The 271,912-nt window shown below is 54.5% G+C and overlaps 17 protein-coding genes and 2 long non-coding RNA genes across 37 annotated transcripts; 11 read left to right on the top strand and 8 right to left on the bottom strand.

Moving 5' to 3' along the window:
* The first annotated feature begins 5,926 nt into the window (after positions 1-5,926).
* Positions 5,927-67,589, top strand: CHKA (choline kinase alpha). 4 transcript variants are annotated; one of them, XM_060019427.1, is made up of 12 exons: positions 5,927-6,743; positions 30,295-30,406; positions 41,356-41,409; positions 47,561-47,674; positions 52,038-52,171; positions 52,565-52,669; positions 53,741-53,799; positions 55,394-55,481; positions 55,877-55,985; positions 58,776-58,882; positions 60,243-60,324; positions 66,362-67,589. In XM_060019427.1, the coding sequence occupies exons 1-12, from the start codon at positions 6,037-6,039 to the stop codon at positions 66,419-66,421; spliced, it is 1,731 nt and encodes a 576-aa protein (XP_059875410.1). In that variant the 5' UTR covers positions 5,927-6,036; the 3' UTR covers positions 66,422-67,589. The 4 variants fall into 4 exon arrangements, with proteins under 4 accessions (XP_059875410.1, XP_059875411.1, XP_059875412.1 ...); XM_060019428.1 differs by lacking the exon at positions 41,356-41,409; XM_060019429.1 differs by lacking the exon at positions 58,776-58,882.
* Positions 67,590-69,965: 2,376 nt separating this feature from the next.
* TCIRG1 (T cell immune regulator 1, ATPase H+ transporting V0 subunit a3) lies at positions 69,966-81,884 on the bottom strand. Its single transcript, XM_060019426.1, has 21 exons — positions 81,805-81,884; positions 80,716-80,779; positions 79,371-79,491; positions 78,906-78,984; positions 77,836-78,056; positions 77,663-77,748; positions 77,290-77,416; positions 77,126-77,208; positions 76,860-76,953; positions 76,493-76,705; positions 75,683-75,827; positions 73,010-73,149; positions 72,750-72,907; positions 72,584-72,674; positions 71,928-72,046; positions 71,637-71,850; positions 71,166-71,288; positions 70,969-71,073; positions 70,778-70,895; positions 70,202-70,379; positions 69,966-70,104 (listed from the first exon to the last, which is right to left on the bottom strand). The coding sequence occupies exons 3-21, from the start codon at positions 79,485-79,487 to the stop codon at positions 70,026-70,028; spliced, it is 2,490 nt and encodes an 829-aa protein (XP_059875409.1). The 5' UTR covers positions 79,488-79,491; positions 80,716-80,779; positions 81,805-81,884; the 3' UTR covers positions 69,966-70,025.
* Positions 81,885-84,462: 2,578 nt separating this feature from the next.
* Positions 84,463-88,597, bottom strand: NDUFS8 (NADH:ubiquinone oxidoreductase core subunit S8). Of its 3 annotated transcripts, none has more exons than XM_060019423.1 (7): positions 88,517-88,597; positions 87,507-87,564; positions 87,367-87,417; positions 86,706-86,795; positions 86,439-86,611; positions 84,737-84,865; positions 84,463-84,651 (listed from the first exon to the last, which is right to left on the bottom strand). In XM_060019423.1, exons 2-7 carry the CDS (start codon positions 87,562-87,564, stop codon positions 84,520-84,522), a joined length of 633 nt encoding a protein of 210 aa, XP_059875406.1. In that variant the 5' UTR covers positions 88,517-88,597; the 3' UTR covers positions 84,463-84,519. The 3 variants fall into 3 exon arrangements, with proteins under 3 accessions (XP_059875406.1, XP_059875407.1, XP_059875408.1); XM_060019424.1 differs by lacking the exon at positions 88,517-88,597 and adding an exon at positions 87,815-87,833; XM_060019425.1 differs by lacking the exon at positions 88,517-88,597 and adding an exon at positions 86,934-87,119.
* Positions 88,598-89,997: 1,400 nt separating this feature from the next.
* ALDH3B1 (aldehyde dehydrogenase 3 family member B1) lies at positions 89,998-111,026 on the bottom strand. 4 transcript variants are annotated; one of them, XM_060019419.1, is made up of 12 exons: positions 110,993-111,026; positions 110,595-110,718; positions 104,865-104,951; positions 102,824-102,986; positions 99,042-99,152; positions 98,810-98,930; positions 98,429-98,514; positions 97,849-97,930; positions 95,264-95,650; positions 94,394-94,560; positions 92,736-92,835; positions 89,998-90,698 (listed from the first exon to the last, which is right to left on the bottom strand). In XM_060019419.1, the coding sequence occupies exons 4-12, from the start codon at positions 102,983-102,985 to the stop codon at positions 90,508-90,510; spliced, it is 1,407 nt and encodes a 468-aa protein (XP_059875402.1). In that variant the 5' UTR covers position 102,986; positions 104,865-104,951; positions 110,595-110,718; positions 110,993-111,026; the 3' UTR covers positions 89,998-90,507. The 4 variants fall into 4 exon arrangements, with proteins under 4 accessions (XP_059875402.1, XP_059875401.1, XP_059875403.1 ...); XM_060019418.1 differs by lacking the exons at positions 110,595-110,718; positions 110,993-111,026 and adding an exon at positions 106,840-106,877; XM_060019420.1 differs by lacking the exons at positions 104,865-104,951; positions 110,595-110,718; positions 110,993-111,026 and having other exon boundaries at positions 99,042-99,087; positions 102,824-102,927.
* Positions 105,101-110,252, top strand: LOC132430138 (uncharacterized). Of its 2 annotated transcripts, none has more exons than XR_009520439.1 (3): positions 105,101-105,167; positions 106,674-107,617; positions 110,022-110,252. It is a non-coding gene; the product is annotated as an uncharacterized lncRNA (long non-coding RNA). The 2 variants fall into 2 exon arrangements; XR_009520440.1 differs by lacking the exon at positions 110,022-110,252 and adding an exon at positions 108,528-108,627.
* A 410-nt stretch (positions 111,027-111,436) lies between the features above and the next one.
* Positions 111,437-115,821, bottom strand: LOC132429300 (uncharacterized). The gene is made up of 3 exons (XR_009520320.1): positions 115,706-115,821; positions 111,880-111,944; positions 111,437-111,738 (listed from the first exon to the last, which is right to left on the bottom strand). It is a non-coding gene; the product is annotated as an uncharacterized lncRNA (long non-coding RNA).
* Positions 115,822-115,891: 70 nt separating this feature from the next.
* On the top strand, positions 115,892-126,725 carry UNC93B1 (unc-93 homolog B1, TLR signaling regulator). 2 transcript variants are annotated; one of them, XM_060019416.1, is made up of 11 exons: positions 115,892-116,057; positions 116,228-116,369; positions 116,940-117,093; positions 119,381-119,542; positions 119,746-119,878; positions 120,226-120,319; positions 120,873-120,997; positions 121,513-121,695; positions 122,548-122,821; positions 124,644-124,762; positions 125,606-126,470. In XM_060019416.1, the coding sequence occupies exons 1-11, from the start codon at positions 115,962-115,964 to the stop codon at positions 125,927-125,929; spliced, it is 1,806 nt and encodes a 601-aa protein (XP_059875399.1). In that variant the 5' UTR covers positions 115,892-115,961; the 3' UTR covers positions 125,930-126,470. The 2 variants fall into 2 exon arrangements, with proteins under 2 accessions (XP_059875399.1, XP_059875400.1); XM_060019417.1 differs by having other exon boundaries at positions 115,896-116,057; positions 116,951-117,093; positions 125,606-126,725.
* A 15,691-nt stretch (positions 126,726-142,416) lies between these two features.
* LOC132429299 (aldehyde dehydrogenase family 3 member B1-like) lies at positions 142,417-149,229 on the top strand. Of its 4 annotated transcripts, none has more exons than XM_060017549.1 (7): positions 142,417-142,489; positions 143,138-143,336; positions 146,190-146,275; positions 146,377-146,583; positions 146,725-147,111; positions 147,815-148,230; positions 148,777-149,229. In XM_060017549.1, the coding sequence occupies exons 5-7, from the start codon at positions 146,751-146,753 to the stop codon at positions 149,170-149,172; spliced, it is 1,173 nt and encodes a 390-aa protein (XP_059873532.1). In that variant the 5' UTR covers positions 142,417-142,489; positions 143,138-143,336; positions 146,190-146,275; positions 146,377-146,583; positions 146,725-146,750; the 3' UTR covers positions 149,173-149,229. The 4 variants fall into 4 exon arrangements, with proteins under 4 accessions (XP_059873532.1, XP_059873533.1, XP_059873535.1 ...); XM_060017550.1 differs by having other exon boundaries at positions 146,377-147,111; positions 147,815-147,981; positions 148,134-148,230; XM_060017552.1 differs by having other exon boundaries at positions 146,377-147,111; positions 147,815-147,981.
* Positions 149,230-153,599: 4,370 nt separating this feature from the next.
* Positions 153,600-156,584, top strand: ACY3 (aminoacylase 3). The gene is given in 6 exon segments (XM_060019729.1): positions 153,600-153,698; positions 154,495-154,555; positions 154,558-154,705; positions 155,669-155,719; positions 155,721-155,748; positions 156,318-156,584. Coding segments are annotated over 6 exon segments (654 nt in total).
* Positions 156,585-160,412: 3,828 nt separating this feature from the next.
* TBX10 (T-box transcription factor 10) lies at positions 160,413-165,790 on the top strand. The gene is given in 8 exon segments (XM_060019727.1): positions 160,413-160,442; positions 162,310-162,605; positions 162,694-162,795; positions 163,150-163,321; positions 164,348-164,500; positions 164,816-164,883; positions 165,098-165,192; positions 165,600-165,790. Coding segments are annotated over 8 exon segments (1,107 nt in total).
* A 196-nt stretch (positions 165,791-165,986) lies between these two features.
* Positions 165,987-170,312, top strand: NUDT8 (nudix hydrolase 8). 2 transcript variants are annotated; one of them, XR_009520438.1, is made up of 6 exons: positions 165,987-166,283; positions 166,923-167,055; positions 167,668-167,745; positions 167,847-168,587; positions 169,992-170,080; positions 170,178-170,312. XR_009520438.1 is itself a non-coding variant. In XM_060019415.1 (4 exons), the coding sequence occupies exons 1-4, from the start codon at positions 166,090-166,092 to the stop codon at positions 168,072-168,074; spliced, it is 633 nt and encodes a 210-aa protein (XP_059875398.1). In that variant the 5' UTR covers positions 165,987-166,089; the 3' UTR covers positions 168,075-169,346. The 2 variants fall into 2 exon arrangements, 1 of the variants encoding a protein (XP_059875398.1); XM_060019415.1 differs by lacking the exons at positions 169,992-170,080; positions 170,178-170,312 and having other exon boundaries at positions 167,847-169,346.
* LOC132430341 (double C2-like domain-containing protein gamma) lies at positions 169,818-174,391 on the top strand. Its single transcript, XM_060019726.1, is given in 15 exon segments — positions 169,818-169,823; positions 170,027-170,080; positions 170,185-170,242; positions 170,298-170,555; positions 170,718-170,736; positions 170,953-171,013; positions 171,088-171,159; positions 171,377-171,434; positions 171,437-171,479; positions 171,567-171,702; positions 171,792-171,845; positions 173,211-173,362; positions 173,470-173,548; positions 173,715-173,811; positions 173,889-174,391. Coding segments are annotated over 15 exon segments (1,278 nt in total). The 3' UTR covers positions 174,020-174,391.
* A 346-nt stretch (positions 174,392-174,737) lies between these two features.
* Positions 174,738-180,187, bottom strand: NDUFV1 (NADH:ubiquinone oxidoreductase core subunit V1). Its single transcript, XM_060019414.1, has 10 exons — positions 180,038-180,187; positions 178,856-178,938; positions 178,612-178,782; positions 177,722-177,905; positions 176,695-176,884; positions 176,051-176,263; positions 175,741-175,907; positions 175,349-175,430; positions 174,995-175,140; positions 174,738-174,890 (listed from the first exon to the last, which is right to left on the bottom strand). The coding sequence occupies exons 1-10, from the start codon at positions 180,107-180,109 to the stop codon at positions 174,804-174,806; spliced, it is 1,395 nt and encodes a 464-aa protein (XP_059875397.1). The 5' UTR covers positions 180,110-180,187; the 3' UTR covers positions 174,738-174,803.
* Positions 180,188-193,200: 13,013 nt separating this feature from the next.
* LOC132429298 (glutathione S-transferase P) lies at positions 193,201-196,026 on the bottom strand. Its single transcript, XM_060017547.1, has 7 exons — positions 195,918-196,026; positions 195,688-195,723; positions 195,282-195,382; positions 195,086-195,173; positions 194,604-194,707; positions 193,651-193,758; positions 193,201-193,472 (listed from the first exon to the last, which is right to left on the bottom strand). Coding segments are annotated over exons 1-7 (627 nt in total). The 5' UTR covers positions 195,919-196,026; the 3' UTR covers positions 193,201-193,283.
* A 32,629-nt stretch (positions 196,027-228,655) lies between these two features.
* Positions 228,656-231,241, bottom strand: GSTP1 (glutathione S-transferase pi 1). Its single transcript, XM_060017546.1, has 6 exons — positions 231,231-231,241; positions 231,068-231,103; positions 230,531-230,637; positions 230,341-230,428; positions 229,036-229,325; positions 228,656-228,872 (listed from the first exon to the last, which is right to left on the bottom strand). Coding segments are annotated over exons 1-6 (711 nt in total). The 5' UTR covers positions 231,232-231,241; the 3' UTR covers positions 228,656-228,683.
* Positions 231,242-236,317: 5,076 nt separating this feature from the next.
* On the top strand, positions 236,318-240,479 carry CABP2 (calcium binding protein 2). Its single transcript, XM_060017545.1, has 7 exons — positions 236,318-236,374; positions 236,935-237,108; positions 237,685-237,715; positions 238,642-238,776; positions 239,481-239,590; positions 239,702-239,849; positions 240,454-240,479. Exons 1-7 carry the CDS (start codon positions 236,318-236,320, stop codon positions 240,477-240,479), a joined length of 681 nt encoding a protein of 226 aa, XP_059873528.1.
* Positions 240,480-245,640: 5,161 nt separating this feature from the next.
* Positions 245,641-247,997, top strand: CDK2AP2 (cyclin dependent kinase 2 associated protein 2). 3 transcript variants are annotated; one of them, XM_060019412.1, is made up of 4 exons: positions 245,641-246,312; positions 246,618-246,718; positions 246,806-246,938; positions 247,468-247,997. In XM_060019412.1, the coding sequence occupies exons 1-4, from the start codon at positions 246,231-246,233 to the stop codon at positions 247,533-247,535; spliced, it is 384 nt and encodes a 127-aa protein (XP_059875395.1). In that variant the 5' UTR covers positions 245,641-246,230; the 3' UTR covers positions 247,536-247,997. The 3 variants fall into 3 exon arrangements, with proteins under 3 accessions (XP_059875395.1, XP_059875396.1, XP_059875394.1); XM_060019413.1 differs by lacking the exon at positions 245,641-246,312 and adding an exon at positions 246,314-246,454; XM_060019411.1 differs by lacking the exon at positions 245,641-246,312 and having other exon boundaries at positions 246,475-246,718.
* Positions 247,998-249,207: 1,210 nt separating this feature from the next.
* Positions 249,208-262,476, top strand: PITPNM1 (phosphatidylinositol transfer protein membrane associated 1). Of its 2 annotated transcripts, XM_060019410.1 has the most exons (24): positions 249,208-249,349; positions 250,295-250,413; positions 251,909-252,123; positions 252,209-252,330; positions 252,534-252,758; positions 254,225-254,551; positions 254,629-254,724; positions 254,809-254,916; positions 255,636-255,697; positions 255,791-256,041; positions 256,359-256,548; positions 256,648-256,755; positions 256,992-257,149; positions 257,237-257,442; positions 257,896-258,066; positions 258,736-258,900; positions 259,129-259,277; positions 259,403-259,513; positions 259,950-260,066; positions 260,280-260,428; positions 260,515-260,664; positions 260,745-260,928; positions 261,222-261,350; positions 261,984-262,476. In XM_060019410.1, the coding sequence occupies exons 2-24, from the start codon at positions 250,336-250,338 to the stop codon at positions 262,245-262,247; spliced, it is 3,735 nt and encodes a 1,244-aa protein (XP_059875393.1). In that variant the 5' UTR covers positions 249,208-249,349; positions 250,295-250,335; the 3' UTR covers positions 262,248-262,476. The 2 variants fall into 2 exon arrangements, with proteins under 2 accessions (XP_059875393.1, XP_059875391.1); XM_060019408.2 differs by lacking the exon at positions 249,208-249,349 and having other exon boundaries at positions 249,821-250,413.
* Positions 262,477-263,052: 576 nt separating this feature from the next.
* Positions 263,053-269,484, bottom strand: AIP (aryl hydrocarbon receptor interacting protein). 2 transcript variants are annotated; one of them, XM_060019398.1, is made up of 6 exons: positions 269,170-269,484; positions 265,997-266,176; positions 264,509-264,697; positions 263,942-264,118; positions 263,699-263,840; positions 263,053-263,367 (listed from the first exon to the last, which is right to left on the bottom strand). In XM_060019398.1, the coding sequence occupies exons 1-6, from the start codon at positions 269,266-269,268 to the stop codon at positions 263,162-263,164; spliced, it is 993 nt and encodes a 330-aa protein (XP_059875381.1). In that variant the 5' UTR covers positions 269,269-269,484; the 3' UTR covers positions 263,053-263,161. The 2 variants fall into 2 exon arrangements, with proteins under 2 accessions (XP_059875381.1, XP_059875383.1); XM_060019400.1 differs by having other exon boundaries at positions 263,155-263,367; positions 263,707-263,840.
* Between the last annotated feature and the right edge of the window lie 2,428 nt (positions 269,485-271,912).

Here is a 271,912-nt window from a genome sequence, read left to right as displayed (position 1 = left end):
AAAGTTGAGAATTACGTTTTATTGGGAGGACATTCTGACAGCTTGGAGAAATCGCTCCAAAGAAGTAAGGGAGGAACCAGGATATATAGGGATTTTTGCAACAAAAACCAGGTAGTCAGAACATTAAAGGATTACTGTTAATTAAAGAAAATCAGACATCTCAAGTTAATGAATTTGGCGCTTTTCTGTGTATGGGAAGATGTAAGAGTCTGGGCTCACTGAAGTAATTTCTTTGATATGCACCTTACCTCTCTAGGGCCAGCATCCTATTCTCTCCCATCCTGAATCCCCTCAGAGTGCACCGTTGGGTGCAGCTGCAATGGCTGATGGTTTGACAGCCACAACATCCTTTGTTCACTAATATGGCAGGTGACATCCTTCATCCACATACTTTTAAAAATACTTTATTGCTAGAAAATGCTAACCATCATCTGAGCCTTCTCTGAGCGGTAAACTTTTTGCAGTATAAGTATAAGGTCAACTGAAAAAATGCACAACCTAAGAGCTGAGTTATGTTTCATTTGGGGACCTTCCTGAGGACTACAGTCTGGGAAACAGCCTCTCAGATAGCTCTGAAGAAACATTCCAAAGAGGTAAGGAAGGAGCCGGGATATATAGGATTTTTTTGTTGGGAAAAAAAAAAAACAAACTTATAGTCAAACATCAAAAGATTACTGCTAATCACAAAAACCAGACATCTCAAGTTAATGATTTTAGTGCTTTTCTCTGTGCGGGAAGATGCAAGAGACTGGCGTGTTGAAATCATTCCTTTGACAGGCATCTTAGCTATCTAAGGCCAGTATCCTGTTATTCTCCATCCTGAATTCCCCTCACAGTGTGATGCAAGGGGACGGCTGCAGTGGTTGATGGCTTGATGGCCACAGCATTTGTTTTTTTACTGAAATAGCGGGCAATATTTTTTGTCCACAAAAACATCAAAGATCACTGATCACAGATCACAGTGGCAAATATAATAATAATAATAAAAGTTTGAAATATTGCCAAGATTACCAAAACGTGACACAGACATGAAGTGAACAAATGCTGTTGGAAAAATGCTACCAATAGACTTGCTCCGTGCAGGGTTGCCACAAACCTTCCATTTGGGAAAAATGTATTTGTGAAGAGCAATAAAACAAGTTATGCCTGCATTTCTTCATTTTTGAAAGTGCTAGGAGCCTCAAAGAATGGAAAAGTCCCCAGGCCCTGGTAGACTTCTGGGAGGCCCTGCATCGCCAGAGTTCCTGCAGGCTTTGCTTCCCTCATGGTACTTGGGATGAGTTGCTGCAGGGCCACTCTTACTAACAACAGATGATGGCTGCTCTCTGCCAGTCTCTGGGAATCCAGAGAACAATCAGTAGAAGGGCACAGCTACCCTTTGTGTGTCCTTGACTTTGAGCCCAGCCCTTTCCCTGCTGGCTTCCGTGACTCCCCCCAACAAACTTGCAGGGTAGGAACAATTATCTCCATCTGGTATAGAGGGGTAGGTAACTTGTCCTAGGTCACACAGTTGGTGGAGGCAAAAGTTCCAAAGACAGGTTTTTACGTCTAATGCTATATACTCAGGATACCTGCATATGGGGTATGGGGCGAGGGCCTGTCCCATCCACCGGACGCATGGGCATACAAGTCACCTGCTTTCATTAAACTCTCTGGGCCCTAGGTCCTACCTGTGGCCTTGAAGCATTGAGGCTAGGTGTATGGTAGAAGGCTGCCTCTGAGAAAGGCTGAGACCTCTGGAAGCTGCTGGCCTGCCAAGTCTCTAGCTGACAGAGCAGCCTGGACTGGGGCCAAACCCAGGCACTGAGTGAAGGGGCCCAGTTCCATGTCACACTGCTGGCAGGGCTGTAACCCAATCTTTTTTTTCTTTTTTTTTTTATACAGCAGGTTCTTATTAGTTATCTATTTTATACATGTAAGTATATATATGTCAATCCCAATCTCCCAATTCACCTCCCCCACCCCCGCTTGGTGTCCATACGTTTGTTCTCTACATCTGTGTTTCTGCTTTGTAACCCAATCTTGAGCAGGTAGGATTTCAGTCCATTGATCTCTCTGAGCTCACATTAATATTTTAAGGCTCAGAGCTTAAGTTGGGGTGCCGGGTCTTGAGTGTAGCCTGGGAGGGGGTGGTGAGCACAGCTGTCCTTACTGAAATAGCGGGCAATATTTTTTGTCCACAAAAACATCAAAGATCACTGATCACAGATCACAGTGCAAATATAATAAAAGTTTGAAATACTGCCAACATTACCAAAACGTGACACAGACATGAAGTGAACAAATGCTGTTGGAAAAATGCTACCAATGGACTTGCTCTATGCAGGGTTGCCACAAACCTTCCATTTGGAAAATATGTATTAGTGAGGAGCAATAAAACAAGTTATGCCTGCATTTCTTCATTTTTGAAAGTGCTAGGAGCCTCAAAGAATGGAAAAGTCCCAGCTGTCCACAGACACAGGGCTGTCCTTCTCCAGCCCTCTAGGGAACTCCCACTGTGCCAAGTGCCTTGGACTTTCTGGGTCAAAGGTGTTTTTGGTGCAGAAGGATGGGGTTCTCCTACATTCAGAGAGCAGAGTCCTGGGTGGGTCCTGGGTCCTGTCCTTACTAGCTGCCTGCCTTGGACAAATGGTTTTACCTCCTGGTAAACCATCGCACCTGAGAGACGAAGTGCTAATTACACTCACCACACTGCTGGCAGTGAAAGTTCAAAGATGCTGGATACAAGTAAGGGGCTTGCACAGGTCCCGCTCGTACCAAGTGCCTGACAAGTGGCCCCTCTCTTTTGAGGGGAGGTAGACGCACAAAGCCTTTCCTAGGAACAGGCCTTGCTGCTGGAGCTGGTGGCAGGGCTGGGGCCCCTGAGTGGATCCCTTTGTTCCTTGGGGGAGGCCCCTGGTCTGCCCAGTGGCCCTGGTGACTCCTCTGCCAGGTTCCTCAGGCCAGACCAGAGGAACCAGTCTGCAGGAATGTCAGAGACTGGACAGGGACCCCCCAATCTCCCGCCTCTAAGCTGTCCAAGGCACATCACCCACACCGTGTGTCTGCTCTCAGAATTCAGCATCAAGGAGCTTTTGGACAATTTTTTCCGATGTCCTAGAAGAAAAGATTTTACACTTGGAACACACTCTCTCCAGCACCAGTGGCTGCCATAGCAAATTTCTCTCCAAGCTTCGTCCAGCTGTGCACACATGATCACATTTTGGTCATCAGAATGTACATTCCAGTTTGCATTCTTTTCTCATATGACATTGTCTTCCGAGGCTGAGTTGCTACAAGTGTGTGCATTATTCATCACCGAATGCCAGCTGCTGGCCGAGAAGCCACGCCATGCAGCACGTTGCACGTAACAATACGGGGCGGGGGGTCCTGCTCGCCGCACACTTCCTGTACGTCCTCTCGCTCTCCCTCACAACAACCCTGTGCCCTGCGGATTATAACCCCCATGTTACAGCTGAGGAAACTGAGGCTCAACCCAGAGTCATACAGTTAGGAAGTGCTGAGCCAGGACTTCATTTGTTCAGCAAATACTACCGAGGGCCTACAAACCTCAGGGCCTGCTGGGCACTGTGATGGAGAACTAGACACTTAGGTCCCTGCTTTCCTGGAGGTTGCAGTCCGGTGGGGACACAGACAATACACAATAGAGCAACTAACAAGGGTGAGGGGAGAGGGAGAGGGTGGCGTGGGGTGGGCAGTACTGCTAGTCCAGATTGGAGCAGGGGCCAGGCATAGCTGGTTTCCTCACTGCCCAGTACTGCCAAGTCCTCTGGCTGGCACACTGAAGGCACTTGAGAAATGTGTGGAAAATGAACCCTGCTTACCAACTTCACTGCTGTCTGATACACCAACATCCTTTCTAGCCCAGTCCAGGGCACTAGACAAACATTTAGGTTATTTCCAGCTTTCTTCAGTGAGAGAACACGGTGATGGCCAGTTTTATGCACAGGGCTTTTTGCTGTCAATGACTTCTTTTCTTGGGAGGAAGTCTTGAGAATGGGGTTGCTACCTCAAGGGTCATGGGCATATTTACCTTTCTGGATTTCTCCTTCGGGTGGTGATATGCCTGGCACTTTTCCTGAGCACCTACCGTGTGCTGTATACACCATCACAGATGACTCTGGAAAGTTGATATTATTATGCCCCTTGCAGAGGTAAGCAGCCTGAGGCTCCTGACTGCCTGGTAGAGATGCCTTCTCAACTAGCTCAAACACCCCTAATGTAAAACCTAATATTTTAGCATTACTATACGCCAAGCTCCTCAGTTTCTGCTTCGGAGGTGTTGCATGGAATTGATCACGCCGGTGCTAAGGGTGGGCCCTGACTGGCCAGGCCAAGGACGGGCCATTGAGAGCTCAGTCCAGGACTTTAGTTTGACTGTAGGGGAGGGAAGTTTTGTCCATATGGACATGGTGTTCTTCACACAAAGGAGCCAGGACACCTGCCTGGCTCCTCACCTTAGCCAAGGGGCCTCACCTGAGTTGTTCAGCCTCCGCAGGACTCAGTCTTCATATCCATTAAATGGAAGCAGTAACAGATATAACTTTCCAACACTTTTAATGAGGCAATTTTTTATTCCCACAGGGAACTGCGATCCCATAAAGGGGTCTGTGGGTTCTAGTAGCCTAAACCAGGCTTGAAACGACAGAGGCTCAACCCCTACTTCCTGTGCCCCTTCCTCCTGGCCAGGTTTCTGGCATTCCTCTGGGATTACCAGGCTGCTGTCACGGGACACTGCGATAAAGGCCTGTCACCTGGGCAGAACGTAGACACAGCCCCACCATCTGAGGGCTGGTATTTTTAGACAAAGTCCTTGGCTCCCTTATCTAAATGGCCTGACTGGAGACCTTGATTTCTCAGCTTTTCCAACATCCAATGGGACTCCTACTCTGCCCCCTCCTCCATGCTGGATGGCTCCCAGCTCCCTCCAGTTCAATGTCCAGGCCCACCTCCACAGCTGCCTTGACAAAAGTCCCCTTTCATCATAATCCTTTTGTTCAATGAGCGCATTTTTCTTGGAGCAAGTTCAGCCAAGTGCACACTGCTAAAGAGAGATGTTTTCTTCCCGAAGACTGTGAAATCCCCACGTAGAAGCCATTTCCTGCATGCCAGGCGCTGAATTTCCTAAGCAGCCAGGGAACCCTCTTGTCCCAGCTCATGCCCGGTAAAAACAGGATCTGTAATTTAAAAATTTATCCATACTCCAAATGCTTTCGGAAAGGATTGGGGCGGCGGGGTGAGAGGAGTGAGGGACATGGGGCAGTAAATGTGGTAGATGCGAGCAGGGGCCCTTGCCTCCCCTCCGCGGGCAAAGGTGCGTTACACACAGTCACGGGGCTGCCTCCAGCGTGGGGGGGGCGGGGCGGCACCCACAAAGCCAGCAGCCCCGTGGCACTCACCTTTGGCCAGTACTCAGGGCGGCTGCGGGGATGCCGCTCCGCCCGCCCCGAGCCTCTAGGCCCTGGCATCCTCAGCACCACGGACAGGGAAACTGAGGCTGCAGGAGGCTTCAGAGGGCTCCGCGGCCAGCTGTGCGGCCTTGAACCAGTCGCTTCTTCCCCCTTTCGGGCGTGACCCGGGGACAATAATTTCTCAGGCTCCAGCTTGGACGGGGCGTGGCCGCGCCTCGCAGGGAGCTAAGCCGACGCTGGGAAGTGTTATAAAAACACACGCACGGAGCTGCAGAAGGAGGTGCCTCGCCCAAGGTCATGCGGAAAGAGAAGCCAGCCTCCAGGGACCGGCTTCCTAACTGCCTGCTGCCAGGCCCCGGCCTCTGATGTCCTGCAGGATTCGAGGGGTCAAACAAAGTTTCGGCCACCAAAGCCAAGTTCTGGCTCCCCCGAGGTTCAAGGGCCGCGCAGCCCCCGCCCCCACTCGGGGAGCCCCCCCACCCCGGGGAGCCCCCCCCCCCGCCTCGCTAGCTTTCTCCATCCTCGCGACCCCAGCACCGGCTCGACGCTCCGCCCCCTCGAGGCCCCGCCTCCCCAGGCCGCAGGAAACGAGACAGCGGGGGGAGGCCGTGTGCTGCCGCAGCCAATGGGGAGGCGGCGTGGCGAAGGCGGAGGCGGTTGTGATGCGCCAGGCCGACGGACGGCGGCCAATCAGCGGCGAGCGCGAGGGCGGGCTGTGACGCGGCCGGCGCTCCTCGTGCGGCGGCAGTACAGGAGCGAGCGCCACGGCCAGCAGAATCAGCCGAGCGCCGCCGTCGCCCGCCGCTTGCCGCTTCCACGCCGCCGCCGCCGCCGCCCCGCGACCGCCCGCCGGCCCCCCAACCGCTGCCGCCCCCGGCCTGCCCGTCAGCGAGCGGGCGAGCGGCCTCCGCGCCCGGTCTCCGTGAGGGGGGCGTCCAGCCGGATCCTGAGCCTCGCGCTCTCGTGTTGCGGCCGACCGCGCCTCCTCGGCCGCCTGCCCGGCATGAAGACCAAGTTCTGCAACGGGAGCGAGGCGGAGCCCTCGCCGCTCGGGCTGCTGCTGAGCTGCGGCAGCGGCAGCGCGACCCCGGCGCCCGGCGTGGGGCAGCAGCGCGACGCCGCCAGTGACCTCGAGCCCAAGCAGCTGGGCGGGCGGCAGCCGCAGCTCGCGCTGCCCCCGCCGCCGCCGCCGCTGCCGCTGCCCCCGCCGCCGCCGGCCGACGATCAGCCCGAGCCCAGGACGCGGCGCAGGGCCTATCTGTGGTGCAAGGAGTTCCTGTCCGGCGCCTGGCGGGGCCTTCGCGAGGACCAGTTCCACATCAGTGTCATCAGGTCGGTGTCGGCGGCGCGCCGGGGCGGGCGTGAGGGAGGGAGGGCTTCGCGGACGCGGTCGGGTGACGAGGGCCGGGGGCGGAGTCTGAGGTCGGGGGCGGGGCCGGGGGCTCTGCGACCCGCGAAGCCACCTTTCAGGAGCCTTTGTGAAATCCAGGCCAAATCCCGTGAAACGGGCCCCCGAAGACCCTCCAGAAGGCAGGCTGTTGAAAACATGCCGCTTTCGTGGCAAAACAGGTCTCTTCTAAGGAGAACAGTACTGTTCAATCACAAAGTACATTTTGTCCAGAAGCTTAAACTGTGTCTAGCAAGTCCCTTTGGGTTTAGGGCCTTGAATGAAGGAGGGATGTTTTGGCTGGCTTAAAAAAATCACTTGGTGACTTACTTTTAGTTCTTCAAGTCCATGATTAGGTTTTTCCCACTGAAAGAGACATTTGTTAGGGGTGAAGGGGTGACGTTTGTTAGTTCCCCGCTAACCGCTCAGACATGTAGGTGTGTGACCAGCCAAAGTTAGGATGTGTGGCTCAAAAAATAACTAAGAGTGAGGTAGAAAGAATTTCCCCCCTCTTTTAAGCTTAAAAAAACTAATCATAAGTTTAAATTACAAAAAAAGTAAGCGTGTATGTATTCAGACTTAACAGCAAAAGATAAACTGGTTTTTGTCCATCCTGCTCCCATGAGATGATCACTTAACATTTAGTGGGCTTACTTCTACTGAGACCTTTAAAAATGTGTTTTCTTGGGCTTCCCTGGTGGCGCAGTGGTTGGGAGTCCGCCTGCCGATGCAGGGGACACGGGTTCGTGACCCGATCCGGGAAGATCCCACATGCTGCGGAGCAGCTGGGCCCGTGAGCCATGGCCGCTGAGCCTGCGCGTCCGGAGCCTGTGCTCCGCAACGGGAGAGGCCACAGCAGTGAGAGGCCCGCGTACTGCAAAAAAAAAAAAATGTTTTCTTTTTCTGCTAATTTTCTTGTAACTGGTTGACCAGGTTGAGTGCAGTATCTAGAAACTGGCTCGCTGGCTGGCTGCCACCGATAAGCCCCAAATCCAGTTTTAGTCATTTGATTCCTTTTCTCTGCCCAGTGCTTCGCCAGAGCCGCAAATGCAGCAAAATTAACTGAGCTTCACTTTCTTTTTGTGCCTGTGGCCTCTCTTACAGATATGCCTAGGAGCAGTGAGAATCATAAAGGTAGAAAGAGAAAAGAAAACCAAAGAATTGCTTAATGAAACCTTTGTTTTTTTCCTGAAATGAAACTGTCTCCCAAACTATCACATTTAGTTAGGCCTGAAAATTCTCAGTGAGAAGATCATCCGAGGCCATGTGATCGTCAGGTCGTCCAGCTGTAAAGTGGAAAACGTAGAGGGGCAGTGACTTGCCTGAGGTCAGTGGCTCTGTGCTGACATCACAGTGAGCTGCCAGGTCTCTTGAACCCACCTCCTACTCCAGTGCTCTTGCCTGTTGCCTATGAAAAAGTTTCGGCTACCCTGGATCCAGCTGTAAGATGTTTTTGAGGTGCTTTTCTGGGGAGTGTCACTCATTAGATAAACCTTTGTGTTTTTGCTCAAACCTGACATTCTAAAAGCTTTGAGGATGCCGATGAAAAAACTGATCGGTAGTCAATCTAAGAAGGAAATGGAAAATTTTATTCAAGTCAGACTGAGGATTATAACCCGGACACAGCCTCTCCGAGAGCTCTGAGAACTGTTCTGAAGAGGTAGAGGGGGAGGCCCAAATATATGTGATTGTTGCACAGGGGGTGCGTGCAGTCGAGCTCACATCTCAGCAGAAGGTGGCTGCTAGTCATGAGGAATGACTTCTTAATTAATGCTGTTAGTGCCTTTCTAAGTGTGGGAAGGTGCAAGGATAAAAGATTTATACAGAAAATATAATATCTCTCTGAGGGTCAGTTCTGTCATTTTTCTGAGGGCATGGAGTACTTCATCCTGATCTTTGCCCTGAATTCCTTTCAGGGTATATTGTAAGTCAGCAACTACAGTGGCTAATGATTTGATTCTTGTTGAACTGGATAGTGGGCAGGATTCTTTATTCTGCAGTCCCTTCCCTTTCGGTTGTAATTTCAGCCAAGGTTTGGGAGGCATTTCGTGACCAGTCTGTCCCACTGCGTTAAGAATGCTCATTCCCAGGCCAGGGGAAGATTTTGTTGATAGGCCACTCAGTGTGCTGTTAGTGGACTAGGCCCTGTTAACAGTAGCGAAAAGTCTCTGGACCACCTATCTTAGTAGTCTGTTATGCTCCAGGAAAAGTTTCCTTCTTTTTTTAAAAAAAATTTTTTTAATTATTTATTTTTGGCTGCGTTGGGTCTTTATTGCTGTGCACAGGCTTTCTCTAGTTGTGGCGAGCAGGGGCTACTCTTCGTTGCGGTTCGCGGGCTTCTCTTATTGAGGAGCACGGGCTCTAGGCACGCAGGCTTCAGTAGTTGTGGCACACAGACTCGGTAGTTGTGGCTCGCGGGCTCTAGAGCGCAGGCTCAGTAGTTGTGGCGCACGAGCTTACTTGCTCCGCGGCATGTGGGATCTTCCTAGACCAGGGCTCGAACCTGTGTCCCCTGCATTGGCGGGTGGCTTCTTAACCAGTGCGCCACCAGGGAAACCCCAAAGGTTGCTTCTTGTTGCTTCTTCCCATATCTAGAGCTATACGATCATAATCGTTGGTCTTATAGAACTGTAAGTTTGGTCAATCGTTTCACGTTGGCTAATCATCATTAATTTTATTGCAGGCTTAGTCACACACTTGGTAATGCAAGAAACAGTAATCTTGTAAAATAGGCAGAATACTGGTAATATAGCTAGTGACATTAATAAGATCATAAGTAAGTATTTAAGCTAAGAACTTCCATTAGGTTTGGCCCAGTATCACCCCAGGTCGTCTGACCAGTGTGTTCTGGGCCAGTTGCTGTCTTTAAGGGAAATAATATACTGGCATTATATGTGAAGTTCACCAAAGATGTCTTCAAGTGCAAGGTGAGTGAGTGGTGGGTCATTGTGACCCCTAACAGGATTGGGAAAGGAGTTACATGGTTGGCTCCAGAAGAAGAAAAATTGATCTTTATGGTTGAGCAGGTATTTCTGTCATTGGGGAGGTCTGGTTAACACATAACGTAGATGCGCGATGCATGCCGGAGGGGAGGGAGGAGGCCAAATGGGCAGAGAAAAATTTTATGTTTAAATTTTTCTTGTCTTGCCTTAAAATATGAATTTTTATTTCATCAAGGATGTTTTGTTTGTTTTCTCCAGGAATCAGTGGTCTTGGAAGACACAGCTTTCCTTTTGGTTTGGTGGACCTTTTAAAATAATGTTGTATGGTGTGATACACTGCCTCAGTCCTGTTTTCTGGAATAGAGTGTAGTTATGGAATGAGTTTAACAAGGAGAAAAGAGGTGATTTAGGATATGGGAAAGTGGGTGATGCCTAGCTTTAAAAAAAAGGCAAAAGAGGTAGTTCAAGTGGGGAAAGATATACAGTTGGTTGAAATTCAGTGGCCCCCCCATAGCCAGTCCATGTACAGGTTCTGGCTGTCACGTGTTCCTGATCCGTCTCTCCAGCCCCGGCTCTTTGCTGGGTGCCCGCCTCAGCGCAGCCCATCCAGTCCGTCCCACACTTGACCCTTCTGCCCCTCCCCACCCTGGAATATGTTTCTCCTGCTTCTTTTCTTTGAGTTATTATCAGCAGCTGGCTGGTGCCTCAGGATTATTTCTCACCCTTTGCATTGGCTCAGAAAGCCCTCCTCAGCACTCGGTGGCAGCTAAACCCTAGTGAACTGCTCTTGTGCCCACACCTCCGGTCTGCTCCAGGCCCGCTGTCCTTGCTTAGACCCTGTAACAGGAGGCACCTGTGGATATCCACCCATGCCACCCCCCCTCCATTCTGTATCCCATTGCCAGGGATTTCTCAAATATCCTGACTCCTTTGTTTAAAAGTTTACTGTGGCGTCCTGTAGCTGGAGAATAAAATCCAAACTTGTTTGCATGGTTTATACTTGGGCCCCAGCCTTAATTTTTCAGGGTGGTTCTTTTTTTGTTGCTGTTTTAAAATCATTCCTTTCCCCTAACCAGCAGCAACTAACAGTGAGCTAGTTACACTTGTCCTTGCACTTCTTGAATGAGCTTTGTGTTTTCAGTCTCCAGACCTTTCTTTGCTCCTACACTCTGCCTGGCAGCCTGATGTCTGCCTTTTTTTTTTAAAAATAAATTTATTTATTTATTTAATTTTTGGCTGCCTTGGGTCCTTGTTGCTGCACATGGGCTTTCTTTTAGTTGCAGTGACCGGGGGCTACTCTTTGTTGCGGTGTGTGGGCTTCTCATTGCGGTGGCTTCTCTTGCTGCGGAGCACCGGCTCTAGGCGCGCGGGCTTAGTTGCTCCGCGGCATGTGGGATCTTCCTGGACCAGGGCTCCAACCTCTGTCCCTTACACCAGCAGGCGGATTCTTAACCACTGCACCACTAGGGAAACCCCCTGGTGTCTGCTTTTAAAATACCTCCTTCAAGGCCTAACTTAGAGAGCCAGAGAGAATTAGTTTCTTCCTCATTTAGGTTTCTTCCATACCACTTCATGCATACACATCTTTATGTCACAGCACTTACCACATTATGTGTGTTCATTCGTTCAAGTCTGTTAGATTGAATTCCTAGAGGGCATGTCGTGTTCATCTTTGTATCTCCAGTAGTAGAAGAGTGCCTGACTTTAGCACCTGGATTTTCGCTTAAATTGGCTTCTTTGCTGTCCTCCTAATGTGATGATAGGGCTCTTTGTAATCAGACTACTGGTTGCCTGAGTTCCTCCAGCTATGAGTGGTATAGGGAAAGATAAAAATTACTGTAACATGAAAATTGTCATTAATGTACTGACCACTTGGAAATTTTGTCCATGCCCGGACATCACAGCTGAACACTAGCTTCTGTCTCTGCCCATCAAATCAATGTTTGTTATTATCACGCTCATTGCTGGTGGATAGAACAGTCACAGTGAGTTGTGAAATGAAATTGTAAATCTTGCAAAAGATGCAAGATATCATGAAGTTTGATGAAAGAAATGTTTGTGGACTATTAAAGTTTTACACACATCTCCCCACAGACCCACTACGAGTTGAGAAATGATAGGATAGATGGTACCATGGGCCCTTCAAAATCAGATCATTTAAATATCAAAAGACAGAGAGGGCCTTGAAAAGACTGGCAAAGTCCTCAGCTGTGTTTGCAAAAGTATACAGTAAAAGTCAAAGAAGGAGTGAATTGTGCTTTATGGTGCTATCTTAAAGGGTTTTGGAAAAATTATGCCAAAACTCCCTACTTGATTTCCTTTATATGTACATAGTTACTTCGATAATCTAAATTATGTTACATGTAAAGACATAAATAATTCTGTTTCATTTTTCAAGATAAAGTTTCATTTACACTTTGTTTTTACTACACACTGTGAAAATTTGGTCCCTTAAGGGGCCTTACTTCTTTTTTAAAAAAAATTAATAAACTTAACTTTTTTTAGAGCAGTTTTAGATTCACAACCAAATTGGGCAGAAAGTACAGAGAGTTCCCATTATAGCCCCCTCCCCCCACAGCCTCTCACTGTTGACATCATTCTTCTCCTGCAGTGGTACATTTGTCACAGTCCACGAACCTACACTGACACATCATTATCACCCAAAGTCCACAATTTACATTAGGGTTCACTCTTGGCGGTGTACCTTGTACAGGTTTGGACAAATGTATAATGATGGGTACTATATCCACCATTGTAGGATCCTACAGAATAGCCTCGTGGCCCAAAAAGTCCTCTGTCCTCTGCCGATTTATCCCTCCCTCCCCTCAAACCCTGATCTTTTTAGTGTCTCCATAGTTTTGCCTTTTCTAGAATGTCATATGGTTGGAATCATACAGTATAGCCTTTTCAGATTGTCTTCTTTCATTTAATAATATGCATTTAAGTTTGCTCCGTGTCTTTTCATGGCTTGATAGCATATTTTGTTTTAGTGCTGAATCATATTCCATTGTATGGGCGTACCACAGTTTATCCGTTTGCCTGCTGAAGGATATCTGATCTGTGTTTTGGTTTTTTGGCCCCAAGGCATGTGGGATCTTAGCTCCCCGACAAGGGATCAGACACGTACCCCCTGCATTGGAAGGTGAAATCTTAACCACTGGACCGCCAGAGAAGTCCCTGAAGGATGTCTTGATTGCTTCCAAGTTTTGACAGTTAGGAATACAGCTGTTATGAACATCTGTGTGCAGGCTTTTCTCTGGACATGTTTTCAGTTCATTTGGGTAAATACCAACAAGCCCAGGTGCTGGATTATATGGTAAGAGTATGTTTAGTTTGGTAAGAAGCTGCCAAACCATCTTCCAAAGGGGCTGCACCATTTTGCATCACCACCAGCAGTGAATGAGTTCCTGTTGTTCCACATCCTCCAGCATTTGGTGTTGTCAGTATTCTGGATTTTGGCCATTCTACTAGGTGTGTAGTAGTATCTTGTTTTAATTTGTGATTCTCTAATGGCAAATGATGTTGAGCATCTTTTCCTATGCTTACTTGCCATCTGTGTATCTTCCTTGCTCAGGTGTTGCTTGGATCTTCCGCCCTTTTTTTTTTTTGCGGTACGCGGGCCTCTCACTGTTGTGGCCTCTCCCGTTGCGGAGCACAGGCTCCGGACACGCAGGCTCAGTGGCCATGACTCACGGGGCCAGCCGCTCTGCGGCATGTGGGATCCTGCCGGACCGGGGCAGGAACCCGCGTCCCCTGCATCGGCAGGCGGACCTCAAACCCCTGCGCCACCAGGGAAGCCCCCACCCATTTTTAATCAGGTTGTTTTCTTATTGTTGAATTTCAAGAGTTCTTTGAATGTTTTGGATAATAGTCCTTTATCAGATGTCTGTTGCAAATATTTCCTTCCAATTAGTGGCTTGCTTTGCATTCTCGATAGTGTCTTTTGCAGAGGAGAATTTTTTAATGTTAATGAAGTCCAGCTTATCAGTTATTTCTTTCAGGGATCATGTCTCTGAAGTTGTATCTAAAACATCATCACCTAGATTTTCTTTAATGTTATGTTCTAGTTTTTTAGATTTTCTTTAATGTTATGAACTAGATTTTCTTTAATGTTATGTTCTAGTTTTATAGTTTTGCATCTTACATTTAGGTCAGTGATCCATTTTGAGTTAATTTTTGTGAAGGTATAAGGTCTGTGTCTAGATTTCATTTTTTTGGCTGGGGCTGTCCAGTCCTTCCAGCACCATTTGTTGAAAAGACTATCCTTTCTCCACAGTATTGTTTTTGCTCTTTGTCAAGATCAGTTAACTGTATTGATGTGGGTCTGTTTCTGGCCTCTGCATTCTGTTCCATTGATTTATTTGTCTGTTTTTTTTGTTTTGGCCAGCATCACGCTATCTTGATTCCTGTAGCTTTATAGTAAGTCTTGAAATCTGTACGATCAGTCCTCAGACTTTGTTCTTCTTCAGTATTGAGTTGGCTGTTCTAGGTCTTTTGCTTCTCCATGTAACTTTAGAATCAGTTTGTTGATATGCACCAAGTAACTTGCTGGGATTTTTATTGGGATTGCATTGAATCTATAAATCCAGTAGGGAAGAACTGACATCTTGACAATATTGAGTCTTCCTGTTCACAAACATGGAATATCTCTCCATTTATTTAGTTCTTTGATATCTTTCGTTAGAATTTTGTAGTTTTCCTCATATAGATCTTGTACATATTTTGTTAGATTTATACCTCAGTATTTAATTTGGGGGGGGGTGCTAATGTAAATGGTAACCCGTCTTTAATTTCATTGTCTACTTGTTCATTGCTGGTATACAGGAAAGCAACTGATTTTTGTATATTAACCTTGTATCGCATAACCATGCTATAATTGCTTATTAACTCCAGGAGTTCTTTTCTTCAGTCTAGTCTCTTGGCTTGCTCATCTCTGACCCTTATGCCCACCGTCTCCTTCCTTGGTTTCCTCTCTGGCGGAGCCTGGCAGTCAGCCTAGACTCCCTCCATGATCTCACCATCCTCTGTCCACTGGCAGGGAATCTTTTACCGCCCTAGGACAGCCCTCATCTTTAGCTTTGCATTAGCCCATCTTGCATCCACAACCAGGCTGCCATCTCCCTGTAAATCAACATTCAATCATCTCATTGTGCCTAGTACTTTTTTTGTTGAATATCACAGTAGTCTAGGGCCTGGTGATGAAACAATAAAAACATAAGGCCCAGGAGGTCCATGTGGGCTAGAAGGGCTGTGGGGCACTTTGTGGAGAAAGTGGGAGCATCCCTGAACTCTGAGAGGTAGAAGGACCTTTCAGGTGGGAAGAGGAGGCAGAGGTGTGCTGTGTCCCAAGGATGCTAAGGTTGGTGGCTTGAAATGGGTATTTTAGAAATACTTTCTGAGGGACATTTGGTAATGACCGGACACATTTTTTTTTTTTTTTTTTTTTTTTGCGGTATGTGGGCCTCTTACTGTTGTGTCCTCTCCCGTTGCGGAGCACAGGCTCCGGACGCGCAGGCTCAGCGGCCATGGCTCACAGGCCCAGCCGCTCCATGGCACATGGGATCTTCCCGGACCGGGGCACGAACCCGCGTCCCCTGCATCGGCAGGCGGACTCTCAACCACTGCGCCACCAGGGAAGCCCCCGGACACAGTTTTGATTGTCACGATTTCGTGGTGGTGGTGGTGGTGGTATTACTGGCATCTAGTGGGTAGAGGGCAGGGATACTGTTCAACATCCTACAGTGCTCAGGACAGCACTTCCTCTCCGTGCCCTGAATGTGGACAGTGCTTAGGTTGAGCAGCCTGGAGCAGAGGACTGAAGACCGAGCTTTTCTCTGTCCTGCACACTTTTTTTTTTTTAATAAATTTATTTATTTTATTTATTTATTTTTGTCTGTGTTGGGTCTTCGTTGCTGTGCGCAGGCTTTCTCTAGTTGCGGCGAGCGGGGGCTATTCTTCATTGTGGTTCGTGGGCTTCTCATTGCGGTGGCTTCTCGTTGCAGAGCACGGGCTCTAGGCGCATGGGCTTCAGCAATTGCAGCATGCGGGCTTCAGTAGTTGTGGCACACGGGCTCAGTAATTGCGGCTCACGGGCTCTAGAGCGCAGGCTCAGTAGTTGTGGCTCACGGGCTTAGTTGCTCTGTGGCATGTGGGATCTTCCGGGACCAGGGCTGGAACCCGTGCCCCCTGCATCGGCAGGCGGATTCTTAACCACTGCGCCACCAGGGAAGCTGTCCCACACACTCTTTTTTTTTTTTTTTTTTGCCGTACGTGGGCCTCTCACTGTTGTGGCCTCTCCTGTTGCGGAGCACAGGCTCCGGACGCGCAGGCTCAGCGGCCATGGCTCACGGGCCCAGCTGCTCCGCAGCATGTGGGATCTTCCTGGACCGGGGCACGAACCCGCGTCCCCTGCATCGGCAGGCGGACTCTCAACCACTGCGCCACCAGGGAAGCCCCCACACACTCTTAAAGATTGATAATAAACAACTGACATTATCTCCTGTAATCTTCACAGACCCCTACTAGATATTCTTACACCATCTTACAGAGTAATTTGCCCAAGACCATGCAGCTGTCTGCAGAGCCAGCAGCCCACCTGGGACAAAGCCTGTTCTCGTAACTGTGCCTGTAGACTTGGTGTTGAGAGAGCTGGGAGTTGACACCTGTTCCTGATTACTGTGTATTATGCTGTCATTTTACTGAAGTGCTTTTTTCCCCCTGAGCTGTGGTCGTTTCAAGTTGAATTTTAGATGGTTAGAAGAAATTTTGCAAAGGTCTCCTTTTTTCTTGTTTGTGCTCTAAATTCAGTAGCTCTTTTGATATTACGCTGTCTTCTATTTTCCTTGCAGGCCCTGAACCTTAGGGAGACTAAGTCCTGTGTGTGCTGGGCTTTGCGCCATGTTACTTGTGGACAGTTTGCAGAGATTTCAGTGGCTTTTTTGGTTTTCAGCAAAGTACAGTTGGTTACGTGCAGACGAGAAATTTCCCATCTCGGTTTAGCAGGTGAAAACGTTTGTGTTAAAGGCTTCTCTGGAGCAGGCAGTGTCTCAGGTTTCTCGTTGTCTGAGCTGACTCACCTAGATGGACTCCTTTTCCAAATGGTTAAAAATACATAGATGTTTTTGATGGATGAATGGACGAGCAGAGTGTGGCATATACCTGTAATCAGATATTATTCAGCTTTGATAAAAAGGAGATTCTGACACGTTAACAACATGGCTGAACCTGGAGGACGTTCTGCTAAGTGAAATAAGCCAGTCAAAAAAGACAAATATTGTATGATGTCACTGCTCTGAGGTCCCTAGAGAAGTCAGATTCATAGGGACACAGTATCCTGGTGGGTGCCCGGGGCTGGAGGATGGGGAATGGGGCGTTAGTGTTTAAAGGGCACGGAGTGTCAGCTTTATGGGATGAGCAGTCCTGGAGGCAGAAGATGGTGATGGTTGCACAAGAATGTGAATGTACTTAATGCCGCTGAACTGTACACTTGCCGGTGTTTAAGATGGCAGACTGTACGTTATGTGTGTTTCACCTCAGCTTAAGTATTGGGAAAAAAGTAATCTAGATGTTTGACGTGAGGAATGGCATATTTCAAGACCTTGGGCACTTCACCAACTTGTTGTATCACTACAGCATGCATTTTCCCCATGTAGAATGCTGCAGAATAAAACAGAAACAACCTCGTTAAGACCTGATAAGTCTACAAATAAAGGATACAAGCCATTTGTAAAGCTACTTGTATTAAATACATGTTGCTAAAATAAAAACTATGTTATACAGTAGACCACTATCTAGTGAAGTGATTTTACTCCAAAACTTAAAAAATTGTTTCTGTGGGGCAAAGAGAGTGCACACAATAGTGCAGAGGCTCTCTCCCCTGCATTCACTTTATCACTTGTAGTTAAAATTACCAACTACTTCCTGTCACACACTGAGTACTTGAAGCACAGGGTGTGACATTCCCAAGTGCCCAGGACCTGCCCCGTGTAGACCAGCTTCCTGCTGCCGTGTTAAAGTGTCACACAACACAGCACGAATGGACCACATCTACTGGACTGTTCGGCCTTATCTTTGACTTGGATTTGACCTCCTTTCTACACATGGAGTATATTTTCAATCTATGAGAACTTTTCAGAGCAAGCAAACTTGAATGATAGTTTTTATAGCCAACACCTGCCAGTAGCATTCGGTGTTTTTCACAAGGTGGATGAACAGTCTGGGAGGATTTGTGAAGCGGCCAGGAACCAAGATGCCATCTTGCCCTGCAGCTTCGTGGCTGGAGAGGGAGTGATGAGGGAAGGGCCGTACCGTGGTCCCACCCTGAGGACTGAGCCTTAGAAGGTGGGGAGCTGGAAGGATAGTTTTTACAGTTGCTGTGGCCCAGCCACCTTCCTTTGCTTCCCTGCGTTACGGTTGAGTCCTCTCTGTATTTGAGTGGGGAGCCCTCTTGCCACCTCTGACCTCCTGGGTAAAGTACAGCTGTGCCATAAGTGGTGAGCTGATAGACCTTTAAGTCAGGAGTGTTACCTCATTTGCCTCATGGCGGGGAAATGTTCATTTTCTTCTCCCTCCTTGAAAATCTCCACTGCCATTAAGTCTGGAAATTAACTGTACTTTATCCCAAATGTGAGAGTAACCTGTTTGAATTGTAGTGACCCGTTAGCAAGTTAAGAGGATCTTGATTGATTTTGTGCCTTACCAGGGTTTTGGGGTTTGTCCTGTGTTTAGGTAACATGTAAATTTCCCCAAGATGCTTCACTGTCTAACACAGTCGACTTCTGTTGGAAAGGATTACGCTTCAGGTTCTGGAACAGTGGGGCTAATGTAGAAAAAGATGAGTTGGGGGAGGTGAGAATCAACTTGCCTAAACCTAGAACTGCCTCTAAAGTTGAAGGTTGGAAAAGTCACCAAGAAACAAATTGATCATTACTATTATAGATTGATATCAGTGAAAAACATTTTGGCTTTTTAAAGGGCTCAGTCAGGCAGTTCAGGGCTGAAAATGAGGCCTGGGGCTAAAAATCCTGAAACGTACACAGGGTATTATCTGTTATGTGACTAGAGTAAAGAAATTAGCAGGAAAGTTTCAATTAACTGGAGCCCAAGTTACTAAACATTTTCCTTAATTTTTTTTAAGAGAAAGTGTGAAAATAAGAAAAAGCAGTATTACTTTAAGCATTAAGAACATTCCCTGGCCTGCCTTGGAAGCCGTTCACATCTGAGTTCCTCTGTGTGTGTCTTAACCTCCCTAGCATTCTGTAGTGATATTTCATGTTCAGAACAAGGGCCCCAGGCCAGTGAGGGGCTTGAAACATGAAGAGGTACATCACATTTGCCACCCTATATTTAAGGCAGGAACGGAGGGAGGTACGAAGAGTTTTTAGATTTTCCACAAGAGTGTTTTATTTGTTAGCCTCTAATTATCTTGTGGTTAGGATGGTACTTCATACCGACCTGGTGATTAACCAGGAGATCAGTTGAGTGGGATAGCTCCCTCCTTGAGCATTCATTGCTTTTATTTGTGAAGGGATTACAGAGGACAGTTGGAAAAAAACAAGGGTTATTTTTGCTCATTTTGTTAAAGAAAAAAAATCTTTGAGTAGATAATCAGTGTACTGGCTTTAAGATTCAAACATTACAAAAGGGTGTCTTTCTCCCACCTCTGACCCCAGCGCCTCTCCCTAGAAGCAAGCACTTCCAGAGAGATGTCATGCATACATTAGTATATGTGGGTGTATTCGTTTCTTCAGCGAACACTGAGAGCTGCAATGTGCTAGGCCCTGTGCGAGGGGCTGAGAATGTGTAGCTTCCCCTCCCTCTTTAATACTTAACAGTAGATCACTTTTTTTGCACTAAAAGCAGCACTGTGTCTTGGAGACTGTTTTATATTGGTATTTATTGAGCTACCTTATTCTTTTGAATAGCCATATAGTGTTATATTTTAATTGAAATAACATTTTGATCTTTTCAGGACAGTTTGAATGCTAGAACTTCTGCTTTGTTAAGTTAATCATGGTAATAAAAGATTCCATTCATTAAGTGCTCAGGTACTACGTTAATCTGGGCAGTGAGCCTCAGGGAGAGGAATTCTTTTTTTTTTTTTAAGATGAAAGTTACTTTAATTTATTTATTTTATTTATTTATTTATTTATTTTTGGCTGTGTTGGGTCTTCGTTTCTGTGCGAGGGTTTTCTCTAGTTGGCGGCGAGCCGGGGCCACTCTTCATCGCGGTGCGCGGGCCTTTCACTGTCACGGCCTCTCTTGTTGCACAGCACAGGCTCCAGATACGCAGGCTCAGTAGTTGTGGCTCACGGGCCTCGTTGCTCCGTGGCATGTGGGATCTTCCCAGACCAGGGCTTGAACCCATGTCCCCTGCATTGGCAGGCAGATTCTCAACCACTGTGCCACCAGGGAAGCCCCAAGGGAGAGGAATTCTTAACCCCAGGGGCTCAGAGAGGCTGAGTAGCTTGCCAGGAGTTAAAGTGTTAATAAGTGGTGACTCCTGTCTAGTTCTAACACAGTATGATGGTTATTTCAGCTGGTCACTCAGGTGTGCACTTCAGTTTAGGCAGAGATAACATACACCTGTCTCTATTTTTGCCCAGATTTTTTGTGATAAGCAGTTCTCTACAATAGTACCTATTGCTTGCAAGGTATGTGCAAAAGTATCCTGAGAGTATGATGTCTGGCAGGGACTTCAAATGACCTTGAGCGTGTTGACGAGTCCTGTATTTTAGGTAAGTAATAAAGTCAAGTGGCATATCTCCCCTGAGGTCCAGTTAGTGCTCCCATGGGTTAGAAACCTCAGCAGGCAGGCATCCTGTCACAGTCCAGGGCCAAGTGACATTCATATAGACGAGTCATGTGGAGAAGGTAGGGGTCCCCCCAGGTGTCTGACCTTTTCAGGGACCCTGTTTTACTGATGAGAACTGCGAACAGACCTGGTTTGTGAGTCACCCTTTGTCCATTTTGGACTGTGAATAAGGGTGAGTAGGATTCTGTAGGGCGTACGTACGATGGCAGGTAATTAATGCCTGAAGTTACAGTTGTGGCCTTTTACTGCTCTCCCCTGCACATAGGCTACTGGAAATTTCATCTTTTCCGAGTCTTCCTCTCTTAGTTTTCCTGCGTTGCGTTTGGCCTGCCAGCGCAGGGGTGGAATTCAGGATGCTGCATAAAGAGTACTGTGGAAGCCACCTGGTTCAGAGATGTTCACAACTACTGAAGCATAATTTTAAAACTTTGGAAAGTCCAGAGATTATGAACAGCACTGAAGTGAGCCAATCGGCAGGAGGAGGGCAAAGGGCACGGGAGGCCAGCGTTGGCAAACCTTCCCTCCCCAGGCTTTATTCTGGAATCTTTTCTCTTGATGGTTTTGACAATAACCTGGATGGTGGAAGGTGCCTGGGCTCTGGAAACCAGGTCATGGGAGAGTGGAGAAGGCGGTGGGCTGTGTGTGTGTGTGAGCCCTCCCTGACAGGCCTCAAACTGGGGGGCTGCAGGAGTAGGCCGCAGAAAGATACGTGGGGAGGAGAAAAAGAAGTGTATGGCCAGGACCAGAGGGAAGCACCTTTGGTCGTGCTGGTGGGGGACAGATGCCACCTCCAAATAGAGTTACAGGTAGGTGTGGGAAGCTGGAAACCCAGTGTAACCACAGAGGTTTCCTGAAACTCGGTAACTTCTCTCATTCCAAAGTCCTTAGTAATGCTGCTTCTTTTTCCAGATCCTAAAATCAGAGGCATGTTTTTTTTTTTTTTTTTTTCTATGTTTGTCCATATGTACAAACCAAGTATTGAATGCCAGAAGCCAACCTTTCAGTAAGGCACCCTTTCCTCCTCTGTGTCATATTTTTTTTTTTTTAAACATCTTGATTGGAGTATAATTGCTTTACAATGGTATGTTAGTTTCAGCTTCACAACAAAATGAATCAGTTATATATACACATATGTTCCCATATCTCTTCCTGCTTGCGTCTCCCTCCCTCCCACCCTCCCTATCCCACCCATGTTTTTGAGGGCTTGATTTCTCCTAGGGTCTAGAGTTTCATTGGAAGTGTTCACTACTTGGGAGCACATTTTAATCAAATGGTGATTGCCATGGATCATACACACGGAGCTTAATATTAAGAGGACGGTCATTCATAGGTTCAAATAAATCAATGAATGGTCGATTTAATAAACTAAGGCAAGTTATCACGGGTTTAGAAAGGAAAAAGACAGCATTATTGAGATGTAATTCACATAATATAAAATTCACCCTTTTAAATGGTACAGTTCAGTGTTTTTTAGTATTTTTACAGAGTTATACGGCGATCACTGCTGTTTTTTCAGAACACTTTCATCACCTCAGAATGAAGCCCTGTACCATTAGCGTTCTCTTCCTCTTCTCCCCTCTCCCTAGCTCCTGGCAACCACTGATCTACTTACTTTTTATGGATTTGTCTCTTCTGGACATTTCATATAGATGGACTCATACAACATGCATGGCCTTTTGTGACCAGTTTCTTTCACTTAGCATCATGTTTTCTAGGTTTATCTGTGTTGTAGCATGTATTGATACTTCATTCCCTTTTATGGCTGAATAATATTTCATTGCTTGATACACCGCAGTTTATTCATTCATTAATTGATGGACATTTGGATTCTTCCCCTTTTTTGGCTATTATAAACATTTGTGTTCAGTGTTTGTGAGGACATATGTTTTCATTTCTCTTGGGTATCTGTCTAGGAGTGAAATTGCTGGGTCATTTGGTAACTCAACATTTAACTTTTTGAAGATGTCACTGATCTTTTGAAGCCCTCTGTCAGAGGATCTCCACAGACCCCAACAAATATCCCTATTGGGTTTGAGAGGATATTGGACAAGATTATTGTTGCTTTGACCCATTGTGATCTTTTAACCAGCAACTTTTTTTTTTTTTTTTGGCGGTACGCGGGCCTCTCACTGTTGTGGCCTCTCCCGTTGCGGAGCGCAGGCTCAGCGGCCATGGCTTACGGGCCCAGCCGCTCCGCAGCACGTGGGATCTTCCCGGACCGGGGCACGAACCCGTGTCCACTGCATCGGCAGGCGGACTCTCAACCACTGCGCCACCAGGGAAGCCCTTACCAGCGCCTTTTTTCCCCTTGCTTCCAGTGATCTTGGTTTTATACATATACTAAATTACCAACTGATTTTTGAGAAGAGTTCATTATAGTATATGCTGGTGATTGTGTATTAGATGCCATAAAGTTTTATGTGAAACAACCTCTCTTTATTAAAAATTACATTTATAAAGTAGTAAAGAATAAAATTTTGAAAATAATAAAATAGCTTTATCAAATCTGAACATTTGGCTTCGGGTTCCCTTCTTTTGCCTAGAGGTAACCACCGTTTTGCATTGGTGTTAAAATTCTGTTTCATTCTGAAATAAGATTCTGATCTTTAGAACAGAATTTTGAAGTCTTTTATAACCTGTGTATTTGGTCTAAGTGCTGAAACATTAGAGCATTTTTTGTGACAGGTGTACTTGCAGTAGGGTGGTTCATGTATGGGGGGTTAATAATCCTGTGAGTCATGGAGCCTTTGGTTCATGTTTGACCGTAGGTAACCAGTTGTCATCTAGGCTTCTATTTTAAGAAGACCTTTCACACCAGGAAGGCGTGATGATATTTCCTGCTGCAAGGAACTTTGAGAGGAAGTAGCATCAAATGCCAGATCTTAGTTTCGTGGAGTGGTTTTTGTTTTGAAATGATTTTGTGGAATTTTTCAGGGTTCTTTTAAAATTAATTGCAGTCGGGCTTCCCTGGTGGCTCAGTGGTTGGGAATCCACCTGCCAATGCAGGGGACGCGGGTTCGAGCCCTGGTCCGGGAGGATCCCACATGCCGCGGAGCAACTAAGCCCGTGCACCACAACTACTGAGGCTGAGCTCTAGAACCTTCGAGCCACAGCTACTGAAGCCCGCGTGCCTAGAGCCCGTGCTCCGCAACAGGAGAGGCCGCTGCAGTGAGAAGCCCGCGCACAGCAACGAAGACCCAACGCAGCCATAAATTAATTAATTAATTAATTAATTAAAAAATAAAAAGGGAAATCTCTTTTAAAAAAAATTGAAATAAATAAATAAATAAATAAAATTACAATCAATACGATGCCAACTGTGATAGTTTCTTTGACCCGTTTCTGGATCAACTAAAATTTTAGATTATCTGCTGTTTTACATCTTCCAATTTTCTTTTCTCCTCTTAATGATTAGTGCAGTTAATTATCGCTTCATTTGAGGTGGGTAAAGAATTGACATTTATCAGTTTGGGGGGAAGTTATTTAGCATAGAATCACTAAGGCGTACATCAAGAAATCCATTTAAATAAAGTTGCTAACTTTCAGTAGGTTTCATAGTTTATTTTCATTAACTATTTTTCCCTTATTGATGTACTTACAAATATTCCCTTTGCAATAATTTTTTAACTTTAAAATATTTCATGCCATTTGTTAACTTTATGTATATCTTGAAGCATTAAAAAATTTCATTATCTTCACTAGCAGTTTAATGGTTTAAAAAATTATATTTTTGATAATATCAAGTTTTAATTGATTAAAAAACAGGTCAAACGAGATATGAGACAGGAGTTCTGACACCACTGCCAGGTGAAGAGTGAACCGGTGTGGCTCTGTTTTAGGACACTTCGGCAGTAGGCATCAAGAAATGTTAAAATGGTAGTGCCCTTTGGTCCAGAAAACCCAGCTTCAAAGGGTCTCCTCAAGATTTATGCAATCTTGTGCATAAAGATTGACATATAGGTATACATTTGTAGAGTTGTGTGTAGGAGTAAAAAATAATGGGAAAACTCTGTCTTTAGCATTAGGCAGTTGGTTAAACCATGCTGTATCTTTAAGGTGAAATTCCATGCACAATTAAAAATGATGTTTTTAATGCTGAATTGAGGGAAAATGCTCATAAGTGGAAAATGAACTTTGTAGAGCAGTATATTCACCATGATCCCTTTTTTTTTTTTTTTTTTTTTGCGGTACGCGGGCCTCTCACTGTTGTGGCCTCACCTGTTGCGGAGCACAGGCTCCAGACACGCAGGCTCAGCAGCCATGGCTTATGGGCCCAGCCGCTCTGCGGCATGTGGGATCTTCCCGGACCGGGGCACGAACCCGTGTCCCCTGCATCGGCAGGTGGACTCTCAACCATTGTGCTACCAGGGAAGCCCCATGATCCCAATTTTAATAAAAAGAAAGAAATTGGGAAAAGGAGCTTAGGAAAATGACAAGAAAAAATATATACTACAGTGTTCAAAGTGGTTATATTTGAATAATAGAATTTGGGAAAGTAGTTGTCTTTTTTATTTTGGGGGGGGTCTTTCAGATTCATGTACACACAACTTTTTGGAACCTGGCTTTTAAAATCTGAAAGTCAAACAATTTAATACACGTTAAGGCAGCCTACTTTAGTTGCTTCAACAACTGATAAACTTAATTGAGTTTGAAAAAATACACCAGGTCACCCAGGTCCTTCGTCACTTGTGGTGTGTAGGTGATCTTGAATGTGCCAAGAGCAGCACAGCACTACCAAGCAACTGCTTTGTGGCTCTGTTTTCACAAATCCATTTTCTTCAGCATATAAACCAGTTAGCCTTTTGGTTCTTCAGTTTGGAGTTGGTTCTTTGTTTTTGCATGGTTTCTTTTCAAATATCCTATATGTTCTATGTGTGTTGTCATTTGATGAGTCAAATTATTCTCAATTGTAAGTTAATTCTTGATAAGCTGTATATCAAGAGAAATTGAAATTATGATTTTCGCATCTCATCAGCAGTCTGTAAAAGCAGCTCTGTGTTCTGCTCGTTATTCCATTGGTACTGTTTGAGGGACCTGTGGGGTGAGGATTAGGGACGCACACTCAGCTGGATCCCTAGGGCACTGGTTAGAATTCCCGCCAGCAGTGACTTCTCTTTTCAGTGTCCTACCTGCCATGGCTTGCTTACATATGTTGAATATGAAATAAATACGTTATTCTCATCTTATTTGATATTTTGCTTATGTGAGTATCTCTGTGCCTCCTAAGTTTAATTATGACATGTATGTTTATTATAAAGATCTTCTGCCACATGGTAAAAAGGTTGAAGTTTCAGACTTCTTTGGAATCCTTGAGCGTTCCTGGGGTTTTACTTGGAAGGATATTCTTGACAAATCCCCTGGTAAATTGGCTGTTGTATTTCTGCTGTCATTCTGTGGCGTATCTTCCCATCGTATCTTCTTCCTAGTCGAAGTATTTAGCTCATTAGTGTCTGACATTTTTCTAGGTGTTTTCTGACAGTTTGGGTCATCTGTGACAATGACATTGTTTCATTTATTTTGATTGTCACTTAAAAATCATCCATGTTTTACTTCTTCCCACTGGGGCCTATTGGGTGAGCGGCTACAGATAATACAAGAAATGAAGGATTTCCAGGTTGTGGGCTTGTTTGTGGCCAAGCCGGCCTGCTTTCCTTCTTTGGGACTCTGGGGATAAACTGAATCAAGTTAACACAGCTTAGAACAGTAGTTCATCTGTTTGCTCTCGCCGTGGACTGAGCTTTCGAGAGTATGTGACAGGAAGGAAAACTAGGGCTTTTAACTGATGTCATGCCTGTCCTGTTGCTTGGTAGCCAGAAGCCCGTGCTGGCTGTGCCTGGCTGTGGCAGGCCCTTGTGACAAGCCATGCACTTGGGGCGCGGGCCTGAGTGGAGGGGAAAGGAGAAGGCTGCCCTTCTGTCTCTGCGCCTGCCTGCTTCCTGAGCTGGGGTCGACAGCTAGCTTGCCTCCTGGGAAAGTAGGTCCTTATTCCTGGCAGAGGTTCCCAGATGCCATGATTGCTTTTCTTTAAATAAGCTGTTGAAAAATACTCTTTAAAATGACTTTTATTTACATCTGTGAAACGTTGTTTCTGTAGAAGCACATACAAGTTTCACTGGTGAAGAAAAATGAGATTTTTTTTTTTTCCTTTCTAAACCATTGAGATATAGTTCACATATCACATAGTTCACCTGCTTAAATTGTAGGATTCAGTGGGTTTTGGTATATGGGTTTTTTTTTTTTTTTTGGCCGTGCAGCATGTGGGATCTTAGGTCCCCCACCAGGGATTGAACCCGCATTCCCTGCATTGGAAGCTCAGAGTCTTAACCAGTGGACTGCCAGGTAAGTTCCAGCATAGGGTTTTTAATATATCCACAGGTATGTGCAGCCATCACCACAGTCAATTTTAGAACAATTTCATACCTCGAGAGGAAACCCTGTCGCCTTTAGCCCCCTTCTGCCCCGGCCCTAGGCACCCACTCTGCAGATTGCCTCGTTCCGGACATTTCATATGAATGGAATCATTTAATATCTGGTCTTTTGTTCTGGCTTCTTTCACTGAGCATGTTTTTAAGGTTCATCCATGTTGTAGCTTGTGTCAGGACGTCATTCCTTTTTTAAAAATTGCAGTAAAATATGCATGGCATAAAATCTACCATTTTAACCATATTTAAGTGTATAGTTTAGTGGCATTAAGTCGGTCACGTAACCATCACCACTGTTGATCGCAAGAATGTTTTCATCTTGCTAAACTGAACCTCTGTGCCCATTAAACCGTAGTTCCTCATCACTGCCGGTAGCCCCTCTTTGAATTCATTAGCTCACTCCGAATCTGTTTTAGTTATTTTGTGTGTTTCCTGGAATGAGGTATGTCCTTTAGAAGTCTAGCCCTGCTGACAGCTTGAGTTTAGCCCTGTGAGACCTGTCTAGAGGCATCTGATCTCCAGAACTGTAAGATAATAAATGTGTGTGTGTTTTTTTTTTAATTAATTAATTTATTTATTTTTGGTTGTGTCGGGTCTTTGTTGCTGCGCGTGGGCTTTCTCTGGTTGCGACGAGCGGGGACTGCTCTTCGTTGCGGTGCATGGGCTTCTCATTGCGGAACATGGGCTCTAGGCGCACGGGCTTCAGCAGTTGTGGCGCGCGGGCTCAGTAGTTGTGGCGCACAGCCTTAGTTGCTCCGCGGCATGTGAGATCTTCCTGGACCAGGGCTCGAACCCGTGTCACCTGCATTGGCAGGCGGATTCTTAACCACTGTGCCACCAGAGAAGCCCAGTAGGTAGTTTTTAGATGGCAGAGAAGAGTGAGGAGTTTCCAGACTGGAAGAACAGGAGTAAGTGGATGTGGTGACACTGCATCAGTTACTACTAGGTTTAGCTGCTTATAACAGAGGACCCCAGAGTCACAGTGGTTAAACAACATAGAAATTGATTTCCGTTGTGCATTAAAGAGGTACAGGAGAAGCCAGGCTGAGCAGGTGTGGCGGCTTCACGGCTTGGTGGGGATGCAGACTCCTTTCAGCTAACCGCTCTGCTATTTCTAGGATGTGGCCGTTAATCTCGTGATCTAAGAAGCTGCTGAAGCTCTGGCCACTTGTGCTAGTTAGGATCCTAGCAAGAAAATGGAAACACCACTAGGTATTTCAGCAGCCATAGAGGATTTAATATAGAGAATTGGGTGAACAGGCGGTGGAGAACCAAAAAAGCAAAAAGGGAACAGAATTGATTAAAATAAGGAATACTAAGTGTGCAGGAAGCAGGCTCCTGGGGCTGGGGGACAAGGGAAGAGGTTGGGGTGATCACAACCTGGAAGCTGAGAGGAGGGGCCCACAGGGTTGGGATCCCGACCTCCAAGGAGAGGGCACTGCTTGGCTATTGCTGGGGACCCTGAGGCTGGTGCCGGGGTCGCCCAAAGAAGTGAGGATGGGAACGGGCGGGTTGCTGCCGCAGCACGCAGGCAGGAGCGGCCAGCAGACACGTCTGCCGCCAGAACCTGATGAATGGGAGCAGCTGATAAAGGAGGTTTGTCATCGGCAGAGTCCCAGCCCAGCATCACAGCAGAACTGGAGTGGGAATTTGGAGCCCAGAGGCAGTAGCTTAGCCCTGACCCACCACTGTCTCCTCGGTCCACACAGCAGGATGGGTGGGGAAGAGGGGGCAAGCGCATGAGCATGTCTGACGTTGATTCCCCAAAAGCTACATAGACACTTCCTTGACATTTTATTTGCCAGGACTTGGTCGCACAGGCCCGGCCAGCTGTAGAGGCAGCTGGTAAGTAGAGTCCTGACGCAAGACACGTTGCTGCCTGAGCCCAGCCCAGGTTCTCTAACCCAGGAGGGTGGGGAGTGTCTGCCACAGGGGTGGAACTTTGAGCATTTTTGTGGCACCGTTAATGCAGCAACGTTAACAACCTCCAGATAAAACGTTCTCCCTGTTATCTTTCTTCCTCACACAAAATGAACTCTGTCTCTTGGACCATTTTTTGACGGTGCTTGTCACTGTGTGCTCAGGATCCCTGTCTGACTGGGCGTGTGATGATGCAATTTAGGCCTCACTTTGGGGAACGTAGCCTCACTAAGACTGTCAGTGGATAGAACAGGGAAAGAGGCTGCTGGCTTCTGTGACTGGGGGATGTCGTTCTAGGAAGCTGTGGTCCACCTTGCTGATAACGTTTTCTCCACAAGTTGCGCCTGTACTGCTGTGTGATATTGATGCATCTGACAGGCAGGTGTAGACTCAGGGTTTGCTGAAGTATCTGGTTCAGACATTGTTCCATGATTTTGAATTCTGTCTTACAGTTTTATGTGTGCCTTCTTCATTGGAGCGGAAGTTGCTCAAGGGCAGGGACCAGAGCTTGTTTCAGTGTTGTGTTACCCGAGCTTCCAGAGTGGTGCTTTGCTCATGTAATAGTTCCCTGCAGTTTACTGACTGTTTATGAATAGGATTGGGGGACTCTGAAGTCTACTACAGATGAGGTGCCTCTGGTCTCGAATTCCTAATTGTACAGTATTTTGTGTTCATTTAACTCCAGTCCCTGCATTAACTAACCACCCTCTGCACCTAATCATTTCCAACCCAGGCAGGTGATTTGTCCCCGAGGCTATGCTTTCCTGTTTAAACGTCCCCTGTAACTTGTTGCTTGTCTTTGGCAGTCACAGTAGAAGGTTTAGGGTATTGAGAGCTCTGAGAGCTCCAGTAATTGTTAATTATTAGAGCTCTCAGAGCTCCAGTAATTGTTAATGTTGCAAATTTTTTGAAAAGGCTGTTAGGCAAACCTGGTTGAGAAGGGGTGGATCTTTCCACTTCAAGTGGAAAGTCCTGTAGGAGATGGTTTAAGTATTGCCCCAAGAGTTTAACCTGGCAGTGATGGGTATATGATGGGAATTTTGGATCATACGTGAATGTGGGCTGGAAGGGAGGCATCTGGGATTTCCCCCCATTCCCAGGGCTGAAGAGGGTCTCCTCGCTCCTTGTCACTCTCTGAGGCAGATGCCACATGCAATTATAAAAACTCCCCCCATTGCTGTCCTAGAAGAACAGATCCAGAATTTGCCTGTTTTTATTGTGACTCGTGGAATTGATCTGAGAACTGCGGAGTTAATCATTTATGTTGCTAGTATCCTGAGAGATTAAATGAAGACTTAGATGAGGACAGTTCTTGTGGGATGGATCCTGACTTCTCATCCACACGCGATTTAGCTTGCTTTCAAAATACAGATCCTTACGGTCCTCTTGTTTCTGACAGAGGTGGCCTCAGTAACATGCTGTTCCAGTGCTCCTTACCCGACACTCTGGCCACCGTTGGTGACGAGCCTCGGAAGGTGCTCCTGCGGCTGTACGGTGCAATTCTAAAGATGGTGAGTTCCTCGGCTGCTTGGGGATGGGAGGGGCCTGGTCACAGTTCTCATCCTCTTCCCAGATTACCGGGGAAGAGACTTAAAATATGTTAGTGGTGGTGTAAGAGCTATTTAAATATATTGCTTTTGCTTTAATTGGGCTGCACAACTTGGTTTTTTGTTTATATTCTAAGTAAATTCTGTCTTTACGTAACTATTTGTTAGTAAACTAGTACAAATACATCCAGCTTTATATCCAGAGGAAGTACAATGTTGGTTAAACCTTTAATAGTTTTGGATAATGCTTGGATTTTCCACACATTGAAATTTTCAGCTCAGACTTAGGTTGTAAAATTCGAGTGTGGGGAGAGCATCATCAAAAAGGGTTTACAGGATCGTCCCAGTGGAAAAGTGTGAGCTCAGTGAAGCCGGATTTATTAACTACCTCCCTTTGAGATTTCTTTAAAACTTTGAATTTGTTAGATTCCTAATCTTTCTAAATTTTTATATTACTTAAATAATTGAATCTTTCAGTTAAAGTACCTTATTTGTTGAATTGTCTTAACCAGTTATAGGATATCCCAAATGTCTGGATTAAAAAAAAAAAGCTATCAAAAAAAAAAAAAGCTATACCATGAATTTATCATTTTACTGACCACACATATAAATGTGTATGTTTCTGTGGTAGAATTTTGATACCCATTTAAATCTTCCTTGGAAGGGCCCATTTTGATCTTCATGAAACGGAGAATAGTTTTCTGACTCAGTTTTTTTTTTTAAAGACTAGTCTCTTTCAGCTCAGTCGAAAAAGCAGGTCATGTCCATATCCGTGATGATTTGATTATATGTTTAGAAATATTAAAGTTAAAATTGGCACTCTGGATATTAACTCATTTAAAAACATTGTCATGATGTGACTGAACCTTTTCATTGGGTAATTTTCCCTTAACCCTGTCCAGCTGTGAGAGTGGTCAGGGTCTGAGGTTAGGAACAAGCTAGCGTGTCTGAGGAAACCCGAGGCCACTTTGGCATTAGGTTCACGTGCTGACTGAAGGCCGACCCTGCCCCCTGACTGACGGTGTACAAGCAGAACAGGGTCTGTGCTTACCATGCAGTCCAGTTTTTTATTTAATCAAGTTGCAGTTTCAGAGCAGTTCTTGAACTATACCCAATTAATGTCCTTTTGGGACTTTTAATGAAATCAACCTTCAGCCATTTTTTTCTCTGAGGACTTTCTGTAACAATTAAGTCCCATTTCTGCCCATTCGTTTCGTGTGCTTTCATTTAAGCAACCCTTTAAAAATACTTTAATAACTAGCTGCTGGAATTGCATGCGATATGAGACTATTTAAATCTGATTTATGGAGGCTTTGTTTCTATTTCAACTTAAATAGGAGCGTTTTCAGTGTGCACGGTGCGCTCCTCCTAGGCCGGGGGCAGGCCCTGTGCCCTGAGAGCAGCAGAGACCTGTGGAGGTGAGGGGATGCTCTGATGCATGCTGTCCAGGACGCCGGTCACCAGCCACTTGCGGCCCTCATATGCCTGAAAAGTGGCAAGTGCAGCCAAGGAATGGAGTTTTAAATTTTAAGTAATTTTACTTAATTTAAATTGCAGTGGTTACATGGAGCTGGTGGCTGCTGTGTTGGCTGGCACGTGTGCCCTGTTAAGGACAGCTAACTTAGTAACAGCCGGCTGCAACGCAGGCCGTGACCTTGCAGTTTTCTTTTCCCCTAATAAAGATTCACCATCAGTAGTTAATATTTTGTCCTTTTTGAAATTTTAGCAGTCTAGAATTATTACCTGATAGTACTTAAGTGCAATAGAAATGTCTGGAAATAGAATTTGAACAGAATTCGATGTCCCTATTTATTTTTAAGGGGAAAAAGACTATTAGGTAACTCAGTAGAAAAATAGAGAAGAATTGAAGCCACTTAAAGTGGAATTAACTTTTACCAAACGAATGGATCAGAGTATGTTTTACATGCAGTTAATGGGGGAGGAGGGGTCAGCACTCTAGATTTAGCTTCTCAATTCTATTTTTACTAGGCTGTTAGTTTCCATTCCTGAAACTGCATCTGCTGATGAAGAGTAGAAGCTGTGCTTGAAAGCACATGGGTAGAAAGGGAAGCAAGTAGCTCACACGATGGATAATGAGCAAACGTCTGACAGTCTCACAACTGACTCTGGCGACAAACTCATTTTTGTTAGAAAAAAGCTGTTCCTTTGCTTTGTAGGTGGGACTCAATGTTTTCAATATAATTACTCAGTTGATTGAGTCCCTAGTTCAAGTACATTTTTTTTTTTTTTTTTTGCGGTACGCGGGCCTCTCACTGTTGTGGCCTCGCCCGTTGCGGAGCACAGGCTCCGGACGCGCAGGCTCAGCGGCCATGGCTCACGGGCCCAGCCGCTCCGCGGCATGTGGGATCTTCCCGGACCGGGGCACGAACCCGTGTCCCCTGCATCGGCAGGCGGACTCTCAACCACTGCGCCACCAGGGTAGCCCTCAAGTACACTTTCTTGTTGAAGTTTGAACTTAGTAAAACCATGAAACCTACAGCCTCAAGTATTTTTGGTTCCCAAGTTCTTTGGGGTTTGGCAGGGGCACTCGCTGCCAGTTAGAGTTTCGGACATTAATGGCCATTTGAATACTTTGGCAACATGAGGAGGGGAAGAAATTCAGGAACTCCGAACAGGAACTTCAGTTTAAGTGAGAAGGAAGGTAAGGGGCCGAGACTAAGCAGTCAGTAAGACTCGAGGCCGACGGCAGTGCCGTGCACTTTACAAGTTGAGCTCTCACGGCATGGTGCCAGGGATTTCACCAGAAATGGCCAAAACTGATAGTAACTTGCCAGGATTTGCATTAATTAAGAGATGTGGCTGAGCAACTGTGGAACCCAAATAATAAGTCACATTACTTTCATAAATGCATGGATTGAAGACAGAAATGTCATGCAAATCAAATGTTATGCTTTCCTTATTTTTGCCTCTACTTAGAGGAGAGCACACACACACATCCCTATACATGCATGTGCGTTTGTACAAATACAACTTGGTATTTCCTAAACTGGCCACATACATGCAGTTGTCACATCCTTCAAGGTGGATTAGAATGAGCTCCTTCCCTGAAACATGTTAATTGATGACTGCACATAATGATAGACTTACGTATTTTCTCAGAATGTTTAGCTGTTTTGCTTAATTACATGATAGACTGGTTTAGTTTAGTATGTCCCTTCTTTCCCTTTCTCCTCCTTGTTCCAACTTTGGAATTTTTTACCTCTGGAGAATCAAATATTATGTAGCAGTATTTTTTTGATTTACATTTACAAGTAACTTGGTTTAAAATAACGAGATGCTTCTCGACTTTCTTGTTTTTCTTCATCTTGGTGTTGCGAGATGTCTGACTTCCTTTATTTCCATAGCAGCCCTGAAATGACTGCTCTCTGGTGCAGTTCACTAAGGGTTAAGTAGCAGAAGGCCAAGGTAAAACCTCCTGGTTGGGTTTAAGGCCCACAGTTCTGTCCCACAAACAGCTATCTCTGCCACCCCCCTCCATTTCTGTATAAGATGAGACATAAGCAGACTTCCCAGCTGTACCCTGGATGTTTTGTTTAGGATTTGTGTTAATTTTAGGGCGTATGGAAAGTCCTGTGTTGGACAAGGGGGAAAATGGGTCCTTTTGAGAATAAAACAAGGTAAGACACACACAGCTTCAAAAAACTGCCACACCACACGATATTATTTGCAGGAGACTATTAAATATAAAAATATTGGTGTGATCTTAAAACAGTGAATGTCAGTAGAATTCAGTGTCTGTTTCACATAGGCCAGCCTTAACTTTAATGACAAGGAGGTTATTTTCATTAGCTGCATAGATGATGGAAACCGAATTCAACTATAAAATTACCCGTGACTAAGGCAGGTAGGATAGCTCGGTAGAAGTTTTGAGAAGTACTGGTTTATCCTTTGCCATTGTGGAAAGAGATGTAATTGCTAGAAGAGAGCTTGAAACAATAAAATTAGCTGTCAATGTAACTTGATTTTTTTCCTTTCTGGTACTGGGAAGGAACATGAGCTCTGCATCGTCCAGTAGCAGCCTTTTCCCAGAAGCAAGTTTGGCTGATTACAAATAACCAGTTTGCTTATTTATCATGAATTGTGGAAGACACAAATGTCAGTACGTATTGTTCTTTCAATGTAACCTGTGCCAGTTGGCGGAAGTCTCAGAGGGGGCTTTGTCCCTGCCTCTGTCAGAACAGTGACTGTGTCGAGCCAGTCCCTTCTCTGCATGAATGGAGAGATTTGGCCTCACCGTTTTGAACGGTCTCACAGGCATGAACGTTTATAATACACCAGCGATCTCTCGAGTGCTGTCTGGGAAAATTTTGTTTTTGTTCTTTGAGTAGTAGAAGGCTAATATTAGTGTTTGTTGAAGTACTAACCATAATTAAATGAAAGGCACCAAGGCACAACACAGATATGTATCAGTGACTCAAAAGAGTACTGTTTGGGACACGGTCTTTTCTGAATCCAGAAAACAAAATGTCTTCTTCCCTGTTTTCTCTTAACCCCAGTTTAATTAAAAATTCAGTCACGATAAATTACAGAGCAGCCTACAGATAGTTGGCAGTAAACTCCTGGCTACTGAGAAGCTGTCTGCTTGCGGCACTTCCCTCTGGAGCTGAGACGGCATGGCTGCCGCTCCCCATGCAGAGCCCTGCTCCGTCCCGAGAGGCTGAGCACATGTCCCTGCTAACTGAACACGGTGCATTCGATTTTTTTTCTCATTGTATTAGGTCATCATGACCTAATTTACTCTGGTTTTAAAAACTCCCCTTGTATGTGTTGAGCATGGTGTAATTATACCTATTTCTAAGGCAGTCAAAACCTCCCTCTCAGAAGTGAAACATGTTTCTAGCATTGCGTGTTCCCATTTGGTCTAACCTAGTATTTCTTCCATTAATACTCTCCAAAGATAGTTGCCAAATTACAACCTACAGTGTACCACCTTCCGTACCTGCTTTGGTGCCTTCTTTTGATAACTAAATAAACCACAAACTACTGTGTCTAATTTTGACATATGCAAAGTGTCTTTGTCTTGCTGGTCTTAAATGTTTGGGCTTTAGAGCATGAAGCCAATACAGATTTCTGGTCCCTGGAACGCTGGTGTGACCGCAGCCCGCCCTCCTGGGAAGGAATGTCTTTGTGTTGGGTGGCGTGAAGGGCGTGGGGGGTAATGTACCACTTTAGCTGTATGTGCATGTGTTCTCTGCTGCAGGCTTGTCCATGCGATCGTGCCTGGAGCACTCTGGTTTCCAGGTGACAGACACGATTCACGGTATAGTATGAGTCCTCTGAAGTTGGAGCATTCTCTACAGCTTTAATTTCTTTCTTTTAGTTCTTGGTTTCAAGAAATGTTTTTTAAAACAAAGTTGTAATGCTTATGTTAAGTAGCACCAGCTACAGTCTGTGCTTGCTTAAAGAGGTACAGTAGTTAAGATTTCAGAATGTTGAATATATCACTTTGGGATTTTTGTTTTTTGGTTTTTTTTTTTTTTTTTTGGTCCAAAGCAGATCAGACCCTTTCTTCTGTTTCCTCAGTAGAAAATGACAAACATTTCGTAATTTTAGAAATTTATGGGCCTCAACTTGAAAGTTCATTTGAAGTATTTAGCTGCTTCTTCCTTCATACCACTTTCAGCCTTAAGGAAATGCCATGTACATATTGATGTGTTGGTTAGAGTTAGAAACTTCCTTCTCTGTCCTAATCATTTAGTGTCCTTCTCCCCCACCCTGTGCCTTTATGAAGCTCAGCAGTGCTGATCTGATGTGGAAGGACACAGGCTGGAGAAGCGAAGGCCCTCTTCCTGGACACGTGTTGCTTACAAGTCAACCCTTGGGGTGCTCATGCCGAAGGAACTCAGAAGCCTTTGGAGTCTTGGGGCCTCAGGTTACCCTGGATCAGACCTCAATTTTGAGAAGGTCCTGAAAGCCGCCTTCTTTACCTGGACTTCCACTCACCTGTCTTTCTCCTAGTTCACGTCTGCCTAGAGCCTTTTAGACATTCTAGTCTCCTCTTGATGTTCATCAAGACATCCGATTTTGTGAAGTTCAGCAGGGTCACATTGTCTTAGATTTGGTCCTTGCGCAGATCGAACGTACTCTAGAAAAACGTTAGGAATCATTTGTCTCTTTAAATTCTCGTAATCCATGTATGTTCACTAGATAATCACATAAGCTATACTTTAAATCATTGCATTGTCATCTCACATTTTAATGTGTTCTATAAAATATTTTCAGAAAAGGCTGTAAGAAGCCATGAAAGCAGTAAATGCAGAATGTTTTCATGGAGATGAGGAAGCCAGAAGGTTAGGGTCTATGATATTGAGAAGAAAACTTGAGAAGAACCACATGACTGCTGTGCATTCTAGGGAGTCAGGATTCTCACCCTTTCCTGCCCCAGCTCACCTGAGAGGTGGCACACAGTCCAATCGATGGTTAACAGGGATGGTGACAGGTGTGGCCCCCTCGTTGAGAGCCTCTTCTCTCGTAGAGTGTCGACGTGGTCGGATAACCAGGGTGGATCTTAGAATCTTCAGAGCCACAGGCAGTATAGTCAGGAAGCCCGTGTCACTCCAGGGCCAGACGAGCATCACAGCTACTGAACATTCAGGCTAGTGCAGTCCATCCTGTTACTCTCAGGATAAACACCGATAGTCTGGAGTCCCTCGGGACTCAACTCAGGAGGTTAATCTCAGGTTAGTGGAGAGCTGGATGATTTTCCTAGACCAGATCTTAGATGCCCTAGAAGTTGAGTCTAGCTAACATTTGGATTATTCTTTCTTAATCACTCATTTCTAGATCCCAAAGCACTTTATCAAGGCTGCAACCAACTTACTCCTGTTTTAAAGGAGCCTTTATCTCCACACAGCTACACATACACAGACTAGGGAAAATGAAGATGCTGCTTTGTTTCATCTCACGAATGTGGTTTTATTAAAGTAGTTTAATCATAAAACTAGTTCCCTCAGCATTAGCAGAATCTTTTGTTAAGAACTGGCCAAGCGATGAGAGTTTATTTGGCTTAAACAAATTTAAAGAAATAAGCCTGTTATACTGTGGAATATCAGGTAACTTACTTTTTTCAGAGTCTTCTTTAAAGTACAAAAACCTCTAAAAGCCTCTAAATGCAATTTTGCCAGAAAAGTAACATTTGAAACCTTGTACCAAATATATTTATTGTAAAAGTAACATACACTTTTAAACACTTTTTGAAGTATAGGCATATGTAAAGTAAAAAGTCAGAATCCTCTATGCTCTCATCTTACTGTCTTAGCTCAGGGGTCCCCAACCCCCGGGCCGCAGACCAGTACTGTTAGGAACCGAACCAGGCCGCACAGCAGGAGGTGGGCCCTGCCACCCCGCCATCGCTCCCCGTCGCTCACATTACCCCTGAACCATCCCTCCCACCCCCGGTCTGTGGAAATATCGTCTTACACGAAACCGGTCCCTGGTACCAAAGAGGTTGGGGACCGCTGGCCCTAGCTAATAGAGTTCAGGCTTTTAGGAATTTAGGTTTTAAATTTACAAGTGCTTGGTCAATCACAGATCTGTTTCCTCTTTTGAACTCTTCTATAACTTTAAAACAAAATATCAGCCACACCCCCTTTATTATTGTTACCACTTTAGCCTATTTGCTGCAGCACAGCATAATGAATACATGGGTTATAGTGAATACTTGTAGATTCTCTTGAAAACCAAGCCCAGAATAGGAAGAAAAGAATGAGGAAGATGGGAGGAAGCCAGCGGCGGTATATTTTTATTACCGTTGGGTGTCTTCTTTTTTGTTTTTATGACATCTTCATAGCATACAATTCACTTATTGATTTAAGCGTACCATTCAGTGGTTTTTAGTATATTCACAGAGCTGGGCGTTGTCTTAAGCATGTGGGATACATTCTGACTTCTTAGGTCTTGAAGTTTCAGTGTTTATTTTTAAAAACATTTTATTATGGAGAATTTCAGATGCACACAAAAGTAGACCAGAAGAGCATAATGAACCCCAGGTACCCAGTATCCATCTTTCTCTCTGACCAGCTGTCTTTCCTCTTTACCTTCATTCATTCTCCAGGGTTATTCCAGACATTGTCCTATTTCTTCCATGACTGTTTCAGTCTGTACCTATATAAGCTGATTTTAAAAAAACATGACTACATTAGTGTTCACATTAAAATTTTTAATAATTATTTAATATTAAATAACCAGCTAGTGTCCAAATTTCTAATAAATGTTAAAATTTTTTACCTTTATTTTATAACTTATTGAAATCTAAGTTTTATTAATGTACAAATTAGTTGGTGAAGAATTTGGAGTCATGTTAAATACTTGTACAATGTGTTTTAATATCTGCTTCAAATAAATTTGTGCGTCTGAAATAAAATCCCACAGATTCCAAGGTACATTTTACCTTCTTTCTTCTGGACAGAACAGCCCTCGGACTGTCTTTTGGCCACTCTCTCTTGTTGGCTTACCTCTGCAGGAGGCTGCTTCTCTCACCTTTCCGTGAATATTCAGTCCGCTTGGTTGACGATTTCCTGGTCTTGCCCTTCTTACCTGTAGGACTGAGGGAACCTGAACATTCTGTACTGAGGAAACAGAACAGAGGGCTGGGTGTGGCAGAAGTCCATCTTGCCTTCCTGGTGGTGCTCTGATGGGATAAGTAATGCATTCCCTTGGGGGTGGAATGGGGTGGGCAGGGGTGGGGAAATGATTAATAGAATTTATTTCTACCTAACAGCGCTGATATGTTAAAAAGGAATGGCCTCGGAAGCAAGCCAACTTGTAACTTGGATGAGGTGACTTGCTGGCTTTGAGAGCACCATTAGACAAGGGAAAGGGAACTTCTGCTGGCTAAATAACCCCCTAGCTGTGTCTCCCTAAGAAGATACAGTTCAAGTAATAACAGCACAGGAATAACCATAGTCACCTAGAATTTTGTGCAGGTCAAATCCCGTTACAACAAATTTCAGTAGGATATCCAAATTCCTTGCTTGTCTTTTCCTACAAAGTATCAAAATAAAAAAAAATACATATATACACAGTATATCAGATTATAGAACTTTTTTTGTTCTTAACTGTCTTTGGGGAGAAAAAGCACAAGGATTTAATATTTGGGGGACATTTCAGCCCCATCGGACATTCTGACTGACACTGTTGCCAGTTCCCCCACGACTGGGATCACAGATGTAAGTCTGCCCATCGCCCTTGGTTGCTCCTTGAGCTTCCCAGCGCAGGAGTGTTTATTTAGTTGTGCAGGCCACAAAGTGTAGTGAGCACCAGGGTTTGCTGGGGAGACCAACAATAAAGAAAACATGGAGTCCCTATTCACTAGGAACTCGTAGGCCGCTGGGAGGGAGCAGCTAAGGGGTAGGTCTGCGGCCGCCCGTGGTGCGGTCAGGAGGGTATTTTGGAGGTAAGGAAGGAGTGGCGCTTTCATGGTACCTAGGTACTCCTCCCGAGGGTTTTTATCACACCCTACGTCAAGCCATCAGCAAGAGTCTAAAAGTATTTCTGTAGTATTTTCATTTTGTAGCTTTCATTGTAACGGGATTTAACCTGTAGCATCTTTTCATCAGAGAAATGCAGATTACACAAATGAAAATATCATATATCCCCCATTTGTACTTTCTGTACTTTGTACAAAGTGTACTTAACTGTGTGTCAAAGATATTATTGAGTATGTCTAAGGGCAGATCTTTTGCAGATAACTTCATATGAACGTGGATATTCATTTTGTTTACTTTTATATCGAGTAAACTAGAACATGTACTGTTTATACAAAACATTAAATGTCTGTGGGATGTCATTTCCTTGTATGATGGATGGGAGCTGTCGCTTTAAACCGCTTAGGTGTTTTGAATGATGCTAGAGTAGCTGGTGGTGCTTAACGTGGCATTTTTTTTCCTGTCCACACTTTCTACCCTTGGTACAGGTATTTTTGATAAAGCTGTGGAATGGAAAGGTATGTTTTTCCTGGGATGTTCAAGAATCTTTTACCTTAACATTTTTAAAGAGCTTCCTTTATGGGCTTCTGTGTCTGACGTAAGCAGACTTAGTTTAATTTTAACAAATAACATCTTTCTAGGGGCAATATTTGAGTATAAAATTTTGACAGGACACGTTTGAAGGTTTTTAAAGCACTTGGGGTGGGGGGTTGCTTTTAAAAGATAAGATCTGCCATGAAGAAAGGATGTGGCCAGAGAGTTGCTTATGGTAGTTCGTGGTTGAGGTGTGTTATTGACTCGATCCTGGTTACCAATAATTTGCAATTTCATTGAGGAGAGCGATGAAAGTATCTCTCAATACGTTAGCATACGAAATAAGTTTGGGCCTTTATTAAACTGGCACAGGCCTCTCTCGGGTGGAGGAAGACTCCACACTGAGCTAGTGGTGCCCTGATGATCAGGCTTGGCCGCGCAGACTGGGTGCCAGGCTTCCTGCCCACACAGGGCACCCTCGTCCACCCTGTGCTGACCTCGGCGGCCGCGAGCCCATGTGCGCCCCCTGCCCTTGCAGGACAGCACCCTCCTGGGGCTGGCGTTGCCTCAAAAGACCCACCTGGCTAAACAAGATAAGCCAGCCCAGTGTTTATCTTGAGGAGGCCTGATTGGGAGAGCAGCCTCCACTGACTTTCCTCCAGCAATGAAATTGTGAAAAGGTACTCGGGATGGTGGTGAGACTCACAGCTGTGTGGTCTCGACAGCACATCCCTTTTCTCGTAAAGAAATGAAGTGCTTCCTCAGGTGTTGGTCCTAGTGTGGGACACTGGTGGTGCATTTAGACTGCGCTGAGAAACACTCGCTAAAGATCTGTGATGTTTTGTAAACCGTGACTGTTCTGATGGTTGCAAAGTTAGTGTCTGCTCAGTGTTCCCCATCTCACTGGAAGTGTTTGCTTTTTCTCATTCGTAGCGGTCCTGTAATAAGGAGGGATCCGAACAAGCTCAGAAAGACAATGAATTTCAAGTAAGTAATTCAGTCCGTTCTGCATTTGTGTGAGGTGTGAGCTGGTGGTGGGCAGCCTTGCCCCCCTGCTCTGGCAGTGCCCCTTCCTGCCCTGGAGTCCTGCTGTGTGTCCCAGAGGAGGGGCTCTGGGGGTACTGGGAGCTGCCACAGTGAGACCCAGCGAACAGTCTGTGTTCCATTTCCTACTAAGGGTGTAGGGAGTGCACTTGGTGCCTTTAGGGTGATCTGAACAGCATTTGGGGTGCTAGGAGGTGGCGGCTTGGGGTGACCTGCGTGCGTGATACTCTGAAGTGGAGGCAGTCTGTCGCTGCCCAGGTGTCTCAGTGGCTGCCCTCCCCCGGGGCATCTGTCGCTGCCCAGGTGTCTCAGTGGCTGCCCTTCCCCGGGGCGGGCAGGAGTGTTTTTCCCTCTGCGTGGTGCCCGGCTCCCGAAGGCTTCTTCCTAAATACGAGATTTCGCTCAGAAATGCGTATATTCAGAAGAGCTCGAGGTCCAGAGCACCTGCCCCCTCTTTGAGGCTCAGAGGTGGGGTGTCTGGAGTCGTGATCTCCACACTCCAGGGAGTGAACAACTTCTGAGCACACTCCCCTGGTGTGTGGAGGTTTGTGTATAACGGGGGGAGTGTGTGGGTGTGCGCGTGTAGCATACACACCACGCACCCCGTAATATCGACACACGTAAATACACTGGTTTTACTAGTTGTATACGAATTATTAAAGTGATCGAGAAATAGAAATGTAGAAGAGGTGAGAGCATATAAAGGAATAAAAGCGCTGCTCTTCTCTCCTCGCGGTTCCGTGGATGTTTTGCATGGGCCCTGCTCCGGAGACCGTGGTCTAGAGGATCTGGAATGTGTGCTCTCTGGGGTGACGCTGACTGAGAAGCTGTCAGTGGGAGGTGACTGACGTTCTGTCTTCAGCCTCCTGGGCCCTTTGTGTGTAGACTTTCGTCCTTCCTGGGAGTTGAAACTGTCGGGTCACTAGGACCTCCACGACGCTAAATCTGAAGTGTGTTTCCAGCTCTCGTTTTATCTGGACTTCTTAGCAGCGAAGGCGGCCAGGACACAGGGACACGAAGTAAAGGCCCCTCGTTTCCTGCACCCCTCCTTGCCTCCTTTGTGGGCTCAGTCTGTGATTGTCTTAAGTACTCGGAGTCCCCAGGCCTGAGGCCCTATTTCCACCCCCCCGCCTTACCAGGCCACCTGATCCAAAGCGGGTCCTTGCGTTTCTCCTAGGGGCCAAGGGTCTGCAGCTCCTCCAGCCCACAGCCCTGCTTGGAACTAACACTAGCTGCTACCCGTCTCCTGGGGTGTCTCACCAGGTCCAAGACCGAACCCAGACTCTCCCCACCCCTCCAAACAGCAAAATCTAAATCTGGCCTTTCTGGGCCGGCCGGGAAGCAGGGAGTCACCTTCTGTACCCTTGTCCCCTCACCCCCATGTCCCATCCACAAGTCTGTTGGTGGTTTTCCTTTGAACCATATCTTGGATCTGTCTACTTTCTCTCTGTCTGGACTGTGCACCTGCCTAGTCCAAGCTGCCACCAGCTCCTCCCTGGGCTTCTGCTTCCACTCTTATTTCCTGCAGACCATCCCTTCGTCTTTGCCAGAGCCAGCTTTTGAACTGCTCATCCGATCGCATCAGCCTCTTGCTTACAATCCTTTGGTGGTGGCTCTCTGCCCTGGTCCCGGTTAGGTGGGCTTTATCCTGCCAGGTCCCGGCAGCCTGACCCCCACCGAGCTTCCTGGTCTCATCTCACAACGCCCTCCCGCTTCCCTGCTCTCCAGCCGTGTGACCCTAAGCTGTGTGGTTTCCTTCCTGCCACGGGGCCTTTGCAGATGCTGCTGCTTCTGGCTGGAATGCTCTGCTCTTCAATCCGCACCACTCCCCCCAACTGCTACTTACAATTGGGATCTCGGCTCCCAGGTTCCTTCCACAGGGAGCCCCTTCCTGCTCTCTCATCTAGGTTTGCTCCTCCATTCGTGCTCCTACAGCACCGAGTGCCTCACCTTTGCACTTTCCGTGACTGTAAGTTTCCATATTACGTGTTAACGTCTGCCTGTTCTTATGAGATTCTAAACTCAGGGCGGGATCCCGCTGCTTGTGCACACTCTTCTGTCCCTTCCTCTCATTAGTCCGACGTGCCCTCGCCGCCGGGGACCCGCGCGTCACTGCCACACCACCTCCTCCTCCTGCGCCGGCTGGATCTCTGCTCGGGGCCCAGCAGGCAACAGTAGTAGGTGCTGTGATTTTGTTTTTGATCCTCTGTGTCAGAAGGTGGGCAGTTGGCTGTCAGAATGGGGAAGGTGGTTTGTGTTCCTTGAGCCTCTTTGAATGGCCGGTCTCCTCCAGCGGGAGGCCTGGCTCCATTCCCGTTTGTGGTGCTAAGCCGCAGGAGGGGGCCAGCGAGTCTGGTGGGCTCGCCTCCCTGGCCTGCGCTGTGTGTGTCTCACCTTCTTTGCTCTTTGGCCTCCCCTCCCCACCAGAGAAATGCTGTTACGTCTTCTCAGGAGGGTCATAATCTCGATATTATTGCTGGACTTTTTAAAGGAGGAAAACCACACAGATGAATTGAGAAGTCAGTCTAACCCTCCCCCAGCCCCCCACCCCGGCCCCTCCCCCTCTTCTGCCCGCTCTGCCCGGGTCTCCGTCTGACCCTGTCCCCGTTGCTCCCAGAGCCACTCTTGGTTCTGTCACCGACAACTTCTGTGTTGCCAAATCCAGGGCCCACTTTCCTCTGCCCCCTGTTCGCTGTCTCCACAGCGTCTGACACAGGACATGCTGTCGCCCGTCCTGACAGCAGGCATCGTCGCCTCCCGCACTGCCGGCTGCCCCGGTTCCCCTCCTGCTGACCCGGCTACATCAGGGGGTGTTAGGTTGCCGTGTAAAGTGGGTTTCTTGCTGTAGGCACAGTCGGTTGGAAACATTGCTGTAGGTGCTGGGCGTCCTCGGGCTCTGTGCTGCGCCTCTTCGGCCAGTTCGTTAGCTTTAACGCTGGCCGTACGCCGAGGGCTTTGTATCTGGCCCAGACCCCGCGGCAGCCCCAGCAGCTTCTCCGGGCTGATTCGGTCCTCTTCTTCCTCGGTTCCTCTGCTCCGTGCATCGGCCCCTCCCAGGCCTTGCTTTGCCCCCGTCAGGGTCACCGTATCTGCTTGGGGGTGGCCACCCCGTCACGCTCCATCAGGATACCCTCTGCTCCTTCTCTGAGCTGCCCCGGTCTGCCGATGGCCCTGCTCGTTTCCGGCCGTTTCTGTCCCTGGAACGCAGGCTCTGTCCGGGCAGCAGCCACGTGTGTCTTGTTCTTATTGTTTCCCTGGGGCTTAGCACATGCCGGGTACAGAGTATATGTCCAAGTTATATTTGGGGGGGGTGAATTTATGAATGAGTATTTCTGAAGCCATCGTGATTCGTTTCAAGTTGAGGTATTGAGCTGCTCTCCTGAGAAAGCAGGACCAGCCGTGGGTGGATGGTGGGGGCCGAGCCCGGGTGCTGCAGGCAGTGGGACCGGGTCACGCCCTTGCGCCTGTCCTTCACTGAGCTCGCTTTCCTTGAGGGTTTTGAGACCTGAGGATACCTGCTGTCCTTCGTAACCTACCCATCCTTCTTGCTTGTGACTTGGCATTTTCTTTCATTTCCTTCCTCTCCAAATTCTTCCCTCCACACACCACCACCCCTTCTCCCTACTGTGAATAAATATTGAACTGCAGTATCACAGAAGAACAAAGGTGTTTCTTGTTCACAGTGTGCAGAGCAGTGCTGAAGAGAATGGGAAAGTTCTTTAAGTCTCTTTCCATCTTCTCTCCACCATCCTGGCACCGGGTGGACCCTGCTCTGGAGGATCCTGGACAGTGTGGCTTCGGCCCCGGTACCAGTGATGGTGCCACGTGTGAAGTCAGCTCCCAGCAGACTTTGCACTGCGTGGACACCACGCACACTTCCTGAAGTCATACTGTGGGTTAAATCTGTGTCTAGAACTAGACATTTCAGACGTAAAGGGCTGTTTCGGATTGGCTGCACATGTGTGTCTTACATATGCCAACCCCAGTGCCCTCCAGCTTAGTCACTCTACACAGAAAAAGGTTGAAAAACCAAATTTTTAATCCTGGCAAAATCCTGGCTCCATAGGACAGAGGAGATCCCGATCCTACTCTTTGGAAACAGTTGGGGAGTGGGTTGGAGTTTTGAGGTGGGAGACTGTACAGAGGGCAAGGGGCTGCCAAGAGCCACTGCCCGCAGGTGGCCTGGTCTGGGCCGAGCCCTGCACCTCCTCGTCCACGATGCCAGCCTCCGATCGCTCGGGCGGGCGGCAGCAGAGGGTTCGCTTCCCGTGGGGTGTCTCTGAGGCCGGAGTTGAGGTAAATGGGGCCAGCACTGACCGTACCTCCTGCCTAGGTTTGCTGTGAGGTCAGGTGAGTGAGAGAAAACATTTTGTCAGCTCAGTAGAGCTGTTAGGAATTCGTTCTCATTCTCTAAGCGTTTAAGAAATAAAACCCGTCTGGTCGAATCCTCCTAAAATCCATTAACTAGATAGATCAGTGCTGTGTCTGGATTGTCGTTGTCTTAGTCTGCTCGGGCTGCCAGAAAAAGCCACCTGGGTTTATTCTTCATAGTTCTGGAGGCTGGAGGTCCAAGGGCAGGGTGCCGACACAGCCAGGTTCTGGTGACGGCCCCTTCCTGGCTTATAGATGCCGCCTTCTGCCTGTGTCCTCACGTGGCGGAGAGGGAGGCAGAGACAGAGAGAGGGAGAGAGGGCAGGCTCTCTGGGGACTCCTCTTATAGGGATACTGACCCCGTCAGGGCTCCACCCTCGTGGCTTCACCTAAATCCATCACCTCCCAAAGGCCCCATCTCCAAATAGCATCGCACTGGCAGTGAGGGCTTCAACCTCTGAATTTTGGGAGGACACAGTCCAGTTCATAGCAGTCATATGTACAGAACTGCAAATTAGTGAATAGAGATTGGGCCTCACAAGGTGATGATGGTTAGATCATAATTGTGGAGATTATACAAGATGGTGGATGGATTACCAACAAACCCATTCTCCCCAAAATGTAAAAGTGACTGAATTACTTTTTACTTTAATGTGGCCCCATGTCCTTTGGAAGTAGCTTTTCTTTTTTCCTTTTTGTTTTCTTCTCGCCAACTTTAGAACCATGTCCCTGCCTGATGAGTTTGTCCTGCTAAGTCTCTCCATCCATTTTGGTAAAATGAGTGTATTGTAAAGAGCTCTGTTTTATTGAGCAGTGTTTCTCTGAGATCCTGTCCCCACGGCCCCTTTCTGAACAAGGGGTGACCTAGAATCACCTGAGAGTGTTTCCAGACCACACCTGGTGCCCCTCCCGACACATCGCCATAGAAGCTCCTCAAGACGCTTGGGCACAGGGCTCCTTCCCGCCCTTCGCCCCAACCGATGGAAACTCTTAAGCTGTAATTTCCTGCTTAAGGGAAGAGGACTAAGGAGTGGATTTGAACTGAGACCAAAAGGTGGATTTTGAAGGCAGAATGGCTCTAGATCCCACTTCGTTATTAGGAGTAACTAAAGGCGGAACGTAGGAGCGTCAAAGAGGTGTAGACAAGAAGACAAATGTTAAACGACAGAGGAGACTGGGGATAAGAGCAGAAAACCGAAACCTTGAGCGCCCTGTGCTAGGGTGCGCTTTGGCATGGGCCCCGCACCCCGTGGGGGACCCCGCAGGCCAGTTTCATGGGCAGAGGGCCCTTTGAACCATTTTCTTTCCCTGGGCACTCTCGACCGAAAAGCAGATCAACCGTCACCAGAATGGATGGATTTGTTGTGACCTTTGATAAGATGCCAAGGGTGAGACTCATATGAGTTTTAAAATAAATAGAAGCGATAAAATATTGATACTGTTCTATTTTTGGAACCAGTGACCTAAATTCAACTTGAATTTTAAATCTCATCAATATAGTGTGTTGTTTGCCAGCATGGATCCTGAGGTTTACAGATCTGTTTCTTCGTATTTAAAGTGGGGACAGTGGTAATAAAAACAACAGTTGGTAAAAATAATAATGATGATGATGCGCCCTCAGGGTTGCTGTGGGAGTGGGTGAAACGGCTCGTGTGAAAGGACTGCCGATGCCTGGCTCGTGGTCCACACTCACTAACCGGCTGTGTGTTGCCATCTGTTTCAGGGCGCCGAGGCCATGGTTCTGGAGAGCGTTATGTTTGCCATCCTTGCAGAGAGGTCGCTGGGGCCAAAGCTCTTTGGCATCTTCCCCCAAGGCCGCCTGGAGCAGTTTATCCCGGTAAGATGTGCGGAAGGCTGGTCAGGTGATGGGAGCCACAGCGAGAAGACAGAGTCTGTCTCGTCACCGTCAGTGCAGGAGCCCGAGGCGCTGTGGTCCGAAATAGTAAATGTGGCCTATGTTATCACAGAAGTAAAGAAAAACAAAATTTCTCTTGAATTTACATCAAAACCTCTGTCTTTCCTGCAAAGATACGTTCATCCATTCAGAACCATGCAGGCAGACCTTGTTTAACTGAGCTTCGCAGATGCTGGGTTTTTACAAATAGAAGGTCTGTGGTGGCCCTGCATTGTCAGACAATGGTTAGCATTTCTGAGCAATAAGATGTTTTGTAATTAAGGTATGTACATTGTTTTTTATTTTTATTTATTTTTATTTTTTTTTAATTTTTATTTATTTATTTATTTTTTTGCTGTATTTGGGCCTCTCACTGTTGTGGCCTCTCCCGTTGCGGAGCACAAGCTCCGGACGCGCAGGCTCAGTGGCCATGGCTCACGGGTCCCGCCGCTCCGCGGCATGTGGGATCCTCCCGGACCGGGGCACGAACCCGTGTCCCCTGCATCGGCAGGCGGACTCTCAACCACTGCACCACCAGGGAAGCCCCTGTACATTGTTTTTTGAGACATAATGTTATTGCCACTTAATAGACGGAAGTGTAGTGTAAACATTACTTTTGGACACGCTAGGAAACCAAAAAATTCACGTGACTCGCTTTGTTGCGGTCGCTTTACTGTGCTGGTCTGGGACCGGACCCCCAGAATCTCCGAGGAGGCCTGTTTGTGAAACCTAACAACTTCCGGGCCTTGGTTATAGAACCTGCTGCAGGACATGGCCCTGCCCGCACTGTGCCACGTGTCTGGTCTTTGCCCTGCGGGCGCCACCACTGCTCTTTCCCTTGTCTCCCACTGCCCCCCCCCCTCACTTTAGGGTCTCCCCTGCCCTCATGTGTCTGTCAAGTTCCTTCACATTTCAAGGCCTTGCTCACATCCTCTGTTTGCAGGACTGTTTGCCCTTCCCTGCTGTGCTGAGGCATTGTTAGTGTTGCCCTAGCATCCGCCAGTGTGCCTTGTTTAGAGTTCTATGTGCATAGCCCCCGCCCTGTGCCCCGTGCCCTGTGCCCTGAGCCCCGAACCCCGAAGAGGGCTTTAAGCCTCAAGAGTTCCCTATAAAGTTGAGTGTGGGGCAGGTCTGGGCCTCGTGACCGGCTCGTTTGGGTGGAGATGCCGAGCCTTGCTGGCCTGTGTTTTCGCTCGTGGAAGGGCACCCCTTCTTGAGCTCTGTGAACTCCCTAAGGGCTAGGGGCTGCTGCCTTCATGTCTTGCCTCATGTGATGTCTTGGCCATGAGAGGCCTCGGTGTGCAGGGCCGCCCGGTACAGTCGTGCAGGCGGTGCAGAGTACAAGGACACCTGGCCGACAGGGTGCTCTGCTCGCCAGGCCTGCGTCCAGCGGGGGCTGGAGGGGGCGTGGTGCCCACTTCTCGTTCACACGTGGTGCCGTGTGTGCCAGCTGCCAGCCTGGGGCGTGTTTGAAGGAATGGATGTACCTCCCTATATGGAAGAGTCCTTTCAGTCTTTTCCCTGGCGCCTGGCTGTAGGTTTTTTTGTTTTTAATATAAATTAATTTATTTATTTTTGGCTGCATTGTCTCTTTGTTGCTGTGCACGGGCTTTCTCTAGTCACAGTGAGCAGGGGCTACTCTTCGTAGCGGTGTGTGGGCTTCTCATTGCGGTGGCTTCTCGTTGAGGAGCATGGGCTCTAGGCTCATGGGCTTCAGTAGTTGTGGCACACGGGCTCAGCATTTGTGGCTCACGGGCTCGAGAGTGCAGGCTCTGTAGTTGTGGCGCACAGGCTTAGTTGCTCCGCGGCACGTGGGATCTTCCCGGACCAGGACTCCAACCCGTGTCTCCTGCATTGGCAGGCGGATTCTTAACCACTGCACCACCAGGGAAATCCCTGTAGTTTATAGTTTTATTTATAGTTTTCCCATTAAAGACAGTAACATCTGTCTAGCATGAGAATCAAATGAGATAGCAAAGTATTAGAATTTTGGAAATACAAAACACTTCGTATGGTTATAAGTGCCAACGTGGATCCATCTTAAAAAACATAATGTCGATAAAACCAAATTGCAGAAGGCTACAAACGGTATCATAGCATTCGTATAAAGCCCAGTAAAAAGCAAGATACAAATTGTTTAATAAATACACACGTGGGCCGCTCTCACCTTCTGCGATGGCCCACACTCTGTCTGTGGAGTGTGTTTCTCTCTAAATAAATCCACTACTTACCTAAAAAAAAAATTTTAAAAAGGGGCTTCCCTGGTGGCGCAGTGGTTGAGAGTCCATCTGCCGATGCAGGAGACACGGGTTCGTGCCCCAGTCCGGGAAGATCCCACATGCTGCGGAGCGGCTGGGCCCGTGAGCCATGGCCGCTGGGCCTGCGCATCCGGAGCCTGTGCTCTGCAATGGGAGAGGCCACCACAGTGAGAGGCCCATATACTACAAAAAAATAAATAAATAAATTTAAAAAATAAATAAATACACATGTGATGAAACTTCCCGTTTTAGAAAAGGTAGAGGACCAGTGAACACAACTTAGAATAATGGAAACGTCTCGAGGGGAAACACAGCTCCTTGAGATCAGGGCACATAGGTGGTTATGTCTATGGAATAGTTACTGTTCTCCTGTTCTTTTTGTTTTTTGTAATTTTTTTTTTAACTTTTTTCTTTAATCTTTATTAAATTTGTTACAATGTTGCTTCTGTTTTATGTTTTGGTTTTTTGGCTCCCTATCTCCCCACCAGGATCGAACCCACACCCCCTGCATTGGAAGGTGAAGTTTTAACCATTGGACCGCCAGGGAAGTCCCTGTTCTTCTTTTAAAGTTTTAAAGTTCTCTACTCGTGTACACGTTTACTACATAACATAGTAAAGATTTTTTAAAAATTATTTTAAAATGCTAGGTTGAACCATATGAAACTGCCAGGGTTCAACTGTTTCTGCCGCCAGAAACAGCGACTCCATTTGCCTCAGCCTGTCAGCGTGTGTTATTTCCAGGTTTACCCTTGACCGCTGAACGGGGTGAGATGAAGTTCATCTCACCTGTTCCCATGGCTGTCCTCCAGCAGACACATGAGAGCAGTGACCTCTGAGAATGGTAGTCAGTCTCATATCTCTTTGTGCTGGGAAAAGAGCTTGGATTCCAAGATTTGTTCACGTTAGAGCACGTTAGCTTTAAATTGTCCCCGTTGCCAAACCAGTTACGGGCCTTCTTTAACAGCCGAATGAAAGCTCCGCCAGCTGCCTCGAGGAGTGCTTGGCGTCCCGCCGCTAGACGCCGAGTTCCCTGTCCTTGTCGCGACTTGATAACTTGGGAGAGTCTGGGGTTGAGGGGAGGATTGAGCCTGATGCTTTCAGGGAGCTCTCAGCTCCGATCACAAGGCACCTGCCATCCTTTGAGACTTCCATGGCTGGGTGCTGGCCCGGGGCCTTGACCTGCAGCGTCTGCTTTAGTTCAGAGCTCCCTGTCGGGGACTTGATGTCCTGGTTCCCATTTTACAGAACCCAGAGAACGAGGCACAGAGGTATAAAAGTACACCCTTGGCCACATAGCGTTGAAATGAGTGTTAAACCCAGAATTTGAGCTGGGGTTTCTCTAACTTGGGGACACTCACTCTTAACTCCTGTGCTGTATGGCTTCGGATTCTCAGAAAAGTCTCTCTTTGGGTTTCGGTAGGGAAGTGGTTGGTTTGGAAAAGGTAAGAGGTGCTCCCGTGGGTAGCCGTGAAAGCGCAGGCAGGACGAGTGTGGCCGCAGGCTGCACTAGCAGAAGACGGAGGAAGCCCCCTGCCACACCTGTCCCTGGTCGGCTTTGCCCTGAGAGCCTGCTCTGGGCCAGGCTGGGTGCTGAGCTGCCCCGAGGGCAGGAGTGGGAAACCCTCGCCCCGAGCGCCTGGCGCCACTTCTGCTGGGAAGCTGTTCTGAGCACCACACCGCCTGCCCTGTGTCTGGGAGGAGGGCTGAGCCGATGGGGGAGCTGGACGCGGGCCACGGCATAAACTGCTGACGACCCGGCGCTTTGAGCCTAGGAAGGAGCCCCCCGCAGTGTGGGGTAGGCCGACGGGAGAGCAGGACCATAGGTGCGTGAGAAGGACTTTGTCACAGCGAAATGGCCCTTTGTGGCTGGCCTGCCCCTCCCTGAGTAGTGCTGTCTGCAGGGCACAGTGCCCGTTCTGAAGGAATTTTGCGCCCTGGATGAGACTTAGATGCCCTAGAAAGACGCTTCTAGCTCTAGGGCTGTGTGCTCTCACGCTTCAGGGTTACCTGGATGAACGCCATCTTCTAACTCCCCTTTTTAATTCCAGAGCCGGCGATTAGACACTGAAGAATTAAGTTTGCCAGATATTTCTGCAGAAATAGCTGAGAAAATGGCCAGATTTCATGGTATGAAAATGCCATTCAATAAGGAACCAAAATGGCTTTTTGGAACGATGGAAAAGTAAGTGATCAGCCGCTGGGCTCTCACCTAGCTTCCCGCCGGTGGCTCCCAGGGGTTCCAGAGCAGCTCTTGCTTGCCGTGCGGGTCAGAGGCCTTCCCCGGTCCACCAGCGCACAGGCTGTCCGCTGGTGATGATTGTCTCATGAATAAATTGTTCTTGAGTGTAAAAATCAATTCCTGAACCAGGAAAGCAGACTGTTTGCAGAAATGCTCCTGAACAGGCTAGATGGGCAGAAAATCCACATCCTAGAGTGTACTGAACCCCAGGCCCTTTTCCCTCCTCTCCGTCTGGGGTCAGGGGCCCTGCGGGTTTTGCATGGTTACATTGAACTAGAGCCCCAAAAGCAAGCTAGGTGAATTGAGCACTGATCCTTTGTTCCCTTCTTTTGCAAGATACCTGAATCAAGTGCTGAGAATTAAATTTACTGGGGAATCCAAAGTTAAGCAGCTCCACAAATTCCTCAGTTACAACCTGCCTTTGGAACTAGAAAACCTGAGGTGAGTGTTTGCTTCCATTTCCTAACTTAGTAAAAGTGCATCTGTCCAGAAATGTAAATGTTCTTAGTCACCACGCCTGCTTTCAGTGAACGTTAGGAAGCATCACCTGAGGCTTGGTGTTTCGTGGGATGAGTTTAGACAGATTAATTCTGTCATCTGGAATTACAGTTTTACATGAGTGGCATCACCTCTCCTCTTTTACATTGGTTTTGTGGGATAAGTTTAAACAGATTAATTCTGTCATCTGGAATTACAGTTTTATATGAGTGGCTTCACGGAGGAAGTAAAATTCCAGAATTCTAGTCCTGGTCAGTGACTAGGGCGGTAGGTTTTTTCTGAAACAAAAACGAAAAACAAGGGGCTTCCCTGGTAGTGCAGTGGTTGGGAGTCTGCCTACCGATGCAGGGGACGCAGGTTCGTGCCCCGGTCTGGGAGGATCCCACATGCCGCGGAGCGGCTGGGCCCGTGAGCCATGGCTGCTGAGCCTGCGCGTCCGGAGCCTGTGCTCCGCAACGGGAGAGGCCACAACAGTGAGAGGCCCGCGTACCGCCAAAAAAAAACAAAACAAGAACCGTGGGGGCGGGCCAGCGAGTGTCAGCCGATGAGGGGAACAGATCAGCCCAAGCTAGCGGGGGATGGAGTAAGAAGCTTGACACTGGTTTCTGAGTAGAGGCTACGCTGGTGTCTCCAGGGTGCGGGGGGCACGCAGGCTTCTAGCCTTCATCCATCGCCTGAGTGTCAGCACTTCCACCTTTAACTGCTCACATATTTGAGTGTCTGCTGAGCCAGCATCAGGATTGGTTCTGAGGAGATGTGACCAAGACAGTCTGCAAGGAGCTTCTCTTTTGTTAGGAGAGAGAGAAAATAAGTAAATAAAAAAATGTCAGGTTGTGATGAGAGCTGTGAAGGAAACCAGAGGTCAAAACAGACTGACACAGAGGGCTCTGCCTGGGGTCCGAGGTCAGAGGGCTCCGAGGAGGGCCCCCCGGAGTGGGGAGAGCGTGTGCAGAGGTCCTGCCACGGGAGGGAGCTGAAAGGGTGAGAAGTAACAGCAAAACCTTCCTTTTCCAGATCATTACTTGAATCCACTCCATCTCCAGTCGTGTTTTGTCACAATGACTGTCAGGAAGGTAAGAATTGCTGCCTGTTATGCTGAAGGTGGGGCTCGTGTGTCTACTGAGAAGATTCCCTCCAGTGTGTGTGATAAATGCCAGGTGCCCATGAAGAGAGGGTTAGGTGCACGGAATTATGGCACGGCCGTGCACGAAGTGTTGTGTGACTATTAAGAGTGAGGTCGAGTTTTATACAAACCAACAGAAAAATCTCCAGGCTACATCTAGAGGAGAAAAAGCGAGTTTTAGAAAAACGTGTAGGATATCATCCCATTTCTGTAAGAAAAAATATGAGAATATCCACTAAACCGAGAGCTGGGATACACGAAGTCACGTATTTGTTCAGTGTTTAACTCCTTTCCGTAAACATGTCAGTTGGCTTTGTCAGTCCGAAAGGCATCAAAGAGGAAGATGGCTCCTCGGCCAGTCTGGGGGCGCTTGCCTTCTGCCCCTGCAGCCCAGCACGCTGGCCAGGGCCCCCTTCTCTCTCAGGGTTGGCTCACATGCTTCTAATGACTTCGGGTTTCTCTGCTTTAAAAAATTGCACTCCCATGTACCCCTTACTGTAACCAGACTCTACCCGGTGTTATTTCAAACATAACAGTTTCGTCAGAGGCCCCATCCGGCCGGGCACCTCCCCCTGATACTGCCATGGCGCCTGGCTTTGCCTTGCTGTCCTCATCCTGCCCAGCGCAGCTGGCTGAGGTCCACCCTCGGGCCCTTTCCAGGCTCTACGGCTTGTTTTTAATTTGGAGAACAGTCCCTGGTGAAGACTTGTCATCAGTGAGACGTTAGTTTGAGCCAGAATACCTGTTACTAATTAGCTGATGATTGCTGGGCAAGTCGGGTCAAGCAGCCTCGTGTGTGTAACGGGTGATGGTGAACGGCCCAGAGGTCGCCGACGGGCTGAGGGAGGCCCCCGCCGGCCACGGCAACACGGGGAGAGCGTGGAGGGGGCGGGAGCTGGACACTGGGTCTGGCCCCGGTTCTCCTATCAATGGCTCCCGGAAACGGACGATGTGTGCCGAAAAGCCTTGAACCTGGCTCAGCAGAGCCCACCCGCCAGCGCCACCGTGAGAGATGCAGCACGTTGGGTAGAGCGTGGGCCTCTCCGAGCATGTGCCTGGGGGGCCAGTCTGGCAGCCAAGCCCCTTCTGCCCAGAATTCAGCCTTAAGGGAAAGAAATATGGTCGTGGGAGCACTGTCTGTGCTCTCCTCCTTGGGGGCAAAGCAGTGGGGCCTGTGTGGACACCAGGGCCCAGCTTCCCAGCTGGGGGCCACAGCCCCGCCCGCCTCGGGGCTGCTGGGGGTGCCAGAGCTCCGGGGTGCCGAGCAGACCTTTCCCTTCTTGCCCCCGTGTGGAAATGGGGGGGAGCCCAGGCCACGCTGCTCTTGGGGTGCTGGCAGCAGGGCTCTCGGGCCAGGCCTCCCAGGTCAGTGCTGCTCCTGGCACCCTGTCCCCCCGTCCCGTGACTCGGCCACGTCCGCTCGCCACGTGGTCAGGATGCCCTTACAGGATCAGAACCACCCTGGGCCCTGCGGTTGGAGAGCTGCGCCTTCGATGACAGAACGTGCCCAGAGCAAAGGTCGTGTCATCCAAACCTTTTTGCAGGTAATATCTTATTGCTGGAAGGCAGGGAGAATTCTGAAAACCAGAAACTGATGCTCATCGACTTTGAATACAGCAGTTACAACTACAGGTAAAGTCACATGTTTTTATTTCAGTATTCTGTATGTGTGCGGAACGAAGGAGAAGGTAGGTCACGATACCATCCTGAGTTGGAAGTTTCCTCCCTGGAGGCCAGCACTCTGTGTCCCAGCGGCCGCAATGGCCGCGTGGGGCAGCGCAGCCTGTTCTCAGCTGCGTCAGTGGGAGCAGGGGCCAGGTCCTCAGAATCCAGAACTTGGCCTTTCGTTGGCTTCACCAAAGCACTGACCGCAGGACGACACTCCTGAGCGGTTGCTCCAGACAGCGGGCCAGGGTGCTTTGGTCTGTCCCGTCACTGAAGCATTCATGCTTTCGGGACCCCGGGGTCCCGGGGGCGCTCGCAGCGGGGCTGCTGCCTCATTTTCTGTGCCTCTCGCTCTTTTTCAGGGGATTCGACATTGGGAATCATTTCTGTGAATGGATGTACGATTATAATTACGAAAAGTACCCTCTTTTCAGAGCAAACATCCTGAAGTATCCCACCAGGAAGCAACAGGTAGGAGACTCGTGTTTGTATTCAGTGCACTTACTGAGAAGTAAATCACATACCTCAGCTTTACCCAGTCAGAGATGAGTACAGCTTCACTTTTAAAGATGCCCTTTTAAAACCATGGAGTTGGCTAAGCAGGTCCTTTTGCTTTAAAATGTTATTTTGTGTCAAGATACAGACTCAGTATTTGAGTCCAGCCTTTTTAAATCCCTGTGCCAGAGGTAAACTGCGTCCAGTCAGAGAGGAGCACAGCCTCCTTTGTGATTCCTTCTAGTGTTTTCCCAAAGCCCAGCCTCCCTCCTGCTCTCTAGCCTTCTTTTGGGGATCACTGACTTTCCTCCGTTTGTTTCACTCTGTGCAGGCAGAAGTAGCCTTGTGGGCACCGTGGTTCAGTAGCTGTTGCAGTGTTCACAGACCCCTTTCCTGTCCTGGGTTATGCGACTCCAGTGACTGGAGAATCAGTCCTGTGGGAATCTCTCCCCAGGAAGCCCTCTATTCCATTCTTCAGCCTCTGCCGAAGCCTTGGGTTGAGGATGAGTACGTAGTGTTGCAGAAGCTAGCAGGCTGGGGAGAGGGGCACTGCGCCCACCTCTGCCAGCCTTGCAGGGCAACAGCTCCGCCCGCGCTGGGCGGCCCTGCCGCCCGACATCCCTTCTCCCGGGATCCCCGCCTGGTCAGAACGTTTCCCAGGGGCCGGGGGTGAGGACGGATGCAGTCAGTTGCTGCAGTAGCTCACTCAGGAGAGGTTTCTCGAGCACCTGCCTGAGTTGGGCATGGGGAGAGTCTCCAGCAGGTGGCCATGCTCGGGGGCAGCCGTTCAAATACAGCCTTGCCGTGTGGCCAGACCTGGGCTGCTCTCTTCTGGCCTTATTTTCAGGCAGACCTGATGACCTTGAGCGTGTCCAGAGCAGAGTGACCGGGACGGTTTTGGACCTCAAGTTCAAGCTATGTGGGTAGGAAGGGTGGGAGAACGTGGGGCTGTTGACCCCAGGGAGGAGAATACAGCAGGCTTCAGGTTCCTGCCATGCTGAAAAGAAATTAGACTTTTATAAACACTGGGCAGGCAGCTCCAGAGATGAGAACTCTCAAACCAGTGAGGGGAGATTTTCAGTAAGAAGACAGATTTCATTTTAGTGGAAGGCGGCAGAGCTGTGTAACCCCCGACACTGCACAGCAATGGAAATGTAAAGAAGCTCCACTCCTGTTTTCTGAGGTTTTAAAATCACGTGCAAGTGTTGGTCTCTGTCAGATACCCTGTCTGTAGCTACTGAGGTAATCTCACGCTTTTCTGTCTTTAATCCATTGAAGTGTTTTAAAATGTTAAGCAATACTGAAATTCCTGAAATAAACTATTTGAATGAGTTAACGTTGTTTTGTAATGCTCTGTTGGATCCAGTTAGGCAATTTCTTATTTTAGGAGATTTACATCTATGCATATATGTGAAACAGGACTTTAATGTTCATTTAAAAAAGTATTCATACCTGCTTTTGGAATAAAAATTATACTAGTCTTACAAAATGAGTTGAGTGTCCCTTTTTATTTTCTGGAACAAATTTATCTAAGATGGTGTTGTTTGAAAGTTTGGTAGATTTTGCCCATAAAACCATCTGGGCCTAGAACTTTTGGGGGAGGGAGGGTCATTAATTACCACTTTCTTAGGGTTTCAGTCTCTTCAGATTTTCCATCTTCATTTGCCACCTTCAGCGTTTAGGGTCTCCAAGAAATTAAACCATCTAGGGTGGTGGTTCAAGCATGGGTTCTAAAAACTAATGGGCCTGGATTTCAATCCCAGATCTGCCACTGCTGGTTGTAACGTACTATTTCTGTGCCTCAGTTTTCTCATCTGCAAAAATTATTTTGTTGTCGTGGGGAGTGTGCCTGTTACACAGAATTTAATAGGTATCAGCAGTCATCTTTTTTGTGCCAGGTTTACTTCAGAATCTACGGCCCCCTGCCTAGGACAGTGCTTGATCTTGAATGATGCCTTCTGGTGGAGGAGGGGGCGTAGTGTAAGAGAGCCGACTTCAGAGCAGGAAGATGGAAGAGGCGACCCAGGGAAAGGGTGGGGAGCGCCTTCCAGCCGGGTAACCAGGTAGCAAGGGTTCTAACAGGGAGAAAGACTGACGGCTGTTTTCTTCTTTACAAAAGCAAACAAGCCGAGGTTGGCTGTGTTCTGCTGCCTTTTGATATGGTATGAAATAGTGAAGAACAAGGGCTCTCATAAATCCTAATTCATGTGTAGACTCAACGTGAGCCTGGTAGAACCTTAGGGTAAACTGTCTTCTCCAAACCAGAATCAGACACTGCCAGTTTATGGACATAAGTGTGGACATCATCACAGCATCTTAGGGGTGGAAGGCCCCTTCACAGTGCCTGGTCCGGCGCCTGCCCTGAGGCAGCATCTGCCGACGAGCATCCGGGTGCCCTGGTGCCTCGTGCCAGCGCCGCGCGGAGCAGCAGCCAGGCTGGGGAGGTGTGGAGTAGGCTGACCCTGCTTTGCGGTCAGTGGAAGACAGGAGTGTGAGTTAGAAGGAACAACTCTACCTAAATTACTTTCTGCAGAAGCAGTAGTGGTCTTGCCGACAGTATGGCATCGAGTCCATTAGTTCTCTGACTGTAACCCGGTGAACCCAGCCGGGTGGGTGAGCTCCCTGGACCACGCCCCTGGGCAGAGCAGGGTGGCGGGCTTTGCTGACGTCCGGAAGAGTCACGCTTGACGTGTGCACTTCGTGACAGCATTGACATCACCTGTTTTTAACCATCATTGATCCTAATGTCATTGCTTTTTTTTTAAGCTCCATTTCATTTCCAATTACTTGGCTGCATTCCAAAATGAATTTGAAAACCTCAGTAATGAAGAAAAGTCCGTTATAGAAGAAGAAATGTTGCTTGAAGTCAATAGGTAATTTTTTTCCTTTGTCGGTTTGTAACGATAGCTTCCCTCTTTATAGCGCGTACTTGGGATGCCTCCTTGCAAACAGGAGTATTTTAGGAGCTCCCTCACGACCATACATCTCGAGGTCTTGTACGTTGTCAAAAACAGAACATTTGGTTCTTGTCCATGTGGCCGAGTGTGTTCGGATCCCCCAGATTTCAGCACACAGCCAGTGAGGAGAGCAGGGTCTGTGCACTAGGTCAGGGAGCGAGGGTGCCGTTCCGAACCGTCATCCCCGCCGCGGACTCTGCTGCACAGCCGCTGCCGCCAGGGCCTGCACACTCTTCTCACTCGTGCTCCTGGAGAGCTGGGTGCCACCGAGTAACATGGTTCTCCTAGAAAAGAATTAAAAATCTGTTTTCTCAACAGCTGTCAAAGCAGGGCCGAGAAAGCTCCAGATTCCGCAAAGGTCTAGATCACTGTGTTCTCACACTCACTCATCTCTTTGGTCAGGAGGCCTGAGTTATTCCTAATCTTTGGGGTCTTCCATGAGATTATTTGTTAACAGTGACGGTTTGAGTGGCTGTGGCCCTCCTCCCTCAGCATAGAGCACCTCCTTCGTGTCCTCGGAACTGTCCACAGTCCTCTCATTGAGCTGAGGCCACCCTGGTGGCCCCTCGGCTCCGCCTGCAGAAGAGAGCTTCCCTCCCTGGTTCTTGATCAGATGGAAATAGGAAAGCGGAGGTGGAGGAGACCCAGACAGAAAGGGTAGCACCAGGGGATCTAGTGGGTCAGGGATGAAGAGAAGCAGAATCAGGTCTGGTAAGGGCAGCACCGAAGCCCTCGTTCCTGAATTAGAGCTTTATCTTTATCGTTTTGAGAAGAACTTGGATTCGCAGTGAAGAGGAACGTGGCACAGCCTAGAGGTGGGGACCTGGCCACACCCTCCTCCTGATTCACTTCCGGGGGAAAGGGGCATGGGGGATGGCAGCAGGCTGTCCGGAGGCCCGCGCTTTCCTCCACCTGTTGCTGGTGGGGTAGGGGCCGCCAAGGCTGTGTGCTCACACGCGTGCCAGAGGGTTTCTCTCCCTGTGTGACCCACGCTTCACCAGCAGCGGCCACTGAGGCCTCCGGGTGGGTCCTGCGAGTGTTCCAGGGACAGGGAGTCAGGGTGTTCGCACCTGCAAGGTCACTGGCCAGCGGTGGGGAGAGGACGGCTGTGGGCTCCTGCTGCTCTGTTGCCGTGGAATATTGTCCCACTGGGTCGGCCAAGGCAGACAGTTTGCACCCAGATGAGTTAGAACGTCCATCTGGCAGGAAATGATGTAATCGGTCCTCCAACTGGTCCCACACATCTCATGTGCATTTCCTGCTTTTGTAATTACAGGTTTGCCCTTGCGTCCCATTTCTTCTGGGGACTTTGGTCCATCGTACAGGCCAAGATTTCATCCATTGAATTTGGGTACATGGTATGTTTTGGGGGTAGTTTTTCTCTTCTGCTCCCAGGAAAGAAATGCTTCCATGTACGTGAATGCTCGGCAGTAAATGCCTGTTCCTCCCAGGGGGTTACCTGTTCCCCTCCGAGTACCTGAACCAGGTGACCAGCACCAGGACAGCGGGCTCCCCCCGGGGAAGCTGGGGGAGAAAGGAAGGCTGCATAATTGAAGCCACTTTTGCTGCTGCTGTGTCTGCCTGTGGAAGTTGCCCTCACTCCCAGGGCCAGCAGGTCCCACCTCCCCTGCTTCAGAGAAGTGCTCTGTGGTCCTGTGGTTCTGATGGGGGATGTAGAAATCCAGACCCTTGAGGTCCAGCCCCGACCTCAGTCCCTTCTGACAGAAGGGACACTGAGTGAAGGAACGGTGGTGGGGTTACCTACCGTGCCTTGTTTTATTCACCTGTTAACACCCCATCCTCTGGCCTACAGCACCCGACTTAAGAGTTGGAAGCTGGTGCTGATTGAGTTAGACCCGCTTTTGTGCAGCAAGTTTGTACCAAACCAGGCTTTTTATTCTAACCTAAGCGGTGTCCTTGGCATTTTACTTTGCTCTGTAGTGAGTGGTGGGGGGCGTCCTGGGGCAGGGGTGCACACAGGTGTAGTGAGCACCTTGCTTTGGGACAGGTGGTGGGAAAGGACTGGTGCATTTTGTTCTCCTCGGTCCTCAGTGAGGATGGTTTCTGCTTCTAGGCAGAAGATTTGGTAATGCACAGATGCTCTTAGGCAAAAGAAGGGGAAATTTGGATTTTTAAAGCAGATTTGGAGTCATGGTTAGATGTTACTGTAAGACAAAGTGGACTTCAGAGAAGGAAAACCACCGAAGGTAGAGAAGGGCGTTGCATCCTAGTGAGGGCATCACTTCATCTGCAGGACATAGAGAGACCCTCCGTGTGTGTGCCCCTGAATTCTTCAAAAGACACAGAGCAGGGACTTCCCTGGCGGTCCAGTGGTTAAGACAGTACGCTTCCACTGCAGCGGGCACGGGTTCCATCCCTGGTCAGAGAACTAAGATCCCATGTGCCGCACAGCACGGCCAAAACTAAACAGACCGAAACAGAAGACATAGAGCAAAAAGTGACAAAGCTGAAAGGAAAGGGGGAATCTACTATTCACCAAGTAGACTGCACACCTCTAGGTAGCGGGTGGACCCAGGAAACCCTGCCACAGGCAGGGTGGACACCTGAACATCATCACCCCAGCCAGCTCAACCTGACGAACACGGGTGGAGCCCAAACAGCTGCAGGACAGACATCCTTGTCAGAGAATGTGGAGTCTTCATCAGGATAGGCCACAGGCTGGGCTGTGAAACGGGCCTCAAATGCACTGCAGAGTAAGTTCTCTGACCACAGTGCAATTTAATTGGAAATCAGTAACCAGCAACCACAAAAATATCGGAGAATTCTCAGTTATTTGGAAATTAAACTGTATACTTCTAAATAAACCCTGGATCAAATGAGAAATTACAAGGACAATTAGAAAATATTTGGAATTATAATAAAAACACAACATGCCAGAATTTGTGGGATGCAGCTAAAGCAGCATTTGGAAACTTACGGCTTTGCAGCTTAAATGTTGTCTTGGATGTGAAGGAAGTTCTCAAGCCAGTGATACAAGCTGCTACCTTGAGAAGCTAGAAAGAGGAAAACCAACTAAGCCCAAAGTAGACAGAAGTAGAATGAAGGTAAGAGCAGAAATCATTGACATATAAAATGGACAAAAAATAGAATTATGATGCCACAAAAGTATTTATAAACCTCTGGCTGTACTAAGCAAGAAAGAAAAGAGAAGGCAAACATTGCCAAAACCGGGTACAAAGAGAGGCCATCACTACAGACTCTATAGATCTTCAAGTAGAAGACGACGATGAACTCTGCCCACGGATTTGACAACCTGCCTGAAGTGTGCCAATTTCTTGGAAGATACAGATGACCAAAACTGACGTAAGAAATGGCCATATAGTTATTTAAATAAGGTGAACTCATAATCAGAAACCTATAGATTTGGGACTTCCCTAGTGGTGCAGTGGTTAAGAATCCGCCTGCCAATGCAGTGGACACGGGTTCGAGCCCTGGTCTGGGAAGATCGCACATGCCACGGAGCAACGAAGCCTGTGCGCCACAACTACTTAGCCTGTGCTCAAGAGCTCTTGAGCCACAACTACTGAAGCCCGCGCACCTAGAGCCCGTGCTCTGCAACAAGAGAAGCCACCGTGATGAGAAGGGCACCGCAATGAAGAGTAGCCCCCACTCGCCACAACTAGAGAAAGCCCACGTGCAGCAGCGAAGACCGGATGCAGCCAGAAATAATTAATTAATTTTTAAAAAACCATAAATGCTACTAGCCTCCTTAGCCACGCATTCAAGGCTACATACACCCTCTTAAAAAAAAAAAAACATATAAACTTCAGGTCCTGGTGAATATCATCAAATATTTAAGGAAGAAATAATAACAGCCCTACAGACTTGTAGAAAATAAAGGGAGAGGGATCACTTCTCAACTCATTCGATGAGGCTAGCATGACCCTGACACCAAAACTAGACAAGGACATTTCAAGAAGACTGCAGATCACTGCTTTTCATGAACATTACCCCCAAACCATTATCAAAATACTGGCAAAAAGTAAATCCAACTTATGTAAAAGGATAATATTTTATGACCAAGTGGCATTTATCCCTGGAATGCAAGGTTAACGTCAACATTTGAAAAACCTATTAGTGTAATTCACCGTATTAACAGAATAAAGGAGAAAAACCATACAATCATCTTAGTGAATGCAGGAAAAGCATTTGATAGAATTCAACACCTGTTCATGACAGAAAGTCTCAGCGAACTAGTGATGGAGGAGAACTTCCTCAACCAGGTAGAGGGCATATACACACCTCTTGTACAGCTGCCGTGGTGATGGATGGCAAAGCACTGAATGCTCCTCCCACCTCTGCCCCAAATAGAGAGCAAAGCAAGGCTGTTCGTGCTCACTTCTCCTCACAGGCTGCTGGGGCGCCTAGCCAGCAAAGGCAGGCAAGAAAAAGAAAGAAAATGCAGAAGCACCAGAAAGGAAGAAGAAGAACTGCCTTATATGTATAGGTGACATGATCATGCACATGAAAAAATCTAGAGGAATCAGTAGAAGAGCTATTTAATAACTACTGAGTGAGTTTATCAGGGTCGTGGGATACAAGGTCAGTATGCAAAACCCACTTGCATTTCTACGTGCTAGAAGCAACTGTAAATGAAAATTCTTAATTGTGTTTACGATGGCATAAAAAACTTGAAATACTTGGGGATAACATTTTCAAGTATTGCATGATCTTTACACTGACAACTATAAAACATTGCTAAAAGAACCTAAATAGAGATAACCACATCTGTGGATTCAGAAGACCTAATCTTTTTTTTTTTTTTTTTTTTTTGCTGTATGCGGGCCTCTCACTGTTGTGGCCTCTCCGGTTGCGGAGCACAGGCTCCGGATGCGCAGGCTCAGCGGCCATGGCTCACGGGCCCAGCCGCTCCGCGGCATGTGGGATCCTCCCGGACCGGGGCACGAACCCATGTCCCCTGCATCGGCAGGTGGACTGTAAACCACTGCGCCACCAGGGAAGCCCCAGAAGACCTAATCTTAAGACTTCCATTCTCCCCAAACTATCTTCTGTCGTCTCCGTGACCCCAGCAAAATCCCCACAGGCTTTTGGTAGAAATTGACAAGCTGATTCTAAAACGTATGTGAAAATGCAAAGGCCCTGGAATAACTAAAACACTAAAACTAACTAGAACCACGTTGGAAGACTTAGGCTACCTGATTCAAGACTTACTAAGCACAGTAATTAAGACCATGTGGTGTTGGTCGTAAGATAGACATAAATCAGATGGAACAGACTAGAGTTCCCAGAAACAGACTCCTTCCTACACATATAGGTAACTGGCATTCCACAGAAAGGCCAAGGTAATGCATTGTGGAAGGATTAGATTTTCCAGAAATGAGGCGGGGACAACCGAATAAGCCATATGGAAAAAAATAATGAACTGTGAACTTGCACTCTACACAGAAATTGACTTGAAACAGGTAATAGACCTAAGTGTAAAAGCTAAAACGGGAGAGAAGCTTCATAACTGTGGCAAAGATTTCTTAGGTCACATAAAGCACTAACCCTCAAAGAAAAAAAAATACAGTAAATTGGACTTAATCAAAATTTAAAACTTTTGTTCTTTGAAAGACACCATTAAGAAAATGAAAAGCCCAGCCACGGACTGGGAGAAAGTAAGGCAAATTTATATCTGACAAAGGACTTGTATTTAGAATATATAAAGAACTCATAACTCAGCAAGAAACCAAACAACCTACTTTATAAGTGGACAAAAGATTTGAACACTACACGGAAGGTAAACTAATGGCCAGTAAGCATCTTTTCATCTGCTTGATACAAAGTCATAAAGGAAATGCAAGTTAAAGCCCCAGTGAGATGCCTTGCACACCCATGACAATGGCTACAACTTAAACTCACGATACCAAATGTTGGCAAGACTGTGGAGCAGCTGACCTCATATACATTGCTGGTGGGAATGTAAAAGGGTGAAACCAGCGTGGAAAACAGTTGGACAGCCTCTTATAAAGTCAAACATACACTTACCGGGACCTCCCTGGTGGCACAGTGGTTAAGAATCCGCCTGCCAACGCAGGGGATACGGGTTCAATCCCTGATCTGGGAACATCCCACGTGCCACGGAGCAACTAAGCCCATGCACCACAACTACTGAGCCCACGTGCCACAGCTACTGAAGCCCGCACACCTAGAGCCCGTGCTCCACAACAAGAGAAGCAACCGCAATGAGAAGCCCGCATGCCGCAATGAAGAGTAGGCCCTGCTCGCTGCAACTAGAGAAAGCCCGTGCACAGCAGCAAAGACCCAAAGCAGCCTCCAAAATAAATAAGTAAATTTAAATCGACTGTACTTCAATAAAATTAAAAGTTAAAAAGAAAAGAAAACAAAAAAAAACCCTACACTTACCATACAACCCAGCAGTCCCTCTCTTTGGTATTGATCCAAGAGAAATGAAAGCCTGTTTCCACGCCAAGACTTGTATTCAAGTGCTCACAGCAGCTTTATTTTCAGTAGTGCCAAACTGGAAACAACCTACATGCCCATCAGCAGATGACTGGGTGAACACACTGTGTTGGAGCCATATCACAGAAAACTACTCAGCCACGAACACTGCCGCCCACGGCAGCGTGGATGTGTCTTAGTCACAAGCCAGACACCAGAGGGGACGTAGCGGACGATTACACACTCACGTGGAAGCTTTCTGTCGCGATCTGGTGGGCTTGACTACAGAGACCCAGGAGGACCTTGAGGGTGATTGTGGTGTTGGCGTTGAGCTAGGTGTGTGCATTAGCGAACACCGCACGTTTTAAATGAGTTAAGCTTTGTGGTATATAAATTATACCTCAACGTTAATTGTTTTTGAAGTGGTGCTGTGATCTTGGCAGTTAGCACTGCAGACTTTTCGATTTGGAGTGGCCCTTGAGAGACTGTGTTCTGCACACCGGTGGGCAGACAGGGCAAGGGACCCAGGGGCCCGGTGGCTGGCCAGGTTTTCTCACTTCCCTCCTGGTGTCCTTTTAGTAATGGTGCTGCAGCAAACAGGTGGCACCTACCGTCTGTCTACCCTTGCTAACGCCCCAGGGACCTTGGGCTTTGACAGAGAAGCCTCTGTTGTGTCCGTCAGTCCGCGTCTGTAGCGTTCAAGGTGAATGAGTCGGTGAACCATGCTGCACCAGATACATAGACAGAAGTCCCGTCTCCTGTCCGGGATGGCAGGGCCGGGCCGGCGCAGCTGATCGAGTGGGGAACGTTGAGGGTAAAGGGAAGGCGGTGACCGGGGCTGCTGCCAGCGGGAGAGGACCGTCCTGAGAGCAGCGCGGCTCCTGGATGGCCTGCAGCACACGGAGCTGCTCTGCTCTGTGCCGGGGGGCGGGCGGGACCCTTGGTGAGGCCCCTCTTCCTTCTGTCTCCTAGGAGTATGCCCAGGCCAGGTTCGATGCCTATTTCGACCAGAAGAGGAAGCTTGGGGTGTGACTGGGGAGGCCTGCCTGCGCTGCATCCCTGGACTGCGCGGGGGCGGCCGAGCCCGAGGCTCCCTCTGTGCTCCGACTACTGTATCTGCAGCAAGAAGGCTCGGACGTCTCGCTGCCGAACACAGATGTGTATGATACGAAAGACTGTATTAAAATTGAGGAACATTTATTTCATATCTTGTTTACGATTTCTCTAGGACTCTGACATGAGATCAGGAAGCAGAATTATAGTACACTAGTGCAATAGTGCAACATCTCAGACCCCCTTAATCTAGAGAAGGCATTTTCTACTTCAGTCAGGTGGGGCAGACAGCAAGAGAAAGCAGCGTCACTGCAGGTGCCTTTTGGTTAATGTTGATCTTTAAAGGATGTTAATGACCGCGCTGGTGAACAGTGCCGACCGGGCTTTCTGTAGTAACGGGTGTGTAGGGCGGCGAGTGGGCAGCGACACTGCCGATGCCCCGTGGCCTGACCGGGGTCCTGGGAGATGCAGACCGCCCCCGAGGTGCACAGAGGCGGGGATGACTGTGGCTGCCCGCTGACTGCTGCCTGTCATCCGTGTTTTCCTCTGCAGATGAATCTCAGATGAATCTCACCCTAACTGGATGCAGCCCCGCCATGCCCTCTAACTGCAAGTGCTTTATTAACCCCGGCTCTGGGGCAGGCAGTGGGCCGTGGCCACAGAGGGCCAGCAGGCTGCACGGGGACACGTGGACACACATGCCCACCCCGGCACCCCCACTGCCCAATCCGCTTTCCTGGTAGGGAGCGGGCTGTTTGTCCCACACTCTGCAGCCTTTTCCCCTCCACCTCTGCTCAGCCTGGAGCTGGGCTCTTGTGACAGGGCCAGCTGCCCGCCCCCAGGCATGGTCGTGCCCCAGGGAAGCCTCCTGTCGCCCTGGTGCTGGGGCCTCGGTGTGCTGGGTGCGGGAGGGAAACCTTGCCCTCACTGCTCCCCAGTGTACCTCATGTGGTCGTTCTGATGGGAAACCGCAGCCTGTATGTGGAGTATGGGGGCGGGGATAGAGTATAGCTGTGAAATCCATATGTATTAAAAATCCTTTGGGATAAATTTTTTTTTTCACTCTGAACTCTTATTTGAATCGTTTTTTGTGCATACATTCCTGCTACCACAAAGACTGTACTATACAAACAATAAAAAACATAAAAGCTCATCCTCTGCTGTCACCCTCGGATGCATCCCTAGTCTCGGGGAGGTCTCCAGTGCGTCCACCCAGCTCCGGAGGCGAAGCCCTTGGGCGGGAGGGAGGGGGGAGCACCGGGCTGTCCAGGAGGGAACTGAGCGGCTGGGTCAGGGCAGGAGGGGGACTTCCGCTGCCCGGCCTGCTAGACACCGAAAGTTTTAACCAGGTGAGTGTGTTATGATATCCAAGCAATAAAACTGAGTCCTAGGGACTTCCCTGGTGGCACAGTGGTTAAGAATCCGCCTGCCAGTGCAGGGGACACAGGTTCGAGCCCTGGTCTGGGAAGATCCCACATGCCACGGAGCAGCTAAACCCGTGCGCCACAACTACTGAGCCTGCGCTCTAGAGCCCGCGAGCCACAAATACTGAGCCTGCGTGCCACAACTACTGAAGCCTGCGCGCCTAGAACCCATGCTGCACAACAAGAGAAGCCCCCGCAGTGAGAACCCCCCGCACCGCAAAGAAGAGTAGCCCCCGCTCACCGCAACTAGAGAAAGCCCGCGTGCAGCAACGAAGACCCAGTGCAGCCAAAAATAAAGTTCTTTTAAAAAACCCAACAGCCCTAGATGCTGCTGCCCTGTGTGTGAGATCTTAGAACACAGCTCCCAGCTCCTGCCTGTGCCCACAGGGTCCGACCGGCCTTGCCCGCCCCCTGCCCCCAGCCTCTCTCGTCCCTAAGATACCAGGCCCTCTCGCGCTTTCCTCTGCCAGGTGGCTTTGGGGTCAGTCTCCCTCACATCCACTCGCTGGCTATCACTTGCATTCTCTGTATGTGGAATTCCTGGGATGCCCATCTGTTCGCTCAGTCATCCTCCTGGATTAGACCGTACACTTGCCCGAGCAGGCCTGTCCCCAGTGCAGGTGACCCCCCCCATCTCTGTGTCTCCTGATGTGACCCCCACGCCCCAGGGGCGCCCCCTCCAGTGCCTTTGCGCATGCTGGTTCCCCAGCAGCCAGCCTTCTCCAGCCAGGCTGTCCACGCGTCAAAGCCAGGGCAGGGCCAGCTAGTGTCTCCCTGGGGTCACACCTGCCACCCACCCCCGAAACATGCCACATTCTCGGCGCTGAGCCCCTGCTTAGGGTTCCCCTCACCTGCCCCACCCTGCGAGTCTCTGCACAGCTCTGCTCCCCGGGAAGGTAGAGCTTGGAGTCCTGGGCTTGGGCCAGATCCTGAGACGCACACCACCCCCTCTGTTCCTAACCAGACACTGCTCTCAACGTTTCCTGGAGCCAAGTCTCTGCCAGGCGTGTCATACTGCAGCCAGACAGCCCCTCATACCCCAGCCCAGCATCTGGGGGCCCTGAGCGGGGCAGCCCTGGGCTCTGGAGGGACAGGCTCCTCCCGGCAACTGGCCAGACTGAGAGCCACGGTGACGGGGCCAGGTTATGGGGCCAGGCCTCCCGGCTCGCCGCGCCCAGGGCGTCTCTGCCTTCAAGGCAGCCTTTGTTCCCAGGGCCTCCAGCCGGAAGAACTACTTGGCAGCTCCTCAGCAGGAGAAAACGAGGCCTCTGGGAAGCACTGGCTCTGCCACCCAGCTGGGGGTGGGACCCAGACCAGAGAGGCCCGAGGATGCCACCACCCTCCCCCCAGCGGAAGGATGGCCTGGCAGCAGGACTGCCCACCAGGGAGGGATGGGGGAAGACTGTGGCCTCTGGGGAGGCAGGGCCTGGAGTCCGGCTCTGCCCTTTTCTGACCTTCGGAGCCCTGGGCAATTCTCAGGGTGCCCTGGACGAGCCTCTGCCCTTGTCTGCGGGAAGCTGGCCTTGGGTGTGACACCACTGTCCCATGTGGAGCGCCGGGTCCGGCTCAGGTGTCCCAGGCTGCTCTCTGCTGCAGAGCATCTTGAGTGCCGGGGGCCAGCGCCAGCACAGGCACGTGAGAATATTGGCCGACTGGTGCCAGGCACCACCCTCCATACCCAGGGTAGCCCAGACATCATCGTACAGCCAGTTTGCATATCCCCCAAGGATGGGGAGCTCACTCCCCCTGGCCCAGCCTGGGAGGACAATCGTTCTGAGCTAGAATGTACTGGAAACAGCCCTCCCTGGGCCTAGTTCTGCCCCCCTTCACCCCAAGAGACTGGGATCGTTGCAGATGTGCTCATGGGTCCTATCCTGACATCCTGAGGCCCCAGGTCGTAGACCAGTGGCTCCCACCTCCCCCCACCCCCCACCAACTTCAGCTGCAGAGACAGACATAAGGGAGACGGGCACAGAGGCTGGCGTGGTGTCCATCCAACCAAAAGGCTCCCAGGGGCAGGACCAGCCCATGCCAGAGCCCAGGCTCCTCCACACCCAGCAGCCCCAGCCCCTGCCTCCCAGACAAGACCAAGACACGGGCCCTGGGCCTTCCCCTTTATTTCTTCCCTGCTCAGCAAGGCAAGGGCAGGGCTGTGGGCACTATTCACCCTCCACGGCGAAGGTGAAGGGGCTCAGCTTGTAGCCAGTACCCGAGTAGAACTTGTTCTGGAACTCCACCCTGGGGTGAGAAGGGAGAGCGGGTGAGGGGACGCCCCCCGCCCCCCCCCGCCCCCCCCCGACACCGTGCTGCCCACACCAGCCAGGCGGCCACTCACCAGTGCAGCCGCAGCGCGTGCAGGAAGGCCGAGAGCCCCTCCATCACCAGCAGGATGGCCACAGTCATCACGGCGAAGGCGGCGAAGACGGGGACCAGCACCACAGCCGCCACACCCATCTCGCCGCCCAGGCTCAGGCCGGCTCGCATCACCATGGCCCACAGGACCTGTGACAGCTCTGCAGGTGGAGGAGGGAACCGTGGGGACCACCAAGCCACCTTGGCGTCCCGAAGCCCGCCCTCCCTGTGGGCCAGCGGGGGACCTCCTCCGACGTCCCCCCTTTACAGACAGGGATACTAAGAAGCGACCAGGGCTTCCCTGGTGGCGCAGTGGTTGAGGGTCCGCCTGCCGATGCAGGGGACACAGGTTCGTGCCCCGGTCTGAGAAGATCCCACATGCCGCGGAGCGGCTGGGCCCGTGAGCCATGGCCGCTGGGCCTGCGTGTCCGGAGCCTGTGCTCCGCAACGGGAGAGGCCACAACCGTGAGAGGCCCATGTACCGCAAAAAAAAAAAAAAAGAAGCGACCAGAGGGGGCCACGCATCCAGCAGCCGGGTGTGGGAAGGAGCAGGACTCACGGGCGTGGGCCAAGCTCAGGGCCCAAAGGCGTAGGTAGGAGGCCGTGTTGGAGATGCAGCCCAGGCAGAACTCGATGGTGTGGATGGCTTGGTGCATGAACACCTCAGACAGGACAAACTGGGGGGACAGGTGGCAGTGAGGGGCAGGTGGGGCCGAAGCCATCCCCTACTCAGGAAGGCACCATACCCACCTCGGCCTCCGCCTGGTCCCCTGGGCATCCTGCCTTCTCCTCATCAGAGCCCTGGCTGGCCAGGGACGTGTCAGGCATGTCCAGAAGCCCGGCTGTGTCCTTATCCTAGAGGTGGTGCAGCGGCATCACAGACCCCCAGCCCCAGATGGGGCTCACGTCCCGGACAGGACCCCACCCCCAGGCTCCCCTGCCTCTACCGGCTGTTGCCTCCTCCGAGAGTGGCAGCGGCGGTGCTCCCGGTGCAGGAACAAGGGCGTGCCAAGCAGCAGGACGGGCACCATGGCCAGGGCCAGGACCACCAGCGTGGGCTGCACCACTTCCTGCAGGGGAGGAGGGGGCGATGGTCAGGGCGCCCCGGCGAGCCACCGGCCAGCTCGGGCCACGCGATTCCCCAGGGGCCCAGGGAGCCCGCAGCCCACTCCAGCCCAGGGCCCCTCACCAGGCAGGGACTTCGCCCCGTGTGGAATTCCTCTGGGCATAGAAGCCACCACCCCTGCTGGGAGCTCCCAGAGAGGCCCCCTTGACCTCCCTGTCTCACGGCCTCAGGCCTGCATCCCACTTCTCGGAAGAGGATCCTGCAGCTGAGAGGCCCAGCCACCAGGGGGCGCCAGGGCGGGGTGTGAGCCCCCCACCCCCGCCGCCCCACCCCCACCCCCGCCCCAGCCTACCTGCCCGGAGAAAAGTGGCCGGTTTGTGGGGCTGCTGGAGAAGAGGAACATGTTGATGAAGTGGATGAGGATGCTGGGGGCCGAGGCCGCGCTGGCGGCCGTGACTCGCAGCCACTTATAGGCGACCAGGAAGACGAGGTAGCCGAACAGCCCCAGCAGGAAGACCAGCTCGGGGAGGGTCTCCAGCAGCAGCCGGTGCCACTGGCCGAAGTGCCTGGGGCAGGAGGGGAGCCGGGTCACCAGGTCGCCCTGGCCCTGCCTGGCCCCCCACCCCAAGGCCCCGGTCCTCACATGTGGTTGAAGACTCCCAGGACCACCCCGAAGGTCATGTGGGTGACCCCCAGGATGACAGACATCTTCATCTTGAAGGAGTTGAGGAAGCTCAGGTGGTTGACAGCCAGGCTCCAGACCTGTGGTGGCAGGAGGGATGGGTGTCGTGAAGGGGCCTCTCCACCCGTCACTCCCATCTGCCTGTCTGCCCCTCCAGGGCCTCTGCACAACCCATCACCTGCCCGACGAGGGGCAGCAGAGGGGAACAGTTAAGAGCACAGACTGGGCCGGGCAGCCTGGGCCCCAACCCCAGTTCTTCCTAGCTGGGTGACCTTGGGCGTGTAACCTCAGCTTCCTCACCTGTAAAATGGGGACGGCACTAACGTGCTCCCATGGAGCTGTCACGAGCACTAGACATCAAGTCAATTCAACAAGGGCTCAGAACGGTGCTGCCTGGCACAGAGGGGACTACAGAAGGCTGCCCTCATTGGGACTCGCTTGTCTGCTTTTCAAGTGGCTGCAGTGCAGGCCCCCCTGCCACGCAGGCCCTGGTCTAGGGGGGCTCCTGCCTCCCGTACCCGGAACTGGGCCTGGTGCTTGGGAGGGGCTGGGCAAGCGGGGAGCCCCGGACCCGCCCTCCTGCCCGCCACCGCCTCCGACAGGCGGCCGGGACTCACCGGGTCGATGCCGAAGGGGTACGGTCCCAGGAAGACGCCGGTGACATTGGGGTCCAGGGAGAGCAGCGGCTGCTGGGCCAGGAAGGCGTCACTGTGACAAGAGCAGGCGGGCTGGTCAGGGGCCCGGGGGCCTCAGGGCTGCGGGGCGGGCATGGCCGGGCCTCACCTCCAGCCCGACTGGTTGGCCATGGCCGCCACGCTCCAGCCCGAGGGGAAGACAGCCGTGGCGCAGCTGAAGCACTCGTTGTAGATGAAGCCGGTGTAGACGGAGAACAGGCCCATGAGCAGGAGCAGGTAGCGGCCCTCAAAGAAGGTCCTCCAGATCTGGGGGTGCAGAGAGGCGTGGCGAGAACCAGCCTGGGCCCCCTGCTGTGCCCGGACCCCCCCCCCCCCCGGCCCCGTACCACCCACCCCGTCGCCCCTCACCTCATTCTGCGCCGTCTTCACGGCTGGCCGGTTCTCGGCCAGCACCATGGCCAGGGCGAAGAGAAACATGAGCAGCCCGTGGCCCACGTCACCGAACATGACGGCGAAGAGAAAGGGGAAGGTGATGATGGTGTAGGGTGCTGCGGGCAGAGGGGCCACGCGGTCAGCCAGGACCCCCATCCCTGTACAGGATGCCACACAGGCTCCCCAAGCCAGGCTCCGGGGCCCCAGGAGACATGAAGGTGGTGTAGCCAGGCAGGGATGCCACACCACCTGCCTGCACTCAAGATCCAGGCACTTACTAGCTGTGCAACCTTGGGCTAGTATCTTAACCTCTCTGAACCTCCATTCCCCATCTGCAAAATGGAGATAAAAATACCACCACTTTATAGGGCTGTTATAAATGACTTTATCCATGGACAGTACCTGGGAAACCATAAATGCTCAATATAACGTTAGCAGTTCTAGCTATTATTATTTATGAGAAGAGCTTAAAGCAGAAGCACAGAGAGCCCAGTGGTAGTCCTGGCTGGCACATGGCAAGTTCCAGAAGGCCGAGTTGGTCACTTAACCTCTGGGACCTCAGCTTCCCTTTAGTAAAATGGGGACATTTTCTCATAGGTGTTAGGATTCTAACGCACATCCCAGTTATGGGTTGAATTGTGTCCCCCACCCCAGCAAAAGATATGTTGGAGTCCTAACCCCCAGTACCTTAGACAGTGACCTTCTTTGGAAATACAACCTTTACAGTTGTAACCCAGTGAAAATGAGGTCATTAGGGTGGGTCCTAATCAAATATAACCGGTGTCCCTATAAAAAGGGGGAAATTTAGACCTTAGACACAAACACTGGGAGAATGCCATACAAACATGAAGACAGCTGTCTGCAAGCCGAGGAGAGAGGCCTGAACACATTCTCCCTCACAGCTCTCAGAAGGAACCAGCCCTGCCGACACCTTGATCTCAGACTTCCAGCCTCCAGAACTGAGTGACGATAAATACCTATCATTTCAGCCGCCCCATCTGTCAGGCTTTGTCACAGCAGCCCTAGGAAACGAATACCTCCGCAAAGCTACTGCTTTGAGAGCTGGTGGCATATTACCAACCATGGATATCTGGTGATCAGGCCTGCTCTAACCAGACTGGCATCCGCTAACGCAGAGGGACTACAGGCAGGTGAAATGGGCTGGGGGCCCCACGTCAAGCTCCCAGATGCTGGTCCTGCAGGGTCAGCAGGCCCCAGAGGACCACGTGACCCTGGTCTCAGTCCACACGGCCCTGGATTCCATCCTCATGTGCTGCCTGTACCGCCCCGGGGATCCCAAACCCTGCCTCTTGCCCACTGGATGAGGCAGGACCCCTCCCTGGCCTCCCATAAGGGACCTCATCACGGCTCACCCTCACACCCATTCTTTGGGCTCACACAGAGATGCACTGCAGCCCCTACCCAGTGACACGGGGGATGCTGGGCCACTGGCCACACCGCAGCCAGCCTTCTGCAGGGAGGGTGGTATCTGGAGGGAGAGGAACCTGGCGGATGACAGGCCAGGTCCCACAGGCCTCAGGAAGGAGGAGGGGGCCAGAAAGGGAGGAAAGCCAGTGCCTGCTGCCCTCGGGACGGGCACTGGCAAACGGGAGGGGGCTGCCACCACCCAGCTCCAGCCTGTTGGAGGTGGACCATGTCGCCAAATCTCTCACTTTTCGCCAGTCTTGAGAAAATGCAGACTTTTGCAAAAACTCCCACTTTAAACCCTGGCGCCCACAGCAGACACTGAGGCTCTGCCCAGGCGGCCGCAGCTCCCTTGGCAGCTCTGTGCAACCCTCTGCCCAGTGGGCCACTTAGAGAGCAGCAGCCTCGCCAGGCCAGTGAGCACCCAGGTGGACGTGCCTGGAGCTGACGGCCTCACTGCCCACCCGCGAGGGCTGGCAGACAACTGAGGGCGCTGGGTTTGAAAGCCCTGCTCATCAGCCTTGAGGTGGACACTCCATAGTGTCCTTCATGCTCTAGAGCTCCCTGCAGGCTCAGGCTGAGGCTGGGCTTCACCTGAGATTGGCCCTACTCAGCTCTCCCCTTCCTGCCTGCTTCCCCGTCCCCTAAGGTCCCTTACTGGTTTCTCCCAGGAACACCTCTCTTAATAGGCCACTTGCATCAGAGACCCCATCTCAGGGTCTGCTTCTGGGAGAACCTGACCTGGGGCTGCACCCAATTCAAACCTTTCAACGTGGCCAGACAACGTGGCCAAGCAAAACACGTCTGCAGACTGATGCTGGCCTCGTGGACCACTGGTTTGCAACCTTTGGCGATCATTAATCTTCCCAACACCGCTCAGGTATGTACCATCATCCCCATTTTATAGATGAGGAAACTGAGGCTCAGAGAAGCTAAGAAACTCATCAAAGTAAGTGAGTAGGACCTCCAACCTGGTCCATTCCTACTACAAAGCTGCTATCCTTTGCACAACTCTGCTGGTTCCCCTGTTAGCTTAACAGCAGGGCAGTGGGGGTGTCTGCGGGGGATAAACGTGAAGTGCCTCCACTGGAGGCAGCCCGCCAGGCAGGCCCCACCTCAGGAGGGCGGGGCAGGCCCAGGTGGCGACGCAGCCCTCCCATGCTTCCACCCAGGGCAGCAGCTGAGCCTCCCGAAGGCCGGGGCTGGGGACGTGGTGGCTCTCACCGGGATTGACCTCCTGGTAGCGGCCCACACCATAGGCGTCCACGATGCCCTGGAAGCTGGCCGTGAAGCGGTTGGTACGGATGAGTGTGGGGGGCATGTCTCGGCAGGGGATGCGGTGAACCACGGCGCTCACACCCGCCTCGCTCTGGGGCACCCGGCAGGCAGACAGACAGACAAGACTGATGGCAGGGGCCTTCAGGGATGCTCGGACCCTCCAGCCACGGCCAGCTAGAGATAGAGAGCACTGTGGGGACTCGCTGGGTGGGAGCCAGGGGACCCAGGGCAGCCCCTCCTCTCCCTGTGAAATAGCATGACCAGCCCCACCTGCCCCAGTTCAGGGGGATTCAGGGAGGGCCAGAGATTGGCCCAAAAGTCACTCGGGAAACAGAAGCGTGCTTCTTCCCATCCAGGTGGCCCAGGAGAGGGAGCCCCATGGCCACAGGTGAGCACCTAGCCCGGCGACCCCTGGAAGCAGGGTCAGCAAGCCCATTTCACAGATGAGCCCAAGGCTCCCTCCAGTTGGCCCAAGGTCACAGGGCCAGTACCTGCAGAGCCTGGATTTGAACCCGGTTTCTAACTTAACACCCAGTGCAGCTTCCAGGGTGTGACGGCCCATCCCAGGGCCTCTGGGAAGTCGGGGCAGGAAGAGGGCTTGCTGGGCCAGGGCCATCACGGTGGACTCCCTGGAGGAGGATGAGTCCCGGCAAAGGCACGGCGCTGATGGCACCGGGAATGGGAGATGTGTTGTGTGGAGGAAACCAGCCCCTGCCTGGCAGTAGGGGAGGGCGGGAGACCACCCCCCATGCTCACCGAGCTGCCCTGCAGCGCCTGCTGCAGGGTGGGCAGGTCGCGCGTGGCACACCAGGCCTCGGCGATGAGGCACTTGTGCGTGGTGCTCACGCTGCACTGGTTGAGGGCCAGGTACACGGCCTTCATCTTGCGGATCTGCACCTGCCAGGGCGGCAACAGTCTCTGCACCCGGCCCAGCACCTGGCTCAGGAAGTGCTCCGTCTCACCCAGGACCTGCGACCAGAGCAGGGGGTCAGGAGGAGTGGGGGGGGGGGGGAGGGGCGGGGAGGGGGAGGGGTGTCAGGAGGGGAGGGCGGGGAGGGGGAGGGGTGTCAGGAGGGGAGGGGCGGGGGGAAGGCAGGGCTACAGCCAGGCCACGGGCGCCCACCTCCTGCAGCTCTTGGCTCTGCTGCTGCAGCTGCTGCAGGGCTGCGCGGCGGGCCTCCTCCTGCTCCACAAATGGGAAGACGTGGCAGTGGAAGCTGGCAGGGAGGAGCGGGGAGGTGAGGTGGGCACAGGGTCCAGGGCTTGCAGAGGCTGAGTCTAAAGGGAGCCCACAGGGCAGTGTGGCAGAGCGGGCTCGGTGGAGGTGACACGCAGGGGCCTGGGCATGAGGGCAGCGGGGGGCCAGCCCCCCACCCGACGGGGGCTCACCAGTCAGTGATCTTGCGGATCTTCTGCCCGATCTGCTCGCCCCAGTAGGAGATGAGGAAGGTCACCCACGTCGCAGGCTCACCCTGCCGGAGCGGGGCGCACATCACCCTGCAGTCCCGGCTCCACCCAGCACGCACCCCGGCCTGCGCGCCCGGCCCGCTCACCGTCACGGGCCCCTCCAGCTGCTGCTCCGCGTCCCTGAAGCTGGCGATGAGGAAGCCGTGGCAGGCCCTCCAGAGCAGGCGCTCCAGGGCGGCGGCCTTGTGGGGCTCCACGGCACCTGCTACGAAGCTGCAGGGACGGGCGGGGCTGGGCAGGGGCTGCTCCAGCCTCCCCCCCCTCACCCGGGCCAGGCACACTGCCCCCGTCCGCACAGAGGAGGCAGGAGCCCGCCAGGCAGGGCCAGAAGAGACCCCCAGGGGCAAAGGGAAGTCCAGGCCTGAGGGCGGCTGCACGAGGGCCCTGGACAAGAAGTCCGAGCTGGCCTGCCTCACCCCTGCACCAACCGGAAAGAGAGCGAAGCTGCCCCTCACTTACTTGACCCTCAGGTCCTGGTGTGGCCCCCCGGGGGACTGGAGCAGGGGTGTTCTTTCCAGGGGCCCATCTGTGTGGCTGGCTGCCAACTAGGAGCCGAGAGGCGCCATGAGTCCCGGCCCAGGTGGGGCCTGGGCCCCCGCCCCTCCCCACGCCCTGCCCGGGCCGGAGCTGACCGAGGGGCCATGGCCCTGGCCCAGTACAGCCGAGTGGAGCTGCAGCTGGTGGAGCTGGGCCCGCAGGGCCTGCCGGTTGCCCCGCACGTCCCGGAGCTCCTGTTCTAGGCGATCCGTCTCCTCCTGGATGTGCAGAAGGTCGCGGGGCAAGGGCGCCGGCAGCGCCCCCTCAGGCAGAGGCAGCGTCAGCCCAGCCTGCCGTACCTCCTCCTGCAGGAAGGCTGGGTGCAGAGGGATGGGCATCGGGGAGCCGGCTCAGGAGCCACCACCAGCCAATGGCCACTATTAGCCAAGGGATGGCTAACATCTAGGGAATTCCAACTGCCACCCCAAACTCTGCTGGCCACCAGCTAACTGATTCACTGAGTCTGAGACCCCGGAAAAACCTCAGGCTAAACCTCCATCCCTGCAGGTCTTCTCCGCCTCCCCCCGCCCTGGGGCTCTTCTGGGCTGCTCTCCGTCCCCAGCCCCTGGCCTGGGTCCCATAGCGGTCTTCGGGCAGGTGGCCCTAGCACTGCAGGGGATGAGAGCTTGCATGGAGGCCCACAGGGTACCTGCCTGATGACTTAAAACCTATCAGTCAATCTAACCATTAAACAGACATGCTCTATCCTCCCACCTTGCAGGACCCTCCTAAGAGGCGTTTCCAGAATAGAACCCAGGGCAGGGGTCCCTCTTGCCCAGGGCCAAGCAGCTGCTCCTTGGGGGCACCTGACCCAGGATCCTGGCCTCTGCCCATCCCAGTCCATCTGCAGCAGAAAAAGTTCTGTCCATGCTTCTCTCCTGCTTAGGAACCTATGGGTGGCTCCTGGCGCCCAGAGGGTGAAGTCCCGAGCCCTCATTCGGTATTCAAGGCCTCTTCCAAGCCGGGCCTGGCCTGGACCCTCTGCTCAGCTCACCCAAGAACACCCCAAAGATCCCAGCTGCCCCGTCCTGGCTCTGCAGGGCCTGGCCCGGACCTCCCTTCTCTGCCGTCCGCCTGGGCAACTCGGACTCTTCCTTTCAGATCAAGCTTGACTGGCGCCTCCTCCAGGAAGTGTGCCTGGGGTGTGGGCCCAGGGCCAACTCACCGAAGGTCTTCTCCAGCTCTTCACAGCGACGAACATCTACCACGAAACGTCTCTGGAAGGCACTCACCGAGGCATTGAGCTGTGGTTGCCAAACGGAGGGATCAGTTTTCCAGGCAGAGGGCCAAGGAGGTCCCCCCACCAGGGCCCAGGCCCGGCTCTCCTCAGGCCATAGCTGCCTCCCCCAGAAAGGTGCTGAGTACGCTGTGACCCTCCAGATGCCCAGCTGAAGACACACCAGACCCCATGTGGCCTGGGAAGGGCGAGGCAGGGCCCAGGAGGCCTGGCTGAACCCAGGCTGGCACAGGGCGGTCTCAGCCACGAGTAAAGCCGGCCTGAGAGCAAAGTATATATGGCAGAGGTTGCCGGGATTCAAGCAGGGCCGGGGGTCAGTCTGGGGGAGATGGTCCACCGTATGGGACACCCAAGAACGAGGCCTCCCCTCACGCCCACCCCGGCCCCACTCACGTCTCTGAACTCCACAAGGCCCAGCTCCCCAAGCTGGCTCACGCAGGCGTAGGCAGCAGCTGTGGGCAGGAAGAGCTGGACGAGCGCCACCTCCTCACTCCGGAACATGGAGCCCATGGTCCTGTGGGGCCGACAGGGGTGGGAGCTCAGGCGGGTGGGGTCCCAGGCAGTTCCCCACCAGGTGTGAATTCTGGTTCACATGATCCTGCAAGGTCCCGCTACCACCCCTATCTGACAGATGGGGAGACTGAGGCCCAGGATGGCTTAGCGGGGTGCTGAGGTCACACAGGAAGTAAGCGGCGAGCTGACCTTACAGCCGGACCCACAGTCCAACGTCAAGCTCCTTCCCAGCTGGCTCTGCCCCGTCTGAGACCCCTACCCCCCACCCCTAGTGGCTCCTGGGGACACTGGCTCTTCTCACACCTGGCCCCTGCTCCTGCTGTCCCCTCTCTGTGACCTGCCCTCACCCGAGATCCTACACATCCTCGGGGCCCCAGGCCAAGGGCCACCTCCAGCGCCGGCCACCTGACTGCCCCCGCCTTTCCACCCTGGGGAGCAACCTTGACAGGAACAGCAGGGCTGAGGTCCGCCCCATCCCCACAGGCAGCCAGGGCCCTCCTCCCTCCCTGCCGGTCTGTGGTAGCTGAGGGGTGGGGGCCTCCTCTGGGACTCAGGAAGGGTAGAGAGGACAGGCAGAGGGCGCTGAGGAAGCGGGACCTTCCCCTGAGGCCCGGGCTGTCCGGCAGCAGCCGAGCTGGTAGGGGCTGAGGGAGGAGCCCTCCAGGTGTCGAAACCAACAAAAGTGAAACTGTGGAAACTGAAATGGGCAGGAAGGGCCTGGCCGGGCCTTTGCTTAATCGCCGCCCGCAGGGTAGGGGGAGCGCCAGGGTAGCCTCCCTGGGCCCTGTAGACGCCCAGCCCACAAGCCAGGGCTCCATGGCCACTGCCCTTGGGGCCCAGGGCCGGCCCCTGCCCCTCTGTGGGACTCAGTTTCCTTAGCTCGCAAATTGAGCGGGGGAGGGGAGGGGACAGGAACAGGCCAGAGCCCCGCTGAGAGGGTGAACATCTGACACCCTGCCAGTGCTGTCTGGGCTGGGCTGGGGCCTGCCTAGTTGGTCACTTCCTCTCCTGGGTCTGGTTTACTTAAATGTAAAAGAAAAAAAAAAAAAGGAAAAGCAGCCCCTTCCCCAGCCCCGGGAGAATACAAGAGAGAATGGGGAGAGACAGCTGCGGGCTGTGGAAGCAGCAGGCCCTGAACAGGGAAGGGTGGGCAAGAGGGCCAGGGACCAAGGCTCTGAGCCCTACCAAGCTGTGATTACTGTGTGTTCTTTGGGGAGTCTCTCACCCTCTCTGGGCCTCCACTTCCTCTTTGGGTGAATGGGACTTGGCCACCCCGCCAGAGACAGGACCTAGGTGGGGAGATAAAAATACCAAGGGCCCCCATGTAACTCCCTCGCCCGCAATACCTCATTTAAATCTAACAGCAATCCTTGGGGGAGGGGGCACTGTAGCCCTGTTTTATAGACGGGTCAGCAGGGGACGGAGCCAGGCAGGAGCCAGGCCCTGGGGCTGCAGGTTTGGAAGTCCCAGCCCACAGTATGCGCTCAGGGAAGGGCTGTTCTCTGCCCCAGGTACCCCAAAAGGCTGGGCTGGCCAAAGGGGGGTTGTAGGGAGCTAGGTCTGGGGATCCAGGCAGGGCAGCAGCCCTGCGGCCTGGGCACGTCCCTTGGATGGGACAAGCCATGGTGAGCACAGGGGTGCAGAGACCTGGGCAGATCCCTCCCCTGGCATTTCAGGCCTCCACTGTCTCATCCCCTCCCCCTCATCCTCCCTGACCCCTTCCTGAGCCAGGGGCCACCCAGAGACATTTACAGAACAAATGAAGGTGCCTCCACCCTTCAGGGTCCAGGCTCTAGTCACTCTGTGCCCCTCTCCTCCTGCTCCCTTGGGAGGCTGGAGGCTTAAAGCCAACTCCTCCAGAAAACCACCAGATCTCTCCTCTGAGCCCCTGGCCCGCCACGACGAGCTGGGCTGGAGACGAGGGTCTGCGTGCGCTCTCTTCTAGCTCCGCCTCTTCCTAGTTGGGTGGGCCTCAGTTTCCTCATCTGTAGAATGGGTCCCTCCCTGCCAGGAAGATGCAGCAGAGAAAGCTCTGAGCACCACCTAGCCCAGCACAGCTGAGCTCACTACTACTTGTTTGTTATAGGCTGTTAACACCCCCATTCTCCTCTTCTTTCTCCTCTTTCGCCTTCTTTCTCCTCTTTCGCCTCTGTGGCCCCCGGCAACGGCTGACACCCGCGGGCCGGACGATTGAGCTGCCTCTACTGACCCAGCTGGGTTGGGGCGCCACGACACCCTCCGCTTCCCAGGGCAGTGGGAAGCGAGGGTGGTAAGCAGAACTGGGGGCTCTGCAGCCCCCGTCTGGGGCACTTACCCCCGGGTCGGCTGCACGCGGCGCTGCTCTGCGCAGCTCTGCACTCCCAGCTCTGAGATCCCCGCCGCGGCGCCCACGCAACTCACTTTCTGCGGCGGGCGGGGCCGGGAGGGGCGGAGCCATGGAAGCTCCGCCCCTGGCCCGCCCCGAACCCCCACCCGGAGTCCTGGGAGCTGGAGCGCGGGTCGGAGGCAGGCCCTGGGCTAGGATTGCCTGGCGGCCTCGCTTCCTTGCTCCAGGCTGGGAGACCATTCGGAGCTGTGGGCCGCCTAATACGGGCGAGGAGGCCCGGAGGCTGGAGCAGACACTGACCAGCACCAACCGCGCACATCTACGTGGCCGGGACGTGGGGAGATGCCCAGCCTAGGCCCAGCTCCGGGGCTACCCACCATCTAGAGGGCTCACTGGGCTGATTAGACCCCAATACGCTCAGGCCTGGGGCCCAACACCTACGTGTCCCCACCTCTAGGACCCCCTCCCCCTTGCGTGAGGCCGCACGCAATTACACAGGTCCTTATAGCTTCCTGCTTCTGACCACCACCTTGGACTCCAGGTCCAGTGGTCTGGGCCTTTGGGCAGGTGGCTGCCCTTCTCTGGGCCTCTTTCCTCAATGGCAGCAGGACACCAAGGGCCAGGGCCTGGGACCCGCACCCAGCAGGCACTGGGCAATGCTCTGCCCTGGCTGTCACTCCTCCTGTGGCTGGATGTGTCCCCATGACCTTGCTGCTACTGAGCTCCGTGCAGTTTGTCCTATCGCAGCACCCACAACCTGGGGCTCACGACTGTCCAGCTGCCTGCACTTTGGACAGGCCAAGCCTGCACCTGCTGGGGCCCCTCAGGGCAAGGGCCTGTGAGAGGTGGGGGGAGGGTGGGCAAACGGAGCCCCAGAGCTGGGCGCTGGCAACTGAGTCACAGCCAAGGCTAGTGTCTTCAGCAAAGTGGGAGACACTTTCTGGGGCACGGAGGGGCTACTTTCAAGGAGTAACCTCGACACAACCAAACTGAGTACCAGTGGGGGCCTCGGGTCGATACTTCCTGCTCAGGGCAAACTGGAACTCTATCATGTTACAAAATGGCGTCAGAGCTGCACTCTGACCCAGCAGTAAGGGAGAGAATCAAGTCAGGAGCTGGATACACTCATCCATTTTATTTTATTTTTTTTGGCTGTGCTGCATGGCATGGGCAATCTTAGTTCCCCAACCAGGGATCGAACCCACAGCCCCTGCACTGGAAGTGTGGAGTCTTAACCACTGGACCGCCAGGGAAGTCCCTAGACTCATCCACTTTAAATGAAAGTATTCTATTTACCTGCGTACAGATGGAGCCTCCATGTCAAGCGTCTAGTGCTGGTTATGTGTGGGAAAAGCAAAATTAGAGGCGATTTAGGATTTTCAAGCCTGCCTCTTACAACTGGCCTTGTTTTTGGAGAGCTCCTGCCCCCAGCAGCCAGCAGGACTAGTGGTGCTGGACTCGTGGACACTCCCCGGGCTCAAGTCTTCCTTCCTGGTCCTGCACTTCTCACCTCTGTGCCATTTTGTGGGTTCAAAGGACCCCAGAACCTTGGCCAGTGGTGGGGCCCACACAAGTCCTGGGCCACTTCTGCATCAGGAGATGGCCCATCCTGGCCTGGTAAGTAGGTCCAGGTGTCAGCAGGGGATCTGAGAAAAGGGGCTTCCTGGTAATGAGCTGGGTAATCTGGGTTTCTTTGCTGCAGGCCTTCTCAGAGCCTTGAATGTGCTATCATGCAGTGCCTGTCCCAGAGGGGAGAGGCACTTGGGGCATTTCCCACACTTACTGGTCCCTAGAACACCCTTCCAAGAAGCATCTTGGGAGATCAGTGTTTTGTAAAAAGCACTTTTGGAAATAATGGAGAAAGGGAACTCCGAGATCTCTCAGGCCCGAATTAGTTTTTTCATCAGATGTGTGCTGTGTGATCCTGAGCAAGACACTTCCCCCCTCTGAGCCAGTTTCCTCACTGCTGAGAATAAATTGAAATCCTCTCACACCTCTTAGCACCAAGTTAGAGGGGGCTGTTTTTGGCTACTCTGCTGCCACTGGGCTTGCGTGTGGCCCCAGAAGGAACCATGTCACTTGGCTGGGACTGCAAAGCAGGAAGTCCTGAGCGGCAGAAGCCATGCCAGCAGCCTGGTCTGGGGAAGCTGGGGAGAAAAGCGGATGTGGCTGGAGGAGAGGCAGAGCCAGCTCACAGGCAGCAGGGCCTGGGTCACCCCCTCGTGACTGTCACCCCACCCCCCCCAGAGCAGCCTTCCCCTGCCTCCCAGCAAGGATGCTCTGGCCTTTCCAAGTTCCTGCTCTTGATGTATTTCTGCCTGCGGCCTTGCGAGAGGCTCTAGGTCCTTAGGGTCTCAGCTGTGGGTGGCCCTCAGGAGAGGACAGGCCCCAGCCCCACCCCTTGGGCACACAGGATTATGGGAACAGTGGACCTGGGCCGACCTCCAGCCTGCGAAGCCTTGGGGAACATGCCCAGGAAGATGTGTGCGCCACACACTGCCGCGGGCCCGGGCCCAGCCACGGGGAGGGCCTGGCAGGTCCCACAGAGTCGCACAGGAGGGCGACTCTGTCCAAGGACCTGGTCCAATGGAGGAAGCCACAGGCCGTGGTCAGGCCTGGACGGCGGACTGATGACAGAGGTGGTGGGGAGGTCAGAGCTCTTTTATTAGGCAGAAGGGGACCTCGGGCCAGCCGGCGGGCCGGTCACCGGTAGAGGTAGTCGGCCTGGATGTTGGCGGCGATCTCGGCCTCCCACTTGTCCCCGTTGTTGAGCAGCTTCTCCTTGTTGTAGAGCAGCTCCTCGTGCGTCTCCGTGGAGAACTCGAAGTTGGGGCCCTGTGAGCGGGGGAGCAGACGCAGCCACGTCAGGCCCCTCCGAGGAGCTTCCGCCCCGGCCTCCCCCGCCGCGGGGCCCGCTCACCTCGACGATGGCGTCCACAGGGCAGGCCTCCTGGCAGAAGCCGCAGTAGATACACTTGGTCATGTCGATGTCGTAACGTGTGGTCCGGCGGCTGCCATCGGCCCGAGGCTCAGCCTCAATGGTGATGGCCTGGGGGGCGGCACAGGGTACCGTCACCTGCCAGCCACGCTGGCCCCAGGCACAGGATCCAGCCCCCGCCACGGCTCATTCCCACTCCTGCGGGACTGGCCCCCCAGGGCCTACAGAGCGGACCCTCTGTCATCCACTCTCGGCCCACGTGCACGTTTCCTGACCCCTCTCCTAACAGGCCGCCCGGCGCGGCTGTGACGTCGGCCTCTGAGCGCTTGCCCCAGCTGACATTCTCTTGTTTGTTAACGGCCAGCACCTCCTGCCTGAGAACGTGAGTCCCACAGGGAGAGGGCCGTTGCCTGCCTTGTTCACCATAGCACCTGCAGACCCAAGGGGTTCCACCCGGTAAAAAAATGCCCCATTACTGTCGGTTGCATGTTGAACAACCTTCCCAATTACATCTAGTTATCCCCATTTAATGGATGAGAAAACTGAGGCTCAGAGAGGTTGAGGGGTTTCCCAAAGCCACACAGTACGTGAGGGGCAGAGCCCAGACTCAAACACAGGTCCTTAACTCTCACTTCCTGGGTGCACACTTGCACCAGCTGGGGGAAGGGGTGGCCTGGGGCCTCCCACAGCTGGGAGGACCTTCAAAGGGATGTGGCAAAGGCCCTCAGATGTCCCCAGGAGTGTAATGCCCACCACTCATAGTGGGACCTTTGGTTATTAGCCTCATCTCTTTGTGCCTCCGTTTCCTCATCTATAAAAATGGGGATAATAATCTCTACCTCCTAGAGTTGTTGCAGAGATGAGTCATGAGTTTGGCTCAGTGCCTGGTCCACAGCCGGCACTCTGTCTGGATGCCACCACTGTTATTATTTTTTCGGGGCTCTCCTACGTGCTCCAGGTCGGTGGCTAGACTGGGGACAGCAAGGCCACAACCCGTGGCCTGCAGGACCTGGGAGTGGTCCAGGAAATGAGGCAGGTCGTGGACAGCAGCCATCCGGAGTCACAGAGATGTGGCCTGGAGCGGCCGCTGGGAGGGGGTCGCTGTGTGGACCGTGAGGACCCCTGAGCCTGCTGGGCTCCTGCCGGGCACATCCGCCAGCCCAAGAGCCCCAGCTGTGTCTGTCTGTTTCTGCACTAATAGTCCGTGTGGGACCCTTTGACAGAACCAGATGCCAGGGGCTCAAAGGAGCAGCAACCGGGGGCAGTGAGGGCCTCGGCTGTGGCACACGTGTCCCTGGGTCCGGTCCTGTGGCAGGCACACAGGCAGTGCTCCTGAAACGGCTGCTGCATCCGGGTAAAAGTGGAAACCCTCAGGTGCTGCCTCGTGGCTCGAGGCCTGGGTTTCACGCCCCCGACCAGACCCCCAAGGGCAGGACCCACGTGTGTCACGTGGCCTGCTCAGGGCTGGAAGTTTCCCTCCCCTGACTCACTGCCTCTGAGTCGGCTCCCATTCACGGGGGGAAGAGGCTCAGATCGGGAAAGGGACTTTCTGGGGACACCCACCCGGCAGGGCGCCCAGAGTTCGGGCCCAGGGCTGCCTGCTTCACTCTCTCTGAAGCAGGCTGTGGCCTCCCTCTCCCAGTGGCAGGGGCCGGGGGGCGGTCAGTTGGGGTCAGGGGCTCACCTGGGCTGGGCAGACGGCCTCGCAGAGCTTGCAGGCGATGCAGCGCTCCTCCCCGGATGGGTACCGGCGCAGCGCATGCTCGCCGCGGAAGCGCGGGCTCAGTGGGCCCTTCTCAAATGGGTAGTTGATGGTGGCTGGCTCTCGGAACAGGTAGCTCAGGGTCATGCCCAGGCCTGGGGGTGGCACAGGCACGGTGGGAGGGGGCCCTCCTCCCTAACACATCTGTGCCCCCGACCAGCCGGCCTCCCCCCTCCCCCCAGGGCCCACCTCGGATGAGCTCGGTCCACAGCAGGGTCTGAGCTGCCCGGTCGGTCACCGACTTCATGTCCATTGAGGGCTCCCGCATGTTCACATATTCTGCAGGGAAGGAGGGCGGAGAGGCCGTGGCAGCAGGCCTCACACAGGCCCTCCCCAAGGACTCCAGCTCAGGGAGACGAGGCCTGGCCTCCTAGGTGCAACAGCTGGGCCCCCCAGGGGTTTGTTCATTCACCAAACCTCCTCCGCCTCAGTGAGCACCCTCGAGGCCAGCCTCAGGCCCTGGGCAGTCCTCGCCAGCTTCTCCCTGTGCCTGTGTGGCCATCCAAGCCAGGAGTTGATGGGGGTTGGAAGGGGCTTGGGTACTGGGGTCCTGATGAAGAGGCACAGCTCCCAGGGCTCACACCTGGCAGCTCCCTCCTTGTCCTACACGGGGAAGGTCTGAGATCACACGGTGTAGCCACATGGAAGGCCCTCCACCCCCTGCAATGACAGACCCGGCCCCCAAGAATCATATTCAATCTTGATCACCATCCTCTTTATACAGAGTGGAAACTGAGGCTCCGAGAGGGCGAGCCCCCAGCAAAGCCAGGACCAGAACACAGGCCTTCTCCCCTGCCTCTGGCAGGACGATGATCAGAAAGCCTGAGGCTTGAGGCACCCCGGGACTCACTGTAGGTGGCTGCCGCTGTGCTTCTGTGGAGGCTCCGGCCACTGGGATGCCCTGCAAGGATAGGGGTTACGCTGTGCAGATGCGACCTCATGCTAGGAGGCTGGGCCCCTCACACCCAGGAAAGGCTCCCTTGGTCCTACCTGCACGTGCGGCCTGGGCCAGGGCCCGAAGCAGCATGGGCGTGGTCAGGCAGCGCATCTGTGGGCAAGAAGTGAGGCATAGGTGGGTCTCAGACAGGCATGGTTCCCCACCCCCACCCCCGGGAACCCTAGCATTGCAGGAGCCTTGACCCTTGACCCCAGTGCCACTGTGTCAGCTTGTCCCTGCTCACCCCCATTCCTGTCAGAGGCACAGACGGGCTTCCTGTTCCCAGGTGCAGCCCCTCCCGGCCTCCAACCTGACCCAGGTTAACACTGCCACCTGCCACCGGCGTTTATTCAGAGCTCACCGTGCCAGGCACTGTGCTAGGGGTCACACGCACTGTCACTTTGTCCACATGATGACCTCAGAGGGAGGCACAGATGAGAAGCCACAGCTCAGTCGTGTTAAGTGACTTGCCTAAAGTCACACACTGAGGGGGTGGGACCAGGACGTGAACCCAGGCCAGACCCCTCCCTTTACACCCCCAGCCCTCCCCTAATGAAACTTTTAAGGGCTTAAATAACCCTCAAGATCAAATTCCTCTCCCCAGCATCAAGGTCCTTCTGGAACTGTCTCCCAGCCTGCCAAGTGACCTTGGGTTTTCTCACTTGTGAAATGGGAGGTCACGAGAATGGAGGAGGCTCGAAGATGCCAAGGGTTTAGCCCAGAGCCTGGCACTTAGCCGAGGCCAAAAGTGCCCCTCTCGTGACCTGTGACCTCTAGCGGGACCATTTCTTTTGACCGCTGACTTCAGTGCCAGGCACCCAACCTGGCTCCTTCCCCGCCCTTCCTCATGACCTCTGACCCGACGGGCGCAGGAGGTGCATAGGCGCCCTGACGGTGCCGGTTTCCCGCCCGCTGCACGCTCAAGGACACAGAGGCCGCGGGTTCTGAGCGGGCCGAGATAAAGCCCGGGCGCGGAGCCGGCGGAGCCAACGGGGGCCGCACACTCGACCCCGATGCCGCGCTGCCCAGGCTGGGCCTTAACACCTGAGCCCCGAACACCCACCTTGAATCGCTGCCTCTCCTTCCAGGGCCGAGGGGCCTGTCCGTCGAGAGGCGGAGCCTACATCCTGGGATGCTACCATTGGGCGTGGACTCTTCGTGGTGTGGTCTGATTGGCTGGTGGCGCAGCCGAAAGAGGCGGGATCGAAAAAGTCTTTTCTCCGATTGGCTAGGGGAGCAGGCAGGGGCTTGAAGTGGTGTAGAGCGCCGCCGGGTTGGGTGCGAGAAACTAGTGAGTCGGGACTCCCGAGCTCTTGGAGGCGGGACATCCGAGGCGTGGTTTAAGGTTGCTGCTCCTGCCAGACCCGGCGCCCTGGGCTGGAGGACACCCTCTCGGTCTCAGCGGGGCGTGTATGATAACGGTGATGAGAATCGTAGCCTGTGGTGATTCCTCGCGGGAGCCATGCCTACTCTATGCTAAACCTTCATCCTGGCGTCTTCATTTAATCCTCCCGGCAGCCGTGTGGGGAGGAACGATTATTTTCGCTTTACAGATAGGGAAACTGAGGCACGGACTTGTGTAGTAACTTGGCCTAAGCCTTAGATCTGCGAAGTGCGGCCGCCTGAGCCACTCCTGGATCTGTATGACCCGGGAGCCCCGTCCCTCAACAGCCCCCAAACCTGTGTTTCCTCCCAGTGAATTGTGTGGCAGAGGGACCCGGGAGGCTGCGGACACTGAGAAAGCCCCTGAGGCCGCCTGTGTGTTGGGGGCAGTGGAAGGTGGTCAGGGAGGGCTTCCTGGAGGAGATGATGTCCAAGCAGAGCGCAAGGAGGAGTCGAGCAGAACCAGAAGGGCCAGAGAGCATGCCCAGCTTCTGTGCGGAGGTCCACCAGAGAAGGAGGACACATCCAGTGCGTTAGAAGAGGGCAAGGATGGGTTGGCGGTGGGGGGTGTGGGGGGGAGCGTGTACAGGGCTGTGCAGAGCCTCCCAAGGATTGTTATGGGTCCAGACTTGTGAGCCAGGGGAACCACTGAAGGGGTTCAGGCTGAGGGCTAGTATGGTCCAGTGGGCTTTGGGAAGATCTCTGAGGAGAAGGGCTGGGCCCCGGCGAAAGAGGGTAGGTGATGGATGGCCCGGGGCACAGCGATTAGTGTGTGGATTGGGGAAGTCTGCGGTATTTTATAGAATCATCAAGAATTACTCAAAGATGGGACTTGGGAGGTGAGAAGGGAGTGTCTAGCCGGGGAGTCTGGCTTTGTGGCTGAGTGGATGGGGGATCACTCCACGGCATGGGGGCCCAGGAGGATGAGCAGGAGAGGGAAGGGGAGGAGTCCAGTGTGGGACATGATGAGGGGAAGGTGCCCAGGGCCAGCTACTTGGGGAACAGGAGCTAGTTCAGAGCTCCTAAGAGGCCCGAGGTGAAGAGAAGGGAGATCCTACTGTGGGCATCTCATCAACCTGACCTGGAGGGAGAGGTGCGGAGAGAGTAGAGGGAAGCAGCCTCCCCCCTCCCAAATGAGGAGACAGGACGCCTGGAGCCTGGAGTCGGCAATTAAGCTCCAAAATTTAATCCTCATGATGATCTCAGGAGGTGTTAATCACCTCCTCTGTGCAACAGATAGGGAACCAGGCTCAGAGAGGGCAGGGACAACCCAGGTCACAGCAGGCCCGCAGTGTGTCATGGACCGGATGCCAGGACCCCTTCTGCACCCTCCACAGAAAGGGCACCTTCTGTCCTGAGAGGTGCCCACATCTTCCCTCGTCTCCCGGAACACAGGTGGCCAGCGTGGGAGCAGGAGGGCAGGTTACTGCACTGTTTCCGATGCTCCCAAACCTTGGCCCATCCTGGCTGGGGGGCAGCTGAGGGCCTGAAAAGAGAAGCCCCAGGCGGGAGGAGAGCAAGCACTGGTCTGGGCCGTGGCCCCGGCAGGTGTTTTCCCCCTGTGTCGTGGACCCCAGGTCATGTCTCCACCAGCCTCAGGTGGCCACGGCAGCGGAGGACTTGTAGACGTGAGCTGGGAGGGACGCTCGGAGCCCCTGTGCGCAGGGTGGCTCAGAGCAGGGCGCAGCTGCAGCTGCGGGTCTCCATGGCTGCGAGCAGCACCCTCAGGTTGCGTGGAGTGTGGGGCGGGTAGCGGAGAGCGTAGACCTTCTCCAGCCCAGGGCGGCGCAGCAGGCAGGCGCGGTGGTGGGAGAAGGTGTCGAAGGAGAACTTGCCGTGGTAGCTGCCCATCCCACTGGCGCCTGTACAGTGACAGGGAACACAGCAGTTAGGCCCCCAGTGGCCAGCTGAGGAGCGTCAGACAGACCTGGGCTCTGCCAGTCACACAGTATGACCTGGGTGGGCTACTTCACCCCCCGAGCCTTGGTTTCCCCAGCTGTAAAGTGGGCTAATCATGAGATGCTGTGGGTAAAGGGCTTAGCCCTGAGCCTGGCGCCAGCACCCACTCAAATAAATATTGGGGACACCAGGTGCTGGGGCACGATGGGTAGACAGTGGTCAAGAGTGGATTCTGGGGGGGTGGGGGATGTATTGGGAATTTGGGATTAACAGACACACACTACTCTATATAAAATAGATAAACAAGGACCTACTATATAGCACAGGGAACTATATATTCAATATCTTGTGATAACCTATAATGGAAAAGAATCTGAAAAGAAGAGCGTGTATATATATTTAACTGAAATATAACTGAATCACTGCTGTACACCTGAAACTAACACAACATTGTAAATTAACATTTTCTTTTTTTTTTTTTTTTTGCGGTACGCGGACCTCTCACTGTTGTGGCCTCTCCCGCTGCGGAGCACAGGCTCCGGACGCGCAGGCTCAGCGGCCATGGCTCACGGGCCCAGCCGCTCCGCAGCATGTGGGATCTTCCCAGACCGGGGCACGAACCCGTGTCCCCTGCATCGGCAGGCGGCGGACTCTTAACCACAACATTTTCAATTAGAAAAAAAGAGAGAGGAAAGATGGAAAGTAAAAAAAAAAAAAAAAAAAAAAGTGGATTCCGGGGCAGCTGCCCAGGGTTGAATCCCAGCTCTGAAGTAGCCATGTCACCTTAAGCAAGTGATTTCGCCTTGGTCTCCTCTGTGACATGGGGTGACAGTGGCACCCACCTCCTAGAGTTGCGGGGATTGAGCAAGTGTTCAGACCCATAGATACAGTAAGTGCTGTGTTGTTATGAGTCGCAATGTCCAGGTAGGGAGACAGTCAAGGACCCGGCAGTGGGAAGTCCAGGGCACCCAGCCTGGTGGGATCAGGGGTAATCCGGGAGGGCTTCCTTGAGTGAGTGGGGCCTGAGGGATGTGGAGTTGACCAGATAAAGTGGATGTGTGGGGCAAGAGGGGCCCAGGCTCGGGGACAACTCAGGGAGCCTTGGAGGTGGGTGACCGTGGTGTGTCAGGACTTAGGCAGAGCTCTGTGTGTCTGGGGCAGCAACCAGGGAAGCGGGGCAGGGGCGGGAGCAGGACTCCGTGGCCAGACCAGGAAGGGCGGCCTCAGGAAGCTGAGTCAGAGCCCTGGCTCCGTCTGAGGGCCTGGGAGCCGTGGAAGGCTTTGCCAGGGGAGCAGCAGGGTCAGATTCACCTGCAGACAGAGCCCCACGCTTCCCTGAGGAGGGGGTGCTGGGGAAGAGGGTTCCAGAACTGGGGACGGCAGCGGTGCACAGCCCTGGACCTCCACCACCACAGCATCGATCTCAGCCTGCCGTGCTCCTGTGACACCAGCCGCTCCCCAGGGAGGGTCCAGGCCCACCAGGGCAGCCCACCAGGACCTGCTGGTCATTTACTCTAGTGCCAGGTGCAGGCAGGTGGCGGGACGGCAAGCCTCTGGCCCTCTCGTCCCCTGAGGAGGAGGTGGGCTCAGAGAGGGGAAGTGGTGGCCTCGCATCACACAGCCGTCAGACTTGCTGGGACCAGCCTCAGAGGCCAGGACTTCACAGCGGTACTGGGGGCTGCTGGGGCTTGGTGGAGGGGGAGCCGGCAGGAGCCCCTGGCTCCTGTGCGACATGCCGAGCATGGGACAGAGGGGACACAGGAGGGGTTAAAGGAGCAGCATGTAGCCTCACTGTGGAGTAAAGAGAAGGCCCAAGGCCGCCCTGCGTGTGCTAAGCCCCTGCAATCACAGTGATGTTTAAAAAACCCTAAACTGTGTATCTGTGGGTCCACCCACATATGTAAATGCAGAGACAGGTATGGAAGGTTCCGCCTCAGACTCTGCAGAGGGGAGCAGGGTGAGAGATGACGGTAAGAGGGCATGGCTCTGCTGGCACGTACCCACTCCTCCGAAGGGCAGGCTGGCGACAGTCATGTGCATGAAGCCGTCGTTCCCACAGAAGCCCCCGCTGCTGGTCTGGGCCAGTACCCGCTTGACCACCTGGGAGAGAAGCAGCTATGAGGCTGGTGCCGGAGCTGCCGGGGCCGCGGGGGCTCTGTCCAGACCCCTCAGGGCCCTGGGAGCCACTGCAGGGTCTGAGGCCACCGTGAGAGCTGGAGGCGGTGGCTGTGGAGCAGCCTGCCACCCGTCCCCAACTGGAGACGTGTTTCCTGAGCATCCCTTGCTTGTGGCCCATGCAGGTGACTGTGGACACAGGCTCAGGCCTGATGGGGAGGTGGGAAACCCAGCATCCTCCTGGGGACGTGGAGGGTGCAGGGTGAGGGGCGGGCAGTCAGGGAGGCGTTCCCGGGAGGGATGTGAGGTGCCTGCTGAGTCTCAAGGCGGGGCAGAGATGAGTAGGAGGGCCCCCCAGGCAGAGTGAAGGGCAGGTGGGGAGGCCAGGGGTGGGGTGGGGCAGGGACGCAGCAGGGGGCCTGTGTGCAGCACAGGGAAGACGTTGAGATTTGGGTTTTGGAAACATGAACTTGATCCTTGCTTGACTTAATGAAGGCCCTTCCTCTTCAGCCTGTAGGTGTATTTGAAGAATGAGGGTGGTGGGGTGGGGGTGGGGGACTTCCCTTGTGGCGCAGTGGTTAAGAATCTGCCTGCCAATGCAGGGGACACGGGTTCAAGCCCTGATCTGGGAAGATCCCACATGCTGCAGAGCAACTAAGCCCACAGCTACTGAGCCTGTGCTCTAGAGCTCGCGAGCCACAACTACTGAGCCCACTGCCACAACTACTGAAGCCCGTGCGCCTAGAGCCTGTGCTCTGCAACAAGAGAAGCCACGGCAATGAGAAGCCTGTGCACTGCAACGAAGAGTAGCCCCTGTTCGCCTCAAGCCCCCGTTCACCTCAACTAGAGAAAAGCCCACGCGCAGGAACGAAGACACAGTGCAGCCAAAAATAAATAAATAAATTTATAAAAAAGAAGAAGAAAGGGGGGGGGGAATGATTAGTAGACACCAAACAGTAGTTGCACGAAAACTTGGCTATAGTTAGTTGCAACGTGTGACCCTCAGGTAACAGCTAGGTCGGGGCTTGCCTGCTGGTGGGTGGAGTGGACCCCCATCCGCCGACTCAGAAATCCCACTGAGAGAAACCCCAGGGAAGGGCAGGGGACCAGGGCTCATGCTTGGGCCTGCATGTCCTGGTCATTCATCCTCCCCCAGTCGTGCCATCCCACGTCGTGTGTGCCTTCCATGAGCCAGGCAGAGGAAGGGGACACTGCCGCCACCAGGCCATGATGATGCAGAAGAATGGAGGTGGGGCTGACTTACAGGGGACACTGGACCCTAGAGAAGACCCTGGGGAGCCGCCCACTAAGGCCCAGATTGGAGGGCAGGGGGAGGCCCTGCTGCCCCGAGGAGGAAGGAGAGGGACAGAGCCAAGATAGCGCCACCATCCCAGAGCTCCTATGACTGTCCCCGAGGGACCAGGACGCCCGCCCCTCCTGCCAGGCCCCTTGGTCCACTCTGGTCCTGGTGCCACCTCACCCTCTGCTGACCTCACTCCACCCTCCACTGCTGCTACCCGCTCCCACCTCTGTCCAGCCCCACCTGGCTGCTGTTGGAGAAGGCGTACAGGGCCAGGGGCTTCTCCCGACGGCGGATGAACTCGATGGCCTCGTCCAGGCTCCTCACGTTCATGATGGGCAGGATGGGCCCGAAGATCTCCTCCTGCATCACCGGCTCCGTCTCCTGCACGCCCACCAGCACCGTGGGAGCTGCCCGGGCACAGGGCACGGCTCAGCCCCAGGGGTGGGGCCTCGGGCAGGCAGGGCCCAGGGACCCAGGGCTCCAGGCTCAGGGATGTTCTGGGGAAGGTGATCTCCCCACAGCCCCCGGGAAGTGACCTTGAGGGGCTCCCCAGCCTGACCGGGACCCGTGGGGCCCAGAGAGCCCCTCAGCCTTGGTCTTACAGTCAGAGGGTGACCGGACCTGAGGTCCCGGGTCCCAGCCTGCTGGGGAGCAGCGTCACCCTCTGAGCCGTTCGGCCCGGGAGACTGGGGCTGCTTTGTTCACAGCGTAGCGGGTGCTCAGGACGGGCTGTTGAAATTCAGAACCAGGAATCGTGGGCTCATAGGACCTGGGGTCACGGCCCCGTGGAGCAGCAGATCTTGGGGCTGAAGTTTGGAACCTGAGCCCTAGAACTCCGGGGTCTGAGCTTGGAGAATCCAGAGCCTGGGCCAGAGGGCTGAGTCGTGGGGTCACAGGCTCGGACACGGCAACGCGGAACACTGGTGTCACAGAATCGTGGCACCAGAGCCGTGGACCAGGCTGGGCTCTAGCAGTGGGGTCGGGGAGCCTCAGGGCCCGAGGTTACAGGCTGGGCCCAGACTCGGGGCCCAGCTGTGGCCCCCAGCGTGGGGGGGCCTTAGCTGGGGTGGGCTGGGAGCCGGGCACAGTGGCAGGGAGGGCGGGACTCACCGATGTAGCGATCGCTTTCATCAGTCTGGCCCCCGATGGCCACGTGGCCACAGCTCAGCAGGCCCCGGAGCCGCTGGAAATTCTTCTCACTGATGATGCGGCCCAGGTCTGGGGAGCTCTGGGGGTCTTCGCCATAGAAACGGGTGATGGCACTCTGCAGGGCGGGCAGCAGTCGAGCCTGCATTTCGGGGCTGCACAGGATATAGTCGGGGGCCACGCAGGTCTGGCCGGAGTTGAAATAGCGGAAGAAGGCCACGCGGTTGGCCACGGTCTGGGGGTCGCAGTTGTCGTCCACGTAGCAGGGGTTCTTGCCCCCCAGCTCCAGCGTGACGGGTGTCAGGTGCTTGGCGGCAGCAGCCATGACAATCTTGCCAACTCGGGGGCTCCCTGGGGTGGAAGGAACCAGAGTGGCTCTCGGCCACTTGGGCTAGGTGGGATGGCCTCAGCCCAGGGCTGGGACCCCTCGAGGGGGCTCACTCCCTGCCCTGCGGCTCCCTGGAGAGGCAGTAGAGTAGAGGGCGGGGTGGGGGTGGGTGGGGGTGGGCGGGAGAGAGTCACCCTCACCTGGCTTTTCCTTGTCAGTTGCTGCTGCACTGGGACCTTTTTCAGGTCATCCCCTCCCCTTCCTCCCCCACTCGCCCACCAGCCCCCCGAGGAGCTCTGCCCACAGCTGCAAGCCAGGCCCAGCTCCCTGTCCTGACCTGCCCAGGTAGACAGCCAGGAGCCCCCGTCTCCCTGCTTCTGATCCCAGCTGGGCCTGCAGGCGACTCTTTCTAACCTGCCGCCCTAAGTCCCTCCCCACTCTCCACTCTCCTCTGAAAGTAACTCCTATGGCCCGGCTCCAGCTCTAGCTGGTCCTCATTTGGGTCTCCCCTCCCTGACCTAATCTGGCAGCCGTGGCGCCCTCCACACCCACCGTCTGCCCCCCCTTCCCCTGGGTCCCCACCTCTCCTCTGGGCTGGTGTCCTGGGTCTCACAGTCCCCTCTTCCACTCAGCCACCCCGAAACACTCCTGACAGCGCCCCCAGGCCTCGACACACTCTTGCCCACGCCTGGCCCAGGGCCCCACGCTGCCATTCCTGTCGTGATGTGATAACCCTGGCCTTTCTCGCCAGCCACCGCGGCCCGAGGGAGCCCAGAGCCCAGTCACCTCTCTGGTCTCACTTCCTCCTGCTTCCCTGCCCTCGTTCTCTCCCATCCAGGCCCCCTCCTCGGCTGAGCCGGCCCCAGGAGCCTCCCCCTACCACGGCTCCTCCCTTAGGTCCTCCTATCTTTGTTCAAACACCTCCTAGTCTGTCCCGCCTTCCTGCCTACACCCACAACTGAATTCCCCACCTCCACCCTGGTCACCTTTGCACGGGCTCCATGACAATATAGGAGGCTTTAGCCCTGCTTTATCCCAAGGCCTCGCGGTGCCGTCTGCGCTCTCAGTAAACATTCACCGAGTGAGTGAGTGAGTGGCTGCTGCCCAGGCCACGTGCTGTGACAAAGGCTTCCATTCATTCATTTGTCCTTAAGACAGGCCTGTGACTTGGGGATGGCCCCTATCATACCAATAAGGAAACTGAGGCCCGGAGAAGTCAGGAGATTATGGTGGAGTAGCTTCGGGCGGTCCATCGGCCTCTGCACAGACTGCCTCGGGGACCTGGCGTAGAAGCTGGCCTCTGGGGGTCTGCCTGCCTTGTCTCTGCACCCTCGGTCCTGGGGGGCCAGGGCCCAGAGTCCACTGAGCTTCGGGCTGTGATGGTGGAGGGTGGTCAGGCGCCCCGCCACCCCCCACCCCGGCTTCCTTCTCCTGGTGTTTCCGGCCCCTGGGAATCTGTAGGGACAGCTGAGGACCCTGGCCCCTCTGCTCCCACAGTCGCCCTCCCTGTCTGTTAAGGTGGCAGCTGGCAGGCCTTGTCCTGGGCTCGTGGCAGGGTCTGGGGAGGAGAAAGGCAGGGATGGCACGTCCCCTGCTCTGATGGGGACAAAGTGTGCAACACAGGAGGCGGGTCTCCTCCTCCCTCCTCCAGGGCCTCGCCTTGTCTGTATCCTCCACCCTTTCATCTCTTCTGGAAACTCCATCCTGGTCACTTGAAGCTAGGTGGTGTCTGGACCACATGGGCACATGTCAGGGTGATGGCAGGTGACCTCTGGGAGCAAAATACAGCCTGCCCCAATCCTGGCTAGTGCAGTGGGCACTGCATCTTTTTGTCACCCAAGCCCCCAAACCGTCATCTGTCCAGCCCTCCAGAAGGGCCGTGGGCGCAGGAATGAGCGCCTGGCACGGCGGGAGCTCAGCAAGGACAGATGCTGTGATGTGTGAGGTTGTGAGTGGTGGAGAGGCCTGTTTCCGGGATGGGGCCCGTCCCTCCCAAGGGTCCCCAGGGGTCCGGGGCTGCTCCCCAGCCTGCTCAGGGAGAGTGGAGCAAGCTCGTCCTGGGGCCGAGAGCACCACCCAGCACTTGCCCCAGTCTGCATCCTCCCTGGCTGGCTGGCTGCTTCTGTCCCTCTCTCAGAGTTGGGGATAAGACCCCTAAGGGTGGGGCTGGGCAAGCTTCTCACCTCTCCCATCCTGCACAACCCCCAGACTGGCTCCTCACCTGTGAAGAAGATGTAGTCGAACTTGTGCTCCAGCAGCTGCCCGGTCTCCTGGGGCCCGCCCAGCACCACGGCAAAGCAGCTCTGCAAGCCAGACGGCAGAGGGCTCCCTCTGGGACCCCGGCCTGAGCGCCCAGAGGGCACCTGCCTGCCTGCCTGAGTGCCTGGGATGGCTCCCCGCTTGCCTGGTGCCCGGGCTCCAGGTGGGCTGGGTCGGGGGCAGTGGGGAGCGGGGAGCTCCCCAGGGGCACTAGGCACAGGCAGTTCCAGCCCAACAGGTGTAAGGTTGGGGCCTGGCGGGTTTGGGGTTGGGACTGAGGCCGGGGCTGGGCCAGCAGGGCCGACCAGAGACAGACAGGGACCCCCGGGGGACAGGCCCCACCCCTCTGTTTCACTCAGAGGGAAACAGGCTGAGAGGGGCGGTGACCTGGCCAAGGCCACACAACCCAGAGGAGGCAGGAGTGAGACTGGAAGTCAGGTCCTGTCTGAGGAGCCACGCCAAGGGCTGCCCGGCCCAGCGGGGCCTCCTTAGCCCTGCTCAGCCCCAGTGTAGCTGCTTGCTCTGTACCTGGCCCTGCTCACCTGGTCCAGGTATCGGGGCAGCACCTCGGCCAGGACCTTCTCAGTGCTCTTGCTGACCTCCGAGGGCTTCAGCACCACACAGTTCCCTGAGGGGTGGGGCGGGGAGAGGGGGGGCCCGTTGTAGCCACTCCCCGTCTCCATTCAGTCCTCACACCTGCAGGGCAGGTGCCGGCCTCACTCCACCTTCAGGTGAAGAATATGGCTCAGAGAGGTGCCCTGCCGGCCCCAAGGCCACACAGCCTGCGGATGGTGGGCCAGATGGGAACCAGGCCTTCTTAGCTACCTGGTGCCAGCTCCCCCCTCCTCCCTGGCTCTGTGGGCGGCTGGGAGGCTGGGGGGATGGACGGGAGGTGGAGGGAGAAGGTGGTGCTTCCCTCTCACCTGCTGCGAGGGCGCCCACCAGGGGCTCTAGGCTTAGGTTCAGAGGGTAGTTCCAGGGGGCGATGACAAGCACCAGGCCGAAGGGCTCCTTCCGGATGAAGGCCGAGTCCAGCTGTGTGGCCTGGGTCGGGGCAGAGTGATGGTGAACGGTGAGGTGCCAAGACCCCAGCCCCTCAGCACCACCTGCCACCCAGAGAGGCTGCCTGCGGCCCTGACGCCCAGGGTCACTCACCAGGTTCCTGGGCACTTTCTCATCCTTCATCCAGGCCCGCAGGTTCCTAAGGGCCGAGTTAATCTCGTTCTGGCTGATGCTGATTTCAGACACCTCTGACTCGAAGGCTGACTGCAGGGGAGGGGGAGGGGCAAGGGCAGGGCTTGGGCCAGGGTACCCAGGATCCGCAGGTGGCCGGAGCCCTGGGGTGGGCAAAGCCTCCCCAGGCAAGGTCTGTTTTATTCACTCATTCATTCGTTCATTCACTCCATGTTCACTGAATGGTTAGAGTGCGTGGGTGCCGTTTCTGTGCTGGGGATGCAGCTGTGACTGAAACAGACAGAAAACCTGCCCCACGGAGCTGACATTGTAGGGGCACGGTCGACGTGATGATGAGAACGCTGACTACTGCATTAGGACGTGACAAGCGCAATGGGAGGATGAAACAGGGTAAGAGGGATAGAGACTGCTGGAGTGTGTGTGCGTGTGTGTGAGTGCACGTGCGCATGTATGTGTGTGTGTGTCTTTGCTCTATTTTATATAAGATGGTCAGTGCCAGCCTCTGGGATGGGGTGACATTTGAGCAGTGAGGAAAGAGAGGGAAGGAGCCCATGGATACCTGGAGGCAGAATATTCCAGGCAGATGGTATGTCCTGTGCAAAGGCCCTGGGGCGGGTTCAGGCTTGCTATGTTCCTGATTAGCAGGGAGAAGAGTGCGTGAGGTGATGAGGCCAGGCAGCTGAGGTGAGGACTGTTGAGCAGAGCAGGGACAGGCTCTAACTTAAGTTTGAACAGGACTGTCTGTGTGGCCCTCTGTGGCCTGCTGTGTGGATGTCAGTCTGCAGGGGACACTGGGGACAGGTGTCTCTGGGTCACTGGGGACTGGTCACTGGGGACAGGTGTCTCTGCCATCAGTTCCCACAGCCCAGGGGCCAGGGCAGATTTCAAGGGCAGGAGTCGGAAAAAGGAGACAATCAATAGGGCTTTTGTCCTGATCTATGCCGGCTGGCATGCCTGCCCCACCCCCACGAGGGAGGAGGGACCCAGCCTGTGGGCTGCAGGCAGCTGGAGGCCCATGGCCTAGGACACAAGAGCCAGGCTGTCCTGATGCCTGAGACTCAGCCATTATGGTGCAAGTTCCTTCCTGTCAGAGGAGAGGGCGATGGGCCCAGGAGTGCCAGAGCTGAGCCTTGGGGGGAGGGGGAGGGCGCAGGGCCTGGGGGGGAGAAGCCACGCCCCCCAGCGCTTCTAGGGGCTGAGCCTGCTTCAGGCATGCCTTCTACTATGTCTGTGTCCACAGCCCACACTCCTGCCCAGCGAGGTCTCCTGTGACCTGACTGAGGTTTGGGCCTGTTTGAGGGCTGATCTGAACCCCGCTGAATGCCAGGAGTTTGGAAGAGTAGAGGCTGTTTTGAGCCCGGGTTCTGTGCCCTTAGGCAAGAACATGCCCTCTCTGAGTCTCCTCTGGGGGTGACTGGGGGTGACCACCTCTACCTGGAAGGGCTGTTGGGGGTTAAATGGGACGATTTGTGCAGGTCAGACCGGGCAGATGCTGCCTGCTGGGAAGGCGGGGGACAGGGCTGGCTGAGCCCAGAGGGAGGGACCAGGCCAGAGGCCGGGACCAGATTGGATTTTCTGGGCTGCTGCTTCCTTTGTGGGGCGCGGGCTCCTGGAGGCTTGAGGGTTGCAGGCAGGAGGTGAAATTTGAGCCATAGGGAGAACAGGGACCAGACAGACCATCGGGTCAGGTCTCACGGAGGCGGCCAGGCCAGGCCAGCTGGTGGGCAGGGCAGAGGCTCAGTGGGGTGTCAGTCCCCAGGGAGCCCGACATGCCAGGGTAGGGGGTGTGAGCCCCCTCTGTCCCGGACCAGGTCCAGTGAATGGACACTCCCCACAGGGGGGCAAAGCCAGGCCCCTTGGGTGTCAGAGAGCCAAGGAGAGTACGACCCGGTGCCTTGGTTTCATAAATGGGGTAGCAGACGATTCCAGAAATGGCAGACGAGGGAGCCCGGTCTCACCTGGCTACAGTCCTGGAGCGTGGTGATAAACAGAAGGTTTGAGGACCCCGAGAAAGGGAGTAGGCGTCACCAGGAGGCCACGTCCTCAGGACAAGTCCTTGTGGCCAACTTGTGCTGCCCCCGTGAACGGGGGTGCCCTGATCCATGACCCCAGGTGCCACGAGATACTAGTCTCGAAGTGACTGCTCTGGACACCTGGCTGGGTGCCTGCAAATCAGGTGGGGCCCAAGGAGGCTGCAGAGGGCCTCCCAGGCCTGCCAGTGCCGGCATCTCTTTCATGAGCTGGGTGGGGCCAGCAGGCCCACCGGAAGGGCAGGGGAGGCAGGAGGGCAGAAAGGGATGACCCCAGGGTTCTGCTCATGGGCTCAGGAGGTTTGGGGAGAAGATGAGCTCAGCGCTCAGCACGAGCCAGTGTGGGACTGCTGCAGCCCCCTGGGGACAAGTGGTGACCACAGGGGCTGGCCGGCAGCCAATGTGCACCATGGGCCTGCCCTAGGTGTTAAGTATCAAAACAGCACCTCACCAGCTGGTAAAGAGTCACAGCCTTGGAGAGTTACAGGTGGTGAGGGGCCAGTGGGGCATCAGGGGTGAGCTTGGGCACCGTGGCCTTCGTGGCAAGCTCAAGGGACATTTTGTCCAGAGAAGAAGCCCCTGGACAGTTGTCCTAGGGCAGCGGCAGCCACACGGGTGGGCCCTGCTGGCTGAGACGGTGGAAGGCTGCCTACAAGGAAGTGTATTTCTTGAGGTCCTGCTGTGGCTGCTGCTGGAGATGGGAGGGGCTGAGCCCCCAGGCCTCCAGGGTTTGGACAGAGGCCATGATGCCCACGGTACCTGGTGAAGCAGAAGTCCTCCACATGCGGCCCTAGCGGTGTGACCAGCTCCCTGGACCTCGTCCCTTGCATGCGGCCCTAGCGGTGTGACCAGCTCCCTGGACCTCGTCCCTTGCATGCGGCCCTAGCGGTGTGACCCAGCTCCCTGGACCTCGTCCCTTGCATGCGGCCCTAGCGGTGTGACCCAGCTCCCTGGACCTCGTCCCTTGCATACCTCTGCCTCTTCCACTCCCCTTCAGCCACTCTGGCCTCCTTGCTGCTCCTCAAGCACAAATACACCAAGCACCTCCTGCCTCAGGGCCTTTGCACGTGCTGTGCCCTCTGCTGTTTCCCCCCTTGTCCACGTGGATCCTTCCCCCTCCTCCTTCAAACGCCACTGTCTCAGAGAAACCTTCTCTGACCCCCACATACAAAACCGCACCCTGACCCTGGCCCTCTCTCACCCCCTTCACACTGGGAGTGTCTCTCCATGGCATTCATTACCATCCAACATGCCGTGTGTTTATTTACTGTCTAGTTGTGTCTCTCCCCAGGAGGCCAGCTCCCTGGACACAGGAACTTTGTTTTATTTGTTGTATCCCCAGAGCCTACAACAGTACCTGGCCCATAGTAAGTGTTCAATAAATAGTAGTGGAGTGGGGGAACTCCCTGGCGGTCCAGTGGTTAGGACTCCGCGCTCTCACTGCCAAGGGCGCAGGTTCAATTCCTGGTCGGGGAACTAACATCCCGCAAGCTGCACCACACGACCAAAAAAAAGAAAAAAATAGTGGAGTGAATGAAGAAATGAATGAATGGGTGAATGCAGAAGAGCGGGTTACGGCACAGGAAAGGAGGCGGGGTTTGACGGCTTTTAGTTCCCCCTTCATGGAGGATGCAGCTGTCCCCATCCCCCCTGTCTCAACCTCCCCACCCCTGCCCTCCTCCTCCCACCCCTGCCTGTCCCCCCACAACCCACCTTGTGCAGGTCCTGCGCCAGCGCCTCCTGCAGAAGCTGCTTGTTCTCTTGCAGGAAGCGGCTCAGGCCCTTCAGCTGGGCAGCCCGGAACTCGGCCGGCCGCGTGCACCCCGAGTCGAAGGCCTCCCGCAGCCGCTGCAGCGTGTCCGCGAAGGGGTCCATCCTGCCGGGCGGGGCAGCGTGGGCCGGGGCGCCCCACCTCCAGGCGCCCTCCACCGCCCCTGCCTGCACCCGCGTGGGCCCACGGGCACCCCCATGGGGACTCACACGTAAGCCCAGGGACCAGGGCTGCCCCACCTACACATACACACAAACACACACACAAGGGGCACACTTGGACACCCACTGACAGAGCTACAGACCACACCTCTTAACCAGTGGGCAGGAGGGTTCTGGACCCCAAGGCAGTCACGGGACTGGGTGTGGGCTTGGGGACAGCTACTCCGTGGCCCCTAAGAGTGAGCAGGGAGCCAGGGGGTCACGCTTCTTCCTGCCACCCGGAAATTAGCCCTAAGCCATGGCCCCCACCCTACTCCGGTGCCCCTCCTGGAGACGGGTAGCCCTTACCCCAGCAGGTCTGAGTGGAGTAACCAGGGGAAGTTTGGTAACTAGAGGCGGAGTCCACCAACCACCACTTTGGGACATTCCCAATACAAATGCTCTGTTCCCACTGTCCCCAGCCTGGGGGCCCTGCCCAGCGTGGCCAGGCTGGCTGGTGGTGGCTCAGAGGGCTGGGTGACAGGACTCCTCTCCCTGTGCCCCACCTCCGCAACAAGACTGGGAAAGAAGAACCCCACCTCCCAGAGGCCCTGCTGCCCATCCCAGCCCCATCGGCCACAGTGTTGGAGAAGCAGGGGATGCTGAGGGGTGAGGGGTGAGGGGGCAGTCAGGCCTCCATGCTGTCATCAGCCAGGGCTGGAAGGCAGGGTAGGGGCTCTGACATTCCCCCGGGCGCCCGCCTGCTTACTTGAAGTTCATCAGAGGAGCTCTCTGATGCACTTAGTCCTCGGCCTGGTGCCAAGGACCAGTGGGGACCCTTTCCTCCTTCTCTCTCTGACTCACTTCTCTTCTGGTCTCTGCTTGGCTGATGCCTCCTTCAGGCAGCCCACCATGATTACTCCCTTACACATTCTCACAGTGGGCCCTTGGCTCTGCTCCCCACCGCACTGTGTCATACCTTGTGATAAATACCTGGTTTCCTTCTGTCCACCTCCCTGCCCCGCCTCCCCATCCCTCTCTTTCCTCTCCCACTGGACTGGGCAGCAGGACCCCTCTTTGCCTACTTAACTTATCATTTGGGGCTTTGTGCCCCAATCTCCTCATCTGTTAAGGTCACCCTTCCACCTACCACCTGATGGGTGTTTATCAAGGATGAGACCATGCTGGCCAGTTCTAAGCCCAGGACAGGGCGTCAGTGCCCTCAGGGTTGCCAGCTATTGTTAAGTGACTACTGCCACCACGGCCCTAAGTTTTCTGGAGGACTCCATGAGCTGTTCCAGCCAACAGGATGGCCTGCCCTGATGGGCACTCTGTGCTGAGAGCCTGCTGGAGCCCTACGCTGTCCCCATAGGCATGATGGGGGCCAAACTGACCCCACAGGCCTCCTACTCTGATCAGGAGAAACGGGGCAGTTGTCTCGGGCACAGGGCGGGCACCACATCCCCCAGAGAGGGTGACTGTAGCAGAACAGGGACATCATCAGAGCCCCTGTCACTCCAGGCTTGTCCCCAGCTCCAACCCTCCTCCAGAGAGGAAGGCATACTGGCCAGAGACCCAAGAGCTAAGAGACTTGCTGACCCCTAAAGCTGCCACCTGAGCTCAAACCCTGACCCTGCCTCTGTAGCTGTGTGACCTTGGGCAAGTCACTCATCTTTTCCCTGCCTCAGTTTCCATGCCTGTAAAAAGGGGATGCTACCGTTCCACCACATGAAGCACCGGCCATTGTGTGCATGGTAAGAGCTTAATAATGGTCAGCTGTGGTTATTGTTACCAAGTATTCAACAAATATCTATCCCTCTTCCTTCCCCCCATCCTCTCTCACCTTCAGACTTCTGCTGATGGATGCTGAGGGAAAACCACAACCGCCCTTCTCCCGCCTCCGCAAGGGTCTTTGCACTTTCCTAAGAGCCTGCAGAACCCACAAAAATGTAAGGCACGTCACTTGAACAGGGCATCTCCGAGTACAGTGTGGGGTGGGGAGCTCTGCGGGGGTGGAGGTCTGGTTGGAACATTCCAGCAGCCTCTCCTGGCAACACTGAGGCCAGCTCACACCATATTGCAGTTTGCTCAGGACCGAGGCCCCAAGGGGAGACTGCTGCAGGGCAGGGAACTGGACTCAACCCAGGTAAGCAGATGTGTAAGGCTGCCTTGGGCCTGGGGGGACCCCGGGCCTGTGACCTCACAAGGGAGCTGAGCAGCCACTGTGGACACACAGATGAGGGGGTTCCTTCATCGGGTGGTCTGGGGGCCCTAAGCCCACCTCCCTGGGAGTTGCTAAGTCACTTGATGTGACAAGGGATGGGCCTCGTTCCCCGGGCCCCAGGGCCAGCCACCTTCCCTCAAGGCCATGAGCCTGGGGATTCTGTAATAATAATAATATTGACTAAGCACTGACTGTGCCGGGCACTGTGCCAGCGTGGGTGCCTGATGTGAGTGCAGCATAGCTTTTGGCTGGCACCCCTGTAGGAAGCTGAGGCCCAGGTCACGGGGTTATCAAGGAGGGAGACAAAGGGGTCGGGCACTCAGGTCTGCTGCCTCCAATCATCATCGGGGAACAGCTGCTGCCCGAGTCCCGTCCCTGGGCCCTGGCTGGTCCTGCGGATCAGCCCCCACCTCTGCCCACCCTCTCATCCTTTCTGCCTCGGTTTCCCTGTCTATACCACAGGCCTTCTAAGAGCACCCTCTGTATGACATGTCGGGGGCCTGAGGACCTGGGTCCAAATCCCAGCAACTCTGTTTATTAGCTAGGAGACCTTGGGCAGGTGGCTTGGCCTCTCTGTGGCTCACTCTTCCCATCTGTGCAATGGGGATGGTGTCTTGTAGGTACCCCATAGTGCTGTGAAGTGCTTGGTGCAGGGCCGAGCCCCGTGAGTGCTCAGTGAAGACAGCTCTGAACGATGGTTATTCAGACTGCAAAGGACAGCTGTGCTGGGGCGTCTCAGGGAGGAGACCCTGGGGTGGGAACCCGAGGAGACCTTGGCCCAGTGTGGGCACCAGGGAGGCAAGGACATCAACTTGAGACCCAGGTGGGGGCAGGGATGTGGGGCTGGGAAGAGTGACAGAGGTGAACATGGTGGTCTGAGGGCCCAGGGGACCCCCATCAGGCTGTCAGAAGGTGGACGGCACGGGGCTGCCTCGAAGGCTCTGCAGGTCCCAGTACCCTAGGGTCTCCAATCTGATCTCCCCTCCCTGCCCCGTGGAGCCTTAACCTGGATTTTTACAAGGTCTCCCAAACTCTGGGGAGCGGCCCCCTCCCTTCCATGGCGGGTGTGGGGAGCTGGGGACCAACCCTTGGCCGTGGGCCAAGCCAACCCCCGCCCCACCGCACGGAGAGGCTGTGCCCCCGGCTGCCTGACGCTGGCAAAGCCTCGCCTTCCTGGACCCCGGCAGAGTCCATTCCCAGGAACGCGACCGCTCAGAACCGCTCGCTGCATAGCCCACCCCAGCAGCGGGCATGCGTGGTAGTTGCCCAGGAAATGTGTTGCCAAATGGATGCTTGACCACCCCCCCAGGGACAGGGGTGCATTCCTTCCTGGGGCGGCCGGTCCAGAGCAGGGACTCTTGGCCTCTCTCTTCGCTCTCTTAGGCTGGGGCAAACGGAACTCCCTTCCCCCTTCCCCTTTCTCCTCAGGCGAGCAGAGAAGCTCCGAGAAGACAAAGCTAGTCCCTGTGCGTGGCCGTGAGTGGCCAGGCTTTCCAGGACTGACGGCAGCCCAGAGTGCCCAAGCCAACCTGCCAGCGGGTCCCTGGCCCTGACTGCTCGCTGCTATATCCCCAGCCTCTGCAGAACACCGTACCTGAGGCCCTGCGAAGCTGCCCTTCCTCCTGGTTGGCCCTGCTCTACCCAGTTGCCCTTCCGTTATGAAATGTGCAAGGCTGGGCCAGCCCCTGGGGTGGGGCTGTCCTGGCCTTGTGCCTGACTTTGACTCTGGGCTGGCTGGAGGCTGCAGGCTGAGATTTCCCCATCACTTCCCTCAGGGGCCTCTAGATCCTTTCCTGGACCACAGAGAAGGAGCCAGGGTGCAGAGAGGGCCAGCACCAGGCCAGGGCCACACAGCAGGTCTCCAGGGAGCTCTGAGCTGAGGGGTCCATCTCGACCCCTGATGGGAAGGATGGAGGATGAGTCCAGAGTAGTGGACCCAGGAATTACGGTGTGGGGTGCAGGCTGTGGCCTGGAGTAGCAGGGGGGAAAGCCCTGCTCCCCACACCCAGCCCCCCCACCGCCAGCCCCTCTGAGCCTCAGTTTCCCATCTGCAAAATGAAGAGGTCTGATCCAAAGACAGCTGGAGTCCAGAAATCCAATCCCAGGGCCCAGGCCTGCCTGCTGCAGGCTTCGCCCCTGCCCTCGGCGCGTCTGTGTCCGACATCACGTCATCCAGCGCCCCGCTCACAGCACCTGTCACCCTGCAACCTGGCATTTTACAATGAGGAAATGGAAGTCCAGAGAGAGGGCACAGGGCATGAGTGGCAGGCTGGGACCCACATGAGAAAATTGTTGCTCCAGAGCGGGGCTGGGTCCACCCCCTGCTGTCCCCTCCTGCCTCCCCGGAAAGAGCGCCACCCTCTGCCCTCTAGGTGAGCCGTCATGATATAAGTGTCGCCATGAGGTTCCTGTGTCCCTGCCCCTCAGCCTCACCCCACCCCCACCCCAGGCACACCTGTCAGAGCCAGCACAAAGGGGGACGATCCCCTGGCAGGTGCTGGTGTCAGACAGGCAGGCGATTAGGTTACAGGTAGGGGGACAGGAATATCCTTTGTGCTATTGCCCCATGCCTGTCACCCTGGGCCCGCTGCTGCCCTTCCACCTTGGTGCCCTAGGTCTTGTCTGGGATGCTGGCCCAGGGCCTCTGGGCCGACTGGGCACCTGGGAGATGCTCCTCACTGCCCCCGCCTTCCCTGCTGCCCCTGCCTACCTGGGAGGGTAGGAGAGGTCTCCTGGCCCACACCTGCTCTGGTAGCCCCTGGAGGCTTCAGCCGTTTGGGACTGGGGTAAGGGGCTGCAGGGGCCCCGTCCTCTGCGTGGGATGGAACCCCCAGCCGCTGCCTGTCACGTGGCTCAGCATGTGACAGCCCTGCCCTGCTGTCTGGAGCTGAGCCAGGCAGAGGCAGAGCCAGTGTCAGGCGGGGCTGGGCTGGAGCTGAGCCTGGCAGCGGTCAGCCAGGAACCAGGTCCAGAGAGGGGCAGCCACTGATCTAAGGCCACACAGCAAATCAGGGACCCACCTGGGGAGGTATGGTGGGTGGGAGGGGTATTGCAGGATCCTGAGGGACCCCTCCCTGACCGGGGATACCTCCTGCAGGGGTTACCCCAAACTTGTCATGAATTCAGCCTGGGAGGTCCCCAAAGAGGCCTGTCCTCCTGACACAGGGGTCCTAACCTGGCCTGGGAGTGAAGCTCGCCAGTCTGAAAGGGCACTGCCCCTTGGGGAGGAACAGGGACTGGCCCTCTCCCCTTTCTGGTTTGGATGCCTCTTTTGATCCTCAGAGCTCCAGGAGCAGAACTTCCCTGGTGGCGCAGTGGTTAAGAATCTGCCTTGCAATGCAGGGGACGAGGGTTCGATCCCCAGTCGGGGAACTAAGATCCCACACGCCGTGGGGCAACTGAGCCCACGCGCCACAACTAGAGAGAAGCCCGTGCACCGCAACCAAGAACCGACGCAGCCAGATTAATTAATTTAAAAAAAAAAAAAAAAAAGCAGCTCCAAGGGCTCCGTGGTACCTAGGGGTGACATCCTTGTCGCAGGGAGCTTGGGATAAATGGGGGACGTTGCGCGGGGTACCACTAAGAGCCACTCTTAGAACCAGCTGTGGTGGGTGGCAGGCTCTGCTGAGGTCCCGGGTCAGCCGGTGGGGCGGGTGCTGGGGGGAGCACCGAGGTTGGAGGGGACACATCTGCCCAGCCAGGCGCTGCTCTTCTGCAACTCCTCTGGGTTTTAGTTTGGAGAACGGGATGAAAAGACCCTCATGAGTGTCGCTGTTGGCCTCCCTCTCCGGGCAGAGGTGGGGGAGGACGAGCTGGTCATGGGCTAAGGCATCATTCCTTCATTCCTTCATTCATCATTCCCTCCCTCACCTGGTGAGCCTGGCTCACAGAGCCTCAGACCTGCCCAAGAGCACCTCACCACGTCACCTGCTGACAGATTCAAACCTGGCTCCGCAGCCCACCTGCTGGGTGACCTCGAGCAAGTTAGGCCCCTCTCTGGGCCTCCGTTTCCTCCCCCCAAAATGGGATTGATTCGACCTGCCTCACAGGGCTGCAGTGAGGGCGAAATCAGAGCACATCTGGAATGCACCTGGTATACAGTAGGTGCTCAACAGGTGCGAAGGCTTTTCTGTCCCTTTCCCCACCTTCCTAAGGGAGTGGCCACCCCAGGCCTTGTCCTGGGGCCCCGCCCCCGCTTCCTTCCCCCTCCCAGCCTTGAAGGCAGGACCACCTGGCTCCCCCCAGCAGCCACCCACAGAGGCCAGTGTGACCCTGGGGTGCAGTCAGAGGCCACTGGGGTGCAGTGCCTGGACACAGCCAGCACTCACCCATGTGCTCACTTAGCAAAGCTTTACTAAGCACCTACTGTGTGCTAAGCCCTGCGCCAAGCACTTGACACAAATTCTCAGATGTTATGGTCTGAGCTTTACAGGTGAAACAACAGGCTCAGAGAGGGACAGTGGCCGGGCTGGGGCCACACAGGAGAGGGACAGGTGGGGATTCTAACCCAGCCAGCCCCAAGTCTCCAGGGTGCCCCGCACTCTTGCTTAGGAGCTGGGGGGTGGTTACCCCACTCCCAGGAGTCTCAGCTGAAAGCAGCATCTCTCCTGGACACTTGCTGTGCCAGGAGCTGGGCAGGGTCTTTGGCACATCCCAGCTCGGGGACCTCCCGACAGCTTGTGACAATCATCAACCCCATGGTTTTTAGTTTAAAAAATGGTAAAGATTAGGGCTTCCCTGGTGGCGCAGTGGTTAAGAATCCGCTTGCCAATGCAGGGGACACGGGTTTGAGCCCTGGCCCAGGAAGATCCCACATGTCACAGAGCAACGAGCCCATGAGCCACAACTACTGAGCCCGCGTGCCCCAACTACTGAAGCCCGCTTGTCTAGAGCCTGTGCTCCACAACAAGAGAAGCCACCGCAAAGAGAAGCCCACGCACCGCAACAAAGGGTAGCCCCCACTCGCTGCAACTAGAGAAAGCCCGCGTGCAGCAACGAAGACCCAGTGCAGCCAAAAATAAATAAACTAAATAAATTTATAAAAAACAAAAATGGTAAAGATTTGCCTCAATGCCAGGGAAGTGGAGTTAGATGAATCAGCAGTGGACCCTGCGTGCTACTTTGGATACAAGGCAGGGTGACACTTCACAAGACCCCCGGAGCTGTCTCAGGGTGTTCGAACCGGGAGCAATATGTATCTCTCCTGTTTGTTTTTCTACAAGGAACATCTATTATTTTTATAGTGAGAACAAAAATAGAACCTAGTATAGAGAAAACCATTAGACAACAGTGAGGGTAGATGTGACAGGGAGTGCTTGAGGTCTGGATGCGGTGGGAGGGGCCGCAGACCTTGCTCCGTTCTCTGCCCTGCAGGTCACATGGGCTGTGTTTATCTGGGTCCCCTCTAGGACAGCCTCATAGGAAGTCTCAAGGCTCCCTGACAGCAGCTTCTTAAGCCATGCAAAAATTCTTTCTGGAAACAAGGGGATTTATAAGTCAGGGTTTAGTGAACAGAAACCAACCTAGGTCTTTTGAGTAGGGAAGATTTAGTACAGGGAATTGGGTTGGTGAGGGAGCCTGGAAAGGTCAAAGGCAGGAAGTGGTGTCACCAGACCCCAGAGGGTCAAGGTCAGCCAGGGAAAGCTAGACCATGGTAGGACTGCTCTGTGGACACTGGGACCCTGGAGGAGTCAAGCCACTGTCCACGTGCTCCCCCATCCCCGCCCTAGTTATGCCCTGGCTCTCACCTCCTCCCAAACCCAGAACCTCCCACTGGCCGAGCCTAACCAGGGAGCCTGTTGCTCTAGTATTTGTCTCTCCAGGAGCAGTTTGCCAGTCACATCCGAACCCCAGTCTGGACTGATCCGGAGATATTTTCTTGGTAATTGCCAGAGTTCCTGAGCGTCGGCAGATTCTAGGAGCCCAGAGCCTGAAACCACCTGCTTCTCAAATTCATCCAGGGTCACTGTGTCAAAAGCTAACAAGACCGAAATTACTCCTCACTCAGCTTGGGACATTTGAATTTGCATTCTTCATGTCAGTGTTTTTAAAAATTAATCGATATTTAAAATTTAGATGTAAATATATTTCCTTTTCGCTTTTAATAAGATTAGGACAGTGTCATTAACCACTGGGTGCCGTGATGGCGGGTGTGGAAACAAGCTACCAGGACCCCGCCCCCGCCACAAATGTTCTAAAATGAATTGATTTTAATAATGCCATTCAAAATTAAAAGTTACCAACATCACAGAAGGAGTCCACATGTAACAAGGACTCCAAGGACTTAATTAAATCATTTTAGGGCCCTAAATGGTACAGTAACCTCTGTTTTAGGCATGGACCAAGACCCCACAGAAAGCAAGCAATATTGCAGAAAGCCAACATCTAAGAAGTAGCTGCCAGAGACTTCCCTGGCCGTCCAGTGGTTGACTCCGAGCTTCCACTGCAGGGGGCGCGAGTTTGATCCCTGGTCAGGGAACTAAGATCCCACATGCTGTAGCGGCGGCCAAAAAAAAAAAAGGAAAAGAAAAAAGAAGTAGCTGTCAGTGGGGCTCAGCACAGGGGAGGCCAGGGGGATCCACTGGTATAGGCAGACCACCCACTTCCTGGAGCAGTGTCTCTGCTCCCCTCCTACCTTCTCTTTGCTTTCTGGCTGGTTCATAAAACACACTCCACTTGATTTCGTCTTGGGGGTCCCTCCTGGTGGGAGATAAATAGCCTGTGAGTTCTGGGTCTGCCCAAGGCATCTGCTGTTCAGTAAGCCTTGCCCCCCTTCCCCATGAGCACACAAGCCCGCCCAGGAGGCCTTTACCCTTTCTTCGACGACACACACCCGCTCTGGGTAAATACTGGGCCACCTGAAAACCTCAAAATGCTGGACGGGGGGCTCTCGGGCGGAGAGAGCTTCAGGTGGCTGCATCTTGGAGCTTCCTGACCCCTTCAGAGGTCACGCCATCTTCCCTTTGTCCCTTTATAGGACTTTTGTGGGCTTGCCCTCTTTCCAACATAGGGACAACTAAAAATCTTCCCTGTCCTCTCTCTCTCTAAGAGCCATTGGGCCTGGGACACTGCCCCTCTCTTTCCTTGGGTGCAGTAAAAGAAATGCTCACGTATTGATGTCTGGGGAAGTCATGCTGGCTTATCCGTGAGTTAACTTGAACTTGATGCTAACTGGAACAGTCTGTTTGTGGCCTTCCAAGCATACATTGTACATCTGCTTTAACCATTAAAGAAAAGGGCGCACTGACCAGAAGCAAAGAATGTCCATGTTAAAATAAAGATGAGGGCTTCCCTGGTGGCGCAGTTGTTGGGGGTCCGCCTGCCGATGCGGGGGGCGCGGGTTCGTGCCCCGGTCCGGGAGGATCCCACATGCCACGGAGCGGCTGGGCCCGTGAGCCATGGCCGCTGAGCCTGCGCGTCCGGAGCCTGTGCTCCGCGACGGGAGGGGCCGCGGCAGTGGGAGGCCCGCGTACCGCAAAAAAAAACCAAAACAAAACAAAAGGGAAAAATAAAGATGAAATGTGTCCCTTCCTGGGACGCCAATGCTGGTGCTCCTTTGATAATAAGACTTCTTTCTCAAGTGCCAAGGCCATACTGACTCTGTGTACGTGCTGATCTGTTTTTTTGAAACCATGAAGGAATGTCTCCCTGACTTGTTTGATGTTCTTTGTTCTGACAAGACATAAAACTGTGCTGAAAACCACGCTTCCTCAGAGCAGTTCCTCGGAGTTATCTGAGAGGCTGTCTTCTGGGCTATAGTCCTCAGTTTGGCTCAAATAAAACTCTATTCTATTCCCATTACAGATTGTTTATGGATTATTTTTTCATTGACAGGTGTCACACTCCCTTCTCTTGCCCCTAAAGGTCTCCTCTGGCCTCTAAGATGCTTCTCTTCCTCCTGGCCCCTAGGCTGGCCCCCTCCATCCTGTTTTCAGTGTGCAGAAGCCTTTTTCACCTACTCCTGTTTTGCAAGGGAGGAAATACTGGGGTGAGGGAAGATGAGGTGAGGGGGCTTCCCACACTAACGCCCAGACAAGACCGGGCACCCTGGGGACCCCGCTGCATGGCAAGAGGGCCCTTCCCCCACCCTTCCTCCCTGGCTCGTCCCAGGTTCTCCATTCTCCGTCCAAGGAGCTGGAGGAGCCAGGTGCACTTGGCTGAGGGATTTCATTCCATAACTGCCGCAGGTGCAGCAGGTGGCAGACAGGGAGGTCATTTCCCGACCACAGATGCCAGTCTCCACCCAGGCCCAGGGGCCCCCTTTCTGATACAGTTTCAGGAGGGTGCCCTCTCAGGAGGGGCCAGGGCTCCTCCCTGTCCTCCTCACCCACCCTCTGCGGTCACACCAGCCACCTCGGACAGCTACCTTCCCCTCCGGCCTGGTCTCCCGCCCGCCCGCTCAGTTCTACAGGACTGCATCCTCCTGGGGGCGGCAAAGTCCACTGCCTGCGTGTGCCCCAAGCCCCATGACCTCCTGGACCTCATCATCCTTCCCCACCCCGTGCCATGGCCATACCCTGGACTTTGTCATCTCCCAAGGTCATGAGAGTGGTAATGAGTCCACTCTCTGACCACAGCCCCCCCGCTGCCCACTGCATCCCTGCTCTCCCGCCTCCTCCTTGCCTCTGGACCACCTTGGGCCCTGCCCTCTCTCTTGCTCCTTCCCTGTCTCCCACTGCCAGGTCCTGCCTGCCTGACTCCACCTGTCTGCTTTACTCACATCTGCACCTGGGCACAGTCTGGAGAAAGTTCCACCACCTTGCAGCCAGGAGCCTCTGTAAATTCATACCCTCCACACGGCCAGCTCTCCACCTTCCCAGCAGCCCTTCTGGGTGGGTATTTGTCATCCATTCACCCGCCCGGGAAGGACCCCTCCTGGAAGGAGCAGGGGAAGGGGCTCTCCAACCGGAAGGAACAGCTTGTGCATTGTTCAGAGTGGGGGGGGAAGAAGGGGAACTGGGTAATTTTAAAAAATTAATTAATTAATTTTCGGCTGCATTGGGTCTTGGTTGCTGCACACGGGCTTCTCATTGCAGTGGCTTCTCGTGTTGCAGAGCACGGGCTCTAGGCGCGTGGGCTCAGTAGTTGCAGCACGCGGGCTCAGTAGTTGTGGCACACGGATTTCAGTAGTTGTGGCGTGTGGGCTTAGTTGCTCCGCGGCATGTGGGATCTTCCTGGACCAGGGCTCGAACCTGTGTCCCCTGCATTGGCAGGTGGATTCTTAACCACTGCGCCACCAGGGAAGCCCCCTCTACACATTGTTAAATCGGTTTTTGTTGTTGTTGTTATTGAGTTGTATGAATTCCTTTATGTATTTTGGATATTAACCCCTTATTAGATGCATAGTTTGTAAACATTCTCCCACATTCCATCGGTTGCCTTTTTATTTTAATTATTTCTTTTGCAGTGTAGACATTTTAAGTTTGATGTAGTCCCACTTGTTTTTTCTTTTGTTTTTCATGCTTTTGATGTCGTGTCCGAGAAATCATTACCAAGACCCATGTTGAGAAGCTACTGTTTTCTTCTAGGAGTTTTAGGTTATGGGGTCTTATGTGTCTTTGATCCATTTGAAGTTAATTTCTGTGCATACTGTGCGACAGAGGTCCCATTTCATTCTGGGCATGTGGTTATCCAGTTTTCCCGATACCATTTGTTGAGGAGACTATCCTGAAACCAATATTTTTAAAAGCTTCCCAGAGTACTTCTAACCAGGCTGACACCCAGAGCTGTGGAGTGTCAGCTCGAGCAAAGCAGAAATTTCATGGGCTCTCACTGCAGCCCCAGACCCAGGGCCCAGTCAGGCAGGGGCAGGAGGCTCTGGTCCCTGCTACAGGGTGGTGTGTGTGTGGGGGGGGGTCGCCCCCCTGCAGTCCGGCAGCCCCCACAATCTCGGCCTCCCAGGGGCCCTGCCAGAGCTCCCACTTACGGGTGCCCAAAGGAAGCTCAGGGTGAGCGGGAGGTGGGCACGGGCTGCCAAGTCCTGTGGCGGGAGCCCTCTCCCCCCCCACCCGCTATGAGGGCTCTTTGCTGACCTGCAAACACACCAATGGGTCAGGGATGACAGTGGTAGGGGTAGGGCTGGAGGTGGGGTAGGGATGACAGTGGTAGGGGTAGGGCTGGAGGTGGGGTAGGGATGACAGTGGTAGGGGTAGGGCTGGAGGTGGGGTAGGGATGACAGTGGTAGGGGTAGGGCTGGAGGTGGGGTAGGGATGACAGTGGTAGGGGTAGGGCTGGAGGTGGGGTAGGGATGACAGTGGTAGGGGTAGGGCTGGAGGTGGGGTAGGGATGACAGTGGTAGGGGTAAGGCTGAGGGGAGTTATTATGGGCCTGGCACTTTCCTAAGGTTTTGCATTAACTCAGTAATCCCGAAAGAGCCCTTGGAAGTCGTGCTGAGTATCCCTGATTTACAGGTGAGGAAATGAGGCACAGAGAAGTGGAGTTAATCCCCAAAGTTACAATACCGGGAAGTGGCAGAGCTGGGATTCCAACTCGCACCTCGCATTCCTGAGGCCGGCGATGGACGCACGGGCGCTCCCCTACACACACGCACACGCACACGCACACGCACACGCACACGCACACGCGCTGGGCACGCCCCCAGCGGCGCCAGGCCCTCCCCTCGTGGAGGAGGTGGGCCCCGGGGCGGGGCGAGGCAGGTCCCGGCGCCCGGAGGAAGTAGGGGTCCGCTGCCGGACTAGTCCTCCGGCTGGTCCAGCCATGGAGGCGGAGCCGCCGCTCTATCCGGTGGCGGGGGCCGTGGGTGCGCAGGGCGATGAGGACCAACTCGGGGTCCCAGACGGGCCCGAGGCCCCGGTGAGCGGGGACGGGGAAAGCGTGGCGGCGCGGGGACCAGAAGGGCCGGGGTCTCCCCCGCGGGAGCGGGATGCGGCCCCAGGGCCAGGGGGGGTGCCGGGGGCGGCCGGGGATGGACGCGGGGCTCCGGGGGTGCAGTGGCCGGGTTCGAGCGCCGTCGTGCCCCGCAGCTGGACGAGCTGGTGGGCGCGTACCCCAACTACAACGAGCAGGAGGAGGAGCGCCGCTACTACCGCCGCAAGCGGCTCGGCGTGCTCAAGAACGTGCTGGCGGCCAGCGCGGGCGGCATGCTCACCTACGGCGTCTACCTGGGTAGGCGGCCCGCCGCGCCCCGCGGGTTGGCGGGTTGGGCCTCTGGCCACGCCGTTCCGCCCCGGGCCAGGCGAGGTGGCACGGCCCGGCGGGTTCTGCGCTGGGACCCAAGTCTTTCCCCTTCCCCCCGCGCGCCCTCCCCAGACCTGAGGTTTCTCAGGGAAAGAGAAACCTTGGGGCCAGTCGGCTCCCTTCCTCTTTCACTTCTTCTGCGCCCTCACAGCTGCAGCTGCGGCCTCCGCAATGGGGGTACGGTGCAGTGTGCCCGGGGCCCAGCCACAGGCTTCGTGAGTGTGTGGGCGGGCCCTGGGCGCCCTGGGCAGGTCTGCTGCCTTCGGAATCAGGGGCGCTGAGGTCCAAGTGGCTGGCGGAGGGGGGGGGGCGGGGGTCTGGATTCAAGTCGCTGTCGTGGCCACTGGCAGGTAGGACTCTTGGCCCAGCCTGGGCTTCCCCTCTGTCCTCATAGGCATTGGAGTCGGGGATCCCTTTGGTGCCAGGCTTGCGTTCCAGCCTCTGCTTGGTTGCCCCCAGAGCCAGGTTGCCCCCTCCATGCCTGCTCCCTGTACCCAGGCCTTCTGCAGATGCAGCTGATCCTGCACTACGATGAGACCTACCGGGAGGTGAAATACGGCAACATGGGGCTGCCTGACATCGACAGCAAGATGCTGATGGGCATCAACGTGACCCCCATCGTGGCCCTGCTCTATACACCTGTGCTCATCAGGTGCGACACTGCTGCCTCCCTGATCTCGAAGGGGTGCGAGGGCTGGTGGACACGGCGTCTCCAGCTGTCCTGGTGTTCTTGGGGGTGGGGTGGGGAGAGAACTTGCCTACCTGGAGGGGTGAGAAGGGGTGAAACCCAGGTTTGGGGAAGAAGCAAGAGCTTTGCAACCAAGGCACCTTGGGTTTCAAGCAACAGAAATTCACTCAGGCTCCTTCCCTCAGATTGCCCGTACCCCATGTGGCATCATCTTCATGCCCTCCTTTGTGGCCTGGAGCTACAATGACCTTTTGAGATCAGGGCTGTGGAGTTTCTGGAGAGAATCTGATCAGCCGGCAAAGCCCAGGAACGCACCGCGAGCCCAACCAGCTGTGGCAGTGTTGAGGGACATTTCTCACTGAAAAGGGTGTGGCTGGGCAGGCGCCCCAGGGGGTCTCCTCCATACCGGAGCCTTAGTGGCATCTGGTGCAGTACAAAAATGCCCTCCACAAGTATCCTACCGCCAGGCAGTAGATCTGTGCTCACATGGGACCCAGAGATCAGTGGACACATTAGATGAGTTCCCCTGTCTTTCCGAAACAATAACACCCCCCTCAAACTCTTTTATCACAATCGCACAAACAACATTAGAATCGTAATTGAAATCAGAAAAAAGAAAACCCCTCCCAAGCCCTCCAGGCAATCAGCTGACTTTGTTTTCCCAGCGGCATGCATGGATAACATTTCTGTCCTTGTCAGCTGGAGTGCGTGCATGTGTGCATGTGCAGTGTCACTTTTGCTTGCTTTTCACTGCACACCTCTTGGCCTGCTTCACAGTGGGGACTTTCGTGATGTTAGCATCTTCTGCAGACGTGGGGGCACTGAACTGTGGCTCAGGGCTGGACGTTGCGGCTCCCTCTTCTTTTTTGCATGTTCCCTTTATGCTTCTGGCTGTTTCCTCATCTTAAAATTAAAGAAAGAGAGAGAGAGAGAAAGAAAGGGAGGGAGGGAGGGAGGAAGGAAGGAAGAAGGAAAGAAAGAACGCCTCCTAGAATAAACTCTAAGAACCGCCCTTACTAGGTCAGAAGCATATGAAAGGCTTTCTGGCTCTTGAAACCTAGCAGTATTATTAATGGCAAACTCATTTCATTTCCTACGTGCTGGGCGTTTTATAAGCGTATCGCATTCCCTACAATCCAAGGTGGACGCTCTGATCTTAGACACGGGGAGACCAAGAGGTTGAACCCATCCCCACAGGCAGCAACTGGCAGATTGAAGGTCTGAACCCAGGCAGTGACTCCAAACCCCATGCTTGCCCCCCAACCCAAACTACCAGGCTGACTTTCCAAAGGGCTGTACCATCTGCATGACCTGTGGCTGTATGTGTTCTTTTTAAAACCACAGCCTCACCAGCAATGAGTGCTAGTATTTTTACTTTTTGCTGTTTCAAAATTTACAGTGCAGTTTGGGTGCCCTTCCCCAAATAGATCAGAGGAGGCTGCCTGTCAATTTATTATATGGCAAGATAAGGATAGTTAAAGAACCAGGACCCTGCAATAGAAGAGAAAGTAATTGTATCAGAAAACCAGAGTCATTGAGCTTTGAGCTTCCTGGAAACTCAGACAAAGAAAGGAAATAATGAGCACAAATATTCAAACAAACAGAACCCAAAACAAAACCAACCCAAAGACCGCAATGGTTGTGTCTAGGCTGATCAGCCTCCAGTGCCCTGAATGGGCCCTTATCCTGTCAACCTGCCTCTAACACGGTGCAACATTCTCCCAGAGCCAGTGAGGCCGTCGTTCTACAAGAAACTTCCCGACTGACCACAGTGGACTGAAAGGGCAAAGTGCAGAGGGGAAGGGGCGCCAGGGTTCCTCTCCCTGGTCCTCAGTCCCAGCTTGGGACAAGTCCCTCAGCTGTTCACCTGGGTCCTGTAGTCACTGCACGTGGGTGGAGAAGGGGGGCTGGGAGTCAGCCCAGGACACAAATGAGGGTTGCATGTGCCCAAGGGCCACTGACTCATGACACCCTCTCCCCGCTTTATCTCTATCCCTGCAGTGGCCGTGAGAGGCTCGAGGTTGGGGCAGAGCCCACATTACAGGTGTCTGGTTAGAGTGGCTCCCCTGAGGCCACCAGCAAGTCCATGTCTCTGAGACTTATCTTAGGACCCTCGACTCCAAGGCCAGGGGTCCCTCCCCACCTCATACAGCCTCAGGAGCTGGGGCCTGGCGTTGTGGCCACGCTGCTTTCGGGCTGCAGCGGTCTGGATGTGCGCGTGGTGACAGCATCCTCCTCCTACTGCTCGCAGGTTTTTTGGCACCAAGTGGATGATGTTCCTGGCTGTGGGCATCTATGCCCTCTTTGTCTCCACCAACTACTGGGAGCGCTACTACACGCTTGTGCCCTCAGCCGTGGCGCTGGGCATGGCCATTGTGCCTCTTTGGGCCTCCATGGGCAACTACATCACCAGGTGAGCCTGGTGGGCAGCAGGGTGGGAGACTGGAGACCTGGCAGAGCCTCTCCTGTGTTGCCCACCTCGTCTTGGGGACCTTGGACCAGCCCCATCCGCCCTCTGGGCCTCAGTTTTCCTGTTCGTGAGACATTGGCTGGCCAGTCCATAAGCCTGGGTGCAGAGGTTGGGCTAGGGAGAGCCTTCTCTCCTTTGTGGTCCAGGATGGCCCAGAAATACTACGAGTACTCCCACTACAAAGAGCAGGACGAACAGGGCCCCCAGCAGCGCCCGCCTCGGGGCTCCCACGCACCCTACCTCCTGGTCTTCCAGGCCATCTTCTACAGCTTCTTCCACGTGAGTGCCGTGTGTGGGGACACTGGGGGTGGGGTATTCCAGGCCCAGAATCACATATTGGAGCCCATTCCACAGTCTTTTCAGCTCTCTAATCCCACTGCCCTTTCTTGAGCCAACTCCTGTTTGCTTACCTCTGGTGACAGAGACCTCATTCCCTCCCTGTCTACAGCGCTGACCAGGAGGAAGTCTTCCTGCACTGGGTATCCCCCCCTACCAGGCTGCCCCCCGAGAGGTGGGAGGGCTCCTGTTCCCCCAAGGCTGTGCCCAGACCCGCTCCCAGATTGTGCCTGTGCTCCTTGCCCTGTTCCATGCCCCAAGCCTGACCCAAGCTGCCCTCCTGTCCACAGCTGAGCTTTGCCTGCGCCCAGCTGCCCATGGTCTACTTCCTGAACCATTACCTGTATGACCTGAACCACACACTATACAAAGTGCAGAACTGCGGTTAGTGCTCATGGGGGTGGGGTCCCTAAGGTCTGCTCACCTCCCCCACTGAGTCACCCAGCAGACACTGGGCCCTCAAGGGCAGAAAGGATGCCCTCGCTCACAGGGCTCAGGGCTGAGAGCCTGGTGTCCTACAGCTCTGATGACCGAGGCACAGGGCCTTGTCGTTAGGACATCTGATCCAGCCTGGGGTGGTGGTGGGGTGCATCAGGGAAGGCTGCCTGGAGGAGGTGCCATCTGGGCTGAGGCTGCCTGTGGGGTCTCTCAGGGCCAAGTATACCCTCAATGCAGGGCAAATGTATGGAGGTGGGAGGTGGACTGGCTCCCACGGCAGCCTCAGGGCAATAGGGCAGGAGGGAGGGGAGGTGCTTTCACCCAGTGGCCCTCACCTCCAAAGTGCTTCCCAAAGGAACCCTGCCTTTGCCGGCAGGGTCCTTGCCCACCCCCTCTAACCCTCCCCTCACCTGCCTGCTTTGCTGCGTTTCTTTGTGGCCCAGCTGACAGTGTGCCCTGCTCCCTGCCTCACGATGCCCCCCACCCTCCCCTTTCTCAGGCACAAACAGCCAGGGCATCCTCACCGGCTTCAACAAGACGGTTCTGCGGACGCTACCGCGGAGCCGAAACCTCATCGTGGTGGAGAGCGTGCTCATGGCGGTGGCCTTCCTGGCCATGCTGCTGGTGCGGCCCGTGTTGGGGGTGTGACGGGGCCAGATCTGGGGACCGTGGCGGGGAGAGAGGAATGCGGGCTGGGCGCGCGGAGGGCGGGCCGGAGGCTTGTTCTGAGTCCAGAGTTAGGGCTGAGTCCTGGGGAGGGGCCATGAGCTGAGGAGCTGGGCTGGAGGCTCGGAGGTGTGGCTGGTGCCTGCGGACTGAGAGAGGAATTGGAATCGCAGAGGCCAGTAAGAGGGGGTCCAGGCCTGGTACGGGGTCGAGCTGAAGACAGGGTCCTAGAGGATTGGCTGTGACGCGGTCTGGATCTAGGGCCTAGGGTCAGAAGGTATGGCTCCAACTTGGGGGTGGGACCAGGAGGCAGAGCTAAGGCGTTGGGGGCGTGACTAGGTCGTCTCTTCGGGCTGGAGGCAGGGCTGGGAGGCTCATCTGTGGATTTGCCTGGGGGCGGGGCTGGGTCCTGGGGGCGGGGCCAGGATGCCCGGCTGCCCGCCCCCCTCCCTCCCTCACCTCCTTGCCTGCAGGTGCTGGGCCTTTGCGGCGCGGCGTACCGGCCCACGGAGGAGATAGACCTGCGCAGCGTGGGCTGGGGCAACATTTTCCAGCTGCCCTTCAAGCACGTGCGCGACTTCCGCCTGCGCCACCTCGTGCCCTTCTTTATCTACAGCGGCTTCGAGGTGCTCTTTGCCTGCACTGGTCTCGCCCTGGTAAGAGCAGCCTGAAGAGCGTTGCCAGATAAAATTACACGACGTCCGTTAAATTTGAATCACAGGATAACAACGAATAAGTTTTGAATATATATGTATAAGTATGTACAAGTACAGTGGGCTCTCTGCATTCGCGGATCCGGAGGGCCCACGGTACTCCCATTTTTTTTTTTTTTTTGGCGGTACGCAGGCCTCTCACTGTTGTGGCCTCTCCCGTTGCGGAGCACAGGCTCCGGACGCGCAGGCTCAGCGGCCATGGCTCACGGGCCCAGCCGCTCCGCGGCATGTGGGATCTTCCCGGACCGGGGCACGAACCCGTGTACCCCGCATTGGCAGGCGGACTCTCAACCGCTGTGCCACCAGGGAAGCCTGTACTACCCCATTTTATATAAGGGACTTGAGCATCCGCAGGTTTTAGTGTCCACGAAGCGTCCTGGAACCAATCCCCCACAGACACCAAGGGATAATTGTAGACCCGGATATTCCCCTCCTCCTTTTACCTCTCTCCCCCCATCCCGCCCGTACCTTGGGAAAGTTACTTTCACCTCTCTGAGCCTGTTTCCTCATCTGTGAAGTCTCTAATGGCCATGCTGACTTCCAGAGGAGTTGCACTGTTGAGATGGGATAACAGCCGTCAAGTGTTTGGCTCCATGCGGGGTTCAGCCTTGGTGTCTGGGGACACTGTCCAAGCATTTTCTCACTGTCTGTCCCCGAGGAACCTTCCCACAAGCCTCGGAGGAAGCTGGCCCTGCAGTGGCCTAGAGAGGGCAGGACGTGGCCTGAAGTGAGACCTCGTGGGGAGGGCCAGAGCCTGGGCCGGCTGACCTCCAACCCTCACCTCTGTTCCCCCAGGGCTATGGCGTGTGCTCGGTGGGGCTGGAACGCCTGGCGTACGTCCTCGTGGCTTATAGCCTGGGTGCCTCGGCCGCCTCGGCGCTGGGCCTGCTGGGGCTGTGGCTGCCGCGCCCGGCGCCTCTGGTGGCTGGGGCTGGGCTGCACCTGCTGCTCACTGTCAGCCTCTTTTTCTGGGCCCCCGCGCCCCGGGTCCTGCAACACATCGGGGTCCTCTATGCAGTAGCCGTGCTCTGGGGTGTGGGCAGTGCCCTCAACAAGACGGGGCTTAGCAGTGAGTATAGCCGTGGGCCCTGGATGGCTGGGCAGGGGACCCTGGGGCTTCCTCAGGGCGGTTGCAGGGAGCACAGACATCCCAGGGACAGACATGGGGTTGATGGGCACACTGGAGGGCTGTTACGGGGTCCCGTGCACTTGGTGGAGGTAGGTGGGGATCCCTGTGTGCACTCTAGGGGTGGAAGGAAGTCCCGTGGACACTGCGGGGACAGATGAAGGCTGTGAACACCCTCGAGGCACGCCACGGACATCCTGTGGACCCCCAGGGTGGGCACGGGAGTCAGGGTGAGATCTTGTGGCTCCATGGGCTGGATGTGGGGCTCTGTGGACCCCTCTTAGGGACAGTGCAAGAAAACACATTGGGGATGCCTCGTTTCATACCAGGGGACAGGGCGCAGCCTGGCATAGTTTTCGTGACACTGGAAGCAGGTGTCAGGGTCTGTGCCCCAGGCAGCATGGGACGCAGCAGGTGGCCTTGTCCACACCCCAGGAGGAAAGTGCACATATGGCATTTTTATGGAGAGGAGCTGGAAGCAGGCTGTAAGATCCCAACAGCAACCTTCAGAGTAGCCGAGTCCAGGCCCCAAGTCTGAGCTGCTAGGGTGGAGGCACCGGGGCCTGGGGCCCTGCTTGCAGAAAGGAGGGGGTGGGACAGAGTTCATCTGTGTGACGCTCTGGGCCCACAGGTGAGCCTTTGCCAGTGACAGGCAGCTGGTACACATGGGTGCAGCCATTTGGGTCTCCCACATCGGCACCTGTTCTGATGGGCCGGTGCCGTTAGCAGTTTTGAGCATCACCCCTATAGGGCATGGTGGAGGTCATGCCTGCTGCGGGCTGGGCAGGGGATGGTTCAGGCAACCTCAGCACCCAACATCCGAGAGAGAGAATCAGACACTATATCTGCCACAGGGGATGGAGCCCCACACCCTGGACCACACTGTCCTGGCTGTTTTCCCTCTGGACCTTGAGCCCATGATATGTCTGGACTTGGGCCAGATCCCAGCATCCTCTTCTGCCCAGCTCCGCTTACTCCCTCCTCTTATGCCCCACCCCCGGGGGGGGGTTCCGTGTCCCTTCACAGCACCCCCATGGGGTAGAGTCGCACTGCAGGACCTCAGGATGGGAGTGTCAATGTCCTGAGTGGCTGCCGTGCAGGCTTTCTCCCATTAAAACCTCACAGCACAGCATATACGTGTCATCTCATTTTATAGATGAGAAAAGTGGCTCTGGGGAGTTCACTTACCCCGAGTCACCCACAGACCCAACATCTGAATCCACATCCCTGTGCCAACTCTCTCCACCTTTCAGTCCTGAGAGTGGAATCTGAGTCTCCTGATTCCCTGTCCGAGGCTCTTTCTGCCCCACCCAGGGGAGGATGCTTTGGGAAACACATTCCTCCCTCCCAGCTTCAGGTTTGATTTGCAGAAAGCTTGTTGCTACAGCGATTTGCTCACCCTGAGCCCTGGGTGAGGAAAAACAGCCCCTGCAGGCCTGGCACTGCATGCCTGGGGTTCGGAAGAAGGCAGGATGTGACTGCTCACAGAACTTCCCACTTCTGAGGCCACAGATGGGTCCCAGAGCAGGCCTGTTGCATCCCAGCAGGGGGGCCCGCTGCTCCAGCCTCTGCTCAGCTCCCAGGCAGCGTGATAACCAGTGTGTACGCTAGGGGGCCAGCCAGGACTGGTTTACAGCGGCTTTCTAGGCGCTCCTGCCAAGGGCTGGGACCAGCACAGGGCATCGGGGGTCACTAGTGGGAGAACAGCAGCTCTGGGCCCCAGCTGGCACCTCTCCCCTTTCTGCCCCGTCCTGCCCACCTGCAGCACTCCTGGGAATCCTGTACGAGGACAAGGAGAGGCAAGACTTCATCTTCACCATCTACCACTGGTGGCAGGCCATAGCCGTCTTCGCAGTCTACTTGGGCTCAAGCCTGCCCATGAAGGTGAGTGCCCCGCCCCCACTCGACCCCCTAGACAACAGAAACTTCCTGAGTGCCCGCCCTGGCCTCACAGCCCCTGAAGGGCACCACTGCCCCAAGCCAGGTTCTGGGCCAAGTCCACTGGGCGGCCCCACACCCATCACTGGCTTATTACTTACCGCGTCCCCTCCTGCAGGCCTCAGTTTACCCATTTCTGAAAGGATTCACAGTTTGCTCTCCACTTGTGGGCACATCCCAGCCGCCTTGTGGGTAGTTTGGTAACCTGTTCTCTAGACGTTGGGCTCTGAGATGGATGCCGAGGGTCTGTCTCCCTTCTTGGCTCTCAGGGGTCCTCGTCCTCTGCTCTCACCTACTGGCGGGTCAGTTTAGCAGGTTCCGGCCAACTTTTTAAAAAATGAGATAGAATAGGGAATAGCAGGGAGTATGCCTGTGAATATGTGTGTACGTACTGAGTTATTTACAATTATTTCTGACTGCCTGTTACAGTCAAAACCTCTAAGAAGCATTACTTATGATCCCGCATGTAAGGGACAGAGTAATCTAAGCTCTGGTAAGGGAGGGCCAGGCCTCCCTTCACATCTACCCTGTGAGGCAAAGGGATTACCATTACAGTTAGGGAAACCGAGGCCCTGATGGATAGGGTGACCATAAGGGACAGGGCCCTGGGCAGGAGGGTGCCCAGGAAGCATGGGTGGCGGGGCGGCTCCCAGGAGGAGGGAAGGACAGCAGAGGAGCTGCAGGGCTCAAGTCCCAGATGGGAGTGGGCTTATCGGGGCGAGGGGCTGGGCGGGGAGGGCGCAGGACTGGCTGCCCGCGGGTCCACCGCATCCCTCCCTGTGTGCCCAGGCTAAGCTGACGGTGCTGCTGGTGACGCTGGTGGCGGCCGCAGCCTCGTACCTGTGGATGGAGCAGAAGCTGCGGCGGGGCGTGGTCCCGCGCCAGCCCCGCATCCCGCGGCCCCAGCACAAGGTGCGCGGCTACCGCTACCTGGAGGAGGACAACTCTGACGAGAGCGACACAGAGGGCGAGTGCGGCGGCGGCCGGGGGGACTGCGCGGAGGAGGAGGCGGGGCCCGTGGGGTCAGAGCCCGGCCCCAAACCAGCCGGTCTCTGCCGCCGGCCCTGCCCCTACGAACAGGCGCTGGGAGGCGATGGGCCCGAGGAGCAGTGAGGGGCCAAGCCTGATCGCCGGCCTCGGTTTAACGCGTCTCGGGTCGGGGCCCCTATGATTCAGCGCCAACTTCTGGAAAGACCCTTGGCCCACCCCGGGGTTCAGGAACGGCCCTCCCAGAGCCCCGGGCGTTTGGGATCCTCCCCGCAGCCCCCTCCAAGGGAGGATGGGGCCTTGAGACCTCTTGGCCAGGCCCAGAGTGCCTAGGGACCGCACAGCCGAAACCCTCTTCCGACCCCAGGGGCCGCTCTCCACGACCCCCTACCGGGCCCAGCCCCGGGGCTGGGACCCCGCCAGTCCCGTCCCAGCTCTCGGCTACAGGCCTGGGCCGTGTGCGTCGCCCGCTTTGCACATCCTATCCCCATGGTCCGCCAAGAGGTACGACTTTAAGAACATGAGCAATAAAGAGATTTGTGTATTGTCCTGACCCGGAAGTCTCCTGCCGTGGGAGGACATTGACCACCCGGGGTGTGTGCCTGGCTGACCCTGCCCATTGGGTGCTGTGGCCGTCTGCCTTGATCCGGGGGTGGGGGGGCGGGGTGGTCCCTTAAGCCCCGCCCACCAGGCTGTCCTGGCTCCCGGAGGCACCACCCCTCCCCACACCAGCCGGCTTTTGCCAGTCGCACCCGATCAGCTCAGGACAAAGAAGTCGCTCTGGGTGGTCTGTAGGGACCGCAGCGGAGTGTGATGGGGCTGCCAGCCCCTCGTCAGTCTAGAGGATGGGACGAAGTCCAGAAACCCAGGTCCCGCTGCCCCCTCCTCAAGCGTCCCCAGCCCTCATGCCCACCCCCATCCTTTTTTTTTTTTTATCCCTTGGGACGCTTCTGCCCACAGCTCCCCAAGGGACTCCTTTGGGGGCCAAGTCCACTTCTGAGGCGAGTGCAGGTCACCCCGTGTCCAGTGTGGGCCTGGGGCATAGATGTCTGAGCCCAGGTAAATTTGGCTACTGATGTCTCTGGGCTACAGCCTCAGCTGTGATGCCCGTGAGGGATGCAGAGGCTGGTGGGAGGGTCCGACCCCTACAGCCCGAGGGCGCCCCCCACCGTGGGGAGAGGGAACTAAGGTCCCACTGTGAAGAGCTTTGAACGGTGGGGTGAGGACAGGCAAGGGGAGAGTCCTGGATCCCTCAACTGCACCCCAGATCCGTACCACCAAAGCTGGGGGCCACACCATTCCTCACTCCTCACACACCCTCCACCCCTGGCTGACTGCCAGACCCTGGTCTACACCCACTTCAGCGTCAGGTCTCCTAGATTCTTCCACCTGTAAACGGCAGCCCCCTCTCTCCTCTGCCTCATACAGTCCTCTTGAGTTTGGTTCCAGCAGCCTCAGCGGGGGCCCCGGAGCCAGGCTCTGCGACCTCAGGCAGGGGGTCGGCCCATCTGAGCCACAGTTTCCTCCTCGGTAAAGTGTATCTGTGGTGGCACCAAGGTCCCCAGGCCCTGCAGGAAACTCACAAGGGCACAGAGGATATCGGAGCTTTTCTAAAATTTGGACGTCTTCCCACTCTGAGTAAATTAATAGGTTCAGGTGGTCCACAGTTTCACTGTTAGATCACACCACGATCCTTTCATGTCATGTCTTCGAGAAGCTGGGTTTCCTGTGCTTTGGGGATAAAAAGTGAAAATCACTGTGGAATAGGAAGTGAGGCCTGGGGTCTCCAGTCTGATTCCAAGATTTGAGAAGCTAGCCCGGTGCACACGGCCAATTAGTAAGTCGTGGCGGTTATTAAAGAATGAAATAAACACAGTTTTTCTTTCTCTTGGTGTGTGTTACATTTTCTAAGCGACTACTAAGTTATTAGAGCCTAAGTACTTATTGGTTGGACCTAAAATAACTCACAAATAGAACAGTTAGATATTTCTTTTGGCCTAGGAGCACCATGAAAAAACTCCTGAGACACTGAGGGTTCCATGAACAGGGCAAGTTTGGCTCTTGTTAACCCAGGGCTGGCTCAGAGTAACTTACAGTGAGTCCCTTGTTGGACCCCGTGCCTCCACCCCCCACCTTGTCCAGAGAACCGGCGGGATCCTTTTTGGACCCAGCCTAGGGAAGGTGATTAAACCTATGGTCTGTGATGCCTGGGAAGGGAACCCCCAGGGTCTGCTGCGAACCAACATGAACTAGATACCAAGTTGTTTTCGGCAGATTCGGGGGTCTTGCAGTCATGGGGGACCGTGAAGGCCATAGGTCTCCTCTCCCCAGCCTCCCTACCAGGTGGTCTCTAGACTCAGACAGATGAAGGGCTGAAAACTGCCTGCCTCATACACAGACTTTCAGTGACAAACAGACCAAGACTGGTCACGCGGTGTGACCAGCACTCTGTCCTTCCTGTTCCCCACCCGCCTCTGGCATGGAACGGAACTTCTCTGACGGCAGATGTGGCAACATTCTCCTGGCAGGATTCCAGCTAAATTCCGGTCAGAGATGGGCAACCAGATGCTTGGGCAATAGGCCTGTGAATGCAGGGCAGGGTGCCATTTGGAAGCGTGTGGGCCCCTGGGCATGCCGGGCAAGGTGGGGGAGGGGATGAGGATGGTTCTACAACTGGTCTCATTTCAGAGTCATTTCCGGTGATGAGCAAATGAAAGCGTGGCCCAGGCACACGGAGAGAGCGCGGCTTCCGATCACATGCCTCACACCAAGGTAAGTTCCCCATCAGAAGACTCCATACCTCCTCTCGCTGCTCCTGGCACACGGACAAGACCCACAGACAGACACACGTAACAGGCCACACCCATGACAAGCAACACACACACACACACACCCAGGACAAGCAGGGTAACTGTCACCGCCGCAAGCCCCAGCAGGCCGGTTCTTTTGGAAAGCCTAATTAAGCCATCAGATGTGAATGATGGAGCCCCTTGGCAGCTCCAGGCCTGGTTGTAAAGTATGACATTGATGTTTCTGTCACCTCTGGATAAGGCGACCGGGCAGAGGTCTGGACTCCGAAGTGGAAGATCAGACTCTGTGTCATGGTCTCAGTTTCTGTGATTTCGTCAATCTTCCCCAGGGTTATTTTATCTTTTTTTATTTTTAAGTGAACACTTTTGTGACAGTTAGTACATTCACAATGTTGGTATTGAATGTTTTTTTTTAATATTTATTTATTTGGTAGTGCTGGGTCTTAGTTGCAGCATGCAAACTCCTTAGTTGTGGCATGAGAACTCTTAGTTGCAGCATGCACGTGGGATCTAGTCTCCTGACCAGAGATCGAACCCAGGCCCCCTGCATTGAGAGCGTGGGGTCTTAACCACTGCGCCACCAGGGAAGTCCTTGCACCAGGGTAATTTCAAAATTATCTGATTCCAAGACTCTACAGTGTAAGATTTTAACTATCTTTAACTTCTCAATGACGTGTTAGAGAGCCTGAAAAGTCTCCTGCTAGAAACACCTAGAGATCCTGGATCAGAAACAAATTGATTTTCAAATACATAGCTGAGCTCTCAAGAAAGTAAGCAGTCGCCCAGGGGGAGGGGCTGGGCTCTGAGACCAAAAGATGGCCCACTGAGTATTTCAGACATGAGCAGGGTGCCCCGATGCGTGGCAGCGTCCCAGACCCAAGACGTACTGAAGGAATAGGCAGAAGGCTGAGCAGCGGTTCTTGTGTAACCGCCTGGGTTTAAAGGTCTGAGGAGGTGGAAGGCCTGGACTTGGAATAGGCGGGTGGGGGCTTGCTTAATATCTGCATATTCAGGACTTGGGAGCACCTCCTACTGGAAGACACTTCATGATGTGCTGATTTTGATTCTCACCTGTACTGTGAGAAATTTGCGTTAGAATTGTTAATTATGCATTTTATATTTTTGATAATTTTTTTTTTTTTGCCACACTGCACAGCTTGTGGGATCTTAGTTCCCCGACCAGGGATCGAACCCGTGCCCCTGCAATGGAAGCTCGGACTCCTAACCACTGGACCGCCAGGGAAGTCCGTATTTTTGATAAATTCTGCAACTTAGGTTGATCGGTGTCAGCAGGATACCGAAAGCGAAAGTCGATATTTAGAGGGTCTTCGGGTTTATATTTAGAGGGTCAGTCTGGTCTCCATCCCTTACAGGATGCGGAGCAAGCTTGTGAACGTGGACATTTTCCTGAGGGTATTGTTCAGGCTATGAGCCTTTTATGAGAAGGGGAGACCTTCTGATAGTTGTTGAAGTTTCAAAATTTGGCGCACGGGCAAATCCTTTACGGCTCATGAGGCAACAGATGTTGTGGTTTTGCTTTTAGAGACAGCCAACGCATCAGCACAGCCCAGGAGTCAGGAGAAGTGCGCACGAGGCCCCGGCTGGTCAGGGTCCTGCTCCGGTGCTAACAGTAGCACCCGCTTCGTCCAGCTGAGCTGCCCCGTGTTGATCAGGGAAGGCCCACGAGAGAGGGAACCGCTGCTCTCAGTCAGCCCCTTTCTTGTTTACTCACTTATTCCTAGGGGACCCCAAAGTGGTTAACGACTCTGGGACAGGGGTGGCCTCGCCCAGCGTCATAGTCTCGGGCAAGGGACCAAGGGCGGGGGTGGGGATGGGGAAGGGGTGGGGCGAGACTCTGCCAGATGACCCAGGTCTGGCTTTATCCTAAAGATGTCGTCTTTACTGTAGCAAGGAAGCTTCTGTGGCCCACCTTCCCGACCTAAGACATAGGCGCAACTGTCCGAAAGGTTATCAGGTCAGAACCAGCGAGCTGTTATGTAAACAGAAGTTTTATATGCTCTGGGGAACCAAAAAAATTTCTTGCGAGACTTGCTCTATTACGATACTTGCTTCCTTGTGGGGTGTGGAACAGAACCTGCAGGGTCTCCGAGGTCTGCCTGTAGGTGATGGTACGGCTGGTCAAGCTCATACCCAAGACAAGGCCAAGCCAAGGTCAACCCGACTGGTTTGGCTGGTAAAGGCACAATGAGCCACTTTTAGATTCAAGGCATATTATTTCCATGGACAGTGAAAAGGAGAATAAGCCCAAGGTGCCAGCCCCTGGAGGTCCTTGTCACTCGCTCCGAGCTCAAGGGGCCCAGACTGCGAGGCTGCTGTGGGAGACCCTGCAGCTGGGGAGCTGATTCTAGACCACTGCTGAGTGCCTTTTTATCCTGTGCTTTCTTCTGAGGAGGGCAGCAGAAAGCCTCAGGCCTCATCAGACTGGAGGTGATAAGAAGCTCTCAGGACAGCCTCCAAGGTGGGTAGGTGGGCGAGAGGCAGACGGCCTCGCAGCAGCTCCCACAGGCCGCCCACCCTCTGGAGTCCTGGTGGATTATAGCTTCCTGCCAAGACTCAGATGAGCTGCGGTTCAGGCCTCTGCCTGCGTGGCCTGTGTGGACACGTGCAGGTCACTGGGGCGCACTGGAACCTTGAGGGCTTGTGCCCAGGTGGGCTCCATTTATGACGAGCAGACTTCTGAGAACTTGTATAACTAGGTTTCTTTTTTCCTTTTTTAAAAATTGAAGTATAGTTGATGTATGATATTGTATTAGTTTCAGGTGAACAAGCACAGTGATTCAGTATTTTTTGCAGATTATATTCCGTTATAGGTCATTACAAGCTAACGGGTGTCATTCCCTTGCTATACAATAAATCTTTGCTGCTCATCTACTTGGTATAGAGTAGTTTGTATCTATTAATCCCATACCCTTAATTTGTCCCCCCGCCTTCCCTCTTTGGTAACCCCAAGTGTGTTTTCTATGTCTGTGAGTCTGTTTTGCATATACATTCGTTTGTATTATTTTTTAGATTCCACGTGTGATATCATATAATATTTGTCTTTGACTTATTTCACTGAGCATAATACCAAGTCCATCCATGTTGCTGCAAATGGCAGTAGTTCATTCTTTTTTATGGCCGAGTCATATTCTATCGTATGTGTGTATATATATATATATATACACCACATCTTTCTTTTTAAATTTATTTATTTTTGGCTGTGTTGGGTCTTTGTTGCTGCCCGGGCTTTCTCCAGTTGTGGCAAGCAGGGGCTACTCTTGGTTGCAGTGCATGGGCTTCTCATTGCAGTGGCTTCCCTTGTTGTGGAGCACAGGCTCTAGGCGTGTGGGCTTCAGTAGTTGTGGCACATGGGCCCAGTAGTTGTGGCTCACGGGCTCTAGAGCTCAAGCTCAGTAGTGTGGTGCACGGGCCTAGTTGCTCCGCAGTATGTGGGATTCTCCCCGACCAGGGCTCGAACCCATGTCTCCTGCACTGGCAGGTGGATTCTTAACCACTGTGCCACCAGGGAAGCCCTGTTTTGTTTTGTTTTTATAAATTTATTTATTTATGGCTGCATTTGGTCTTTGTTGCAGTGCATGGGCTTCTCATTGCAGTGGCTTCTCTTGTTGTGGAGCACAGGCTCTAGGCGCACAGGCTTCAGTAGTTGTGGCATGCGGTCTCCATAGCTGTGGCTCGCAGGTTCTAGAGCACAGGCTCAGTAGTTGTGGCACATGGGCTTAGTTGCTCCGCGGCACGTGGGATCTTCCCGGACCAGGGCTCAAACCTGTGTCTCCTGCATTGGCAGGTGGATTCTTAACCACTGCCCCACCAGGGAAGTCCCACCATGCTGTTTTGATTTCTGTCGCTTTGTAGTATAGTCTGAAGCCTGGGCGGGTTATACCTTCAGCTGTGTTCTTTTTTCTCAGGATTGCTTTGGCAACTCATGGTGTTTTGTGGTTCCATATAAACGTTAGGATTATTTGTTCTAGTTCTGTGAAAAATGTCTTGGGTATTTTGATAGGGATTGCATTAAGTCTGTAGATTGCTTTGGGTAGTGTGGCCATTTTAATAATATTGATTCTTCCAATCCAAGAGCAAGGGATATCTTTCCATTTCTTTGAGTCATCTTCAATTTCCTTCATCAGTGCTTTATAGTTTTCAGTGTACAGTTCTTTCACTTCCTTGGTTAAGTTTATTCCTGGGTATTTTATTCTCTTTGATGTGATTTTACATGGGATTTTTTTTTAACTTTCTCTTTCTGATGTTTCATTATTAGTGTATAGAAAAGCAACAGATTTCTGAATCTGTATCATGAATCTTGTATCCTGCTTGTATAAATAGTTTTCATGAAATTTGTAAATGGGAATATGTCACCTCAAAAATCCAAGTAGGAAAAAAAAAATCCAAGTAGGCCTAAGAAGTATTATTAGAAAACTCTTTAATAAGCATTTGGGGGAACTCCCTGGTGGTCCAGTAGTTAAGACTCCACGCTTTCACTGCTGAGGGCTTTGGTTCAATCTCTGGTCAGGGAACTACGATCCTGCAAGCCACACAGCGCAGCCAGAAAAAAAAAAAAAAAAAAAAAAGCATTTGGACACTTCTGTGGAAAGTGTTGTCAATAAAATGTCACGCTTGGATTCTGCGGACAACTACATGTGACCGAGGGTCTGTCTGCATGGATTTCATGCCACAGCTGGGCTCTTCAGGTATCCTGGGGAGTGGAACACAGGTGCACCGTGCCTGGTCCAAGGTGAATGCAAATTGCTGAGGGTGACGGTGTGCCACACGGGAGAGCCCCGATTGAACAGTGGGGCCTCCAAGAAGGTTAACAGGGTAATCCCTTAGCCCTCTCTGCTGGAGCTCCACACAGAGGAGGACTTACCTCAGAAAGAACTGTGGGTGTACCTTTCATCACATGGACTGAACTTCAGTGAGAGTCACAGAATTCCCACAAAGTTTTTGAGAAATTTCGCCAGCTTGGACTGAAAGGACGCAGACAATTCAAAACAAAAAGAGGCCATCAGAACCCTGCCGAATCCATCAAATTCTACCGGCAGGAAGTAGGCTGAGAAAGCCACTCAGCTGCAAACACATGCTTCCTTTCATGAAAAAGGAAGGATTCAGACGACCAGGACCCAGAGAGCAGAGCCAAGAGCCATGGAGAATTCTTCCCAAACCTTGGAAGCTGATCAAAGAACTTCCAGCATGTTCCTGGCTGGATTGCAGAATTGCTTTGGACCATGGGACTTCCTGGCGGTCTAGTGAGTAAGACTCCATGATCCCAATGCAGGGGTCCCGGTTTCGATCCCTGGTGGGGGAACTAGATTCTGCATGCATGCCACAACTAAGAAGTCTGCACGCCTCAACTAAATATCCTGCATGCCACAACTAAGACCCGGCACAGCCAAAATAAATAAATAAATATAAATAATAAATAAATATTTAAAAAAAAAAAGAATTGCTCTGGACCAATCTGGTCCCCCGTGCCTCACATTTTCTCCCTCTTTTAACGGGAATGTCTATGGCAGCTATCCTGCACTGAGGTTATAAGACTGCAGTCAAGGCATCAGCCAGAATTCCAGGCATCTCAGGGCTCAGACGGGAGTAAACAAGAGAAGCAGCAGAAAGAGCATGAGCCGATGGAACAATAGTCTTTTAAGTTTCATGGAAACAAAATTCAAATAACACGCAACTCACCATTTTGAAGTTGCAATTCAGTGGCATTTTCTGCATTTGTGAAATTATGCAATTCATACCCCTCTCTAGTTTCAAAACATTTTCGTCACCACTAGATGAACAGCCTGTACCCACTCAGCAATCACTCCCCATTTTCCTGTCCCCAGACCTTGGCAGCCAACAGCCTGCTTTCTGTCTCTATGGCTTTGCCTATTCTAGACATTTCATGTAAAAGGAAGCATGCAGATGTTTGGTATCTGGTTTTTTTCCACTTAACATAATGTTTTCAAGTTTCGCCCATATCGTAGCACATGTATCACTACTTCATTTAAAAAAAATAGACTTTATTTTTTATCGCAGTTTTAAGTTCACAGCAAAACTTCATTCCTTTCTATGGCAGAATAATATTCTATTGTATGGCTATACCATATTTGGTTTATCCATTCATCCATTGATGGACATTTGGGTTGTTTCCATATTTTGGCTGCTGTGAATAATGCTTCCATGAACATTTATGAACAAATATTTGTTTGAACACCTGTTTTCAGTGTTGGGGGGTATACACCTAGGAGTAGAATTGCTTAGTCGTGTGGTATCTATGTTAAACTTTTTGAGAAACTTGCAAACTGTTTTCCAAAGCAGATGCACCGTTTTATATTCTCACCAGCGATGTATGAAGATTCTAATGTCTATACATCCCAACTAAGACTTGTTATTTTCTGTTTTTATGGGGTTTTATTGTTGTCATCTCATTATAGCTATCCTAATGGGGGTGAAGTGGTATCTTATTGTGGTTTTGATTTGCATTTCCATAATGATCAATGAGGTTAGACGTCTTTCCATACGCTTTTTGGTCATTTGTACATCTTCTTTGGAGAAATGTCTATTCAAGTACTTTGTCCATATTTAAATTGGGTTGTTTGCCTTTTTGTTGCTGACTTGTGAGAGTTCTTCATATATTCTAGATATAGAACCCTTACCAGATATAGGAATTGCAAATATTTTCTCCCATTCTGTAGGTTGTCTTTTCCCTTTCTTAATAATGTCCTTTGATGCACAAAAGTTTTAAATTTTTGTGAAGCCCAATTTATCTATTTGCTCTTTTGTTATTTGTGCTTTTGGTGTCAAATTCAAGAATCCATTGTCAAATCCAAGGTCATGAAGATTCACCCCTATGTTTTCTTTTTTTTAAGTAGAGTGCAATATATTTCCCACTGTATTCTCTCTCTCTTTTTTAGAAGTTTTATTTTCTTTTATTATTTTATTAATTTATTTATGTATTTATTATTTTTATTTTTGGCTGCGTTGGGTCTTAGTTGCAGCACCCGGGATCTTCTCTGCAGTGTGCGGGCTTCTCTCTAGTTGTGGCGTGTGGGGTTTTCTTTCTCTAGCTGAGGCACGTGGGCTCAGTAGTTGCGGCGTGCAGGCTTAGTTGACCTGCGGCACGTGGGATCTTAGTTCCCCGACCAGGGAACCTGCGTCCCCTGCATTGGAAGGCAGATTCTTTACCACTGGACCACCAGGGGAGTCCCCCCATCCCTGTTTTCTTCTAAGAGTTTTATTGTTTTAGCTCCCATACTAGGTTGTTGATACATTTTGAGTTAATTTTTATACGTGGAGTGAGGTAGGTATTCAGCTTCTTTGGCCTGTGGTTGTCCTGGTAACCCAGCACCATTTGTTGAAGAGACTATTCTTTCCCTACTGAGTGATATTGGCACCTAGTTGGCAATCGATTGCTCATAGATGTTTGGGTTTATTTTTAGTCTCTCGGTGCTATTCTATTGGTCTATATGTCTGTCCTTAAGCCAGAACCAAACTGTTTTTTTTTTTGTTTTTTTTTTGTTTTTTTTTTTTTTTGCGGTACGCGGGCCTCTCACTGTTGTGGCCTCTCCCGTTGCGGAGCACAGGCTCTGGACGCGCAGGCTCAGCGGCCATGGCTCACGGGCCCAGCCGCTCCGTAGGCATGTGGGATCTTCCCGGATTGGGGCACGAACCCGCGTCCCCTGCATCGGCAGGCAGACTCTCAACCACTGCGCCACCAGGGAAGCCCCCAAACTGTTTTTGATTACTATAACTTGAAGTAAGTTGAGAAATCAGGAAATGTAAGTCCTCTTTGGTTTTCTTTTTAAGTATATTTTTGGCTATTTAGAGCCCCTTGCAATTATGTATGAGGATTGGCTTTTCCATTTCTGCAAAACATTGCAGTTTTGATAGAGATTGCATTGTATCATAGATCGCTTTGGGGAGTATTGCCATATTAAAAATTATTCAGTTTTCCAGCTCTCGGGTCCTGCTTCCAAGATGACCAGGAAAAGAAGGAACAATAGTTGTGCCTAAAAGGGCTGTGGCAACATGCAGCCTACTCGTTGCACCAACTGTGCCCAGTGTGTGCCCAAGGGCAAATCCATTAAGAAGTTCATCATTCAGGGACTTCCTGGTGGCGCAGTGGTTAAGAATCTGCCTGCCAATGCAGGGGACATGGGTTCGAGCCCCGGTCCGGGAAGATCCCACATGCCACGGAGCAACTAAGCCCGTGTGCCACAACTACTGAGTCTGTGCTCTAGAGCCCCCGTGCCACAACTACTAAGCCCCAGTGCCACAACTGCTGAAGCCCGCACGTCTAAAGCCTGTGTTCCACAACAAGAGAAGCCGCCACAATGAGAAGCCCACGCACCGCAACGAAGAGTAGCCCCTGCTCGCCACCACTAGAGAAGGACCACGCGTAGCAATGAAGACCCAATGCAGCCAAAAAATAAATAAATAAACATTTGAAAAAAGAAGTTCATCATTCAAAACACAGCAGAGGCTGCAGCCATCAGGGACATTTCTTTTTTTTTTTAATATTTATTTTACTTGTTATTTATTTTTGGCTGCGTTGGGTCTTCGTTGCTGTGCGTGGGCTTTCTCTAGTTGCAGAGAGTGGAGACCACTCCTTGTTATGGTGCGCGGGCTTCTTATTGCGGTGGCTGGGACTTCCCTGGTGGCGCAGTTGTTGAGAATCTGCCTGCCAATGCAGGGGACACGGGTTCGAGCCCTGGTCCGGGAAGATCCCACATGCCATGGAGCAACTAAGCCCATGCACCACAACTACTGAGCCTGAGCTCTAGAACCTGCGAGCCACAGCTACTGAGCCCACGTGTCACAACTACTGATGCCCATGCGCCTAGAGCCCGTGCTCCGCAATAAGAGAAGCCACCACAGTGAGAAGCTTGTGTACCACAATGAAGATGGTCCCCACTCGCTGCAACTAGAGAAAGTGTGCACGCAGCAAAGAAGACCCAATGCAGCCAAAAGTTAATTAATTAATTAATTTAAAAAAACACAAGAAGCAGGGCTATTTCTATGGTTGGGTATCTGAATAAATCTTATCTGTAGCGAGTATAGACTAGAATGAGGGTAAAGCTGTAATTGGTCCAGCAGTTACCCATACTAGCCAGGATAGTGGAACGCTTAGTCACTTTTGTGGTCTGGACAACGTTCATGTTTGGGGGATGATGGTGTGTCAGGGGAGGTTTGTTGGTTGTAACAAATGTACCCCTCTGGTGGAGGATGCTGACGGTGTGTGTGGAGGGGGGACAAAGAGAACTCTCTTTATTTTTTGCTCAATTTTGCTGTAAACCTAAAACTACTCTAGAAAATAAAGTGAATTAATTTTAAAAAGATGCTTGGCAAAGGATTACTGTTGCGAATATATAGAGAATTCCTACAAACCAGTAAGACAAAAGAAAAATAAAACAATAGGAAACTGAGCAAAAAACTGAACTGACAGGAAGCCTGAATGGCCCACACGCCAATGACAATATGGTCAGCCTCGAGAGCAACTGGGAGAACGTAAAGTAAAACAATTGTAAATGCCTTTGCACATCTATTGGATCAATTTCCTAAGACGGCCGTAACAAATTACACAAACTTGGTGGCTTAAAAACCAGATGTTTATTCTTTCACAGTTTTGGAGGGCAGAAGTCTGAAATCAAGGTGTCACAGGGCCGTGCTCCCTCCGAAGCCTCTAGGGGAGGATCCTTCCCACCTCTTCCGGCTTCTGAGGGTTCCAGGCATTCCTTGGCGTGTGGCGGCATCACTCCAGTCTCCGCCTCGTGTTCACGTGGCTTTCTTCTCTTCTGTCTCAAATCTCTCCCTTCCTTTTTCTTATGAGGACCCTTTTCATTGGATTTAGGGCTTTCCTGAACAATCCAGGATGATCTCATCTCAAGACCCTTAACTTGATTACATCTCGAAAGACCACTTTTCCAAATAAGATCATATTCGCAGGTTCCAGGACATGCACATACCTTCGTGGGGAAGGGTGGCACCATTCAACCTGCTACACCCATTGGCAAAAAATAAAAAGTCCAACCATACCAAGTGCTGGAGACCATATGGAACAAGGGGACTGTCATACAATTGTGAAGAGGACTTTTAATTAGTCTCTTTGGAGGCAGCATCCACAATCCTGGGAAAGTTGAAGATGTACGAACCGTATCACCTGTTTCACTCCCAGATACACACCAAGAGACGTGACCCAATGTTACTGGCAGCAATGTTTGTAATACACAAAAGGGGAGCACTTCCTAAATGTCCACCAGCAGCGGAATGGGTAAGTCAACTGTGGTGTGTTTATTCAACCACAGTATGAGTAAGTACGGATCACGGTGGGAAAACCTCAGAAACAGAATGTTGAGGAACAGAGCACATTGCAGAAAGATAAGAATATGACACCAGTGGTCTAAAGTTTGAGCTATGCAAAGCAATCCTATGTAACGTTCAATGATAGCAGATATACACCAAGAGCACGATGCCACTCACAGGGTGATAAACGTAAGGCAAAGGTCTGACGAAGCTGGGTGGTGTGTACATGGTGATTATATGCTATCCTGTGTGTTTTTGTGTGCTTGAAACGTCGCGTAAGGCATAAAGAAAAAAAGAGGATTCTGTGTGTCCCAAATCCCAGTGTTCTCCATATTCTGAAGTTTAGAGCGGCTAAGAAGAGCTTGAGCTCTCAAGACTACACGTTTCCCTGGGTCCACGGTGCTAAAACAGAGTGGTTCTGGGGTTTTCCCACACTGAGATTCAAGCCCGTCCTGGGACCACAGCTCCCCAGCTGCCCCTCTGCCCCGTGGTGTGAGGGGCATGCAGGCTCCTCTGGCCCTGCCTCTGCTCCTTGCCACACCCTCACCTGGCTGGGTCCTTGGGGCTGGAAAGGACACATCAACCTTTGTCCCTCCCACCACCCCTTAGGCTTCTCACTGCCTGCAGTGCTTTGAAGTTTCTGGAAGCATCCCACCTGGTCCGATAACTACCTCCCAGCAACCTTGTCAGATGGGTGTCACTTTTTTGCTTCTTTTTCCCCATTCTATGGATGGGGAGACTGAGGCTCTGGGCTTTCTGGACAGGGTTGGTTCCTGTCTGCAGAGCTTCCACGTGGAAGAGGCCCGGAGGGATGCTGCCAGGGGCCCCCAGATCTGTCACAAACCTATTGGGTAGCTTTTCCCAGGAATGACCAGGGAGCAACCACCTGCTCCACCCAGGGAATCCAGTGGCAGTTTCTAAATCCATCTGAACCTTGAGATCATTTGGGAGCTGGTTAAAAACGCTGATGCCACCTGCTGGGGCAGAAACACAGAGTGAGCCCCTGGAATCTTCAGGTCCCCAGGGAGGTTTGAGGGTCCCTGAATTAATCTGTTGAGTCCCACTGAGGAGGCCGGGGTCCTGGAGTCCTGGGCACTGCTGTTATTTTTCCCCCCAAGAAGGATCCCCCTCACAGGGCACCCAGCAACTTGGCTCTCTCCCTGCTCCTACCTGAGGGAATAGAGGGTCCCTTTCTCCAGGCCCCACCCACCAGGTGGAGAATCATGCCAGGTCCGTATCTTAGGCAGCTTGGGCTGTTCTAACAAAATACCACAAACATTTCTTTCTTGCAGTTCTGGAGGCTGGAAGTCCAAGACCAAGGTACCAGCTGATTAGGTTTCTCATGGGGGCTCTTTTCTTGGCTTGCAGGTGGCTGCCTTCTCCCTATAGCCTCTCGTGGCAGAGAGAGCCAGCAATCTCCCTAGTGTCTCTTCTTATTAGGGCACCGATCTCATCACAGGGGCCCCACCTCCTGACCTCCTCTAACCTTAATCACCTCCCAAAGACCCCAGCTCTAAATACCACACACTGGGGGTTAGGGCTTCAACATATGAATTTGCAGAGACACCATTCAGACCACAGGAGTCTGTCAGATCTCACTGGAAGGTCATGGCCTAGACCAGAGGCTGCTGCTCTGCCCTCAGATTTGTCACAGCAAATCCCTCACTCCCCTACCCTGGCTGGTGGTTACTTCCTGGAAAACACAGAAACCCCCAGAGGAAATCGCCCCTCATTCTCCCACGCCCAACTCTGCAAAGCCCCACCCCACATCCACACGCGCCACCCCCGGTAACATCCCCATCAAGGGGATCATCCTGTAAGCACCCAGCGTGTCCCTGGACCACCACTCGCTACCCGACCCCGCCTGTCAGCCGTCACCCATTCTCTGCTTCCCTAGAGCAGCAGAACCTCTTGCAAGAATCATCTAGGGTGGTGGCTCTCAACCGGGCTGATGTCATTCCCCTGGGGACACTTGGCAGTGTCTGGAGACCTTTCGAGTTTTCGAGGAGGTGTGTCCCCATAAGAGAGAGGCAGAAGGAGATTCGACACACACGGCGAAGGCCATGTGAGGACAGAGGCAGAGCTGGGAGGGCTGTGCTAGAAGCCGAGGAGCGCCAGCAGCCACAGAAGCCAAAGGGGCCAGGGAGGACCCTCCCCTGGAGCCTGCAGAAGGGGTGCAGCCCTGGCAGCACCTGGATTTCGGACTTCTGTCCTCCGGCACTGGGAGACGGTAACCCCGCCGTTTCCAGCCTCCACGGTTGCGGCCCTTTGTTAGGGCAGCCGCAGGAAACTCATCCGACGGGTTTGCAAAGCATCTTACAATCGTTTTATTCTGCGTTTCGCAATTGCTCTGGAGGTTTTTGGACATATTTTCATTGGCTTGCGGGTTATTCAGGCTGCTTACCGGTTCCATTCAGTTTAGTTTGTTTCGTTTTTTTGTTTGTTTGTTTGTTTTTTGGCCGCGAGGTGAGGCTTTCGGGATCTCCCCGACCAGGGACTGAACCCACGCCCTCGGCAGTGAAAGCGCAGAGTCCTAACCGCTGGACCGCCAGGGGATTCCCTAGTTTGTTTTAACAGGTTTACTGAGATACAATTCACCCCTTTGAAGTGCATAATCCGATGGTTCCAGGGAGGTGGGCCTCGTCGGTCTCTAGCCCCCGCGCCCTGCTCTTAGACTGGACTTGCCAGCCCTGGCTTCCCTTCTGGTGTCTTGTGTGGCTCCCGCTGGCCTGGTTCCAGTCACAGCCAGGGATGATGCCCACGATGCCAGGGGGTTCTCACGCTCTGCCTGGAACAGCTCTCCACAGCCCTTGGCCGCGGGTGTTTTGGTCCCTTGGGACAGGCTGGGGTTTGCTGGGGGGACAGGGTCAGACCATACATGAGGGATAGCGGTGGGGCCTGAGCCCATTCTGCTGCTTCCCAGAACCTAGCAGGTGCTCAAGAAAGGCTCGTGGAAACATTAGTAGCCAACACTTAAGAGCGCCCGATTTTGCGCCAGGAGCTATGAAATGTCTTGTCTATTCTTTCATCTTCTCATGTGATCCTCTCAAGAACCACGACAATTAAGTGCAAATGTTACCCCAGGGAGGCTCAGGGAGGTTAAGTAACTTGCCTAGGGTCACACAGTAAACAGAAGAATAAGGGAAAAAAGGAATGAGGTGTGCCGCTCTGCAGCCACAGGTTCCCCAGCCTGTCCAGGCTCTCTCTGCAGCTGCCAGGGCCCCTCCCTCTGCCCCAAGGATGCCAGTCGGGCACATTAGGAGCATGCAAATGAAGGAGCCCTGCAGGGTGGGGATGGGGGCATAGACTTGAGGACCTGGTGCAGGGGCTTCGGTGGGCCGCTGAGGGTGCAGGCTGAGGGCGTCCTGGAGGAGGCTGCCAGGGTCCCACGGATATTTTCATCCTGTAACCTTTCTCCTTATCAGGTAACTTTCTGCCAGGCCCTCCCCAGTGATCACAGAGCAGCCTGGAGTTGCCAGACCTGTTCCCAGGCCAGCTGTGCCAGGTCAGGTGAGGCAGCTGCCGGAGGTGCCGATGTATAAACCAGGAGGAGGCCAGACTAGCTGGAGCTTCGGTGAGGTCAGCCCGGGTGCCACGCCACTGCCAGACGTGGGCCCGCGACATCTGGTGGGGGGCTGCGCAGGCTCCTGGGAGGATTGGCCGTCAGCAGAGGCAGGGGTGAGATGGGCCAGGAGCAGAGTCAGCACATGTGAAGGCAGCATGTCAGGCAGAGAGCAAAGGCTCAGCAAAAGGGTCCAGGGTCGGAGCCCACACCTGCGGGGTACCTGGGGTCCCGGGGTGAGGGCCAGCAGCACGAGGTGCGGGGAGATGAATGGGATGTGAGTCCACAGGGTGGGGGGCCATGGTCCTGGGGCCTGGCTCAGCACAGGGAGGTGGGTGCTGCCCTGCCCCAGCTGTGTACGTGACCTCCGGCCCGTCATGCTGTCTAAGCCTCACTCCCCCCGCCCCCCCGCAACCCCTGTGACAACCAGGAGTACCCTCGGAGGAACCCTCCATCCCTGGCCTGGCCCCGGGGGTAGAGGCAGACCCTGTCCTCCCTCGAGAGGCTCCCCAGGCTGGGGGAGGAGGTGGCGTGTGGACAGACGGGGGCCAGCCAGGCGTGGCCCGGGCTGTGATTGGGACGTGCCGGGGAGTTGGGACGAGGGAAGCTTCTTGGGAGGTTGTAGAAGCAACACTCACTGTTCATTTCTGATTCTGGAAGCATTGGATGCTCACTGTAGAAAATTTGGAAGCTGCAGAAAGATGCTGAGAAGTCAAAAAAAGTGCAGGGCACATATTGATGCTGGTGAGGAGGTGCTGCAGGGCCACCAGACCTGGGACTGAAGCCACCACGTAGCAGCTGTGAGGAGGGCAAATCGGATCACCTCTCAGAGCCTCGGGTTGCTCTTCCTTACAACGAGGTAACAAAAAGACCTTTGAGGCTTAAATGAGACGATGCACACTGAGCACTGGGCCCCAGGCGCCAGCTCTGCTTCCCCTCCCGCCTGTGTTCTCGTGCCCACAGAATAGGTCCCAAATCCCTATGTGAAGGTCCTGTCAGGCTGCTGACCTGCCCAGTTGCATCTTGTTTTTCTAAATCTGCCCCCACAGGGCCTTTGCATGTGCCGGCCCCTCTGTCCCGACACCTGCCCTCCGAGGGCCCTGCCCTGCCCCTTTCCCACTGCAGTCGGGGCCTCTGCTGGGTCTCCAGCCGGCCTCTCCCAGGGCCTGCGGCACCAATTCATTTATTTGTTTTTGTTTTGTTTTGTTTTTAGTATTTATTTATTTGGCTGCGCCAGGTCTTAGTTGCTGCACGCGGAAATCTTTTAGTGGCAGCGTGAGGGATCTAATTCCCTGACCAAGGAGCGAACCCGCCCCCCTGCACTGGTAGCACGGAGTCTTAACCACTGGACCACCAAGGAAACCCCACCAGCTCATGTTTATAATTATCTTGTTTTCAGTGTCATTATTGTTCCACGTCTAGACCGTGAGCTCTGCACAGGCTGGTTAGGTCTGCCGTGGTCACCTCTGTGGCCCAGGTCCAGCCAGGCCCTGCCTGGTCAGCAGCCAGGGCCCCTAGTCAGCCCCACCTCAACGATCACCTGGGATAAGGAGCAAGGGGCAGCCATCCCGCTCCAGGGCCCCTGGGGATGCGGCCGACCTCAGCCCCATTCAGCCGTCTGCCTCCTCATTTGACTGGGCAATGGTGGGGCTGGGATTCGGCCATGCACAAGCTAAGCCTGAGGCTGTCCCCAGGCACTCCAGGTGTGCACAGTGAGGACACAGACAGTGACAGTGGAGAAAGTCAGGGAACCCCTGCCCTGCTTGCCTCACCTGGGAAACGTATGATTGAGCTGGGGCCGGGGTCCCTCGACAGACCTCAGGACACCTGGATGCCATAGCTCACCCCAGACTCCTCCACTCTGGGCCTTGATTCAGCCCTAGAGAGGCTCTAGGGAGCCATGGACAAAGTCAGAGCAGGGCTGATCGGACCACGAGACACTTGACCCCAGCCCGGAAAGCCAGGTGAGAGAGGTGATGCTGGCACTGCAGGCAGAGCTCTGGGTCAGCCCTGCAACTTGCAGGCCTGAAGGGGCCCCAGGCAACCCTGGACTGAGGGTGGGCGCTGCCAGTGGTCAGAGTTGGGCCCAAAGCAGCCCCAGCCAGGCCCAGCTCCTCCAGGACGCGCTCGGGAGGAAACGGCCCCCTGCCCCTCTTGGCCCGGAGCCTGGGCCTAGGACTGACTTCTCTCTGCCCCTCTGCAATCTGGGGCAGGGGTCTAGGTGGGGCCACCCCTGGGCCCGGCAGTGGGTGGGCACAGCTTGGGGCCCATTCCAGCCCAAGACATGGTGGACAAGTCCTTACTGAACACCTACTGTGGGCCACGTCCTCCCCCAGGCCGTGGGATGGGGGGAGGGGATGGACAGTGCCGGGAATGAGGGCCTCACTGCCAGGCGGAGGGAGGTCGTTCTGCAGGTGTTGCCCAGGAACATGCCCAGTCTCTGTTCCTATCTCCCCATACTCCTCAGCTTGGGTGGCCCCCTGAGCCGGGCACCAGTGCTTTCCCCGTCTTATGGTTCCTAAGAATAATAAGCTCAGTGGCCAGGCCTGTGCTGTACACGCCCATGGAGGAGTGCTGTCCCCACTTCCCAGATGAGGAGACTGAGGTTCAGACAGGAGGAGGGGGAGGTGCCGATGGGGCCCCCGGCCCGCAGGGTGCCCACGGGGGACGTTGAGACCCATCTCACTCCATGGCCAACGCTCTGAGGCAGAGGTCCTGGGCTCAGGCCTGTGGGATGCTGCTGGACTCTGAGGACGACTCACATCCACACACAGAGAAAGAGAGACAGAGAGACAGAGACGCAGAGAGACAGACAGACAGACAGAGACGCAGACGCACAGGCAATGGTATGGTTTCGTGGCCCCAGCTGGGGTGCTCAGAGCACTTCCTTGCTCAAGGTCCAGGCAGTTCCCCCCCAGAGACCCTGCTGGACTCCTTCTTCCCACCCCCATACCCCATCCCTCTCCACTCTCAGCCCCACTGGGGCTCCCTTGGACGTCAGGCCAAAGCCCAGATGGGCTCCAAGGCCGCAGTCAGCCCTGCCGCAGGCCTTCGCATGGACGCCCCGCCAGGGTGAGCCCACGGGCCAGGCAGGGGCAATTCCAGGGCAGCTCGGCCCAGGCCCAGGGAGAGTCGCTGACTTTCTCGGGACCTCTCTCTCCTTGTGGGGACTCCACTGCACAGGCAGCTCGAGGACTCTGGGGGAGTGGGCTTTGGGGTGATCCTCGGTGGGGCCTCACTGTCCCAAACCCCAGCTCATGCCGCTGGACTCGGCCTTCATCCGGAAGGAACCCTTGGGCCCGGGGCTCATCATCGCCCCCTGGAACTACCCCCGTACCTATCCCTGGTGCCCCTGGTGGGCGCCCTCGCAGCAGGTGATAGAGAGCCTCCTCCCTCCTGCCCCCTGCCAGTCCCCCCAGCCTCGTGGCCTCACAGCCGCCCACAGAGACAGGAAAGAGGGGCACCAGGTGGCTAAGAAGGCCTGGTTCCCATCTGGCCCACCATCCCCAGGCTGTGTGACCTTGGGGCCGGCAGGGCAACTCTGTACCATATTCTTCCCCTGAAGGTGGAGTAAGGCCGGCACCTGCCCTGCAGGTGTGAGGACTGAATGGAGACGGGGAGTGGCTACAACTGGCCACCCCCTCTCTCCCGCTCCGCCCCGCCCTGCCCTGCCCCACCCCCTCTCCTCTCCCCACCCCACCCCGCCCCTCAGGGAACTGCGCGCTGCTGAAACCCTCAGAGGTCAGCGAGAGCACTGAGAAGGTCCTGGCCGAGGTGCTGCCCCGATACCTGGCCCAGGTGAGGGTGGGCCTGCTCCTTCAGCATCTGCGTCCCACACCCGCACCCCTGCCGGTAGGAGGTCCTGCAGTGTCCCCTGAGCCGTCTGTCCCCCCTTGCAGAGCTGCTTTGCCGTGGTGCTGGGCGGGCCCGAGGAGACGAGGCAGCTGCTGGAGCACAAGTTTGACTACATCCTCTTCACAAGTGAGGGTGGCCCCGACCAGTGTCCTGGGGGAGAGGGACATTGAGAACGGGATGGAGAAGGCCGTGGAAGGAGGAAGTGGTGGCCAGTGGGGTGAAGCGTCCCAGGTGGCAATCAACCCAGGCAGGTGGGCCTGGCACGGTGGGATCCGGGTGCAGCAGGGCAGGGGGCATAACCCAGTGGGTGAGCCAGGATGGGCTGGGAAGGTGGTGTCTGAACCATCTGGCCAAGGGCAGTTGAGGCTTGGGGTCAACTCTCATGTCCCCAGGGGGCCCCCGAGTCGGCAAGGTCGTCATGGCTGCTGCCGCCAAGCACCTGACACCCGTCACGCTGGAGCTGGGGGGCAAGAACCCCTGCTACGTGGACGACAACTGCGACCCCCAGACCGTGGCCAACCGCGTGGCCTTCTTCCGCTATTTCAACTCCGGCCAGACCTGCGTGGCCCCCAACTATATCCTGTGCAGCCCCGAAATGCAGGCTCGACTGCTGCCCGCCCTGCAGAGTGCCATCACCCGTTTCTATGGCGAAGACCCCCAGAGCTCCCCAGACCTGGGCCGCATCATCAGTGAGAAGAATTTCCAGCGGCTCCGGGGCCTGCTGAGCTGTGGCCACGTGGCCATCGGGGGCCAGACTGATGAAAGCGATCGCTACATCGGTGAGTCCCGCCCTCCCTGCCACTGTGCCCCACTCCCAGCCCACCCCAGCTAAGGCCCCCCCACGCTGGGGGCCACAGCTGGGCCCCGAGTCTGGGCCCAGCCTGTAACCTCGGGCCCTGAGGCTCCCCGACCCCACTGCTAGAGCCCAGCCTGGTCCACGGCTCTGGTGCCACGATTCTGTGACACCAGTGTTCCGCGTTGCCGTGTCCGAGCCTGTGACCCCACGACTCAGCCCTCTGACCCAGGCTCTGGATTCTCCAAGCTCAGACCCCGGAGTTCTAGGGCTCAGGTTCCAAACTTCAGCCCCAAGATCTGCTGCTCCACGGGGCCGTGACCCCAGGTCCTATGAGCCCACGATTCCTGGTTCTGAATTTCAACAGCCCGTCCTGAGCACCCGCTATGCTGTGAACAAAGCAGCCCCAGTCTCCCGGGCCGAACGGCTCAGAGGGTGACGCTGCTCCCCAGCAGGCTGGGACCCGGGACCTCAGGTCCGGTCACCCTCTGACTGTAAGACCAAGGCTGAGGGGCTCTCTGGGCCCCACGGGCCCCGGTCAGGCTGGGGAGCCCCTCAAGGTCACTTCCCGGGGGCTGTGGGGAGATCACCTTCCCCAGAACGTCCCTGAGCCTGGAGCCCTGGGTCCCTGGGCCCTGCCTGCCCGAGGCCCCACCCCTGGGGCTGAGCCGTGCCCTGTGCCCGGGCAGCTCCCACGGTGCTGGTGGGCGTGCAGGAGACGGAGCCGGTGATGCGGGAGGAGATCTTCGGGCCCATCCTGCCCATCATGAACGTGAGGAGCCTGGACGAGGCCATCGAGTTCATCCGCTGTCGGGAGAAGCCCCTGGCCCTGTACGCCTTCTCCAACAGCAGCCAGGTGGGGCTGGACAGAGGTGGGAACAACAGAGGGGCCCAAAAGGGTGAGACCGGTCACCTCCCCTTTCCCGGCCCACTTGTGAGGGTTAGGGCAGCAGGTGCCTCCAGTGTGGCTATAATCCAGGCCACTGGACAACGGCTCCCTGCACACAGGTGCCTGGCAGAGACGGGGAGCAGCGTCAAGAAGCTGGCAACACGTGGCTGGCCAACTGTCTGCCCTGGCCGGGGCAGCTCCCGCCCGGACGACGAGGTGCCCTCTCTATCTGTCCTGCCCCGGGGCGGCCCTCTTGTCCTCAGTCGTGCAAAAGTTCTGTGTGGGCGAGCAGAGCCCCTGAAAGGGGAGGGGGCAGAGCCAAGGTGGGACCCGGCAGGCAGAGCCAGGCTGGCCGCCATGGAGCCTGTGCACTGCTGCTGCTGTGACTCTGGGTGCCGCTTCTCAGGGCCACGGACTCCCCTCTGTGAGCTCAGAGGGGCGACACTCACCGGATCAGCAGTGGCCCCTTTGGAGGCAAGGAGGGCTTCATCTACCCGACTCTGCCATCCCTGCCACTAGGGGGAGTCGTTGAGCCCTGCCCTCCTTCACCCTCCAGCCCCAACTCCCTGGGAAGCTCAGGTTGGCACCCCAGACCCAGGAAGGCCCAGTTTTGCCTTCCCTCACTGTTGATCCAGGCCCCAGGCCTCTCAAGGCCTCAGTTTCCTTATCTGCAAATGGCTCTTAGAATGGCCTGGCTTTCCCTGAGCTCCCTGCTGGGCGGTGGGCTGCTGCTGAACGGCCCTCACTTCCGTGCCCATGCAGACAACAGCGGAATGGCAGCTACCACAGCAAGTTCTCCTTCGACGCCTTCTCCCACCACCGCGCCTGCCTGCTCTGCCCCTCGGGCCTGGAGAAGCTCAAGGACATCCTCTACTCGCCCTTTTCTGCCTGCACACAGCAGCTGCTCAGCTGGGCCTTGGGCAACCAGCGCTGCCTCCTTCTGTGAGCACCCTGTCCATCTCCAGTGCCCCATCCCCACGAGCCCCCTGTCCTGCTGTTGCCCAGGTGCTCAGTGGCCCCCCAAAGGCTGGTGTCCTGTCCAGGAACACAAAGATCCTGCTCCTGGGGCCTTGTCTGAACAGACCCCTGGCTGGGCAGGACCTCTGGGACATTAGTCCAGCCCTTTTCAGGGCCAAAGTCCTCTCTGCAGCCTCCTGACAGATTTGTTGACCCTCTGCTTGAACATATCTGATGACAGAGAACTTACCCCCAAGGTTGGGCAGCTCTGGTGGTTAGAAAAGACTCCCTCACGTCAGATCTATAAATAAGCTCCCAAAATACAGAGTGATTTCTAACAGCTCCAGTCACACCTGGTTTGGGGAGCTGGGTTTGTCTCACCTGAAGTGATCTGATCTTGAACTCAGGTCTGGCCAGTCGCTGGTGTTGGCCTGAAGTGCGTTATTTACAAGGACTCTGATGGTGTGTGTGGAATCTATAGGAAGGAGTGCAATGGTTGATTAGTGATGTCTGCTCTGGGCACAGGAGGGGGTTGTGCTCATGCTGGCCACATCGTTATTCCTGCTCTAATCTCCCAGAGAGAGGTCAGGGCGGGCAGAATCTAAATCTGGTCTCTTCATCTGACACATGGGAAAACAGATTTAGAGCCAGGATAGGGCTGAACTGAGTTTATACGGTAAAGCAGGGCAGAGCTGAGTGACAGTGGCCCTCATCTGGCTCACACAGAACCCTACCTGTCCCTGCAGTAGCTCCGTCACCTAGAAAGCTTGGGTTTGCGTCAGTCCATGGCCATATTGTTACTGGGTGCCTTTGGGCATGTCCCTTAACTTCTCTGAGCCTTATCTTGTAGAATGGGGTTCCCACTTACCTCTTACAGTTGGTGTGAGTGTTAAATGAGATCATATGTGTCTGGGGCCCAGGGGCCCCCACCCCAGACATAGTAGAGTCCACACCCTCATGTAAGTTAAGCCAGCATTGGGCAGAGGCCCTGGCTGCAGAGGTGCCCCGGCCACACACCTCCGAGCTTCCCAGGGCTCTGTCACAGTCACAGTTTTTGCGACAGCAGCCTCTCCTTGTCCAGCAATCATGGCATGCTGCTGTCCCCAGGCTTGGGGGTGGTCCCAGGGTCCCTTAGATGCTGGTTCCACCCTGGGAACAGGCCACAGTCCAGAGTGGGTCATTAAGAAAAACAACAATATGGGGTGATTCCTCCTCCCACCCCCACCCCAGGACACTAGGCCAGCAAGAAGGAGTGGGCAGGGTGGTCCTGGGGTCATAAAGGAACACCTGATATGAGGGCGCTGTGAAAGGCTGACAGGAGGGGGTGAGCAGAGGCCAAAGTGGGACTCAGAACCCGGTCAGGATGGTAGAGGGACAGGCAGGGGCTCCAAAGCCCCTGGACAGGGACTTCCCTGGCAGTCCAGTAGTTAAGACTCCATGCTTCCACTGCAAGGGGCGCGGGTTTGATCCCTGGTTGGGGAACTAAGATTCCGCATGTCGCGGTGTGGCCAAAACCAACAGTAGCGGCAACAACAAAAAACAAAGTGGCCCTTGGGTGTGGCTCCCAGGTCACGTGGCTCTCCTGAGCCAAGACTTACAATTCTGTGGGATGGTTCAGGTTCTGACCCCGCTCTGGGCCTCCGTTTCCTCAACTGCAGTGAAGAAGTTGGACCTTTGGATACTCACGATGCCTCTGCCCTCCATCAGGCCAGGGTCTGCTGTGCATGTGTCCGTTCTCCAAGCTTGCACCTGCCCCTTTGCTCCCTTACTCCTCACAGCTGCCCGGACCCAGGAGGGAGCCTCATTCCCATTTCACAGGCAGGAGCCAAGGCCCAGAGAGGGCACTGACTCCCCAAGTCACACAGCTTGTCAGGGAGGGGTGTCAGAGCCAGTGGGGGCTGGAGGCCCCGTCTACTTCCTGGGGCTCAGAGGTGTGACTCAGCAGGCCCACCTCCAGACTGTTCTCACTGCTGTGGCTCGCACACACGTTGGTACACGCAGCACAGACGTGAATACACAGATCCTCAGACACCAGCGCACACACACACGAGCTTGCACACTCAGTTGGGATTGGGGGCTGCTGTTCCTGGGAGCTCTTGCCCTGGCTCCCAGATGCCCTTCCATTCTATAAACACTTTCTGAGGGTGTGGAGAAGAGGGGAGCCTCCTATACTTTTTGTGGGAATATAATTCAGTGCAGCCACTATGGAGAACAGTGTGGAGATCACTTAAAGAAACTACAGATAGAGCGGCCATATGATGTAGCAATCCCACTCCTGGGCATATAGCTGGAGAAAACTTTAATTCAAACAAATATATGCACCCCAATGTTTGTAGTGGTATTATTTACAATAGCCAAGACAGGGAAGCAACCTAAATGTCCAACGACAGATGAATGGATAAGGAATGCACAATGTAATGTACAAATGTACAATGGAATGTTACTCAGCCATAAAAAGAATGAAATAATGCCATTTGCGCAACGCGGATGGACCTAGAGATGATCACATGAGGTGAAGTAAGTCAGAGAAAGACAAATATTATATGATATCACTTATATGTGGAATCTAAAAATTAGGACAAATGAACTTATTTACAAAACAGAAGCAGATTCACAGACATAGAAAACAAATTTATGGGGACTTCCCTGGTAGTCCAGTGTTTAAGACTCTGTGCTCCCAACGCAGAGGACCCAAGTTCGATCCCTGGTTGGGGAACTAAATCCTGCATGTATGCCGCAACTAAGAGTTCGCATGCCGCAACTAAGACCCGGCACAGCATAAATAAATAAATAAATTTAAAACAAAAACTAAAAAAACACACAAATTTATGGTCACCAAAGAGGAAGTGGGGGAGGGATAAATTAGGAGTATGGGATTAACATATACATACTACCATATATAAAATAAAAACAAGGTCCTATTGTATAGCACAGGGAACTATATTCAATACCTTGTAATAACCTATAATGAAGAATTAATTTAAAAAATTAAAATAATTTTTAAAAGAATATATATATATATATAAAACACTATTGTAAATCAACTATACTTCAATTTAAAAAATAAATTAATTAAAAAATATATATATATACCTTCTAAGAGGGCGACGCTAGACCCCAGCCAGGGGAAGTGAAACTTTCCAGGACCCCCTGAGGCTGTCCTCCCCAGAGCTGGGGGCCCACCACCTCCTGGCAGGAAGCATTCTGGTCTCCAGCAACCCCCCAGATAGCCAGGGCTGGTGCTCAGACCCTTCCTTCCTTCCCAAGAGGCCCAGCACCCAGAGAACAGCAGAAGCCCGGCAGCCTGGGGGGGCCTCTCAAAGACTGCGGCTTCTGCCTTAGAAAGCAGGGCCTCGAGGCCCCTACCCTGAGCGAAGCGGGGAGCAGGGACCCGGAGGGAGGCAGACACCCCACTGACTCCCTCCACCACCCCTGGCCAGGGGGTCGGCCGAGTCGCTCAACCTCCCAGAGCCCAGGTCCAGCCCCACGAACAGAGCGAATGGTAGCTGCCCTCCGTTTGCGGCGCCAGGGCCGTTGCCCATGAAGATTCAGTGACCCCACCCCCCCAGCTACCCTACTGAGGTACCAGCAGGCCTGACAGGTCCCACAGCTCCACCTATGGGGGTGAGCAGGAGAGCAGGAAAGTACAGGTGAGCCCAGCCCTCACAAGGAGTTGCCTGTGATCTGAGCAGCTGCAAAGAGGGCTGGCCTGGAGGGAGCCCCAGCTGCTGGGCCTGGTTCTGGAGCTGGGCTGACACCTCCTGGGAGGACTCAGCCTGGTCGTGAAGAAGGCCTGGGACCAGACGCCTGGGGGAGGCCCAGCTTCAGGGCCCCAGTGCTGGCATGCAGGAGGCACTGGTGACCTGACGGTCACTGCCCAGCAGTGCCTCTCTACTCAGGGACCACTGGACCACCCTCGGCTCCTGGGGAAAGGACAGGACTTGGGGCCACGTGCGGGGGACTTAGCCTTCATCCTTACCCCCTTGTCCCTTGAGAGCAGCAAGAGGAGAGTGGGCTCAGATTGGACACCTCCCAGGTTCCAATTCCAGTTCTGCCTCTAGTGCCCTGGGTACCCTTGGGCATCCTGTCTCAGCCTCAGTTTCCACATCTATAAAATGGATCTGAGGGTCATTTCCAAAACAAAGCAAGTTGAATCATTTGAGGCATACCTGTCCCTGAAAACGATCAATAACAATGAAATATTTAGAAATTGTTTAAAGCACCAAAGAGCTGTAAAGCTGGGACCCCACAGCTCATAGCCCTTTAGGGTAAAGCGTGACCCAGGAGTGACCCTGGTCCTCTGAGGGCCGCAGGGACAGAAGCATGTTGCTGAAGCGATGGAGGGAGGGGGATATTCCTCATCTGGGTGGCCACCAAGGCACCATCTCAACAGGCAACTTGTGGTGGCCTGGCCTGGTGGTGGCCCATGGCTCAGCCAGTGGTGGATTCCAGGCCTGCCCTTCCTTGGCTGGACACCTGGGCAATGAACGGTCTGCACTTGGCAGCCCTCCAGGGCTCTCTCTGGGGGAGTAGTCTTCATCTCAGACTTTAAAGAGTCCCTACAAGCAATTTCCCAAAGCCTTGTGCAGCTCCCCAGCGGGAGCCCCAGCTGGCCCCAGGAGGCGGGAATGCTGAGATTCCCAGAGGAGGGACCAAGGGCAAGAGCAGGGGCGTGGCTGCAGGACCTGGACTCAGTGGACCACGGCAGCAGCAAGCAACAGTGTGAGGTAGAGGCAGGCAGGGAGACCCCAGCACTACTGACCTCAGGGTGGACCTCAGCCCATCACCCACTCCTGCGCCCTGCTCTCTACCAACTCAGCACAGACACTTCCTGCCTAGGGATCTCCTGGCCCATAAATACCCATCGTTCCAGGAGGTGCACATCCCAGCCCTGGTGGCCCAGGCAGCTGAGACCTGCACTGACAGGTAACCACCCCTTCTTCCCTAAGGCCCCTGCACCAGCTCAGAGGAGCATGGGGGAGGGGCAGGAAGGAACAGGAGTCGCCTGGAACCCGACACTCCACAGCCAGCTCCTGTGACACCGTCCACTTCCCCTGCTGTGCCCGGTTTCCCCATCTATAAAATGGGAGCACAGCCCTCTTGCTATAGGGAGTGTGCCTTGGTGGATCCATCTTCCCAAGTCTGGGCCCCTTTTCTCAACTTGGGAGAAAGAAACCCCTTCTCTCCAAAGGGAGCAGAGAAATGATCTCCTCAGAGAAAGGCAGGGGAGGGCAATGCTTACCCTCAAGGGAAGGGTGCCAATGGAGGGACTGCAGGCACGAGGAGGGACCAACCTGGGCCACTGGAGGTGCAGGTGGGACACCGCTGAGCTAACATCCAGCCACGGCTTTGGACAAGCAACAGCCCCGCCTGGCTTGGGCTCCTCAGGCCTCGGGGAGCTCACCGCCACCAGCCCAGCTCTAAGCACTGGGCGTTGTGCTGGCGCCAGGGTTGCCTAAGAAGGTCCACCCGCCAGGTGCGCCACCCCACACGGCGACGTGCTGGCTGCTGGTGCCCTGAGAGGCCCTGCACCATGTGGCAGTGACCAGGGCTACTCACGGCAATGAGACAGCTAGCGCCTACCTGGCCGGCACTGGCTGCGGGTCCCAGGGGAGGTGCAGAGACTCAGCTTCTCCACCATGCCTGTGCTGCTGGCCAACCCGGTGGCCTCAGCCGCCTGCTGCCGCTACGTGGGCCATGACCTCAGTCATGCCTTCACCGGGTCCTTCCTCAGGTGAGCACCCTGCCCTGCTGCTACAGCTCCCGCTGGGGAGCTGCCCAAGGCTTTGGGAAATTGCTTGTAGGGACTCTTTAAAGCCTGAGATGAAGACTACTCCCCCAGAGAGAGCCCTGGAGGGCTGCCAAGTGCAGGGCTGCCAAGGGCCCCCACCTGCTAAGCTGGTCCAGTCCCTCCACCCGGCAGGAGGCACCCTTCTGCCTGTGATGCCCATTCCTCCCTTTTCAGTTTAGAGAAATTCAGATTGATGTCACCTTCTCCAGGAAGCCCTTCCGGATCCCAGGCTGAGACACGGCCTCTTCTGGGTTCCCCAGACCCGGGGCTTGCCTCAGATCAGCCCCCCACGGGCTGCGTTTACGCAACCACTGTTTATACCTTCCTTCAGTGGATACTGGCCGAGCCCCACCTCTGAGCCCCATCTCAGGCCAGCTCGGGTGAGAGAATGGGGTATAGGACTGAGGCGCTGTCCTCAGCTTACTAAGGACAGAGAATGGACTCAGCGACCACAAACCAGGAGGCTAAAGGCAGGGCTGGGGGCTACACGAAGCATCTAACTTGGTCAAGGGCAGTCAGGGAAGGCTTCCGGAAGGAGGCGGGGTCTCAGCCAAGCCCCAAAGGGTGAGTATAAGTTAACCAGGTGGAGAGGAGAGGAGTTCCAGGGAAGGGCCCAGCAGGTAGGAGGCCTGAAGGCGAGACCAGCACAGTGCTTGGAGGTGTGGCCGGCGAGAGAGCTGATGAGGCGGGTGGGCAGGGCCAGGCCGAGGGTTTGGGGCCGTGCGAGGGGGCAGGCAGCCACATGAGCCCCTGAGCTGCTCTGTCCCTCCTGCAGGGTCTCAGGGGCTTCACTCCTGTCGGCGGCACAAGGCTGCCCTCCCCCGCACCACTCACACACTCTGACCCTCTGATCACTGACGGAGACTGTCAGGGGCTGACACTACATCTTCGCCCCTGAAATGCCAGGGCCAGAGACCTGAACCAGCTGCTGGGGCCCAAGGCCTCGGGCCGGGCCTCTACTTATCCCAGACCTTCACAACACCACGGCCTCCCCTGGAAGGCACCTACGTTTATGCCACGCACCTGCGCCACCACCCATCTTCCTTGTGGATGCTGAATAAGAGACATTTTGAGTGATTTCTCCCACAATTTAAAAATTTATCTAATAAACTTTTATATTATATTCACTATGTGTCAGGCACTGTTTTAAGCACTATTAGCTGTTTAATTTAGACTTCAGGATAATAGGAGGAGATAGAATAATCCCTATTTTACAGATGGGGAAGCTGAGGAACAGAGAGGTTAAGTGACTTGCTCAAGGTCACACAGCTAGCAAGGCTTTGGACGCAGGCTTCACTATCTGTGCCCGTAACCACTAGGGTACACTTCCACAATGACAAGTGCCTTTCTAAGGTGACTGGTGTCTCCATTTCTAGACACAGAGCCAGTTGGCATCTCAGCAGACACCCTGTTGCATTGATCGAGGAAGTGAAGGAGCAAGTGGGCAGGGCCATAAGTGAGCAGCATCTCTTAGGCAGTCCCTGCTGGGGTGGCCCGCACTGAGGCCAGGGCAGAGGTCAGCCCCAGCAACCTTGGTCCTTGGCTCTTCTCCCAGGACTGAGATTTTGAGCCACTGCGGCCTGGCGCACCCATCTTCCAGATGTTCAGTGGTGAGGACGTGCTCTATGAGGGGGAGTCCACCATGGACCCTGTGTTCACCAACGAGCTTGCCTCCTACGAGAAGGGCATTGCCTTCCTCCAGACTGAGAAGCTCACGTTCTCCGTGCCTGCCCTGCCCGCAGTGGCCTCCACCCCGCCAGCGTCCCTGATCCAGGCCACATCTGCCCGGCATCAGCCCTCCCTTCTGAACAGGGGGTCGTGAGGCACAATCTTGAGCCCAGGGCCCTCCCTCTGCCACCCACTGTGTACCATGTTTCTTGCCATATCCCCACACCTCCCTGCCTCAGTTTCCCATTCTATAAAATGGAAGATGTCCAGGGGTCCATGGTTCATGTCCTCTCACCTGCACGGCCCCTCTCTGTGACCTCAGGGTCTGGGGCAGGTCTGGCTCAGGGTGGTCTTGGACATTCTGTGTGTACTGGGGCCGGGGGTGGCTGTCTCTGTGCCCACGCTTTTTCATCAGTGCCCAGGGGGAAGATCCCATAGTGTGTGTGTATGTTGGGGGGGACTTGGAGAAGTACTGTCCTGGGGCCAGCAGAGGGGCTTCCAGAGGCCATGACCCAGAGGAGGGCTCCAACCCCTCTGCATTCCCAGGGCCAGAAAGTGGATCTCTGTGTGCCCGTGTGTGTGGGTGTCCAGGCGTGTGCCTGCCCCAGGTGCTCTGTGGTTGTGTGTGTGTGTGGGGGGGGGGGCGTCTGCACACACATGTGTTTCCGAGAGCCTCAGTACCTTGGGCATTCTTCCGGGGGATCCATATGTGGCTGGTGGCACAGCCCAGATGTGCATTTCCAGGTGTGTAATGAGCTCAGGGCTCATGGGGGCTCAGGGGGCGTCAAGGCTGGGGAAGAGGTGCAGCTCGACAAGGCTCTCCCCACCCAGGACAGCCGTCCAGGCACAGGGATGCAGGGAAGAGGTGCAGGTAGGGCAGGTAGGGCAGGCAGAAGTCTCCTGCACCACCCAGGACAGAAGTCAGCGTCGGGGAGGGAGCGGGCACAGGGTCTGCGGCTGGGGTCCCCTCAGTCCTGCCCCAGGCACTCTCTGCAGGGTGTCCACAGCAGGGCTGAACTGGATGGGGTGGGATGACGCCTGGACACAGCCTCACACTTTCCATGCTCCACCCCCAGGGCCCACACCCCACCCCGCCCCTGTGTTGAGAGCATCGCTCCTGCCTGACAGTGGGGCTGGTGGAGCCCAGAGCTCCGTCCTCTCCAGGCATCACTCTCTGGGCCCTCTACACCCCCGCCGCCTGGCTCAGCCATATCCCCGCGGGCACAGCTGCCACGCTGACTTCTGCTATTGAGCAGCGAGATGAGAAGGTGGGAAGGATATGGGGGGCACCAGGGACAGGCTGGCAGGCAAGAGGGATGAGGGGGCAGGGGGCCAGCAGGCGCCCCTGGCAGGAAGGGCAGACTGGCCGGGGAGGAGGCTGTAAAGGGAAGCGTGCCTGTGTGCATGGTGTGTATGTGTTTGTGTGTGTGTGTAAGAGGAGCGTGTGCACATGTGCACAGGAGTGGTGGCAGGTCATCAGGTCTTGAGTTCGTTTATGCATTTGGGCTGACATGTGAGTGTGCCCACGTACGCATGAGCATGTGTGTGTATGGGGGGGGGTCCCAGCACACGGACCAAAGGCATGTGCAAGCACACACACACCAGGAGCCAGCAGAACCCCGGACCCCTGGGAGTCCGGGCTGAGGGGGAGCCACTAGGACTGGTGCAGATCCCCCAAACCCCTCCATCACCTGCCTATTTCTCACCTGCCCCACTGTGCATCTTGGGACAGGGTGGCACCTGGGGGCTGCTGGGACCCTCCAACACAGGCGCAGAGAACTCTCCCCCATCTTGCCCAGCAGCAGACTCCAGTGCAGGTGCAGCCTTCCTCCCAAAGCTGGCCGTGGGTCTATGCCAGGGGTCGGCCCATGCTCTCCCCGAGGGAATCCTCCCAGCCTGGCAGGCAGGGACCGGGGGCACAGGGGGTGGAAGCAGCAGGCCTCCCTGAGCTGAAGGGAGGAGAGGTCTGCCCCTGACATGTGACATGTGGCTCTGGGAGGGGCCAGGGTGTCACACTCGAGAGGAGCAGCCCCTCTCTGCCCCCTGTTAGGTATGGCCTCTGCCAACCCCTTGTTCCCAGTGCCAGACTCTGGAGGAGGTGCGGGGGTCCAGCCGCCTTTGGGGACCCCAGTCGAGCATGCCCAGCTCGGTGGGCTCTCACCTAGCGCTCCGGCCTGGGGGCTAGCCTGCGATGCCCCCTCCTGTAGTGGGCTAACCGGGGTCTGGCCTGATGACCCTCCTTGCACCACATGGCAGACACCAGCTTCGGGGAACCCCCCTCCTCTGCCTTCCTGACTGGAGATCTGTGTGTTCCCTGAATGCCCAGCCCCAGACAGGCAGGGGCCGCCTGGGGAAGGTGTCTGGTCAGGACACGCCCCAGAGGCCTCTGACCTGGGCCAGCGTCCCCCTCTGTGGGGACTGTGTAGGCATCGTCAACCAGGATGGGGACAGCTTACTGCCCCCCAGGCTGGGCCAGCCCATCCCAGGCAGAGGCGATTATGCACTTAGTTCAGTTGAGGAAACTGAGGCACGGAGATGTCATGGTCCTGGCAGCGTTGCATAACTCATAGCTCGGGCCGAGCGGTCAGGAGGACCTGGCTTCCTGCCGTCCAGTACTGGGGCTCTGCCTCTGCTGGTACTTGCGGCTGCTGCCCCCTTGCCTTTCCTGCTCAAGCTCCCTGGTGATTCCACACCAGCAGCCCCAGGTCAGGTGTCTGGGTCCTGGGGAGAGAGCTTCGCCTCTGCCATTCACCCCTCCATGCTCCTGCCACCACCGCAGCCCCCTGACCTCCCCGAGGCCCTGTCAGCCCCGGCCCCTCCAGTCAACCAGGCGTGGGCCCCTGCAGATCACCCAGCCTGTCCTCGAGATGGGCCCTTACCCTGTGTCTGGGCCCATTGATCAGGAATGGCTGGGAGGCTCCTAGCTGGGGAAGGGAGGAAGCCGGGAGGGGGGACCGGGAGAGGGAGAGGAGGCTTTGCCAGGTCAGAGCCTTCCCACCTGCCCTCCTCCCCCACGGCATCGCGCCTGGAGCTGCACCAGCCCAGCCGGGGGCCTTGCACAGTCCAGTACGAGGGTGGCTTGGAGAAGGGGCTGTGCACACCCCAGAGCCAGGGTCCTGCCTACAGAGACCAGGTGCCTGGCTTGGGTGGAGAACCAAGACCTGGGCGATCGAGGAGGGAAGGCCAGTCCTGCCAGGAGACTGGGGACTGAGTGAGGGCCCGAGAGCTGAGCTGTGCTGCCGAATGGACCAGGAGACCGGGAGGCACTGACCAGAGGCGGGACACGCAGGGACCCCAGCTGAACCGCCCTTCTCCAGGAGCCGGAAATCCGGGCTGTCCCCATGGCAGGTATGGGACAGGCGGCCAAGGGAGCCCCATGGGTGGGCTCAGGCTCCGGGGTGAGTGGGGTGGGGGGCAGGGACTGGGCGTGGGGACCAAGGAAACGCCACTGGACCCAGGGCCTGGGCAAGAGCATGGGGCAGGGGCACCCCAGGCTGAGGCCTCAGATCCCCCAGGGCGGGGTCGATGGGCTCACAGCCACCCAAGTGCAAATGTAGGGGTGCTGACAGGCAGGAGACACAGCCATTTCTGGGAGGTGAAAGCCTTATCAGACGTTGGTGAGCGTGGGCCTGGCTCCGCCCCTCTCTGGGCCTCACCCCGTGAGTATCAAGGTTTGGTGGGGGCTGGACAAGGAACCTCTAACTTCCCCTCCAAACCTGACTTCATGCCGGTGGGAAACTGTCAACTCCTGACCCCAAGAGGTGCTGGCTTTTAGAGGAGCTGGGCAGAGGACAGGGCCCTGCCCAGGGTTATTGAGGGTGCCCAGGGGCGGCACATTGACTGGGATGGGCAGGGTGTAGGCTTGTAGAAGACTTGGAAGCCAGTAACCAGCCTGTGAAGGCCCCAGGACCAGCAAAGCCATGAGCCTCCCCGACTTGGGACGCATCACCATGGACCCTGGGGGCTGGCATCGGTTGCCGGGATGATGTTCGTGCCCCAGCAGGACAGCTGGGTGATGGGCAGTTGCCCACGTAATGGCCTGGTCTAGATGGTGGGGGCATCAGCCCATCCACCCTTCATGCCCCTCATGCCCCAGTGAGACCCACCCACCTCCAGACTACAGAACTCCCAGGGGCTTTAGTGAGGTACCACTTCTCACACGTGGCCCTCAGGGCTGCTAAGGATGGGGCCGTGGGCCCGGAGCCCCACACTCTCACCAGGCACCTACTGTGCACTGACTCTGGCCAGCACATCACACGCTATACCATCCCGGGAACCTCCGTCTACCCATCTATCTATCCGTCTCTGCATCCATCCATCCAACACCAAAATTCTACCTCTGCCCGGAGGATCTCATAGTTTTACCAGGTCCTCAGCCCCTTACGGGGCTGCTAGAAACTGTTTCTCAGGATATTTTTCCTAGCTTTAAAATTGTAATTGTGTTAAAATATACAAAACGTAAAAACTATCATTTTAACCATCTTTAAGCGTTCAGTGGCATTAAGTGCATTCATACTGCTGTGCAACCATCACCGCCATCCGTCTCCAGAACTTTTTGCATCTTGCAAAACTGAAACTCTGTCCCCATTAAACATTAACTCCCCTTCCCCTCCCCCTGTCCCTAGCAACCACCTTCCTACTTTCTATGAATTTGACTCCTTTAGGCACCTCTCATGAGTGGAATCACACAGTATTTTTGAGGCTGACTTGTTTCACTTAGCATAACATCCTCAAGGCTCATCCACGTTGTAGCCTGTGGCACGATTTCCTTCCTTTTAAAGGCTGAATAATATTCCATTGTCTGTACAGACACATTCTGCTTATCCACTCATCCATCGATGGACACCAGGGTTTCTTCCACATTTTAGCTGTTGTGAACAATGCTGCTATGAACACCGACGTACACATATCTGTTCGGGTCCCTGCTCTGGATTCTTTTGGGTTTATACCTAGGAGTGAAACTGCCGGATCATATGGTAATTCTATCTTTAATATTTTGAAGGACTGTCAGCAGTTTTCCACAGGGTTTACACCATTTGAGATTCCACCAGCAATGCACAAGAGTTCCAATTTCTCCACATCCCCGCCAACACTTGTAATGTTTCATTTCTCGTTTTTGTGATTGTTTTGGATTTTGGTAATAGCCATCCCTGTGGGTGTAGAGTAGTATCTCATTGTATCGATAGTTAGGTTGTTTTTTTTTTAATCAGAAGGGTGGAGCTGTGGCAAAGTTTTTGGCCAAGACTTGTGCCAGGGCTGCAGATCAAAAGGTGGGCTCCTTAGAAAAACGTGAGGAGGCCAGAGCAGAAAGATGTTAGAACCAGCTTCTGGAGGCAGGATTTGGGCCAGTTTGGGGGGTCAGAGATGGGTAAGAGTTGTTCGTGGTAATTCGGGGATCTCCTTCAGCTCAGTATTCCTTAAGCAGCACGAGGCAGCCAGGTCTCCCCAGAGCTGAGAAAGACCCCCCACCCCCATGACCCCACGTGTCACGGCATCCATAACAGATGTCCTTTATGAAGGGCCTACTGTGTGCCAGGCTCGTGTGTGTCCTCACAAATCCTCACATCAGCCCTATAAGGCAGATATTAAGAACCGTTTGTGACAGATGTGGAAACTGAGGCTCCGGGAGGTGAAACAATTTGCTCAAGGCCACTAGGCCTCTTGATGGCTCAAAGTTTCCCTGGGGAGCCTGAAAGGTCCTGTCTCTGGTCTTCAGGAGCTTTAAGTGAGCATTTACCTCATGAAGTGATGCCGAGTTGGGGATCCTGTGGGAAAACAGGCCTGGCAGTCAGGGGGAGCTTCCTGGAAGAAGAGGCATCTAGGTGCAGCCTGAAAGATGAAGGCTGGCTGGGTGGAGTGGGGGTGGGTGAGGTGAACAGGGGCCCACACTCCGTCCTCCCTCTCCAACCTTCCTCTCTGCCGGCCTCGGGGTATTTGCCCCCTTGGAGACCTACCCTTTGCCCATGACGAGCTCCAGCTGGAAGTCCCAGCTGGACTCCCTGTTACCACCAGGCCCTTCCACCAGCTCCACAGGGGCCCAAGCCATGGCTGAGCCCACAGAGCAGGGCCCCAAGAACCCACGTGTGTCTGATGTGACGGTTCAGCTGGAGATGAAGGCTCTGTGGGACTAATTCAACCAGCTGGGCACAGACATGATTGTCACCAAGGTGGGCAGGTATGAGCAGTGGCGGGGGGCAGGGCGGTGGCGGGAGTGGGGGGCAGGCCGGAACCACAGTCGAGCTGCTGAGCACCCCCTCCTGCAGGAGGATGTTCCCCACCTTCCAGGTGAAGATCCTGGGCATGGACACACTGGCTGACTACGCCCTGCTCATGGACTTCATGCCTTTGGATGACAAGAGATACAGGTCCGGGCCTGGCTGGGGGTCACAGCTCAGACCTCAGGCACTTGGTCGGGGAAGTAGACCCCCACCAGCACCCTGAGGGAGGCCGGGGCCAGTCGGAGCAGTGTCGGGGGGGGCCCATCCTGGGCAGCAGTGGGCGCACCTGGGCAGGTAGGGTGGGCTAGCCCAGGGCAGCAGATGCAGCAGGTGAACCCAGGCCAGACGGCACTCTGGAGCCTCCGGTTCTTCATGTGCCGACGGGGCCAGTGCATGGGCAGTAGGAGAGATGCCCCGTCAGTCTTGGCTCCGGGTGGGGGCAGCAGATGAGGTGCCGTGGGCTGCAGTCGGGGCGCCCTCGCCACCTCGCTCTGTCCCCAGGTATGCCTTCCATAGCTCGGCCTGGCTGGTGGCGGGCAAGGCGGACCCGACCACGCCTGGCCGCGTGCACTTCCACCCCGACTCGCCGGCCAAGGGCGCACAGTGCATGCGCCAGATTGTGTCCTTTGACAAGCTCATGCTGACCAACAACCTGCTGGACGACAACGGCCACGTGAGGCCCGGGCCACAGTGGGGAGGGTTGGGCCAGGGCAGGGGACGCTGGGGCCTGATTGTGATGAAGCCCGAGCCAGGGCTGGCTGGGCCTTTGGTGCCCGAGTTCACCTGGCCAGGGGTCGGACAGCAGAGACTGCCAGGCGGGTGGGCCAGGCCCACGTAGGTGCAGGAACCCGGCACCACTGACACTGTGTCAAACAGACAAAGATCCCTGCCCTCACGGGGGCTCACCTCCTGGGGTGCCAGGCAGATGGTAAGCAAAGAATCCAGACGGCAGAAGGGTGATAAATGCCAGGAGAGAAAGGAATCCAGACGGCAGAAGGGTGATAAATGCCGGGAGAGAAAGGAAACAGGGAGCGGGGCTGAGACGGAGGGGGCCGTTGAGTTCAGGGGGCTCAGGAAGCAGCTGAGGCGCTATTTGAAGAGGGGTCTGATGGAAGTGGAGGAGGGAGCCTGTGCGTACAGAAGGGGGAGCCGTTGCAGGCAGACGGAACAGCAAGTGCAAAGGCCCTGAGGCTGGAGAATGCTGGGGAGTTGAGGAAGCTGTGAGGAGACTCCCGTTTGGCTGGGGTGGAGCTCAGAGGGGCAGTGGGAGGGGAAGGGATCCTAGGGGCATCCAGCACTGCTCTGCAGGGCCAGTTGGCTGTGGAGAGGATTCTGGTCTTTACTCTCTGTAGTTCACGAGGGCTCTGAGCTGACTCACTGGGGCTGCTGTGTGAAGGGAGTGCAGCCAGGAAGCAGCTGCGGAAATCCAGGAGAAAGATGACGGTGGCCCGGCAGGGTGGAGCCAGTGGGGTGGGAAAGGTGGTCAGATCCCGGATAGTTCCGAGACAGCTGGGGCGTGGGAGTGAGAGACACCAAGCAGCCTGGAACCTCCAACAAAGGGGCCTTTGATACAGAACTGCAGACTCTCAAGTTCAGACCTGGCACCGCCGCTATCAGATGGGGGCAGCGGGCCCTGGAAGAAGGGCTTCGGCCCCAGAGAGGGTTTGCGGCTGCCCCACCCCTTCCGCACCCCCTGCAGATCATTCTCAGCCCTGTGCACCGCTACCAGCTGCGCTTCCACGTGGTCTTCATGGACCCACGCAAACACAGCGAGCGCTACACGGAGAACTTCAAGTCCTTCATCTTCACGGAGACCCAGTTCACGGCCGTGACGGCATATCAGAACCACCGGGTAGGTCAGGCCACAGCTCGTGAGGCAGCTGCCAGCCCACCTCACAGGGGGGAAACTGAGGCGCCAGGCTCTTAGGCCCCACAGGCACACAGACCCCTGCCCTTCTCTCCTTCCCAGACTCAGTGGGCATCTACCCACAGTCCTTCCCCTGCCTTCATGCCCACTGGCTCTGTGGCTCCTGGGCTGAGGGGCCCAGGTCCCGGGGCCTCTAGATTGGGGACGGGGTGGTCCAGGGAGGAGAGGGTGGCTGAGCCCGGGCCCCACAGCCTTTCCCCAGCTCAGGGCTGGCCCATAACTACCCTTTCTCCTCTGCAGAGCACCCAGCTGAAACTCACCAGCAACCCTTTTGCCAAGGGCTTTAGGGAGAGTGACCCGGACTCCTGGTACCATCTGGCCCCTGACAGCTCCGCCCAGCTGCCCTAACCCACCCCCTCACCCCATCCCTATCCCCAGGCATCTCCTAAGGCCTCCGACCCTTCCATCAGGGTCACGCCCACTGGCTTGTCCCGGGGTCCCACTGTCTGACTCTGACCATGACCCTTGGCCTGGGTTCTCCATCTTGACCCCCTGCCTCATTCCTGCTTGCCCCACCTTCAGGCCTATATCTCCACGGCCCCTACTCAGCGTCCGGACCCGGAGTCGCAGCAGCCTCCGCCCCTGCCTGCCAAAGGGCTCCACAGAGCAGGAGAAAGGTCAGGCCCCAAGCCCACAGACACAGTGGGACCAGAGCCTGCGTAGTGGACGGGGCCACAGGGCCCCCAGGAAGGGGCTTCTGCATGCTCAGCAAGCTCCCTGGGCATCTGTGTGGACAGAGAGGGGGAGGCAGAGAGAACGGTGCCGGGACGAGGTGCTGAGAGCTGGGGCAGGGGCGTCGGGGGGACTTCCTGGAGGAGGTGGTTCCCAAGCTGGGCCTTGGAGGACTGGGAAGGGTTTGGACAGAGGGAGAAGGTGGGGGAGAAATTCCAGGCAGAGGGAAGAGCAAGCACAAAGGCTAAGTGGCGGGCAACTTGGGGTGGGAAGGGCAGGGAAGGGGACGGGAAGGCTGAAGGTGTGAGGGGAGGTCTGGGGCCCACTTACACCATTTCCTCCCGCCCCGTAGACCCCCTAAACGCCGACCCCGAACATCCTGGAGCACTTCCTCTGAGGTCCCGGACCCCCGCGGGCGCGGAGAAACGCGGGTCCCGGCGGGGCCTTAACAGCCAGACACCCCGACTCGCGAACCTCGCGGTCAGCACGGCCGTGCCCGGTCGCCGGGCCAGGCGCGACGCCAGCTGCTCTAGGCGTTCGTAAGAGGACACTCTCCAGACCATCCACGCCAGCTCCGCCCCGCCCCAGGCCCGCCCCTCTACCGGAAGTCCAGGCTATCTGGTGACGCCCCTTGGCCACGCCCCACAACTGGCGGAGAGGCCCCTTCCCGGCCTGGGCCCGCCCCTTAATCGGGCCCCGCCCCGTGGGCAAGGCCGCTGCCGCTACGGGAGCCTCACCCTGCGGGCAGACTCCTCCCACGGCCCGCCCCCCAGATTCCCGAGACACCCTGGGGTGTGCGCTCTGCCCGGTGACCTCGGTTTCCCGGCCGCGCTGGGCCGGACATGCTGCCCGACTGCCTGTCGGCGGAGGGCGAGCGGCGCTGCCGGCGGTTGCTGGCGGGGGCCACGGCCCGGCTCCGCGCGCGACCTGCGGCGGCCGCGGTTCTCGTGCCGCTGTGCTCGGTGCGTGGGGTCCCGGCGCTGCTCTACACGCTGCGGTCCAGCCGCCTGCCCGGGAGGCACAAGGGTGACGTCAGGTACACCGGCCGGGAACTCCTCTCCCTTCTAGGAAGAGGCCGCTGAACCCAGAGACCACAGGGTCGTGGGCAAGGCACTTAGCCTTTCCGAGCCTCGGTTTCCGCCTCTGTAGAATGGGTCTGGGTCTGAGAGCCCGTCAGGCAGAGGGCTATGGCGGGAGTCAGCAACCCACGTCCCTCCGCCCCGAATCTGGCGCCGCAGGTGGTCCTGCCCGGGCGCCGCGCGGATCGCTCGACACCTCGTTCAGATCTGTGTCCCCGTCCAGAAAGGCAAGACTCCGCCCCCTTCCAGCGACTACTGGGAGATTCGTGTCCCCGAGCCGAGGAAGCGCGCGGGGCGGGGTTACCTGGCTTCCCGCCCTGGCCCCGCCCCCGGCGGGAACTGGGGACACCCTAGAGTCAATGTCAGCGCCTCTGGGGCCACCATAAGCAGAGTTTGCATGTCTGAGCCCCAGGGCCTCTCTCCCTTACTCCCGTTGTTCAGGGAAGTAAACGGCCTGGAGAGGTCGTGTGGCTTGCCTAGCCCTCTCTGCAAACTAGGGGCGGAGACGTTATTTAGGTGGGTCACCGCCACAGCCTCCACCCCCACCCCTCCAAGGCCCCAGCAGCCCGAGAACCAGGCTCCCTGTGCCTGTTCAGTTTCCCAGGTGGCAAGTGTGACCCCGCTGACCGCGACGTGGTGCACACGGCCCTGAGGGAGACCCGCGAGGAGGTGGGCCTGGTTGTGCCTGAGGAGCACGTGTGGGGAGTCCTGAGGCCCGTGCACGACCAGGTAAGCCCGCCAGGCCCTGAAACCACCACCGGCCCTTGCCCCATTCAGCCCCTCTGCTTGCCCCGGGCTAGGAGCAGGGACCCCAGGGACAAGGAGGGTGGTCATGGACTGTGGCAGTCACGGAGTACGGTGGGGACACCTGCCTGGCAGTTCCGAGACAGCTGGGGCGTGGGAGTGAGAGACACCAAGCTGTGTTCCACCCTCACACAGCCCGTCAGGAAGGGGCCAGGGGTATTTTATCCCCTTTCACGAGGGATACTGAGGCTCAGGTCCTGAGGTGGAGGTGGCTCCAGGGTGAATCAGCTCTGCTCTGCTCCGTGGACAAAGGTTGGGGAGGGCTTTGCAGGGTAGGCAGGGACTGAATGACCACTGGGAGATTTTAGGGTAGTAAAAATAAGGAAAAGCGAAGGCGCAGAGGCCTGAATGGGTCCAGTGTGTTTGGGGGGCCTGAGTCAGTCAGCGTGGCTGGGGCGAGTCCAAGGGCAGGGGCCGGGTGGACCTGGCCTGCACTGCTAAAGGCCCCTGGAGTCTTCCTCTCAGGCTCCCTGCCCCAGCCCCAAAGCCCTGTCGAGGGCGTGCCTCCCCTGACTGCCTGCCCTCCTCCTGCCTCAGCGAAAGACCACTGTGGTGCCAGTGCTGGCCGGCGTGGGCCCACTGGATCCCCAGAGCCTCAGGCCCAACCCCGATGAGGTGAGTGGGGAGATGCTAGGGGTGGAGTCTGGGTCGTCCGGATGGGCGGAGGCTGCAGTGGCCAGTGCTCTGTCTACCCTCTCGCTGCCTCCTGCCCACAGGTGGATGAAGTGTTTGCACTGCCCCTGGCCCATCTGCTGCAGGAACAGAACCAGGGCTATACCCACTTCTGCCATGGTGGCCACTTCCGCTACACACTGCCTGTCTTCCTGCACGGGCCACACCGGATCTGGGGGCTCACGGCCGTCATCACTGAGTTCACCCTGCAGCTGCTGGCACCTGGCGTCTACCAGCCCTGCCTGGCCAGCCCTGAGCTGCCCAGGGGCTGATGACCTGGCCCTGAGCAGCCCCTGCCTTTGCCCTGCCACGCCAGCTCCACTCCAGGACTGAATAAAGAGCCTTTGCCAATTCCGTGGCGACTGCACCTTCTGCACTGGAGCCCTGACCTTGGGCAGACCCCATGGGACAGCTGGCCTCCTAGCTAGGGTGCCTCTGGATAATCACACTGTTACTTGCTGTGCCCACTCACTGTGTGCCAGGTGCCTGGAGTCTTTTTTCTCATTTCACTCTCACCACAACCCTGTGAGATGGGGCCAACGCTGTCCCTGGCTGGTGAGACTGAGGCTCAGGGAGGGTAGACACCTTGCCCAAGGTCACCCCGGTTTGGGATTTGAACCAGGCCCTCTGTGACTCCAGAGACCAAACTCCTAGCCACTACCCTGTACGAGCTCCTGTTCCATCTTCCGTGCCTGGCTGACCATGTGCTGGGCAGTAGGCATCCAGAAAGGAGCCTTGCCTGCTACTGCAAACCTCTAACATGCCAAGCTCCCACCATGTACCAGGTGCTATGCTGGGGTCCCATCTGTGCACCGGCCAGATGCTACTCTGCCCTCTGGGGGTGCTCAGTCTGTGGGAGATCTGAGACCAGGTCACACAGATAATCATGTGATTGTATATTAATTACTCACAGATATGTAGTGGAATTATGTATCAATCATGTAAATCTCTGCGAGAGAGTTGAAGGGGTGGGCAGTCTAACCTTGACATGGTGGACTGGGCAGTATTAGGCAGGACAAGTGATAGAAAACCCTGCCCACTAGCTGACTTTGCCAAAGGAAGAATGGTGATTACAAACTCCAGAGATAGGCCAGCTTCAGGTATAGCTGGATCCGGGAGCTCAGGGACTCTTCTTTCCACTGTATTGGCCTCACTCTCAGGAGCATTCTCTACTCCACAGGGGTGAGAGGTGAGGAGAGGGCAACAGCTCTAGGATGGCACGGTACCAGCATCCCATCAACAGAAAACAGCTTCTCTTTCTGGGCCAGTCTATCCCAGAATTGTACTTTATTGGCCTGCTTCGGGTTACATGCCCTTCCCTGAAGCTGTCACGTGGCTGCTGGATTTGGAATTCATTGATTGGCAGGGTCTGGGGCACAGGCCTGGGGAGCAGGGTGAACCTCCTAGAGTGAGAGTAGCGAAGGTGTGGCCCCCAAAGGACCCCTGGGGAAAGACGGAAGGTTGAGCAGGTAAAGGCAGCCACGTTCCCCTGCAGAGAGTGACCTTGAGACCATAGGTAAGCGGGAGCAGGCCAGGTCAAAGGGCAAGGGAGGAAAGTCGGGGCACAAGGAGCAGTATGTGCACACAGCTTGGGGTGTTCTAGGAAACCAAGAGGGGCCGTGGGGACATGGGGGGAGGGGCCCAGCACTCGGGGCCCCAGTGAGCGGCCAAGGGGACCAGCCTCAGTGATGGGTTAGGATTTTATTCCAGGCTGGCAGAGGGGGAGAGAGGTGCCGAAGTGATCGGATTCAGGTGTTAAGAAGCTTGAGCTCCAAGGGGACCGGGTTGCGGTGGCACCCCCACCCCGTCTCTGCAGAGCCCTCCCCGCCCACCCATCTCCCCTCCCCCCAGCCTGCCCTCCACACCCCTCCCCCTTCCCACACGCCTCCCCACACGCTCTCCCCCAACCCCTCTGTCTCACCTACCCCTTCCTCCCCACACTCCCCTCCCATTGCCCCTCATACCCCTTGTATCACCTCTGGCCCTCCAGCCTCACCTGGGAGCAGGGCCACGTGATGGCGGTAAAAATAACTCTCCGGCTGTGTGTGAATTGGGGAGGGGTTGGGGGAGAAGGAGGGAGGCTGGGCCCCAGCACTAGGGAAGGGGCCCTTGGGGTGGAGGGCAGGGAGCTGCTGGTCTCCTGGGCCCCAGAGAAGCGTTCTGAGTCCCACCCCTTCCCCCGTCCCCAGGGCCACACTCTGGCTCTCTGGGTCACCTCCGTCAGGCGCACACCCAGCACCCGCAGCGACCCAAAGCAGATGGAGGAGCTCTGAGGGCGGTAAGTAGCCCAGCCGGCCTACCTGCCAGCCCACGGGGTCCCCCTCCCGGCTGGAGGCCCCCACCCTGCCGACCTTGACCTTACACTCTGTCCTCAGGTCCCAGCTGCTGCCCAGGACCCCCCCGCCCCCCGCCAACACCCTCAGTGATGCCTCCTCGCCCTGTCTGGTTGGCCTGATGCGGTGCCCTCATCTCCGGTGCTCAGGGGCTCCTCTGAGTGCCGCCTCCATGTCCAGGCCCCCATGGCGGGCACGGCTGGCTGGGGGCGGTGAGCGTGCAGGAACACGTGGCTATTGACGTGAGCCTGGGCCCCATCTGGCCCATCCACCTCATTTCCGACTACTTCCCGCACTTCTACCCCTTCGCTGAGCCCACCCTGCACACCTGAGACCTACACCCTCCAGTGACCCCCACCATCCACTCTGCATCCCAGTCCCAGCCGGACCCAGAGCCAGAGGGAGACTCAGACGACAGCAGTGAGTGGGCGCGGGGCACAAGGGGGACCCTCTCGGCCCAGCCCAGCCAGGATGGGGTCTGGGGCATCCCCAGGCTTCCGACCTGGGGAGGGGAAGGGCAGGAGGCATGGCGCCGGGGCTGAGGTTGATGTAGAAGCTGACCTGCCGGCCACCTGCCCTTAGCCACCCTCGGCATCCTCAAGTTCACACTTCTTTTTTTTTTTTTTTTGCAGTACGCAGGCCTCTCGCTGCTGTGGCCTCTCCTGTTGCGGAGCACAGGCTCCGGACGCGCAGGCTCAGCGGCCATGGCTCATGGGCCCAGCCGCTCCGTGGCATGTGGGATCTTACCGGACCGGGGCACGAACCCGTGTCCCCTGCATCGGCAGGTGGACTCTCAACCACTGCGCCACCAGGGAAGCCCCACGCTTCTTTTTGACACAGACAGTAGCACACTGCACTGCACAGCTCACCAGGCCAAGGTGAGGATGGGGCAGCATGCCTGGGTCCCAGGTGTGGGCCCTAGGCCTGTCCCACATCCACTGTCTCTTCCCAGGGCCTCAAGCCACCGGCCTTGGGCTCCGTGGACACCTATGTCAAAGCCAACCTGCTGCCTGGGGCCAGCAAGGTGAGGGTGAGACACAGGCCCCTACTGCTGTCCCTTGGCCGCACACCCAGCCTGGAACACCCACCTGGCCTGCCATGCCCCTCTTCCCCAAGGCCTCGACCTCAGACAGGGAGCCCCCCGTTGCTGGGATGTGCAACTAGAGGCTATATGAGGGAGGGGGACCAGGCTGGGGCCCTGGGGCCCGACAAGGCTCTGACCCTACCTGCTCAGCCCCCAGGCCAGCCAGCTGCGGACACGCATGGTTCGGGGCACAAGGGGGCCTGTCTGGGAGGAGGCACTCATGGCTTCACCCTCCAGGACACCCGGCGCAACACCCTGTGGTGAGGATAGGGCCTGGGCCACAAGGGGGCAGGGCCGAGGTGGGGGTGAGGGCTTGCCTGGCCAGGTCTGCCCTGCGTGGCCACCAGGCTGTGCGTCTGGGAGGACCCACAGCTGCAGCAACGGCGGCGGGCGCCTCCCCTGCGGGAGCTGCGGGTGCCCCTGGGGAAGCTGGTGCCCAACCAAGCCAGGAGCTTCGATGTGTGTCTGGAGAGGCGGAGGCTGGTGAGTGGGCTTGTGCACAGGGTGGGGCGTGCAGGGAGGGAGACCTGGGCAGTGTGCAGCCAAGGGGACCGGGCTCTCTGCTCTTTCAGACCAAGAGGCCCAAGAGCCTGGACACAGCATGTGGCATGTCTCTGTATGAAGAGGTGGGTGGGACGGCGGATTCCAGCGAGGACTGGGGGGGCAGGTCTGGGCTGGCCCAGGCTGAAGTGTGTCAGGCAGGGATTGATGTGGGCCGGACAGGGGTCCAGGCCCAGGCAGGCTTGGAGAAACTGAGGCCATCTCGCTCACCGGCCCTGTGAGCGCTCATAGTCTCAGGGAACAGCCAGGCCCCAGGGGCTGGGCAGAGGGTGACTTCCCCTGCCAGGGCAGCCCAGGGGAGCTGTGGGGCACTGGCACAAGCCCTCACGGGGCAGAGACACAGGCCAGCTTGAGGCAGAGGCTGGAGCCAGTGGGATTTGTCCCTGGCCTGAGCTGGGAGGGCAGGTCAAGGTCCGGGAGAGAATGGATATGGTGGGGCTGCACGGCTGCTAGGTCTGCCCGAGGCAGTGTGGGTACCACACTTCTGGGGCTGGTAGTCATAGACACAGGCCCTTGGCAGGAGGCAGTGATGGTGACCGCAGGGGATTTGCAATAGGAAACCAAAGACCTGGGCAGAACCCCTGCAGCCCAGCAGGCCCCCGGCACCTGCAAGGCTTAGGCAGGGCCCTCCGCAGCTCCTCCGGGCCAGAGGGCCAGGTGCTGCTGCCCCGCCCCCTAGTGGAGCCGCATGTTGCTGCGACTGTCAGTCAGTCAAGGCGAAGCGGCGGAGCCCTACTGGGTGGGGCAGGGACCCGCCACAAGCACTTCCTGGCCCAGACCCCGCACAGCAGCCCCTTGGCTCACGGAGCACTCCGTTACTGAGAGCTAACGCCAGCAAGGTGGCTGGGCTTTCGGCAAATCAAATCCCTCGTTAAGTGTGGGAGAAGCACATTCTCTCCAAGGCATCCTCCCAAGTCCTTTGGAAGCACCAGGGGCCAAGTGTGGCAAAGGATGTTCAGAATCTGGCCGCTTGGGCTGCGGGGTGTGAGGAGGGTGGGCTTTGTAGCTGAACAGACCTGTATGTCCTTGGGTAGAGAACAGCCTCTTGGAGCTGCTTCTGTGGCACCAGGCTTACCCTGCGGGAGGGTGGTGATGGGTACCTAATGACAGGCCACCTAGGAAGCTCCTAGCACGTTTGTGGCCCTTAGGGACATCAGTTCCCTTCCCCTCCATGACAAAGATGCCCCGAACTGGCCAGTCACGTGGCCTGGCGTCCCCTTCTCAGGCCCTGGAGGATAGAGCTGAGCTGGAAGTTTCCTTCCAGGGCACTAAGCCAGTGATTGTTTTTGTAAATTGAATCATGAAATCAAACCACTGGCCCCTGACTTCTCTGCAGCCAGTTTGCATTCTCGCGTCCAGGCCAGCACTGGTGGGTGGTGGGCTACGGGCCACACGGGAGCTGACCCCAAGCCTACCCCCTGCCCGATGAGGTGGAGGCTGAGGTAGCCGGGGAGGAGCGTGGGCGCGTCCTGCTGTCACTGTGCTACAGCTCTCAGCGGGGCAGCCTGCTGGTGGGTGTGCTGCGCTGTGCCCCCCTCGCCCCCATGGATGCCAACGGCTACTCGGACCCCTTCGTCCGCCTGTGAGTGTGAAAAGGGGTGGACAGGTGGACAGTGAGGGTTCCTCTGAGCCGCTCGGGGCTCAGCTCTCCAGGGCCACACCTAAGCTGACCCCGTTCTTCCCGATCAGTTACCTGCATCCGAATGGAGGGAAGAAATCGAAATATAAGACCAGTGTTCAGAAGACCCTGAACCCTGAGTTCAACGAGGTAGGCCAGTCCTGGCTGCTGGGGGTGGGAGGAGGGGGGTCAACATCCTGCTTCCGAGAGCACAGGCCCCAGCTACCCTGAGCCATTCACCTGTCTGAGTCTGTTTCTGAGGCTGTGAAGGACCCAAGGCTGCCTCCCTCCTGCCTTTCTGCCCCCTTCCCTGCAGGAATTCTTCTGCACAGGCCCACGGGAGGAGCTGGCGCAGAAGACACTGCTGGTGTCTGTGTGGGATTATGACCTGGGCACAGCTGACGACTTCACTGGTGAGTGGGAATGTCGGGGAGCTGGGGGGTGGGCCCAATGGACTCCCACACGGCTCCTGACCTGTCCCCCAACCCAGGCGGGGTGCAGCTGAGTAGCCAGGCCAGCGGGGAGCACCAGCAGCACTGGCGCGAATGGCTGGGCCGCACTGACCACCAGCTGGAGCCGTGGCACCTGCTGGACGGCGCGCGCCTCCAGCTCGGCGAGTAGCGGGGGCGCCCGGCCTGGCCCTGCTCGCCACCGTCCCCGAGACCGACCCGCGGCCGCCTCCATGGAGCTGCGAGGGCCTGGCCCTGCTCGCCACCGTCCCCGAGACCGACCCGCGGCCGCCTCCATGGAGCTGCGAGGGCCTGGCCCTGCTCGCCACCGTCCCCGAGACCGACCCGCGGCCGCCTCCATGGAGCTGCGAGGGCCTGGCCCTGCTCGCCACCGTCCCCGAGACTGACCCGCGGCCGCCTCCATGGAGCTGCGAGGACCTGGGGCTGCCTCACCCACCATGTCCACCCCTAGTCAATTGCTTCCTTCCTTCCCCCCTTTCAAATTCACCCCACTGCCAAATCATGAAGCAAGAATAAACCTCTCCTCCAAACCAGACCGGACAGCCGGTTCTTTCCCTGCCCATCGCCTCACAGGGCAGACTGGGCCCTGTCCTCCTTGCTCCCATCCTCCAGAGGCCTTCACTGGGCCAGGCCCAGGTCTGCACCCCAGGCCACAGTTTCCCCCTCCCCACCCACTTCTTGCACTGAGGGGTCAATGCTCAGGATGGTCTATGACAGACTGACGCACAGGAGGCCAAGTGTAAATTCACAACGAGACCTTGTGCTGACCTATCCCTCCCAAACCTCCACCTCCGTCTGGGAAACAAGCCTCCAGGAATAATGGGCCGCAGAGGCAGAGTGAAGAGCAAGGCCACAGAGAAGACGCACCGAGTGGGCAGCACTTGCTTTATTGTCCAGCCGTCCAGGCAGATGGATGCCGGCCCAGCGCGGCGGGCTCAGGAAGCGGCTTGCCTGGCCTGGTGCTGCTGGGCGAACCGCTGCATCCGCTCCTCGAGCTCCGGCCGGAAGTGTCGGATCAGGCCCTGGGGGTGAGGGTCAGGGTGCTAGGTGCAGCAGGGCCTGAAAATCCCCCAACGCCCGGGCTCTCAGCACCGCCCCCAGCACCACGCAGCAGGGCAGCGAGTACCTGCACGGGCCAGGCAGCTCCGTCGCCCAGGGCACAAATGGTGTGGCCCTCTATCTGCTTGCTGATCTCCCACAGGGAGTCGATCTCAGCCGGCCGGGCGTCCCCCTTCACAAAGCGCGCCATCACCTTGTTCATCCAGTCCACACCTGGGCCGCGGCAGCAAGAGAGGGCCTGGTGATCTCCCTAAGCCGGGGTGCGGGGGGATGGAACTCGAGGGGTGCGGGCCACAGGGAGGGTGGGGCTCAGAGCAGCCACAGCAGGCTGGGAAGCAGCAGCTGTTTATTCAGGGTCCAGTGCCCGGCCCAGGCCTGGCGCAAGCCACAGAGAAAGCCCCAGCCTGCCCAGCGCGCTTACCCTCGCGGCATGGGGTGCACTGGCCACAGCTCTCGTGCTTGTAGAACTCGATGAGGCGGGCGATGGCTTTCACGATATCCGTCTGGGGAGACAAGGGACAGTGAGGAGGCACCCAAGGCCTGAGCCGCAGCGCCCCCCGGCGGCACACCCTCCTGATTCCAGCGGCACTCTGGCTGTCTCCTCCCCCTGCCATGGGCATCCCGCCCCGCCCAGGCTCCACGGGCGTGTCCCCCAGAGAAGCCTTGCTCCCCACCTCTCCCACCTCACTGTATCTCAGGTGACACGAACCAGGACCCAAGAGCTGGCAGGAGTTCTCCGAGAGGCCCCGGAAGGGTTACTAACCAGGCTGGCATAAGGCAGGGACTGGGTGGGGAGCATGGGCCAACCCTTACCGAGCGGTCCATGACGATCACAGCAGCCGTGCCCAGGCCCGTCTGCGCCTGCACCAGCGCGTCGAAGTCCATCAGCACCGTCTCACACACGGACTTGGGGATCAGTGGGGTGGACGAGCCGCCAGGAATCACAGCAAGGAGGTTGTCCCAGCCACCCGTGACACCCCCTGGGGCCCCAGTCAGTCCCCAAAAGGATGGATGGTCAGGGCTGGGGCCAGCACACCTGCCTAGCCCTGAGCCCAGGACCTCTGCTAGCCCCAGCCCCAGCTCCTGAGGCTCTCCCACCCTGCTGGCTGGCCCCAGGCCTCACCGGCGTGCTTTTCGATCAGTTCCTTCAGCGGTACAGACATCTCCTCCTCCACGGTGCAAGGGTGGTTGACGTGGCCAGAGATGTTGAACAGCTTGGTGCCTGAGTTGCGTTCGCGGCCAAAGCTGGCAAACCACGCACCCCCTCGGCGGCAGATGGTAGGGGACACGGCCACTGTCTCCACGTTGGCCACGGTTGTAGGGCAGCCAAACACTCCTGTGGGGGAAATGGGATGAGAAATCGGTGGCTTCTAGTGGGTGGGGACAGGTTGCGGCGGGTTTCCTGGCAATGGGGTATGTCCAGGGTCCTGCTCCGGTGGCAGAAAGCCCTGCTTTCACCCCTTTGTTATTCTCGTCCCCCACCGGACCCCAGATTCCAGCAGGAGCTGCGCTGCCTTTTCACCATCCTGCCCCGAGTTCCCGGAAGGTTGGAGAGGACTTGGGTATCTGACATGGGAGCTGAGGCAGGATGAGGGACTGCAGGTGGCACTGGTGGAGCCTCTATGTTGTTCCCACCCTGCTCTCTGTGTCAGGCGCCCAGTGCAGAAGGGACTCAGAAATTCCCTAAGAATGACCAGTGGGGACCTGAAAACAGATCCTGGACTCCACAGGACAAGGCCCAGGATCGGGCCAGGTGCCAGGTCTTACCCACGTCTGCAGGGAAGGGAGGCTTTAGGCGGGGCTTGCCCTGCTTGCCCTCGATGGACTCGATGAGCGCTGTCTCCTCCCCGCAAATGTAGGCCCCAGCCCCACGCACCACAAACACGTCGAAATCATAGCCGGAGCCGCAGGCATTCTTGCCAATCAGACCAGCCTCGTAGGCCTCTCGGATGGCTACCTGTGGGACAGGGGTGTGAGGACACGGTCCCCAAGGGCCCAGGAACACTGTGTGTGGGAGGGAGGGGTACTGGCCCAGTGAGCCCATCACCAAAGTCCAGAGCAAAAGCTCCCTTTGGACACAAGCAGAGGACGCTCTGGGAGGGGGTGGGGGTTTTTACGATGCATGTGCTACTTCTGTAATAACATTTAACAAATTCTCCAACTATATGTATTTTTAAAGACTTTAAGACAATAATGAAAATTTCAGCAAGTAGTTTCTCCAGGTGGTGGATCTGTGGGAGAGTTTCCTTTTGTGTGTGTGTGGTTTCCTATCTTCATAATGAACGAGTACTGCTTCTGAGTAGAAGAAAAGACCCTGGAGGCTTATTTTTAAATATGTAATAATAATAACACTTACACATAATGCTACCATGTGCCAGGTTATTATTCCCACATCCTTCATCACTGTGGTGTAGCAGCCTAATAGAAAGGTGAGGCTTTGGCCCTGGACCAATTACTACGGGCATCACTGAGCTGAGAATTACTGAAATGACCCCCTGACCCTCCAGGAAAAATGCCCATATGGGAGTTCTCCAGCCTACCCCTGCCCCAGGAGTCATGGAGCCCTGGAAAGTCATGGAGCCCAAGCAGAAGCTCTGGAACATCCAGAAAGAGACAGAGGCACCGGGGGCCATGTCCCATTCGGGACACAAGGCATGCAGGAGTGATCACCACTCTCCTAGTGCGACCCCAGACAGATCAGGAGCTAAAATCTAAGAACAACTCTGCCTAGGATTGGGGCATGTAAGTGCACACCGAGCACCTTCTCCTCTGTTGACGCCCCACCTCTGCCCACCTGTAGATTGGACGCCTCATTGTAGAATTCCCCGCGGATGTAGATGTAGGCGGCACGGGCACCCATGGCCCGGCCCCCCACTAGGCAGCCTTCCACCAGCTTGTGGGGATCGTGGCGCATGATCTCCCGGTCCTTGCAGGTGCCCGGCTCCCCCTCATCTGCATTCACCACCAGATACTTGGGCCTGTGGGGGCCAGCAGGTCAGTCAGGCTACAGGGCCACCAGGGTTGGGCCTTCAACCACATGCCACCCCACTCCACCCAGGGAAGCCTCCTCTGACAGCCAATCCCTCTTTGTCCTCCTGACATGTTCCCAGGGGCTCTGCTTGCTCACCACCGATGACAGGGAGCTCACTGCCTATTCCGTATTTGAGTGGGTATGACCACAGGAAAAATCTTTGCTTTCCCAAGAGCCCCAATCTGCTTTTGGTCACAAAGAGCATTCCGTGAACCTCCACCGTATCTCTGGAGCCAAAAGGAGGCAAAATAGCTGACATTCAGCCTTTGCTTTCTAGGCGCCAACCACAGTGCAGGCCAAAAGCTGTACGAACATTATCTCTTTCATCCCTGCACGATATAATATCCACTTACAGAACAGAAACCTGAGGTTCGGAAAGGCCAGGAGACTGCCCAAAGATATATGACTAAAAGGCAGAGCTAGGCATTGACCAGTTAAGTCTGACTGAGTCAAAGTTTTGTGTCGATTCTGCTTCCCCCCCAGTCTCCCCTGAGGAAGACCAGAGAGAACTGGATCCCACCTACCTGAGCTCTGGTTACGTTTTCCCATTTCATTCACTCTTAGTTTCCAAGGAAACAGCCCAAAGGCCCAGGTAAGCCACAGCCACCCCCAAGGTCTCTCCTGAAACCCCATTTCTGCCTGCCTACACACACCTGCCATCTGAGGGCTTATTCATGAAGCTCCATTTAAGGCCAGTTGGGAAGCCAGCACCTCCACGGCCCCGCAAGCCCGACGTCTTGACCTCACCCAGGATCCAGTCAGGCCCCTTCAGCAGAATCTCCTTTGTCTTGTACCAGTCACCTCGACTCTGGGCACCTTTCAGCCTGGACAGAGTGGGGAAGGCAGTAAGGGGGAGGCCCTGCCTCGGGAACCACCAGCCTAAAGGCACCATCTCACCTCCAGTCATGGCGGCCATACAGGTTGGTGAAGATCCGGTCTTCATCCTTCAGCGAGCCAAATGAGGTTTTCTTGGGCGCTGTCTGGGGACACAGAGGGTCAGCAGGCCCAGCAGGGCTCTGAGGTCATGAGGGGTCAGGCCAGAAGGTACAGAGTTTTGAGTCCCCCAGATTAGAGAGAGCTGGGCTGGGAGGAGGGCAGGGGCCTAAGCCTCAGAACCCTTCACAGCATCATAGCTGCCATCACCACTTAGTAAGCACTTCCTGTTAGCAGGCACGAAACTAAGTTTTCTATATCCAAGACCCCATTTCATCCTCATAACCTTGAGACAGGAACGATTTCCTCCATTTTACAGAAGAGGACACTGAGGCTCAGAGCAAACTGAGCTTATGAAAGGCACACAGCCCAAAGGAGCAGATGGAATCTAAGCTCAGGTGTGTCCGTGGCCAAAGCCCACACCTGAACTGTGCACAGCACATAGTACCCCCCTGAGCCCAGTGTGATGCTATGTCCATTTACTTGTCTGGCTGTGCTGCTGGACCCAAACTTGGTTAGGCCAAAGCCTTGTGTTACTAAACTCTGCTGGCGACAAAATGCACTTTCGGAAGGAAAAGAAATGCCTCACTGCGGCTGGGACACAAGATGACGGAGGGAGACCCGCTCGGGATAAAACTGTTGAGGAGAGATGGGTCTGGAATTCCACGTGACCCAGTGAGGAGCAGCCCAGCTGAGGGCTAAGGGGACCTGGCTTCCAGACACCCAACCCCTTAAAAGCCAACATGGGGATCGGAGCGCTGAACGAAGAATGAGGAGGCGCACGGCCCTCTCCAAAGCTATTGTCTGCATCTGTAAAATGGGTCAGTGGCCCGTTCACGCCCTACAAAGCTGTGGTGGGAAAGGAATGAGATAAGGACGCTTTGCTACCTGCAAAATTTTCCGTTAAGTCGCGCTGTTAAATAAGGGAAGCCAAGGGGCCGAAGGGCTGGGGGCGGGGTGAGTCAGCCTCCCGTTTGGACCCGTTCCCCTTCTACACCCAAGCCGGATCGGCAACCTTCCTGCCGGGCTGGGGAGATGAGACTGTTCTCCAGAAGGCACTACAGACCCAAGGGATGGAGCACGCACAGGCGCGGCAGCGAGAGCCGGCCCGCGAGCACCCCTGGCCCGAGCCAGGTCAGGCCTCACCGTATCGCCGCTGAATCGCACAGACACCCGTGCGGGGAGCGACCCGCCGAGCAGCCGCCGTGCCGCCAGCATCGCGGGGGCCAAGCCGATCAGCTCCAGCTGTCACCTTCACGCCTCTGAGGCTGAGGAACCGGCGCGACCTAGACGCTAGGCGGCGCACAGGAAGAACGTCACGCGCCCTGGCGCCGGCGACGCGCCCAAACTTCCCCGCACCGCTCCCGCCCCGCCCTTGGCCCCGCCTCCTCGTAGGAGGCCGGAGAGGCCGGAAATGCCCTGTCTGCCGCTGAGGCTGCTGGGAGATGCAGTCCCGCGGGCTTTCGGACCTCCTTTCTCCCTTCGCGGGATTGGTATTTACTCTCTTGCTAGCCCGCGCTGCTCCATCACATTAGCCCGTGGACCCTCAGCCTTTCAATCCCCAAGTAAACAAACCTCGCATGTCACCTTCTGCTGGTTCTGGTGTTTTCTGCAAGTTCCGCATTTCGCGTGCTCTTGTTGTATGCACAAGCGTATAGGGGAAGGAGGAGAAATCAGATCGGTGACAGCCCGACCCTCATGACCGCCTTGTAATTATTCTGTCCCCGTCCAAGCCCTCCCAGACTATGATTTTCCCCTCACCCACTACGGGCACCCCTGGGCTCAGAAAAGGATTGCTCATTAGCCGCAGGGAGCCGGGTCAGACTGGGGGTTGTTGGCGGAGGTCTCCCCAGAGGAGGTGTGTCTAGAATCCTAGGTTGGGGTGAGGCCAAGAGGGTGGAGATAGTCAGTGGGTGGCACATCCTCTTGCTGTAGTGCTGCTACACTCTCCCAGCCATTCCTTCCTCAGCCCCTGTCAGGAGAGGTTGGCACCTGATGCTTCTGCACAAAATCCTGGAGCGGCTCCTACTGCCTCGGCAACCTGGCATTTAAGGACTCAGCCGCTATCGTGCAGGTCGTCAGGCCCAGGCCACATCATGCCCACTCTCCACAGGACCTCTTCCTCTTGGGGCTTTAGGGCATTTCTGCCCACTCCCTCCCCACCCTGCAATGCTCCCGTGACCTGAGGAGGGCCTCTGTTCTTTGCCTTCTCTTGAAGTCTTGGAAGCCTGATTAACTCTTGTTAATCAGTTTGTCAGTTCTCTGGAACCCTTTGGCTCTGAGTCCCATGATAAGCATGTCCGTTTTGGCCTGCCCTCCCCAGCTCCTCTATTCTCTTGTCCTGTAATCATCCTTCCCTGTCTCTTGAGAGATGTACCGTTTACAAAGTAATTTGTAATATGCCCTTATTTTCTCATATATTCCCCACAGTAGCCCTGGATAGTGTTAACTCCATTTTCTACATGAAAAAAATTGAGGCCCATGGAGGTTTCATCTCTTGTCCATGGGTATGAAGCTGCTGAGTGGTAGAGCTAGAATCAAACCCAGGCCTTTCTCCCTTCCCAAAGTGCCCCAGACACAGCACACATATGACAGTCATTGCAGGATGTCAGTGGTGTTTCCAAAAGAGGCGACAAGAGCCTGGGCACCTTGTCTGAGGGCTCACAGATGGGTAGGGCAGTACCAGGTCCAGGGCTCAGCAGTCCTGACTCCCAGCCCCAGGCCCCCTCTCCTGGGCAGGGAAAGAGATTGCCCAGACAGAGCTGGGGATTACACAGCTAATCCGGAGCTCAGACCCGAGTCCATGGATCCCTCCCTTTGGGGTGGCAGAAGGGGGGCAAGATGGAGCCAGAGGGTGGATTCTCTCCTCATCCCTATCTAACGGGGTCAAAAGGGAACACAAGGCCATGGGGAGAAGGCAGCCGGGGGATGCTGTGGATGGGAGATGCTGGGCATGGGCCCGTGGGAAGCTAAGAGTGAGGGGCAGGAGCTCCAGTTCGTCCAGCGCCGGGCTCTGTGCCAAGCACTTGCCATGTGTTATCTTCTTAATCCTCCCACAACCCAGCGCATGGGAATGATGAGCCCCCATTTTCAGAAGAGGACAGAGTATATTAGCCACGCTGAGTTGCCTGCCCAAGACGGCACAGCTGCCGGAACTCGGCCTGAGGTCTCCTGACCCTCAGTCCCCCACTCAGTCCCCACCCATCTAGAGCACCCACTTGCCAGGCTCCACTCAGTATCACCTCCTCCAGGAAGCCCTCTTCCAAGGCATCCCAGACCCTGGCTCTCACCTGTCTCATCCTATGCCACTGTCCATGTCTGTCTCCCCTACCAGCCTCCAGGCCAGAAGCTGAGAGGCATCCAGGATGCCTCCCTGTCCCCATATCCACTGCATCGTGCCAACTCTGCCTTCTGAGCACACCCTGTTCCTGTGCCTTTAGGCCCCGCCCCATGGCAGTGACCCATCAGCTTTCACCTGGAATTTTGCAAAGCCTCCTTGAGGTCCCCCAGCCTCAAGTCTCGGCCCCCGCAATCACTTCTTTGCACCATGGAACAAGCAGGATTGTTGTAAACTTTGGATCCGTTTTGCCCCTCTCCTGCCTGAGACCCTTCGTGGTTCCCTCGTGTCCTCAGGACAAAGCCCAAGTCCCCGGGCCTGGCACTCAAGGCCCGTGCTGACCTCTCCAGCTCCAGCTCAGATTTTCTCCAGGGGATCTCTTCCAGTTTTGTTAAAATGAGGTGTGCCCCTTCCCATCTTTTCCTATACATTGCAGGAGTTTTCTGAGGGTAAAAGTTATCATCTCCTGAAGTGTCACTAGAACTCACCGTAAGGCCGTCTGAAACTGGGGGCTCTGCTTAGGAGTGATCTGATCACCATTTCCATTTCTTTTAGGGCTATTTGTTTATTTCCGTGAGCCAATTTTGGACACCTATACTTTAGTTTATTAAATATTATTTATTTATTTGGCTGCGTCGGGTCTTAGTTGCGGCACGCGGGATCTTTGTTGTGGCATGCGGGATCTTTCGTTGCAGCACGTGGGCTTCTCTCTAGCTGTGGTGTGCGGGCTCAGTAGTTGCAGCGTGCAGGCTTAGTTGCCCCAAGGCATGTGGGATCTTAGTTCCCCAACCAGGGATTGAACCCACATCCCCTGCATTGGAAGATGGGTTTTTAACCACTGGACCGCCAGGGAAGTCCCTGAACACCTATATTTTAAAGAATGTTTTCTTGATGGTTGTTCCTTTTTCTAATATAAAATATTTCTCTGCATCTCTTTTAACAATTTTGCCTTGAGGTCTATGATCTCTGATATTACTATTGCTACACCAGCTTTCTTTTTATTAGTATTTGAGGGTTTTTTTTCTTATTTTCAATCTTTCTCTTGTTTTAGGGATGGCTTTTAAAACAACATCTAATTAAATTTCATTTTGTTTTATTTTAACTCAGTCAATCTCTGTCTTTTAAGAAGAGAGTCTGGGGCTTCCCTGGTGGCGCAGTGGTTGAGAGTCCGCCTGCCGATGCACGGGACATGGGTTCGTGCCCCGGTCCGGGAAGATCCCACATGCCGCGGAGTGGCTGGGCCCGTGAGCCATGGCCACTGAGCCTGCGCATCCGGAGCCTGTGCTCCGCAGCGGGAGAAGCCACAACAGTGAGAGGCCCGCGTAACGCAAAATAAATAAATAAAAAGAGAGTCTGTCCTGTTTACATTTATTGGTATTGCCATTGGAACATATATCTGCCATATTATATTGTGTTTTCTATTTAGCATTCTTTCTCTTTATTTCTTTTTCCTCTATTTTCCGGACTTCTACTGAATTAACTGAGTTTTCTTTGTGCTATTCCCTTCTTCCCCAGTATTGGTTTGAAAGTTATACATTTTATTTCTATTTTTAGTGGTTTCCCTTACATTTTTTTCCTTCCTTTTTTCAAAACAATTATTTATTTATTTATTTTTGGCTGCTTTGGGTCTTCCTTGGTGCGTGCGGGCTTTCTCTAGTTGCGGCGAGCAGGGGCTACTCTTCATTGCGGTGCACGGGCTTCTCATTGCGGTGGCTTCTTTTGTTGTGGAGCACAGGCTCTGGGCGTGCGGGCTTCAGTAGTTGTGGTGTACAGGCTTAGTTGCTCCGCGGCATGTGAGATCTTCCCGGATCAGGGCTTGAACCTGTGTCTCCTGCAGTGGCAGGCGGATTCTTAACCACTGCGCCACCAGGGAAATCCCCTCCCTTACATTTTTAACAGTCATGCCAAAATTTCTTTTTCCAGCAAAAGCTAGTTCATATGTCTATCCTCCTGCTGGATATGAAGCAAAACCAGGTATACTGCTTCCCTCTGCACTTACTTCCATCCCCAATTCTGCACTCCTGATTTCTGGGTTGGTCCTGTTTGTGACCCGGCAGGGAGGGCATTTCCGGCCCCCTGCCTCACGCTCCTGGTGGAGACCTGGCCTCAGTCACGGAAGGCTCTCAACCTTGCTCTCCAGCCCTGGCCCCAAGCCTGTGCATTGGCTTGGCTGTGTTCCTGCTTCCTGGCTAAGTCACAAGGCTTCAGCTCCCGCCCCAGGCTGTGGGTTTCTTCCTATTTCTTTCCTTCAAAGAGAGCCTTATTTCAAGTCTACACAGAATTCCCCTTTTCATTTCTATGTGGTTGGAATGTCATTATTAACGCTTTTTATCCTTCTCTGATTTTGATGTGTTTGAGAAGGACAGGGTGCATTTCAGGTTCTACTCTAATATCTTGAACTGGAAATCTCTCTTTTTTTTTTTTCCATTAATTTAAATTCGAGAAAGTAAAGTCGATCAGTCATGGCTGGTGCGGTACACACAGGACAACGTGACTGCCTTTGGATCAAGCAACACACTTAACGATGCATGTGACCCAGCCCCCTTCCCTGCTCTCCAGGGCAGGGCGCCCTCACATGCTCTGCAGATTCTCGTCCTGGTGTGAGAACCACTCCCTGTCAGGCTGCCAGTGTCTCGGGGTCCTTCTGTGGCTCATACTGGTCCTGAAGCACTGGGCAGCATCTGCAGTCTCCAACACGGAGGACCTGTGAAGTCTCCGTTGGGCACAGGTCCCAGGGACCGGTGCAGTCCGCTCAGCCCACCCACCCTGGCACCTCCCTGGTAGCAGATCCAGGTCTACTGGATCTAGTAGATCAGGTCTAGGTATAAGGACTGTCTCCATGTTGGTCCTTTGCCCATCCCCAAGTTGTCCCTTGGCGTTCTGCCTACACCCCCTTTGTCCCTTAACACAAAAGCTCCAGTCTCTTCTTTGCCCCGTGTAGCCCTTGACGGCTGCTTGGGAGGACAGATACCAGGAAGAGCTTACACACTGCTTGACTAATCCCAAGCTGTTAGAAATGTGAGACTCAAGGTTCAGTTTTTAGAAACGCCAGGCCCTCCCTTATAAATCAGCAAAAAGAAAAACCGGTCGAGTGTTTATTAGAGACAGGTTGAGCTATTCATCTTCTGGTACATGTTCTTCTTACCGTGACCACTTTGCACCTTCCAAAGACAATTTCCTCCCAATACACAAAACTCAGAGCCACAAAGGACACATGGAGGGGCGCCGCTTCGGCAATGGGTCATGACGCCATAGCCAGTATTTACGGCTGCCTCCGTCCTTCCAGAATCCCACATTCCCTTTGCCTCTAGCCAGTACTGCAGCTGCTGAGGGGACTTTACCAGGTGGGTGACCTAATGCCATAAAGATGTCACATCTTTCCAAGTTAATTTACAAACTCCAATCAAAATCCCATCAAGGCCTTTCATGGAACTGGGAAAACTGATTCTAAAATGGATATAGAAGAACAAAGGGCCAAGAAGGGCCAAACCAATTTTGAAGACGAACGAGAGGCTTGGGGGGAATCTGCCCTGCCAGAGAGCAAGATTAATTATAAAGCTAGAGTAATCGAGACAAGAGGACCAACACTTCCTATTTATGGTGCTTCTTTATCATAATTTGCTAGAAGTTCTGCAATTCTGGTTTTGATTTCTTTTTTGACATGCCATTTTTTTTCTTTTTTTTTTTTTTGGCCTCACACACCGCGGCATGTGGGATCTTAATTCCCCAACCAGGGATCGAACCCATGTCCCCGGAAGTGGAAGCGTGGAGTCCTAACCATTGGACTGCCAGGGAAGTCCCATGCCATTTTAAGAGAGATGTATAAATACACTTATAAATATAAATATTATAACTGTAAACATTACAGTCTCTTTGTTTCCTGGGTTTTGCTATTTTTCATTTTATTGCCTTATAATGAGAGACTGCTGTCTGTACTGTTCCTCTCTCTCCCTCTGGAATGTTCTAAAACTTTCTCTGCGCCATGACATATGGTTACTATAGTAAATGTCCCATGAGCAATTGAAAGGACAGTGCCTTCTCTGTTTTCTTATTTCAGAGTTGGACATTTGTTGTTTCCAGTTGCCTAAGTCCCTGTCTTCCCATCAGCTTTTGCTTTGTGAACGTCAGGGTATGTTATTTGGTGCATAGAAGCTCATAACTGTAATCACTCCAGATGTCTCCTACATACATGAGAGATGGAGTGTGTGTTTGGTTTTTTATGGTCTTTGTGGCTTTGGTGTTTTTTTTTTTTTTTTTTTGGCTGTGTTGGGTCTTCGTTGCTGCGCGGGCTTTCTCTAGTTGCGGCGAGTGGGGGTGACTCTATGTTGCAGTGCGCAAGCTTCTCATCGCGGTGGCTTCTCTCGTTGCAGAGCACGGGCTCTAGGCGCGCAGGCTTTGGTAGTTGCCGCACGCAGGCTCAGTAGTTGAGGCGCACAGGCTTCGTTGCTCCGCGGCATGTGGGATGTTCCCGGACCAGGGATTGAACCCCCGTCCCCTGCACTGTCAGGCGGATTCTTAACCACTGTGCCACCAGGAAGGCCCCCTTTGGGGGGATCCTGAAAGATTAGTGGGAACACCATCTCCAACATTATAAACCACTGGTCCTCCCTCCCCCGTCAGATGTTGCAAATATATTTCCTTTGAGTTTATCATCTATCTGATAATCTGATAAATAGTAACCATCATTGTACAAGAGAAATCCTCAGTCTTGATGTAGTCAAGTTCATTCATTTGGGGGCCTTGTTTAAGGAATTCATCCCCAGTCCAAGGTCATAAAGAAATCTCTTACTTTTTTTCCTGTTATTATTTTATTTTTCTCGTTCACATATAGGTGAACCCTATGGCAGGGTTTCTAAATCTTGACACTATGGACACTTGGGCCTCTTCAGTTCTTTGCTGTGAGTGGCTGTCCTGTGCATTGTGGCATCCCTAAGTGCCAGCAGCACCCCATAAGTTGTGACAACAGAAATATCTCCAGATGTGGCCAAGCATAATCTGGGGGACAAAATCACCCCCAGCTGAGAACAACTGATCTATCTGGAGTTTATTGTAAATGGCGTGAGATGAGAATCCAGTCGTTTTTCTCAATACGGTGAATCAGTTTTACTAATACCAAATAACTCTTCAAACTTATTCAGTATTTGTGACGTCACTGCTATCACACATCAAGTTCCTGTATATGTATAGATCTGATGTTGTATGTGGTAGGGACTGACTAGATATGACAAACTTATTTCCTCCTCCTGGGCAGAGAGCCCCCTGTATCTGGATGGGGCAGAAGTGAAGAGTGTCATTTCCAGGGCTGGGCAGCTGGGAGCAGGTGTGTCTTCATCACTGCTCCTTCCCTCCCTCCCTCCCTCCCTTTTTCTCCCCATCTCTGATCTCTCCACATGGGCTCTCTTTGTGGCAGCCTCAGGGTGGCTGGACCTTTTGCACAATGACTGAAGCAAGTGTCTCGAGAGAAACTGCAAAGCTGTGTGACCTTCTCAAACTTAGCCTGGGAAGCCCCATCGTGTGGCTTCCACTGTTTTCTCTTCACTGAGGCAGCAGCAAAGTCCTGCCCAGCTTCCACGGGAGGGCATAGAGATGCCGGAGCGTCAAAGTATTTGTGGACATGTTTCATCACCACCACAAGATATCTGACGCGATTTCAAATTCTTTATCCCTCGTGTGTGGTGTTTTTCTCTCTCCGGAAGGTTGCAGGGTCTTCATTTTCCTCCTGGGGGCTCTGGAATTTCACGATCTGCTTTTGTATCAGTCTTTGGTCCTTCTTCATTCAATGTGCTGGGCACTCATTGTGCCTTTCAACGTGAAAGCTCATCTTCTTCAGTCCTGAGAAAATGTATTATTCATTTGATAATCTGCTCCCTACGATTTTTTTTTTTTTTTTTGCTGTATGCGGGCCTCTCACCGCTGTGGCCTCTCCCGTTGCGGAGCACAGGCTCCGGACGCACGGGCTCAGCGGCCATAGCTCACGGGCCCAGCCACTCCACGGCATGTGGGATTCTCCCGGACCGGGGCACGAATCGTGTCCCCTGCATCGGCAGGCGGATTCTCAACCACTGTGCCACCAGGGAAGCCCTCCCTACGATTTTTTTCTACCCTCTTCTCTCCCTCTCTCTAGACTTCCTCGAATAATACTCTGTTTTTCTCATCTTTCCATGCTTTTATTCCATTTTTATTCCATTATTTTTGTTCCATTTTCATATGTATTTTTCAACTTTACCTTCTGAGATTTTTCTTTTCCTTTTCTGATAAATTTATTTATTTTATTTCTTTATTTTTGGCTGCGTTGGATCTTCGTTGCTGCGCGCGGGCTTTCTCTAGTTGAGGCGAGCAGGGGCTACTCTTTGTTGCGGAGCCCGGGCTCTAGGCGGGCGGGCTTCAGTAGTGGTGGCTCGCGGGCTCTAGCGCGCAGGCTCAGTAGTTGTGGCACACGGGCTTAGTTGCTCATCGTCAAGTGGGATCTTCCCAGACCAGGGCTCGAACCCGTTTCCTCTGCAATGGCAGGCGGATTTTTAACCACTGCACCACCAGGGAAGCCCCGGAGATTTTTCATTTCTGCTCTCATATTTTTAATCTTTCCGGGAAACGCTCTTTTTAATAGCCTCCTTTTATCCTCCAGATGTAATAACTTTTCTTATCTCCCTGAAGATGCTGATTAAAGTTTATTTGAAGTTTTCTCATGCACAGCCGGCACAGTGTCTATCTTCTCTGAGTTCCTTTGCCCCCTCCTGTTTATTATTGTTTCTCTCTTTTACGTTAGAGATTTCCCTCAAATATCTGGCAATCGTTTGTTGTCCGTTGATATTTGTCGTGTTAGGAGCGAGCAGGAAGTTTGACGGAAGCTCTGGGTGACTGAGGGGACTGTAAACTTCGTGGCAGGTTTGCTGGCTACAGACCCTGTCATTGGATCAGTTTCCACTGCTCGCGGAGGCCTCCGATGCTCTCCCAGCCGGGTACGGACCTCTCTGCGCATGCTGCAGAAGCTGGGCGGGAGGGCACGCTGCTAGCCCCGCCCACTGCATGTGGCCAAGGGCGGGAGGCCAGGCCAGGCCTGTGCAGCGTCAGGCCTACGCCCGGCGGCCTGGATTCCTGATAGAGAGTGATGCCACCAAGTTTGTTCTGCAGCAATAGGTGCCTGGAAACCCACCGAGTAGGCACAGGGTCGGCTGGGGTAGGAGGAAGCAGCGAGCCTTCTAGAGGTCAGCACCCCCGATTGTTTGGAGCTTTCCTTGTTCTGCAGCAGGGTCATCCCACTGGCCACCCTAAGGCCCTCCCTTAATCCTTTATGCCAACAAACTCAATGCCAGCTCCTACCTCCCCCGCTCCCCCCCGCCCCGCATCTTGCCCCTTCCAAGTTCCTGAGCACTGGCCTCTGCCCAGGACTTTGGACGCTGACCTTGGCCTTCTCTCTTTCCTGGCAAAGTGAGCAGTGAGAGGTGCCACTCAAAGTTCTTCCCTGGGGAGAACTTCCTTCTCCAGGGCCTTTCAGGGCTGCCCACCTCGGCCGGAGGCAGCAGCCCTGCTGCACAGAGCCCTGGGGAAGCCCAGCTCCTGGTTAGCCCCCAGGGCCCTCCAGGCCAGGTGTGGCAGGTGCAGGCACATTGGCAACGGGAACCACGAACTCCTGCAGTTTCCCGAGTCCCTCACGTGTCCTGGAAGCAGTGCTGTTTGGCACACCATCTCTGACTCGCTGTTCTCATGGGCAACTCAGACTGATCCTCTGGTGCCCCCCGAGTGTTCAGTCTCCTCCAGGGCCCAGAAATGAGCCAGGGACCGTTCCTCAAAGGAGAATGTGTGGGCTCCTGCTTTCCCCCTACAGGATTTCTCCACTCAAGGTAAATGCCTGAGGAAAAGGCTTCCAGTTGCTGTAGCTGGGGTCGCCTCTCTGCAAGAGGAGACTGAACACATAACGGACAATGGCCAGACCGTGTATGGATAAAGATCTGACCCACGACCTGCAGCAACCTGCCTGGAAACCAATCTCTTACCTACAGTAACCGGACAGGAAGCCAGCCCATTATAGGTCAGACTTGTAGGAAGTCAGACTGCTATCTCTAGGAACAATCCAGGAAGCCAATGATAACCCTTGCAAATAACCACCCCAAATGTCCAGGACTTGATTAATAAGTGGCAGCTTCCTTCATTTTTATCCCCTTTTCCAACTTAGGACCAACCAGAGGAAGCCAAACCTGCTCCCCTAAGCAGTGACACACAATGCCCCCACTTCCAGTCAGCCGCCTACAGCTCCCCGGGCCGACAGCCTCCATTCAGGGCACAGCTGAAGTCTCCCTTTTCCCCCGTAAAGCTTCCTCACTCCTCTGCCTGCCTTTGAGCCAGCCTTTGGCAGTGGCCGCTTCCCTTGCTGGAGCCGGCTCTGAGTATACAGCTTGCTGTCATCTGCTGGTCTCTATTTTCACAGAGGGCAGCTAGAACCAGCTAGGAGGGAAGTGGAGTTTCCAAAAGAGAGGTGAGGGCGGTGCTGAGGTCAGGAGATGGTGGAGTGCAGAAGGTCTCTATCAGTCCGTGGGGGCGGGCCTTCGGGATGCAGTGGACTAGATGTGCAAGTGCAGTGTGCTCCCAGGCAGAAGGAGCAGGCCCGGCCCGGCTCTGAAACCATCCTTTGCTCTCCCCAGTGGCCAAAGTCACCTAGCCATCGTCTCCAGGTCCAGGTGCTGTCTCCAGGAGAATCTGTCCCACTTTGGCCCTGCAGCCAAATGTCCAGGCCAAGGAGGGGGCTGGGCCCTTTAGTCTCTCTCTGATCACCTCCCCCAGCTTGGGTGTCTTCCTCCACTCCCAGATGAAGACATTTTCTCAGTTCCCCATCACTGACAGCTCTCAGGGGCTGGTCTGGGAGAGCCAGAGGGGCCTACTGTTGGCGTGGGGAGAATACCCCAGAGTCATAGCCCCCTCCCCTCGCCTGATCACCTTCAGAGGCAGGACAAAATTGGGAGGTGACTGGATTCCCTTAGCCTGAGCTGAGAATAAAGGATAGATCAGACAGGATGGGTCAGGTTATGCTGCAATAACAACTGTAAAATGCCGGCAGTGCAAAACCACAAGGCCACCGCTCAACCACACCACGTGTCCCGCTCCATGTTGTCCTTGGAAGTGATTCACCCGCTCTGCCCACAGTCCAGCACGACCAGAACATGCTATATGGCCCCTCCCAACTGCAGAGGGGTCAGGAAAGTGTCATTTTCCCAAATATCATCGGTGAGCAATAGAAAAAAGTCTCTTGCACAGGGCTGCACTCTGTTGGCTCAGCCCCGTGCTCCCAAAGGGCCGGATCCAGGCCTCCTTGCTCTTTTTCACAGTGCAAAATCCACTGTGTGTGTGTGCCCCTAGCGTACGGAGGCAGTCTCCTGTTGATGGACACCTGTTCTGTTTTCAACCTGCTGTGATCACAAGCAATATGATAACCTTGCTGCTGCCTCTATTCACTCTTCGGCAAGTTAAACGTTCTGTGACTCCTCATTCATAAACAGGGATGAGAGTACCTACTCAAGGGTGGTGAGGACTAAGGAAGATAATATACTAAAGCATTTAGTATAATGCCTGGCGTCGAAGGTACTCCATTAGCTTTAGCAATTATTATCCTTATTTGCAAGGGCAGCTATAGATGGTTCGGGGATACATACTTCTTAGTTTTTGTTTTTTGGGTTTTTTTTTGCGGTACGCGGGCCTCTCACTGTTGTGGCCTCTCCTGTTGTGGAGCACAGGCTCCGGACGCGCAGACTCAGAGGCCATGGCTCACGGGCCCAGCCGCTCCGCGGCATGTGGGATCTTCCCGGACCGGGGCACGAATCCGCATCCCCTGCATCGGCAGGCGGACTCTCAACCACTGCGCCACCAGGGAAGCCCCGCCTTTTAGTTTTGCTTCACACTTCCTGAAGCCAATGTCCCCCACAGGCAATGTCTGTTCCAGCCTCTAACCCATTTCCCCAGCCACCTGCCCAATGGCACTGCTCTCAGCTGTTCTGGGATCCTCCGAGGGTGTTCAGGCATGAACTGAATCATGGCTGCCCTGATGCTGGAGCCATGATTGCTCTGACACCATGAATGGCCCCTAAACTGGGGCTCTCTATGTGGGATGGGTGCAGGTACCCCTCTGCCAACCCACCAGCCCTGCACCATGCAGGCAGGACACCTTAGTCACTGCAGAGCTGCTTCCCTCTGGGCCCTCAAATAACATTTCCTGGAAGTCTCACCTACTTTGAGTTCTCTCAGCAATGAGAGAGGTTGACTTACTGAGGTTCCCCGCTTTGGGCAGGAGGCTCTGATGCTGGGCAAGGCTCCCCAGAGAAGGGTCTGCTCCTCCAGGCTGCACCAAGGGGGCCTCCCACAGGCCCTCCCCTCCAGCCATCCGTTGGAGCCCCGAGAGCCACAACCTGTTTGCACCCCAATGCCTCCCCACTGTGGATACGCCACAGCCAGCTCACCTAGGCTGGGTCATTCTCTTCGCCCAGCTAACAAAGATGGTGAGAGAAGGCAGGAGGCGAGCCACCCGGACCGCCCAGTGTTGTTCCCGTGCCCACGACGCACAAGGAAGAAAGGAGAGCCCCATCTGAGCAGAAGTGACTGACCCTCCAACCGACCCAGCCGGGGCTGCTCTGAGCGGCTCAGCTCCTCCCCACGCCCCTGCTCAGCCAAGGGCCCCTCAGCTCCTGCAGTCCTGGATGGAGGCCCTCTGGCAGGTGGCCTGCTGAGAGCAGAAAACATATTTAAGTGAACCTGTTCTCTGTAGACTGTGGGGATCTCCAGGGCAGGGACCATGGTTGATTACTCTTCCTGTTTCTTTTTTTTTTTTTCTTTGTTTCTGGAGTTCAGTAAACACAGAGCTGGTTGAGGGCTCCAGGAAGACACTCTGTGTTTTAGGATTCAAGTATCCTGTCCAGCTGCCTGTCCCTCCCCCAGGCGTGAGAGGATCAGGGAGCCCCCTCCCCAGAGAACTCAATGCTCACAGCACTGCTTCTCTCTTGGAGACTTTATTGGTCCTAGGGAAGGGGAAGCAGGCAGCTCCCTGCCTCTTGCTGAGAGTGTCACAAGCCCTCACTGTTTCCTGTTGCCATTGATGGGGCGGTTCACGTGCTCCGGGGAGGCCAGGAAGGCCTGCAGCTTGGGCCGGGCGCTGAGGCGGGCCACGTAGGCCGAGAGCAGGGGGAAAGAGTCCAGGCAGCCGGGGGCCAGGACCTGGTGAATCCGAAGCAGGTCCAGCAGGTTGTAGTCGGCGAAGGAGATCTGCAGGGCAGAGCGGGGCAGGGGCTCAGTGGGCGTGGGAGGTGCGAGACAGGGAGGCCGAGCCGGTCCCCTGGTCTGCCCAGCTTTGCTGAACCAATGGCTCACGTGCTCGCTCTGCACCGGTTTGCCATCTGTAAGAAGAGGGTGGTGCGGAAGAGGCGGGACAGGGCCAGCTCACCTGGTTGCCCACGATGAAGGCCTGGCCGCCCTGGCTCTGGGACAGGAGGGTCTCAAAAGGCTTCAGGTGCTGGGGCAGTGCCTTCACGTAGTCATCCTTGCCCGCCTCCTGCCAGAGAGATGCCACCGCACATCATCCTCCTGACCCTCACACTGCTGCTCGCCCTGCCTCTGCCCCTGCCCTGAGACGTCCGCTACTGTCTGCCCCGTCTCAGCGAATCGCCACTCACCCGGCCCCCGCCCCTCCTCTCCTCACTCCCCACCCCAGGCTATTGCCACATCCTGTCCATTTCAGCTGCTGATCCTTCGCTAGGCCACTCTTGCCACAATCGCTCCCCGGACTGTTGCAAAAGCCTTGTAGGATCTTTCTGGATCTCACAGACACCGCCCTGCTTAGACTCCCCAAAGAGAGCATCCAAGCCAGCTGGTTCAAGGCCTCCAGGACCTGGGCCTGATGCCCCTCCAGCTCTATCTCCTGCCGCTCTTCCTCCCTCCCTCCCTCCCTCCCTCTCACACACGTAGGCACACACGCCTTGCCTCTGCTAAACTGGTCCCTAGTCCCTGAATGTGCTCCGTGCCTGATACCTTGTGCACCTGACAGTGCCAGCACGCCTTCTAGAAGCTGACTATAGACCCTCCTCCTCTGCACCTGGTTCCAGGAAGTGCTCCGGACCTCCCCCAGCTGCGGATCAGGGACCACCTCTGGCTGGATGTCTCCTGTCCTCACGCTGTTTTGCCATTGCCTGCTACTTGACTGGGTCCCTCCCCCGGGCAGGGAGGCTGAGTCTTGTGTCCAGTCCATAATGGCTCTTGACACCCCCGCCCCCCGCAGAGCCAGAAGCAGCCCAAGGGAAGGGTCAGTCAGAGCTGCGTGAGGGGTGTCGTGTAGGGTGAGAAGGAAGCAAGCCCCTTTCTTTCTTTGTCTTCAGTGACCATCCCCGTGTCCCTGCTTACGTAGTTTGTGTAGATGAGGGTGACGTATTTGCAGCGAAGGTCCTCCACGCCGTCATTCACCACGTCCACCAGGGCCGCCTCCCGCTGGTCCTTCCCATACAGCCCTGGGGTGGCGGGAGAGCAGACAGCATGACGGGGAGCCTGACTAGCCACTACAACCTGACCCACCAGACAGGCCACGTGGCTGCCTGTGAGCCTCGGCCAGGGAGGAGGGAGGAGGATGTGGAAAAGGACCGTCTGAGTCCATGCTCAGAATTCAGTGGGAGGTGGCCTGCTACAGGGCAAGGATTGCTAGACAGACCCGGGCCTGACCTTAGGCAAGATAGGTAACCTCCACTTGCCTCCACTCCACAGGGTTGCAGGACAATTTGATTTAAGTGGTAGAGGCTCAAGGGGCCAACACTGAGCAGATGCTCAGGAACGCTGACTGATGCCCACACACCCCTGCCCTGGACTGGGCCACCTGCAGCCTCAGGACTCACCTAGGGAGCGGCCCAGGTGACGCAAGATGGCATTGGACTGGTACAGGGTCAGGTCTCCATCCTGGAACTTGGGGAGCTGCCCGTACAGCTGGGGGAATGCACAGCTCTGTCAGAGGTGCAGAGCGTGGCTGCCCCCCACCCTAGTTTTGCCCCCCAGTGCCCAGCCCCTGACCCGGGATACGACAGAAGTACTGACACAGGAGGCCTTGAGTGAAGGCCAGGTCTCCATGGTCACCACCTCTTCCTTCCAGCTCTGGTCCTGGTCGGCCAGCAGCATGCGCATGGCCTCGCAGCGCCCTGGGGAAGGGGAGGACGGGGTGTTGGGATGGGCAGAGACCCCAGGGGCCTCGCAGCGCCCTGGGAAAGAGCCAAGGAGGTGAGGACTCCTCCGATGATCTCCCAGCACACTGCGGAGGGGCGGGCCAGGCCCGGGAAGTTGCGTACTCTAGCAACGGGCAGCTCCGGGGCACAGGGAAGGCGGAGCTAGTAGCCACGTGATGGAGGGAAAAGGGAGGCTGGGGACTCCCTCAGGTGGGTGAGGGGCGTGGGCTGCTGCAGCCCCCAACCTCTGCCTCCCCTCCCTCCCGGTCACAGGTCCCTACCTCGAACAGGGAAGTAGACGATGGTGTAGGGCGGCACTGCAGGATGCAGAGAGAAGTCTGTTAGCGTCTGGGAGAGGTGTGTTACGGGGGAGAGGGCGCCCGCTCGTCCTCCCTGGGGTTGCATCCCCTGTTCTGGGCGCTGTAGGCCCCCCCGAGAGCCCCAACTGCTCCCCAAAACCCTGGGAGCCCCCTCGGAATCCCCCAGGGAGTTGCAGGCGGCGGGGACTCACTGATGGCGACGCGGACCTCTGCAGCGGCAGCAGCGACAGAACTCCGGCGCCCGCGGTGGCGGCCCCGAGACTTATACGGGTGGGCGCGCCCCGCCCCGCCCCGCCCCGCCCCGCCCCGCCCCGGCCCACCCCACCGTGCTGAGTCACCGCGTTGGCCGTAAGCCGCTCCTCCGCCCCCTGCCCCGCCCCTCAACCACGCCGCGCAGCCAGTCCCAGACGGTTGCATCCGATTGCCGAACGTCCAGCCTGGGCTGATGGGCTCACAGCTAGGGCTGGGTTCCAGAACCTTCCAGAGGCCTGAGAGGGAGCGCAGTCCAGCCCCTTCCCCTGCTGGGGTCACAGACCCCAGAGACATAAACCCTTGCATGTAGACACTCGTTCCCAGATGTTGTACAAAGACGGACACACCCCCTGGGCCCAGATGTTGTACAAAGACGGACACACCCCCTGTGCACGTACGTGCAAACACTCAACTCACACCCCAAGTTGGGTTTTCAGACCCACCTGCCGTTTGGAGGCCACCTTCGGGTTCTTGTATGAGTCACGTACCCCGCTGCTCCCTTCTTACTTTTTCTCTCTAAATTACCTCATTTCTTCAACTCAGGTGCGCTTACCTTCACGGAAACCTGTTTCACCCCCTACGTGGAAGCGGACACCACCTGCGATAAGTAGGATGGTAAAAATCACGACAGGAGGACGATGTGGTTTCTGAAATCTATCTAGACAATGGGACACTGGACCCTCCCTTTTCAAAAGTATCACTGGCAAGGTTACACATTTCTGGCACGATAACACTAAGTTGATCACTTGTCCTTCAGTTCCATCAGGATTGAGGGCAATTTTAAAGGATTCCAGGACAAGCACCAACGCTGTTGAACCCCATCTGTCCACCGGGCAACCCCTTTCTGGGGGTTCAGGCCCTACTCTGCGTCCCCCCATGGCAGTGATGGAGAAGGCTTCAGTGAGGGTTGTCCAGGCGGTATTTCATAAAGACCCCTCCTCCTCCCCCAATGCTGACTGAGCCGGCTGAGACTGCGGGGGAGCCAGGCCCCAGGTGGGGCCTGGGCTGGGCCCTGGGCAAGTTCTCCAAACACAACCAGGTGGAAGCTTCTGGACTTGGTGACTGCGTGGGGAAGGAAGCCTCCAGGGAGACTGAGATGGGGACCTGGGAGGAGAGGCAGTCACTGGGAGGACATCGTATGTCCCGTGTTGGACCTAGTGAGTCCAGGCGTCTGTGGGATTGGCAGGGAGGAGGGGCCATCCAGAGGCAGAAAGAAAACCCAGGCAGGAGTTCGGCGGGGTCAGGAGATCCACACTCCAGCTCAAGGACCAGTGCCCTTCTCCTTTCTTCACTTTTGACATCTCTTACACCGCCCAGCCCTTCCCACCCCAGCAGTGAGTCTTCAGGGGCGATGCAAAGCTTGAAAAACACCGTCAATTGATAACTTTCTAAGTGGATAATGAAACGATCATTTCCTGACTGCACCCTCTGGGACTGGTGCAGGCAAAGGCCGTACAGGCAAGGACAGGCACTGTTCTGAGGCCGATGGTTCTGGACGCAGGGAGGGCTGGGCCGAGCCGGCAGCAAGTGCCTGGGCCTTAGAACAGGCTCCAGGTTCCCGCCCAGGGGCCAGGACTTAGGGTCTCTGCCCCTCCCCCATTCACAAACCTCTTCCCTCAGGTCCCGCCAACACCCTTTTTATCCCTTAACACACAAACCCCTTTTCCTCTTTTTCTTCCAGAAGAGCTTCCTTTGCTCTTTTGACCTGAGCTAAAAGCAACGTGAAATTTGCCTTCCCCAGTTCTGAACGTCTGGTATTCAATGAGCTACATAGAGCCAAGAACAAAATAAAGCAAAGAAACAGTTGCAATTTTATATCAAAAATATAACCTGAACAGTTCCCTTCCTGCTACATTCTCTCTTTGCAGCAAATTCCACAGCCTTGACAAAGACAACACGCCCCCGTCTCCAAAGACACACTCACACAACCCTTTCACACCCCGTCACACACATTCAAACACACCTGCACACACACACGCAAAATGCTAGGAACTGAAGTCTCACCAGGCAGCACTGAGGCCTTCTCCTCTGAGCTCTCCAGGGCCTAACAGGGACAGCCAGACCTCAGCGTCTTCCTGTGTAGGCAGGGTGCTAGGTCTGGGCAATTGAAGGGGAGGGGAGGGGAGGGGAGGGGGGGAAGTGGAGGGGGGGGCGGTGGCCCTGACTGGTGCTCCCCTCCCCTACCCGTCCTGCTGTGGCCGCAGCTCCAGGTCTCTGTCCCTTTCCCATCACTCTGAGTAGACATTAGCCCAACTCAACCTCCCTGATGGCCCTGGGTGTGCAGGAGCATTTGCCTACTCCCACCCTCCATCCCTGTGCCCTGTGGACCATCAGAGACCTCCAGGGTTCATCTTAGCTTGTCTTGTCCCTCTGTCCTCCCACAGCAAGGTTGCAGGGCAGTCCTGGACTGTTCCTGCATGCTGGACCACGGCACAGGGTGTGTGTGTGTGTGTGTGTGTGTGTGTGTGTGTGTAGCACGCATGCTCCTCAGATTCTAGTCCATTGTCATTGCTAGTCCGTGCTGGTCCTGCCCTCACCATTTGTTTAGTTAGTTAGTTAGTTCTATGTTCCCTTTATCCCCACATTCCATTCTCACTTCCTGTGGGAATAGTGGGACTGCTGCGTCCCAGGTATGTGAACACTTGGGTTGCATAAGTAGCGCCAGGCGGCCTTCCCCAACGGCTGCACCAGCCTACTCCACAGCCCAGTTACCCTTCCAACTCACTCCAGCCCTACATGCCCCCAAGACGTGGCATTAGCAGCTTTGGAATGCTCGCCAGTCGAATTGGTATAAAGTTGTTCTAAATGGCGTCTCTCATTACAAAGATTTTGCATCAGCTCTTCATGTGCTCCTTGGATTTTGTTTTCCTCTTCTGGGAATTGCCTCTTCATATCTTGACCATTTTCTACTTGATTTGCTGCCTACTTCCTGTTGATTTGCAGGAGTTCTTTGCTTATTCGAGATTTTAATGTTTTGGCTTCAAACATTACAAATACCTTCTCCGATTCTGTCCACCCTCTCTCTTTACTTTGTCCTAGGTGTCTTTCATCAAACAGTGTCGTCAAATTCATCAGGAGGCTTTTGGTGGGGAGGGGGCGGTGGAGTGGTTGTGTTTTGTGCTTTCGAAACTTTGTTTAAAAGTCTTTTATTACTGGGAACTTCCCTGGTGGCTCAGTGGTTAAGAATCCACCTGCCAATGCAGGGGACACAGGTTCTAGCCCTGGTCTGAGAAGATCCCACATGCTGCGGGCAACCAAGCCCGTGCGCCACAACTACTGAGCCTGAGCCCTAGAGCCCGTGAGCCACAACTACTGAGCCCACGTGCCACAGCTACTGAAGCCCACGCACCTAGAGCCCGTGCTCCACAACAAGAGAAGCCACCACAATGAGAAGCCCACGCACCGCAACGAAGGGTAGTCTCCGCTCACCACAACTAGAGAAAAACCTGTGCACAGCAATGAAGACCCAACGCAGCCAAAAATAAATTTAAAAAAAAGTCTTTTATTACTGCATGTTTTAATGATAGGAGAGAGTATATGGAACATTTATATCTATGTAACTTATAAGAGGCAATATTTTCTAGTTAGGTAGCATAGCTTGGGGATTAATAATAAAAACAAAAAGTCTTTAATTACTGCCCTGAATCACAACAAATGGCTCCTATGTTGTCTTTTATTAACTTTTTCAAGTTACTTTCACATTCACACCATTAATCCACCTAGAGGCCACCTTGCACGTGCTGTCAGGTAGGAATCCACTTCCCCAACATCATCTACTGAACATTTTGACCTACATGTTAAGCTCCTGAAGGTATTGGGTCTGCCCGTCAGTTCTCTATTCTCTTCCATGTCTGTCTGTTCCTATGCCAGTACCATAATTGTTTTTTATCACTACGGTCTTATAAATGTGGTCGGGAAAAATCACACCCTCCTTCCTCCTCCCCCCTTCCCCCTTCCCCTCTCCCTCCTCCTCCTCCTCTTCCTCTTCCTCCTTCTTTGAAGTTTTTCTTAGCTGTTTATGGGTCTTTATTCATCGCTAAACATGCTACTGTGAATTTATCAAATTTCTCCAAAAACTCCAACTGGAATTTTGATTAGGACTGCATCACATTTACAGATGAATTTGGAGAGAACTCACACCTTTATAACTTTGTCATCTTACCCTACATTATGATCTATTTGTCTACTTATTCAGATCCTCTTCTATATCCTTTATTAAAATTTTCTACCAAGAGGTTTTACATATTCTTATATGTTACAGATACTTTGTATCTAGCAACGTATCTAAGATCCATTTTTTAATTGGGTATTAGAGATGCAGAGAAATTCTAGAAATACTATTGATTTTGTAGGTTTCTATCTAGCAATGTTGCTGAAATCTTATTGATTCTAATAGTCTGTTGCTTCCAAAGGGCCTTCTAAATGAATGTTCACATCATATGCAAATAATGAGAATTCTGCTTCTGATCTTTTTTTTTTTTTTTTTTTTTTTTGCGGTATGCGGGCCTCTCACTGTTGTGGCCTCTCCCGTTGCGGAGCACAGGCTCCGGACGCGCAGGCTCAGCGGCCATGGCTCACGGGCCCAGCCGCTCCGCGGCATGTGGGACCTTCCCAGACCGGGGCACGAACCCGTGTCCTCCGCAATGGCAGGGGGACTCTCAACCACTGTGCCACCAGGGAAGCCCTCAATATGATGCATTTTGATAAATACATGTACTCATGTAACCACCAGCCAATCAGGTTACAGAACATGCCCACCACCTCGGGAGTCCCCTGGGCCCCTTCCACTTCACCCTCACACTCTGTAGACAATGGTGCTTTGTTTTCTGTCACCATAGATTAGTTTTGGCTCTTCTTGAACTTCACCTAAAGGCAGTCAATCAGTAAGTACCTAGTTTCTTTCACACAACATAACATTTATAATTTTTTATATGAAGAGATGCTTTACACTTAGTTAAGTTTATCCTTTTGAGTACACAGTTTTATGAACTGGACAAAAGCCATCATTACAATGAAGATATAGAACATTTTTATCCTCCAGAAAGTTCCCTCCTGTTCCTTTGTGGTCAGCCCCTCCCCCTACCTTTAGCCCCTGGCAAAGCCTGATCTGCTTTCTTTCCCTATAGTTTTGTCCTTTTTCGGAGCATCATAGAACTGGAATCATACAGTATACAGCATTTTGAGTCTGGCTTTTTTCACATGGCATATGACACATTTGAGATTCATTCATGCTCTGCGTGTATCCGTGGTTCTCTTCTTTTAATTGCTGAAGAGTATTTCGTTGTACGGCTGTACCGTAGTTTATCCAGTCACCACTCAAAGGGCGTTGGGTTCTTGATGATTAACAATAAAGCTTTAAACACTTGCTTGCAGGTTGTTATATGAACATAAGTTTTCATTTGTCTTGGGTAAATATCTAGGAGAAGGATTGCTGAGTCATATGGTAAGTGTATGTTTAACCTTGTAACGCATCGCCACAGCGTTTTCCAGCATGGCTGTGCCATTTACACTCCCACCAACAGAGTGTGTAAGAAATCCGATTGCCCTCAGTCCTCACTAGCACTTAGCGTTGTCAGCTTCTCCCCTAGATGTTCTAATAGGTTTGTAATGTTAATTCATTGTGGTTTTTAATTCGCATTCTTCTAATGACTAACGATGTTGAACGTCTTTTCGTGTACTCTTTTGCCATCCATACGTCTTTGTTGAAGTGTCTGTTCAAATCTTTTGCTCATTTTTACTTTGATTGTTTGTTTTCTTATTACTGACTTTTGAGAATTCTCATATACTCTGGATATGAGTCCTTATCAGGTATAGGTTTGCAGATGTTTTCTCCCCATTTATAGTTTGCCTTTTCATTTTCTTAACAGAGGCTTTTTTTTAATTTTGAAGTTTTTTATTTTGATGAAGTAAAATTTTTCAATTTTTTCTTTTATGGATCATGTTTTTTGGTGTTGTATCTTAGGAATCTTTGCCTAACACAGAAAGATTTATGTTATGCTTTCTTCAAGAAATTTTATAGTTTGAGGTTTTATACTTATGTCTGTGATCCATTCTGAATTTTATAAATGATGTAAAGTAGAGGTTGAAGTTCATTTTTTTGCATATGTACAATTGTTGATGTCCAGTTGTTCCAGCACCATTTGTTGAAAAGACTATCCTTTCTTCATTGACTTACCTTTGTAACTTTACCAAAAATCACTTGACCATATATGTGTGGGTCCAGTTCTGGACCCTCTATTCTGTTCTGTTCATCTATATATCAGTCCTTTCACCAATACCACACTATATTTATTTCTGTAGTTTTATAACTGCTTGAAATCAGGAAATGTGAGTCCTCTAACTTTGTTCTTTTTCAAACTTGTTCAGGCTATTGTAGTTCCTTTGCTTTTCCATATAAATTTCAGAATCAGTTTGGGATTATTGTTGAGATTATATTTAGTCTCTAATTCCATTTAGGGAAAGCTGACATTTTAACAATATTGGTTCATCACTTCATTTATTTAGATCTTGTTTAATTTCTCTCAGCAATATTTTGTAGTTTCATAACACATGTCCTGCATAAAATTTGTTAAATTTATCTCTATTTAATGTTTTTGGATGCTACTGTGAATGATATATTTCAAATTCTATTTTCCAATTTTTTTGCTAGTATATACAAACACAATAAATTTTTTAATATTGACTTTGTATTATGTTACCTTGTAAAATTCACTTTTTAAATTAGTAGCTTTTTAAAAAATAAATTTATTTATTTTTACTCTTGGCTGCGTTGGGTCTTTGTTGCTGCGCGCAGGCTTTCTCTAGTTGTGGCAAGTGGGGGCTACTCTTCACCGCGGTGCGCAGGCTTCTCATTGTTGCGGAGCACGGGCTCTAGGTGCGCGGGCTTCGGTAGTTGTAGCACACGGGCTCGGTAGTTGTGGCTCGCGGGCTCTAGAGCACAGGCTCAGTAGTTGTGGCACATGGGCTTAGTTGCTCTGTGGCATGTGGGATCTTCCCGGACCAGGGCTCGAACCAATGTCCCCTGAATTGGCAGGTGGATTCTTAACCACTCCACCACCAGGAAAGCCCTAAAATTAGTAGCTTTCTTAAGCTTTTTTAAAATTTGGAATTTTTTAAATTTCCTTTTATAATCTTAGTTACTAGCATATAGACTTACAATTGTTTTTTGTATATGGACCCTATAATCTGTGATCTTGCTATACTCATTTATTAGTTCAGGTTGTTTTATAGATGTTGTAGGGTTTTCCATATTGTGTCATCTGTGAATGAAGACAGCTTTACTTTTCATTTTAAATGTGTATAGAATAAACTACATATATATACACCAATCTCCTTTCTTTTTCCTGGGTATTCTGAAAATCTACATTTCCCAGACTCCACTGCAGTTAGGTTGAGGCCATGTGACTGGTTCTGGATAATAGAATGTGGGCAAAAGTGATGTATGCCACTTTAGGCATGGCTATAAATTGTCCCACACAATCATTCTTTTTTTTTTTCTTTTTTTTCCCACACAATCATTCTTGTTACTTGTCACTTTCTTTATTCTTTGGTTTGGTGATTGATAGGACCCCAAAAAAGCCCCCCCAAAACAGTAGAACCACAGATGGAAAAAGCTTGGATCCCTGAGTCACTGCCTGGAGTAGAACACCCCAGAATTGCAGCTCAATCTACATTAGACTGTGATGTGAGGGAGAAAGAAACGTTTATTTTGTTAAGCCAAAGCGATTTCAGTGTTTGTTTGTTACCATCGATTAGCTTACCTTGACAAATACTGAGAGTATCTTTAGACAACTATTATTAAATATTTAAAAGAAAATCTAACTTTATGTTATGTTTCAATTGGTGAATATAACCTACTTACATTTATTGTAATTCCTGTTGAGTTAGGATTTAGTTTTGCCATCTTATTTTCTTTTCCTTGATATTTTTAAACACATTTTCCTTTTGTTCTTATGATAGTTACTCTTAACCTAAGAGACTTGGTAGGAGGAAGATATAAATATTGATAAGTTTAGGAAATTGTAATGGTATATAAAAGTATCAACATCTATACCTTCCCTACACCAAGACTCTTAGTCCTCCTTTCCCCCATAATGTTTATATTACCTAGAACTTTAATTCTGGGTTATAATGGATATATGGCCTCTTTTTCTTTTCTTTGTCCCTAGCTTTTTAAAAAGATGACAAAAAAACTTTATAAAGTTTTTCAGTCATCCTTGGTTCCACATGCCCTGCAACATCTCTTGTATGTTTCTTTTCTTACTTAAGCACTTCCTCCCAAAGCATTTTCACTATGAAACTTCATGTAGCAAACCCTCTGAGGCCTTGCATGCCTGAGCATGTTGCCATTACACCCTCATATTTACATACTAATTTGGCTGGACATAAAACTCCAAGTTCAATTTTTTTCCTTTAACATTTAAAAAATATTGTTATTTAGTCTACCTGCATCCATTGTTTCTACTGAGAAGTCTATGTCAAATGGAATCACGTTCTTTTGCAAATGATCTCTTTCTTCTCTCTGGAAGCTTTTATAATTTTCTTTTTTCACCTCAGATATCCTTTAATTTCACTCTAATTGTCTAGGTTTGGCGCTCTTGGTTTCCAAACTAGCTCTCTGGTTTGGCGTACTCAGCTCTTTTAGCTTGATGTTGATCAACTTTCTTTTCTTTAATTCTGAGAAATGTATCTTCATTATTTCTTCCAAGATTTCCTCCTCTCCATCTGTTTTTTCTTGGCTGCATTGCGTGGCATGAAGGATCTTAGTTCCCCAACCAGGGATCGAACCCTCAAACCCATGCCTCCTGCAGTGGGAGCGTGAAGTCTTAACCACTGGACCACCAGGGAAAACCCTCCTCCTCATCATCTTTATTTTTCTCTCCTTCTGGGACTTGTACTTTCTGGATAATTGTCCTTCTATTCTATCGTCTGTATTCCTTCACTGTCATTTATGTTTTTTCCTTTTTAGCTTTTCAGAGAGAATGCTCTACCTGATCTCTCCCTCATCATTTCATCCTTCATCATATGATTTACCCCATCTTTTATGGCTTTTCTCAATGATTGTTTTTATATATAATAATATTTCTCTTTGTTTCTTTTTGCCATTTCCTCTTTCATAATGCCAGTAACTTTGCTTATATCCTTGTATATTTTTATTATGTGTATTCTCTGTCTGTGTGGTCCACTAATTCTGCTTCAGATGATCTATTTGTCTTCTGGGATGTCTCCTCCAGGGCTTGTGAGATCATGTCCCCTGGTGGAATTTGTCATTTTGTCTGGTAATATGCCAGCCTATGGTTTCAAGGAGAGCAAAGGAGATGAGCCCCAGGCACCACCAGACCACAGCCAACTTCCTTTCCTTTGCTATCATCTGAGGTCAGAGCTTCCCTTCAGATCCTTGGGGAAGCACATTGATAGGGGTGGCTTCCAGGTTCTAATGAGCGCCCCCTGGGGGGCTTGTGGGGAAGCATGGAAGGGAGAAAGCCCAAGGCCAGAAGGGTCCACTCTTCTCCCCAAAGCCTCACTCAGCAAGAGTTTTGCAGCCCTGATATAACCCTGGTGAAGCCTGCACTAAAACTGGGGTAAGGCACTGACAACCCTGATAACTCCAGGAGTGGTGAGAACAAAGTGCACACTGCTCCCCTTGGATATCTTTTTTTTTTTTTTTCGGTACGTGGGCCTCTCACTGTTGTGGCCTCTCCCGTTGCGGAGCACAGGCTCCAGACACGTAGGCTCAGCGGCCATGGCTCACAGGTCCAGCCGCTCTGCGGCATGTGGGAATCTTCCCAGACCCGTGTCCCCCGCATCGGCAGGCGGACTCTCAACCACTGCGCCACCAGGGAAGCCCTGGATATCTTTTTATTGCCCCTCCAGCCACACTTAGCCCCTGCTCCCACCCTACACATGCACACACACTTACACACATGCATACACATGAATACACACCCACACACATGCATCTATATGAATACACACACATGCACAGGCACACATGCACACACACGCCCTGTACACAGACACACACAAGTTCAAAACAGCTATCATTCTCCTGAAGGGGGTACGGCTCACTTGTTTTGTTTAATTTTGTTTTTTTCCTGAAATTCTCACTCCTCTTTGAAGTTTCTTCAGGATTCGTATCAGAGAGGGAGCGCACAGCATGTGCTCCTTCACCATCTAAACCAAAGTTTGGCCCACTATGGACCTCAGGTCATCACCTGCTTTTATGAATGCATGTTTTATTGGAAGCCAGTCACTCGTTCATTTATATAGTATCTACGTCTGCTTTTGTGCTACAAGGACAGAAACAATAACTGCAGCAGAGACTATGTGGTCCTCAAAGCTTAAGATACTTGCTATTTGCCCTTTGCAGAAAAGTCTTGCCAACCCCTGACGTAGACCAAGGTCCTAAGTCCCAGCTTCCTGGAGAAGCTAGACTTCTAGTGTCATCAATTTTACCTTCACCAAGAGAGTTGCCATGGAGTCCACCATAGCAACGCCCTATCATCCCCTTTCAACGCCCAGCACCTCCCTGCCATCCAGGCACTATCGGTGATTCCAGTCCAGGGTGGGAGCCACTGAGAGCTCCTGGAACATCTCCCAAGGCTAAGCTGGGCACCCCTCGCAGTTCTCTCACCACCTCAGAGTATATGCCCGGTTTCTGAGCTAGCTGCACACCTCTGGGTGCCAGCAGGCAGAGCTTTCTTTCTTCCCACCCTTACTGAACGCGTTCCATTGAAGGAGTCCTTCTCTCTCCCTGGAAGAAATCAAGGGCACATCCACAGCTTAACTCTGAAGTCATAAAAGCTCTTCCAGGCACCTTGGGGTCATTGAATGGTCTGGTCCACTGTCATCTTCAAAGTCCTGAACTCATCCAACTTGGAGCTTCACTGAACCCCAGCTTGGGTCAGACCCTGGCTTGGAAGCTGGAGGTGGGAGGGAGTAGCCTCCTCTACCATATTCTAGCTTCTCTTTGCTCACCACCTCCAAGAGTAAGGTTTAGGGGCCAGGGATATACTCCAAAGAATTTCTCACTCTCTGTCTCTTTCCCCTCAACAATTTTATGGGCTTGAGATGAGTGGTGAGCTAACGGTGGCCAAATAGGTTAGTTGGTCTCTTAGCATGTCCTGTGTGGGTGGTCCAGCACGTCACGCATATGTGGGGATACTTGGCAAGCATCATATCGTTCCCAACATTTGGACCAGCCACAGCTGAGACAAGAAACTGGTTCTACTGTCTTGTAATTCAGAGTTCCAAGAACAGCCAGGGCTCCTCCTAAAATTCAAGGATTCCTTGCCGTGTTCCAAATGCCTGGGTGGGTCCCGCTGAAGGTTCCGCTCAGGAGCTGGGGGTCGGGTCTGCCCTTCATCAGTGAATCTGGGTCTGAAAACTGGTTCAGGTCTGCAAACTGGACAAGGGGTGTGACCTTTTTGGGGCCAACTGTCCACAACCCCCATCACCTACTCTTGATTTCTTCGGGTGGTCCAGACTGGGCAATAATCATATTGGCTGACCATTTGTTTTGCCCCTAGAAGCACTGAGTACTAATAATCATCAAAATATTTCTCTATATAGAAAACAAACTTATGGTTACCAAAGGAGAGGGCGGGTAGGAGGGATACTGAAAAATAATCTGGAAAAGGACATATATTTTAGGTTGGCCAAAAAGATCGTTCAGTTTCAAGTAAAAATAAAAGACACATTTTTCATTTTCACCAAGAACTTCATTTTATTTTATTTTTATTTTGGCTGCTTTGGGTCTTCGTTGCTGCGTGTGGGCTTTCTCTAGTGGTGGCGAGCAGGGGCTACTCTTCGTTGCAGTGCGTGGGCTTCTCATTGCAGTGGCTTCATTTGTTGCGGAGTAAGGGCTCTAGACGTGGCTCGCAGGCTCAGTCGTTGTGGCTCGCAGGCTCTAGATTGCAGGTTCAGTAGTTGTGGCGCACAGCCTTAACTGCTCCGTGGCATGTGTGATCTTCCCGGACCAGGGATCAAACCCGTGTGCCCTGCATTGGCAGGCGAATTCTTAACCACTGCGCCACCAGGGAAGTCCCTTACCAAGAACTTTACTGAATGATGTATTTACTAACTGAACAAACTTTTTGGCCAACCCTATATATATATATATAAAATCTTTGCTGTACACCTGAAGCTAACACAATATTGTAAATCTACTATAGTTCAATTAAAAAAAACAGAAATAATAAGAGTTCAGATGTTACCAAAAAATAAAATAAAATCAGACCACTTTGGTTTTTGTTTCTTGGTCATTTTTTTCTTCCACAGAAGGAAAGCCATGAGATTTAACATTTCCATGGAAGGAAGTTAGTGATCATGTTGGTAGATTCCTGGATTCCTGTAAGAACTATGTGTTTCCTGCAGTTTAGATCCAATAGTTTGATTGTAAGATTTGTTCGGAGCATAACCTATTGTGTACGTGAGGCAGGGAGGGAAAATTCCACTTCTTTCCAGACTTTTGAGACCCTGGGCCTTAGATTCATCATATGTAAAATGAGAGGGTTGGTCTAAAATAGAGCTCCTCAAATGTGACTCTGGACATTGTGGACTGGATAATCCTTTGTTGTGAAGGACTGCCTTGTATATTGCAGTTTGCTTATCAGCATCCCTGTCTTCTACCCAGTAGCCTCCCTGGGATAATCTAGAGTGTCTCCAGACAGCGCCGAATGTCCCCTGGGGGCGCACAATCTCCAACAATTGAAAACCACAGGTCCAGAAGGACTTTTTCATTCTCTCCTTGCACTTAAATTTGAAATGCATCAGAAGCTCCAGCAGTAGTCAGAGCCACGGTTGCATTTTGATATTTTATGTTTATTTAGGGAGACATTGTCTACTGAGAAATGCTAAGATATTTTCTATCTTCTCCCTCTTTATCACCATGACACCAAATTACTGCTCTGAAGTGAAAAAACAAACAAACATATCTCTCTATGGTTAGGACCCGTGCTGCCATCTGATTCTGCTCTCTTTTACAATAATTGCTCCCACTTCCTTCTGGTGCAGTAAGCGCCCACCTGGCTACATTGTTTCAGGCTACATTGTTTCATCCCCATTGCCACAGGGAGTCCAGTTCTGTACAGCTTCTCCTACCGTCAGCCCTGGCCTGCAGAGAGGCATTGCTTCTCAGGGATGGTGAGGCCCTCTTGACAGCACACGCCTTACAGCTTTGGTAAATGTGGGGTTTCCAGCCTTACATAGAATATCCAGGCTTGCATGCCTACTTCTTTTTTTTTTTTTCTTTTGACCGCACCATGCGGCATGAGGGATCTTAGTTCCCCCCAACCAGGGATGGAACCCACACCCCTTGCAGTGGAAGCAGGGAGTCTTAGCCACTGGACTACCAGGGAAATCCTGCGTACCTACTTCTTTGAGCCTTATACCTGTACCTCCCACCGTCTACCATGGCAATCCTGGCATTTCTACCTCACTTACTGTGGACATTGCTACTAAGAGCCACACTAACAGCTTAATTGCCCCATTTCATGGTGTCCTTGCTAGAAATTAAGTCCTATAACACTGGGAACTGTTCAATAAACTCTCCTTGGTCCAACGGTGTGTTCTGCCCTCCTTTGATCACCATCCACTCCCTGGCACGTTCTCCTGGTACATGCTGGCTGGGTTTCCAGATCCTTTCAGTGCGGTCTCTTTCCTCCCTTCTCAGCCCAGCCTGTCCCCACAAGGTCGTATGGTGACTTAGCCTAGTTATTTGCACAGTGGTCAGGAGAGGCTGGGGGGCCGCACGTTGTCTTGTTTGCATCTTCTTCAAGCAAGTGGGGTAGGCGTGGGGGTGAGCCTTAGCCCTTAACAGGGAGGGATGGGCCACTTCTGGCTTGAGGGTTCAGGGGAAGCTGGGGATTCAAGAGTCTGCGGGGCAGGGGGTGTCAGCCCAGATGTTGCCATGCCGTATGGCAGAGTCTCCTGACCTGGGCACGGCAGACCTGCCTCATTGGAAACTGTACCCTCTTTAGAGCCGAGCTGCTCTCAGGATTAAGTCCCAGGCCTGGCACCCTGCCCTCCAGCTCTGCAGGGAGGTGGAAGCCTAGCTATCTTCCTTCACACCCCTTAGCTTCTCATGCTGATTCATCATTCTCAGCCTTTCACTGTCTTTCTCCCAAAGCTTCCATCAGGCTTAGCGATGGACACCTAATTCCACCATCCTTGTAGGTACAGTTGCCTTCCTAGTTCTCACATGCCTCATCTACCTCACCAGCCTGTGCATTCCTTTCCTTTCCACTGCTTCCCTCTTCCCCCAGTTAAAGTACAGCAGTCATTCTGCTACCTGGGCCAGGCTCTCTCTGCCACCAGTGTGACGCATCTTCATTGCCAGCTGGGTGATGGGTGACCCTGCTCCAAACTCCCCTGAGTGTCTCTTTCTCGGGCCACTTTTGGTACCAGCTGTTACAGGTTGGGATCCCCAGGAAGCAGAGCTTGGCATGGGGGAGGTTTATTAGGGAGAGTTCTTGGGGTCAACACCCACGGGAGAGAGAGGAAGGAAACAGGATTGGGTGGAGGGATAAATCGGGCAGCAGTGGGGTTATCAGTGAAGGTCTGAGCCAATCCCATGGGTGGTTCTGGAAGATTGTCCTGACTTGGGACAAAGGTTGGGTGTTTATACTTGTTTGTCAACCAGTCACTAGATATGGACAGGGAAGGAGGTGTGAACTCAGTCAGGGGAATGTGTTCCTAAGCAATTCCAAAGAGGGCTGACGCCCAGGGCTATTCGCCACCACCCTGCACAGGGCTGGGGAGTAAGTCCTTCGGTTCAGAAGGGAATATTTCTCGGCAGGGCAGCACGGCATCTCCCCAGAGAGGAAAACTGAGAACCAGAGCTAGAAAGAATTCTTGGAAGTTCAAAATGATTGCCAAAACCAAAGTCTAACTGAAGGGTTGCAATATAAAGAGACATTTTATGACATTTTAAAAAGAAGTAAAAGTAAGAAAAAGATGAGACCTGGAAAATGAAACCAAGCGTTTAGACATCCAACCCACAGAGAGAACAGAGAAAATGACATTATCGCACAAGTGAGATGAGAGAATTTTGTGAGCTAATGGACATGCCTCTCTAGATCGAAAACCTCAAGGATCCAGGAAAATGAAGAGAAAAAAGACCCACGCCTACAACCATGGCTGAGGAGTTTTACAACACCCAGAGTGAAAAGAAGATCTAAAAGCTTCCCTGGATACAGAAAAAAAAACGGGCTGCCCACAAAGGAGTGAAATCAGACTGGCCTTGGGCTTCCCCCACCCCTTGAGGGTGGAGGTCAGAAGACCACACAGCCATGGCCTCCCGGGTAGGGGTGGGGAAGACTCCCAGCTGTGAATGTACGCTTGGCCAACCACCAGTGATGGGTTAAGAGGGAAGGTAGACTTTTTAGATAGGAAGGTCTCAGAAAAGCTACCTTCCACACCTTTCTTAGGAATCCATGTGAAGTTTCGCTCCAGCCAAACCAGGGAATAAAGCAAGAAAGTCGAAGGTCTGGGACCCAGGAGCACCTCTCTGCTCCCACAACCCTGACAGCACCTAGCACCCTGGGCTGACACCTCCGTGGGCCAGGCCCCAGGAGGAAGCTCGGGATGGGAGTGGCAGGCCCAGATGGCCCTGGACCCCTCGCTCAGTGGGTTCAGCCGCCCCCGCATGGGGAAAGGAGCCCAGTGGCCTGGCTGAGCACTGGCCTGTCACTGTGACTGCCCAGCATCTGGTAGGCCTCGGGTGCGAGCTTCGCTGAAAGTGGCCAACAAGGCCCGTTTCAGGGCTGGGAGCTCCACTTTGCATGGGGGTGCCGGGGCCCAGGAGCAGGCTGATGCTGGGGAAAGCCCTTGGCCTCTTTCCCCTTCTTGGGCTGATCCAGTGCCACTCTGTGCCTACCAACCGCCGTGTGAGGCATGACCAAGGGCTCAGGCCAGCAAAGACCAAGCCAGGGAGTTGACCCCCCACTCACCAGGGCATGAAGGGAAGGTGGCTCTACCCCAATGCTCCCCAGAGGGTTGAGAGGGGCTGGGACTGGATTCCTGGTGCTCCAGGGCCCTGCTCACATCATTTGTAGCGTCCCAGCACAACCTGATAACCTGGGTGAGCTCCTTCAGCGGTTTCGCGTTCAGAATACTCCCCTCCAGGAGCAGCTGGAAACCCCAGAAGGGCTTTCATCTCTAGCCTTGCGGGAGCAGGGCCAGTTGGTGGCAGCGAGGCTCTTCCAGGGTCTGTGTCCCCTCAGCGCTAGGATGCTGGCATCCACCGTGCTCCGGGGCAGGTGCGGGCCGAAGGCACATTGCTTTAGAAAGCAGCAAAAATAGCCCTGGGACTTGCCTGGTGGTCCAGTGGTTAGGACTATGCGCTTCCACTGCAGGGAGCATGGGTTTGATCCCTGGTCGGGGAACTAAGATCCCACATGCTGAGTGGCATGGCCAAAAAATAAATAAATATTAAAGTATAATAATAGCCCTGGGGCTTCCCTGGTGGCGCAGTGGTTAAGAATCTGCCCGCCCATCCAGGGGACACGGGCTCGAGCCCTGGTCCGGGAAGATCCCACATGCCGTGGAGCAACTAAGCCCACGGGCCACAACTACTGAGCCCGCGCACCACAACTACTGAAGCCTACAAGCCTAGAGCCCGTGCTCTGCAACAAGAGAAGCCACTGCAGTGAGAAGCCTGTGCATTGCAACGAAGAGTAGCCCCCACTCATCACAACTAGAGAAAACCCGCGCGCAGCAATGAAGACCCAATGCAGCCAAAAATAAATAAATAAAATGAATAAATTTATTTTAAAAATTAATAATAATAGCCCTGCCACCAGATAGACACGCTCCTCCAACCCAGGCAGCGCCGCAGCCTCTTCTCCCCGCATCTGACCAGCTTAGCAGAGGAAAGGTGGTCAGAGCCCACTGGGCCAGCTCAGGATCCAGACCTCTGTCCCTCCCCCCTATCCTGGGATATTCCCAGATGGCTTTTCTGCTCCCAGGATCTCTGTTCCCCGAGGCTGACGCCAGGGAGTGCACACCACCCAGGAGCCATCCCTACGCCTGCCAGGGACCGATGAGCTCCATCCCAGTGTGGGAGAAGCTGGGGTCAGGACTCAGGCCCAGGCAAGGTTTTTCCCTGCCCCTTCCTGACACACACCCTCAGACCCCCAGCCAGGGACCATCAGGTGCGGGTCCTGGGCAGTGGGGAGCACCCTTCTTCTCTAGACGCCAAGGTTCTGGCACCCTCCTGAGGCACAACCAGGGAGTGCAGTGGCCTGGAGGAAGGCTCGCCCCAGGAAGAAACTTAGCTCAGAGAGACAGGACCAGAGGACGCTGCCAAGAGCCACAGGACCACCCTCCCCCTACTCCTTCAATAGCTACTTCTTGAGCATCTACTAAGTGCCAGGCACTGTTTAAGGCACTGGAAACTCAGCAGGGGATGAGACAGAGTCCCTAAGCCCATGGAACCTGCCTTATATCTTCCTCCCTGTGCATTGAAAGATTGTGTCAATAAACGTCCACAGAAGTTACCCCCAACACTGGAAAAACTCACAGAAACTATTACTATAACTAGCCCTTGCTGTCTTAGGCTGCGTCTCCCCAGAAGGCAGAGCCCGAGACCAGGACATGTATGTGGCAGCTGATTTGGGGGAGTGGTCCAGGGAGCAGGTGTGGGGAGCCAGGGAGAGTGGGATGGAACTGGAGATGAGCCAGCATGCCTACAGTCAGAAGCATCCATCACCTCCCAGCGGGCGAGTCAAGACATTCGCTCTTGTTTGAGTGGGGTTTCTGTGGCTTGCAGTCAAAATCGTCCTAACACAAATGGGAGGAGACAGTATTAGGAGTGAGCCCTCCACCCTTGTGGTGGGTGGCACATCTGCGGGCTTCACGAGATGCTTGGTAGAGTGTAGGAGAACCTCTGCTGTCAAACCAGGGACTTGTCACCACAATCAGAGCAGGGCCTAGGCAGAGGCCACCAGGAGTTTCCCCGGAGGCCATTATATAAAACAGAACTGGAATCAACCAGTTATAGAGCAGCCAGTATACTCCCCACCTTGATTCCTTAAATAACTGGTTAAGTATGAATTGGCCCACCCCCTGAAGCGCTGAAAAAGGAGAAAAAAAGAACTTCTTGATAACATTGCCTGTCTTTGCTGAGTATTTTTGCAAGGCATTTTCACTAGAAGTCATTGTCAGTTGAAAGTCAGAAATTCCAAACCAAAAGCTGCATGGGGTTGTGCTGGGTGTTGGCCGCAAGTAACTTATTTTATCATCTACATTGTAAACCCTAGAATGTGCCTCCCCAGTAGGTGTGGTTCAGAGAACTCCCTTCCCCTGGCTGGAACTCAGAGGAGACAGGACAGCAGCCTTAGCATGACAGAGTCAGCTGGAAGGAGCCTGGGTCCCTAACGCCGCGGACAGCGGATACTAGGCCTGTCCAGATGACTCTGGACTTCTAGTTGAGTGAGAAAAAACTTCTAGCCTGTTTCAGCCGCTCTTTTTTTTTTTTTTTTTTTTTTTGTGGTACGCCGGCCTCTCACTGTTGTGGCCTCTCCCGTTGCGGAGCACAGGCTCCGGACGCGCAGGCTCAGCGACCATGGCTCACGGGCCCAGCCGCTCCGCGGCATGTGGGATCTTCCCGGACCGGGGCACGAACCTGTGTCCCCTGCATCGGCAGGTGGACTCTCAACCACTGCGCCACCAGGGAAGCCCCTCAGCCGCTCTTTTTGAAGGCTTTGTAATTTCAGTTGAAATTATATCCAATTAGTACACAACCCGAAGCAAGAATGAGAACTACAGAGAAGTAGGAAATGGTTACAAGGGTTTTTTTTCAGCCCCTGAAAGTGAATCTGTTTCTATAAACAATGTTGTTTTTGTTTTTGTTTTTTTTAAAGCAGCTTCTATATGGCCCAACTAAATACATGATGACTAAATATTTAAAGACTGGTTTGAAGGGGGAGCAAATTACTAGCCACCTGTGTCCATATTTCACAGTCCAACCCTCAAAGTTAAAAAAAAAAAGATTTTGCTGTATATATAGCATGGATAAACAACAAGGTCCTACTGTGTAGCACAGGGAACTATAGTCAATATTCTGTGATAAACCATAAGGAAAAAGAATATATGTATGTACAACTGAATCACTTTGCTGTACAGAAGAAATTAACACAACATTGTAAATCAACTATTCTTCAATAAAATTAAGGAAAAAAAGTGTTTTCTGTCTTGAGTTACGCCATGTGGTAATATTACACAACCCTCAAGCATAAGAAAACATGTGTGACATCATTAGTCATCAGGGAAATGAAAACTAAAACCACAATATCTTTTTTTTTTCGTTTTCTTAAAAAAAAATTTTATTTATTTTTGGCTGCGTTGGGTCTTCGTTGCTGCGCCTGGGCTTTCTCTAGCTGCGGAGAGCAGGGGGCTACTCTTGTTGCAGAGCACGGGCTCTAGGTGCGCGGGCTTCAGTAGTTGTGGCACGGGGGCTTCAGTAGTTGTGGCACGGGGGCTTCAGTAGTTGTGGCTTGCGGGCTCTAGAGCGCAGGCTCAGTAGTTGTGGCGCACGGGCTTAGTTGCTCTGTGGCACGTGGGATCTTCCTGGACCAGGGCTCAAACCCGCGTCCCCTGCGTTGGCAGGCGGATTCTTAACCACTGTGCCTCCAGGGAAGTCCCCACTACACACTCATTAGAAAACTCTGAAGCACTGACAAGTCCAAGTGTTAGCAAGGATACAGAGCAACTGGAATTTTCGTCCTTTCCTGGTGGGAGTGTTAAAATGACTCAGCCACTCTGAAACATTGTTTGTCTTAACTACTGAAGCTCCACTCCTAGGTATATATTTGTGATGGCTAATTTTATGTGTCAACTTGAGTAAGCCACAGTACCCAGATATTTGGTCAAATATTATTCTAGAGGTTTCTCTGAAGGTATTTTTTTTAGATGAGATTAACATTTAAATCAGTAGATGAGGGAATTCCCTGGTGGCACAGTGGTTAAGAATCCGCCTGCCAATGTAGGGGATGCAGGTTCGAACCCTGGTCCAGGAAGATCCCACATGCCGCAGAGCAACTAAGCCCGTGCGCCACAACTACTGAGCCTGTGCCCTAGAGCCCGAGTGCTACAACTACTGAGCCAGCGTGCTGCAGCTATTGAAGCCCACACGCCTAGAGCCCTTGCTCCACAACAAGAGAAGCCACTGCTCGCTGCAAGTAGAGAAAGCCCACGCGCAGCAGCGAGGACCCAAAGCAGCCAAAAATAAATAAATAAATTTTAAAACAAACAAATAAATAAATAAATCGGTAGACAATGAATAAATCAGATTACTCTCAGCTTCTGAAATAGTCCCATAACAACAGAGATCCTACTTCTCCTTTTGGAATTGTTTTTTAGCTCACTTGCATTGTGCGCAGGCAATGGACTCTACAATTTCAATACATTGAATGTGTTGACATTTCTATACAATTGATTTTGTATATGTTGCATGTGTGCTTGAAAAGAAAGTGTATTCTGTGGTTGTTTGGCTTTTCCATATCATTCTGATTGTTTTCTCTGCCTGGTCTATCAATTACTAAGAGAAGTGTGTTAAAATATCCTACTACAGGGGCTTCCCTGGTGGCGCAGTGGTTGAGAGTCTGCCTGCCGATGCAGGGGACGCGGGTTCGTGCCCCGCTCCAAGTGGATCCCACGTGCCGCGGAGTGGCTGGGCCCTTGAGCCGTGGCGGCTGGGCTTGCGCGTCCAGGGCCTGTGCTCCACGTTGGGAGAGGCCGTGGCAGTGAGAGGCCTGCATACCCCCCCCCCAAAAAAAATTCCTACTATAGACTGGGAGAAAATATAAATGAAACAAGATTGGCAAACACACACATTCATGCGCGCGCACACACACACACACACACACACACACACACACACACACATAATGATTGCAGTTTTGTCTATTTCTCATTATAATTCCATCATGTTTTGCTTTATATAGTTTGAGGCCATGATACTAGACGCATATACAAATTTAGAATTTTTATAACTTCCAGATAAATATTGAGCCTTTTCATATTAACAAAATTCCCTTTATTTTTTTTTTAAGTTTTACTTTTGGCTTTAAAGTGCTTCTGGCCTGATGGTAATGTAACTGCACTAACTTTCTTTTAGTTAGTGCCTGCACAGCATGTCTTTTCCATCCTTTTACTTTCAACCTCTCTATATCCTTATGCATGAAGTGTGTTTCTTATAAATAGAATATAATTTAATGTTCTTTCATTTGTCATTTTGACATCCTGTGTCTTTTAAACAGAGCCTTTTTTTTTTTTTTTTTTTTTTTTTTTTGCCGTACGCGGGCCTCTCACTGTTGTGGCCTCTCCCGTTGCGGAGCACAGGTTCTGGACACGCAGGCTCAACGGCCATGGCTCACGGGCCCAGCCGCTCCACGGCATGTGGGATCTTCCCGGACTGGGGCACGAACCCGCGTCCCCTGCATCAGCAGGCGGACTCTCAACCACTGCGCCAACAGGGAAGCCCTATCCTTATGCATGAAGTCTGTTTCTTATAAATAGAATATAATTTAATGTTCTTTCATTTGTCGTTTTGACATCCTGTGTCTTTTAAATAGAGCCTTTAAGTCTATTTACTTTTCTTGACCTAAACTTTTCCTTTGGAGATAAGATAACTTCTTGCAAAACTGTAGTGTGACATCACACCCAGGATATTAACAATGATACAATCTACCCATCTTGTTCAGATTGCCCTGGCTTTAGTTCGACTCATGTGTGAGTGTGTGTGTGTGTGTGTGTGTGTGTGTGTGTGTGTCTAATTCTATGCAGTTTTATCACCTGTGTAGGTTCACGTAGCCACCACCACAGTCAGGACCCTGAACAGTTCCTCACCACTTGCTCTGTTACCTCATCTTTTATGACCACACCACTCCCCTTCCCCACCCCCCTCTCCTGTCCTTAATCTCTGGCAACCACAATCTGTCCTCCATTTCTTTTTCTCTTTTTTTAACAAATTTATTTATTTATTTATATTTTTGGCTGCGCTGGGTCTTCATTGCTGTGCATGGGCTTTCTCTAGTTGCAGCGAGCAGGGGCTACTCTCCGTTGCGGTGCGCGGACTTCTCATTGTGGTGGCTTCTCTTGTTGCGGAGCACGGGCTCTAGGGCTCTAGGCATGCGGGCTTCAGTAGCTGCAGGACGTGGGCTCAGTAGTTGCAGTTCACAGGCTCTAGAGCACAGGCTCAGTAGTTGTGGTGCACGGGCTTACTTGCTCCACGGCATGTGGGATTTTCCCGGACCAGGGCTTGAACCCGTGTCCCCTGAATTGGCAGGCAGATTCTTAACCACTGCGCCACCAGAGAAGTCCTGTCCTCCATTTCTATAATTTGGTCACAACAAGAATGTTATATAAATGGAATCAAATAGTATGCAAGCTTTTGGGATTAGCTTTTCTTTTCATTCAGCACAATTCTCTAGATTCCAGTTGTCCTGTGTATCAGTGGTTCATTCCTTTTTATTGCTGAGTCGTATTCCTTGGTATGTTTAACCACTCACCCATTGAAGGATATCTGGGTTAGTTCCACTTAGGGGCTGTTATCAATAAGGCTGCTATAAACATTCATATACAGGTGTTTCGTGTGTGACAGCAAATTTCCATTTCTTTGGGATAAATGCCCCAAAGTGCAATGGCTAGGCTGTACGATAATTTGCATGTTTAGATTTACCTGAACCTGCCAAACTGTTTCCAGTTTGTAAACGCACCAATTTACATTCCCACCAGCAATACATGAGTAATCCAGCTTCATCAATTCCTTGCCAGGATTCAGTGTTGTCACTATTTTTTTAGCCACTCTGATAAACGTGTAGTGATTTTTTTTAATATATTTATTAATTGGCTGCGTCGGGTCTTAGTTGCAGCATGCACAGACACAGGCTCTGTGTTCATTGCGGTGCTCAGGCTTCTCTCTAGTCGTGGCGCTGGGGCTTAGTCCCACGCGGCATGTGGGATCTTAGTTCCCCAACCAGAGATGGAACCGGCGTCCCCTGCATTGCAAGATGGATTCTTAACCACTGGACCACCAGGGAAGTGTCTGTAGTGATATCTCATTGTGGCTTTAAATTGCATTTGCTTAGTGGCTGATGAAGTTGAGTATATTTTCATGTGCTTATCTTCCATCTGTATCATCCTCAGTGAACTGTCCCTTCATGTCTTTTACCCATTTTCAAGTAGAATTGCTGGGGTTTTTACCTGTTGAGTTTTAAGAGTTTTTTACATATTCTAGATACTAGTTTTTAGTTGCATATATGGTTTGCAAATATTTTCTCCCACTTATAATTAGTCTTCTCATCCTCCTAATAGGGCACTGTGCAGAGCAAACTTTTTCATTTTTATGAGGTCCAATTTATCGATTTTTCCTTTTGTGGGTCACGTTTTTAGTGTCAAGTCTAAGAACTCTTTGCCTGGCCCTAGATCCTGAACATTTTCTCCCATTTGGGGGCCTATGGCAGTCTAATTGCTTCAGCACCCCTGGTTGAAAAGCGATCTTTCCTCCATTGAATTGTTTTTGCCTCTTTGTAAAGAATCAGTTGGGCATATTTGTGAGGATAGTCTATTTACGTTCAGTTTAATTGCTAATATATATCCGTGTTTCCACCTGTCTTATTTTGTGCTATTTGCCCTGCCTGTTCTGTTCTCTTTCATTTCTTTCTTGCCTTCTTTTGGATTGGTTGAGTATTTTTTTCCATGTTTCTTGACTCCTAGTTTATATGACATACGCTGTGTTTCCAGTCGTTTACGGTTACCCTGAACACGACTCACATGGTCACCTCTTGACTTGCTTGCTTTCTCGTATCTCTGTTCTTCTTATGATCATTCACCTTCTGCCTGAAAGCATTGGTGGCTGATGGCAAACTGACCCCAAGTTCTTCCCATTGTCCTGCACGAGCCCCTCTGCAAGGTGAATTTGCCCCTTGTCCCATCAAGAGCTAAAGAATGTCTCTACCTCCTGTGATCTGGGCTTGGCAGCGTGGTTTACTGTGGTCAATGGAATATTAACAAAAGTGACACCAGCAGGGGTCTGAGAAGCACTTCCGCGTTGAGGCTTGCTCTCTCCTACTGCTGGAAAACTTCCACATTATCCAGTTCCGGGCAGGCCTCTGAGAGAATAAGGGGTCATGTTGATGGAGGTCCCAGGCATCTCACTGAGGCCCAGGTGGTGACGATGAAGGAAACCTGGACCATCCAGCCCCAGGTGACTTGGCCCAGACCAGAAGAGATATCTGACCAAGCCACAGAACTGGCAGGAATAAGACATGAGAGTTGTTTCAAACCACTACGTGTTGGGGTGGTTTGTTACGGAGCAAACAACGAATATGGTTACATCCATTACTCTATATAAAATAGATAAACAACAGGACCCACTGTATAGCACAGGGAACTATATTCAATATCTTGTAATAACCTAAATGGAAAAGAATCTGAAAAAGAATATATATGTACGTATAACTGAATCCCTTTGCTGTACACCTGAAATTAACACATTGTAAATCTACTAAACTTCAACAAATAAATAAATAAATAAATATTTTTCAAAAGAATAACAACAACGGGCTTCCCTGGTGGCACAGTGGTTGAGAGTCCGCCTGCCGATGCAGGGGACGTGGGTTCGTGCCCCGGTCCGGGAAGATCCCACATGCCGTGGAGCGGCTGGGCCCGTGAGCCATGGCCGCTGAGCCTGCGCGTCCGGAGCCTGTGCTCCGCAACGGGAGAGGCCACAACAGTGAGAGGCCCGCGTACCGCAAAAAATAAAAATAATAAAAAAAATAACAACAAATGTGGGAAAAGAAGACAATAATAATAATGCAGCCCCTTCTCTCCAAAGGCTCCACATCATAGAACAGGGAAGCAGATGTGTAAACGAGCATCCTAACATAAAATAAAATGTGCCCTTGAAAACCGGAGGCCCAGGCAGTGCTTTGGATGCATAGAGTGGAGCAGCAAGGGCCACCTTGAGAGCTGGTACAAACTGCTGGTTTACAAAGTGACACTGTCAATCCGTGCATCTCACACCTTGACCAGAGCGAATGCTGAGCGGCTGCATTGGTCACTTGAACACAGCTCAGGCCAGTGCCAGGCTGCTGGGATCAACCCTTGTAGGAAGACCAAGTGGTGTTCTAGGTCAGAGGGCATCGGGGCAGTCATGGAAGAACTTCGCTATGTGAGAAAAGATGTTCAGGTGTAGGAATGCCGTGTGTGGGGAAGGACAGATGTTCCAGGAGATGGTTCTCCCCAAAGTGGGTGGGCTTCATCTGATCCATTGAGGGCCTCCCTAGTACAAAAAGTCAGGGGAAGGTTGAATTCACTTCCTGCCTGATCGCTTCAGGTGGACGTCGATCTCCTGCCCTCAGCATTCCTGGTTCTCACGCCTTCTGAGCTGGACTGGAATCTATAATATTGGGGTTGGGCAAAAAATCAATATATGGGCTTCCCTGGTGGCGCAGTGGTTGAGAATCTGCCTGCTAATGCAGGGGACACGGGTTTGAGCCCTGGTCTGGGAGGATCCCACATGCCGCGGAGCAACTAGGCCCGTGAGCCACAACTACTGAGCCTGCGCGTCTGGAGCCTGTGCTCCGCAGCAAGAGAGGCCGCGATAGTGAGAGGCCCGCGCACCGCGATGAAGAGTGGCCCCCGCTTGCCGCAACTAGAGAAAGCCCTCACACAGAAACGAAGACCCAACACAGCCAAAATAAATAAATTAATTAATAAACTCCTACCCCCAATATCTTCTTAAAAAAAAAAAAAATCAGCCTATTACGGAAAACCCCAAATGAAGTTTTTGGCCAACGCAATGCATCAGCCCTCAGCTCTCAAACCTTCAAACCACACCACTGGCTTTCCTGGGCCTCAGCCTGTAGACGACAGACTGTGGGACTTCTCAGCCTCCATAATCATGTAATAAATCTTGTCTATGTATATCTCTCCTACTGGTTCTGTTTCTCCGGAGAACACTGACTAATACACTATTTAAACAGAAGAATCACCTATCGAGGGCTGTCTATGAGAAGATAGCTTTTCAACCTGTTGTGATTAGAACAATCCATTTGGTTTTCATTCTTAAATAACGTGTTGATCTTAAAAACTGAATAATAAAAAACTCGATTTAAAAATCTTTACTTGGAGAGAAAATCACAAAGGAGTAATATTTCTTTGTTTCGTTCTACACACAAGTGCAGAACGATGACTGGCTGAAAATGTCAAACTTCAGGTTTTGCTAGAGGTCAACTGACCATCAGGGTTTTTTTTCCTCTTGTTCAGTTGCTTATTTGTACAAAATATATGGTGAAAGAAGACATGCCGCTTTCTCAAGATGTTGAGATAGCCCTGAAGCTAAGGGTGGCAATAATATCTGCAGAGCTGGGTTCTTACAAAAATTGTGTTCACCCATTTATTGAGCACTTATTATGGGCCAGGCACTGAGCTAAATGTCTTAGATGTATTTTCTTGTTGGGGTATCAAGATCTGGATGACACAGCAAGTAAGGGGCAGGTCGAGCTCATCAGCTGCTCTTCAACATGAATGAGCTGCGTGGAAAAACTAATCATTGGAATGTACATGGGGGTGTTTGGTCACGCTGGGTTTGCAAGCAGGAATTGGGATCATCAAAGGAAAGATTCCTGTTTGAAGGATGCGCCTTTGTCCCGAGCACTAATCAACACTTCTTCTGAGTGGCCTCAGAGAAGACACCAAACCTCAACCAAAGGAACCAGAAAACCTCTGGAAAGTAGCTCATTAAACCTCAGAGCACCTGCCCTGCTTTGTGAAGCTTAAAATCTGCTCCACGTTCATCCCACGCTGGGGCTGGAAGGTGCTGGCCTGGTACCAACTCTGTAGTAGTTATCTATTGCTGCCTAACAAATGACCTCAAAATTCAGCTACTTAAAACAGTAAGCATTTATTATCTCCATTTCTGAGTCCGAAATTTGGGAGTGGTTTGGCCGGGCAGCTGCTGCCCAGGGTCTCGTTTTAAATATAGGTTTTATGATTATTTAGGTATAACGAGGCCGACAGATCAAGAGGCAACTACCATTGAAAAGAGAGTTTGTTTCTCACAGATCCCAGGAGAGCGAGGCATTGCCACACTGGGGTTGGGGGTTGGCGGCCTGAAGCCGCACCGGGGTCGATCAAGAGGCAGAGAAAGATGGGGAACTGTGGGCAGAAGCCTTTATTGTGGTTCCCATGGAAAGAAACGGGCAAGGCAGGGTAAGGAGTCCCTTCTAGACAGTTTGCTCACATGGATGGTGATTTAGTGCTGGCTTTGGCACGAAGCCTCGGTTCCTTATCACCAGGGCTGCTTGAGTGTCTTCACGATGGGTGTCTGGTGACCCAAGAGCGGGAGTCAGGAGCAAGCCACAGAACCTTCCACGACCTCGTCCTGCACATCCCGCAACCATCTCTTCCACACATGTGATTAGAAACAGGCCACTAAGTCCAGTCATACTCGAGGGGTAGGAGATTGGTTCCAAATCCCGAGGATTTGGAGTCAAGGGGTTTGTGTCAAGGGGTTTGTGTACACATTTGGAAACTATCACAGTCTCTTTCAGCTGAAGTCACAGAAACTCAGCTCAACTTATGTCTGGGGTCACATAAACAAACCAGGGGAAGGAGAGAGTGGATCTGGCCTCTCGGGGACTGGAACTGTGGCCTAAAAAAACTCACTCTCTCTCTCACTCTCTCTCACTCTCTCTCTCACACTCACACACACACACACACACACACACACACACACACACACACGCACACACGCTCCACTCTCTCAGCTGTAACCAACCCCACAGTCTGCTCCAAAGTCACATCCTCACAGACTCTTGTACAGAAAAGCAAGCTCTGGTCGCAGAGGGAGCTCCTGGCGCCTGGCCAGCGCTGTCCAGGCTGGGTCGGGAGGGACTCTGATGGGCCCAGCTCCCTGCGAGGGCTCACACCTTGGACCACGCACTGTGCCTGGGGCTGGGGCTTGGTGACTAGCTGGGCTCGGGTCACATGTGTCTGGAGGACAGGGCCTGGTACCGGCAGGAGATGATGGGGGCTGGCAGGGCTGGAGGAGGAGATGCACACGGACATTGCCAGGTCAGAGCTGAGCGGCCATCCCAGTTGTGTGTCTAACTCTGCCTTGGTCGAATTTATGAGCCAAAGTCCCAGTTGCCCTACTTTTGGAATAACAGGAAACAGCCACTGCTTCAAACTCTCAAAATGGTAACTTTCCATAGGTGTGGCCTAACCCGTAGGTCTATCTGAAGACTTAAACGTACTGAGCCTGAACCTTTGAGAAGCCACCACTTTCTCACTGTTGACACCCTTTTGAGCCAGAACCCAGTCATGGACGCAGCTGATGGGTGAGCCAAAAGCCTTCGTTTTATTTTCTCCCCTGGGTGCTTCTCTTAAGAACACGGCTTATGCAAATAGATTGAAGGGACAGCAAGCAAAGCTCGCGGGATCCTGGGCTACCTTCCTGACCTTGTGGAAAATCCCATCTGGAGATGCAAAGGCACCCCCGGTCCAAACAAAGCCTTCCAATGGGAAGATGTGGAGTTCGAGTTTTGTTGCCGAAAGCACTTCCTGGACAAACCCTCAGCACTTCTTGGGGGTAAACGTCTCCATAGGGTCGGTGAGTGGAGCCTCCCAGGTGTTCACGCTCCCCCTGGTTTCATCTCCGCATGTTTGCAGAGCTGGTTTCCAGCCTCTCAGCCATGAAAGCAAACAGCAAAGCAGGCCAGTGGCTGGACGTGACCTGTACTCTTGCTTCTAAAATTCCCGTGGCTTTGACTTGACTGCAATCAGGATAGTTAACATTGTGCTGACATTAACATTTTAAATAACCACTTCGTTGATGACTAGATTCGTCCAGAGCACGTTTGAGAGCATTTTCTGGGGCTCTTAGGGAAAAATGTAGGCTTGGCAGGCAGTCTGCCTGGGTGCAAATTCCAGCTCTGACCTCAGTTTTCTCACCTGTACAATGGAAGTTTTAAGAGCCGCTAAGTGTCTGGCACATAGAAGGCGCTTGGTAAACAGTGTGGCACTCTGTGACTGCCCGGAATGTCAGAAGAGGAAACGGGCCCAGAGAGGTTGTACATCTGGGGAAGGGCAGCCAGGGGTTCCGACCTCCAGGGTAGGGAAGAGAGCCCGTCGGCAGCTCACCAAGTGGGCTGGAGAGGGGGAATGGAGCCCAAACCAGAGCCAGTTGGGACCTTGACAGAGCCAGGAGAAGGTGGTGGAGGCCAGAGGCAAGGCTAAGAAGGACTGAGCTAACATTCCCGCAGCCTCTGGCATGGCTGGGGAGCGAGGCCCACGGGCCAAGATCCGGACTCGAGGCCTCAAAGCAGCCCCGGTTCTACCCCTGAGGTCTGGGGTGACTCCCTGCACCCCTCATCCCCACCCTCCCCAGGCTGGTAGCCCAGGGGAGACTCTTGAGTCCCAGAGCTGCCACTAAAGGGCAAACCCTTGCAGGAACTGATGCCAGCACCCTAGATCCCACCTCTTCTGACCCAGCAGCAGCCGGTTAAGGACGAGGAGCTCCCAGGAGGACCGGCCTTTTGAGTCTGTAACCGCCATGTCCCTCCTCCCAAGCTGGGGAGCAAATTCAGTCACCAGTCTTTAAATGTTCCAGCCTTTATACTGGAACCTGTCCCACTTCCACCCTGAGAGGGTGGAAGCCTAACCTTTCTCTTAGGGTTCCTGTCCCCCTATAATTAGGGTGGGGTCACCAGAGTTACCAGCTGCCTGCTGGTAACTGCAGCCACTCTGGTTCAAGCTGGGAGAGTTGTTACAAGCAAAGGCTCTGAGGCCAGAGAGCCTGGGTTCGAAACCTGGCTTGGCCTCCTTAGCAGCTGCATGTCCTTGAGGAGGTTACTTCTACCTCTCCCTGCCTCGATTTCCTCATCTGTAAAATGGGGATATTAATAGCATCCACTAGGTGGATTCTTTTGTGAGGATTAAATGAGTAAATATATGTAAAATGCTTGGGGCATTGCTTGGAGGAAGCTCAGTCCCGGGGTCACTTGTCACTTCTCCAGCTGGAGGGGCTCCCAGTCTCTCCCCCACCTGGTGATCTCATCACCCCCATCCTTGCTGCCCCACCTTACACCAGACGCCCAAACTGGGGCCCTGCCAGTCCCCGGAGTCCCTCCTCTCAGCGGCAGGGGCCTCTTCTAGCCACCTTCTTGGGGTCACGGAGCCGCACAATCAAAAACACTCAGCCCAGTCACCCCAAAGAACGTGGAAGCAGTTGGTTGCAGGAAGGTTTTTTTCTTTCTTTTTTTTTTAAATTTATTTTTGGGCCGCACTGCACGGCATGTGGGACTTTAGTTCCCTGACCAAAGAGCGAACCCATGCCCCCTGCAGTGGAAGCGTGGAGTCCTAACCACTGGACCACCAAGGAAGCCCCAGGAAGTTTTCAAAAGAGTAACTTTCCTCCCACTGTCCCGAGACCTGCAGGACGCCTGCGTGTCCCCCAAGCCTGCTCTGTGGACTCGCTTGGCCACTCCCCTCTACCTGTGCCGTGAACCCCCGTGGCCCAATCTCTGCCTCCAGAGGGGCTCAGGTTCTACGCTGTCCTCTTGGAGACCAGTGGGCCTTCCTGGGGGTTTCCCACCCAAAGAAACCAAAACTGCCCACCAGCCCCCAAAATCTAATGCACAAAAGACCCTCTTCCCCAGGCTTCTGCTGGAGTGTCTCAGGCAGAGGCTCCTTTAAGGGGCAGCCAGGCACCCAGACCAGGAGCATCAGGCCCAGGACATCCCCACGGCCCACCCACTCACTTGCCCATGAACCCGGGAAGTCATTCCGCTCTCCAGGCCTCTGTTTCCCTGTCTGTAAGGTGAGTGTGTAGACTTAGGTGATGCCTGAGGCTCCCTGAGCGCTGACAGGCTCAGATTTCTAAGAGTCCTCCTTTCTGCTCAAAAGCCTGCGGTGACCCCTGTGCCCCGGGGTCAACTCCAAGTCCTTGGCCTGGCAGGCAAGGCCTCCACAGTGGCCACCAGTGCCGCTGCCCACCCGCCGGAGCCTCTGGCACCTGCCTGGGCCCAAGTCACTCTTGCTCCTGAAAATGGCCGCCTGCCCACTCCTTCGGCCCCAGCCCCCTCCCTTCCTCCCTTTCCAAGGACCACCTAGGAGTTCCTCAGCCCTGGGTTTGAATTCCAGCTCTCCCGTTGATAAGCTGTGTGGCCTTGGACAAGCTGCCTTCCCTCTCTGAGTCTGGGTTTCCTCCCTTGAGGGGGTTAAGTGCGAGAAGTCCCCAGTATGGGGCCAGAATGGAGCGGGGCCACCAGGTCTGTGAACTGGGACAGGCCTGTGATAGGAGACCCTTATGAAACAGGCTCAGTTGATGGGGGTGAGGGGGGCACTACTGAGGCCCTGCGGCCTCCCCCATGGAGGTAGAGTGTCCCAGACACAAAGAGGCAGCTCTTGCTGGTGTTTGCACACCCATTTCCTGACGGGTAAAGGTGAGTCAGCACCTCACCTGGGGGCGGGGGAGACAGAAAGTAACCTGATCGGCTCTCTGACCTCAAAGGAGGAGGGTTGGAGCCAAGACCACTGGGCAGGCCAGACTCCACAGAGTGGAGCTACAGGAGAAGGGGAAGTGCCCAGGGCACCTGGCCACAGCAGAGGCGCAGCGAGCTGAGGGCTGAAGGGGCGTGGCCATGGGGGTGGCGGGAGAGTGGGGGGCCGGAGGAGACCACAGGGACAAAGGCTGGCAGGCGCGGGAGGGCTGGGCTGTCCGGAGAGCTGAGAGCAGCTCTAAGGGTGAACCGGGCAAGGGGATGGGGAATGTTCTGGAGACTGAAGAGTTCATTTCTAGGAGGGCCTGGCGGGCTCCTCAGGCTGCGGACTTTGCAGCAAGAAGCCATGAGAGCTCTGCACTGGGAGTGCCAGGCATTCTGGAATTATCTGACTCCACGTTGTCCAAAGAGTCAGCGGGAGGGGCCGGACAGGCTGAGGGTGCCACAGGAGGCAGGAGGCAGTCACAGTCTTTCGGGAGGGGAGAGATGGGCTGGGATCGGGCAGGTGGCAGGGTGCTCCCGCCAAGGGCTGACAGAGGCTCTGGGAGCTGGAGGAGACCCTTGACCGCGCCCCCCACCCCCACTCCCGGCTTCCCAAGCAGCATGGTGCGCCCAGAGCTCCCAGGTCTGCCTTCAGCCCTACACCTGGGCCCTGCCTGCAGGTGACTGTGGGGGACACAAGAGAATGGACAAGATCAACACTCACTCGGGTGAAACACCCGAGCGTTCATGTCACTCCCAAGCGGCACGTGTGCACAGCACCTGAGTGTGCAGAGACCAAGCGCCCTGCCTGTGGCGGACGACCAGAACTCATCCCACAGACGTCAGGGACTGTCTGTTCCCTACACGGCGGCCCTCCTCCCAGATGGAGATGGTTCCCAGGTTGCCATAGCCATGAGTACCCCTGGGGGGGGGGGGTCAACCCCCTCCTGCAAGAAGTTGTCCAGGGTAGATCTTTGAGGTTTGGGATCTCATCTTCCTCTCTGGACTTGGAACTCCTCTTTGTCTCCCGGCAGCTCTGGGGACCTGCGGCTTTTCCAGGACCCAGCCCAGCCCTCACCTTCCGAGACGCAGCCTGGGAAGGGGCAGAGGGCCCCCTGTGGCCACCCGGTCCCTCAGTGAGCACAGCACAGCTTTCCTCTCACCGTGTTTATTGGTCCCAAGGGCAGCCCGTCTGCCAGGGGAGGCCAAGCGGGTTCATATCTTGCGGCTTCCAAAGACGGGGCGGTTCACGTGCTCCGGGGAGGCCAGGAAGGCCTGCAGCTTGGGCCGGGCGCTGAGGCGGGCCACGTAGGCCGAGAGCAGGGGGAAGGAGTCCAGGCAGCCGGGGACCAGGACCTGGTGACTCAGCAGCAGGTCCAGCAGGTTGTAGTCGGCGAAGGAGATCTGCAGGACAGGGGGCGGGAGGGGGTTTGAATGGGGTCAAGAGAGAGGGGGGCTACTGGGGGTCAGAACTCTGACTACTCCAGTGAACCAGTCAGGTCCCTGCTCTGGTCTCAGTTTGCCCTTCTGAGAAATGGACCTACAACGGGCTGGACCCAGCACTCACCTGGTCGCCCACAATGAAGGCCTGGCCCCCTCGGTTCTGGGACAGCAGGCTCTCAAAAGGCTTCAGGTGCCCCGGCAGCTCCAGAACATACTGGGCCTTGTCCTCTTCCTGTGAAAGGGAGCGCTGCCCGTGGCGGCCCGGGCGGCCCCCCAGCGCCGGCCCTGAGTGCAAGCCCGGCCTGCTCACGTGGCCGCGATGAATGATGCGGCTGCAGTGCCTGCGGAGGTCCTCCACACCGTCATTCACCATGTCCACCAGCGCCGCCTCTCGCTGGTCTTTGCCGTAGAGCCCTGGGTCGGCGGCCAGGCAGAGGGTCAGGTTCTGTCCAGGCTGGGGCCCCGCTGCTCCCCTCTCCCCCAGAAGCCTGCAGGCCTCAGGGCTGGGAAACCAGGTCCCCTGCATTGGAGGGTCGTCTTTGCCCAACTCTGCTGCTCCCATCTCCACGAGCCCAAGGAACACACCCAGCAGAAGCCCACGCTTGTCTTTGAGACCACACCCTGGGTCCCTGGGAGTCAGAAATTCCCTGCCCACATCGCCCCAAGCCCTTCCTCCAGGTTGTCCCCCTGCAAGTGTGGGCCAAGTCTCTGATCATGCTTCCCTAGGCCAGAGGAGTGGCCGCTTGCGGGGCCTGGACAGCACTTGGCTCTGCAGACTGGTGTGTCCCTTGGAGTGCAGGAGAGCGTGGGGCGAGAGACGGGGAAGCAGGCCGCGGCTGGAGGCCTCTGTCCTCTCACCCTGGGGCTGCAGAAGTTAGGGTGGGCCTGGGCCTGGCTCATCCCACTGGTCTTCTGTCCTCCTGGGACACCCCCCTCCCCACCAAGATAGCCAATGAAGAGGCAGCCACCTCCCTAAGTCACATTCCCGCCACCCTTGAAACAGGCCACAGGCCTGCTCACTGTGTGCATGGGTTTTCCAGATTCAGGTGAGGCCAGAGCAGGAAGAAACGGGCAGGAGGTCTACTCTGAAGCTCCTGGGCACACCCACAGTGGCTCTAGCCTATAGCAACACACACGGGGCGGCTGGTGGCTGCCTCTGAGCTGTCATCCGGGAAACAGGCACAGTGAACCCATGTGGTGCTGACTGGCTAGAGGGTAGCCAGACCTGTATGGTCCCTGCCCGGGGGGACCGGCAGCCCCAGCCCTATAACCCAGAGCCCTCCTAACCCAGGCCCTGCCCCTTCCTCTTGGGCCATGTGGCCTGCCCTCCAGCCACAGGACCGGTGGCAGCAACTCAGGCCCCAGGACATCTTGGCGGGACCCTTCAGGTGCTTTTCTGGACTGGGCTGCCTTCGACCTCAGGACTCACCAAAGGAGCGGCCCAGGTGTCGCAGGATGGCATTGGACTGGTACAGAATGAGGTCTCCATCCTGGAACTTGGGGAGCTGCCCGTACAGCTGGGAGGGAGAAGGGCTCGGTGAGGGACGCTGAGCTCAGCTGCCCCGCACCCTTGTGCTGCCCCGTAAAGGCCCAAATGCTGCCTCAGCACAGTCACTCACACAGGAGGCCTTGAGTGGGCCCTGCAACCAGGACTCCTTGGTCACCACCTCCTCCTTCCAGCTCTGGCCCTGGTCGGCCAGCAGCATGCGCAGGGCCTCGCAGCGCCCTGGGGGAGGGGAGGACGGGGTGTGGGGATGGGCAGAGACCCCAGCCTCGCAGCGCCCTGGGGAAGTCAGGAGTATGGGAACTGGACTCAGGGACAGGACAAACTCTAGGCTCCGAGCCTGCTGCGGAGCAGATGGACCGTGGAGAAAGGGTGGAGCCCCCGGGGTGTCTTGCTGGGGGCGGGGGGAGGACAGGGAGGCTGACCCAGCCCACAGCGCCCCAGGAAGGGACCAGAGACGATGGATAGAGCGCCCCGCCCTTGGCCCCAGAGAGGATGAGGCCCGAGCCCGAGATCCCGGCCCCGCCCCCCGGGGGGGTCCCGCCTCCGTCTCAGCGTCCGCCTCCGCCTCCGCCGCGGGCTGTCCAGACTGGAGGTCCTGCTGGGGCCCCTGTCTGTGCCCTTCGCCCTCCTAAAGGAGCAGCGACCGCACCTCGGGTCGGGAAGTAGACGATGGTGTAGGGCGGCACTAGGAGAGACAGACAGACAGGACGATGAAGGAGGACCCCCGCAGGCAGGCAGTCTGGGGGTCGGACTGCTAGGAGAGGGGGTGTCTCAGCCGGCCCCTCCCCCCACCCGGTCCAGCCCGTACTCACTGACGGCGCGGAGTGCAAGTGCGGCAGGAAGTGGGGAGGACCCGCAGGCCTCGTATTTAAGGTCCTGCTCCACCCCGAGCCCCACCCCAGGAATCCGCCAAGTCACCACCGAGCGGATCTCGATCTTGGCGAGGTGTGGGTGTGGTGAAGCAGGGCTGGAGGGGCGCACCAGCCCTCTGCAGGGGTGCACCCTGCCTGACGCGTAGTGGCTTTACGAGAGGCACCCACACTTAGCAGCACAGTCGCTACACCTGCTCACCGCCCCCGAACACACAGCGTCCTCAGGGCCCCCAGAGGGCCAGGACTGAGCACCCCAGCACCAGCACACAGTAGGTGCTTCATACATGGTTTTTGCTTGAATGGTGTTTATTTCAATAAACACCCATTTCCGCATCCTCTCTCCTTGATAATAATAGCAAACCCTTAGGGACTGAGGGCTGCCTCGAGAACTTTACACATATTACAACCCTAAGACTTGGTCCTGTTCAGATCCCATCTTACAGAGGAGGGAACTGAAGCACAGATCGACTTTCCCAAGGTCACACAGCTAGGAAACAGGTCTGGTTGGCTTCAGGGGCCTCACTTTTAACCCTCATTCTTTCTTCTGCAAGGCCTTGTAGTCTCCAAACCGTTTTTTGACTGAGTCGAAGTGCTCCGTACTCTTCAAATACAGCCTGAGCCTGGGGATACGGCAGCTGGAAAGAGACAGACGAATGAGCAGGACCTCCTGGACCTGGGACGGCTGCGTCCTTCCAGGCAGAGCCCGTTCCTGTCTCCCTGCGGTCCCCTCTGCACCCACAGCCCTCTTCTGGCTGCCCCTTCCTGGTACCAGAGGGGCGGGGGGGGGGCAGGGGGCGGTCCTCCTTGGGAACTGGGACCTGACTGAGCCTGGCCCGTCTCAGCCTGGCTTTCCTGTCAGAGCCACGAGGAAAGAGGAAGGTGTCCAGGCATAGAAGTATCCACCGCAATCATGGGAAAACACCAAACGCAGTTCATCAGGAACACTTCTTAGCCTCATTGGAGCCCACAGCTGCCTGGGGCTGGGAGGGCATGGGGGAGGTGGCCCAGGAGCCAGGATCTATCCCTGACTCACAGCTGGAGTAACGTCTACCCAGCACTTAGCAGCTTACAAAGAGCTTTTGTATAAATGGTTTCACGTCATCTCCATCACACCCTGGGAGGGAGGGAGGGAGGGAGGGATTCCTGTTCCCATTATGCAGAAGAGGACACCAAGGTTCAGAAAGTTTCCACCACCTGCTCTGGCCTGGAGCACGCATGCGCTCCTTTTGTGCACCAGCATCCCAGACCTGGGAGCGTGGGAGACACCCTGCCATCCAGTGGGCCGGCCTCCTGCCAGCTCACACACCCTCCAGCTATGATACTCCTCGGGTCCCCTGGAGAAGCTGTCCGCCAGGCTGGCTTGACGCTGTGCTGTGGTGTTTCAGTGACTGCTTTTACCCACAGCCCTCTGGCTCCACCGGCCCAGCCTGTGGTCTAGCTCTGTGGCCACCCTATGGCCTCCTGCTCTGGGGCCCAGAAGCACAGCTTGAGAAGCCAAATGGAGCAGACACCTCGCTGTGTCCATCCCCCACCTCCAGTCCACGTATATATCGGCACCTGTCTTTGGTGGGTTTTAAAATATCTATAAGTGCTTTATTGCTACATAAAATTCACCCTTATAAAGGGTACATTCTGTGGGTTTTAGTATATTCAGTGTTGTGCAGTCATCACCACTAATTTCAGAACGTTTTCATCACCCCGAAAAGAAACCCGGTGCCCATTAGCCATCACTCCTCAACCCCACTCCCCCATCCCTTGACAACCACTAACGTGTTTTGTCCCTGTGGATTTGCCCCTTCTGGATTTTTCATGTAAATGGAATCGTACACTATGTGGCCTTTCGCGTCTGGCTGCTTTCACTTAGCAGAGTGTCTGCAAGCTTCATCTGTGTTATAGCACGTGTCAGTACCTTATTCGTTTTTATGGCCAAATAATATTCCATTGGTTGGATAGACACATTTTTCATCCCCATTTATACACTGACGAACATTTGGATTGTTTCATTGTTTGACTATGAGTAACACTGCTGTATACATTTGCGTACAAATGTTTGTGTGCCCTGACGTTTTCAATTCCCTTGGGTATGTACCGAGGACTGAAGTTGCTGAGTCATACGGTAACGCATTCTGAGGAGCTGCCAGACTCTTTCCCAAAGTGGCGGCACCATTTTATAAACCCAACAGCAGCATGTGAAGGTTCCAGCTTCCACATCCTCACCTGTTGTGATTGTCTGTCTGTTTTCACTCTAGCTGTCCTGGTGAGTGTGAAGTGGTGTCTCAATGTGGATCTGTGTATGGTGTTTACCAGGTGCCAAGCCTGGGTTTGGCTTGTAGGGAACGGAGTAGAGAAGGAGACGTCGTTTGCCATCAGAGCAATCACAGCTCAGCTCAGAGTAGGAGGAGATAAATAGACACATCTTTTTTTTTTAGAAATTCTTATTGGGTTTTGTTTTTATTTTTATTTATTTATTTTTTTGGCTGTGCTGTGCAGCGTGTGGGATCTTAGTTTCCCGACCAGGGATCGAACCCGAGCCCCCTGCATTGGAAGCGCAGAGTCTTAACCACTGGACCGCCAGGGAAGCCCCCACTTCCTGGGTGGATAGGTGAATAAAGAAAAAGTCTTTATTCACACATTAATTAGTGTGTCTCAGCAATGAGTGGGCTGGACATCATGGGAGACACTGAAATAGATAAGATATGGTCTCCAGCCTAATGGACTCTTTGAATGAAGACTGTAAAGACCTACACCAGCAGTCCATCCACCCAGCCATCTACCCACCTCCACCTATCTATCTGTCCATCCATACACCCATCTACCCAATCGTTCAGCCATCCAACAACCAAACATTAGACCAGCAGTCCATCAAAACAGCCACCTCTCGGGACTTCCCTGGTGGCGCAATGGTTAAGAATCCGCCTGCCAGTGCAGGGTACACAGGTTTGAGCCCTGGTCTGGGAAGATCCCCTTCAGGGCAGACGGGGTCTGTCATGTGGCCCCAGCAGCCGGCCCGGGGCTGGATCCCGGCAGACCTCGGATGTTTGCAAAAGAAATACGTGAATGGATGGCCGTGAGTGGCCGAAAGAGGCCAGAGCCACCAGCTCAGATGGCAGGTGCCTGGTGGGATCTGGTTCCCTTGGACAAAGGTTGATGCGGGGGGCAGGTGAATAAATCATGAGGGGCCTGGAGCGGGGCCGGGGCAGGACGACTGACCTCATTCGGAGAGGTGAGGGGCAGGCAGCTGCGCGGTAAGTGGGCCGGGGCATAACAAGGGGGCACAAGAGGCCACGGCGGGCTGCCTGGCCTACGAGGTTGGCAGAAGCTAAGTGGGAGGTGCAGAGGTACCCCGGGGCTCTGGGTGGGGAGAAGGGGGGAGGTCTGGGGCAGGACTTGGGGGGGATGGTCTTTCCAGAATCCAGGAGCCTTCCTGGGAAGGGAGATGGTGGGGAGAATAGGAAGGGCAAGGATGGACAGACAGAAAGACAGACCAATGTGAGAAATAGTCTCACACAACAGAGGGAGGGAAGTGACAAAGAAATGGGGCATGAGTGGGCAGAGAGACCCACAGAGACACAGCTGGACAGATTGTCAACAGAGGGCAGGGGGTGAAGAGGGGAGGGCAGGTGAGACGGACAAAGAGAGACACCCATGGAGCAGAGAGGACAGAGGGGGGCAGAGAACAACACAGAATCAGAGGTGGAAGAGGATGTGGGGAGACGCAGAGCCCAGGAACCAGAGAGGCCGGTGTGATGCGGAGGGGCCCCGGGGCGCAGCCTGTGGCCAGCATGAGGGTGGCGGCTCAGGGGAAGGCTAGGATTTCAGGGAGGGGCTGTGTGAGGGGCCTGGGGAGCTAGGAAAGACAGGAGCCTTGGAGGACCTGGGGGCCATCAGCCCGCGGAGCGAGGAACAGGGAGAAGAGTAGCAGGGACCCTGTGGGGACCACACCCACAGCTGCCCACTAAGCTGTCCTTCCGCAGGACCCTGGACAGCGGAGTGGGGCAGTGCCCCACAGCCAGCAGGAGGTGCCAAGCCCTTGTCTCCATGGCCCTTCCCCAGGGCCCGGCAGATGGCAGCCTCCCCACGGGGGACCCCAGCCCCTCCGAGGGCACTCCAGGGCCTAGCCAGGCCCCTGCCAACCCAGCAGCCACCAGACGGCGGGCGCTCCTCCAGGAGCTGGAGACCCAGGTGCAGGCCGCCTACGGGCAGGTAAAGGGGGCCGGGGTGCGGAGCCATCCTCAGCTGGGGGGTCGTGAGGGAACAGTGGGGATGCCACACCCCAACCGTGGCCCACTGGGCCAACCCAGGGCTGAGCCCAGGGAGGGGACCTCGGACGTGCACAGTGACAGAGGGGGCAGCAGTCACTCAGCTGCCCAGGAGGGAGGCTGGCATCCCTCCCCACCTCTGCGCTCACTGAGGCCTGCTTCCAGCCCACAGAGCCCAAAGTCAGCTGCCCTCGGCTCCTTGCCCAAGTACAAGGGGCAGGGGGCAGGTCCAGGCAGGTGTGCCGAGCAGGCTGGCTGGGTGGATGCTCTGGGGTGAGAGCAAGGGTCCGACAGGGAGGGCCAGGGCCTTCCTGGGTCTGCTGTTCTGGGGAGAGATGACCCAGCCTGCTCTAGCACAGAAGCCACCTGGTTTCCTCCTCCCAGGTCCGGGCCCTGCTTCTGAAGACATTAAATCTCTCCTGACTAGAAGAGATTAGGGGTAGTGGTGGGGGGAGAGGGTCCTGGAGAGGGAGTGTCTGGAAGACCCTCAGGAGTGAGCATGGGGAGGTTGTGCCTTCCAGGGGGGCCTTATGCCCCGAGTGGCCCCCCTCACCAGCAGAGATGCTCAGAGATAATCCCAGATTAGGACCCAAGCCCCTGTGCCCAAGGCTCCCCGCCTGCCCACCCACGCCCAATCTCCCCACAAAACCCTAGGAAAATCCCCTGCAGTGCTCCCAGACTCTCACTGGGAGTGGCTGGGGGCTGGGGGGAGCCCACAGCATCCTCTGAGGCCCAGCCCTGGGCCACCCCCGGGACTCCAGGCCTGGCATGGTTCAAGGGCCCATGGGAAACTCTGCCAAGCGGCCCCAACACCGGGGGCCTAAGGTAGGAGTGTCAAGGGGGAAAGCCAAGGCCAGGAGGCTGGCTGGACCCTGAAAGGTTCTGGTGGGGGGTGGTGGTGCAGAGCCCTGTGAGAGGCTGAGCTGGGGTTACAGCGCAGCTGGGGGATGGAGGGGTGGGTTCCCACCACCCTAGACCGAGATTTTCCCTGGCAACCCCCAGACTCTGGCCCATCCTGGTCTTGGCTCCTGTAGGCCACTGGGCTTCCCCTGCCAAAGCTCGTCAGGGCCCCCAGCTGCCCACTCAACTGCCCCATCCCTGCTGCCACCCTTGCCCTCTGCTAGTCAGTCCTGGCCTGGGAGACTCAGCACATGAGCTCAGGGTCTCACTCTGCCATTGGCTTTCTGAGTGACCGTGGCCAAGTCTCTTGCCTTTTCTGGGCCTCGGTTTGCCCAACTGAACAGTGAGGGGGTGGACCCTTCCAGCATAGAGTGTTGCTGATGGTGAGGGTCCACTGTTCTGTGCCGGGTTCTAACGACGGGAGAGGCTGGTGAGGGAGGGGGGAGAGGGGTCACTGTCCCAGCTCATGGCCGGCTCTGCTGCAGGACTGCTGGCAGTGGCCTGGCTCCCCACCAAGGGGGTCCCGCCATGGCCTGGGCCCCAGCCCCAAGGAGCAGAGGAGCCCTGGGCCGGGTGTTCAGGGCTGCTACTCCGTACTCAGTAGCCTGGTGGGGCCTGCCTGCGTCTTCCTGCAGCCCAGCATCGCCGCCACCCAGCTCGTATGTACGGTCACCACCTGCCTGCCGCCCGTGCCTACCTTCTCCTTGAGTGGAGGGAGAGGATTGAGTGGGGATCTCAGAGCAAAGCACACAGACCCAGGGGTGTAAGGGGCAGAGAGGAGTGGAGAAACAGACATGGGATCAAACACGGGGGAGACCCAGGGAAACATGCCAGGAAAGAAAGAAGAGGGGGCCGAGAGCAATCCAGAGAAATGGCAGAGACAGCCACCAAGAGGATGGCCAAGGAGGGGACAGGGCTTCCAGGAGAGGGACAGAGAGAACAAGAGGGACATATGCTGACACTGAGGCCCCCATGGCCAAGCCCAAGGTTCTGCCCAACCCCAGATCCATCTCTGGCTAATGGAGCTCCGGCCCTAGAGGAGGGTGGGCACGGGGAACAGGGAAGAGGGGCCAGGTGCCCAGGTCCATCAACAGGAATGGTGGGAGGAATGGGTCGGAGCAGTGTCGCTGCTGGTCCTGTGCCTGCATGTTGTAGGGGGCCCCAAAGGACAAGAAGGAAGGGATGCAGGTGCCTGGGGGGTCCAGGGAATTCTTAACCCCTCTGTGTCCCCTCAGGATCGGGAGCTGCGGCCAGAGGAGATTGAAGGTAAAGGGTTGGGGAAAGAACTAGAATTTCCGGAGTGCGGGGCATTGGGTGGGGGCCTGAGCAGGCTCCAGGAGGACCAGGAAGGCCGCAGGGGATCCGTGCGAGAATATGGGGACAAGACTGAGCAGGGAGGGGTTGAGAGAACCCCCAGCTGTCAGTTCCCTGGTCCCACTTGCCAGGTGGGTCACGGTCCCCTTTTTTTATTTGTTCATTCAGCGAACACTTCCTGGGTGCCCACTGTGTGCCTGGCCCAGTGCTGAGCACTGGGAAACGTGACAAACTGGACAGATATGGCCTGTGTCCTCTGGAGTCAGACGTCAATAAGTCAACTACAAGTACAAATGGTGCTAAGTGCTCTCAAGGAAGTGAACAAATGGGCCAGAGGGGACTGAACTGAGAGGGAAGACCTCCTTGATTAGGTGACTTAAGGACCAAAGAGGAGGGGAGAGTGTCCAGAATGTGAGCTCCATGAGGTCAAGGATTTGTTTCTCCCTCTCCCTTCCTTCCTTCCTCTTTCTTCCTTCCTTCCTTCCTCTCTTTTTCATTCATTCTTTTCTTTCTTTCTTTCTTTCTCCTTCCTTCCTTCCTTCCTTCCTTCCTTCCTTCCTTTCTTTCTTTCTTTCTTTCTTTCTTTCTTTCTTTCTTTCTTTCTTTCTTTCTTTCTTTCTTTCTTTCTTTCTTTCTTTCCTTTTTTTTCTTTCTTCATTGCCATATTCCCAGTACCTAGAGCAGAGCTTGGCACATAGCAGATGTTCCTTAAATATTTGCAGAATGAATTAAAGGAATAGCATGTACAAAGGCCCTGAGGCAGCAAAGAGAAATGGGTGTTTAGAAAGAGGAAATGATTGGACCAAGGGGAGAAGGTCCAATCCAGGATGGGGTCCAGGGTGACGTGGGGGAAGGACTGACTCTGCCCTGCCTGGCAGAGCTGCAGGCCGCCTTCCAGGAGTTTGACCGAGACCGGGACGGCTATATCGGCTACGGAGAGCTGGGAGCCTGCATGCGGACAATGGGCTACATGCCCACGGAGATGGAGCTCATCGAGATTTCACAGCAAATCAGTATGTGCCTGAGACCTGCCCCACCCCCAGTTCTCCAGAGGCCACGCCCATGGCCAGGGCAGCTGGGCAGCCCAGGGAACAGAGGTGTCTACACAGGTTGGCCCCCAGAGCTCGGGACCTTGGTCATTCTCAAGGCAAGCTCTCTGCCTCCAGAGAATCTCACCATCCCCTAGGATGTGGGTGAGTCAAGGACCATCATGCCCACTTTTTAGATGAGGGCAGAACTCTTATTATCCCCATAAGGAGAAGAAAGTCGGTTCTTAGGGAAGCGTGGGTGCTCAGCAAAGGAAGTGGTTGGAGCCAAGATCTGAATGCGGGCAGCCTACCCAGAACCCAGCTCTTTCTCTATGCTTCATTCCCAAAAGAGGGAAAACAGGATTAAATAAGAATAGGAAGCCAAGGAAAATCAGTGTGTAGAAATTCTCCACACTGAGTCTCTGAAAGGTTAAGTGACTTGCTTAAGGTCACAAAGTCAGATCATTGGAGCCAGGACTTGAACCCAACTGAACTCTTGCAGAAAAATTAAGAAAAGCCCTCAGGAGACACAGATAACCCAGCCTGTGAGACCCAGAGGGAGGGAAAGGCCCATTTAGTGGGGCAGGGGAGAGGGACACAGGCCAGAAGGGAAGGACAAAAGGCAGAGGGCGCCAGGGCTGGGCAGGGGTCTCTGATGGTCCCAGGTCTCTGATGGGCGTGGCCCCCAGGTGGCGGGAAGGTGGACTTTGACGACTTTCTGGAGCTGATGGGCCCCAAGCTGCTGGCGGAGACTGCGGACATGATTGGCGTCAGGGAGCTGCGGGACGCCTTCCGGGAGGTGGGGTCACCGGGGCTGGAGGGGGCGGGGCTGCTTGTCTGTTGTGAGTGAGGGGCTGCACGAATGAACAGTTGGGTCTGTGACCTGATGCCGCAACCAACGCCGCCACAGTTCGACACCAACAGGGACGGCTGCATCAGCTTGGGTGAACTCCGGGCGGCCCTGAAGGCCCTGCTGGGAGAGCGGCTCAGCCAGCGGGAGGTGGACGAGATCTTCCATGACATTGACCTCAACGGGGACGGCCTGGTCGACTTTGAAGGTACCGTCCACCGCTCACCAAGCTCAGGACCGCTCGCCCTGGGAGGGTTTTAACGGAGGAAGAGGCCTTAATCCGTGTGTGCCAGGCGCTGTGCTAAGCACGCCTGTGTCCTCTCCTAGGTAATCATCACGAAAACCCGGGAGGAAGGAACTCTTATCCCCATAAGTAGGAGAAGAAAGTCGGTTCTTAGGGAAGCGTGAGTGCTTAGCAAAAGAAGTGGATGGAGTCAAGATCTGAATGCGGGCAGCCTACCCAGAACCCAGCTCTTTCTCTATGCTTCATTCCCAAAAGAGGGAAAAAAGGATTAAATAAGAATAGGAAGCCAAGGAAAATCAGTGTGTAGAAATTCTCCAAGGTAGGCCCCAGAGTGTTCCTGGCTTCCTAGCAGCCAAAGCAAAGAGGAAAATAGGTTCAGTTACAAGATTTGGTTTTTTTTCCCTGTAAGATGAAGCCCCTCTTCCTGGCCTATTCCCTACCAGATTCAGGGGACTCCCTTGCACGCCCTGTCTTGACCACACTCCCTCCCACCTCAAGGCCAGTATATTAGCCTCACTCCTGGGGAGTCCAGAGAGCAGACCAGAAAACGTTGGCTTTGTCCTGGCAGAGTTTGTGCGAATGATGTCTCGCTGAGCCTATACAGAAGCTGGAGGCAGCAGACAGGACTTGGCACCAGAGCCACTGCCTGCCAGTGTGTTCCCGGAGCCCCTCGCCTCCAGCTGGGACCCTCATCCTCTCCTCCCTGCCCCGGCCTGTGTGCAATGCCCTTGCCTGCCCTCCCCTCCACCCCCACTCGTCCACCAAGCCCCCTCGCCCGTCTCTATTTCTCTGACAATAAAGCATCTTTGAGCAGCTTTCACCACTCACTTGTTCACCCTGCAGGTATTTGGCCCCCAAAAGTGAAGTCCCCTCGACTGTGAACTTTGGGTGGGTAGGGGCCCTCCCCAGATCCTGCACCCAGCCCAGAGCAAGTGTTGGGAAACGTCCCCGGATGAGTAAACCCAACCTGCTTCTCCCAGAGCTGGGTGCGCGGTGGCCCCTCATCCTGTGAAGGGCTCCTACCGGACCCAGGATGACATGAGAGGAGCACGTGCCTGAGGGCTTTTCCCAAGCTCCATCCCATTTCCTCTTAGAAGGGTGCTGCGCGGTGCTCCCTCCAAAAGAAGAACTTGCTGGTCGGCTGGGAGGAGTGAGTGAGCTGACAGGCCTCTTCAGGACATACCTCAGCTTGGGGGCTGATACCTCACTCTTCCCGGGAGCCCCCAGCCACGGACCGAGCACATAGGTGGTCTCCGCTCCGAGCTCCCCTCCAGGTTAGCCGAGGTGTGGTCAGGTCAGCCTCGAATCGGAAGCTGTCTGCCCAATCCTGCTTCACCGTGCGTCCTCGTTTTTGCGTCCCTAACTTCAGCTTAGTGTCTGCCTCCCGGGGAGACCACATGACACATCTCCTCACTCCAGCCCTGCCATGGTCTTTGTAACCCCATGTGCCATATTGAGGAACCCCAGAGGCCGGGTGTCAGTGACTTGCTAGAGGTCACGCAGCTCCACTGCCATCTCTCCCCTCCAGGCCATGCAGCGCGCGCTGCCAGAGTTTTCTTCCTGAAATGCCATTTGCGTGTTGTCACACTCTAGAAACTGGCCACGATCCCTCATCGCCCCCAGGCTGAGCTGGCCCCTTTGCCTGGCACCAGAAGGCTCCGGGGAGGAACTGGCATACAGTCACACAGGTTAGGATGAAGCAGAGGTGGGACTTCACCCAGGCCTGGGGACTCTAAAATCACAGTGCCAACAAGAAAGGACACCTCCAGGTCAGAGCAGACCCAGGACAGGCCTCAGCCTCCTCAAGCACTGCCTGACCCGATGCCGTTCCCACCTGCTGGGAGGCGTGATGGGCTTGATGTCCAGGTCAGGAAGGGGGAGGAGCTTGCAGTGCCCGTGGCTGGTCCTCAGCATGGCTACTGCCAACAAGGTGGCCTTAAGACAGAGCAGGCGGGCAGCCACCAGCACTCTGCTCAGCCTGGAGCCTGGACCCCGAGGTGCCAGGGCTGGCTGCCGTAGCCTCAGCACCACTTGCCTGGCAGATCACAATTAATGCTTAATCCTCAATTGGGTGATCTCTCCTGCCAGTCTGGCAGGCTTGGGGCTGAGGAGGAGTTGCCCCAGCCCTGCAGCTTGTCCGGGAGCCATGGCCCACACTCCCTCCCACCACCCTCCACTGGCCGGCACAGATGGCATTGCTGCCTGAAAGGTCTGTCCCCTCTGCAGGGGCTGGGGAGAGTGACGGACAGGTGCCAGGGGAAGACCAGAGCAGGCTCAAGGTCACCTTCCCACGGGCCCCAGCTTGTCAGGCCCTGTGCCTGGAGCAAGGGAGGGGGGATGGTTGGGGGGATGACCTTAATTGGCTGCCGTGTGTCTGCTGGCATCAGAAGTGCCCACAGTTCCCCCAAATCTCACACGTGCCCTCCCACCCTAGAAAGGCTGTTAGCTCAGAAGTTCCAAACAGACACAGCTGGAGCAGGCAGCAGGCCTGGGAGGAACAGGAAGCAGGCAGCGACTGGGCAAGCCAAGAGCCCCTTCCCCGCCTAAAGGGGGCACCTGCCACCCAACTCCACTGACTGTTGCCAGCTGGAGCAGGCTGGAGCTACGGCATCTTCTGGTTTTCCAAGAGAAGCTGTCAGCTGAGATTTTTACCTTAAGTCCACTTTAAATAGTTGGAGTATAATATACATTCAGTAATGTATACAAATGTAAAGCTCAGTGGATTTTTCCATGTGTGTGCACCGGGTAACCATCACCCAGATAAAGATATTACATCCACTTATTGTACTCTAGAGTAGTTCTAGGTTTACAGAATTATTTTGAATATTGGACAGGGAGCTCCTAAATACACCACACCGAGCTTCTCCTATGTGTTAGTCAAGGTTCTCCAGAGAAACAGAACCAATAGGAGGGGTGTGTGTGTGTGTGTGTGTGTGTGTGTGTGTGTGTGTGTGTGTGTGAAGATATTTATTGTAAGGAATTGGCTTGGGTAATTATGGGCACAGAGCAGTCCCCAGATCTTCATTCAGCAAGCTGGTGACACAGGAGACCTAGTGATACAGTTCCAGCCCAAGCCCGAAGGCCCAAGAACCAGAAAAGTCAATGTTGTAAGTTCCAGTCTGAGAGCAGAAGACTGATGACCCTGCTCAAAGGTCAGGCAGGCAAAATTCCCTCTCGCTCAGCCTTTTTTTTTCCCATTCAGATCTTCAACCCACATTGGGAAGAGCCATCTGCTTTACTTAGTCCACAGATTCAATGGATGTTAATCTCATCCAGATACACCCTCACAGACACACCCAGAATCATGTTTGACCGAAGGTCTGGGCACCCCATGACTCAGTCAGGTTGACACACAAAATTAACCGCGACACTCTATTAACATCTTAGGTCAGAATGGTACCTTTGTCACTGCTGATGAAACAATACTGGCACATGAACTGAAGTCCACATTTTATGCAGATTTTATCACTTTTTCCCTTGTTCTGTTCCAGAGTGCCATCCAGGACACCATGTTACATTAGGCATCACGTCTCCTTAGGCTTCTCTTGGTCATGATGGTTTTACAGAATTTCCTTGTTTTTTTAAATTATCTTGACAGTTTTTTAAAAATTTTTATTCATTTGTTTGTCTATTTATTTATGGCTGCATTAGGTCTTCGTTACTGCGCACGGGCTTTTTCTAGTTGCGGCGAGCGGGGGCTACTCTTCGATGCGGTGTGCGGGCTTCTCATTGCCGTGGCTTCTCTTGTTGCAGAGCATGGGCTCTAGGTGCGCGGGCTTCAGTAGTTGTGGTACGCGGTCTCAGTAGTTGTGGCTCGCAGGCTCTAGAGCGCAGGCTCAGTAGTTGTGGCGCACTGGCTTAGTTGCTCTGCGGCACGTGGGATCTTCCCGGACCAGGGCTCAAACTTGTGTCCCCTGCACTGGCAGGCGGATTCTTAACCACTGCGCCACCGGGGATGTCCCTCTTGACAGTTTTGAGGAGGACCAGTCAGGTATTTTATAGAATGTCCCTAAATTGGGATTTTTCTGATGTTTTTCTCACGATTAGAATGGGGTTCTCATCCCAACATATGAAGGGTGCATACTATCAACATGATATCACTGATGCTGTTGACCTTGATCACCTGGCTTAAGGTAGTGTTTGTCAGGTTTCTGTACTGTAAAATTACTCTTTTTCTTTCTCCTGTTACATACTATACTCTGGAAGGAAGTCACTATACACAGCCCGCGCTTAAGGGGGGTGGAGCATTATAATTCACCTCATTAAGGGCTGAGTTTCTACATAAATTACTTGAAATTCTTCTGTCCGGGAAGTTTGTCTCTTCTCCATTTATTTATTTGTGCAATCATTTTTACATCAATATGGACTCATAGATATTTATTTTATACAAGTTATAATCTAGTACTATTATTTTATTTTCTTGCTCAAATTGCTCTACCTTTGGCCATTGGGAGCTCTTTCAGTTGGCTCCTGTGTCCCTCTGACATACCGCCATTATTGTGGGTGTTTGGGTTTGGGGGTTTTTATTTCATTTTAGCATTTTCTTACTTTCTGGCACAACTAGATGCTTCGGAATCATCTTGTCTATTCCTGCCCCAGTCCTAGAATCTGCCATTTCTCCAAGGAACCCTGCTTCATTTTATTGGAGAATGGTATTCGAAACCAAGATCTGGGTGCAAGCTTGCTTCTAGGCCCTCTCAGCTGATAGAGTGATGAGATATATATGTATACTAACCTGTGAACATAGAAATTTTAAAATATTTCTGTATGTAACCAACTGTATTTATATCAAGCTAAACATGAGTTCCTATTGATACCTCCAACTCTAATCGGTTACCACATGGATCATTCTAGCCTCCTCCTCCTCACTTACCTGTAACTTCTCATTCCAACAGTGAGAAATCATCCACTCTACACTGACATAATTTTTGATTCCAGTGTACATGTGTAGTGGTTTCCGAATTGTTAACCCGTACCCCCATGGGAAACCATGTCATCAACTAGGGTCCAGTGCTTATGTGCAGTGCTTTTAGTCTTTTTCTTACAGACGCCACTCATTTTCAGACTAGCACCTTATTCCCCCACTCCCTTCACTGAAGCTGTTTCATACATTTGTGATACAGTTTGATTCTTTTGTCATATTCTGCATTCCATCCTGGGATCCCCTGACCTCCTAAATGATTTTTTAAATCATTAAAAAAATGTTCGTGATTGAAGCTCACTCTTTGACAAATGCTTAAGAGGAGAATGAAACAGTAAGCACTTTATGAATATTCACTTAATCCACACAACAACCCTAAGAGATAGTTATTATTAGCGTCCCCATTTTACAGACGGGGAAGCTGAGGCCTATTGAGGTAACTTGCCCAAGGGCAAATCGCTAGCTGAGGTGGTGTGACATTCGAACAGTCAGTCTGACTCCAGATGGTGCTGTAGTCCATGATCCAGGACGGCGCATGGTACAGGGCCCGGCATGCAGTTTAGTATTCAAGGAAGGGCCTTAGGGCGGTGGGGGGTGGGGTGCAGGTTGAGGAGCCTTTGAGGTCGCCCTTGAACCTTACACCAGCCTAGACCCGAGGTCCAGGCAATTGGGAGGAAGAGGCGCATCAACAGCGTTGGTAACGGACCCGTTGCCATGGGAACAGACGGAGGCCTCAGGAGGGCGCATGCGCCGATCAAGGACAGGTTGCTGAACCGGTGAAAGGTGACGTAAAAGCGCACGGGGTGGGGCGCAGGGTTGGGAACGTCAAAGCTCTGCGTCCTCCGGCACTCAGAGCTGAGGAAAGGCGCGCGCGCGCGCGCGGCGGCGGCGGCGGCGGCGACGGCGCCGGCGACAGCAGCCCAGCTGGACCGGGACCGGGCAGCGGGAAGCTGACGTACGAAGCAACGTGAGTGAGGCGCGAGGGCGGCACCCAAGCCCGGGAAGCCCGGCTCGGCGCGAACCGCGGCGGACCAGACCCAGGTCCAGGCTTCCGAGGCCCCGCCTCTCGGGTTTTGGGACTAATCGGATTGAGAGCGCGCCGGCCCGGGCCGCGAACTCGCCAATTGCGGAGGGCGTCGGCCACCGCCCAATCCGAAGCAGACAGGTGCGAGGTCCGGAAGGCGGAGACCAATCAGCAGCGGTTGCGGCCTGTTGGGGCCGGTCTCGGCCAATGAGAAGGCCCGAGTGACATCTTCGCGCGCCAATCGGGAGTGAAGGAGCGTTCGTGCCCGCCCGCCCTTCCGGCCTGAGCTCTATTTACCAGGGGCGTGCTGCCGGCTTGCCAATCAGAGCGCGGCTGAGCGGCCAGGCAGCCAACCCGGGAGGAGCGGCCGGCCGGCGTCTGCCGCACCCAGGAGTTGGGGATGTCCTACAAACCCATCGCCCCCGCCCCCAGCAGCACCCCCGGCTCCAGCACCCCTGGGCCCGGCACCCCGGTCCCTACAGGTGAGGATCCAGCTCCACCCCTGCTTGCCTGCCCGGGCGGTCGAGGTCTCGAAGAGAAGACGGCCTGAGTTCTGCAATACTGGGCCTGCCGCCTACCCTCGCTGAGCCTCAGTTCGCTGGCCTGTGAAGTGGGCGTGGTCACGTAAGGGCTTGTTGGTGAAGTGCAGGGGGAGGGGTTTGTCCTGAAGTTTAGCAGCCTGGAATGAAGCCCTTTGGAGGGAATCGGGCGAATCTGGTCCGGGGCTTGGAACGTCGGGGCGAGGCGTCCCTGCCCCACGCTGACCTCTTACTGGCGCATGTTGCAGCCGGAAGTGTCCCATCGCCGTCGGGCTCGGTGCCAGGAGCCGCTGCCCCTTTCAGACCACTGTTTAACGACTTTGGACCGCCCTCCATGGGCTATGTGCAGGTGAGTGGAGCCGAGGGATTGCCTATGGACGGGGACTGGGGGCCCCTTCTTGGCCTGAGCTCACTGCCCTGTTCTCTTTTGACATAGGCAATGAAACCACCTGGCGCCCAGGGCTCCCAGAGCACTTACACCGACCTGCTGTCGGTCATAGAGGAGATGGGCAAAGAGATCCGGCCCACCTATGCTGGCAGCAAGAGCGCCATGGAGCGCCTGAAGAGAGGTAAGTGAGGCCAGGCCCACCGCCCCTGCCCGGGAGACAAACACTGGACAGTGCTTCACTAGGTAGGGAAGGAAAGACATCTGGAGGCCACCTGAGCCAAGCCTGGACTCGGGCCAGGATCACTATCCAGAGTGGCGGGGTTTTTGGGGGTTTTTTGTGTGTTTTTTTGGCCACGCCATAAAGCATGCGAGATCTTAGTTCCCCGACCAGAGATCGAACCCATGCCCCCTGCATTGGGAGCGTGGAGTCTTAACCACAGGACCACCAGGGAAGTCCCCCAGAGAGGCGTTTTAAATTGAATTGACATTGAGTTAATTTCCAGGGAAGGACCTGGAAGTTTGTATTTCAACAGGGCATATTTGAGGATTAACCTCTAAACCTCTAATCTCATCCAGCCCCTCATTAGATTATAGTCCCTTTTACTGAAAGGGAAGGGGATGGAGAGGGAGGGTGTTTTTCACTGGCGGGTGAACTTGGGACTTGAAGGGTCGCTGAGATCCTGTATGTTACTTCCGCATCCACACCCCAGGCATCATCCATGCCCGGGCGCTAGTCAGAGAGTGCCTGGCAGAGACAGAGCGGAATGCCCGCACGTAACAGGACTCGACTCCGCCTCAGCATCTGGACCTTTCCTGGCCACTGCAGAGCACCTGCTTCTCCCTGGCCTTCACCCCGAGTTGCACTTCCCATCCTGGGCTTCCTGTTCTGTGTCCTTTGGTGGGTGCCCTCCAGGAACCAGTGGGCGGCTCTCGCTCCAGTCGGCAGCACTAACTGGAAACCCCCAAAAGAGTTAGCAGCGAGGTCACTGTGAATCCCACCCATGACCTGCCAACAGTGTTGATCCAACTGGAGCTTCCTCCTTTCTGTGGCCCCCACCACTCAGCACTTACCCAGGACTTCTCACCACTTTTCCCAGACCCCTTCTCCCCAGCAGGGCCTCAGAAGGCCTGTCGCCTCCCTGCCCTGTCTCCTGGGCCGTGGCGACTCTTTTCTCAGTGTGTCTTTTGCTAAATATGCCCTTTTTGTATGAATAAAAGATAATTTGGAGTTGTTCTCTCAGCTCGTAGTTTTTGAGTCTGGTGCTTTTGCTAAGCCTGGATGGGCGGAAGGTGGGGTGCAGTGGGTGGGAGAGAGGCCCACGGAGCCTGGCTTTGCCTTGCCTCCACTGTCCATTGACCTTGAGTGGAACCCTGCCCTTCTCTGGCCCTCAGCCTTCCAGCTGTAAGTAGTGGAAAGGGTTGAGCTCCAGTAGCCGAGCGCCCTGCCCTCCTTCACGTGATGCCACCAGGGGGCAGCGCAGGGCCTTGGCTGCCTCCACGGCTGGAGGGCACTGTCTCCAGCCTGAGCCTAGAGGGTTCTTTCCCTGGACTAGCAGTGCCTAGCTGGCGGAAATGCCAGTTCACTTAAGCCACACCCTCACATGCCTTAATGCCCTAACATCCTAAGCCCGGAATCAGCCCTGGAGGCTCTGAATACACCCCATCTCTGAGTCCTCAGAGAGGAAAGAAAGGGAGCATTGCTGCTTCCCTCCCCACAGGACCTGAGAAACAGTCAAGGAGAGAGAACTGGTTTCCAACATGGGTGAGACCTAGCTCGGTGCTGCCACACACTGTCCCAGTGCCTTGTAGCTGACTGGGTGTGGTCCCACGAGCCCAACCCTAGGCTGTCTCAGCCTTTGCGCAGGATCTGGTGGCCATTGACCAGACTGTGGACCCAGAAGATATAGGTGGGGAAAGCCACGGGTCCCCATTCAGGGACTAGCGCAAAGATTTGGAGTGACTGCAGGCCTCTGCCTGTGTGTGTGGCAGAATGACCCTAGAGGTCTGGGGCACTGGAACCGCACCAGCTAGGTAGAGGCAAGTCAGAGACCAGCTTCTGGCTGCACTTTGGACGGGGAGGCATTTCCCCCGCCCTGGGCCTCAGGATCCAAGGGCCTGGGAAGTTGGGAATGGGACTCTGTCATATTTCCATAGCACACAGGAGGGCTGGGCCAGGGTGGAGGTGGGAACCCAGAGTGCTTTGGGGATCCCAAAGAATACAGCGGGACTGAGAAGCGCCAGCCTGTGGAGAAGGGCCTCTTCTTCCCCCGCCGCCTAGGGGAAGGAAGAATGGGGCCGCCCTCCTCCGCCGCGGGCGGGGCTGCCCGGACCCGGCCCGGGTGGGGGGGAGGGCCGCCGGGCCCAGGAAGGAGGCGGGGCGGCCGCAGTGACGCGGCGGGCGACGGGGAGGGACAGCAGGGGCACCGGCGGGCAGACCTGGAGGAAGGTCGGGGCCATGGGCCCGCGCTTCGCCTCCAGGGGGTCCGGCCACCGCTGGAATCCGAGGCCGGGGCTCGGGGCGCTGGGGGCTCTGACCCGCCGCCCGTCCGCCCCAGCCCGTAACGGGTGAGGGGCGCCCGCCCTAAACTAGAGGTGAGCCGGGACGTTGGCGGGCGGGCCAAGAGCACGGCGGGGGACGGGGACGCCGGGGAGTGGAAGGAAGTGGAGACAACGGGGGCCTCTCGCCTGCTCAGTGGGTGCGAGGTGTAGGTAGGGGCTGCAACGAAACTGGGGCGCAGGTGGACGGAGGGGGTCTCTCAGGGCGGGGGCCCGTGGGATACTTCTGCCTCAGCCCGAAGAGGGGTCAGCCCTCGGGAAGGATGATGGGGCGGCTGCGTAGACAAGTGCCGGGGGTCCAGAAAGGATGCTGGGAAGGGGAGAGTTGGGGACTGGGCTGCCGGCCAGGGTGGGGAAGGCAGGTCTAGCGGGCGGAGGTGTTAGTTATCTGGTCTTTGAAGGTAGGTTCGGGGGCGGGGGGTGGGGAACACTGACAGAGATGCTGAGGAGGGGTGCACGGGGCTGCTCCGCGTAGAGACACCCCAGGGGACAAGGTTCTAAGTGGACGTCCAAGAGTGGGGGACACGGGACCGACTCGGGGAAAGGGATGCAATGGGCGGGCCCCGAGGGGCCGGTTGTGGAAGGCGGGCCCGGAAGGAGGGGCCCGGGGGTTCCTGGGGGCGGGTCCCCGAGGGATGCCGTTCCGAGGGGCTTGGACGCGGACGCGGCCGAAGAGGCAAGGCTGGCCAGCCAGCCCGCCGGCCTGAGCCCGCGGCTCCGGGGGGCCAGCGTCAGCGCGCGGTTGCCGTGGCGATGGGCGGGCGGGGGGCGGGGGCTGCGCGGAAAAGAGGTCAGCGCTCAGCCTCGCCGAGGCTCCCGGCCCCCCGCGGCGCTGGCTGCAGAGCTGGGCTCGCCTCTGCCTCCCCTGCGGCGAGCCCGGGCATGGGGTCGCCGGGCCCGAGCCCCTCGGCCCTCGCGCAGGGCTCGGGGCCGCGCGCCGCCGCCGCCCCGCACTGACGGCCGCGCGGTGTCCTGCGCCAGCGGGAGCGGAGGCCGCGCACCGCCGGCCGAGCGCCTTCAGGATGCTCATCAAGGAGTACCACATTCTGCTGCCCATGAGCCTGGACGAGTACCAGGTGGCCCAGCTCTACATGATCCAGGTGAGGGCGGTGGGAAGTAGGCGACCAAGGCGCGGGGTGGGGGGAGGTATGCTTCATGTTGGGTGTCCGCAGGAGCGTGCAGGCCGCACCTGGGACCAGGGGCCGGACCCAGCTCAATCCCCCTCCAGTCCCGCTCTGGGGCTTGGAAGGGTTCAGGCCAGAGGAGGAGAGAGAGCTTCCCTGGTCGGATGTGGGGGAGGGGTGGTGGTGGTTAAAGTCTGTGGGAAGAGCGGCAGAAGGGCCTAGTGGTGCCTCCCCACCCCAAGTGCCCAGCCCCTCCTGGGCGCTCAGCCCCCACCTGACCTCCTTTAATCCTCCTTAGAATGTGTAATCCTTTGGGAGTAAGCAAAGGAGCGCATGAGGATGCAAAGGAGCGGGAGGCAGAAAGTGAGGAGCAGGTCCCAGGTGGTAGGGAAAGACTGGGAGGGGTTCCCAGAGGGCCTTGGCAGGACCTCGGCAGCCCCAGGCGGTCAGGGAGATGGGCTGAGGAGCAGGCCCCAAATCTGTCATAGAGAGGAGCAGGCAGGGACCCCAGATGCTGAGGTCTGGGCTAAGAGGAAGGGGGTAGAGGTCTGGCCCTGGACGTCGGGAAGAATGAGCCAGAGCAGGCTCTCAGGGAGGGGAGAGGGTTGGTGCCCGTTCCAGACGTGCTCCCCAGAAATGTGGGACCAGAGTCTGAGCAGGCAAGGGGTCCGGGATCTGGCCTCAGAGGGTTAAGTGGGCCAGGTTCAAACTCCAGAGCTATGTAAGGACGGGATCTGAGTGCTCTCCAACTGTGAGGGGTGTGGCAGGAGCTGGTGTTGGGGTCCTAGAAAGGTGGGGGCCCCTTTTACTCTCCTGGATTCTTCCAGCCCACCCACCCTGGCCCCTGGCCAGCAGCACACGCAGCATGCGCCCACCTCAGGAGCTTACACTGGCTTCCCCTCTGCCTCCAATAGTGCCCCCACCTCACACCTGCTCAGCACCCTCCCTTCCCCCAGGTCATCTTCAGATCAAGGTCATGTTATCTTCTCAATGAGGCCTTCCCTGACCATCCCATCAAAATTGCAACCCCCAGCCCTATCCCCCTTACCCTATTCTGTGCTTTCTTTTTACCACAGCACTTAGCACCTTCTAATTTGCTTTTTTTTTGTTTTCTGTGTGTTATCTATCTCCCTCCACTGGAACATACGTTGCACAGGGGCAGGCAGGGGTCTGTGTTCTGTACATCAACAGATCCCAATTAACATAATCCCAAACAATGTCTGGAATAGAGCAGACAACAAATACTTGAATGACTGAATGAGTCCTGGTTTGCAGAACCCCATAGGGGACTGGACAGCGGCTGTAATCCTGACCCCAGGAGCTACAGGGGACCAGGGTCAGGTTTCAGAGAGTTAGAACGGCTGGGACTAGGGCCTCAGAGCTACACAGGGGACCAGGCCTAGCTTGGGATCCCATCCCAGGAGCTGATCTGGGGCTGAGCTGCCCGTTCTACTCTTGCCCTGGGCTGCAGAAAAAGAGCCGAGAAGAGTCAAGTGGCGAGGGCAGTGGCGTGGAGATCCTGGCCAACCGGCCCTACACGGATGGGCCCGGTGGCAGTGGGCAGTACACACACAAGGTGTACCACGTGGGCTCCCACATCCCAGGCTGGTTCCGGGCACTGCTGCCCAAGGCCGCCCTGCAGGTGGAGGAGGAATCCTGGAATGCCTATCCCTACACCCGCACCCGGTGAGTGGGTGGGGCAGGTCTGGGGCCAGGAGGGGAACAGCACTGGTGGGCACAGCCGTGACCCTCACCCCCACCCTCTGCCCAGGTACACCTGCCCCTTTGTGGAGAAATTCTCCATTGAAATAGAGACCTATTACCTGCCTGATGGGGGGCAGCAGCCGAATGTCTTCAACCTGAGTGGGGCTGAGCGGAGACAGCGCATCCTGGGTGAGGCCTGGAGCCAGCGGGGGGACCGTGGAGCCCCTCTCAGGACACCTGCCACCTCAACAGGCGGCCTCTGACAAGTCCCAGCTCTCTCCCGGTCTAGGCTTCCTGTGCATGGAAAGTTGCCCCCCCAATCCCGAGGTGGGGGAGGAGTGGCAGGGGCCGGAGGGGGCTGCTGTTGCTCAGCGCTGCCGGAACCCCCCCAGATACCATCGACATTGTGCGGGATGCAGTGGCCCCAGGCGAGTACAAAGCGGAAGAAGACCCCCGGCTGTACCGCTCGGCCAAGACAGGCCGAGGACCACTGGCTGATGACTGGGCACGCACAGCAGCCCAGACGGGGCCCCTCATGTGCGCCTATAAGCTGTGCAAGGTTGAGTTCCGCTACTGGGGCATGCAGGCCAAGATTGAGCAGTTCATCCACGATGTCGGTGAGTGCCCAGCCTTGCGAGGTTCTATTTACTCGGCATGCACCAGGCCGCGCGTTTGAGCCAGGGATGCTCTCAGTCTACTGGGGACACAGAAACATAAAGCCGTCATTTCCGTTTGATGTGGTGGGCACTGAGGCAGAGGGGAGCCGCACAGCCTAGCTAGGGGTTGGGGGAGCCTAGCCTTGAGGTACAGGTGAGAGTCAGGCGGGCAAGGAGCTGACAACGTGATCTCTGAGGTCCATGCCGGTTCTGACATTCAGAGATGCTGCTTCTCATCCATTAAAATTCTAAGACTCTCCAGTGTTCTGTGGGTCAAGCGAGACTTAGAGGCTCTCAGGCGGGTCACCAGCTCTAACCTGCAACACGCTAAGGAGTGCAGGCCAAAGCTGTGACTCTGTCGCTCTCTCCGAGTCCCATCCTTTGGCCCTGTTATCCAGGAGGCCCTGTTTCATGCCCCCCCTAAAACTAACCCCACAGTTCCTGTGGCTCAGCCCTGCCCCACCTCCCAGGTCTGAGGGTAGACTACCTGCAGGTAGAAGGATGGGGGTGTCCAGGGACCTGGGTTCCATTCCACCACGGACCCTCATGGAAACTCTCCTCCAGGGAGCTACTTCCCATCTCTGCGCCTTAATTTTCCCTTCTGTAAATGAGGAAGAGGTTGGGCCAGATAGTAAAAAGCTAATATTGATCACCACATGCCCAATTCTCTGCTAATCACTTCCCATGCAAGATCTTCTTTAACACCCCCAACACCCCTCAAGGTAAGGACAATTATTATTCCCATTTTACAGATGAGGAAATTTAACTCAGAGAGTAATACAGGCACCGTATCTTAAATTTGGAAAAATGCCAAAGAGCACAAATTAGAAAAATGAAACTCACCCACATATAACCACTATTAAGATTCTGGTGGATTTCCTTCCAGAAGTTTATGACAATAATTCAATCATTATGACTTTATTTCCTAGATATTGAAGTCTCTAAGTTTAGTCCTCTGCTTAGGATGAAAATATCCCAGAATGGGTATCATGTTTTGCTTCATTAAGTGCCAACACTTCCATTAACTCTTAACACCTTCATTAACCATCAACAATTTCATTAACTATCAACGCCTTAATTGTTAACTCTTGTGAAGAAATCAGCAGGAAGCCAGCTGAAAGAACAAACATTGCTCCCAGCTTCCCAGGGTGTCGGGGTGGGCTCAGCGCTCAGAGTTGGGGTGTCCAGAGGGATAAAAGAGGCAGTGGGCAGGGAGGGAGGTGGGGCAGGAAGACAAATGCCAGTTTCCACTCCCGTCTCCCGGACAGTGCTCACCCTGCCATACTTTGTGGCCCTGGGTGGGTAGTGTGCCCAGGGGAGCCATTACCTGAACTCACGGGCTGGGCATGTGGCTGCAGTGGCAGGGAAACTCGGGGCTGGGGCGTGTGGGTGGGGAGGGCATGGCTTTGATGCCTGGGCGCCTACAGGTCTGCGTCGGGTGATGCTGCGGGCCCACCGCCAGGCCTGGTGCTGGCAGGACGAGTGGACAGAGCTGAGCATGGCTGACATCCGGGCACTGGAGGAAGAGACCGCCCGCATGCTGGCACAGCGCATGGCCAAGTGCAACACAGGCAGTGAGGGGCCCGAGGCCCAGCCCCCCGGGAAGCCAAGCACTGAGGCCCGGGCTGGGACCAGCCGTGCTGGCACCCCCGATGGGCCCGAGGTGCCCCCAGGCCCCGATGCCTCGCCCGATGCCAGCTTCGGCAAGCAGTGGTCCTCGTCCTCCCGTTCCTCCTACTCGTCCCAGCATGGAGGTGAGGCTGAGGCAGAGGGGCGGGAGGGAGCGGCCCTCAGGCTGGACTCCCAGGCTGAGGCCAATGTGGCCCTGCAGGGGGCGTGTCTCCCCAGACTCTGTCCGAGTGGCGCATGCAGAACATCGCCCGAGACTCTGAGAACAGCTCTGAGGAGGAGTTCTTTGATGCCCACGGTCAGCACCCCAGACCTGTTAGGGGAAGGGGGGGGTCCCTGAGCAGCTCCCGCCAAACCATGACGCAGCCCTTCGTCCCTTCAGAAGGCTTCTCGGACAGTGACGAGGTTTTCCCCAAGGAGATGACCAAGTGGAACTCCAATGACTTCATCGACGCCTTTGCCTGCCCCATGGAGGCAGAAGGGGCGCCAGGTAAAGATCCCACATCCAGTTGCCAGCCACCAGCACTCCGTATGCGGTGGGGACTTGGAGAACAACTCATTCCTAAGTTTAATGGGGTCCTGAGATGAATGTCAGTCCAGAAAGGGTGCTCATTAAATACACAGACGAGTAATGAGCAGATAATGGGTGGATGAATGGATGTGGGGCGTGTATTCAGGGTTCAGACACAGCACAGAGAATGGAGGAATTCATTCGGAGTCCAGGAAGGCTTCACGCGGGAGGTGATGTCTAAGCTGGATTTTGAAGGATTGGACGAGCTCTGTCCAAAAGAACTTTCTGAGATGATGGAAATGTTCTAGCCACTAGCCACATGTGGCTAGCAAGTACTTGAAATGTGGCGAGTGGGACTGAGGAACTGAAATTGGTATTGTTATTTTAATTCATTTCAGTTTAAGTAGGCACATGTGACTAGTGTCTACCATATTGGACAGGGCAGGATTAGAAGGAATTTTCCAGGCAAACAGGGCTTGTGCGGAGACGCATGCCTGTCAGCAGCAGGACTGGCCATGTGCAAAGACGCAGAAACGTGAAATGACCTGGGAGAGTCGGGTGAGAGGAGAAGGTCAGAGGAAGATGGGGGGCGAGGGCGGGTGCTCAGGCAGACAGCAGAGCAGGGGTACCTGAAGTACCAGATGAGGGGATCCCCACAGACGCCTCAGTCCCCTTCACTGGCTTTCCCCATCCTGCAGACCCTGGAACCGAGTCCACCAAAGATATCGGGGACGGGGCCCGAGCACCCAGGGACCCAGAAGTGAGTATGGTCGGCTACCCCGCATCTCATTCTGCCCACCCACCGGCCAGGCCACTGCTCTGACATCCCTGGCACCCCCCCTGTGCCCCGCAGGGCCCGGATGGAGCGGGGGAACTGGGGGCGGAGACATGCGCAGTCCACGCCCTCTTCCTCATCCTGCACAGCGGCAACATCCTAGACTCAGGCCCTGGAGACACCAGCTCCAAGCAGGCGGATGTGCAGACGCTAAGCCTGGCCTTCGAGGCCATCACCCGCGTCCATTTCCCCGAGGCCCTGGGCCACGTGGCGCTGCGCCTGGTGCCCTGCCCACCCATCTGCGCCGCTGCCTATGCCCTTGTCTCCAAGTACTGGTCAGGGATGGGAGGGTGGGGGACACACAGGGTCCCCAAGGTGTGGACAGCCACTTGGGGGCTCCTGAGACCAGAGAGGCCCCATGGGGGGAGGGGGAGGAGGCCAGGAAGCCAAACACCTGGGCTAGTCACCTACCCAGCTGGATTTCAGTTTCTAGTCAATGGCTCCATCACAAAGGCCTCTGGGATACTGACGGTCCCCACAAAGGCCCTCCAGTGCTAGGACTTGCCAACAGGTCAAGGGGACTTAGAGGGGGCAGTGGAGGGCCTGGAGGCCCCCCACCCATCCATTATACCCCCTCCTCCTACAGCCTGAGCCCCTACAGCCATGACGGTGACAGCCTGTCCCGCTCCCAGGACCACATTCCACTGGCTGCCCTGCCGTTGCTGGCCACCTCATCCTCCCGATACCAGGGCGCTGTGGCCACGGTCATTGCCCGCACTAACCAGGCCTACGCCGCCTTCCTGCGCTCGTCTGAGGGTGTCGGCTTCTGCGGGCAGGTCAGGAGTTAGGGATGTTGCCAGGGAACTTGCTGCGGGAGCCCCCCATCCTCCTGCCTCTGCTGCAGCCCCTCCTGATGGCACTGCCCTTCCACCCAGGTGGTGCTGATTGGGGATGGCGTCGGTGGAATCCTGGGCTTTGACGCACTCTGCCACAGCGCCAGCGCGGGCACTGGGAGCCGCAGCAGCAGCCGCCGCGGAAGCACGGTCAGTGTGGCTGGACCTGCCTCCCCAGGAGGCCGGTGTCTCCCCGGCTCTAGTTCTCTGCCCCTGGAATATGACCTCTCTCCGGCCTGTCCCCTGCTGCCTCATTCCACCTCCTCTGGGGCTCTACTCTTTGTTTAAGTCCCTGCCCAACCCCCAAGCCTCTTTCCTCACTTCCAAATAAGTAGAAATCGACTGTCTCCAGTCCTAAGGCTGTTTCTGTCCCCTATTCCGTCTAGAACAATGAGCTGCTCTCCCCGGAGGTTGGCCCAGTGCGGGATCCCCTGGCAGATGGGGTGGAGGGACTGGGCCGGGCCAGCCCAGAGCCCTCAGTGCTGCCTGCCCAGCACACCCACAGCGACATGGCCAGTCCTGAGCCCGAGGGCTCTCAAAACAGGTGACATTCCTGCCCCATCAACCCCAAACTGGGCTTGTGCTGGGCTGCGGAAGCAGCAGCACTGAGCACCCTCCCGCCCTCCCCCAGCCTGCAGACGGTCCCCTCAGCCACCTCCTCTGGGGAGCCCAGACGGGCAAGCACAGCCTCCTGTCCACCCGCTGCCGCCTCTGAGGTTCCTGATGGTCTCACCAGTGCCACCCGCCTTGACTTCAAGGTCTCCGGCTTCTTCCTCTTTGGCTCCCCTCTGGGCCTGGTGCTGGCTCTGCGGAAAACCGTGATGCCCACGTTGGAGGGTGAGCCCTCAGGGTGGGGGTGGGCTTCACCTGCCCCTCCCCCATCTCCGCTTTGTTTCATCTGAAGTGGGGGTGTTTATACCATTCCCCACTGTACAAATAAATGGCTTGGCTAGAGAGGGAAAACCTGAGGCCCAGAAAGAAGGGACTTGCCAAGGCCAAGTGTCCCAAAGTGCACCAGGAGGAACGCATACCCACAGATGCTTTCATGAGAGGGGGTCCAACAGGCATGGGGAACGCTTCATCTTGAACATCAGCAAATCGAAGGCTCTGATCTCTTTTTAGCCGAGAGACCTGTCTCACTTTCAAGCACTCCCAGGGACCTCCCAGGGAGTAGAGTCTGGGAAGTGCTGGTTCAGGGTCACACAGCATGTCAGGGTGCCGCTTCCCACAACCCCTGCCTCCCAGTATGCCCAGATGAATCCCCTCCCCCCTTTATCTTCTGGGTACCAGTGGCCCAGATGCGGCCAGCCTGTGAGCAGATCTACAACCTCTTCCATGCGGCCGACCCCTGCGCCTCCCGCCTTGAGCCCCTGCTGGCCCCCAAGTTCCAGGCCATCGCCCCACTGGCTGTGCCGCGCTACCAGAAGTTCCCCCTGGGAGACGGCTCATCCCTGCTGCTGGGTATGCCGCCAACCAAGATAAAGGGGAGAAAGAGGACGGCACCAACAGTGAGGGATGGGTGTGGGCCCCCCTCTCCCAAGAAGACATGAGGTAGTTCCCACATCATTGGTACTCTCTCATGTCACCACTCCCAGGACCAGGGAGCCCTCCCCTGGCCCCTTGGGCAGTCTGGATCCCCAAGACCCTCTAACATTCTCTGCCCAGAAGTTGGGGGCAGTGGTGACAACTGGGCTGAAGGGAGGAGGTGGTGACGCTGAGAGCAGCCGCCCACCGCCGGCGGGGAGAGGGGCTGCTGTGTCTGTGTGTAGGGATGCGTTGTGTCTCCGCATGCACTTGTGTTCGTGTATTGGTTTGGGGTGTGTACTCATGTACATGCGAGTGAGTAGCCCTTTGGCCCCATGAGACAAGTGGGCCTGGGTCCAGGTGGTGGCGGCAGTCATGCTGGCAGGAATGCGGCTGGCTGTTGGGGTGAGCTAACAGGAGAGGCTGCCCCCACCCTTCACCTCCACCCAGATGTGGGGCACTTCAGCCTTAGCCAAGACCCAACCAGGGAGGGCTGGCAGGGGGGATGGGGGAGGGATGGGGGCCAGGCTGTCCTGGAACCTTGGGTGGGAAGACAGGAGGGTGGCCTGGCCCAGCCCGCCACTGAGGTCGCCCGTCCACCCACAGCTGACACTCTGCAGACCCACTCAGGCCTCTTTCTGGAGGAGCTGGAGATGTTGGTGCCCTCAACGCCCACCTCTACCAGCGGAGCCTTCTGGAAGGGCAGTGAGCTAGGCAGTGATCTGCCAGCCCAGCCAGCTGCCCCCAGCACCACCAGTGAGGTGGTTAAGAGTAAGTCAGCCAGCCACCCAGCCTGGGCAGGGAATCCTTATTCCACCTTCAAAGCCCAGCTGAAACACCCTTGCCCCAAGCGTGTGCTCTGGGATGAGTGCGCCCTAGCGCCCAACTCCAGACTCAGCAGGGTTGGCAGAAAAGAGGGAGGGAAGAGCATTAGGGGCCAGACGGGTGGGCATGGGGTGGGAGGCCACCCCTGACTCACTGCCCGCCGTGGCCGTACAGTCCTGGAGCGCTGGTGGGGGACCAAGCGGATTGACTACTCGCTGTACTGCCCTGAGGCGCTCACCGCCTTCCCCACCGTCTCGCTGCCCCACCTCTTCCACGCCAGCTACTGGGAGTCGGCGGATGTGGTGGCCTTCATCCTGCGCCAGGTGGGCCCAGGGATGCGGGGTGGGAGGGGGAACCGGACAATGATAGGGAGCCGTGGGCTGGGGGAGGGGCAGCCCCAGGCACCCTTCCCCCCTTCACGTGGCCTTGCTGGTCCGATTCTTCGCAGGTGATGGAGAAGGAGCAGCCGCAGCTGGCCGAGTGCGAGGAGCCGTCCATCTACAGCCCGGCCTTCCCCAGGGAGAAGTGGCAGCGCAAACGCACCCAGGTCAAGATCCGGGTACGTGCCCTGCCCCTCGAGCCCTCAAGAGCGAGGCCCTGCCTACTCTCCCCAGGATCCCCGCTCTCAAGACCTGCCGGGGTCCAATCCCGCCCGCTGACCCTGGGTCCTGGGTCCTGGCCCCACCTCCTCATGCCTCGGCCCCGCCCCTGGGTACCAACTGGTCTCCTCCCTTAACCATCCCGCCACCTCCTCATCCTCTGCACCCCAACCTGTCATGCCTCCGGCCCCTCGGAACCGCCCTCCACACAGAGGCCCTCATGACCTCAGATCGGGGTCAGCAAAAGCGCCCACCCCTCGGGCCTCGCCCCTCTCTCGCAGCGACCCCGCCTCCTCCAGGCCGAGCACCCCAGTCTGAGCGCGGGTCCCCCTCACCAGCACCTCCCGCATCCCTGTCACCTCTTTGCTGCGGGCTCACGCCGTCTCCTCCCACCAGAACGTCACTTCCAACCACCGGGCGAGCGACACGGTGGTGTGCGAGGGCCGCCCCCAGGTGCTGAACGGGCGCTTCATGTACGGGCCCTTGGACGTGGTCACGCTCACCGGAGAGAAGGTCAGGACACAGAGGCCTCAGTCCCGGGTAGACCGGCCGCCCTCGGGCCGAACTCGCCCCAAGCGGGAGGTCCGGGTGCTGCCTCCTGTCCCACGGATAGCTCCCAGTCACACTAGGTTGAGCCCCCAACCCCGTCCTCCCCCAACAACAGGCCCGCCTCGGCCCTCCTCCGCTCAGCGTCGGGGGGACCCTCTCACCCCCTCTGCCTGCTAGGTGGACATCTACATCATGACGCAGCCGCTGTCAGGCAAGTGGATTCACTTTGGCACCGAGGTCACCAACAGCTCGGGCCGCCTCACCTTCCCGGTGCCCGTGGAGCGTGCGCTGGGTATCGGTGTTTACCCGGTGCGCATGGTGGTCAGGTGAGCGCGGGGTGGGCCGGGCCTCTGCGGGGTGGGGCTCCTCTGGGCCCCGCCCCTATGTCGCTCAAGCAGCCCTTGGGCCGTAGGGGCGACCACACGTACGCTGAGTGCTGCCTGACGGTCGTGGCCCGCAGCACGGAGGCCGTGGTGTTCAGCATCGATGGCTCCTTCACCGCCAGCGTCTCCATCATGGGCAGCGACCCCAAGGTGCGCGCCGGCGCCGTGGACGTGGTCAGGTAGGAGCGGCCGCCCGGCTCGCCGTGGTGACTGGTCTCCACCCCTGGTGCGTGGAGCTGACCGCCGCCCCACCCTGCAGGCACTGGCAGGACGCGGGCTACCTGATCGTGTACGTAACGGGCCGGCCCGACATGCAGAAGCACCGCGTGGTGGCCTGGCTGTCACAGCACAACTTCCCCCACGGCGTAGTCTCCTTCTGCGATGGCCTCACCCACGACCCGCTGCGCCAGAAGGCGGTGTTTCTGCAGAGCCTGGTGCAGGAGGTGCGGCGGCTGGGGAGGGTCCCGTCCCCGCCGTCGCCCTGGGAGGAGGCCCATCTGGTCTCACCCCCATCGGCCCCCGAACCTAACAGACCGCCAAGGCCCTCGTGGTCCCAGGGGCCCCTTGTCCTTGGGGCCAACTAGAGAGATACCGCCGGTCCCGACCCCACCCGGACCTGGTGAGGTAGACCATATGGCCTCGACCCGAAACATTCTGAACCGGATGCCCACCAGACCCCACCCCCTGCCTCACGACTCCGCCCCCCGGGGCTGCTGATTGGCCTCTCTGGCCACAGGTGGAACTGAACATCGTGGCCGGCTACGGGTCCCCCAAAGATGTGGCCGTATATGCGGCGCTGGGCCTACCCCCGGGCCAGACCTACATCGTGGGCCGCGCTGTGCGGAAGCTCCAGGCGCAGTGCCAGGTGAGGACCAAGTGAAGGTGGGCACTGCGAGCCAGCTGGGGAGTGGGAGCCTGGGTCTGGGCCGGAAGGACCACCCATGTGTTAAGAAGCACCTAAGGCAGGCGGCTGTGAGAAGGATGGCTGGCATCAGGGAACCTGGGCTCCTCCTAGGATGGGGGTCACAAGCAGCTTGGAGGCGCTAGGCAGGCCAGGATTGATACTATGCTCAAGACCTTGAGTACTGGTTCCACTTTGGCACGGTCCTGGGCATAGGCCTTGACCTTTCTGAGCCTCAATTTCTCATCTGCAAAATGGAAATGATAAGATGGACCAGACCTCAACAGCTATCATGAAGAGCACGTGATTTACTGCAGATCGGCGTGCACGGGGCTGGGCGCAAAGCAAGTGCTTGCTAAACGTTAGTTGCTGTTGTTTTCCTCCAAAATCCCATTCTACAGATGAGGAAACTCAAGATGAGACCCAGAGAGAGGCAGAGCCAGGAATAAAGGTGCCCTGGCTCAGCCTGGGGTTGGTCAGGCTGTGCCAGGCCTATAATGCAGCCAGCACTGCCCAGGACCCTGGGGAGGACAGGTGAGGGCAGTGTGTGGGCCTGAGACCAGCCATCCCCTCATCCCTGCCCACCTCTGCCCGCAGTTCCTGTCAGATGGCTATGTGGCCCACTTGGGCCAACTGGAGGCCAGCTCCCACCCTCATGCCCCCGTGGGACCCTCGAGGGCCGCCCTGGCCAAGAGCAGCTATGGCGGGGCTGCCCCTGTGGACTTCCTCCGAAAACAGAGCCAGCTGCTTCGCTCGAGGGGCCCCAGCCAGGCAGAGCGGGAGGGCCCAGGGACGCCGCCCACCACCCTGGCGCGAGGCAAGGCCCGAAGCATCAGCCTCAAGCTAGACGGCGAAGAGTGAGGCCCAAACTGTGGCTGGACTTGGGTTATTTACTCACACACTTGAGAGGCCCACGTGGCCGCATGTGGAAGGCTGGGCCCCCAGCCCCACATCCTGCATCTCTGTTTGCCCCTCGGTGTTAGTTCCCTTTCATGTTGGGGGACCCAGCCCTGGGGGTGGGAGGAGGGAGCAGCAAGGGCCCAGAGGCTTTTCCAGTGTGTGTAAATCCATGAAAATAAACACCACCTGCATCCCACCTGATTGCCCGCCTGCTTGGCATCACAGGGCAGCCCAGCCCCCAGTTTCCAGTTCAAGAGAGATGCTGAAGGGCAAAGAGGAGTCAGGATGTGCCCAGGGTCACGCAGCAGGTCAGAGGACAGGGCCAGGATTGGGGCCTGGAGAGCCAGCCTACCCCCGCCCTCCGCTCACCACCTGGGCTGGCCTTTTAGTTCCCAGGGGCCACACTTGGCTTCTCACTGGAACCTCTGCCTGCATTAGCTGAGGCCATGGGATCGGAGGGGAGCCCGCCTCACCCGGACACTAGGCCCCCTGGCTTGCACTTGCTTCGTCTCCCCATTAAGACTGAAAGCTCCCAGGCAGCTTAGCCCTGGCCAGCAAGAAACATTTCCTTTGGGACAGAGACCACCCTCACTTCTCTGTCGGGGACACTGGGGCCCAAAAAGAGCTGAGTTGGTGAATGGGGAGCTGGGATTAGAACCCCAATTCTTTGCCTCCCCAAACCACCCAAGGACCAGGAAATGAGGGGTGATGACCCCAGCTCTGCCAATGGATCAGCTCAGCAGGCCCAGAGAGAGAGAGAGAGAGAGAGAGATAAATAAGGCCTTTATATACAGAGAAGCATGATACGGCGGGGGCGGGGGGGCTGCTAGCAGCAGCAGTGAGCTGGGCAGGGTGGCTGGGCCAGCAGGGCCCTGTCAGTGGGAGAAGATGCCCCGGAAGCGGGCCCTGTCTTCCTCGTCCTTCTGCCGAATTCTTGCCTCGAGGGCCCGCAGCTCACGGCTCACGATGGGCGCCAGGGCGGGGTCCAGCTCCAACACCTTGGCAAAGTCAGCCTGGGCCTCCTGGGCATTCCACACTGCCGCGTGCGCCTTGCCCCGCTTGAAGTAGGCCTTGACGTTGTCTGCAGGGGGTGCCAGTGGGCAGCAGGCACACAGGGCACGAAGGGGGGACCAGCCAGCTACTTAGCTTGACTTCTGGCACCAGGGGCCCATCATGGGACGGAGCCCATGCGGAGGCCAACCCCACCCCGAACCCCCTTTCATATCTCACTGGCGCAACAGGGCCCATGGTCCTGCCTGGGTGGGCGATATTTGGTCGGGTTCCCACGGGACTTCAGAGTGGGGGTGATTTTAAAGGCTCAGTTTCGTGCCCCGGTGCCCAGGGGTTGCGGAGGAGGCTGCTCTACGGCCCACCCGCTGGCCCACCCTGGCGGCCCAGCGCGCGGTGCTCACCGTCATACTTGTTGAGGATGGAGGAGCAGTGGTCCAGCACCTCGTAATACTCCTGGGCCGCCAGCTTGCACTGACAGTAGTTGAGCAGCAGTGGTGTGATCTGCAGATCCAGCTGGATCCAGTCAGGGGACCCAGGCTGTTCCTGGGGGCGTGGCGGGAGGGAGAGGGCAAAAGTGCTGAAACCTGGGCCCCCTGGCCCCACCTCACCCCCTCCACTCACCCACTGCAGCCTCCAGGCGGCACCTTCATCTGAAGGTTCTTGAGGCAGGCGATGGCGTCGTAGTACTTGGCGGCAGCCTCCTTCACACGGCCCTCGCGGTACAACCGGTTGCCCTCCTGGTGTATGACCGGCACTGCCTTTGCCTTCTCCTCATCCGTCATCGCCCACGGGTCCTGCTGGTACGTGCCAGGGTTCTCCACCTGCCGGGGTGTAGGCCAAGTCAGGGCCGAGGGCCAGCCTCTGGGCTGGCCGGGCCTGGGACATTGGACACCGGAAACAGAATCACTTGTTCATTCTCTGACCATTCAACAAACTGTTTATGTAGCACCTCCTACAGGCCCAGCACTGTGCCGGGTTCTAGAAATAGAGCAGCGAACAAGATGGTGAAAATCCCTGCCCTTGCAGTGACCTGAAGGAGGGGGAGGACACTGCCAGGGGGTCCACAAAGGTGTCCTTGTACCTGCCCCACCCCAAGCCCAACCAACAGTCAGTGGGCCCACCAACTCTGGGCAGGCAGGTGGGACCAGCACCCGCTCTGAAGCTGGGCAGTGGGAGTTTGGCGAGGTGCCTGGGGCTTGGTGGCCCCTCACCTTAAGCATCTCGATGTCGAAGATGAGAGGCTGGGGGTTCTGCTGCAGGGCGTCCAGATCGGCGTGGCCCAGGGAATTGTGCTCGTGCATCTGGGCGATGCCGCAGCAGTGCCGCTGGCCCTCCAGGGGGTCTTTGCCAGCTGCAATGTTGCGTAGACTCTTGGCCACCAGCGGATACAGGACCACATGCTGCCGGAGGGTGAGTGGGCACCAATGGGCTGGCTGGTCACCAGCCCAAGAGGCCCAGCCCCCTGCCCCATCACCATCTGAGAAAGGACACTAAGGCCCAGAGAGGGGCAGGAACTGGTTCAGCAGAAACACAGGAGGGCGTTTCCCTCGGGACTCCTCCAGCCTCCCAGCCCTCCAGCCCGGTGTGGGCCTCAGCTCCTGTCACACTTTCTGGCCACCAACCCAAGCCAAGCGCCTACCCCGCCAGCCTCCACACAAACACACACTCCCGCTGTCAACCGGTCTCCCCTGTCCTTACGAGCCCAGTGGAATTCTTACCTCCGCCCCTCGTCCTTCTCCCAGGCTTGCAGCCCACAAGCTGGGGTCCCTCCACATTCTGTTCCCAGCGCCTCTTCTGTGCTGCCCCATCCCCACCCCTTTCAGGGCCTATCTCCGAGGTGGGTTTAGGGCAGCAACCTCAAAACCCTCAGGGGAGACCCTCAGGCATAGGGGACCTAGCTTTTTTTTTTTTTTGGCCACAAGGCTTGTGGGATTTTAGTTCCCCGACCAGGGATTGAACCCGGGGCCACGGCAGTGAAAGCGCTGAGTCCTAACCTCTGGAGCGCCAGGGAATTCCTGGGGACCTAGCTTTTGACCTTTCACTAGGAACATCTGCTGGGATGGTGGGAGCCAGACCACCCTCACCCCAGTCTAACCAGCTCCTCTCACTGACCCTGCACAGGGCAGACTGCTCGGCTAACATTCATCCAGCCAGCAGATGTGTTCTGAGTCTTGGCTCTGGGCTGGCCCACACTGCGCATTTTGAAGGTAAACAGGCCCAATCCCTGCCCTGAAGTAGCTTAGATGCAGACAGAGGACCAGATCCTGGCCATGCAGAGCATGAGGGGCTGGAGAACCCAGAGATGGGGTTCAAGTCAACCACCAGTAGTCAGGGAAGGCTTCCTGGGGGTGGTGACCCAGGAATTCAGTTTGAAGTGGGAGGGAGGATCTTGGCCAAGAAAGGGATGGAAACACAGGGAGGTGAGTGGGAGGGAGACCCTGCAGGGCCATGTGAGCATCTATGGCTTACACTTTAGCTCGACAGTGACCAGGAGCCAGAGGGGTTTGAAGTAAGGAGTTGTGTGGGTCATTGCATTTGAGAGCCAGTCCCTGGCTGCAGTCCGGCTAAGGGAGAGGAAAAGGTGGAATAGGGGCCAGGACGCCAGTGTCCTGGTGGTGTGGTGCCCTGGAGGGAGTCGGTGGTGGCCTAGCCATTGGGTGCGGGCAGACAGATGCAGGCAGGCACAGGGCATCGGGTACCTTGACGTCGCAGCAGAACTGAGAGATCTCGCCCTCCCGCATGGTGCGCACAATGGTCTCCCACACGGGCAGCTTGAACTTCTTGCCGATGATGAGCTCCATGGGCTTGCCGCACACCCGGCTGTCATCCAGCACGGTGCCCTCATCGTCACTGCGCAGAGTCCGGTAGTGGAACGTGGCCTGCGGGCCGCAAATGGGATCAGACAAGGGCACAGCCTTCCCCCATCCCCCAAGGACAAGCCCAGCTCGCAGCCTGCAGATGGCACAAGGGACAGGGCTCTCCCGGGGGTCACCGCCCAACCTTACACCTGGCTTTACCGCACCACCCAGGTGAGGATACTGTCACCGAGAGGGAAGGGATCCAAATCACATGGCTAGTGGGTGGACGGGCTGGGACAGGAGCCCAAGTGGTCTGGCACTAATCATTCTTTCAATAAATATTTACTGAGCACCTACTACATGCCTGAGCTCTGTGCTAGGCCCAGCAGTGAACAAAACAGACAAAAGTCCCTGCCCCCGTGGAGCTCACATGGAACTTCTAGAGGAAAGAGATGGGCCTCAACATGTGCTGTGTGAGGTTGAGCTAAGGCTATGAATCAGAAAACAAAATGCAGCAGGGTAAGGCAGGGTGAGTTCAGGGGGCAGGAGTCTCTGCGAGGACAACATTTAAGCAGAGATCTGAGGATCTGAGGGACTTCCCTGGTGGTCCAGTAGTTAGGACTCAGTGCTTTCACTGTCGGGACCTGGGTTCGATCCCTGGTCGGGAAACTAAGATCCCACAAGCTGTGCTGTGTGGCCAAAAAAAACCCCAGAGATCTGAAGGGAGAAGCAAGCCAGGCAGATGCTGGGGTAGGAAGGGGTGGGAACTTTCTAGGTCAAGAGAATAGCAGGCGCAAAAGCCTTGCAGAGGGACAGTGTGTGGGGTGCTCACAAAACGGGAAGCCAGTGTAGCAGAAGCAGAGTGAACAAGGGCGAGGAGTTGTGCATCACGGGGTCACCAGGTCAACAAGGATGGACCCCACAGAGCCTGCAGGCAGTGGTGAGGAGTTTGGTTTTTCACTCTGAGTTGAGAGCCAGCGGGTGGCTCCAAGCAGAGGAGGGACATGATCTGACGTGGGTTCTGCTGCTGCTGGGATGAGAAGAGGCTGGAGCGGAGGGAGGACAGAAGCAGGAAGGTGGTTACTGCAATAACCCAGGAGAGAGATGATGGCGGCCTGGACCAGGGTGGTAGTGGCAGAAGTGGTGAGAAGTGGTCAGACCACCGGTGTATTCTGAGGATCTTCTGTGGGAAGTGAGAGAACAGGAGGGAGGTTTTGGGCCTGAACAACCAAAAGGCTGGAGGTGCCCTTAACTTAGATGGGAAGGCTTGGGGGGAGCAGGTGAAGTTTCAGGTGCCAACCAGACATCCAGGTGGAGACGGTGAGTAGGGAGCCGGATATCAACTTTAAAGGAGAGGGAAGGCTAGAGAGAGACATCTGGGAGCGGCCCAGGCATGGAGAGTTTTTTAAAAGAGATGAGCCTGGATGAGATCATCTCAGGGAGAGTGAAGAGAGAAGAGGTCTAAACACTGAACCCTCCACAGGATATGGTTAGAGGAACCCACACTCTTTGCCACCACCCCTAGCCACTCCTCTGAGCTCTGTTTCCACATCAGTAAAATGGGGGCAACAACAGTACCTATTCCTCTTGTGAGAAGGAAAGAAAATAAACTTGTGAAGCATTTAGCACGGTGCTCATCTGAGCCCTCAATCAATGCTGGTGATTGGTTTTTTAATTTACCCATACCTGTTCCTTCAGGGTCACTGTTCACAGATCTTCACTATTTTTACAGTGGTCTCTCCAGCTGGTGTCTGTTCCATCCAGGATCTCCCTTGCCAGGACCTTCTTCAAGGCCACCAACCCCCCAGCCCATGGGGGAATCCACCCATATCCACCTCCCTTCTCGCATCTGGGAAAGGATCCCTCTTGGTATCACTGATCACTAGGGCTGTGCAGCTCTGCCTCAAATCACTCACACTGAGAGAGGCTAGGATCTTTACCTGCTGGATCTCAGCGCAGTAGCTCTTACTTTTGGTGGCCCCAGTATGTTTTGTTTTGTTTTGTTTTTGTGGTATGTGGGCCTCTCACTGTTGTGGCCTCTCCCGTTGCGGAGCACAGGCTCCGGACGCGCAGGCTCAGCAGCCATGGCTCACGGGCCCAGCCGCTCCGCGGCATGTGGGATCTTCCCGGACCGGGGCACGAACCCGCGTCCCCTGCTTCGGCAGGTGGACTCTCAACCACTGCGCCACCAGGAAAGCCCGGCCCCAGTATGTTTTAAATGTTAAACTGTTGTAGTCATCAACAAGGTATGTCACTTCAGTTATTTTGGGGGCCAGGATCTTTACTCATTCGCTCAAGATGCGTGTCCTATGTGACTGCTCTGCTGGGCACAGGGGCTGCCCCCAGGAAGCTGCCCCCAGGAACTCTACAGGCAAGTGGCAACAGGGAAAGGCCCTCCAGGAGGAGGGAAATGCATAAGCAGAAGCAGGTAAGCCTGGAGATGTACATTGTTTGGGGGAAGGGGCCGGAGAGGCTGGAGATGGGGGCCTGGATGTACAAAGGAGGAAGATGGGAGGCTCTTTATTTCCCAGCCCTTATCTGTCCCAAGCAATGCCACGAAGAGCACTCGGAAGGCTGCCAAAAGGATTCTGCTCTGGCAGACCCAACCTCTGGGCCTGTTTGTTCTCTCGGTTGGTGCGTCGTCCCAGGGCCTCGATTTTCCCATCTAAGAAATGGAGCTGGTCTGTGTTTTCAGAAGACCCTTCCGTCTATAGGTTTTGAGCCTTGCAAACCAGGGGCCCCTCCCAGAGCCCAGGTATCCGGTTTAGGGTCTTCTCCAGCGCTGGATCTGTGCAAGCAATAGGGTCAACCCTCCCACCTCCCGCAACCTGTTTATAATGACTGACGGCCTCCCCAACCAATGTGGCCACACGGCCAAGCTAGGGGGCGGGGGCAGACGCATCCGAATTCACCCTCTACTTAAATCCAGACCAATCAGCGTCGAGCTCGGCATGTGAGAGGTAGGGTCACCGACCACTGCTATCTGGGCATGCGCAATCTCTCGCCTACAGCCTCCTCCCGCCTCGCATGCGCACCGCGCCACGGACGGTTAAGGGAAGGGGATAAACACGAACCTTAGTTCCATCCTGAAAGTCAGGGAGCTCTCCTCGGCCCTCCTCTATCACACGCTTTTGGATCCCGTCCTCCCGGAGTCTTGCGATGATATCCGCCATCCTCCTTCCCCGCCGCTCTCTTTCGGCAACTTCCGGACTCGCTCGGCAGCTTCCGGACCTGCTTCGTCAACTTCGGCAACTTCCGAGCTGGCGCCATTTTGGCTAAGGGCAGACGCCGTAAAGGGCCTGAACGTGGAAACGGACAGTGATTGGTTCTCTGCGCTGCGGCTGAGCGCGCGGATCTGACCAGGGGCGGGGCCTGAGACTGTCTAGGGGAGGTGAGAGAGGCGGGGCCAGAGTCGGCCGGGCGGGGCGGGGGCGTCCCTAGCAATTGTGTCATTGAACTGATATAGAATGGGCCCTCCCAAGTGGCCGTGTGCCACTCTATTTTAAGTTGTAGGAATAGTATAACAGCGTTACAGAACTAGGATGGAGCGGGGGCTGGGGGCCCGTCGGTAACGCCACCCCCTAAAACTACTATTTTTGTGTATTCCTTTCTGGGTTTTTTCTTTTAGCATACCTAAAATTCTTTTAGCATACCACGACTAGCACAATAGTCGTGACTTTTGCATCCTGGATTTTTCTCTTTAAATATAAATAAATAAATAAGTAAAACTAGGAGTAAGAAAGAGAGGAAGGAGGGTTTCTGTGTTCCTGTGGGAACCGTAAACTCCCCAAGAGACTGACAGTCCCTTGTGGGGTCCTGGCTGGATGTGTCGTCACCATGGAATCCTCCGCGGTGTCTGGCACATAGTAGTTGCCCAGTGAGTATTAGGAAATATAGGAATGATAGAAGTGAGGCACTTCGGGGGTAGTACAACATTTCTCTCCGCCTCTGGAAACTAGCTGTGAAGAATAGCTGTAAGAGTTTTCTGCTCCCACTTTCGAGGTTTAGGCAACCGAATAAAGGAATGTCTTGGGACCTGTGCACTGTCTTCATTCCATCCTCATAACTGCGAAGAATTATTGTCCGTCCCCTTTGCCCCACGTGCTAAGGGCTTCAGATATTTATGCTGGTTCATTTCCCCCCCCCCCAAAGTCCCCTGAGAGAGGTGGAACCTCTGGGGTGAAAGGGAAACATGCTTTGTTTGTTTTTAGCTTTTTTTTTTTTTTACCCACACAGGAAGTTTTTCAGGCGACTTCTGCCAAATTCTGAAGCAACAAGTAGTCTGTATCCTATACAGATTGCTCCAGAAAATGGAAAAAGAGGGAAAGCCAACCAACATATTTTATGAGGCTATTTTAATCTTGATTCTGAACCAGATAACTATACCATAAGGCAAGAAAAATATACACCCATTTTACTAATAAATATAAATATGAAAAATCCTAAATGAATGTTCAGCTAATTAAATCCACTAGTATATATAAAAATACCTCAGGGCTTCCCTGGTGGCGCAGTGGTTGAGAGTCCGCATGCCGATGCAGGGGACACGGGTTTGTGCCCCGGTCCAGGAAGATCCCACATGCCGCGGAGCGGCTGGGCCCGTGAGCCGTGGCCGCTGAGCCTGCGCGTCCGGAGCCTGTGCTGCGCAACGGGAGAGGCCACAACAGTGAGAGGCCCGCGTACAGCAAAAAAAAAAAAAAAATGTAAATAGAATGAGTTTTATACGTGATTCCATGTTTTTAAATTGCAAACACATCCACATACGAGCCAATGCCATGTGGAGTAGGGGGCCAGACAGAATTCAAGGCAGCCGACTGAGCACACTGATGTGGGATCTGATGAAAGGGAGGAGGAAAACGGTGGAGAGAAGGAGGGAAAATAAATTAACGTAACTCAAGAGGGGCCTTGCTCATAGTGATGATGTGTCATAAACTGAGAAGCAGGATTGACTCAGCTCTGTACACGAGGTCATAAAATGAAGTGGGTCGGGTGAGTGCAGGAGGATGAGCACCCCTAGAGCTAGGTGGACCTGAGTTCAAATCCCAGTTCGCACTTGAAAGCATTTGGGATTTGGGCGAAGCGCTCATTCATGTGGTCCACAAATATTTATTGAGGACCTACTTAGTGCCAAACACTGTTCTGGGCACAGTGGACACAGTGGTGAATAAGACAGTGTAAAATAAGGTAATTTCGGGTAAGCACTGTATGATGTGAAACTGACTTTAGATTGCATAGTCAGGGACGGCTTCTCTGAGAGATGACACTGGAGCAGGGACACCGATGATGAAAAGATCCCCCTGTGAAAGAGCAAGGTTAAGTGCTTTCCAGGCATAGAAAAAAGCACGCACGTGCAAAGACCCTGAGATAGGAACGAGCTTGGTCTGTGTGGCTGAGTGAGATGAAAGAGGGGCAGAGAAGGACTTGATGCGATTGGGAGAGGTAGGCAGGGAACAGAGCCTTGTGGGCCTTAGTCAAGAGTTCACATATTATTCTAACCACAGTGGAAAACCAAGGGATGGTTTTATGCAGAGGAGTGACTTGGCAGCATACTTTAATTAAAAAAAAAAAAAGTTTTATTTAAGACTAACACAGATGTTTTAAAAGACCACTTTGCCGTCTGCGTGGAGACAGAATTGGAGGAGAATGCAAGCCACATAAGCTCTCTGAGCCTTTTTCCACATTTGCACGGTGGCGACAATCCCCCTCCCGTGCAGGGCCGTGGTGAGTAAGGGTGGGGAAACGGTCCCCAGGAGTCTCCTCAGCACTCGAGGAGCGGGCTGGGATGCAGACGGCTCCAACTCGGGCCTGAAAGGTTGG

Source organism: Delphinus delphis, chromosome 8, assembly GCF_949987515.2.
Source record: "Delphinus delphis chromosome 8, mDelDel1.2, whole genome shotgun sequence".
NCBI lineage: Eukaryota > Metazoa > Chordata > Mammalia > Artiodactyla > Delphinidae > Delphinus > Delphinus delphis.
This window is presented reverse-complemented; position numbering and strand designations above follow the sequence as displayed.

What these genes read in the sequence shown, in the direction of transcription:
- CHKA (XM_060019427.1), top strand. Translation starts at nt 6,037, where the DNA reads ATGGGGAGGCGGCGTGGCGAAGGCGGAGGCGGTTGTGATGCGCCAGGC. An exon ending in TTCCACATCAGTGTCATCAG is followed by an intron (nt 6,744 to 30,294) that starts GTCGGTGTCGGC and finishes TGTTTCTGACAG; the next exon opens with AGGTGGCCTCAGTAACATGC. An exon ending in TACAGCAGTTACAACTACAG is followed by an intron (nt 55,482 to 55,876) that starts GTAAAGTCACAT and finishes GCTCTTTTTCAG; the next exon opens with GGGATTCGACATTGGGAATC.
- TCIRG1 (XM_060019426.1), bottom strand. Translation starts at nt 79,487, where the DNA reads ATGGGCTCCATGTTCCGGAGTGAGGAGGTGGCGCTCGTCCAGCTCTTC. An exon ending in CTCGGAGGAGGCAACAGCCG is followed by an intron (nt 71,074 to 71,165) that starts GTAGAGGCAGGG and finishes CACCACCTCTAG; the next exon opens with GATAAGGACACAGCCGGGCT. An exon ending in CCTGAGCTTGGCCCACGCCC is followed by an intron (nt 70,380 to 70,777) that starts GTGAGTCCTGCT and finishes CTCCACCTGCAG; the next exon opens with AGCTGTCACAGGTCCTGTGG.
- NDUFS8 (XM_060019423.1), bottom strand. Translation starts at nt 87,564, where the DNA reads ATGCGCTGCCTGACCACGCCCATGCTGCTTCGGGCCCTGGCCCAGGCC. An exon ending in GGCCCAGGCCGCACGTGCAG is followed by an intron (nt 87,418 to 87,506) that starts GTAGGACCAAGG and finishes CTATCCTTGCAG; the next exon opens with GGCATCCCAGTGGCCGGAGC. An exon ending in GTGGACCGAGCTCATCCGAG is followed by an intron (nt 86,612 to 86,705) that starts GTGGGCCCTGGG and finishes TGCCACCCCCAG; the next exon opens with GCCTGGGCATGACCCTGAGC.
- ALDH3B1 (XM_060019419.1), bottom strand. Translation starts at nt 102,985, where the DNA reads ATGGACCCCTTCGCGGACACGCTGCAGCGGCTGCGGGAGGCCTTCGAC. An exon ending in TGCCCCGATACCTGGACCAG is followed by an intron (nt 97,931 to 98,428) that starts GTGAGCAGGGCC and finishes TCTGGCTTGCAG; the next exon opens with AGCTGCTTTGCCGTGGTGCT. An exon ending in CGACTACATCTTCTTCACAG is followed by an intron (nt 95,651 to 97,848) that starts GTGAGGAGCCAG and finishes CTTCCACCCCAG; the next exon opens with GGAGCCCCCGAGTTGGCAAG.
- UNC93B1 (XM_060019416.1), top strand. Translation starts at nt 115,962, where the DNA reads ATGGAGGCGGAGCCGCCGCTCTATCCGGTGGCGGGGGCCGTGGGTGCG. An exon ending in TATACACCTGTGCTCATCAG is followed by an intron (nt 117,094 to 119,380) that starts GTGCGACACTGC and finishes TACTGCTCGCAG; the next exon opens with GTTTTTTGGCACCAAGTGGA. An exon ending in TCTTCTACAGCTTCTTCCAC is followed by an intron (nt 119,879 to 120,225) that starts GTGAGTGCCGTG and finishes TCCTGTCCACAG; the next exon opens with CTGAGCTTTGCCTGCGCCCA.
- LOC132429299 (XM_060017548.1), top strand. Translation starts at nt 146,715, where the DNA reads ATGTCCCCAGGGGGCCCCCGAGTCGGCAAGGTCGTCATGGCTGCTGCC. An exon ending in TGAAAGCGATCGCTACATCG is followed by an intron (nt 147,112 to 147,814) that starts GTGAGTCCCGCC and finishes GTGCCCGGGCAG; the next exon opens with CTCCCACGGTGCTGGTGGGC. An exon ending in GCTCCCGCCCGGACGACGAG is followed by an intron (nt 148,231 to 148,776) that starts GTGCCCTCTCTA and finishes GTGCCCATGCAG; the next exon opens with ACAACAGCGGAATGGCAGCT.
- NUDT8 (XM_060019415.1), top strand. Translation starts at nt 166,090, where the DNA reads ATGCTGCCCGACTGCCTGTCGGCGGAGGGCGAGCGGCGCTGCCGGCGG. An exon ending in AGGCACAAGGGTGACGTCAG is followed by an intron (nt 166,284 to 166,922) that starts GTACACCGGCCG and finishes GTGCCTGTTCAG; the next exon opens with TTTCCCAGGTGGCAAGTGTG. An exon ending in TCAGGCCCAACCCCGATGAG is followed by an intron (nt 167,746 to 167,846) that starts GTGAGTGGGGAG and finishes TCCTGCCCACAG; the next exon opens with GTGGATGAAGTGTTTGCACT.
- NDUFV1 (XM_060019414.1), bottom strand. Translation starts at nt 180,109, where the DNA reads ATGCTGGCGGCACGGCGGCTGCTCGGCGGGTCGCTCCCCGCACGGGTG. An exon ending in ACTGATCGAAAAGCACGCCG is followed by an intron (nt 175,908 to 176,050) that starts GTGAGGCCTGGG and finishes CTGGGGCCCCAG; the next exon opens with GGGGTGTCACGGGTGGCTGG. An exon ending in TGATCGTCATGGACCGCTCG is followed by an intron (nt 175,431 to 175,740) that starts GTAAGGGTTGGC and finishes TTGTCTCCCCAG; the next exon opens with ACGGATATCGTGAAAGCCAT.
- LOC132429298 (XM_060017547.1), bottom strand. An exon ending in TCACCTGGGCCGCTCCCTAG is followed by an intron (nt 194,708 to 195,085) that starts GTGAGTCCTGAG and finishes CCGCCACCCCAG; the next exon opens with GGCTGTATGGGAAGGACCAG. An exon ending in CCTTCATCGTGGGCAACCAG is followed by an intron (nt 193,473 to 193,650) that starts GTGAGCTGGCCC and finishes TCTGCCCTGCAG; the next exon opens with ATCTCCTTCGCCGACTACAA.
- GSTP1 (XM_060017546.1), bottom strand. An exon ending in GCCCACTCAAGGCCTCCTGT is followed by an intron (nt 230,429 to 230,530) that starts GTGAGTGACTGT and finishes TCTCCCTCCCAG; the next exon opens with CTGTACGGGCAGCTCCCCAA. An exon ending in CCTTCATTGTGGGCGACCAG is followed by an intron (nt 228,873 to 229,035) that starts GTGAGTGCTGGG and finishes CCTGTCCTGCAG; the next exon opens with ATCTCCTTCGCCGACTACAA.
- CABP2 (XM_060017545.1), top strand. Translation starts at nt 236,318, where the DNA reads ATGGTTCAAGGGCCCATGGGAAACTCTGCCAAGCGGCCCCAACACCGG. An exon ending in CCCAACACCGGGGGCCTAAG is followed by an intron (nt 236,375 to 236,934) that starts GTAGGAGTGTCA and finishes GCTCTGCTGCAG; the next exon opens with GACTGCTGGCAGTGGCCTGG. An exon ending in TGCGGGACGCCTTCCGGGAG is followed by an intron (nt 239,591 to 239,701) that starts GTGGGGTCACCG and finishes ACGCCGCCACAG; the next exon opens with TTCGACACCAACAGGGACGG.
- CDK2AP2 (XM_060019411.1), top strand. Translation starts at nt 246,515, where the DNA reads ATGAAGCCCTTTGGAGGGAATCGGGCGAATCTGGTCCGGGGCTTGGAA. An exon ending in CCTCCATGGGCTATGTGCAG is followed by an intron (nt 246,719 to 246,805) that starts GTGAGTGGAGCC and finishes CTTTTGACATAG; the next exon opens with GCAATGAAACCACCTGGCGC. An exon ending in CATGGAGCGCCTGAAGAGAG is followed by an intron (nt 246,939 to 247,467) that starts GTAAGTGAGGCC and finishes TCCACACCCCAG; the next exon opens with GCATCATCCATGCCCGGGCG.
- PITPNM1 (XM_060019410.1), top strand. Translation starts at nt 250,336, where the DNA reads ATGCTCATCAAGGAGTACCACATTCTGCTGCCCATGAGCCTGGACGAG. An exon ending in GTGTCGGCTTCTGCGGGCAG is followed by an intron (nt 256,549 to 256,647) that starts GTCAGGAGTTAG and finishes CCTTCCACCCAG; the next exon opens with GTGGTGCTGATTGGGGATGG. An exon ending in GCACCCAGGTCAAGATCCGG is followed by an intron (nt 259,514 to 259,949) that starts GTACGTGCCCTG and finishes TCCTCCCACCAG; the next exon opens with AACGTCACTTCCAACCACCG.
- AIP (XM_060019398.1), bottom strand. Translation starts at nt 269,268, where the DNA reads ATGGCGGATATCATCGCAAGACTCCGGGAGGACGGGATCCAAAAGCGT. An exon ending in AGTTCTGCTGCGACGTCAAG is followed by an intron (nt 264,698 to 265,996) that starts GTACCCGATGCC and finishes ACCCTCCGGCAG; the next exon opens with CATGTGGTCCTGTATCCGCT. An exon ending in TCAAGAACCTTCAGATGAAG is followed by an intron (nt 263,841 to 263,941) that starts GTGCCGCCTGGA and finishes CCACGCCCCCAG; the next exon opens with GAACAGCCTGGGTCCCCTGA.